General features: G+C 44.1%; 2 long non-coding RNA genes across 3 annotated transcripts in view; both read left to right on the forward strand.

The window, feature by feature from the left end:
• LOC142831205 (uncharacterized) overlaps positions 1–11,044 on the forward strand; it is a 112,673-nt gene extending 101,629 nt beyond the window's left edge. The window contains exon 3 of the long non-coding RNA XR_012906853.1: positions 9,850–11,044. This is a non-coding gene — a long non-coding RNA (uncharacterized LOC142831205). The remainder of the gene's footprint in view (positions 1–9,849) is intronic.
• Positions 11,045–58,006: 46,962 nt separating this feature from the next.
• LOC142831279 (uncharacterized) lies at positions 58,007–172,686 on the forward strand. 2 transcript variants are annotated; one of them, XR_012906992.1, is made up of 3 exons: positions 58,007–58,072; positions 143,350–143,414; positions 167,989–172,686. It is a non-coding gene; the product is annotated as an uncharacterized LOC142831279 (long non-coding RNA). The 2 variants fall into 2 exon arrangements; XR_012906991.1 differs by lacking the exon at positions 167,989–172,686 and adding an exon at positions 150,847–150,979 and having other exon boundaries at positions 58,020–58,072.
• The last annotated feature ends 115,672 nt before the right edge of the window (positions 172,687–288,358 follow it).

Raw genomic sequence — 288,358 nt, forward strand, 5'->3', positions numbered from 1 at the left:
CTTTCATGGGAAAAACCTAGGGTTTTGCCCATGAAAGCACATGACACTATATATATATGTTAGTCTTTAAGGTCCTCCACATTTCTTGCTTCCTGCAATTCCAAATGCACTTTGGCCTTTTTGATTATACCTCTATGTGCTCTGGATCCTATCCCTACCCTCCAATATATCTACATCTCCCCTTAGCTTAGTATCATCTGCAAATTTGCTGTGGGTGTAATCCATCACCTCATCCAGGTCATTAATAAATATGTCAAATGTCCTAGAACTGACCCCTGGGGCACTCCACTTGATACTGCCCGCCAGTCAGACATCAAGTCGTTGATCACTACCTGTTGAGCCTGACAATCTAGCCAGCTTTCTATCCACCTCACAGTCCATTTATCCAATCCATACTGCCTTAACTTACTGGCAGAAATACTGTGGGAGACTTTATCAAAAGCTTTGCTAAAGTCAAGATATCTCAGGCATGTTACTAGGGTCAGGAGCATCCATGCACCCAGGAATTCATTACATATGCATATGGAGAACTCCAAGGGTAAAGAAGCATATAGAGATCTCCAGGGGTGAGGAAGCAACCCAGGAGGTGAAGACTGCAGAAGTATGACGGCAGGAAGGAGAAAATGGTAGGAAGTGCAAACTAGTTGGTAGGTCATATTATGAAAGAAAATTACAAAGCAAGAAGACAAGCATGTAGGAACAGAATTAGAAACATGAAGGAACAAAACAAGTTTAAACTAACAAAGAACATAAAGAATGACAAGAAAACTCTTCAAGTACAATAGAAGTAAGAGAAAGACCAAGGACAAGTTAGGCCTGTTTACTCAATAAAGAGGGAAAAATAATAGAAAATGCAGCAATGGTTGAAGTGCTAAATTTCTTTTTTATTTTGTTAAACTTTTAGGTGAAAATAGAGATTGGAGGACTAATGTAGCAAATATTGGTGTAAATGGATTAGGAGTTGAGGCTAAAATTGGGAAAGAACAAGTAAAGAATAATTTAGAGAAGTGAGATGTCTTAAATTCTGCAGAACCTGATGAATAAATCCTAGAATACTTAAAGAACTATCAAAAGAGATCTCTGAGCCATTAGCCATCATCTCTGAGAACTTATGAAGCATCAAGCGGGCAGGAAAGTGACAAATATATCTATCTATAAAAAGAGGAATAAGGACAACCTAGGGCATTACTGACTAGCCAGCTTGACTTAAGCATTTAGAAAGATAATGGAGCATATCTTCAAACAATCCATTTGCAAGCACCTAAAGTTAATGTGGTAATTAATAGTCAGCAGAGGTTTGTCAAGAACAAATCATGTCAAACCAACCTAATATTCTTGTTTATCATGATTACAATCCTTGTGGATAGAGGCAAGCTGTAGATGTGATTTATATCGACTTTAGAAAGGCTTTTGATATTGTCTCTTGTGACTCTTACAAATCAACTGGCTGGAAAATCTTACTCAGAGTAGATATCATTGGTTCATTGTCAAACTGAAACACTATATCAAGTGGGGTCCTACAGGGATCTCTCCTGAACTTGATTCTATTACATATCTTCCAAAATAATTTGGATGATTGCATAGAAATTATACTTATAAAGTCTGCTGATGACCCAATTTGGGAGAGGGTTGTAAGTTTTTGAAGGTCAGGATTAGAATTTGAAATGATCTTGACAAACTGGAGCAATGGTCTGAAATAGACAGGGTGAAATTCAGTGCGGTGAAATGCAAGGTTTTACAGTTAGGAAGTAATGATCAATTGTGCTATATGGGAAATAACTGCCTATGACGAAGTACTGCAGAAAAGGATCAGAGGGTTACACTGGATGACACTAACTACCTACATTTGCCAACAACTTAATACTATTGCAAAAAGATGAACATCATTCTTTCTGTGATGTATCATCAGGATTGTTGCAAGCAAGAGAAGAATAATAACTCTTCCACTCTACTCAGCACTGGTAAGGTCTCAACTGGAGTGCTGTGTCTAGTTCTGGACACCACTCTTCAGGAAAGATGTGGGCCAATTGGAAAAAGTCCATAGGAGAGCAAAAAATGATTCAAGTTCTAGCAATGTCCTACGAGGAGAGCTTGGTGTGTGTGTGTGGAGGATGGTGGTGGGAGGAGGGGGGATATGAGACTTGTTTAGTCAGGAGAAGAGGAAACTGAGGGGAGAGATAATCTTCAAGTGTGTAAACGCCTCTTATCAAGAGAAAGATGCTGACTTGCTCTTTTAGTTTGAGGACAAGACAAGAAGTAATGGATTTAAATTGCTGCAAGAGAGTTTTAAGTTAGACACAAGGAAAAACTTTCTAACTATAAGTGTGGTTAAGCATGGGAACAGACGGAGGCTGTGGAATCTCTGACACAGAAGGGTTTTAAGCACAGGTTAGACAATCACTGTTAGAGGTGGTCTTCATAAGACTTAGTCCTGCCTTACTGCAGGGGACTATATGATCTATTGAGGACCCTACCAGTTCTACTTTTCTATCACTCCATGTAGTAACATATTTCTAATTTGATGTGAACAATATAGGGGTGAATTCTCGGGTCCAACTGAGTTGCATAAGAACATAAGAATGGTCATACTGGGTCAGAGGAAAGGTCCAGGTAGCCCAGTATCCTGTCTGCTGACAGTGACCAATACCAGATGCCCCAGAGGGAGGGAACACAACAGGCAATCCTCACATGATCCCTTCCCCTGTCACCCATTTCCAGACAAACAGAGGCTACGGTCACCATTCCTACCCATTCTTGCTAATAGCCATTGATGGATGTAACCTCCATAAATCTATCTTGCTCTTTTTTGAACCCTGTTAAATTCCTAGTTTTTACCACATCCTCTGGCAAGGAGTTTCAGAGGTTGACTTTGCGCTGAATGAAGAAAAACTTCCTTTTGTTTGTTTTAAACCTGCTGCCTATTAATTTCATTTCATGACCCCTAATTCTTATATTGTGGGAATAAGTAAATAACTTTTCCTTATTCACTTTTTCCACACCAGTCATGATTTTATCATATCCCCCCTTACTCCCCTCTTTTCTAAGATGAAAAGTCCAAGTCTTTTTAATCTCTCTTCATATGGGACCCATTCCAAACTCCTAATCATTTTTGTTGCCCTTTTCTGAACCTTTTGCAATGCCAATATATCTTTTTGAGATGAGGCGATCACGTCTGTATGCAGTATTCAAGATGTGGGCATGCCATGGTTTATATAAAGGCAATACGGTTTTCTGTGTTTTATTCTCTATCCCTTTTTAAATGATTACTAACATTCTATTTGATTTTTTGACTGCCGCTGCACACGGAGTGGATGTTTTCAGAGAACTATTCACAATGACTCTAAGATCTCTCTCTTGAGTAGTTGTAGTTAAATTAGTCCCCATCATAATGTATGTACGGGTATGTCTACACTACAGAGGGCTTTTTTAAAAAACGACCGTTTTTCTGAAAAAACTTCAATTACATCCACGCTGCATTCACATTCTTTTGTAAGAAAATCGAAAGAACAGACGGGGTTTTTCTGATATTGTAAACCTCTTTCTATGAGGAACAAGCCTTTTTACAAAAGAACTCTTCCGGAAAAAGGAGGGTGTGGACGGGGAAGAGGGAATTCTTTCGTAAAAAGAGGAAAGAGGAAAATGCATAGGTGCCCCGGTGGCCATTTCACCCATAGTAATCACAGCTTACATGCAAGACAGCATCCATTCAGTGTGGACGTTATCTTTCAAAAAAGCAGATCGCTTTTTCGATGCGCTTTGGCATTGTGGAAGCTCTCTTTTGGAAGAAGTTTTTTTGTAAAATCTCTTCCGGAAAAGCTTCTTCTGAAAGAAGCCTGCAGTCTAGACATAGCCTATTATTGGGATTATTCTTTCCAATATGCATTACTTTACATTTATCAACATTACATTTCATTTGCCATTTTCTTGCCCAATCACTTAAGGCCGTGGTCCCCAACACGGTGTCCGGTGTCACCCCCCGCGGCACATGGGGGGGGGAGAGAGCGCCAGTGCCGGCCCCGGGTGCGCAGCGCTTGGGGGAGGAGGGGAGAGAGCACTAGCGCCAGCCCCGGGCGCGCAGCGCTTGGGGAAGGGGAGGGAGAGAGCGCTGGCCCCGTGTTGCGCGGCGCTTGAGGGGAGAGCGCCGCCCCCAGAATGCAGCTATGGGGGGGGCCGCCCCCCTGGGCGCCCGGTGGGCAAACGGACACGCCCCCTGGCGCCCGGCAACCCCAAATGGTTGGGGACCACTGACTTAAGGTATGTCTACACAGCAAAGATATTTGAAATAACAGTAGTTATTTCAAAATAACTTTACTAGAGTCTATACAGCCAAACCGCTATTTCAAAATTAAGTTGAAATAGTAGAGCACTTATTTTGAATTTGGTAAACCTCATTCCATGAGGAATAACGCCAAATTCGAAATAGCTATTTCAAAATAAGTGCTGTGTAGACACTTATTTCAAAATAAGGGGCATCCAGCCTTCCCAGGGTGCCCTGGTGGCCACTCCAGCCTCAACCAAGAACACTCCTCTCCCTCCCCCCTCCGCAGAGCCCTTAAAAAGGTTGACTCTGGCCACAGTGCCTGTGCCACCTCCAAGCCTGCCGGCCCAGAGCCAGCAGTCAGTGCCCCAACCCAGCGGCCCCAAAACATGAGTCAGCAAGCCACTGGCAGCCAGCCTTCCACCGATCCCCAGGAGCAGTCTGCCAGCTCCCAGGAGCCTGCCAGCGCCCAGAGAAGGCAGGCACCTTCCTGGTCTAGGGTGGAGATCATGGACCTTATTCAGGTTTGGGGGGATGCCTCCAACATCCATGATCTCTGCACTAGATGGAGGAACGCAGCCATCTATGGCAGGATAGCTGCCAGCCTGGCCACTAAAGGTCACATGCGAACCCAGGAGCAGGTCTGCATGAAAATCAAGTTGGTCCAATGAGACCCCCAATCCTGAGCCCTGAGCTTCCCGTCCCCCTTCATCCCCTTGCTTCCCCCCTTCCAGCTCCCTCCTCCCAGGTTTCCCCCTCCCCTCTCCCATCCTCTCTCTTTCCCTCTCTTGCCTCCTTTCCCCAGTCTCACCAGACTTTCATTTCCCCGCCCTTCCCTCCAGTTTTGTGAAATAAAGAGAGTTTGTATGTATGAAAAAACGTGTCTTTTATTTGACATCAGGAAGGGGGGCTAGGGAGAGGTAAGTGGAAGGATGTGAGGGAGGAATGAAGTACAAGCCCCCAGTGGGACAGCCCAAGGAGGCTCTTAGTGCTCCTCAGGGTGGAAGCTCTGCCGCAGGGCCTCCTGGATACTGACAGACCCCCGATGGACCTCCTGGATGACAGCCTGCAGAAAGTGCAGCCAGGCTCGTAGCAACGCGTCCAAGAGAAGCACTAGAGAGCCCATGGGCAGCTCTGGCTCCATGTTGCAGAGTGCTGTGGTGTCCCGAGTGAGGCAACCAGAGCACGCAGAGACAAAATGCTTTTCTGTCCCTCATCGAGGTAGGCAAGCAAGCACGGAAAACTGAGAATTGGCTGTCCGGGGGGGGGGGGGGTCCATTTAAGCACAGGCCGCAGTTAGTCTGACGCCCTGCCGGACCTGGTTCTGGCCAGCCTTAAATGCGTTCAGCATCCACTCAGTGTGGAAAAGCTATTTCAAAATGCATTTTGTGTGTAGATGCGTTATTTTGAAATAAGCTATTTCAAAATAACACTGTAGTTTGTACCTTTCATTTGGTGAGATCTTTTTGAAGCTCTTCACAGTCTGTTTTGAGCAGTTTGGTATCATCTGCACATTTTATCACTTGACTTGTTTCCCCTTTTTCTAAATCATTTATAAATAAGTTTAATAAGATTGGTCCAGGACAGAACCTTGGGGGAACCCCACTAGTTACCTCTCTTCACTTGGAAAACTTACCACTGATTCCTACCCTCTGTTTCCTGTCTTTTAACCCGTTATCAATCCATGAGAGGACCTTCCCATAACAACTTACTTTACTTAAACGCCTTTGGTGAGGGATCTTGTCAAAGACTTTCTGGAAATCTAAGTACATTATATCTACTGGATCCCCGTTGTCCACATGTTTATTGACCCCCTTAAAGAACTCTAGCAGTGCACTGAGTGAAGCACTCACCTGGATCAAAAGAAAGGGAAGTTTGTCTCTCTACCATCTTTGTAGCTTTCTGATCTTTGGACTTAGTACGGGCATCTGTGGATTCCATCCAGCTGCTGATGGCCCCAAGGGGTCACTCTGGCAGCTGCTCTGCCACAACACTTGCTCCTGCCATGCCCCAATTCTCCCAGCCTCCCCTTGCCAGAATTAGGGAAATTATATAGCACTGTTTGACTAATTCCATAGAACCCAGCAATGATCCAGAGCTGGGAAAAATTTCAGGAAACAAGTTGTCCCTCCGGCCCTTTGTCCTGTCAATATAATGCAAATGGTCCATGGAGGGAGCCAAGGTTGGAGAACCTAATTTCCATGCTGAGGCCTTATACTGGCATTTTATGGGATTCTATTTATAAAACCTTTAAGAAACTAATTTTAAAGTAGTACTTTTGGTGTTTAAAGGGTTATTTTAAGAGAGGCATATTGATCTGAGATATGTTATTTCTGCAAATTCAGTTTTATTTACATTTAAATGTTCTGGGAAACTTACAGCAGTACATAATGTTGGCTTCTCAGTTCAGGAAATAATCTAAATACTAAAAATAAAGGATTGGGTAGCATCCCTGGTGAGGTGTAATATCATTATCCCTGATAGCTGATACTATTTAGTGATGAGCAATCTCCCCTGAGGTTTTTGTTGAAGGGGGGTGGGTCTTACCAGCCTCCTCATTGTGCTACCTGCCATCTTCCACAGGGAGGACATTTACAGGTGCACTCTACAAACATGGGGCACATTTACTTTGGCATGTTTGAGGCTTTTTCTAAAAAATAAGTCATTGACTCCCATGATAAAAGTGATGTAAAAGTGGCTTTGCAGAACTATAGTTGCTACACATACAGCTGTGATCCTGCAATTTATATTGCATGGCCAAGAACCCCCAGGCATACTCATATGCCCCTTGACTTTTCACGCCCATCCATTGAGAACAATTTGCAAGATTGGAACCCACATAGAAAACAAACTTTGGATATTATAATTATTAGAGCCTTTTTATAGCGCTGTTCATCCATAGATCTCAAAATGTGGATGTCACAGGAGATAAGCTTCAGCATTCCCATTCTACAGTGGTGCCTTTCTCCAGACAGAGGTGATGTGTGGGTGAGGGGCATGAGAAGTCACATGCTGCCTTGATTTGCAGTTTGGATTGTACTGAGCATGCTCGGTCCCATTTGCATGCTCACTCTGGCCTCACTCTGTTCTCCCGCCCCCATATCAGCAGGTGAAGGTCATCTCTGTCACAGGGTTATAGCAGGCTAGTGACGAGCTGGGAATGATACTCATGTCTCTGCAGTCACAGTGCTTTTGCAACTAAGCCATGTAAATGAAGTTATTTCATTCATAAATTCACATAGTTCAACTCTGTAATCAGTCAGAAAAAATTAAGCAGCAGAAAACAAAGGATGCCTCCCAAGCAAAACAACCCTTCCCCAAGTAAAAACAAAACAAAAAACTATAAACCAACCAAAAAATTAAAATAATAAACTCAGCAAATTCTTTCCAGCTCTGATTTTTTACTTAGTACAGACTGCGGGACTGAGCACAATATTACATTTTTTTAAATCAGTGTATGTTTTGATGTGCATCACCAGATTGATCCATATGGTGTGTATGAATGTTTTTTTGATGTATCAAGGGGTGATCCTGCATGAAAACTGATGAATATTATGTAAGAAATTAGGGCTCCAAATGATAAGGATTTCCAAAAGAGTGCCTTGCTATTTGTAATTGTCCCTATTAAAAATGTAGATGGGACAGTGTATAAGTACTTCAATATATTCATATAGGCATTGCCTTCAGCATGGATATAGATAGAAGGAAGCTTCTGTGGAGTGCTGTTAACTTTAGAACATAAGTTCTTGCTTAATAAGGATTTCTGGAGTACAACTACCTAAGATACGGGTAGATGTAAATACATAAACACATTTACAGATAGTTGTTTACTTATACGTAATCCCGATGAAAAATAAGTTTTAAAAAACAGACAACCCTCTTATTTCTAGTGTGAATTAGTAACATGAATCACTTGCTTATGGTCCAGGATAATAAAATACATAATGTGGTATCAAACCCAACAAATAGGCAGGAATGATGTCAGAACTAAACAACCCTAGAATCAAAAGAATTTAGCAAGCTAAGTGATGTATTTATCAGCAAGTGAGGTGTGAAGACTTGGCTGATTGATTTGGACATTAACTTCAAATGTGTTGCTTATTTTCTGGCATTTCCAGCCAGAAGCCCATGTACTGTCATTTTATAATACACTGAGTTCCAAAGCAGGGTTCGTACTTAATGCAGCTGCTCTAGGAATAGAGCATGAGCCAATATTACAGAGCTGCGGGGAAGTCCTTCAAACATGGGGAAACAAGACTACTTGAAAGGAACACTTGGGCTGGCTCAAAACTGTGGAGTTGTGGGAGTGGGCGGAGGGATCTGTAACAGCCTTCTGGTGGTTGGAAAACTGCTTTGTATTCATGAACTTTTGGCTAGTGCAGTTCAAATCCATGCTTGTTCCGAGAGTGATTCATTCGTTTATTTTCCATCCAGAGGGCTGCCTGTGCTATGACTTTTGGAGAAAGCTGGGCTCTGGTAAGACAGGTCTGAACAGTCTACACCTGCTGTAGATGTGGTGTATAATATGGGTCATAGCTTTGGGCATGGCCAGAAAGCAAATGGTATAGGTCAGAGGGTGGTGCACAAAGCTAGCTTTTGTGCTCCCATAATCCTCCAGCTGTGGTTCCTCCTGTATCACATTAGAGCAGTAGAAGTGCTGCTGTAACATGCAGTATACTAGCGTGTAATGGCTATAGTATACATGGATAAAACACAGTCCAAGGTCAGGGTGGCATATAAGGTATGCTGATTGCCAGGTAGATATGCTGATGGCCAGGTGGATATGTGGTGATCAAGCCTTTATGTTGGCTTTGTGCCACTGAAGGATCAGCACTGCTGTGAGCTGATTCTTTCTAGGCCACATATGCTGGGTGTGGTGTGATGCAGGATGGCAGGTCACCTGAAGCATAAGGGCTACGTTTTTCATTACATGTTTTCTTTCTCCCTTTCTCTGCTTTTCTTCTCTCTCTGAGATGCTTTTTATTCTCTCCTTTTCCTCTGTGCTCTAGCTTTCATCCTATTATTTATTAGACTTTTCCTCTCTGTACTTTTGTTCAGTCTCCAGTGAATGGGTTGTGACTATAATAATGGTAGAGTCTGAGTGAATCTTTGAACACACAGAGTTCAAGCAGGTTCGAAATGAGGGGAAAAATATAGAGCGCTCCCAAGTATCTTTTTCAAATGCCTCTGCAGTTGTGTATGAGATTCAGTGAATTTCCAGCTGCTGGGCACACCAATTGTCCTGTACCCTAGAAGTCCAGTGTTGTGGCAATTGGCTTTGCTGTGGCAGCAGTTGCCATTTTGCTTTCACTGACAAGAATGGAAGCTACTGGAAGCTCATTCCTCCCACCTCTGCACAGGCTCCCGGCATGGCTGGCACCTTCCCATGTCCTGGGCTGTGAGTGTAGCGATGATTCCCTGGGATGTCTGTGCCCCCTCTGGAAAGTGCCTGCTCTCTAGGCAATATATTGCCTTGCTCCAAGCACATCACCATCACCTGAACCGAGACCTTTGGTGCTGGCGCAGAGATTAGGGCTAGCTTCATACACAGTGTCTCCTGGGATAACTGCTCTTGTAACTTCTCTTCACAGCTGAGCAAACTGCAAGTTTGGCATGTCCCCTACTCCCATGCCATCAAATCAACTCTATGGAATCGGCAGGAGGAAAAGAACCTGTGATGACCTGATGGCCTGCCTGAAATCTCACATCTGAGGGCTTGAGGAATGGGCCACCGACTGGGAGGAGCATCGGGCTGACCAGGAACAATGGAAGACTGCCTGAGACCAGCTGATGTGCCAGTATGATGCCATATGCTCCTCTCTCACCTCAGTGATGGAGCGCAGGGTCTTGTGCATAAAGCGGGCAACCAGCCAACTCCCTGACCCCCATGGCTTTCTTCCCAGGGCTGTTACCTAAAAAATTCCCACTGGAGACCACCCAGGGTTGCACTAGCATGGATTTATTGATTAAGGAATTAACACTCCATTATATGCACTATAAGATTAAACTAAAGAAGATAGAGCTGCCACTAACGGTTTAAACTTACGGGGATATCTCTCACATTCACACACCTTCATTCATTCACTCAGTCACACACATTCATTCCTGCCCTCACTTACACAGGCAGATGGATTGCAGAAAGAGCCAAGGCATGTAGAGTCTGGAGGGTTGGTCTGCTCATCATGGCTGAGGAGCTGGTCAGGAAGGAAACTGGCTGCAGAAAGTAGAGCTTCTCAGAAAGAGAGCTATGTCTCTTTCCTTTTATTGTCTCTGTACAATTCCTGTGAGTCATTCACATCGGTCACCAGGAAACATGCCCAGACTTCCCTTGATCCAGCAGAGCAGCAGTCTCCTTTGTTTGCTCAGCCTTGATTGGTCTGATGACCACGTGGCTCCACTTGCTCATCCTTGCAGTTTCTAATCCCAAACACTCAATAGTCTCCACTCTTACACACATTCATATCTCAGGGAAGAATGCAGTTTAGAGCAAGTTACAAGCGGAATGGATGGAAGTTGCAAAAATTACAAAATTGCAAGGCTCAACCATCACCAAGCTTAGAGTATGTTTCTGAACGTATAATGCAAAGTTGCTGAGTGTTACAAAGTTGCAAGGTTTTACAAAGATTACAGAGTTGCACGGTAAACAAAGTTTACAACGAGTTGCAGAGTTTAAAAGGCATTGAAGCTGAAACAATTACAAAGCTTCAGAGAATCATTTATAAATCATCAGTAATGAAGTGACTTAAAAGACAACTGCCCCCCCGCTCTCCCCCAGCAATGCAGTCAGCAGGAGGTTTTTGTTAGTCTCTAAGGGTATGTCTACACTACCCCGCTAGTTCGAACTAGCGGGGTAATGTATGCATACCGAACTTGCTAATGAAGCCCGGGATTTGAATTTCCCGGGCTTCATTAGCATAAAGCCGGCGCCGCCATTTTTAAAAGCCAGCTAGTGCGAACCCCGTGCCGCGTGTAGCCGCGCGGCACGGGGTTCGCACTAGCTGGCTTTTAAAACGGGCTTCATTAGCAAGTTCGGTATGCATACATTACCCCGCTAGTTCGAACTAGTGGGGTAGTGTAGACATACCCTTGGTCATGTGTTGGCAGGACCTTACAGTTTAGTGTATTTCCCGAAAACCCATGTGTAAAATCAAGTAATAGCTTGGGTGGAGGCTTTTATGCAACAGGGGCCATTAGGACCCAAAAACATGGGGCAGTAGGACCTCTCAGGCAGCCGAACCTGACCACCTGCTGGCAGGTGCCAGTCCCATCCCCCATCCCTAAGCCCCTCTTCTTCCCTCCTTCCTCATTCCAGGTTCTTTTCCCAGTCCCTTCCCTGTTTTATATCCCCCCAATTAACAATCCTGTTTCAAAAGAGAAGGCTTTATTGTTTGCTCTGCAGGGAGGGGAGAAGGTGGAAAGGGAGGGAAGAGGAAGGGAGAGGTGGGGAAGGAAAAGCACAGAGGGAATGCAGTGGCCCCTTGTGGAGAGGCAAGAGGGAGAGTCTCACAACTGGCTTTGCATGAAACTCTCCCTCAAGGCCCCCCTAGTGAGCACTGCCCCTTGGTGCTGATGTCTGGCTGCTTGAAATGCCCTGGCCAGCTGATCAGCCTCTACCCCACCACCCTGGCAGCAAAGTCTCTCCCTTGTTCTCACAAAGGCTGTGGAGCACACAACGGACCACCACCACAAAGGGGATTGTGCACTAGCTGAGGTCCAGATGGGTGAGGAAACCCCCTCTGAACCTTCCATTTAAATCGCCGAATGCACACTCCACCACCATACGGCACCTGCTGAGCCTGGCACTAAAGTGCTTCATGTCAGGGTTCAGGCTGCCCGTGTAGAGCTCCATGAGTCAGGGGAGCAAGGGGTAGTCTGTGTTGTCCAGCATCATGTTGGGCATGTCCACCTCCCTGACTTTGATGGTGCAGTTGGGGAAAAAGTGCCAGCTTGCATCTTCTGAAACAGGCAGGAGTTCCAGAAAATGCGGGCATTGTGCGCCTTTCCTGACCAGCTGATGTTGATGTCAGTGAAGCCTTCTGCTCTATGAGGGCCTGCAGCACCTTGGAGAAGTACCCCTTCCTGTTTATGGGCGTGCTGTCAATGCCCTCTCACCCCGCACTTGGGGAAGCCGATGGCAGCAAAGCCAACGACAATGATGCCCATTTTCCCTAAAGTGAGGACGTTCTGTAGCAGCAGCTGGTTGATGGCCTTGAATACCTGCAGGAGCACTGCCCTGACTGTGGATTTCCACATTCCAAACTGGTTCCCAACAGAGTGGTAGCTTTATGGCGTGGTGAACTTCCAGAGTGCTATGGTGACGCACTTCTGCAGGGGGATGGCAGGTCCAAAGCTCCAGGAACAGGGCCTTCTGCATGCAGAAGTTCTGAGGCCACTGCTGGTCATTCCATCACTTCAGGGTGATGCAATCCTACTAGTCCAAACTCATCTCCTGCTACCAGACGTTCCATGGCATCCGGAAGACTGAGGGGCATGCACAGCAGCAGGAGCACAAGACCTGGGTGATCAGGGCTTGTGGTCCATACTGGTCCTTGTCCTGTGTAGCAGCATGTGGGCAGTCTGGATGAACTGCGCCATGGGGTGCAGCATGAAGCCTGTGAGCCCAGCATTGCTTTGCAGCAGCTCTGGCTCCATGCTTTGAGTGCTATGGTGTCCACAAGGGCAACCAAAACACACTGACTCTTTTGTGTCCTGCAAAGGGGGTAGGCAGTGGAGGAGTGGCCTGTGAGATGCAGCCATAGAGAGGAGCCCCTGAAAGCACGTGTCTCAGCTTCCCTGACCAACCAGCCACAGGAAGTGTCCACACTCCTGGTCCCCTCCCCAGCGTGCTTCTCAGGGCTCTATGTCCAGGGCAGGCTCCAATCAGTGCTGACACACTGTTTCAAAATAATTCTGACTAATTTTGATGCTTCCCTATAGTGGGGATTTTGTTAAATCAGGAGTTATGTAAATTTAGTTATTTTGAAATAATTTCCTAGTGGAGACATGCCCAAACGAGGTGACATAGGAAGTGGTGAGAGGCTTCTGAGTCATAAAAAAACCCCTGAATCTCACTCACAGATGTAGATATTAGCCACTAGCTCAAAGGTAGTTTGGGATGCTCCCTACATAATTTTCGGCCTAGGCACAGGCTTTACTGATGGCTCTAGGCTCTGTATTTTAGAGCACCTGTGATTCCATCTGAGGTCAACAGGGAATTGCATGTTCTTATTCCCTCTGAAAACCAGGCCAGAGGGTTGAAGGTGAGAGATATATAATAATTACCAACAACTGTAGCTCTGTGAGAAAAGCAGAGAAACATAGTGGCTAAGGAATAAGGGGCTGAGATGGTTCTAATAGGAAGACACTGTGGTGATCTAAGCTGCTGCAATTACTGTTGACTATATATCCCCGATCATTAGAAAAAATAGGTGCCATGGGCCAACATTTTCAGATTTAGGTTCCTAAAATTAGGCACCTAAATTCACAGGTAGGCAACTCCACAGCTGACACTGGCTTCAAAATTAATTGGCTCTCAACATCTGAAAAATCAGGCCATTTAGTCAGGTGCCTACTTATTAATTATTATTATTATTAATTATTATTATTATTTTGCCAGATTTCAAATATCTTGGTCTATAACGCCTTTTGTGTGCAAATACAGATTAGAACAGAATGTCTTGTGCATGCGTGCGTGTGGGGGCCTAACAAAGAAAGAGCAACACACACTTGCAGTCAAAAAATTTCCTGACTGCTCAGATGATTTCTTATATCTTGCTGGAAGTAGCAAGTGCTTTGTGCAGTTTGAATAAACTTTGAGGGCAAAGTTGTAAATGAGCCTGGATGGGGAATAGATTTGCCTCTGATGAGAACTCTTCATTCCCACTCCTGGATGGAGAGAAGTGTTACCTCCAAGAGAGAGAATGATGAGAAGAAAGGTAGAGCTGAGGAAGTCTGTATTTCTGAAAGGTTCCTGGCACCTTCCGAGAGGGACAGAGAGCTCTAAACTGCCCCTAAGGTCTGTAGTATGTGACAGTGCTCAACACCTTCCAGGACTGAGTCCTAAGTGAAAGGGACCAAACAGATTGTAAGCTGGTTACGTTCGGTTTTCTCTTATGTTCTTCTTTACACATTGTCACAAATTGCTAGGATGTTTGCCACCACTTCATGTTTGAATATGCAACATTTGTAATGTTTTTATGCTAAGAAAAGTGGATTCCAGTGGCTCAGTGGGGCATCCTACTCTCTTTCTTCCAGCAGTTTAATTTATATTAGGTGTTGATATGACAAAGTTACACGTATGTAAAATGTGAAAGAAAAAAAAAGAATGTGGGGTGAGCGGAGATCAGATCCTGAATTTTTAAAGACTATTTGCTGTACAGTACAGACACAAGAACTAAAGATAGGAAGACTTTTCCTGTGTTCTTAATGGTCCCTTTGCTCGTGTCCAGGCAGGAAGAAGGAAGAGGAAGGAGCCTACTCTAGAGGGGTGCTGAGATGGGAGATGGGACTTCGGGTGGACTACAAGTGCTGGGCCTGAAAGTTGATGGGAGGCTGTATAGTGGGAGGGGTTCAGATGACAATCAAAAGGAAGGAGCATGGGCGGGGTGGGGTGGAAAAAGTGGGGGCAGAAGGCTCCGTTAATTTTAGAGCAAACTCCCCCGGAACCTGGAACACAATCCAAGATTCCTGTCTCGGGCTTCCTCTACAGTCAGCAAATGCTGTGAAACCCACAAGCAACATGTGTGCCTCTTCTCCTTTTAGTTGCTGACCCACAGAGATTAATAGCCTCCTTCTTCTACTAGTTATCTGTCTGCAGAAGAGGGAATAAATCATGGTTGTGGAATGAATTAAACTGCTTGTCGGTGGGACCTCCATTTCATTTTGGGCATAAGTTGAATGACACCCTAGAAAAATTGGATTCAATCCCTGTCTCTACCATCGAGTGCCTATGTGCTGCTAGTCAAATCACTTAACCTACATTTTTCAAAGATGGTAGTAAGTACATGTTTCTCATTTGTCAGCTATTTGAACTGGTAATGTGGGGTATGATTTTCAGAAGTTCTGAGCACTCATAGCTGCAAGTGAAGTCAGTGGAAGCTATGATTTGAACCAATGAAATAGTAGGTAGAGCCATGTACTCTCAAAACATCAGGCCATTGGCATCTTAAATTGGGCTGCCAAAATCAGCATGTGTTTTTGATGTTAATATCTCTGTGTCAGTTCTCCATCTGTAAAATGGACATAAGACACTTTATTTCACATTTCTTACTCAGAACTCAGAAGTGTTGGATCATGTAGTTTAAATAAAGTATGATGCCATACACCAAACAAGGACGTACTGAATAGCTGCTCCTTCAGTGACTGACCTCCCATCATGTAGAGGTCAGTGTGGGAACTGAACAAGATTCTTAACATATCTGCTTTGATAGCCAGTGTTACACTGTTAAAACACAAATGAGTTAATTTTCAATCCTAGTGAAACTAAACCAATAAGACCTCCACATAGGGAACCTAGCTAGAACATTTTTTTTCATTGTGTAATAAATTGGGATATTTTCAAAATGACAGATCACCTGATAGGCAATCAAATGTCAACTGCAGTTTTTATTTGAAACCTGAACATAAATAGTATTTTGATGACTTTTGATAGAGTGCAATATTACAGGAAACTACATGTCAACATGCTGGGACTGCTCTCCCCCTTTGCTATCATGCTGGCCTAGGAATTTGTCCTCAGATGAGTTTAAATATTAAGGATTATTCATAGTCTACTTCGATCTTCCGGGAAATAGTGTCTCCCCTTCTATGCATCCCCCCAGATAATTCTGAAATAAAAAACCCCATCCAAGACAAAGATCACTGTATTTTACTTGATAACTTCCTGAGCTGAATTTATATAAAACATTCATATATAAGTATATTATGAGATAAACGAGGGCCTGCTTAATCTGATAATTAATTTCCAACCCCCTGGACAAAAAACAATGTTTTTAATATTTGGACAATTAGAACATCTTAACACAATGAGGCTATTGTTGTTATAGCACCATGAAGAAGCAGAGGGATGAAGAAATGGCTAGAGGAATGTCAGAAGAAGCAGCAAGTTTTCTCCTAATAAAGAGCCACAATCATATTTTGTTACTCACTCTGTCCTGGTCTATGCTAGGGAGTTATTTTGAAATAACCCCCCCTATTTTGAAATAACGAGTGGTGGGGTCCCCACTACCAAGCCCGTTATTTCAAAATAACAGGCTGGTTATTTTGAAATCTGTACTCCTGCTTTTCTTGGGGAATAAGCTCATTTTGAAATAGTTATCTTGGGAGTTATTATTTTGAATTTAGTTATTTTAAAATAACTTCCTGGTATAGACCAGGGCTCAAAGTAGTACCTTATTCTTGGAACAGTCGTATTATTTTTAGGCTACAATACAACTGAACAGGGATTTTGGAGGATGGGCTCAAGGGCTTATTATTCTTTTTTTCTGCATTGAATTTTCACAAGGCAAGGCTTTCTTATATTATAGAAAAAGCAACAAAACCCCCACGCTGGCTAACAGGCAGCCAGCTTTGTACACAGCAAGAAGCATTAGGTAGTCTGAGCTGTAGTAGTTTGGTCAGTCCTTGGCTTTTCAGCATTGTAATGAGACAGACAGTGTAACAGTAGAAGGGTTGCTTAGCAAGCTTCAAAAACACGACAAAGGATATTAGCAACATGCACTTTCTGACTTTTGAAAAAAATGTAATTGAATAATTTAACAAATACAGAGCTCTCCCAGTGGGATCAAACGTCTGGTTTGCTTTTTATTTTGCACAGCACCCTCTGCAATGTCTCACTATGAAAATCTTAGTCATATGTGCAATGAATCTGATCCAGAACTCATTTAAATTGAAGGGAATTTTTCCATTGACTTCACTGGTAATTGAGTCAGGTCATATGAGCTTAAAGCAAGAAACATGCCAAATTATTAATGAATGGGAGGATAGGGGGAGCAAAATTCCATATACTTACTCAGGCCCGCTGGCGGGAGGGCAAAAGCCCTGGGGCACAGCAATTCAAAAGTGATTTAGAGCAGCAGCCAGAGCTCTGGGCCCTTTAAATTGCTGCCAGAGTTCCTCTGCAGCATGCTCTGGGTAGCTCTGTGGGCTGCCTGGAGTAGTGTGGCACAGACTCTGTCTAGGCTATGTCTAGACTGGCATGATTTTCCGGAAATGCTTTTAACGGAAAAGTTTTCCGTTAAAAGCATTTTCGGAAAAGAGCATCTAGATTGGCACGGATGCTTTTCCGCAAAAGCACTTTTTGCAGAAAAGCATCCATGGCCAATCTAGACGCGCTTTTGCGCAAAAAAAGCCCCGATCACCATTTTCGCGATCGGGGCTTTTTTGAGCAAAACAAATCTCAGCTGTCTACAGTGGCCCTTTTGCGCAAAAGTTTTCAGCAAAAGGGACTTTTCCCGAATGGGAGCAGCATAGTATTTCCGCAAAAAGCACTGATTTCTTACAGTAGGAAGTCAGTGCTCTTGCGGAAATTCAAGCGGCCAGTGTAGACAGCTGGCAAGTGTTTCCAGAAAAGCGGCTGATTTTCCGGAAAAACTGGCCAGTCTAGACACAGCCCCTGGGTAGTAGTACGGGCTGGCTGCTCCAGCCCTGCCCCTTTCACCCAAAGCCCTGCCCCTTCTGGGAGCACAAAGCTGTCCCCCCACCTTGCTCAGGGTCCTGGTGAGGTTGTTGGCCTCTCTGCACATACTGTTTTCACATTTACCATGATTTTAGTGCTAATTGGGTGATTGGATAAACCATGTACATGTGCAACCACTTGATTTTTGCATGCAGTTGTAGGCAAGGAAATTCACTGAACTTTAGGACTTAGAGACCGAAAACTTTGCTTTGAGTGTCTACAGGACAATCAAAAGGCTAAGAAGAAATGGTAAAAAAGTGGAAAAAACATAACATAGAATGGTTCATATTTCAGTAAATGACAAATTAAACCAAAAGAGCCATAAATAAACAAAATGGTCTGTAATATGTTTGAAGAAAAAAGTGTTTTTATTAAAAAAATTGGAAAAAATCTGATAAAGGTTTGGATTTCCCCCAGTTATTAATTTGACAGGGAAGTAAAAGGGCTTGATGACCCATTTAGGCCAAATATATGCAGAGAATGTGCTATAAATAAGCAGCAATGCGGTCTGATAAGAAAACATAACACAATATGGTTTCTCAACTTTAAAGGGAAAAAGTGCTATTTTAGGGACATCTGTTTGGAATCCCATGTAAGGTCTTGTACATTGTAAGTAGATCAGCTTGCTGCAAAAAGAATTTACTGGATAATGTTAAAGACCTGAATAATCCATCTCCTATCCTCGCTGGAAAAACTAAATGAGAAAATTCGTAGTCTCTTTTTATTGAAAAGTGTCATTTTGAAGGCTGAGGGCACAAATTTGACCAATTTCTTCTCCTCCACATCACACACGGCTTATATTAGTTTGCAAAGTCCATATAATTCTAGTACAGCATGTTATTCTTCAAACCGAGTAGTTCATAGCCATCGGCTCAATACCCAGGGAGACCCTTTCAATAACATGAGCGTACATGCCAGAGGAAAACAATTTTGAAGAAAACAGATTTCAGAGGTAACCCTCCCAGGGACTGTTACATTGAGTGAGTGGCAAATCCATTAATAGACTGGAGGGAGCCACCAGAGTTCCCAATTTAGTGGAAATGCATCCTATCCAATATGCTAGCAGGCAAGCTGTGCAGAACCCAGGCAAGGGAAGTCTGTACATCCCTGCCTGCCTGCTGCAGACATCACTTCCACTGCCATTCTCCACTGAGAGAAGTGTGGTGAAGTTTAGTGAATAGTTAATGAACTGTGATATGAACTATAATGAGCTATAGAAGTGCTACACACTATTATTTTTCTCCTGACCTACATGCAAGTATATGTAGGAAATGCTCCTCTTCTAGTACTGTACTGGTGGTAGCATGAGGCATAGCCTTTTCTTTCTTTCTTTCTTTCTTTCTTTCTTTCTTTCTTTCTTTCTTTCTTTCTTTCTTTCTTTCTTTCTTTCTTTCTTTCTTTCTTTCTTTCTTTCTTTCTTTCTTTCTTTCTTTCTTATTTTTATACTCTCATGCACAACCTTAGATAACTTTATGAAGAATCCAGAGCTTTACACTCTTGTTTGCAAAGACACATTTAAATGCAAATGAGTTCAGTTTGATGGACTTTCACACACTTTTTCCTTTAAGTCTTTTGGCGTGGTGCCCGCTGTAACCAATCAGACTATATGTATGTGTATGCTAATGTGTTTAGGGCATTTGAAGGCAAATATGTTTTCTATTACTCTCTGGCTGGGAAGTGCTAGTCGAGATGTTGCTTGATGGATGGCTAGTTTATATTTTACTAAAACCTGAATTACTACTAAATAAGAGGAGAGAAAACCCTTTGCATTTAAATAATCACAAGAAGCCAGAAATGTACAATTGAAGTTGGAAATTCTATCTATCTATCTATCTATCTATCTATCTATCTATCTATCTATCTATCTATCTATCTATCTATCTATCTATCTATCTATCTATCTATCTATCTATCTCATGCTCTGTGGTACAAGACCAATTCCCAATTTCTGTCTTTGCACCACTGGAGCTGGGTGGTGGAGGGGGATAGCCACTTTGGCTTTCTCACACTAGCACACAACAAAGAGCAGTGTAGCTGAGGTAGCATGGGCAGTAGCTCAGGTTAGCTGCCTAAGTACATATCCAGGGAGTCTGGGCTTCTATGTTCTTAGTCAACTAGCGCAAGCCTCTGCTTGCTCTGCCTCTGGTACTCTACTATGTGTAGCATGCTAGGTCAAGTAGAGCTTGTCGGTATGTCCACGTGAACTGGGAATCTAACCCCCCCAAATCAAATGTAGATGTACCGTAGTAAGACAAAGAAATTATTTTCCAATTTCTGTTCTTGCTTTTTCCTGATTATAGTGATAAAATGCTGAGTTATAGGACAGGAATAGCTTGCACCTTCATGGCGGGTCATTCTTGTTTTACAACAAGTTAAGTATCATTTCCCCACATTTCACAAATGAGGCAAGAAGAATCCATTGATGACTTGCCTGAACTTGCAAACAATGTCTCCTAAGTTTCAGTCTGGTGCCATGACCATAGTAAACCTTGGATGGTGATTTTGTAAAGCACACAGATGGTAACAGTGTGTGTGTGCTCACACGCACTTTATGGTGCTTAACAGATTAAAAGCAGGGATGTGCAAGAGGGTCACTCCATCCTGGCTGGACCAGCCCCTGCCTGTGGCAGGGATGCTGCTCCATACGGGGTGGAGGGCACAAGTTGAGGGGCTCTGCCATCCCTGCACAGAGCTGCTGCTTCTGGCCCCATGCAGGACTGCTGGCTTCCAGCTCCAGCCGGGTGCCCGGTGGGGCTGGAGCAGCCTCTGCCTGTAGCTGGCTGCAGGTGGGGGAGGGGACTGCTCCTGAGTAATTGGTTAATCAGTTACCCATTCACATCCATAGTCTGTAGTTAACAAGTAACTAAGCCATAAAATCAAGCATTGAAATTCCTTTTGACATTCTCAACAGAAGCCCCAAATCAAATGGGATTGGAGACTGAATTCTCCTCCTATGCATAAGCTCATATAATTGCTAGGCTAGTTGTCCCCCTTACCTTCCAACTTGCGGTGGCAAATAGCTCATACAACCTCTCCACTGCTACTCAGGATCATGGCAATGATAGCGAACACAGTGATCTCATGGATTGTATATGTGCACTTAGTACAGACAAACTCCTATCTCTGGTTGTGGCAGCAACCAACAGAGGGGCACTTAAGAGGAAAGTTACAGTGCAGAAAAGGGTTTACTGAGCATATTGGAGCTTTATTGATTGAGGTTTGGGGCATATACAGAGAAAGGGCTGGACAGCTGTTGCCCATGCTATCTCTGTGGATGACCAGAAGGTTTAGTCTCCAGGGCTGCCAACAGGTTGCTTCTTAACCATATATATGCACGCTAATGTCCCAGCCAGATGTTTTCTGGCAAAAGTGACTCTATCCCATTCCCCACCCAACTGCTGTGGGAGAGGCACAGGGAAAGAACAGAGAGCCTCTCCCTACTCTCAGGTAATATGTGGTAGGGCGAATGCTGTGGCCCTGGGCTAGACACGGGGTGGGAGGGGTTGCTGGGCAGGAGAGAGTTGTGAGGTGGTCTTGAGTCTTCACCTTTAGCTGCTGTTCCCCCCCCCCCCCCCAGTTTGGAGACGCGTCAGTCATCTATGACTCTGGGTTTCTGAATCCTGATTGTCAGAGCTACAGATTAGGATATGAGGTTATGTATACTCCCTCATTTAGGGAATCATTTCCTTGTGAGATATTTAATTACAAGCAATTTATTGTTACAGATTATTCCATTTGGTTTGATACAATTGCTAGGGCCTGTTCTTTTTGGGGGTGCCCTACTAATTATTTTATGGTACTGTGAAATTTCCAAACTATTAAGTAGTACTGTTGGAAAAAATTATTAATACTTTATTTATTTGGTCATTGATGTCCTAATTTATTGGTATAGAATTGAAGTTAGAGGGGCACAAAGCTTACTTTACTTTTTATACTTCAGATATAACTTAATGCTGAAACTATTACATGTTGCAGTAAAATGCAAGCTTTTGCTAGCAGACTGGGAAGATAGATATTGACTAAGTGTTGTGTCACTGGAACCAGACATTCGGACTCCCTGATGTTTTAATTTTTGATTTAATTTTTTGATAATGCAGCATAGTTGCAGCTGTGTGTCTCAGGCAGGGAAGAAGGAGAAAAAATGACAAGCTGATCCATTAGGGAGTTTGTATCTTCTTACCGGTTTTTCCGACTTATTTATTTTTAATATCAAACATCCAAAATTCTCCCAGGTATAAGCAATGTGATGGGGTATTATCTTCTAATGATAAGAGACAGCGACTTAGATAAAATTAAATAAAATAAATTTTAAAGTTAAAGTTAATTTCTAGCATGGCTCTGATTAGCATGCTTCCATTTCCTTTTGAGTATAAATATGCAGAGAATGGACACAAGTTACCATCAGATTTCAAACATTTCAAGTTCAAGTGTGGTTTTGACCTGAGGCTTTGAATGAATCTTGTTGTATTAATCTATCTCTATTAAATAGAATTATATTACAGAGAACATTTTTTCCAAAATATGGACCTGATTTGGTTCCATCTGTCTCCCAAATTTCTTGTAAAGAGGGGTTAGAATCAGGATTTTGCTGATAGATATACCTGTACTTAGGGGATACAGCTTTTAGGACTCTGTTGGTCAAGGTATAGATCCTTTTGACATCAATCCAGTGAAATACTAAAACACATGAATAATTCTATTCATTGACATCAGGTCTGGGCAAAATATGGCCCGCAGGCCAGATCAGGCCCACCAAGTCACCGGATCTGGCTTGTGGATGCAGTGGAGAGCCTCAGCCAGGCTTCCCTGCCTGCTCCGCAGCCCTGCATACCACTCAGAAAAGCAGCTGTGGGGCAGGCAAGAGAGAGGATTTCTCTTTTAAAACCTGTGAGCCTGGATGGGAGGGGAGAGGATTCAGGTGTAATTCCTGCCCCCAGCAAAATCCCATTGGCCGGTTTCTGACCAGAAACTGGCCAATGGGAGCTGCTTGTATGGATAACAGGCAGCAGACAAAGCACCATGCCCCTCCTCTCCAGCTCAGTTATTCACACAAGCACATGGCTGTAAAGCCTGTGCAGGTGCAGGACAGGCAGAGAGGCTGGCTAAGAACGTTTTTTAAGCTCTGCAAGCATTTAGCTCTGTAAGCAGGCAGGCTGGTTGGGCTGCTGGCAGGAAGTCTCCTGGCAAGAGACTGACTCTGTCACCCCAACCTCCATTTCCCCTACTCAGCACCCAAACCATCTGCCCCCCTCCTGCACCCATACTCCCTCCCAGATCTGGCACCACAATTCCCTGCCCCAGATCACAGTTCCCTCCTGCCCTAGGTCACAATTGCCTCCTTTACCCAAACTCCCTCCCAGACCCCATTCTTCCTCTTGCACTGTTACCCCAAGCTCCCTCCTGCATCCAATCTCCATTTCAGACCCTGCACCCATTGCATTAATATCATGGAAGAGTGCAGCCCTCGACCACTTTCCAAATTCTTGGAGTGCCCCCTCCCTGTCAAAAATTATCACCCACCCCTGATTTACATAGAGCTGTGCTGATTTGCATTAGCTAATGATCTGTCTCCATGACATGTGTACACAGTATCTGGAGAAAATAGCCAATTAGGTGTTTTGCTAAAGGTGTCTGACTGATGTTTCAGGTATATTCTGATGTTCCCTCTGCCTGGCCCCAGATTCTTTTTTCCCCACCTGATTCCACCCTGCTGCAGGAGGGTCAGAGACAGAGTCTTACATGAATGGCAGTGATGCATTTATTTCATTTTCTACTGATAGTACAGCAATGATGACTCTAGAAATACAGACATAGAAGGAAATAAAGTTGGTGATCTGCAGTTAAGGCTGAGTCAATCTGAAACGTTTTATTCCTGTATGTTATTTAGCAGCTTTCCAATAACTTTATGTATAAATCAAGTCTCCAGCTGCTAAAATCATGCTATTTAGATGAGACTGTTTATTTTGGTTACCAGCATTCAATACCCATCCCCTTCGAATGATAACGTTAGCTGGAATGGTGACAGCTTTAAGGAAAAATCAGTTGATATAAGCCAGCTTTCTTTATTCTAAAAAAAGTGAGCTGGGGGGGAGGGGGGGAAAGAGAGATGTAATATACCAGTCTTCTATGAAAGCTCTCAGAAGCTTTGCAGGCCAAGGTGGCCTTGCAAAGGAAATAATAGAGAGAAGCATCATCACAGAGGACAAAAGATCTGCAGAGCCACTCCAATCTAGCTGCTCCCCACTTTTTATTATTTTACATTGAACTGAACCTGAAAGATTCATTGTGTGCTCAGAGAGAAAAGTGATAGGGAGAAGGAGAGATTCTGCTGAGGACCTTAATTAAGTTTTATTTATTTCAGATTGAGGACTGACTCGATGGAAGATTTGCCATCTGAGCTCACAGAGAAGAGAACAATAGAGCCACAGCACAAGAGCCATTCAGTAGATTACTGACTTATTGGGGGACAAGACCGGGAAAACAAGCTGCAGAACTGATCTACCAGAGAGATAAATGTAGGGAGTATGAGCTTGGAACTGGGGCTGAGATAAGCGAGTGATGTTTGAACAGAGAGGATAGAAACATCCCTTCCTTCAGCATTAGGCATGTCGGTCATTGCCTGCTTTGTACAGAATCATATTGAATGTCCTAGTGTCAGTAGCTAGGCATACAATGCTGCATCTTACTTCACATCAGAGAGTTTTTGTAGGATCTCTTTCACAACTAAGTACCAGACAGCAATGGGCTGTACCTAAAGCCCTGATTCACTTAAGATTCTCCTATCAACTTTAGTGGGATTTGAGCTCATGTTTAAGTGCTTTTTTGAATGGAGATCTTTTCCTGACCTGGGCCTACTGGCCCCCCACACATTATCCTTTGAGTGTTTCTACAGCTCTGGCTTGGTGAATGTTGCAGGATCAGGCTCACTGGAAACCCATTTCAATGGGGAACGTGAAGGCCTTGCATTTCCACTGCTTTGAACTTGGCATAGCAACTTACTCCTGTACAAGGATAGTTAAAATGTAGTTATTCTGCACTGTTTCAGTGCTCCCTGGGCCTGATACTCCAATTTCCTCTGGACTTCTTGCATGGCTTTCCTGGCACAGAAGGATGAGAAACCCAGCAGAATTCACCAGCAGGGAATTCCTTTCTGACATGCACATCCTCAGGTGGTATAAGATCAGATATAGTGTAGAAATGCCTTCTCTGGGACTTCCAGATTCCCATAAATTCCCAAGAATTTATAGAGGGCAATGCATATCTCTAGGCACTGATTTGTCAGTCAAATCCATCCAGACAGAACCCTATTTCTGCCTTGATCCCCACTGACTCCAGTGGGCCTCTGGTGAGTGCCAAGGTTCACCACCATGAATCTTATTGCAGGATCAGGGACAGAGCTTGCTATGAGAGTACATCATCTGCTGTTTGGTAAATCTGAAGGGTTGTATGTCCTGTTCTATGTATTTGTGTACGCAATTGTTACTTTTTATATAGAGCCACAAAGCTGAAAAAGATTTTATTTTATTTGTTCTTTTCCTTCTCATTTATTTTCTGGACTTAAGACAGACGAAACATGTTACCCTTGTCACTGGCTCCCCACCCCTCAGGAGTAGTTGAGTCTTAATGGCTCTTGAAGTTACACTCCACGGCTGCGTCTAGACTGGCAAGATTTTGCACAAAAGCACTTGCTTTTGCGCAAAATCTTGCCACCTGTCTACACTGGCTACAAGTATTTGCGCAAGAACACTGACTTTGTACTATACAAAATCAGTGGTTCTTGTGCAAATATTCCGATGCTCCCACTCAGGGATAAGTATTCTTGTGCAAGAGGGCCAGTGTATACAGCCAAGTTAATTTCTTGCGCAAGAAAGCCCGATGGCTAAAATGGCCATCGGAGCTTTCTTGAGCAAGAGAGTGTCTACCCTGGCACGGACGCTTTTGCGCAAAAGATGTCTTTTGCGCAAAAGCATCCGTGCCAGGGTAGACACTCTCTTGCGCAAATACTTTTAATGGAAAAACTTTTCCGGTAAAGGTATTTGTGCAAAAACTTGCCAGTCTAGACACAGCCCACAAATCCAGCAATTTCTCTCCAGGCCTAAACCCCTGGTCTTTTCACTGGAGCCATGTCGCCTATCAGCCAGAGTCATTAAATGGCAGGTCAGGGGATTGAGGCAGAGAGGATAGGGGGACCCAGGCTCCCCCAACTCCACCAGGTCCCAGCATAGGGCCCCGGTAGCAATACATTGAGCTCCTCAGGAATCCCTCCCTGGGCTTCTTCCTATCATTCTCCACTGGATTCTCTCCAGGGTCCTACCTCCAGATTCTCAATAGTGCCGATGACTTGCTGGCTGGTTTCCAGGTCCGGTTTCTCTGGCAGTTCATCTGCAGGAGCTCTGGCAATACCTCCTCAGCAGCCAGCCCAGACTGTGCCTTTCTCCAGGCTTTCATACCTGAGCTGCAATCTGACCCTGCCCAGCAGGGCTGCGGGGGCAGGGCTTCTTCAGCCAGGTGAGCCTGGTTAGGCTTAGCTTTCCCAGTGCAGAGCTGGTACATCCTGCCACAACCCTACACAATTAGGTCCATGAAGGGAGATGTGGTACAATGCCACTGAAATTGCAAGTTTCCAAAGGAGGTATAGCTATCAGGAGATATATATATCACTTAGTCATCACAAGATGTGCAGGGAACAGACTCATGTCTTTTTTATTCAACTAGACCTTTGATTAATTTCATGATATCTTTATCCCCTTGTTGCTCTTTCAGGCAATAGGCTACATATTTTTTATGTTGTGAGAAGATAAAATTTGCAACTCACGCTGTGAATGGCATTTAAAACTGAACAAAATGGGCCATGCAGGCTCTGTGTGGCTTTGTGGAATTTTACAGCTATATCATTCTCTCTACATTCTGGGGCACAGGAGAGGAAATAATGGTGTTGTCTTATGGTGTGAGAATGAAACTAGGAACTAGAAACACTTGTTCTAATCCTGCCTCCCACAGAGATTTTTCCGTGAACTTGGGCTAGTCACTTAGCATGTCTGCCTGTTTCTCCATGTTTGTGCTAACTGATCAGTCAGTGTTTGCAGGGGTGCCAGAACATTTGTGTAGTGGGGTGCCAAGAGCCACTAAACCAAACTGTAAACTCTGCATATGACAGAAACAACATCTACCCAGGCAGTGCAGCAGCATCCCCAGTTTCTCTAGTTCCAGCACCTATGAGTGTTTGTAAAGTGCTTTGAAGAAAATAATTGTGTGCTTATTAAAAACAGTACATGTAGGTGGTGTGTTGCTGACAGACGGCTGGGATCAGAGTTGATGGACCAGGGCTGTAACTGTACACAGACACTCTGGGTATGTCTACACTACCCTCCTAGTTCGAACTAGGAGGGTAATGTAGGCATACCGCACTTGCAAATGAAGCCCGGGATTTGAATTTCCCAGGCTTCATTTGCATAAGCGGGGAGCTGCCATTTTTAAAACCCCGCTGGTTCGAACCCCGTGCAGCGCGGCTACACGGGGCTCGAATTAGGTAGTTCGAACTAGGATTCCTATTCCGAACTACCGGTACACCTCGGTAGTGTACTGGTAGTTCAGAATAGGAATCCTAGTTCGAACTACCTAGTTCGAGCCCCGTGTAGCCGCGCTGCACGGGGTTCGAACCAGCGGGGTTTTAAAAATGGCGGCTCCCCGCTTATGCAAATGAAGCCCGGGAAATTCAAATCCCGGGCTTCATTTGCAAGTGCGGTATGCCTACATTACCCTGCTAGTTCGAACTAGCGGGGTAGTGTAGACATACCCTCAGGGAGTGACCTCCATGCTGTTTGTGAACAGCCCAAGTTGGGAACTACAACAGCAAAGCACAGCATTGTGAGGTACTCACACCACCTCTCACTTCACTGGTCTGGATTACTCCTTAGAATGTGGCACTTAAGTATTGATATCTGTGGGACAGAGCTGGAAAGGGGAAAGGATACAGGGGAGCGGTGGGTGGGCCCTTGGTAAGGATGGTCACTCAGCAGAAATGCTTAGGGGATTCTTGCCAGGAAAAGCTGAATTACACTCCAGTTGGAAGGGCGCAAGGGGCTGCCTAGTAAAAGGACAGACGAGGTCCAAAGATGGCAGATCCTGGGCTATGCTGGACTGTGCTATGTTAATGGAACAGAGGTTGTGGGATCTGAAGGATTCTATTTACATTGGTCATGAGTAGACGACCTTGGGAGTTTTGTTATAGTCTATTTAGGTTATGTCTAGACTACGCTTTATTTTCGAAAGAGAATATGAAAATTCCGATCTCACTTTTGAAAGCAGGTATTTTGAAAGTGAAAGTAGTCTGGATGTGTTTTTTTAGGAAAAAAACCTTCTTTCGGAAAACCGCTCTTCCTTAAAAAATGAGGTTTGCGTGGTTTTTCGAAAAAGGGTTTTTTTTCTGAAAAAATGCATACAGACTACTTTCACTTTCAAAAGACCTGCTTCTGAAAATGAGATCGGAAGAAGTTATGCAAATTCCCGCAGAATTTGCACATCTTCTTTTGAAAATAAAGCGTAGTTTAGACATACCCTTAGAACTATACCAATTTCACAGAAGGAATTAATGAGTCAAGAAAGCTTATGTGGAGTTACTGAGATCTCTGAAGGGTAGAAAGTGAGGCAAATGGGTCTGTTTTGTCACAGTCTGCCACTGGAGAGTGCTCTCAGCAGCGCTGCCTTATGACAAACCTATATTTAAGAGTGAAGACGTATGATTATAATAAACAGATAGGAAGAGCATGAGGTGACAGTGAGAAAAGTGTAATAATCAGTGGTCACAGCACAGCACCTACCTGTCTGTTCTGTTGGTTATATAAATAGTAAGTGATGATATCTGGAGTGCGTCACTGAGGTTACAAAATAGCTGTTTTCATGTTCTGTTAATAGGTGACAATGGATAAGTGTCTGATGAGGTTATTTTATGCATCTCCAAAGCCATATTAACTTACTACACTATTTCTGTACATCTATATACACATAATAGCATGATATAAAAATATCTAGAGCTTGTAAAAGAAAACAATGCTCAGAGATTTTCATGAGGAATTATTTTCAAACTATTTTCTGCATAACACCCTTCCCACACTTTTCCATCTTTCTCTGCTTTCTCTTTTTCATCTCCTGTCTCCACTTTCTAGTGGCAACATTAAAAAGATAAAACAGGAAAGAAAGAGAGATGGGGTTAAAAAAATCTATTATTTTCTGAAAAAGGCTGCGTTCCACCAGAAAATTCCACTTTGAAATTTTTTTGACAATCTCTACAAATAAACATTTGTAGGCTTGTTGGTTGTTCCCAAGATGTGGGCACCAGAACTGCTGTGAATAGAAGATTTGCCATCCCATCTGTTTAATGCTGGATTTTGGTTCTATATACAAGCAAATGGGAACAATTTACTTGAGATTCTGGTCTCAAAGTTCAATGCAGGAGTGTTGCATATAGAATCCGATTGTGCGTGGTCTGTGTTAAGTAATAGCCCTTTTGAATATAAATTTCAAAATCATCTTGTTTTACTGACAACTCATAGTTCAGGCTCAACAAATTCAGCTTTACCGGAGTCTTTGAATTCTATGCATGTATTTGTCTTTTTTTCATGTCTACATTTCTAAGATGTCTTCTTCCTGTTAGAGCTTGAAATTTGCTGTGATAATTTCGTGGGGGTTTACATGAGGATTTTTATGGTTACCATGGGGGACTGAAGAGCAAATGTTTCTGCAAGAAAAAAATACAAAAAAGAATATCCAGCATACAACCATAAGAAGTCACCACCAAGTCTATGTGTGTTGTTTTAAGTGACCTGCATTTCTCCATTTCCTTTTGATCCTCATGAGGCTAATTAAGTGATAATTCATCGAGTAGTTTTAACAGGTACATTGTTCCTCTGTACCTTACCATGTATGATTAGTTCCCATAAAAAGAGTATGAACAACACTGGAAAGTATGTTTTTTTGCTTCTTGGACTATTCATTTGATGGCTTTACAAACAGGCTAGGGCACATATAAATGCTCTAGGTTTCATATAAATGCATGCAAATATTTGCCCTCTGTTGGGGCTTACAATATATGTTGGGATGGCATGCCCTTCTGATTGTTTTGATTGATTTGTTGCTTATTTGCTATCTATGGTGCTATGTCCAGGAGGTCTGAAACAAACAGAATGAGAAATCATTAAAAAAGGGCTAGAGAATAAGACAGAGAACATCTTATTGCCTCTCTATAAAACCATGCTACAGCCAGGGGCGGCCCGTGAGCCTAGGTGAACTAGGCAGTTGCCTAGAGTGCTGCTGACCCAGGCGCCCACTGATGATGTCATGGCCATTGACAGCCGTGCGGGGGGGGGGGGAAAGGAGCCAATTGTGCTGTCTGCCTGGGGCGCCAGCTACCGTAGCCAGCCTTGGGCCACTTCTGGGTATACCCACATTTTGAATACTGCATACAGACGTGGTCACCTTATCTCAGAAAGATATATTGACACTAGAAAAGGCTCAGAGAAGGGCAACAAAAATGATTAGGGCTTTGGAACGGGTTCCATATAACTAGAGAAGAAAAAGACTTGGACTTTTCAGCTTAGAAAAGAGGAGACTAAAGAGGGATATGATAGAAGTCTATAAAATCAAGACTGGTGTGAAAAAGTAAATAAGAAAATGTTATTTACTTGTTCCCGTAATATAAAAACTAGGGGTCACCAAGTTGTGAAGACCAGGACTTTAACAAGATTCAAGAAAGAACTAGATAATACATTCATGGAGATTCGGTCCATCAATGGCTATTAGTCAGGATGGGAGGAATGGTGTCCCTGGCCTCTGTTTGTCAGAAGGAAATGGATGACAGGAGAGGGATCACTTGATGATAACCTGTTCTGTTCAGTCCCTCTTGTGCATTTGGAATTGACCACCATTAGAAGACAGGATACCGGGCTAGATGAACCTTTGGTCTGACGCACTATGACTGTCCTTATGTTCTAAACAGAACTGACATGGACACACGTTAGGGCTGTGTCTACATTGGCACCCTTTTCCGGAAAAGGGATGCTAATGAGACACTTCGGAATTGCAAATGCCGCGGGGGATTTAAGTAGGAATAAGGGATCTTCCGGAAAAGGGCTTATTTTCCGCAAGATCCCGTCTAGACTGGCGCTTTTCTCCGGCAAAACCCCGAGCCGGAAAAAAGTGGCAGCCGTGTTCATGCAAGTGCCTCAGGGGATATTTAAATCCCCCGTGGCATTTGCAATTCTGACTGGTCTCATTAGCATCCTTTTTCCGGAAAGGGGTGCCAATGTAGACACAGCCTAGGGCTTTAGTTAACCAGCCAAACATCCCATTTTGCTTTTTAGAATTCCCAGAACGTGTAGAAGGACGGATGTACTCTACCTTGTAGAAGAATTGGAAACATTGTTGTATAGTTTTAGTATATATAATAACATAAACATATAAAGAGCTGAGCCATGGTGTGGTAACACTGTATCATGCTGTGTTTGAGTACTCTAGCAATCTGTTTCTTAAAATGTTGGAAGACCCATCCAATTGTTTTTTATTAGGATTTGTTGCAGTGTAGTGTATCTATTCAGTGCCAAGCTGGAATAATCAACTGAATGCAGAATATGGATTCACAGTCTTGGATAACTTTAAATCTATCAAATCCCAAACAAGGAAGAAATGAACAACTTACTTAGATGAAAAACAGCCATGCAGATTTCAAAATATCTTTTAAGGTGTGTGGGATGAAAGGCAGCTTCCATTGAGATTCTGCCTTTCTAAATGAACCTCCTATGTACAGAAAGATAGCTGTGCCTATCATGCTTCCTTGCTGTATTATTGCCCTTCACTGTGCTGATCACAAAAAATTGAGGGGATTTCTTGTTTTTAATATGTTCTTAATTTAGATTATGAACAACTGTTTTCCAAAATATAATATTCCTAAATCCTTCAATTTTCTTAAAGGAAAAGAGATTCTAGCTATTTATACAATTAATTTCAACTAATAACAAGAGAAGGAATGCATCAGGTGAGAATGGAGTCCCAAAGTATGGGTTTTTAGTCAGATTTGTTTTCGCAAACCAATCTTGAATTTGCATCGTGAGTGCTTATCTTAAGGTGCTCCTTTCCATACATGGGCAATGAAGTTGGTACACAAGTGCCAAAGCACCCATTTGGGGCATTTCAGTGTTGCTTTGGGCAAGCAAGTGATACACTGTGCACTAGCCTTAGAACTCCACATTTGCAAATTGCTCCCACAGTAATATTTTAAAGTGATGTGCTTTTTTTAAATGAAGCAGTGATGGCTGATATTTTTAAATGTAGTATCACCAGCATTGAGACAGCTGCCCAGCATTGCAACAAATGTTTAATGATACTATTCTGTGTTGTTTGTAAGGTGGCAGTACGAAATCTAATATGGTGCCCACTTGGATCTAGTTACTTTTCTACAAGCCAAGTCCTGTGTATTTGATTAATTGTCTTTCCTGTTGAAATCAAGAGGGACTATGTGACAACAGAAGAAGCCCTCTGGGTTTCCCTGAATGCAGGGGTGGGCAACAATTTTCACAGGGGCCCTGCTTAATGAATTTTGGTATGTGGTCACAGGCTGGCTCCACCTCTGCAAGGAGCAGAACCGGTAGTGGAAGGGGCGGGGCTGGAGACTAGCCTATCCCAGACTTGTTTGGGGCTGGAGGCTTTGAATTAAAAACACAGCAAAGAGCTCATGGCTCTCTGCCCTGCCACTATCACAATGTCTCGAAGCTGCCTGGGATTCCTGTGGCTATTTAAAGGGCTCACAGCTCTGACCCCTGCTGGGGTAGTGCTGTGCCCAGGCGCCATTCAAAGAGGATCCTGCTGCCTGAACCACCACTTAAGAGATTCCATGGCACAGGCAGCAGGATAGGAATAAAAAGGGGCTAGATGTAGTCCGTGGGCTGGATCAAAGTGTTAGTTGGGCTGGATTCGGCCCCTGGGATGCATCTTGCTCAGCCTTGCCCTAATGGAATTTAAACTATGGAAATTGATAATATTTGATAATATCAGATAATGATTCTGAACCCTTTACTGGTATAGTTCAAAACAGTCCATAACAAAAATCCCAAAGGATTCTCATTCTCATTGTGAATATAATCCTTCAAATCCCGCATCCTTTATTTCATCAAGATAGCACATATTCCAGACCTGATCTGCTGTCACACCTGGGCTCTTCTTTGGACCTCTCCTGTCCTTGTACCAGGAAGCAACTTGAGCCCTTCCCACTGGAGTGTAACTCAGCTTCTCGTGGCAAGAATCCTCCAAGCATTTCTCTGGGTGATCATCCTCACCCTGTACCCTTCTCTTTTCCAGCTGGTGTTTGTTACAAAGAGCAGCTCTCTAGTCCCTTCTTATATCTGTTACAGTCTCCTGTATTTCCCTGTTGGTTCTCAGTTATGTAGAACTGTGTGAATGTGTATATGTTATCCAGAATTTTCAAACTCTTGTCACAGAAGAAATTGGGGAAAACTCTGGTATACACAAGAGTCAGTCAATGTAAATGTTTAAATGGGAAAATGACTTATTCAAGCAAATGGTAACATTAAAAGATCCACTTCTGCTCTCAACTACTTATAGTCATAAAATAATAAGGGGAATGGCTTCATTAGTAATGTCAGGTTTTGCATTCAGTAGACAAACGCAAGGTCCTGATGAGCTCCTGATGAAAGTTGTGTTCCCGCAATTGCATTAACTTCCATATGAATTGAGATCCAGCCTCTGCACCTTGCAGGATTGGGCCCTAACAGTAAAGAGGTCCAGTGCCTATTGAAGGAATTAGATGAGCACTTACGTTTGAAAGCTGCTGCCTCTCACTGTCACTGCTGCCAACTATATAGTTTTACATGAACGACAATATAATGATCCCTGCACCTCTTTAGAAGAGAGGATTTTAGACTGAGATCTGAGTGCTGTGATTTCTCTTTATAAAGGGATGAAGTGAAACACTGAATCCTGGTGTGCTAAGAAGTTGGGATTGGATCTGGACATTGTAATGCAAGTCCACTGCTAATGTAAATATGTACAAATTGTGGCAAATCACTATCAATCAATCAATCAATCAATCAATCAATCAATAGAAGTCCTGTGTCTTAATTTTTGCAATGTTGGGATTTAAACTACTCTGATGCATGGGGAAGGAAAATATGTATATCTGCCCTCCCCCCCTTTCTCCCCGATGTTTAGATCTTGTTCATCACCAGCCCTCTTCAGAACATTGGAGCACTTTTGTTAAGTATTATGCAACATTTCATTTCTTTTTTTCCCTCAATGTTTTATTTTACAGACCCATGGTATTTAAGCACCTATAAATGCTAAGTGATCCTACATGTAGTTGTTGCAGCGGCCTCAACCAGTCAGGGCTTTGTTGTACTAGGTGATGTACAGATAGTGAGGGTATTTTTTTCTGTGTCTTTAAAAGGTCACCATCTTAAAGCAGTTCCAGGGTGAACTGGCCATGTCTCTTGTGGTTTCCAACAAAGAATGCATCAGATTCTTGGCTGCAGCTTGCCCTCTGTTCATATTAGCAAGAATCTGCTGCAACCATGAATTTTATGAATGGTTTGTGAGAAACCACACAGTCATGTGGATAAGTTGTTTGCACTGTGTATTTGCTTCCACGGTTGCCATTTCAAGCAGACTCACTTGCTTATAAAGCAGCTGCTTTAGAAGATTTTGGTGTTTGCTCTTCTTCTGGTCTTACAACATCTAGCTGGCTCTTGGGACTGCTGTGAAGCATTAGGAGGTGAATAAACACAGATGTTACTCCAGTTCTTGCAAGTTAAGGATGGGCAGGCAACTAGAGAGTGTTTCCAGGATGTGCTGTTCTAACTTCTGGAACAGTAGTATTGGTGGGGTGAGGGGTGGAAAACAGGAGAAAAGAGTCAAAATAAAATAAAAATAACATGCAAATCAGTAACAGATGGCAGAAAAACTCCTTCCTGTGCATAAACCATCAAAGACAGTTGAAAGATTCTCATTGTTTTCTGCAGGTTTTGGATCAGGCAGCTGTTGCCTCAAGTTACATAGTTAATCAAATATTAATGGACACAGATGAAAAATGTATGGTGAAGTAGCAACGAAAACCAAATATACCTGAACAATATATCGTTCATCGTTAGCAGGGAAAAACAGGCATGCTACTGTTCAGATTCATTAAATCTCCAGAAATGAATTATCGTTTCACTTACAAAATTATTAATACTTCTGTTTCTAAAAATAAAATAGATTAATGCATTTTGAAAAGGTTACAGTTACTGGAAGCTCTTTGTCTTACACTACTGATTGGATACTTCAAGTTAAATACAAGGCTACATGATCGTAATAAAATATGGTTTGCAAGAGACAAGAATTAGGCAAATATGCTACTCTCTATTTTTATTGTTCAAAAATATTAAGCTATATGCTTGCATATTTATAGTGTCATCTTCCCAGAATACAAATTCTTATTTGAGGGACCTTTATAAGAGTCGTTTTGTTCTTTATTATGAAGTGTGGGGTGCTGGAACTAGAAGTGTTGGGGTTGCTGCCACACCCTCTGGTTTGAAATTACATGCAAAGTTCACAATTTTGGTTCACCAACTCCAATATAAAAATTGTTCCAGCAGTCCTGATGAAGTGGGTATGTAAATATAGAATTATGTTATACATATACATTTTCTTTAAAGACTTGGAGGTTGCTTCGCCTTGCACACAAGTTTTACACATGTCTGTCGTGTTACTTCTGCTTTACCCATTTGTGGGATGAGACCTCAGACTATTCTGTATCAATCAACCTTTTGATGTGCAGAACATATGAACATTTACTATAGTTTCAACACAACTCACATAAGAATTCCTGTGATATTGTTCCATAAATACTGTGAATTCAGAGCTTTTTCATATTTCATCACTGAAAGATTACATGAAGAAATACGATTGCATCCAATCTGGATTAGTTGACCATGTCATAAATTTGAATAACTCCTGTTTACTTTGTTGTTCAACAAACTATAGAATCAATTGAGGAAAAGTGCTATGCTATTGTTACCTTATGAGTCTGAGGCGTGCCTGTTCCATAACTCCTGATTGTTCAGACACATTTCAACCCAATGAACGTCACAAAGAAGTGTTAATGTCTTAGGCATCACCAAACACAGTAACATGTTTTCCCATTCTGTTTCCACCTATTAAACCCAATATAATCTTGAATACAAAACTTCCACTCTTGCTGACTGTCATCAAAGAGGGAAAAAAACATTGTAAGGGAACCATGGATGAATCACTATGACCTATGCAACTTTATCCTTTCAGAGAAAATTTTGAGAGGCTGAAGCACTTTTAAAAGAGACAGGTTTAAAATTGAATACTAAATGTGTGAAAATAAAGGGAAATTATAATGATCAGTTTTGTGGTGTGTATATGTGTTGGACATTAGCATCCCATTTTAAGTGCTTCATTAAAGTGACTATCTTCAAATTTCTTCCTCAATGCAAGCACTATAAATTTATTTATTATAAGGAAGAGATGCAGAGAAAAATATAACATGGAAAGAAAAGATGATAACATTTCACCTTACCTCACAACCTATCCCATTTTCATGATCTTCACAGGGATCTGTAAAGCCAAACCTTTATTTTTTTTATTGAGGTTTCTGATTATTGCTTTTCAATACAAACATTGCCTTACAAAAGAAAACAAAAACAGAACATTCTAATTTTTAAAAATTCTAAACCTGTAAAGCAGCACAGTGTTAACATACCTATAAAGACACCATTTTTAACAGTCCTGATATTAACTATAAAATCAGGTAAATCCATAATATACCATTAACTTGAGGACAACACAAACAAGAAAACTAACCTTTACATAAAATGTATGTATGGTAAAGAAAATCTAAACATGAACTGCACTAAGAGTGCAACACTTGCACAGCTATAGTACTTAGCAGTGCCACCCTAACTTTGTATGGGTATGTCACTTGCTGAGGATTCTCTGCATCTTGGGGTCTTTAAACCATTTGAGGACTTTAATATCTGAGATATAGGTGAGAGGATTATTCCAGGAGTGGGTGGGTGAGAGTCTGTGACCTGCATTGTGCAGGGGTCAGACTAGATGATCATAATGGTCCCTTCTGACCTTAAAGTCTAAGGCTATGTCTACACTACAGCGCTAATTCGAACTAACTTAGTTCGAATTAGTTAATTCGAATTAAGCTAATTCGAATTAGCGCATCTAGACCTAAAAACTAGTTCGAATTATCATTTTGCTAATTCGAACTAGCATGTCTACATCGAGTGGACCCTGAACAGAGGTTAAGGATGGCCGGAAGCAGTGCTGGCAGGGCATCAGAGTAGGACTTAGAGCGTGGAGCTGCTGTCTCAGGCTAGCCGAGGGCTGTGCTTAAAGGGACCCGACCCCCACCCCGGACAGACAGTTCTCAGGGGTGCCCCACTTGCAAAGCAGTCCTGGCGTGGAGTGCCCTGAGTGCCCACACTCGGAACATCACAGCACTCGGCCATCAGCCTGGCTGCACTTGCCGCAGGCTGCCATCCAGGGAGAGGGGACAATCAGGGGGCTGCAGGAGAACTTCCACCCCGAGCGGCCCGCAGAGCCAGCCCAGTCCTCCCCATCAGGGGCTCGTACCCCATTCCTCCCTCACCTCCTTCCACTTACCCCTCCCTAGCCCTCCTTCCTGATGTACAAAATAAAGGACACGTGTGTTCAAAAATAGAATCTCTCTTTATTGAACAAAACTGGGAGAGAATGGGAAAAGGAGGTGGGAGAGGGAAAGAGAGAGGCTGGGAGAGGGGAGGGCAACTAAAATGATCAGGGGTTTGGAACAGGTCCCATATGAAGAGAGGCTAAAGAGACTGGGACTTTTCAGCTTAGAGAAGAGGAGTAGGAGGGGGGATATGACAGAGGTCTCCAAAAGTATGAGTGGTGTGGAGAGGGTGCATAAAGAAAAGTTCTCCATTAGTTCCCATAATAGAAGGACTAGAGGACACCAAAGGAAAGGAATGGGTAGCAGGCTTCAAACTAGTAACAGAAAGTTGTTCTTCACAAAGCAAAGAGTCAGCCTGTGGAACTCCTTGCTGCAGGAGGCTGTGAAGGCTACAACTAGAACAGAGTTTAAAGAGAAGTTAGATCAATTCATGGAGGTTGGGTCCATGGAGTGCTATTAGCCAGGGGGTAGGAATGGTGTCCCTGCCCAAAGTTTGTGGAAGGCTGGAGAGGGATGGCACAAGACAAATGGCTTGGTCACTGTCTTTGGTCCATCCCCTCCAGGGTCTCTAGGGTTGGCCGCTGTCGGAAGACAGGCTACTGGGCTAGATGGACCTTTGGTCTGACCCAGTACGGCCATTGTAAGCTCAGGGCTCAGGGTCGGGGGTCTCAGTGGACCACCTTGATTTTCATGCCAACCTGCTCCTGGATGGCCAGGCTGGCAGCTCTCCTGCCCTAGACGGCTGCTTTCCTGTGCCTAGTGCAGAGGCCATGGACAAGGTCCACTATATCTGCAGTGGACCAGGCGGGTGCCCGCCTATTGCGGTCCTGGGCAAGCTCCCGGGAGCCGCCAGCCTGGTCCTGAGAAGAGGGGAAAGGCTGGGGGGCATCGGGTGGCTGGCTTGAGCCGTGCCAGGTGCAGGGTCTGCTGGCTGGGTGCTGTCAGGCTTGCACGTGGCACGGGCACCGTAGCCAGCCCGTGCCCCTTTAAGGGGTCCGGGGCTGGGAGGGGGGCAATAGAGTTTCCCTGGTGTTGGCCATTGTGGCCACCAGGGAAAGCTGGGGAGGGCTAGCATCCCACTAGTTCGAATTAAGGGGCTACACAGCCCTTAATTCGAACTAGTAAGTTCGAACTAGGCTTAGTCCTCGTTGAATGAGGTTTACCTAGTTTGATCTAAGTGCTCCGCTAGTTCGAATTAAGTTTGAACTAGCGGAGCGCTAGTGTAGCACCTATCAAAGTTAATTCGAACTAACTTTGTGTTAGTTCGAATTTTTGTTTGTGTTCATGAAAATATGTGTATTTTATTTGACGTCAGGAAAGGGGGTTAGGGAGGGGAAAGTGGAAGGACGTGAGGAAGGAATGAGACACAAGCCTCCCATGGGGCAGACCAGGGAGGCTCTTAGTGCTTCTCAGGGTGGAAGCTCTCCCGCAGGGTCTCCTGATACTGACAGCCCCTCGATGGACCTCCTGGATGGCAGCCTGCAGCAAGTGCAGCCAGGCTGCTGGCAACGCATACAAGAGAAGCACCAAAGTGCCCAGGGGCAGCTCTGGCTCCATGTTGCAGAGTGCTGTGGTGTCCCAAGTGAGTGCAACCAGACCATGCAGAGACAAACTGATTTGCTGTCCCTCATCGAGGAAGACAAGCAATCAGGAAAACCTGAGAACTGGCTGTCTGGGGGAGTCCCTGGTCCTGGTGTGGAGACAGCAGCCCCACACAGTAAGTCCTGACCTGGTGCCCTGCTGGAATGGTTCCAGCCGGCCTTAAATGCGATTCAGAGTCCACTCAGTGTGGATGCACTATTTCAAAATAGCAAAATGCATTTTGTGTGTAGACGCATTATTTCGAAATGAGATATTTTGAAATAACTATTTCAAAATAAGATATTTCAACATAACACTGCAGTGTAGACATACCCTATTATAAGCACAGATTCAATAATTAACTCGGCTTTTCTACTCTGTGAAACTCCATCTTCTGGAGCATCAGTCACTAGATTGATGGAAGACTTTTGTGCAGCTCTTTCTACATTAGGGGGGTCTCATGGGCATAGCTGTGTGAATTTTTCACACTGTCTAGTACTGTAGCTCTGGGTGATGGCTTTCAGGATGTTTGTGGCTGAAAGCCACTTGTTACCCCACTTCCCCAGTCAGAGGAAGACTTGTGGCTCTAGGTTTGTACACTGGGGATCAGCGAGGTATAGTTATGTCTATCAGTGGTGTGTATTTTCCCCCCTTTTAGGAGATGCAGCTATACTGTTATAAATTCCTAATGTAGACGAGGACTCAGTTGGACTCAATAAGTACATTAGTGATTTTTGAAAATGGGACTTAGGCTCTTAAATCACTTAGACACTTTGGAAGGTTTACTCATGGCCTGTATGACATGCCAGCAATAGGAAAGTACTGGCAAGGAAAGCAAGTGATTTCTCATGTGTTATTTAATATCTGCTGCAGGACCCAGTATCCATAGTTTGTTATAAGGTGTGTCTACACAGCACGCTTAGCTCGAAATTAGTTACTCAATTTGCACTATGCTAATTACATAGCTTATTTTGAGTGTATTTCAAAATAGGTTATTTTGTAATTTGGTGCTTTCTGTGAAATTTCAAAATTTCAAAATAACTCACCATTCTGAAATGCCCTTTAACCCTCATAGAATGAGGGTTACTGGGACATCAGAATAAGTTGCCATTATTTCGAAATCTATTTCAAAATAACAGGCTGCTTCAATAGATGCAGAATAGCTTTTTCAGGATACTTTTGGTATCGCAAAATAGCGCCACAGTGTAGATGTACCTGTACAGACTACAGATATTCCAGAATGTTCTGCATCTATACTCGTTCACCTGAAAAACTATTGATGTGATACAACTTAAAAACAATGAATAGTTCTGCAACACCTTAGGGTATGTCTACACTACAAAGTTAATTCGAACTAACAGCTGTTAGTTCGAATTAACTTTGATAGGCGCTACACATACAAACCGCTAGTTCGAACTTAATTCGAACTAGCGGAGCGCTTAATTCGAACTAGGTAAACCTCATTCTACGAGGACTAACGCCTAGTTTGAATTAACTAGTTCGAATTAAGGGCTGTGTAGCCCTTCCCAGCTTGCCCTGGTGGCCACTCTGGCCAACACCAGGGAAACTCTTCTGCCCCCTTCCCGGCCTCGGAGCCCTTAACGGGCCACGGGAGGGGCTACACAGTTCGTGCCAGTTGCAAGCCTGCCAGCACCCAGCCAGCAGACACTGCACCTGGCACGCCATGAGCCAGCCACCCGCTGCCACCCAGCCCTCTGCCTCTTCCCAGGACCAGGCTGGCAGCTCCCAGGAGCCTGCCTGGGGCCGCAAGAGGCAGGCGCCTGCCTGGTCAAGTGCGGAGATCGTGGACCTCATCGAGGTTTGGGGGGAAGCCTCCAACGTCCATGATCTCCGCACTAGCCACAGGAACGCGGCCGTCTACAGCCGCATGGCTAACAGCCTGGCCACCAGAGGCCACATGCGGACCCGGGAGTAGGTCTGCTGTAAAATCAAGGACCTGCAGCAGTCCTACTCCAGGGCCTGCCATCCAGGGGCCGACCCAGAGGCATGCCCCCACTTTGAGGCCCTAGACCGCATCCTGGGGGCTCACACCATCCATACCCCCCGGGTGGTGATCGACCCCGGGGCAGAGGGACCCATCCTGGACATGGAGGAGGAGGAGCAGGAGGAGGCCGAGAGTCAGGAGCCTTTAGGGAGCCTGCCCAGGACCCAGGACCCCCGAGGAACCCCACAGAGCACATCACCTGTGTCGGCCGAGGCCGGGAAGGGCTCCACATGTGAGTGCCATCATGCTCCCCTTATGTGTATGGGAGGGTGGGGGGACAGGGAGCCCAGGGACCATGCGCCTGGGCCTTGCCCACCATGGAGCAGCAGCTGGGTGTCAGTCAGGGGTCCTGACCTTGCAGGGGGGTGCTGGGTTTCACCCACCTTGTCCCCAGGGAGAACTGACCGCTGCTCTTGTTTCACCACAGCCGCAGCACCTGGGAATGCAGGGCACACCACCCTGCCTGCAACAGCCACCCGCACCCGGGCCAGCAGGTGCACCAGGAACCAGGAGGAGTACCAGCGGTGGCACCTGCGGTTCCTAGAGCACCAGCTCCGCACCCAGGACCACTGGGTCCGGGAGGACCTGCGGCTGAGGCAGCGGAGTTTGGAGGCACTGGAGGAGCAGGGCTGTGCCCTCAGAGACCACCTCCAGACCCTGGTGGACAGGTTCCTGCCTCCTCCTGCACCGACCCCTGCGGCCGTCCCAGCTCTCGCTCCTCCTCCCGCTCCTCTTCCCACTCCTCCTCTCCCTCCCGCTCCTTCTGCACCCCCTGTCCCTCCTGTCACACCCTCCATACCCGCTACCCCCCTGATGCCCCTGCACCCGCAGTGCTGTGAGACGGGAGAGCCAGCAGGACCCCCAAGCCTGAGCTTTCCCTTCCCTTCCTCCCCTTCCTCCCCCTTCTAGCTCCGTCCTCCCAAGTTTCCCCTCCCCTCTCACACCCTCACTCTTCCCTCCCCTCACCCCAGTTATGTAAAATAAAAACGAGATTTTTGTTGGCAAAACAGGTGCCTTTATTTGACATTAGGAAGGGGAGTTAGGGAGGAGAAGGGGGGAGGGTAGAACAAGGCCCCAGTGGAGCATGCAGGGAGTGTTCAGTCTTCCTCCTCCACCTGGAAGCTCTCCCGCAGGGCTTCCCGGATCCGGACGACCCCCCCGCTGGGCTTCCCGGATGGCGGCGGTGTGGGGCTGAGCATGGTGGCCAGCCATGCGCTCAGCCTCAGCCATCCAGGCTGGCAGGAAAGCCTCCCCCTTCTCGCACAAATTGTGCAGCACACAACATGCTGCCACCACGGGAGGGATATTGTGCTCAGTGAGGTCGAGGCAGGTGAGGAGGCACCTAAATCGTGCTTTCAATCGTCCGAAGGCCCCCTCCACCACGATGCGGGCCTTGGTGAGCCTGGCATTGAAAGCCTGGTGGGAGGGGTTGAAGTGCCCCGTGTACGGCTTCATGAGCCAGGGCTGTAGGGGGTAGGCCGCATCCCCCACCAGGCACATGGGCATGTCCACGTCCCCAACCCTGATGTGGCAGCCAGGGAAGAAGGTCCCGGCCTGCAGCCTCTTGCACACGGAGGAGTTCCGGTACACCCGTGCGTCGTGTGCCTTACCGGACCAGCCCACATTAATGTCCGTGAACTGGCTCCGGAGGTCACACACGGCCTGCAGGAGCACGGAGAAGTACCCCTTGCGATTGATATACTGGGAGGCCTGGTGTTCCGGGGCACGGATGGGGGGGGATGTGCATCCCATCGATGGCCCCCCCACAGTTGGGGAAGCCGAGAGTGCCAAACCCCTGGATGACGGCGTCCGGGTCGGCGAGGCAGACCACCCTGCAGAGTAGCACAAAGTTGACGGCCTTGACCACTTGCAGAGAGACACAGCAAAGCGCCAATCACTGGGGCGCCCGGATGGCTGGGAGTGTTCGTGCCCTGGCACTGCCCCGCCCCCACTCTCAGAAGCACCCCCCCGGGCGGCGTGTAGTACGGCCAGGACAGACTGAACCCTCCAGTGTGGGGCACTTTCGCCTCCTCCCCCCCCCATTTTCCCTGGGGCGGCCCATCCCCTCCTTGCAGTCTCCCTCCCCTCCAGCCCAGTGGCGGGTGAGTGCCATACCTGCATGAGCACTGCTCCAATGGTGGATCTCCCCATGCCAAACTGGTTCCCGATGGATCGGTAGCTGTCCGGTGTGGAGAGCTTCCAGAGGGCGATGGCCACACGCTCCTGGAGGGGGATGGCGGGCCTCATGCGAGTGTCCCATCGCCACAGAGCAGGGGCGAGCCACTTGCAGAGCTCCAGGAAGGTATCCCTCTTCATCCTGAAGTTCTGGGTCCACTGTCTGTCTCTCCAGCACTCCAGGATGATGCGGTCCCACCAGTCGCTTCTGGTGTCCAGATGCCAGATGCGGTGGGGCACGCTGGTGTCCGGGCGCTGCTGCAGCTCCTCCACGGCCCCCAGGGAGGCCAGGCGGACAGGTAGGGGGCTGACGTGCACCAGGTGGTGCCAGGCAGCCTCCAGCCATTGGTGGCAGGCTTGCAGCAGCAAATCCAAAAACTGCACCAGAAAGCCCAGGGCGAGCTCTGGCTCCATGTTGCCACCTGCGGTGGCATCCCCAAAGGGAAGCACCGACACAGACAGGCGCAGAGAAAAACGCTTTGCTGTCCCTTGGCGAGGTAGGCAAGCAAGCGGAAAAGCTGAGAACCGGCTGTCCAGGGGGGTCCCTTTAAACATGAGCCTCAGATAGCCTCAGACAGCAGCCACACAAAGCAACTACTGACCTGATGCCCTGCCAGAACTGGTTTCAGCTGCCCTTAAATGCACCCCAGCGTCCAATCAGTGTGGACGCGCTAGTTCGAATTAGCAAAATGCTAATTCGAACTAGTTTTTAAGTCTAGATGCGCTAATTCGAATTAGCTTAGTTCGAATTAGCGCTGTAGTGTAGACATACCCTAAGGCTGTGTCTAGACTGCAGGCTTCTTTCGAAAGAGCCTCTTTCGAAAGCATCTTTCGAAAGAGGCTCTTTCGAAAGAGCGCGTCTAGACTACAATGCGCGGATCGAAAGATCGATCCGCTATTTCGAAAAAGAGCGTCCAGACTGCTGGACGTTCTTTCGAAATTCAAAGCCACCCGGAACTGCTTCTGCCAGGGTATGGGGGCAGCATTTCCTTCCGGGTGCTGCCTGCCTGCCCTTTGCAGAGACGCGTGGTGAGAGGGACACTCCTGAACACCCGTTGCTCTGCTCCTGCAGCTGCCTTTGCTGTCCCTTGAGGAATTTTGCAAGGCATTGCAGTGCTGCTTTGGAGTGCTCAGCTTCCTGGGACACCCCAGCAGCTTTTTTCTTTTGAGGTTTTTCTGCTTGCAGACCCTTATTTTTGGCATGGAGCCAGAGCTGCCCCTGGGCAAGCGATGGCCCCACACCACCATACTGCAGCTGTTGCTGCATCTTCATGAGACAATCATGAGGCTCCTTCCCGAGCTGGACCCAGACCAGAGGGACGAGGGGTTCCTCCGTCCGGCAGCCACACTGGCCTTGCCTCCAAACTTTTTCATGGACAGGCGTGACACCAGCTTTTTCATGGAGGTTTGACACCAGCTCTGAATGCTGGGACCGGCTCGTGATGGAGATCTGGGATGACCAAGACTGGCTACGGAACTTCCGCATGAGAAAGACCACTTTCCAGGAGCTGTGTACCTGGCTCGCCCCTGCTCTGCAACAGCAAGACACCCACCTGCGGCCCGCCATCCCCCTGGAAAAGAGGGTCGCCATTGCCCTCTGGAAGCTGGCAACCCCCGACAGCTACCGCTCCGTGGGACACCAATTTGGCGTGGGGAGATCTACTGTCGGGGCCGTCTTGATGGAGGTAAGTCATTGTCTGGGGACAGTCACAGTTTGGGGTGGGGGGGAAGGGAGACTGTCAGGAAGGGCCAAGTGGAGTGGGAGTGGGAGGGAGCTCCTCCACTCATCCTGAATTGTGGGGAGGGGTTCTGAGGAGGGGATTCCCGGGCTGTTTGAGAGGGAAGGTGGGCGGTGGGTTCTCCTCCTAAGAGGAGGCTCACTGGTCTGCAGTTGCCATCCGGGAGGCCCTCCGGGAGCAATTCTCCAGTGGAGGCCACTGAGTGCACTGAGGGGCTTCTGCCTGGGGACTGGGCCCTGGCCCCCAATAGAAGCTTCCCTCCACAACCCATCGCCTGACCCAGTTTGGACACATCACACACCAGGGTGTGTTTCAAAATAAAATGTTCTCTTTACTTATTTATAATTTTGTACATATTATCAAACAATGTTGCAAACATAACAAAATTTTTTTTAATTTTTGTTGTTGCCAAACTATATACAATAAACAAACAGTTCGTTTAACCCTTTGTTTGTGCTTTAACTGGAGTGATGGGGGTGATTGAAACCTGGAAAGGGGAAGGGGACTGGAAACCTGGAGGGGGAAAGGAGATCAGGTTGAACGGGGCTTGGCAGATTTCCCTTTCCTGCCTGGGCCTCGTGTTTGGGGTGCTTCCTGGCTACGGGATCAGGTGATGCACCTGTCGGTTGGCTGGCTGCTGGGGGGCTCTTGGGACGTGGAAGCCTGGGGGAGAGGAGGGCCAGGGGGAGAGAGGGGCTGGGGAGCTGGGGGGGCTGGGGGAGAGGGAGGTCCAAGGGGGAAAGGGATGCTGTTGTGGAAGGGGGGTTTGGTGGGGTGGGGTCATGGGGTGCTGGAGGAGCAGGACCAGGCACAGCAGCAGGCAAGCCGCTGACCTCCCTGAGAGTGGCGTACAGCACCGTGCGCTGCAGGACCAGCTCATTCATGAGCCGATCACGCCACCGCTCCTCTGCCTCCGCCCTCTGTAGCAGGATGGCGTTCTGCTCCTGCACAGCCTCGACGTGCTGCCGGAGGATGTCGGCGTAGACACGCCTGTGTCTGCGGCTCCCATGTCTCCGAGATGGAGACGGAGGTGAGGCTGGGGTGCTGCGGCCCTCTTCCACGGCTGGTCCAGCTGTGGAGGAAAAGAAGAAGACACAATCAGTCCTATAAACTGGACTCTGTAGCACTTACAATACTAACAGGATGGTTTATTAGGGGATGAGCTTTCCAGGGCCAGACCCACTTCCTCAGATCAGAGTAACACGGCTACATTTCTATCACAATCAGTCATGTGTGCAACAGCTGTCCAAAAGGGCATGCCCTCTCCCTTGAGACAGGGGAATCAGACATTCTGAAGGTCACACTGGGTGTGTGTGTGTGTGACCTGGGCATCAGCCTGAGCATGACAGGTTTCCCTTGTGCATCACCCACTGTGCACCCACCTACCTCCCCCCCCCGGTGTGACACAAATTCACTGTACTCACCTGCTGCTTCCTCTCCCGCGCCAGATGATGCCTGGGAGGCCTCAGAGGTCTGGGTGACTGGCTCCAGGGTGAGGGTCGCCGTCTCCTCGCTGTCCTCCTCCTCTGGGACCATGTCCCCGTCTCCAGACTGCTGTAGCTCCCGCTCTGGAGCGTCCACCACCGGGTCTGCCAGTCCGGACTGCACGAACCTCCGTGGTGTGCGTGCTTCTGCACTGCCACCCAGGATCTGGTCCAGCTCTAGGTAGTAGGGGCAGTAGTGGGGGGCTGCCTCAGACCGGGAGCTCTCCTCCCTGGCTTTGGCGTAGCCCTGCCACAGCTCCTTTACCTTGGAGCGCACCTGGTCCTGTGTGTGGGGGTAGTGGCCCTTCTGGGCCAGGGCTTCAGCCATGCGGCCATAAATTTCGGCATTTCGCCGCCGGCTTTTGAGGGCCTGTAAGGCCTCCTCCTCTCCCCACAACTCCAGCAGGCTCTTTATCTCTGCGTCGGACCAGGATGGTGCCCGGCGCTTGGAGCCCTTGGCTGGGTCCCCAGAAGGCTCGGTGGAAGGGCCAGGACGCTCTTGGGGCTGTGACATGCTGCAGCAAGGTCGCCGTGTGCTCTGGCTCCTTGTCTGCAACAAGTGGCTGTGAGGGTGCGACTGTCCCTTTAAGGAATGGCTGCAGCCAGGAACCACAGACGTGCAACCCATGGCCCAGATTGTCCACCAGGGCTTCTTCCTGGAGGCCAATAATTTCAGAAAAAAGGGCTCCCCCCGTCCAGACTCACGTTCTTTCGACGGATCTCCCTCGAAAAAGGCGTTCTTCCTCGTGAAACGAGGTTTACCGCCGTCGAAAGAAAAGCCGCGTTCTTTCGATTTACTTTCGAAAGAACGCGGCTTGAGTCTGGACGCAGGGGAAGTTCTTTCGAAAAAAGGGTACTTTTTTCGAAAGAACCCCTGAGTGTGGACACGGCCTTAGAGACTAACAAAAAATGTAGATGGTAATAAGAGCTTTTGTGGGCACAACTCACTTTTTCAGATGAATAGAGTAAGGGGTCCAGGGTACAAATAAATAGCAGAGAAAGAGAGGGGATGTGGAGGGAAAGAAATGGAAAAAATGGGGAAAAATATTGTCAATTAGAGTGTCTGTGCTAAATGAGGCTAATAGAATAGGCTATAAGTACCTGGTGCTTAGCTTTTTATGTCATTATGGTGTGGAATGTAGCAGCCCATCCAGGTCAGGTCTTTGTTCAAACCTTGATTACAGGTGTCAAACTGAAACCAAGTTCTGCAGCTTCTCTCTCCAGCTGGTAACTGAGGACTGTTGGAGTGAACTGGCTTTCAGTTGATTCCAGACACTAATGATCTGGTAGAAAATGTAATTGATCATCTTGCCAGACACTTAAGTTATCAAAGACATTCAGTTCATGGCACTGCATATGTTTCATAAATCCTTTTTGGATATTGCTATGACCCAGTTGTTTCCACATAGCTAATGCTAGAGCCTCTTCTATCGATGTGCTTTATCACTACGTAGTCTGGAATATCTATACAGAAAATCTTACTATATTTAAAATTTCTTTAACAAGTGTAAAGCGATTGTTAAAAAATGTCAATTTAGGAATTCACAAAGCTTCTCCTGAGAAATCTTCACTAATAAAGCCATCTGTCCAGCACAGTTTTCTTCTCATTAACTCTTAACTAGATTTTAAAAAAAAAGCAGTTTAATGATGGATAAATGCAAATGCTAGAAAACACTGCAAAGTCGGAGAGCTGACTTCATAAATTGCCATGTTCTACTTGATCTACAGAAATGTTTTAGAGATAGCTGTTAATTGTTCTCATCTCCTCAGGAATGTTAGATCATGTCTTTGGCAACATCCATTTCATTGTAATAGCCAACACAACCCAACAGTCAAAGAGTATCTAATCTTAGTTTCTTCAGTAGAGTTACTCTACCCGATTTATACTGATGTAACTGGGGTTAAACCATATCCCTTTGTCATGATGTCTTCCTGGTACTGAATAGTTTTATACCTGTATGAAAAATTTAATTCTGGTCATAACTCACTGGGTAAGCATTAGAAAGACAGAACTATATAGAGATTAACACAGTCCATTGGGTCTGAGCTTCACTATATCTATAAATCCAGAAGTCCTAATTCTGCAAAGCCCCATTGCAGTGAGTAGGACTTGAATTCAAGGAACAATCGTGCAGGGATCACAGAATTTAGCCATTAGTTAAGTATTCTCGTTGTTCACATCTCATCCACTGCCTTTCAATCTCTTGTTTTAAATTATTGAACTGACAGCACTACCCACCTTTTTCCAAGATTCTTATTTATATAGCAGTGTTTTGTTCCTTGGCAGCTGATCTACGGAGGAAGCTAATTAACACAAAGCAGAAGAGAGGTGTTGGGTGCTAGTGATCACATTTGTTAGATTCTTTGCTGACAAAGTAATAATTTTCTTTAATCTGGAATGCTAAAAAATGCCATTTTGTTATATATAAAAACCTAAACTATACATTTATATACAGGTAAGATCTGCAGTAATAGCACTGTTCTGTACCATATGTTTGTTTGTATGTCTGATGCAATCCAATGAATACCCTGTGGTTTGGGCTTTCTCTTTTTAAATTTTCAGATTTTTTTACCTGTAACTTTGAATCTAGTTAGTAGAAGCAAATAAGTTCAAAAATAGAAACCCTTTGCTGTTGGGCTTTCCAAGACTTGTTTAATCTCATGTTTTTCAGTGTTCCTAATGAGCACTAATTAGTCAGCAATTACCTGTGCAAATTAAGAGGAAAAAATAGGAAGGGGTTGCTACAGTTAAAAAAAAAAAAAAAAAAAAAAAAAGGTAACTTGAAATATTCTAAAGTAAACCACCCCTATTTTAATTATGGTATTTATTCAGCAAAGGCCAGATTCATTGCTTGTAAATTCAATAGTCTTACCTGGTTTTGCCCCAAGTCAACTTTGTCCTCCAGACTGTTGATAAGTTCATGCCTATGTAAAAGAAAAACTATAGCTAACTTTGAAAGTGGTTTAAAAATATCTAAATAGGTGTGTGTGTATCTATACATATATAGGCAGACAATGTTGTTCAACTCTCTAGAGGGTTCGTATACACTGCAATGCTATTTAGGGATATTGGAGTATGCCGAAATAGCTATCTGTCATCTTCACAGCATGCCTGTTATTTTGGGTTCACTATTCCGACATCCCTGTAAACCTCATTCTATGAGGAGTAAAGGACATTTCAGAATAGTGATTTATTTTGAAATGTGTTGCTGTGTAGACAAATTGCGTATCTTATTTCGAGTTAGGGTGCAGTGTAGACACATCCTCTGAAATGGAAGTGACACTTCCTACCTTTTGTTGTAGTTTGATGCTGATAGAGCATTTAGCATTTTGATACTCTATATGAATAAAAAATATTGACTAAAATGGTTGTCATTAAAAACTCTTCTTTCCCCACTATAGGTACCTACAGGGTCAGAGTGTTGTTAAAGCTAAAGATCATACAGTGCGGCTCAGGAAGGAGGATAGAAGAGGTTGCAAAGGGGGAATTTCCACTCACTCAGTCCTGAGCTCATTGTTCACTACTCCAGTCAATGAAGTCAGAAGAGTAATGCTGATTGTCAACAACCCCACTGGGCCAACCTCATAGTCTGACACCACCAGGGTTCACCAGTCTTGAACTCACTCCCATTTGTCTAACTCTGTGTCTGGCTGTGTGCTGCTAGCAGATCCTCTTGCACTGGAGTTATTGTATTTAGGTGGCTTGAAGGGCATAGCAGCTCAGGACAAAGCAGCTCAGGATTTGAGAACATCTCTTTCTATACTCAGAACAGGAAAAACTCAGATGCCACAAGCATTGAGCTGTGGCAAACACTTGATTTTTTAAAAGGCACCCCCCTCCTACGTGTGGTTTCCTTAGCCTTTAAGGCAGTGACAAGTGATGACAAAAGGTGGGATTTACTGTGTCTCAGAATATTCTGGCAAAGCATGAGAATGCATAAGCAGCTGGAAGAAGAATAGAAAAATGGCTGTAAGTAAACAAATGAATGGCCTGAGCTGGCACCAGTGTGACTCTTGGAGATGGAAGCTGTGCCATACTCCAAGTGAATACATCTCCAGGGCTACGTCTACACTGGCCCCTTTTCCGGAAGGGGCATGTAAATTTCACTAGTCGTCGTAGGGAAATCCGCGGGGGATTTAAATATCCCCCGCGGCATTTAAATAAAAATGTCCGCCGCTTTTTTCCGGCTTTTAAAAAAGCCGGAAAAGAGCGTCTAGACTGGCCCCGATCCTCCGGAAAAAGCGCCCTTTTCCGGAGGGTCTTATTCCTACTTCAAAGGAATAAGACCCTCCGGAAAAGGGCGCTTTTTCCGGAGGATCAGGGCCAGTCTAGACGCTCTTTTCCGGCTTTTTTAAAAGCCGGAAAAAAGCGGCGGACATTTTTATTTAAATGCCGCGGGGGATATTTAAATCCCCCGCGGATTTCCCTACGACGACTAGTAAAATTTACATGCCCCTTCCGGAAAAGGGGCCAGTGTAGACGTACCCCAGATGTTTGGGGTATAAACAGGATTGGTAGCGAATAACTAAGTTCATAGAGATTGTTTACTTCAGCTGTAACCCCCTTTGTGCTGCAATTCCATTAGATCTGACAAGCTAAGATGGGATCTGTTACTTGGATCAGGAGACTTCTCTAGTTTACTTAGAAGCAATGTGTGCACTCCATTGCCTGCTGTACTATTGCAGGACCACTAACACTATCTCTTTTGCAGGAGACAATATCCTGCTGATGGCAATATCTCATGAGTTAAAAATCTCTTTGGGTATGTCTACACTACAGCACTATTTCGAATTAACTTAATTCAAAATAGTTAATTCGAATTAAGCTAATTCGAAATAACGCATCTATACACAAAAACTATTTAGAAATAGCATTTTGCTATTTTGAAATAGTGCATCCACACTGAGTGGACCCTGAACCTAAATTAAGGCTGGCTGGAACCAGTGCCAGCAGGGCATCAGGTTAGGACTTTACTGTGTGGGGCTGCTGCCTGAGGCTAACTGAACTCATGCTTAAAGGGACCCTACCCTCACCCCAGATAGACAGTTCTCAGGGTTCCCTGCTTGCTTGTCTACCTTGATGAGGGACAGCAAAGTAGTCCTGTCTTGGAGTGCCCTGAGTGCCCGAACTTGAGACACCACAGCACTCGGCCACATGGAGCCAAAGCTGCCACTAGGCATGCCGACGCGTTTCGTGGGGTCGTTGCCATCAGCCCGGCTGTACTCGCTGCAGGCTGCCATTGGAGGGGGAGGAGGGTCCATCGAGGGGCTGTCAGGATCCAGGAGGCCCTGAGGGAGAGCGTCCACTCTGAGGAGCCCTCAGAGCCTCCCTGGCCCTCCCCACCAGGGGCTCGTGCCCCATTCCTCCCTTATGTCCTTCCTCTTACCCCTCCCTATCCCTGATTCCTGATGTTCAAAAATAGAAACTGTATTTATTGAACAAAACAGGGGAGGGAGGGATGGGCCTCTGGGGAGACTGGGAAGAGGAGGTGGGAGAGGGGAAGAGACAGGGTGGAAGAGGGGAAGGGAAAACCTGGGAGGAGGGAGCTGGAAGGGGGAAGCAAGGGGAAGAAGGAGGAGGGGAAGCTCAGGGCTCAGGATTGGGGGTCTCTCCAGACCAACCTGACTTTCATGCTAACCTGCTCCTTAATTCGAAATAGCTATTTCAATTTGGTGTTACTCCTCGTAGAATGAAGTTTACCAAATTCAAAATAAGGGCTCCACTATTTTGAATTTATTTCAAAATAGCAGTTTGCCTGTGTAGACGCTATTACAGTTAATTCGAAATAACTGCTGTTATTTCAAATTAACTTTGTAGTGTAGACATACATTGTCTTTTATAAATTCACATGGTTCCTTTTGAAAGAGCAGGGTGTGGCCTATAATTTCTAAAACCAAATTCCATTTAGATAATTAGATTCTTCCTTTCTAACTTCCCCAACAGTTTCAAATGGATACATTATTTTCCCCTTCCTGTTGTGTAGTGTGAGGGTACATTGTTAAACAGTTGGTAGGTCTTATTCAGTGGTCTCTGCCTCACAGTAGTGAAAAGAGTGTGTTGCTTGTGGTTTGCTTTGTTTGTTCATGTTGTGGTAGCATTGAGATGCTCCAATTAAGCTGCAGGAAAAATGTATTCAAAGAGTGTCCTGACCACAGTACAGAGCAATACCTTGTCCACTGAAGTCGTAAGAATGTTACTTCATTGGGAACAGGATCAGACTCAGATCTGTGAAGTATATTGAGATCCTTTGGGATTAAAAGGAATCATATACTATGTTGCATTTTTTTAATGGAGACATTAAATCTACTAGCTGCTAAGTGTCTGTCAGAGTTGTTGTCCATACCAGCAAGCACTGAGCCTGCTAGTGGGAGAGATTATGATCACTTGCTCCCCTCTTCCAGAAAAAAAAAAAAAAAAAAGCTGTGAGTGAAACAAACTTCCGCCTGCTAGCCAGTAGCAAAGAAATGTACACGCCTGCGTACCAAACATTTACAGCTGCTAATAGGATTTGCAGAGTGTCTGCTTCTTCTCTTGGGATCGGACTGAAGGGATGTAATAGTAGAAGAATGCCTACAGCATAATTAAAAAAATGTTTATTCTTTCTAATTTGTTTTTCATCTTGAAGGTGCTGATGCTACAGCCATTCAGTAAGGCTATGCTTTGGAATATGCTACACATATTCCAAAATAACATAGTCCTCATCTACACAGCAAGCAGTTATTTTGACATAATGTGGACCTGGAGGACTTCTTACTCCAGCTCCCGTAATCCTTATTGTACGAGGAGGAAGGGAAGTTGGGAAGAGTGCTCTTTCTCAGACTTCCTGCTGTGTTGACAGTGCCAAAAGCAGGAATAAACTATTTTGACTTAAGCTATGCAATTGATGTAGCTCAAGTTGCATAGCTTATTTCGGTTTAAGCCTTGTTGTGTAGACGTGCCCAAACTGTTAAAGTTGTTTGACCCTTCCTAGGATTCATGATTTAAATATCTCTGTGAAGGGTCTAGAATGCTAAAGCAGAGATGAGACACCAATAATCTGTGTTGATAGCTGAACTCACCCTTCTTTCTCTAACACCTGTAGAAGGAGTCTTTGAGAGATAAGATCTGAGCAAGTATCCTTCATATAGATCCTATAGGGGGTTTGTCCCTTTGAGGAAAGCACTGTACTTGGTGGATCCTTAGGGTTACAAGGAGTTAGCCATTCCTTCAGAGAGATGGTGCAATGCACCAGCCCTTGCCATTGTCTAGGAATATGGCTCCAGGGTGGAGCTGTGCTACCAGGTCTTCCCCCTTGATTTTAACTGACCAAAACAGACAGGCAGTGTTCTCTGTTCCTTGGAGGCCACCCAGTTGATTAGCAGAGCACCAACAGCTGCCCACAACCAGCACCATGTGTTTCTACTCATGATGCACATGTGTATATGCTACAGTGCACACAACATAACATTTATTCTGCATGTGAATGGAAAACATTAGAGGGAATATTGACCATGGACTGTACCATTCTCTTTAGGAATGCTATACAATGTTAGAAAGGGGGTGATGACACCTTCCAAGTCCCTGGCCACCCACTTTTCCACCCTCCGCTGCCCCCGCCACCTGCCTCCTATATCCTCTCTCCTCATTGTTCATGATCTGGACAGGGATGCTTCGATGGTGGGGAAGAATGATGGCTCAGAAGGGACTGAGCTGTATTCTGTATGTGGAGCTGGGGTAAGAGTCTGACCTCACACAACTGCATCTGCGCAAAACAAAAAAGGGAGCTGCCTTCCATACTTCTTCATCAGTAGAGGTTCCCTCCGAGCTTTCAGGGTGCTAATGGCCTCATACATTACAGCTCCTTTGGTCAGACATAGAAGTGTGTAGCCTTTCCACATCTTTGTACATTTCACACAGCGATTATTTATGACCATGCCAAAAGTAGGAAGCCTTCCAGCAATCCTGAAGATGCAGACTAAGGTAAAATAGGGTGCAGTGAGTGATAACTCAGACCACAGATAACGGAAAGGTGAGTAAAGTATGTTTCTTGAACGGGAAGTTATTGAACATTTAGAAACAGGGAACAGAAAGTTTTCCCTGGGTTATCCATTACTAACAAATCAGGCTTAAAGAGTCGTGAAACATCTCTGGAAGTGATACCTTGACAAATATTTTTAGAAATCAGGACCTTGTTTCTATGGTTTAGGAAACTGTTCATAGCAATTGAGTTAGATTTACTTGAACCATGAGGCTGCCACAATGCTTATTTTAATAGAGTAGATACAAAATGAAATTGTAGAAATTTCCTGAAGTGCCTGCAAGAAACTGTAGCACCAAATGGAGACTGAGAGATAACAAACTGAGAGCTTTGTCTCATAATCTTTGCTTACATGCATATTTCTACCAAACACAGTGGAATTAATGGGAAGCGTCTAGTCAAGGAACTTTTTTTACCTTTATTTTTTGTGGAGGTGGAGATGAGGTTAGTTCTGTGCAAGAGGCAGGGTCACCCAAAGTGTCAATTTGCTCCCTGCCCTCTGTTTTAAAGCTCCCCCAAACCTGCGCAATAATAAGATGAGGGAGAAAGCAGCGGGCAGTTCGGATGAATTTCAGTGAGCAGTGTTGTGCACACAGGGTCTTAGCAACATTCAGGTGTGACTTGGCTGCCACTGTTATGATAGAGGGATATAGCCAAACCAAATGCAAGAGAATGGTTTAATGACCTAATGTGTGGGGTTCAGCTCTGTAAGAGTTAGAGCAGCCCACACATTCAGCATGCCCATCCTGTATCCTCACCTGCTGGGGGCTGAAACCACGCTGGCTCCTTTTAGGTCAAGAAGCTGTACTGGAAGGTGATGCTTGCCAGCAGGAAAGGTAAGGAGTGAGAGGGAGGAGCAGGGATTCCCACAAGGGAACAGGGAGTGGCAAGAGACCTCTCAGAGGGCCTGCTCCAAACCCCACTGAGGTCTAAGGGAGTCTTTCTAATGACTTCATTGGGCTTTGAATCAAGTCCCAGTCACAGAAGAGAATTTAATATTGTTCCAAGCAGCATTAATCCCTCTTATTTTCTCTGTGTTTGGGGATGTCTAGGAGAGGCATGTGACTTAGATTGCTCGTTTCCCAATGTTTTGCCATTTTCCCTATAGCAGATGAGCCCTATAGAGAATGTTGGAAGCGAGTGGCTATATATTACAGGAGAGGGTGGGCTCTAGAATGTTCAGTATACCTGCCTATCCTCACTGCAGGTACTACTCAGCACAGGAAACGTAAGGCCCTAAAACTTTTAGTTTAAATGTAATTAAAATATTCATTTGTTTTCCATAAACCCTTGCAAATCCCATACTTCACGTACAGCTGAGACCATACTCAGGCTCCATTATGGATCAAAGATAAAAGGCACACTGACTCCAGTGAAATTTAATTAAATAAAGTAAAATAAAATTATTTTGAGCATTACATATCCACATAGCACAATTAATTTTAGTTTCTCTCATATTGACTCCCCACTAAACTGCTCCCCCTCCCTTTCTTGTCTGTTTTTTTGTCCACCGGAGGCTCACATGAACTTTGCAACATTTTAATTTAAAACCCAGACATTTCTTTGGGTGCCACAGTACAAGCAATCAGTTAATTATCCGATAAAGATTAAAGGAGGCGTGCAATACAAAATTCAATTAAAATGAGGACGATTGCTTAATATGTTGAGAGCTGTTTCTACAGGCAACCAAAATTATAATTATGTGTAGCTAACAAAGTATTGTTTTATCTTCTATATCTGTATTTCCCATTGACTCTTAATGCTTTTTCTCCATTTTAATGCAAACCCAGCTGCTACCAAAAGCTATTGCTCAATCCATCCCCTTAGTTATTTTATGACAATACATGCTGTGGCAGCTTTTGAGCTTTGTAACAAATGTTTAGTCGTCTGGATATTTCTAAAGAAGTTTAATTACAGAAATTTAAGTGCAATACAGCATTGCCCATGAAAAGTGAAGTGATATTTATTCTTCTGTTTAACTGAGCACTAGAAAATGAAAAAAGCATGGATTGACCACCTGCCCATTCATTCTGAGTGCTGAATTATCTGAAATAAAATTGTGTGCTTTATCCCCTTCCAAATGTGCTATAAGGGTCTGATGGTAAATTACATGGCATTCTTCCCCCTATTAAACTAGAGTACTAAAATGGTCTTATCTGAAGTTACTGCTGATCGTTCAGTAGGTGCTTCCCTAGGACTGGAAAAGACAAAATTCTCATATTCTAAAATTATTTTTAGTTCAAAATATTTTCATTCTTGAGTTGGGGATGAAAATCAAAATCGTGACATTATTTGCGAACAGAAAACCATAATCCCCACCCTATTTTGGATAGGTCAAAACTTTTCATTTAGATATCAATCTTTTTGTCTTCAACTTCTAAAAAATTTACTTTGCTTAGATGTAAAAAGAAAAAAGTTTATGAATTGGAAAACAGGATTTTTAATAAAAAATAAAAAATGATCAAAAGAAAAGTGCACACAATTTTGTAATTTTTTTCCTCCACGTTTGAATTGGGAAATGTTTCACACCTGACCTTGTTTTAAGAACAGAGTCAGTTTCTACAGACTGGCATTTTTCAATTTAAAAATGATCTATAAAAAAATTCCTCACCCACTCTACGCTTCATGCCATTTGTAAACTGCCTGTCTAAAGTTAATACGTGAGTCTTGTCCTTAATGCAATGGATTCTATCAGGCAGGAGAAGTCCTTAATTTGAAACTGTAATATTAAATTCTCTAATTTGAATGACTTCTTGTGCATACGCTTACTACAGGCATGTCTACCCTTAGACATACTTTCAGAGTGTATAGGGGGGAACTCCCACTGACAAACAGGAAGTAAGGAGTAGTGGATAATAGCTCCACTCCCTAATATTCTGAGTAACCCTGGTAATCCCACAATCACTACTGGACTAGAAAATGGTTATAGCTTTATTCATTTCTTTCTCTTTAGAGTTGCATTTTTTCCAGCACATTGTTAAAAATGCCATATTTTACTGGTTGAATGAAATGGTCCCTATGTGTGGTTTACTTTGTCACTAGTTAACTTTGTAAAGCACTTTGGGAGGGTAAGGGTTTCATGTAATTGTTAGTTATTATTAAAAGTTAAAATTCTATTAATTTTTTCTCCTTAGTCTCCCCTATATCTTCTTGGAAGGGGACAAATATTACAATTTTATGATAATGTGGGAGCTTTGTTCAGTCAAAGGGAGACATTTTAAAGCAATGGAATCATTTCTAAAAGGTTATCTAATAAGTAACTTCTTACAAAAAGCTGACCATGTGGCTTTTGTAAATTACTGGGTGTATTGTTCAGTTTCATAAGCTGGCCAAATGCACAATACAGCTATAGTCATTGAGTCTGCAATGTATCACATGGGGCTCTCTTTCTCAGAATGACAGGTAAGAATAATATATGTTTTTAACTCCTATAGGAAAATATCGAGTCTTGTAATTTAAGCATCATAGTCTGTGACTATTTTGAAGGGGAATAAAGTTTCAGAGGGATAGCCAAGTTAGTCTATAACAGGAAAAACTTAAAAAAAACCCCAAATAGTCTGGTAGCACTTTAAAGACGAACAAAACATGCAGATGGTATCATGAGCTTTTGTGGACGCAGCCCACTTCTTCAGATGACTGGAGTGCAGAACCAAGAATAAATAAAGGAAGGAGGAGAGGGGAGGAGGAAAAAATTGGAGGAGGGGAGAAGAGAACATTGGGTAGATAAGTTTCAGAGGGAAACTTTAAAGACTATTAGTTGTTTTTTAAGTTTTTTCCCATTACAGACTGGCTCGACTATCCCTTTGAAACTTATCTACCCAATGTCCTCTCCTCTCCCTACTCTAATTGTTTTCCTTCCATCGCCTCCCCCCCTCTTCCTTTGTTTATTCTTGATTCTGGACTTCTAACACTCTGGTCATCTGAAGAAGTGGGTTTTGCCCACGAAAGCTCATGATACCATCTACATGTTTTATTAGTCTTTAAAGAGCTACCAGACAATTTATTGTTTTTTAAGTTTTTGAAGGGGAATGAAAACCTCATCCAAATATGCATGAATTCAAAGATGTTTCAGCACAAGTTGGAAAAAGAAATCCATAGTGAAAATTAAAGCTGGTTGGAGTTTTACAACTAAAAAATTTTCCTACCAAAAATGAGAGTTCTTAAAAAATGATGTTTCTGACTAGATGTTTACTGATGGCAAATTTCGGAATGAAATAAACGTTAATTGATTTTCAAACATCAAAAACAAATTTGAAATTACAAAATTTTCCCCCTTTTTCTCCCTTTTCCCCCCATTTTTCCTTTTGTCACTCAGGTAGTTTCTTCCCTCAGGAAAATTTTGAAGTTACAGGAAAGAAAAAAAATTGTGAAGAAAAAGAAAAGTTAAAAAAAGAAAAAGAAAAAGAGCAGAGAATGAGTAATGAGGGAGAAAAGATATGTGTGGCAAAATTTTTTAAAAATGAGAAGAATGAACCATCTCCCAGCAATGTTCCATTTGGAACCTCTGAACAGAAAAGGCTGAAACACTAACGTTTTTTCTATAATTGTTTTTCAGTTTTTTGGATCAGCTTCTAAAAAGGCATATGTGAGCAAAAGAGATAATTATGCTTCATTTTCACTCATTTCACAGTGGATAGAGTTATTTGACGGGTTAATAAGCGTGATGGGTGGGTAGAGAAGTGCTAGGTATGATATATCTTGAATTTAGGAAGACTTTTGATACTTTCTCCCACGACCATCTCATTAACAATCTAGGGAAATAGCATCTTGCTGGAGCTATTATAAGGTTGGTCCATAACAGGTTGTAAAACCATTCCCTGAGAATAGTTATCAGTGGTTCATAGTCAAGCTGGAAGGGCATATCAAGATGAGATGCCACAGGGATCCAGGGTCTGATTTAGATAATGGCATAGAGAATTCTGCTTACAAAGTTTGTGGACGATGCAAAGCTGGGAAGGGCTGCACGTTCTTTTAAGGATAGGATTAACATTCAAAATGATCTGGACAAGCAGGAGAAAAGGTGGTTTGATATAAATATTATGAAATTTAGTAAGGAGGACCACTACAAAGCACTCCACTTAGGAAGGAAAAATTAGTTGTACACGTATAAAATGGGAAATGGGTGCCTAGGCAGGAGTACTGTGGAAAGGGATCTTGGGGACATAGCGGATCACAAACTATGCAGGAGTGAACAGTGTAATGTTGTTACAAAAAGAAAAAGCAAACATTATTCTGGGATGTATTAACATGAGTGTTGAAAATAAGAGAAGAGAAGTAATTCTACCACTCTACTCCATACTGATTAGGCCTCAGCTGGAATATGTGCCAAGTTCTGGTCTCCACATTTCAAGAAAGATGTGGATAAATTGGAAAAAGTCCAGAAAAGAGAAACAAATATGACTAAAGAGCTAGAAAATACGAGGGAAAATTGTTTGTTTAGTCTGAAGAAGCGAAGAGAAGAGAGAACATGTTAAGAGTTTTCAAGTACATAGAAGGTCCTTGCAAAGAGGTGGGAGAAAATAATATTCTTGTTAACTTCTGAGGGTAGATCAAAAAGGAGTGGGTTTAAATTGCAGCAAGTGCAGTTTAGGTTGAATGTGAGGAAAAACTTCCTATCAGTTTAGAAGCACTGTACTAAATTGCCCATGGAAGTTGTGGAAAATCCACCACTGGAGATTTTTAAAAGCAGATTAGACAAACATCTGCCGGGGTAGTTCAGATAATACTTAGTCTTGTCTTGTCTTTCAAGGTTCATTCCAGGCTTAATATTCTATGATTCTGTGATTTTATTTAATATTTTGAAAATCAGCATAGTTTTTTAACTTAAATATAAACAATAAATAATACTCTATCCTACAAAGAGAGCTGCATTGTAGATCCTCCAAGAGCCCTATTGACTTAAACTATTCCTTATCATGCAAGGAGATTTATGCAGGAGACCCTTGTATCTGCTTGCATCTCTTCGCAAAGTAGGAGTTCATATTTCATATAGCCAACTTTTGTAACATTATCATCCCTGAAAAGGCAACAGTTCACAAGGTGGGCCATCCCTCTCCCCATCTGCAGCGTTATTGGGGTAATATTTTAGAAGTCTCCATGCAGCAATTCTTGCACATCCTGAGCTCCCAATGAGATCAGCAAGTTATTTGAAAGCATCCAGAAATGGAGGATCCTGCCTGGAAATCTGCAAAGGAAATCATGTCCTTGAAATATTGCAGTGCATATAGAAATTTCAAGGACAGATTCTAAAAGGTCATCAAACAGGTCACTGTGATAGGAAATTTTCCCTTTTGTGAACTGAAAGTTTCATACAAAAAGGCTAGAAAAATTGGTTTCTTTCTCCAGAAGAGTATCACATCCAGTGGACAAATTGATTCTTAACCATCGTAAGTAATTGCCTATAGATAAACCCTAATATACAACCGGATTTGTTCCAATCCCACAGACAGAGACAAACAGCTACAAGATCTTTATCAAGCATTCTTCAAACTTAATACCCACCTGGGGAAGTGAGCAAACAGATTGGCAGGGCCAGACAAATATCCAGAAGTCAATTTCTTCAAGACAGGCCCAACAAGGAAAATAACAGAACACCACTGGTCATCCTCTTCAGCCCCCGGCTTAAACCCCTCGGCTGTGTCTACACTGGCAATTTTTTCCGGAAAATCACATGATTTTCCGGAAAAACTTGCCAGCTGTCTACACTGGCCGCTTGAATTTCCAGAAAAGCACTGACGATCTCATGTAAAATCATATCAGTGCTTTTCTGGAAAAACTATGCTGCTCCCGTTCAGGCAAAGTCTTTTTCCGAAAGACTTTTGCCCGAAAGGGCCAGTGTAGACTGCATAGTTCTGTTTTCCGCAAAAAAGCTCCGATCATGAAAATGGCGATCAGGGCTTTTTTGCAGAAAGGTGCGTCTAGATTGGCCACGGACGCTTTTCCAGAAATGTGCTTTTCTGGAAAAGCGTCCTGCCAATCTAGACGCTCTTTTCGAAAATGCTTTTAACGGAAAACTTTTTGTGCATTACAAAGCCAATTTCTCCTGCCATTAACATCGGCATTTCCACATCAAAAGCTATGAATAGGACACATCCAGCCCATTTAATTTGCCTTATTAACACAGATCCTACAATTGATAGGCACTTCTTCTGCTGTTATATACATCTATTGATTTTTGTTATTTCCACTTCAATTCATCTGATGAAGTGGGTTTTGTCCATTAAATCATACATGATTCTATATATTTTGGGTAGTCTCTAAGGGTATGTTTAGACTACATGGCTCTGTTGCCAGAGCCATGTAGATTAGTTTACCAGGCACACCCAAATGAAGCGGCGATTTAAATAATCGCCGCTTCATTTAAATTAAAATGGCTGCTGATCTGTGCTGATCAGCTGTCTGGTGGCACAGATCTGTAGTCTGGACGCTCTGTGGTCAACATCAAAGGCATTTGTCGACCTCCCTGGTATGCCTCGTGGGATGAGGTTTACTGGGGAGGTCGACAAATGCCTTTGATGTCGACCACAGAGCATCCAGACTACAGCTCTGTGCTGCCAAACAGCTGATCGGCTCAGTGCGGCAACCATTTTAATTTAAATGAAGTGGTGATTATTTAAATTGTTGCTTCATTTGGGTATGTCTAGTAAACTAATCTACATGGCTCTGGCGACAGAGCCATGTAGTCTAGACATACCCTAAGGAGTCACAGGACCACTTGCTTTTAAAGTTACAAATGTACACGGCTATCCCTCTGAGATTTAACATCATAAGTAACAGTCTCCATAAATAACATGTGATCAGATACAATACCTTTAACAGAATATCTCTGCTCCTCATTACACATTGGTGTACAAGATAATTTGTCTTTTGAAAGTAAGAGATTTACATGAATACTCAACACTAAAAATACAATGTCTGAGGTTATTTTAATGGTTTTCACCACCAATTCTTTTTACCAGACTCTCGGATTCTTACATTTCTGCCCATTCTAGTATATTCTAGATCAGGATTGGGCAAATTTTTGGGCTGAGGGCCACATCACAGTATGGAAATTGTATGGAGGTCAATGAATGTTCACAAAATTGGGTTGGGATATAGGAGATGAGGGGTCTAGCTGGAGGAGTGGGTTCAACGGTGGACCCTGAAATGAGGACTTCAGGATTGGGAGGGGGCTTTGGGCTTTCACCAAGGGGTCTGGAGGATGGGAGGGGCTGTTGTCTGGAGCAGGCAGTTGAAGTGTTGGAAGGGTGTGAATGTGATGGCTTTGGCTACGGGTGCAGGCTCTGAAGTGCGGTTGGATAAGGGGGTTGAAGGGTTTAGGGTACCAAAGGGGCTCTGGGCTAGTACTGAGGGGTTCAGAGGGTAGAAAGGAGATTGGGGTTGGGGCACACAGGAAGGCTCAGAGTTGCAGGCTCTGGACTGCGTTTAATGTTCAAGCAGCTCCAAGAAGCAGATGCATGCCTCTCCTCTGGCTAGCTCCTAGATGGAGGCATGGCCAGGCTGCTCTGTGTGCTAACCCCTATTTGCAGGTACTGCCCTTGCAGCTCCCATTGGCTGCAGGTCCCAGTCAATGGAAGCTGCTGGTAGAGTGCTTAGGGTGGGGCAGTGCACAGAGCCCTTGGCTACTCTATCACAGTAGTATAGCCTGGGATTAATTTAGGATTTATGCTTCTTGGCCAGAATTACTTCTTGATTTCATACCATTTCACTTTAATGATTTCACAAGTTCAGTATAAAAATGATGAATCTTAGCCCTTAAAATTTTAATAGTAAAAACCATGTTGAGACTAATCTAAGAAGTTCCTTCTAAAATGTTCTGTGGCCAAATATATATACTGATACCACAGTCATCAGCTAGATGCATATAAAGTATGTGATAAGGAACCTGTGGTATACATTTACAGCTGGCATGAGAGTTATAATTCAAGGGAATATGTTACATTTGCTTTAGGACCTGTGTTAATGAGGCATATTCCATACTTGACTTTCATTGCAAGCATAGTAGAGTTTTAATTCCTGAAATTTTTAATATTCTCAAAATCTTCCCACCTGTCCACCCCCCCCAACACCAAAAACACAAAGGTCAGGGCAGAGGGTGGGTTGGATCATAGGATTCATCTGAAACCTATAGTAAGCCTGGAAATGATAGAAAAAATGGGGTGTTATGCATTTGTAATTATGAAGTGTTGCGTGCATGACACTTGATGAATCAGATGAATTAGCTGATCCTGTATCACAATATTACACTCAGTAAAAAATTCAATTTTGCAAAATTTAATGAAAGTGTAAGGGGGGGGGGCTGGTGGGGTTTTTTTTTAAATCTCATACAATAAAAAACGGAAAATTTTGCATAGCTCCAATGTCTGGATTGGATTATATTCTACAGCAACATTTTAAAATTAATCACTAGTGAGTAACTAAGCAAATTTCCATGGTCAATATTGCACCCTGGGGCTATATCTACACTACTCTGTCACTTCTGGAAAAAGCTACGCAAATTGTGAACCACAATTTGTGTAGCTTTTTCCACTTATTTTTTGGAAGAGGCTTTTCTGACACTTGGCCCATCTACACTGGGCCAAATGTCAGAAAAAAACTCTTTTTCAGAGCATCCCTTCTTCCTTGTAAAACGAAGTTTACAGGGATGCTGAAAAAGCGCGTCTGCTGTTCCGAGAAAAAAATCTGAAGAGCTGATGCGTTCCCTGGATGCAGCAGAGTTTTTCCAGGAGACTGAAAAACTCTGTAGTTAGACATAGCCTGGGTGAAATGCACCCCTGTGTAAATGGCCCAGTACAAGGTCTACTCCTTATTTCTTCAGAACTTAAGTGGAATTTTACATAGAGCATGGGCCTCATTTTGGCCCTCTACACAGAAGCGAATTTCCTTCAGTACTGATGGGACTACGTGAGTAAAGATTGTAATAAATATAAGCTCCAGATATAAGATTGGTGGGGTGGGTTCAGGTGTGGTGTAAGGGCTAGGCCATTCACCTGGGGAAAGTAGGGTGGTGGGTTCAGGTGCTGCTACTAGGGAAGGTAGGATAGTGAGTTCAAGCTCCGTGGCTCCCAACCCCACAGAGGAATGGGACAGCCAACTTCCTGAAGGTAAGGCAGTGGGGTGGGTTCAGGGGTTGCACAGTAAAAATAATTTGGAATTATGTTTTTGGTTTTCTTTTGCTATAGATTTAAAATGTCTAGCTTTCTGTTCCATTCACCAGATTAGTTGGTACAAACCAACGTGAGCAAACCACAAATGACTTCTATCAGCACTATATTTCATATAGTAAATAGTATACATGTAATATACACATGTGATGGTGAAACAGATATATGTAGATATGTTTACTTTTTTAGAAACATAGCTAGGAAGTTGTCTACTGAAAAGGGACACGTTCTGTTTAGAAAATGTAATAAGTCACACTTTATGTGTAGAAAATTTCTGTGTAGAAAATTTATTGAGTCACACTTTGTCGAACCATTTTTTTCTTGTTTCTGCACTCCTGGAAAAAAGCTAAACCTACAGACCCATAATCTCTGATGGAAATGCCTTTAACCATATGACATATTTAGACAAATACATGTTTTCACCTAATAACTCTGCATTAAAATAAAGGAATAAGAGATCATAGAATCATAGAACCATACAGCTGGAAGAGACCTCAGGAGGCCATCAAGTCCAGCCCCCTGCTCAAGGCAGGATCAATCCCAACTAAATCAACCCAGACAGGGCTTTGTCAAGCCGAGACTTAAAAACCTCTAGGGAGGGAGATTCCACCACCTCCCTAGGTAACCCATTCCAGTGCTTCACCACACTCCTAGTGAAATAGTTTTTCCTAATATCCAACCTAGACCACTCCCACTGTAACCATTGCTCCTTGTTCTACCATCTGTCACTACTGTGAACAGCCTTTCTTCAGCCTATTTGGAAGCAGGAAATTGAAGGCTGCTATCAGATCCCCCCTCACTCTTCTCTTCTGTAGACTAAACAAACCCAAATCCCTCATTCTCTCCTCAGAGGTCATGTGCTTCAGCCCCCTAATCATTTTGGTCACCCTCCACTGGTCCTTCTCCAATGCATCCACATTCTTTCTATAGTGGGGGGCCCAGAACTGGACACAATACTCAAGGGCTACGTCTAGACTGGCATGGTTTTCCGTTAAAAGCATTTTCGGAAAAGAGCGTCTAGATTGGCACAGACGCTTTTCCGCAAAAGCACTTTTTGCGGAAAAGCGTCTGTGCCAATCTAGACACGCTTTTTCACAAAAAAGCCCTGATCACCATTTTTGCGATCGGGGCTTTTTTGCGGAAAACAAATCTGTGCTCTCTACACTGGCCCTTTTGCGCAAAACTTTTGCGCAAAAGGACTTTTGACTGAATGGGAGCAGCATAGTATTTCCACAAGAAGCACTGATTTCTTACAGTAGGAAGTCAGTGCTTTTATGGAAATTCAAGCGGCCAGTGTAGACAGATGGCAAGTTTTTCCGGAAAAGCGGCTGATTTTCTGGAAAAACTGGGCAGTCTAGACACAGCCAAGATGTGGCCTCACCAGAAACAAATAATGGGGAATAATCACTTCTCTAGACCTGCTGTCAATGCTCCTCCTAATGCAACCTAATATGCCATTAGCCTTCTTGGCTACAAGGGCATACTGTTAACTCAAATCCAGCTTCTCATCCATTGTAATCCTTAGGTCCTTTTCTGCGGAACTGCTACTTAGCCAGGCGGTCCCCAGCCTGTGAACAATGCTTGGGATTCTTCCATCCCAAGTGCAGGACTCTGCACTTGTCCTGTTGAACCTCATCAGATTTCTTTTGGCCCAAACCTCTAATTTGTCTAAGTCACTCTGTACCCTATCTCTGCCCTCCAGCATATCTACCTCTCCCCCTAGCTTAGTGTCATCTGAAAACTTGCTGAGGATGCAATTCATCCTCTCATCCAGGTCATTAATAAAGATGTTGAACAAAACCAGTCCTAGAACTGATCCTTGGGGTACTCAACTAGAAACTGACCACCAACTTGACATCGAGCCATTGATCACTATCTGCTGAGCCCGACCTTCTAGCCAGCTTTCTATCCATCTTACAGTCCATTTATCCAATCCATATTCCCTGAACTTACTGGCAAGAATATTGTGGGAGACTGTATCAAAAGCTTTGCTAAAGTCAAGATATATCACATCCACTGACTTTCCCATATCACAGAGCCGGTTACCTCATAATAGAAACTAATCAAATTGGTCAGGTATGACTTGCTCTTCATGAAGCCATGTTGATATACAAGCAAAACTAGAGAACAGAAAATAACATTTTAGTGGAATTTCTCTTACCGAAATGTTTAGTATTTACTTCATCCAAATAACTATAAATACAAAAAGTATGATATTAAATGAAAGAAAAAAATTTCTCATACTTGAATCTTTTTTAACTAGCTTTTCCTTCCACTGTTACTCTATTTTCTTTGAGGAAGCATGAGCAATTTAAGATTTAGGAGCATAAGTCCCATTGAAAGTCAGTTTTAGAGATGGGTAAATTGAGGAACAAAGAGTTTAAAGGTAATATTTTCAGAGGGAAAATAAATGGAGCTTGTGCTTGAAACCACAAAGGCAGGATCTTCTGAAAATCCCACCCTGTGCATGGTCTTTTCCCTTTTCTCCAGGTTCCAATGTTTTTCCCTGCAAATCCAGCCTTCTCTGAGAAGACCAAACTTCCCTCTCTGCCTGGCATATTTAATTAGAATAGCATTTGCCTCCAAAGTGTACAAAAAAATCTCTGTAGCCAACAAATTGAAGCTCTGTAAAAAGTACAACCTTCCTTTGGTTGGTGCTAATGGCTCTACAATGCTATGCCTAGATCAATGAAGAGGTGGAGAGGTATATCCTTCTCCTTGAAGAAGTGGGTCTGGCCCATGAAAGCTCATCACCTATTAAACCATCTTGTTAGTCTTTAAAGTGCTGCATAGTTTTTCTTTTTGTTTTAGCAAGATCAGACTAACACGGCTACGAATCTATTACCCTTCTCTTTGAGAGAGACTGATATTTTTGAGTGTGCTGTGCAGAACAGTCTCTGACTTTCCTTCATGTGCAGAGACTGCAAATGGGGTTGCCAACTTTCCTGACCAGGCAGACTGGGTGCCGTTGCCACAAATGGCATCCAGTCAGGAAAATTGGAAACCCTGTGCATTTGGGTGGATTTCCTTGTACCTCTATAATGAACAAGAAGAATCTGACAGTGTAGGATGTGATTTTTAAGGGGGAGTTTTGGTGAGAGAGGGGGAAGACGTCTACACACTGTGTACCCAGGAATCTGAGGTGAGATGTGTGCATATGTTAAGCTTGCAAACAATCCCATGTCCAGCTGTTGCTGAGCAGTGGTGAATCTTTGCTTTTTTTGACTATTATGACACATTATGAATTGATGAGAGATTCACAATAGCAAATATTTGTAACACAAATAGCAAGCTTCAGTGCTCCTAAGACCCTTTGAAAAGAGGCCTCTGGAGTAGAGCAGGAAGTGCACATAGACTACAAAAAAATTCCCCTCTTTGCAACTGTAAGGAGTTCAAAAGAAATAAATATCCATACAGAATGATCAATAGGTAGATACATAGTCATGAACTGAATAAGGCTCAAATTCTAGAAGTTTGCTCTTGAAAGATTTCATAAACCAGAATAAGACTCTCATAATATTTTCTGTGAATGACAGGAAGCCAATGTAAACCTCATAAAGCTTGGTAAATGTGATCCCAAGGCTTTAATTTATGTTGAGTGAAGTAAAAATAAAGAAAATAGCAGCAGATCTGTGTCTTTTCTGTACTGAAATTTTCAGGGATGACCAAATTTTGCACAGGGAGGCAGAGAGGACAGCAACATTATCCTCAAGTTCATCTACATACAACAGATGCATTTCAATAAAAGCAACTTTGTCGCTTAAATTGATAAAGGCCCCTCCTCCTCCAAAGAAAGTTGCTAGAGCTGGTCATAAAATGGGGAACACTTCTGGAAAAAGAGAACTTTAATTAAAATGTAAAGAGCTTCTGCCCATCCCTAGTATGTACTAGATGTTAATAAACTAATAGTGCCCCAACACCAAGATCCTGTTGTACTAGGTGCCATATAGACATCAATTTAGGGCTGTCAGGCTGTTAAATTCATGATTAATCACACTATTAATAATAGAATACCATTTAAATATTTGGATATTTTCTACATTTTCAAATATATTGATTTAAATGATAAGATAATACAAAGTGTACAGTGCTCACTTTATTTATTTTTATTACAAATATTTGCACTGTCAGAACCAAAAGCAATAATATTCAATTTACCTAATACAAATATTGTAGTGCAATCTTTTTCATAGAAGTTGAATTTACGAATGTAGAATTATGTGTGACGAATTAACTTCATTCAAAATAAAAGAATGTAAAACGTTACAGTGACAACAGGTTTTTTCATGCCACTCTTGTAATCAGCATCCCGAGGTATTTATGTACCAGATGCACTAAAGATTCATATGTTCCTTCATGCTTCAATTACCATTCCAGAGGATATGAATCCATGCAGATGATGGGTTATGTGTGATAAGGAGTCAAAGCAGCATGGACCAACGCATGTCCATTTTCATCAGCTGAGTCAGCATAAGGTTGATTTTCTTTTTGGGGAAGTGATTTAGATTCTATAATTTCTGCATTAGAGTGTTGCTCTTTTAAGACTTCTGAAAGCATATCTCATCTCTTTCAGATTTTGGAAGGCACTTTAGGTTCTTAAACCTTGGGTGGAGCGCTGTAGCTATCTTTAAAAATGTCACATTGGTAACTTCTTTGCATTTTGTTAAATCTGCAGTGAAAGTGTTCTGAAAATGAACAATATGTGGTTGATCATCGTACATGAAATATATGACAGAATGAGGGTGAAACAAAGCAGGAGACATACGATTCTTTTCCAATGAATCTAGTCACAAATTTAATTTTTAAATGAGTGTCATCGGCATGGAAATATGTCTTCTGGAATGGTAGGCAAAGCATGAAGGAGCATACAAATGTTTAGCATATCTGGCACATACTTTACAATACTGGCTACAAAAGTGCTTTGTAAATGCCTGTTCTTACTTTTAGGTGACATTGTAAATAAGAAGCAGGCAGCATTATCTCCTCTAAATATAAACAAAGTTGTTTCTCTTAGCTATTGGCTGAACAAGAAGTAAGACTGAATGGGCTTTAAAGTTTTGCTTTTTTAGTGCATTTTTGTTACAAAAAAATCTACATATGTAAGTTGCACTTTCACAATGAAGAGATTGCACTACAGTATTTTTATTAGGTGAACTGAAAAATAGCATTTCTTTAATTATTTTACAGTGCAAATATTTTCAATAAAATTAATATTAAGTAAGTATTGTATACTTTGTATTCTGTGTATCAACTGAAATCAGTATATTTGAAAAGGTAGAAAAACATACCAAAAGGTTTAATACATTTCAACCTGATATTCTATTGTTTAACATTATGATTAAAATTGTGATTAATCATGATTAAATTTTTGAGTGAATTGTGTGAGTTAACTGTGATTAATTGATAGCCATAAACAAAACAAAATCCCCCATCCTTCTTCACCCCAAGCTGTCCTGGTAAGTGTGGAACAAAGATGGCATTGCTATTGTTTTGCTCTTGTGAGATTCTCAGTTAATATAGAAGCTTCAGGGGGTGCCGAGTTAGTCTGTATAGGATAAATTACAAAACCCAATAAGTGGTCTGGTAGCACTTTATAGACTAACAAAACATATAGATGGTATCATGAGATTTCATGGACACAGTCCACTTCTTCAAACTCTGGTCATCTGAAGAAGTGGGCTGTGCCCACGAAAGCTCATGATACCATCTATATGTTTTGTTAGTCTATAATGTGCTACCAGATCATTTGTTGTTTTTTGTAATTTATCCTTTACAGACTAACTCAGCTGCCCCCTGAAGCTTCTATATTAACTGAGAACTATTTAGGTGAAGACCCAAACGCAGGACTGAGCCCTTCATCATGTGAGCTGAGCCTCTGTTAATGTAGATAGAAAAGTCAATTTCTAATAACCATAGTATACAGAAGGGTAGAGAAAGGATAAGAACAGGTGCCAGAAAGAACCTGGTCTCTCTTAGCCAAATGGTATTTCATGATTTATTGTGTTGAAAACTGCAGTTACATACCAAAAAAAAAAAAAAAAAAAAGATTAATGGGAGAAGGTAACTGATGCCACAGTCATGTATGAAAAGAACAGTCAGGGGGTGGCCAAATTCCAAGCAGAAATTTCCTTAGGACGAAAAGTCATGTTGATAACTATGGGTATGTCTACACTACCCTCCTAGTTCGAACTAGGAGGGTAGTGTAGACATACCCAAGAGGACTCCAAAATCTGATTGGCGAGAAGAGGTTTCAGACTGTTGGGTTTGGGAAAAAATTAGATTTTTGGTGATAGACAAGAGGCAGCTGATCAGGGCAGATACAGACAAAGAGAGAATCTCTCTAAGGCATTCTTAGCCATTGAAGGGATTTCCCCACGAGTTGAAAAAAAAATGTGACCAAAGAGATTCAGAATATTGGTGTTGGAAAAGTACCTACAACTAAAAGGGGTAAGGAATCCTGGAGCTGACGAAAGTTTTACTGAATGTAATTAAGGGAAAAGAGTAATATAGAGGAAACTCAAGCAACACAATGTGTGTAACAGATACATTTAAATACGCTTATTACAATATACAAATGATTAGGAGTGCCAGATGAGTGAACACAGTAAAGAAATCACTACCATTTGAAGTAAGATAGATCCTATCCGCAGTGGGCTAGGTCCTGTTTTTTTGTTGCATAGAAATCTTGCTGATGGAAGTGTCTCTGAGGTGCCACTGAACCCATTCTCATGCAGGGCACTGAGCTCCTAGCACGTCTCAAGGAGTAGTTAACAGGCCCACTAGTACTCCAAAGTCACTGCAGTTCACTCCCCTGGGTCCTGATCAACCCTCTGACCCCAGGCTAATGCTGTGGTATGAATTAGGAGGGTTACTTGCTGGCAGAATGGCTATTGGCACCTGGGATATGCAGCTCTACTCCATTCCTTTTTCCTCTTAATGCACCTTCCAGTGGGAAGAGCTGAATTTTGCTCTGTGGTACTATTCCTGGTTCTTAAAACAGTGTAACAATTTCACAGAGTGCAGTACAGACCTATTTTACTTTTGTGAGTGACACCCAAATTCCCTTCCCAGTTGGTGTGACATTTTTATATTAGTCTCTGTTACATTTTGAAATGTCTCTTTCAGCTTGCTTAGTGATTGGTTTTTATTCTGAAATTGAAAGTTTTCTTTGTTCAGGTCCTTGAGTCTGTTTTAAGCTTCCTAAAGCAGGGATGAACATAATTATGTTTTTTGAGACTCTGTGTAGCTAGGTTTATTACTGACTTATAAAACTGTCCCTTGAAAGTTATTTGGTCAGTCTCACTTTCTGGTTTAGAAAATGAATCTTAACATTTTAACAAGATGGACTTTTCAGGTCTTGCTATGCTGCAGCCTATGCTGTATTGTGGCAGAGGCAGAGGGCATAGTCCAGAAAGCAGTCACACCCTGCGTTGACATTGCCGGTAGCTTTCCCTTGTTAAGAAGACTGCTATTGGTTAGTCTACATGGGCCACATAGCACTCTCCCTAAAGAGAGAGCGTCAGGTATGCACCAGCACTTGGCTATGTTTGCTTAGTGTTTCAATTACTCTGTTGACAGTAGTTCCTAGGAATCAATGGAAAACTTAACCTAGCTGTGCTGGGTGCTGCACACAGGATATAACCACCTCTGCTTTGAAGAGCATACTGCATATACTGTGGAGAGGCAGAATGTCTAGATTTTGTAAAATATAAAGGCATAAGGTCACATTTGGTCCTCTGTTTTGTCTGTGCAATCAACTATATTTAATAAAAAGGGCATGTGCATTTTCATTTCTACACGTTCAAGCAGATTGATGATGAAGCTTGTGAAATGCCATTACTACGTATTTTAAAAAAGTTAAAAATTAGTTATAAAGTTTATCACTCAGAAGCCAGAAAATGAAAAACTTTAGGCCACACATTATAACCTTAACTCTTCCCATGTATGCCTGCATTACACCAGTGTTTGCAAGAACATGTGCAAATACAATCTAATATTATACATTTTTACTATAACCTCACTTGCATTTCCAATATTTTTGTGGCACTTGCAATTTTTTGTCAATCTTGACTACTTAGACAATTTCATTGACATGAGGGTCCAGTATCTCTATTGGCTCCCTGTAGGCTTTTCTATAAGTTTGTTTTTCTCTGAGTTGTGTTTTAATACTTTTCCTGGCTGCTGCAAAGTATACATTTTATTTTCAACCAGTGGCATGCATAGCTTTCCTTTGGTTCAATTCACAGGATGAGGCAGATAACTATGAAGCCAAATAAATTATGCATTTACAGTAGGTGTCCTACTTCATACCTGCCAAAAATGTTATCTATGATTGCACTGAATCTATAAGAATTGTTCACTTGTATTTTTCATATAAATGACCTGAATGAACTAGGGTCAAGGTGTGCTAGCCCCAGTTTCATAGATTCATAGACTTTAAGGTCAGAAGGGACCATTATGATCATCTAGTCTGACCCCCTGCACAGTGCAGGCCACAGAATCTCAACCACCCCTCTTAGAATAATCCTCTCACCTATATCAAAGATATTGAAGCATTCAAATACTTTGAAGGACCCAACATGCAGAGAGTCCTTCAGCTGTGATTTGTGCCCAATGCTACAGAGGAAGGCGAAAAACCTCCAGGGCCTCTGCCAATCTACCCTGGAGGAAAATTCCTTCCCAACCCCAAATATGGCGATCAGCTAAACCCTGAGCATGTGGGCAAGACTCACCAGCCAGACACCCAGAAAGTTCCCTATAGCAACTCCTATCATCCCTCCATTGACCTATTTCCAACTGATAATGAATGGTCAATTAGTTACCAAGATCATGTTATTTCATCCAACCATCCCCTTATCATAGAATCATAGAACTGGAAGAGACCCCAGAAGGTCGTCAAGTCCAGCCCCCCGCTCTAGGCAGGACCAATCCCATCTAAATCAACCTGGCCAGGGCTTTGTCAAGCCGAGACTTAAATACCTCTAGGGATGGAGACTCCACTACTTCCCTAGGTAACCCATTCCAATGCTTCACTACCCTTCTAGTAAAATAGTTTTTCCTAATATCCAATCTGGACCTCTCCCACCACAACTTGAGACCATTGCTCCTTGTTCTGCCATCTGTCACCACTGAGAACAGCCTCTCTCCATCCTCTTTGGAACCTCCCTTCAGGAAATTGAAGGCTGCTATCAAATCCCCCCTCACTCTTCGCTTCTGCAGACTAAACAGACCCAAGTCCCTCAGCCTCTCCTCGTAGGTCATATGCTCCAGCCCCCTAATCATTTTGGTTGCCCTCCGCTGGACCCTCTCCAATGCTTCCGCATCCTTTTTGTAGTGGGGGCCCCAGAACTGGACACAATACTCCAGATGTGGCCTCACCAAAGCCGAATAAAGGGGAATAATGACATCTCTGGATCTGCTGGCAATGCTCCTCTTAATGCATCTTAATATGCCATTAGCCTACAAGGGCACACTGTTGACTCATATCTAGCTCCTCATCCACTGTAACCCCCAGGTCCTTTTCTGCAGAACTACTACTTAACTGGTTGGTCCCCAGCCTGTAACTATGCTTGGGATTCTTCCGTCCCAAGTGCAGGACTCTATACTTGTCTTTGTTGAATCTCATGAGATTTCTAGTGGCCCAATCCTCCAATTTGTCTAAGTCACTCTGGATCCTATCTCTGCCCTTAAGCGTATCTACCTCTCCCCCCAGCTTAGTGTCATCTGCAAACTTGCTGAGGGTGCAATCTATCCCCTCATCCAGGTCATTAATAAAGATATTGAACAAAACCGGTCCTAGAACCGAACCTTGGGGCACTCCACTAGAAACCGACCGCCATCCTGACATCGAACCGTTGATCACTACCCGCTGGGCCCGGCCTTCTAGCCATCTTTCTATCCATCTTACCGTCCATTTATCCAATCCACATTCCCTTAACTTGTTGGCAAGAATATTGTGGGAGACCGTATCAAAAGCCTTGCTAAAATCAAGGTATATAACATCCACTGACTTTCCCATGTCCACCGAGCCAGGTACCTCATCATAGAAGCTAATCAGATTCGTCAGGCACGACTTGCCCTTTGTGAATCCATGCTGACTATTCCTGATCACTTTCCTCTCATCCAAGTGTCTCAAAATGGATTCCTTTAGGATCCCTTCCATGATTTTTCTGGGAACTGAGGTAAGACTGACCGGCCTATAGTTCCCTGGATCGTCCTTCTTCCCTTTTTTGAAGATGGGCACTACATTTGCCTTTTTCCAATCATCCGGGATTTCTCCTGATCTCCACGACTTTTCAAAGATAATGGCCAAAGGCTCCTCAATGACATTTGCCAACTCCCTCAGTACCCTCGGGTGCATTAAGTCCGGACCCATGGATTTGTGTACGTTTAGCTTTTCTAAATAGTTCCTACCCTGTTCTTTACCCATCAAGGGCTGTCCATCTTCTTCCCATCTTGCGTCACTTAGCACAGAAGTCCAGGAGCCGACCTTGTCCGTGAATACAGAGGCAAAGAAAGCATTGAGTACTTCAGCTTTCCCCACATCCTTTGTCACTAGGTTACCTCCTTCATCCATTAGGGACTGCACACCCTCTCTGATCACCTTCTTCTTGTTGACATGCCTGTAGAAACCTTTCTTGTTATCCTTCACATCCTTAGCCAGTCGTAACTCCATTTGCGCTTTCGCCTTCCTGATAACCCCCCGGCATTCTCGAACTATACATTTAAACTCCTCCCTAGTCATTTGTCCAAGTTTCCACTTTCTGTAAGCTTCCTTTTTGTGCTTAAGTTCACCAAGGATTTCCCCTGTAAGCCAATCCGGTCTCCTACCATGTTTGCCTCTCTTGCTATGCGTTGGGATGGTTTCTTTCTGTGCCTTCAATAAGGCTTCTTTAAAATACTGCCGGCTGTCCTGGACTCCTTTCCCCTTCATGTTAACATCCCAGGGGATTTTTTCCATCAGATTTCTGAGGGAGTCAAAATCTGCTTTTTTGAAGTCCAAGGTGTGTATTTTACTACTCTCTTTCCTTCCTTTGGTCAGGATCCTGAAATCTACCATCTCATGATCACTGCTTCCCAGGTTGTCACCCACCTCTACGTCCCCTATTAGTTCCTCCCTGTTTGTGAGGAGAAGGTCAAGCTGTGCACGGCCCCTGGTTGGATCCTTCAGCACTTGTACCAAGAAGTTATCCCCAACATTCTCCAAAAACTTCCTGGATTGCCTGTGTACTGCCGTATTGGTTTCCCAACAGATGTCAGTGTGATTAAAGTCCCCCATGAGAACCAGGGCCTGCGATCTGGAAGCTTCGCTCAGTTGTCTGAAGAAAGCCTCATCTACCTCATCCACCTGGTTCGGTGGCCTCTAGCAGATACCAACCACAACATCACTGCTGTTTGCTCCTTTAAACCTGACCCATAGACTTTCAACAAGTTTTTCTCCCTCTTTATACTGGAGTTCAGAGCAATCATAGTGCTCTCTTACATATAGTGCAACTCCTCCTCCTTTTCTCCCCTGCCTATTCTTCCTGAACAATCTATACCCTTCCATGACAGCGCTCCAGTCGTGCGAGTCATCCCACCAAGTCTCTGTTATCCCAATTAAATCATATTTCTTGGTCTGGGCCAGGGCCTCCAGTTCTTCCTGCTTGTTGCCCAGGCTTCTCACATTAGTGTACAAACACTTCAGGTAACCAGTTGATTGCACTATCTTCTCCATTCGAAACAGTTCTCCCCACATCTACTGGGGACGGAGGGGTGAGATCTTGCCAGCCCTGGCTCTCTCCCCTCGGCTGCCAGGGGGCACATTCCAAAGCATTGCCAGGATCAATGCTCTCCCTCCTGGCCACTGGAGGGGTGGGGCTTCACCAGCCCTGGCTTTCTCCCCCAGCCACTGAAGGTGGTTGGGCTGAGGCTGAGGCCCTCCCAGGTGCTGAGAAGGGCTGTGGCCACGTCAGCCCTGTCTCTCTCCCTGAGGCTGCCGGGAGGAGGGGGGCTGCTCTGAGGGGGCTTAACTCTGAGGGGGCTACTCTCCCCCTGGCTGCTGGGGGAGAAGGGTCACTTTGAGGCCTGGACAGACCCTGCTTTCTCCTCCTGGCTGCCTGAGGCTCAGGGTGACATTCTGAAGCCTCGCCCAGCCCCACTCTCTCCCCCTGAACACTGGAGTGGGTGGGGAGCCGTTCTGAGGCTTTGCCAGGTCCCACGCTCTCCCCCTGGCTGCCAGGCAGGGGGGAGAGGAGGCCATCCAAATCCTCACCAGGCTCTGAACTCTCGTCCTAGACCCAAGCTCCGGGGAGGGGGGAGGAAGAAGGCCGCAGTGCGGCAGCTGAGCACTGGGGAAGGAGGAGGGGGAAGGAGGAAGGAGGGAGGAGGCAGGTGGGATTCCAGAGTGACGTGATGATATCACTCTGTTGTCCTTCAGGAAATGTTTTTTTATATACATACAGAGACAAAACTCCTCCTTAGGCTTTTCTCGAGATTTCAGGCTGATTGCTTTCCTTGGAGGCTCACAGAAGCCCTGAGTTTGGGCACTTCCTCTTTAGGCACCAGCTTGCTCTTTGTTGAGCTACTCTCATCATTGGCCACATGGGGAAAAGAGGGGAAACCAATCTCCATAGTCTCTGTGGCCATTCAAAGTGATACAGGGCTGGAGAAACTCCTTTTCCTAAGCCAGATCTTTTCCAGTGCTGAAATGGGGAGTGGTGGGAGAAGGAGGAACCTGGGCCTGTCCCCTACTCCAGAATCCAGCCAAGGGACCCTGGGTCTCCAATAACAGCTGTGTGACAGCTACAATCCCCTGGGACTACCTTTCTATATCTTCCCCAGAACCTTCCTTATTGCAGGCTCTTCCTCCTAGCACCCGTTTGCACTTTCTCCTCCCAGTCTTTCCACAATTCCTTCTCTTCTCAGCTCTTTTCTCACACACTGAGCTAACAGCTTGACCTGCTACTCACAAACAGGGAGAAACTAGTAGGGGAAGTAGATGTGGGTGGCAACCTTGGAAGCAGTGATCATGAGATGGCTGAGTTCAGGACCCTGACCAAAGGAAGAAAGGAGAGCAGCAAAATACAGACCCTGGACTTCAGAAAAGCAGACATTGACTGCCTCAGGGAACGGTTGGGCAGGATCCCCTGGGATGCTAACATGAAGGCTAAAGGAATTCAGGAGAGCTAACTGTATTTCAAAGAAGCTTTACTGAAGGCACAGAAACAAACCATCCCAATGTGCAGTAAGAAAAGCGAATATAGTAGGCAACCAGGTTGGCTTAAGAGTGAAATCCTTGGTGAGCCTAAACACAAAAAGAAAGCTTACAAGAAGTAGAAACTTGGACAGATGTTGAGGGAGGAGTATAACTATATTGCTCGAGCATGCAGAGGTGTAATTAGGAAGGCCAACCAACAATTGGAATTATAGCTAGCAAGGGATGTGAAGGGTAACCAGAAAGGTTTCTATATACATGTTAACAATAAGAGGGTGGTTGGGGAATGAGTGGGACCCTTACAGGATGAGGGAAGTAACCTAGTGATAAATAATGTGGGAAAAGCTGAAGTACTCAATACTTTTTTGCCTCTGTCTTCACAGACAATGTCAGCTTCCAGATGACTCCAAAAGGCAATACTGTATGAGAAGGAGGTGGGCAGTCCTTGGTAGAGAAAGAACAGTTTAGAAAAGTTGGACATACATAAATCTACCTGGCCGTGTCTAATGCATCTAAAAGTGCTGAGGGAGTTGACTGATGTAATTGCAGAGCCATTGGCCTTTATCTTTGAAAACTCATGGTGAAAAGGGGAGGTCTGGGTGATAGAAAAAAACCCAAATATAGTGCCCATCTTTAAAAAAGGGAAGAAGGGCAATTCAGTAAACTACAGACCAGTGAGCGTCACCTCTGTCCCCAGAAAAATCATGGAGGGGATCCTCAAGGAATCCATTTTGAAGCGCTTGGAAGAAAGCAAAGTGATCAGGAGTAGTGAACATGGATTTACCAAGGGCAAGTCATGCCTGACCAACCTGATTGCCTTCTATGTCAAGGCTTTGTGGACACAGGGAAGTCAGTGTATGTGATATACCTTAACTTTAGCGAGGCTTTTGATATGGTCTCCCACCGTGTTTTTTCCAGAAAACTAAGGAAGTATGGATTGGATAAATGGACTGTTAGATGGATAGAAAGCTGGCTAGATTGTAGGGTTCAATGGGTAATGATGAACGTCTTGATGTATGGTTGGAGGTTAGTATCTAGTGGAGTGCCCAAAGGGTTGGTACTGTTCAACATATTTATTAATACTTTGGATGAGGGGATGGGCTCCACTCTCAGCAAGTCTGCAGATGACATTAAGATAGGGGGAGAGGTAGATATGTTGGGGAGTAGGGATAGGGCCCTAAACAAATTGAAGGATTGGGCTAAAAGAAATCTGATGAAGTTCAACAAGGATAAGTGCAGAGTCCTGTACTTGGGATGGAAGAATCCCAAGCATTATTATAGGCTGGGGACCCACTGGCTAAGAAGCATTTCTACAGAAAAAAGACCTGGGGATTACAGTAGATGAGAAGTTGGATAAAATTGACAATGTGTCCTTAAAGCCAAGAAGGCTAACAACATATTTGGGTGTATTAGGAGGGACATTGCCAGCAGACATTGCCAGCAGAGAAGTGATTATTCCCCTTTATTCAGCACTGGTGGAGTATTGTGTCCAATTCCGTGTTCTCCATTAAAGAAAGGATTTGGATACATTGGAGAAAGTCCAAAGGAGGGCAACCAAAATGATTAGGGGGCTGGAGCACTTGACGTGTGAGGACAGGCTGACTGATTTGAGCTTATTTAGTCTACCAAAGAGAAGGATGAGGGGGGATTTGATAGCAGCTTTCAACTACCTGAAGGGGGGTTCCAAAGAGAATGGAGAGAGGCTGTTCTTAGTAGTGACAGATGACAGAATGAGATGCAAGGGTCTCAGGTTGCAGTGGGAGGGGTCTAGGTTGGATAGTAGGAAAAACTATTTCACTAGGAAGGTGGTGAGGTACTGGAAGGGGTTACCTAGGGAGGTGGTAGAATCTCCATCCCTGGAAGTTATGTCCCGGCTTGAGAAAGCCCTAGCTGGGATGATTTAGTTTGGCTTGGTCCTGCTTTGGGCAGGGGGCTGGACTTGATGACCTCCTAAGATCTTTTCCAACCCTGTGAGTCTATAGTTTTATGATTAACAGAAGGGAAGCGTTTTTAAACCAGTCTCAACTGTTTCTTAATTCATCTACAGGTATTCTGATTAATCTGGCTCCCTTGACTATGGAAGCCTCCTAATTGGCCCCAAGTGTTTTAATTGGCCTGATTTCTCTGTTTGATTCTAGCAGGTTCCTGCTTGTTCTGGATCAGCCTTTGTTCGTTTACCCTGGGAACAGGGACCTATTTAATCTGGGGCTAATATATTTCCCTTCTTCTACTCTCCCGTAACCCTCTGGCCTAAATCTGCCAAAATATATGTACTTGGACACTGTGCTGCATGTGAATCATTTTATTGTATCTTCCTTAAAAGCAGTAAGTGATCTGTTCAATTTACGACTTAATTTTATTGCATACACAGAAGGAGACAGGAGTTAAGGTAGCATGTACAATCTTAACTTTGTCAATTCCAGACTTTTCAAAGTAGGAATAAGATCCTCCGGAAAAGGGTGCTTTTTCCGGAGGATCTGGGCCAGTGTAGACGCTCTTTTCCGGCTTTTCTAAAAGCCGGAACAAAGCGTTGGACATTTTTATTTAAATGCCGCGGGGGATATTTAAATCCCCCGCGCATTTCCCTATTGCGATTTCAAAAATTACCATGCCCCTTCTGGAAAAGGGGCCAATGTAGACGAGCCCTAGGGGTTTAACAGGCCAAACAACCCATTACAATGTTCCTTAGTTTTGGACACTTATATTCCAGCTACTGATCTGTAAAAGTACTTCCCCAGCTTGTATCAGGGCAGATGATGAATGTATTTTTTTGCCTTTGACAAATTGCCTACATTCTAATGCCAAACCACTTTGGGATACTTGGCATAAATGGACAGAATTGTGGAGAGGTTAACAATTTCTGAACACTTAATTGTGATGCATATTTTATATATAACTATCAGATTTACCTAGCATTGCTTGAGTCCTTAACTCATTTTTTAAATAAAAGGAAAATATACATGCTTTATTTAAATTATCATATTTTTGAAAAATACAGCATTATTTTTATGAAGTTAATTTTTATTTCAGCTATCTTTAAAAAGGGATTGTTAATTTTTTTTATTATTTTTAGTATTTTTTTAAAAATGGGACTTCCATCAAGTTTATTTTCCTTCATACCCATAAACTGTATCATTCACTATGTTATAACAGAAAAGTGCTCTGGTCAGTTTGGTTTCCAGTATTATAGTCTTCTAGTTTTGAAACTTTAAGCATTGATGTAGTGCTCTGTTTTGGCACAAATCCAAATGTCTTCATTTTATCTCTTTCTATAAGGTTTATTGAGGAACAATCCCATTCCAGGTTCATCCTATTTTTCTACCTCATCTTGGTTCAGTCTCTTTCAACATTTGCTCAATGTCATGTCAATTTTGAGGATTGTACTTGGTTCGGTGATTCTATTTTCTGTTTGGTTTTATGACAATCAATCTCATTCCAGGCACATCCCATTTTCCTGACACAACCAAACCCTTACACTGCTGTCATTTATGACAAGGGGAAGGTGTACACTGAAATTGGTAGTTCTAGAAGTTCTAGAAACAGACAGATATTTCTTAATAGGTAACTTTTAAATATTTAAGATATTTCTAAATTTCTTAATAGGTAACTTTGTACATAATACCTATTTAATATGGTGTATGCTATGCCTAACATATATGCTTTGTCTAAGAAATTGTCTCATGACACAATAAAATCAAACACAATTTTGGCCATAACGTTAAGCCACCTCTCAATGTGGTTTTTGACTGTCCAGAATTCCATCTTCCTAACATTGTCAACTCTAGCACTCTTCAAAAAATAGGCCACAAATATATACATATTATGAGGACACTGTATTTTTTTCACGTTCCTATATATTCATGTGGCCAAAACACACTTAGTCGAACATTATAGAAAAAAAATCTTTGATATCAGATGGAACAAAAATTAAGAGATTTTAACATTAAAGGTTGAAATTGCTTAAACTATTAAGCAGCTGAAAACAAAGGGATTAGAATGAAAACTTTCATGCAACCTTAAATGTAATGGTCACAGCCTCCTTCACTATGATTAAATTCAATCATCATAGTACTGACATGAGTTTGGTAAGGTAATTGTTATTTCAATTACTTATACTTTACGGCTGTGTCTAGACTGAATCTCTTTTCTGTAAAAGGGATGCAAATTAGACACATCGCAATTGCAAATGAAGCGGGGATTTAAATTTCCCCCGCTACATTTGCATAAAAATGGCTGCCACTTTTTTCCGGCTTGGAGCTTTGCCGGAAAAAAGCGCCAGTCTAGACGCGGATCTTTCGGAAAATAAAGCCTTTTCCGAAAGATCCCTTATTCCTCTTAAAATAAGGAATTTAAAATAAGGAATAAGGGATCTTTCAGAAAAGGCTTTATTTTTCAGAAGATCCGCGTCTAGACTGATGCTTTTTTCCGGCAAAGCTCCAAGCCGGAAAAAAGCGGCAGCCATGTCTATGCAAATGAAGTGGGGGGGGATTAAAATCCCCACTTCATTTGCAATTGCGATGTGTCTAATTTGCATCCCTTTTATGGAAAAAGGATTCAGTCTAGACACAGCCTATGTGTTAGATGTCAAGACAGAACAGTAAGATTGTCAAAATATATATAGCAGGACTTATTCTCGAGGGTGTTCAAGTGAATGCAAAAAGATCGTAACAAGCTCATTGAGAGAATCAACAGGACCTTTGTTTGCATGTGTAGTCATTTTTTTAGACTACAGATTGAGGCCTGTGCTTGCTGCTTCAATACAACTGCAAAGTCACAGATAGACAGGCCTATGATAGGGGTTAAATTAGGGCTTTTATTAAATAGCTAATGAAATACAAGTATGTTCAGTGGTGCACGAGAATGTGCACCTTTGAGCCTTCAGCTACTAGGCCTAACATCAGCTTGAGCTTGGTCACTGTGTGCTTTTACAGCAGCACTATAGAAAGGCCAGCACTGGTGCAGCAGCTGCAGTGGTGCTTATGGTACTTCCAGTGCAATATTAATGCTCCTGCACACTTATGAGTGATAGCTTTGACATATAAGCGTGAGATATCTCTTGTGTCAAACCAGTCACCTGTGAGCAGCATGCAAACTGCCTTCCACAGAAAAGGGTGATGTAAAGATCAAATGGAAAATGAACTTTCTGAACAATTCTAGAGACTTCTATTTGGTTTTGTTTCTCATGGAGGTTTATTTGCGAAACAGACAGGGTTGAAATCACAACTTAATAGACTCCTTGGGGAAAACAATGAGAACCTCCCCCCGCAACATATACTTTAGGTAGAGGAGGGAGGCCTGGCAGTCCACGTGCTGCCATTGTAATATCTCCACACTCGTTAAGTTCTTCTAATGGGGACATGACAACCAACGCATTTTCAGGTCCCTGTCTTGACAAGCCATAGTGATACATGACTCCTGGAACAGGATAGATCCTGTGACTGATGGCCATGAGCTTTTATTAGGTCCACAGCCAGAACTCCAAACAATGTGTTTGCAGTTAGCATTACAGGCGTGCTGCCATTGGCTAGAACCAAAGCAGCTGGCATGGTAAGCATCCACCACCTGACCTTGGATTTGGGAGAGTGTATGATGGTAAATGCAGATAACATCTTTCCTACCAACACTGTACTGTGAAACATTTCACAGAGTTAAGTAGCAGAGCACAGGAGGGAAAACAAAAGGATATAGACAAGAGAGAAAAATAGACTTGAACAGAACTGGGTATAATTGTTAAATAGTATGTCACACAGTCTAAAAACTAGCTATCTAAGTATCAGATAAAGGCTTGCAAATGTGCACTGGCCATGTTTAGTGATAGAAATGTAGCCGTGTTAGTCTGGGGTAGCTGAAGCAAAATGCAGGACAATGTAGCACTTTAAAGACTAACAAGATGGTTTATTAGATGATGAGCTTTCGTGGGCCAGACCCACTTCCACAGATCAAATAGTGGAACTATGTTCTTCCACTATTTGATCTGAGGAAGTGGGTCTGGCCCACGAAAGCTCATCATCTAATAAACCATCTTGTTAGTCTTTAAAGTGCTACATTGTCCTGCATTTTGCTTGGACATGTTTAGGGATTCTAATGTGAGTGCACAATGGAAGACACATGGGTTGATCTTGTAAAACAAAGACTTGCGGGTTGTTACTGTCTTGAGAATTATGCCTAGGACCATAATACTTAACTTGGATCCCACTAGACTTTCAATCTATTTGCTTTTATTGCAATTTTCCTTTTTTAAAAAATGCCTCCTAATTCATCTCATTGTTGTGCTTGTTCCTGAAGTTATGTTCTGAGGCTCTGTGGGTAACATGCTTTGACTGCAGAAATGGACATAACTGTGCTTTCACAAGCCAAGATTTATGAGTAGTGATTACAGTAACGTACAGAAGGAGCAGACGAGGTATTATTAACACATGTCCCTACCAAAAATGAATATAAGTTCTCAAATTTTCCATGTGAGACAAATAAAATTAGCATTTCTGATGTGTTTTAGGAGTGCTGCCTATTTCTGATGGAGAGTCTTCAATTTAATTCAACACAACAACTTTACAGGAAAGGAGAGACTGGACTATCACTATCACTTCAGCAAATTCACAGGTGGCAAGTGGCAGATGACACTCAGCTGGGAGGAGAGGTAGATGTGGTAAAGGGAAGGAATAGGGTTGAGGATTGGGCCCAAATGGAGAATGAATAAAAACAAATCTGATGAAGTTCAACAAGGACAAGTATAAAGTTCTGCATTCAGGGTGGAAGAATCCCAAGCATTGCTACAGGCTTGGGACCTACTAGCTAAGCAGCAGTTCTGCAACAAAGGACCTAAGGATTAGAGAGAACAAGAAGCTGGATATGAGTCAATAGTGTGCCCTTGTAGCCAAGAAGGCTAATGGCATATTGGGCTGCAATAGTAGAAGCATTTCCCACCAGATCAAGGAAAGTGATTATTGCCCCTCTATTTAGCAGTGGTGAGTCTACATTTGGAGTATAGTGTCCAGTTTGAGGGCCCCAATACAGAAAGGATGAAAACAAACCGGTGAGAGTCCAGAGGAGGACAACTTAAGTGGTTAAGGGGCAGGTCAGGAGATTTATGGGGAGACACTGAGGGGGGTCTAGACACAATTTGCATAGCTTTTTCCGATTGCTGTTGCAGAAGAGGCTTTTCTGCCATTTGGGCCGGACTAGATGGTGTCAAATGGCAGAAAAGCCTCCTCTTTCGGTGAAGCCCTTATGCCTCATGAAATGAGGTATATAGGACTCCCCTGAAAGAGCGCGTTTGTTCCTTGGATGGGGCGGGGTTTTTGCGGGATATCTCCTCTATCCTGCAAACCCCTCGTAGTCCAGACATAGCCTGAGGGAACGGGGCTTTTTTTGTCTGCCTTTAACTACCTGAAGGGAGGTTCCAAAGAGCATGGAGTCAAGCTAGTCTCAGTGGTAGCAGATGGCAGAACAAGAAGCAGTGCTCTCAAGTTAGAGTGGGAGATGTTTAGTTGGTTATTAGGAAAAACTACTTCACTAGGGCTATGTCTAGACTGCATCCCTTTTCAGTAAAAGGGATGCAAATTGACACATCGCAATTGCAAATGAAGCGGGGATTTAAATCCCCCCCGCTTCATTTCCATAAAAATGGCTGCCGCTTTTTTCTGGCTCGGAGATTTGCTGGAAAAAAGCACCAGTCTAGATGCGGATCTTTCAGAAAATAAAGCCTTTTCCAAAAGATCCCTTATTCCTCTTAAAATAAGGAATCAGGGATCTTTCAGAAAAGGTTTTATTTTCCGAAAGATCCGCATCTAGACTGGTGCTTTTTTCTGGCAAAGCTCCGAGCCGGAAAAAAGCGGCAGTCATTTTTATGCAAATGAAGCGGGGGGGAGGGAGGGATTTAAATCCCCGCTTTATTTGCAATTGCGATGTGTCTAATTTGCATCCCTTTTATGGAAAAGGGATGCAGTCTAGACATAGCCTAGGAGGGTGGTGAAGCACTAGAAAGGGTTGCCTAGGGAGGTTGTGGAATCTCTGTGCTGGAGGATATTAAGTCCAGGCTTAACAGAGCTCTGGCTGGAATGATTTGATTAGGTTTTGTCCTGCTTTGAGCAGGAAGTTGGACTAGATGACCCTCCGAGGTGTCTTCCAACTCTATGGTATTTAACTAAAAGTATTCCAATACTGGAAACATTTCAGTTAGCCCAGAATGGAGCAGTATCACTGATCATAGGACCACATCACCATTCACAACACAGGCTCTCCTCAGAATATCAGGTCAAATTCAAGGTTTCCATATTAATCTTCAAGTCCTCTATAGGGCCAGCCTCAGATTTCTTAGTAAACACTTCTATTTTAGTGCCAATCATCTTCTGAAATGGATCAAGCTTTAGGAAGTACTTCAAGGTTGTAGCAGGTGAGATGTAGCAGATAAAATTATCATGGCAACATGGCTGAGTCTTTGGCACTCATTGCAAGGGGAGGTTAGAATTGAAAGAGAAAGAGAAGGAAAAGGAGCAAAACAAAGAATATCAGCAGAAAAGATGGGAGAAAGGAGAGATTTAAAAAAATACTGTCTTTGGGAAGCAAGAAGCAAATAAAGCCACTGGCCTGTTGTGGTTTGTGTGATTTATTTCTCAGGATGTGCTAAGATGCTGTGGTGACAGACACGAGTAAAGTAGCAGAAAGAGTTCCTTTTCTATACTGGTAAATTATAACCCAGTGACCACTCTCCCATTAACTTCTCCACAAGCTCAGCATAACTAATTCCTTTAATTTTTCACTGCAGCTCAGTGCTTGCAGACAATTTATCATTTTTGTTGCCCCTTTCTGTACTTTCCATTATAAACTTCTAAAAGGAAACCTAAAAAGACAATAAACATAAAAACAGCATTATTTAACACACTAAAAGTACCTTTTGTGCAACAATTCTTGGATTTGCAGACACAGTGGCATCTTTTTAATGACCACTTTTGTGGCTATAAACTTTCAAATTGATTTTTTAAGCTACTGTAAATATTTATTGGCTGCAGTGTTTCCGTAATTAAATAATGCAGAAGTTTCTTGAATAATTTCTAAAAAGAGATACTAATGGCTACTTTTTAAAAAAAATTTCCCCCTCTGGAAACTGACATTAAACAACAACTGACTCTCATTTCACACTTTATAAACCAACCATTTTAAGATAGCACTTAAATGTGTAAGACCAGAGAATTTCAATATTTCCCAGTAATATTAACTTGCATTACATTGTAAATGTTTAATGTCCCATTTTGCCACATTTAATTTTATTTTTGATTTTCAGGATGAGGTACAGTATAAATTGCTTTTACAACAACTTTATTCTGCACAGCAGTCTTCTCTCCATGGCAGCACATCTTCTTATATATGGCAGTCACTTGTTCATTTATGGCCCGATTCTGCTCTCTTTGGAGTCAATAGGAGCTTTGTAATTAACTTCAATGGGAACAGGAGGAGGCCATAATTTCTCTTTTGTAAGCAGAATCTGATGTACAAGAGCATCTGATGACCTTAAAGTCTACAGCACAATCATAAGTAAAAGTCCCAATTCTGTGTCCACTGAAGTCAATGAAAAATCTTCACTAACTTCACTAACCAGGATGGGATAGAAAGTCAATCATTACTTTAATGACAGTCAGTAAATGATCATCATGTGTGTGTGTGTGTGTTTGTGTGTGTGTGTGTGTGTGTGTAGAATAGAATTAAAATGCATTTATCTAAAAAGTGATTCAATTTAGATTGATTTAACCATTTTCAGAAAGGGAAAATTACAATGGATTTTGCAATTTTAGCCAATCAGATTCTCCAAATGTCTCACAACAAATGCTGGTAAAATTTCCTTTTACAAACACCAATTTCCTGGCATGGCCAGCATATAAAAATTTTCTCCATTATAATTTCACTAATATGAAAAATCAGGAAACAATTAAAGCCTCTTCAATGAGCTTCTAAATGGAAGAGAATAATAATGCAAGTTTTTTCTTTATTATTTTTGACATCATTGTATCTTTGGAAAAAAATACAGTGACTGGAAGAGTTTCTTTTATGCATGTTTTCAGATCTACCAGATTTCTGCATTTTGTTAGTGACCGAGCATTACCACCAGGTTATAATTTCATCAGAGTCTGAGGAACAGCTTAATGTAAAATGTCACCATTGACGCTTTTACGCTCTAACCAACTTGCCTCATGATGTGATGGTAATTACATGGTACGCTAATGATGTTGGGGTTTTCTTGATAGGAGAAAAGGACCTTTTGTGCTGCCACTTACTCCCAAACATGTGTTCATCAAGTAAATGTCATATTTTTTATTTAAATGTACAACATTTTTCCTGTATTTTAATGGTATGATCTCAGAGGGTGACAAGCATAATGACCAAGTGAAATTTCACCTAGACATGGCTGGCATTCATTAATATTTCTTAAAAATTGATAATATAAACTATATTTTCTACACTATGGCCTGACCAAAATCCCATCTAAGCCAGTAGAAATACTCCAGATGACTTTAGAAAGTGTTGTAACGAGCCTTTGAGTCGTTCTGATTCTGTTTTCATGCTGCCACCAATTAAGCATGGAATGTCTTCCACACTCTTCTCCGCCAACCCTGCATCCTGTTTTCATTTAGTCTCTGATTCAGTAAAGCTCTTAAACACATGTTTGAGTAAGTTCCTATTTCTATAGAGATGGACATAAGCACATAGTTAAATTTATTCATCTGCTTGGGGCTTTACTGAATTAGGATCATTAGTTCCTCTTGAAAGCACTTCCCATCCAAGATGCCTTCAGTAAGTCAGTTATCATTTACTTTCTTATAAATTATCTTCTTTAATGTTTACACTTAATAAACACAACCATGATAAACCACCATGATGTGACATGCTTAAAATGAATAATTCTCTAGTCATATTGCTGTATTTGAGACTTTTACTCACTGTATCCTCCCCTCACCGACTATGTCTAACATTTAAATTACAAGAGCATGAGATCAATTACTGAACTTTCCATTGTCTTATGCGGAAAATGTAGAATGCTTTTGGGTGCTCTAAAATATCAGTAAATGATGATAAATAAAAACTATATAATGATCCTATAATTGTTTTACTCCAATAAATTGTTATGTCCATTACAGCAGTTCATGTGTTCATATGGCCTCTATGACAGCCAATGAACAAAATTTGGTTTCAACTAGAGGTGTGTATGCGATGTGGTGTATGTCTCCAACAAATAGTGATTTTTCACACTTTCCAAGTTTGGTATGAGAAATGATCAATCTTCTAAAATTTAGATATAGATCTCAGCAGTACGAATTTTCAAAAATTAGATGGCAAATAATTTTTGCTGTGTGATGGGGTGGACTAGGCCCAGAGTTCCTCTGCTGGGGGAGAGAAAGGTCTCCTTCAACTCCCCATCCCAGAGAGAAACAGAAAAGAAGTCCTGCAAGTGGCCTAGAGTGGTTGTGGGAAAGCAGACAAGAGCAGCCAGTCAAGACCTAGCAGGCTCATGCAAAAGGATCAGCAAAACACCAAAACAGTCAGTTGCTGCCAATAGCTGGAGGAGAAAGAACTGTGTTCCTGGTTGGTTGAAAGAACAGTAGGACCATGGATATTTCAGTGTGAGCAGGGACTGGAGCAGCTGAGAAGGAGCTCCTGGCTGATTGCTGGGACTGAATAAGGACTGAGCCCAGAGAGAACCACAAGAAGACCGTGTTTCCAAGAAGGAAGCTCTGGGGTTATGGCCCCATACAAAGGCTGGGACGAGTTAGATTGTGTACCCCAGCAGGTGTTTGTTCTGTTTTGCATATAGATAGTGTGTGTGACTTGGCTGAAGGGCTGAGTCACTGAGAAACCACTGACTCTGGTCACTGTAAAATGAAAGACTGTAACCAGAAGGGGGAGCTTGCAAGATCTGAGTACCCAACCTTCTTACATGCTGAAAAAATATTTTCCATAGTAACAAGTTACTTTAATTGGGATTATTTTATATAGCTGATATCTTTAGATTCCTGCTTAAAAATTGAAGACACAGTATGTGTCTTTTTTTTCACTTTCTCTTTGCCCTTCCCTCCCCTCCCCTTCATGGAGTGTGTGCTGTGATTGGCAGGTGAAAACTGTTGGCTTCCAATTAAAGTTTGAATTCTAGAAGACTCTGCTGATTGGCTGCGCCTTGGTAGGGGGAGGGACTTTCAGGCACTCCAGGGCTTTATAAGGCAGTGGGCAAATGACCAAGGAGCTTGCAAACAGGTGAGTGCTAACAGGGAGTTTAGAGAGGGAGTTGGTAAAGGTGTGAGGTTCTCTTGCCTTTCTTTTTAAATCCCTTCTCCAGGACAGCAGCGATGGATGGTGATAGGTCAGCTGTTGTTACCTGCACGGAGTATGCCATACTTGTCTTCCTCCCAGAAGAAAAATGGATTTCATCTGCACTAAGTGCTAGCTGGTCGCCATTTTGGAAGAAAAAATTAGAGGATTGGAAGCCCAAGTGTCGACCCTATGCTCGATCAGAGAGGATGAAAACTTCCTCAATAGAAGGTAGCATTTGATCCTTCAAGCATGGCATGCGGAAGAACCAGAGAAGGCAATACGGGACCAGGAAGAGAACTGGCAGCATGTAACTTCTAGAAGGGGGAAAAGGCCAGCATAGGAATCCCCCAATGCTATAGAGGTACGTAATCGCTTTCAGGCTCTCTCCACAGGCTCTGCAGTGCTGAATGCTTTGGAAAGGACCTCACAAGGAAGAAACCGGAAGGGAACACCATCTACTGGAAGGCATGGGATGTGTAATCCTAGGGATGGGGGTTCCACAGCCACCGTCCCCAAAAGAAAACGATGGGTGGTGGTGGTCGAGGACTCCCTCCTAAGAGGGACTGAGCCATCCATCTGCTGTCCGGACCTGGAATCACGAAAGGTGTGCTGCTTACTGGGAGCTCGCATTCAGGATGTGACTGAGAGGCTTACCAAACTGATCAACCCTTCGGATCGCTACCCCTTCCTGCTTCTTTATGTGGGAATTAACCATATGGCCAAGAATGACCTTGAGCGGGTTACTGCGGATTATGTAGCACTGGGAAGAAGGATCCACGTATTTGGAGTGCAAGTGGTGTTCTCGTCCATCCTCCCTGTTGAAGGGAAAGGACTGGGCAGGGATCGTCGAATTGAGGAATAAATGCGTGTTTGCGCAGGTGGTGTCGCAGAGAGGGCTTTGGTTTCTTTGACCATGGGACTCTGTTCTGGGCACAAGGATTGTTAGGAAGAGATGGGATCCACCTAACCAAGAGAGGAAGGCAAGTGAGGAGGACTTTAAACGAGGTTCGTTGCGGGACGGTGACCAAAACCCTGAGGGGAGTGGGAAAGTCAGATAGTGGGAAGAAATGCAAAGAGGAACGAGCAACAAAGGAGGACCCCTGATTCTAATGGAGAGGGTAGAGCGATCATCTGGTTATCTAAGGTGTTTGTACACCAATGCGGGAAGCCTAGGTAACAAACAGGAAGAATTGGAGGCCCTGGCCCAGTCCAAGAACTAGTATATGATTGGGATAACAGAGAATTGGTGGGATGACTCACATGACTGGAGCGCTGTCATGGAAGGGTATAAACTGTTCAGGAAGAACAGGCAGGTTAGAAAAGGAGGAGGTGTTGCACTGTATATAAGAGAGTACTATGATTGCTCAGAACTCCAGTATGTAGAGGGAGAAAAGCTTGTTGAGAGTCTATCGGTCAAGTTTAGAGGGGTAAGCAACAGCAGTGATGTTGTAGTTGGTATCTGCAACAGGCCGCCGAATCAGGTGGATGAGGTAGATGAGGCTTTCTTCAGACAACTGAGAGAAGTTTCCAGATCACAGGCTCTGGTTCTCATGTTAATCACCCTGACATCTGTTGGGAGACCAATACGGCAGTACACAGACAATCCAGGAAGTTTTTGGAGAATGTTGGGGATAACTTCTTGGTACAAGTGCTGAAGGAACCGACCAGGGGCAGTGCACAGATTGACCTACTACTCACAAACAGGGAGGAACTAACAGGGGAAGCAGAGGTGGGTGACAACCTGGGAAGCAGTGATCATGAGATGGTAGATTTCAGGATCCTGACCAAAGGAGGGAAAGAAAGTAGTAAAATACACACCTTGGACTTCAGAAAAGCAGACTTTGACTCCCTCAGAGAGCTTATGGGCAGAAACCCCTGGAGTGCTAACATGAAGGGGAAAGGAGCCCAGGAGAGCTGGCAGTATTTCAAAGAAGCCTTATTGAAGGCACAGAAAGAAACCATTCCAATGCTTAGCAAGATAAGCAAATATGGTAGGAAACCAGATTGGCTTACCAGAGAAATCCTTGGTGAACGTAAGCAAAAAAGAGAGCTCACAAAAAATGGAAGCTTCGACAGATGACTAGGGAGGGGTATTAATATATAGCTCGAGAATGCAGGGGAGTTATCAGGAAGGCGAAAGCGCAATGGGAATTGAGACTTGCAAGGGATGTGAAGGGTAACAAGAAAGGTTTCTACAGGCATGTTAGCAAGACGAAGGTGATCAGAGAGGGTGTGTGGCCCCTGCTGGATGAGGGCAGTAACCTAGTGACAGATGATGTGGGGAAAGCTGAAATACTCAATGCTTTCTTTGCCTCTGTATTCATGGACAAGGTGGGCTCCCAGACTAATGTGCTAAGTGACTCAAGATGGGATGAAGATGGACAGCCCTTGGTGGGTAAAGAACAGGTTAGGAACTATTTAGACAAGCTAAACGTACACAAATCCATGGCTCCAGACTTAATGCATCTGAGGGTACTGAGGGACTTGGAAAATGTCATTGAGGAGCCTTGGCCATTATCTTTGAAAAGTCGTGGAGATCAGGAGAAATCCCGGATGATTGGAAAAAGGCAAATGTAGTGTCCATCTTCAAAAAGGGAAGAAGGACGATCCAGGGAATTATAGGCCTGTCAGTCTTACCTTGGTTCCTGAAAAATCATGGAAGGGAACCTTGAGGAATCCATTTTGAGGCACTTGGAAGAGAGGAAAGTGATTAGGAATAGTCAGCATGGATTCACAAAGGGCAAGTCATGCCTGACCAATCTGATTAGCTTCTATGATGAGGTAACTGGCTCTGTGGATGTGGGAAAATCAGTGGATGTAATGTACCTTGACTTGAGCAAGGCTTTTGATAAGGTCTCCCACGATATACTTGCCAGCAAGTTAAGGGAATGTGGACTGGAGAAATGGACAGTAAGATGGATAGAAAGATGGCTACAAGGACGGGACCAGCGGGTTGTGATCATGGCTCGATGTCAAGATGGCGGCCGGTTTCTAATGGAGTGCCCCATGGTTCGGTTCTAGGACTGGTTTTGTTCAATATCTTTATTAATGACCTGGATGAGGGGATGGATTACACCCTCAGCAAGTTTGCAGATGACACTAAGCTAGGGGGAGAGGTAGATATGCTGGAGGGCAGAGATAGTGTCCAGAGTGACTTAGACAAATTGGAGGATAGGGCCACAAGAAATCTGATGAGGTTCAACAAGTACAAGTGCAGAGTCCTGAACTTAGGACGGAAGAATCCCAAGCATTGTTACAGGCTGGCAACCAACCACCTAAGTAGTAATTCTTCAGAAAAGGACCTGGGGATTACAGTGGATGAGAAGCTGGATATGAGTCAACAGCGTGCCCTTGTAGCCAAGAAGGCTAATGGCATATTAGGTTGCATTAAGAGGAGCATTCCCAGCAGATCCAGAGATGTCATTATTACCCTTTATTCAGCTCTGGTGAGGCCATATCTGGAGTATTGTGTCCAGTTCTGGGCCCCCCACTACAAAAAGCATGTGGATGCATTGGAGAGGGTCCAGCGGAGGGCAACCAAAATGATTAGGGGGCTGGAGCATAAGACTTATGAGGAGAGTCTGAGGGACTTGTGTCTGTTTAGTCTGCAGAAGCGAAAAGTGAGGAGGGATTTCATAGCAGCCTACAACTTCCTTAAGGGAGGTTCCAAAGACGATGGAGAAAGGCTGTTCTCAGTAGTGACAGATGGCAGAACAAGGAGCAATGGTCCCAAGTTGTGATGGGAGAGGTCCAGGCTGGATATTAGGAAAAATTATTTCACTAGGAGGGTACTGAAGCACTGGAATGGGCTATCTAGGGAAGTAGTGGAGTCTCCATCCCTAGAGGTGTTTAAGTCTTGGCTTGACAAAGCCCTGGCTGGGTTGATTTAGTTGGGATTGGTCCTGCCTTGAGCAGGGGGCTGGACTTGATGACCTTCTGAGGTCTCTTCCAGCTGTATGGGTCTATGATTCTATGTCCCTGGGTTTTCATAATATTTGTAATCTTATGACGTTTGCGAATGAATTTGTGTACAGTCTTCCCTCAAGAGGGGAACACATTGCACTAACTACAAATGAGGTAATTGCCATTTGTAGATTTGTATTGTCTTGTGTGGAATTTTTCAATCCACTAACGCAGTGTTTTTCCAATTTTATTTGGCCACGGAACCCTTTTAAACTTGAAAGTATTTTGTGGAACCCCTAATAACAGTTTAATATATTAAACAGTTAACACAGAGAGTCTGCTGGGAGGTTGAGAATAGAGCCCAGGTCTCCAGAGTCTGTTCTGTGCTCTTACCCAACCTACTTGTTAGAATTAAAAGGATGTCCTTAAGTGACTTGCTAACTGAACAAAATTGCTCACTGATCACAAACTTATCACTCTGAGAGTTCTAATAAAGGAGAAGAAAAAAACTCTGACAACAAGATAGACAACAAGCCATGCCAAAGAGTATATTAATCCCTTAGGCAGTTGCTTCTCATAATTACAGCACAATCATCTTTACTTATACTTGGAAGTTTGGAGAGAAGAGATAGGAGAGGAGATAAAGGAAAATATCCTATTCTGGGGCAGGGTGCGAAGAGAAATATCCACTGGCACATTATAAGTGAAAATGAAAATTAAGCAAGGTACTGAAAAAGAGAAAGAAAAGCGTACATGTTATCTGTAGGGAAGCACTCATTTACCCTACTAAGTATTTTGCTTTCTTTGCTCATGATGAGGAAAATGGGAAAATATCTTGGTAAAGAAAGGTGATGTCAAAACTGTGGGTAAACATGAGCTTTATGGACTAACATGCATCATCTCTTTTTGAAAAAGTGTAGCAATAAAGCTCTTTAAGGCCCTATCCTGCGAGGTGCTAAGCACTGTCAACTCTAGTTGAAATTAATGGAAATTAAGGATCTTGGGCAATTTTCAAGATCTAGATCTGAATAATGGGGAATAATGGTGCTACCTCAGATCAAAATGATTAAGGCCAAGAAATGGTAACCAGGAGAATTTTCTGGTCCCAAAGCTAGAGGACCAGATTCTCAGCTTGTGTAAATCAACACAGTATTATTGACTTCAATTAGCTGAGGATCTGTCCCGGAATCCATAAGTGACTGACATTGCTGTGCTCTAAGTCTGTGAATTCCCCAGTCATATACTGAGATCTTAGTCTAGCAGACTTTTATTCCTATAAATGATCATGCTGTAATTGTGCAAAGCTTTTACTCCCACAGCCATCACCTTTGTGATAGTGCATTTCCTCATCATAAATTACATCTCAGACTGCCCAGACCTTTCTGTTCCCCTTCATTAGCTTGCCTGTTAAATGTTTCTGCTACCAGATGCTTAATGGACTGGGAACAAGCAATGACTATGGCCTACGTTTACTGCCTTGAATAGTTCAGTAGTTCTGGTCTCACTCAACCTGCAGAGACCCTCTTTTTATTAGAGTTCTGAGTATCTTGTTTGCACAAGGGCATTAACACTTTGAAGCAGTTCCATTTTCTAGGTACAATCTCTATGACAGGAAAGAAATTGCTATATAATCCATGGAACATTGTTTGCATTAGGAAATTACAATGTGCCTTGATTTTTTTCTTTACCATTTACTTGCTAGCTTTCTGAAAAAGATAAATATTGGAGAAATTAGCCCATGGTTATGGATTTTCATGGTTTGCTCTTGAAGAGTCCAGTAATTGGTAAATTCTGTAAACCTGTAAACTATGAATGTGCTGGATTACTTGGAAAGGGATTGCATCATCGAAAGTACAATAGGTGAACTGGAACAGTAAGAAGGCTATAACGGGAATTACCATCTAGATTCAATTCAATACTTTGCAAAAATTAACTTTGTCCCTATACTAAATGAGGGTGGATAGGGTTCTTAAAAAAATCAGTCTCCCTTGCCCCTGAAATATATTTGTGCATTAAATATACCAAGAGACCATAAGTCTTGGTAACGTTAATAACAGAAGTGCTTCTTTCTCTTTTCCCTTCACCCCACTACTCCTGGGTCTCCAGTGAGTAAGGGTTATTCATCACAGACTCTTAGAACTGGGTCTAAATCTGAGGTTCAGCTTCAAATATGATTTTTAGGTGTACTTGTAAGCTACATCTACACTGCACAGTTATTTCAGAATAAGCTATTCTGGAATAGTTATTCTGAAATAACACATCTACACTGCAGGGAAGCCTCAAAATTAGTCTGAGCAAGGCTTTCCTAATGCAGATATGCTATCTTGATTTTGAGCCCCAGGAGGAATATCTTAGAATGGCTCTGGTGAGGGAATATTTCAAAATAGCAGAAGAGGAGCGGCTACACATGAGTTATTTTGAAATAGCTATTTCAGAATAGGCATTATTCTTCATAGAATGAGGTTTACCGAAGTCGGAATAAGTTATCCGTTATTTCAAAAATTATTTCAAAATTATGGAATTGCTATGTAAATGCTCTCATAGTTATTTTGGAATAATGGCCATTATTCTGAAATAACTCTGCTGTATAGATATACCATTAGAGCCCTTGTTCACTAGGCTGTCTACTGATAGGGGCTTGATTTAGCTTGAGCCAGGAGAGTATTCGGAAACACTTTCATCCTGATCATTACTGTATTAGATTAATTATAATACATATTAATGTAATATAATATTACAGTATTGTAACTGTTGTTAAATCTGACTTCCAATGGAAGTGATCACCCACTGAAAACACTGATTAAATTGGCTTTGGCCACTTGATGAAGAAATTCCAGGGTAAAGAGGAATAGCAGTCTGTTTAGGTTGCCCTCCTATAGCTCTGTCACAAAATTGACTTTGTTTTCCCTGCTGTTTGACTTGCTTCATCTCATTGTCTTGAATAATTATACTATCCATGAAGCTAACATCTGAATTTTGTGATCATCCTCATTGCACGAGGAATAACAGTTAATTCGAGGGAAGGGTTTTGGACTATCACATCTACACGTGGCAAGTTAATTCAGGCTACTGGGATTTTTAACCGGCTGCGAATATGCTAATCAAGTGTGGGATATTTAAATCCCATGCTTCATTAGCAACTTCGGTACGCTTCATTTGCATCCCTAGTTTGGACTAGGGAGCAAGTGTAGACATACCCATATAGATAAAAGGTAAGAAGTTAATGTCATGCAGTAATCTGGCAAGATGGAATGTAAGAAAATATTTATCATTGGTAGACTTGACCAGTTCTGTCAGTCTTTTTCTTTTGGTCAGAACTGAATTCAAAGCCTCATTGCTCTGTCTGTGTGGTACCTGTCCTGAGTATAAATAGAGCACTTGATTGCCTGTGACAGACTATGATGCACCTTTCACAAGCACTAATATCTCTTAAATTGAAAAAAAAATACAAAATGTCACTGATACAAGAGCTTTCCTGGTTCAAGAGTGATGCTCCAAAAAGCATTGCTCTCCTTAGAAAAATTTGAAGCCAACTGTTAACCCAGTAAAGACTGCAAGGACTTTTGAGGATATATTTGTGTGTCTCCCTGTCCTATCCACTTTTGTCTTTTTAGATGTATAAGATCTGTATATGTCCCTATGGGTTTGGGGAGCTGATATAATATGTGGCGTGCTACAGAGTAAATAATTATAGTCATAGTAACAATTCGATGGGGGTCATGAATTCCTAATTTATTAACCCTTGCTCCCTTGCAACTTTCACTACAAGCTCTTTGAGAGGCTGCTGACCCTGAGGGCATGTCTACACTGGGGAGTTATTTTGAAATAACTCCCCTTACTTTGAAATAACAAGGTGAGCATCCACACTATCAAGTCTGTTGTTTCAAAATAACTCCTGCTTGTGAAGAGGAATAAGCTTATTTTGAAATAGTTATTTTGGGAACTATTATTTCAAAATAACTTATTTTGAAATAACCTGATAGTGTAGACATAGCCAGAGACATAATTCTATGGAGGTAGATGCTGGCAGAAGGGTTTGCTCCACTGTATGCCAGAATAAGCTGTTGTGGAGACCCCTTATGGTGGATAGTGCACCATGGTCCTGTGTCATTGAAGCACAAAACAACCACAACTCCACTTATGAGAGAGGGAAGTAAATCTTGAAAATATTGTTGGAGCTGACAATAAAAGTGTATGGAGACTAACTGTTTTACAGCAGAGTTCTCCTGTGAGGCTCCTGACTGAAATTGATGTGCCCCCTCCACTCTGAGAGAACCCCCGTACAAAGCATAGGGAAAGCATGCCTTCCAGAGGGTGAACCAGAGCATAGTGCAATGAAGGGGCTCTTTAAACCTGATCAAGCACTGTTGCATTGTACTCCCTATCCCTGTCTCTGAAGAAAGAGAAATTTCAGGTCTTTTTGGTGAATTCTTCAGCCTCTCCATGCACTGCTTAGGTTCCTCTCAGTGTGTGAGGCTGAGCTAGTTCTTAATTTTCCAAAGCTGTTCCCTCATGCTTTTTCATTATAGGAGATTGCAGTGAGAAATCAGAATCCATGCTAAGCAGTGTTAAACAGCTTGCTGGCAATAACCAGCCTTGGATTCTTCTATTAGGAAATCGAAGCCCTGTAATAGAAAGCATATTTTCAGATTAATCTAAATGACTGTATTATTATACTGAAATGGAATGTTCTCAGCCAATCAAGAAGGTTTTCTACATCCTAACCAATGCTAGGGGAATGAAAGGCTGATGGATAACATAACTGGATCCCTCTGACAGAAATCAGGAATAAAGCAGTCAGCTCAGGAACAGTCTAATAAACAGAGCAATGATGTACAGATAGTGAGAGATAATAGTAGATTTTTTTCTCATTTATGCAGTTCCCTACACTCTGGTTGCTTCTAGATGTCTGAATTGCATAGTCAATACAGCTATTGCTCAGTAATTGTATATTATAAAACAGCCTTGGGTATAAGGCATGGTTTCGCAATTCAACCATTAATGCAGCTCATGGAGGTATTCTCTCTCTTCTTGTAAACTCAGCATAGTTTTGTTTACTCAGTTTCTGTGCAGGGGAGCCATGATTTGGCCCTAATGTAATTCATAGGTAATACTTCATTTGTATTGTTAATTGTTAAATATTGTTTTGACCTTATACACACATGTTGTTGAAAAGATATCCATTAATAGTAATCTCATGAGGTTCTGTGTTCCATCCAGTAAGCATAACTTCCTTTGCATCTAGCACTCACAGGCTATGTCTATACTACAGAGTAGTGTAGTTTCCGAAAGAGTGAATAGTTTTTTCATCATCCCTGTATTCCTCATTATATGAGGAATAAGGGATGTTCTGAAAGAGGAGGTTTTTCTGAAATTTGGCTCTGTGTTAACAGGCCATATTTTGAAAAAGCCTCTTCCGAAAAATAAACAGAAAAAGATATGCAAATAGTGAATCTTTTTCCGATATAACTCTGCAGTCTAGACATAGTCACAGAGATCCAGTATCCCAGACCTCTTGTCCCCATAGGGAGCCCTCTGCAGACCTGCTGTGGAATTATGAATATTTAAATGGATAACAAATAAATATTTTCAACTGCAAAAAAAAAAAAATTAAAATTCTGACATGTCTATTCATAGGTCAACTACAAGAGCAAAGCACAGGAAAATTCACTGAGTTTGGAAAGACTTTTAAACTAGAACATCTTTAATAATAAGAGATGTCTTAATGGAACAGCTGCAATTATTAATAGACTTGTTTATACAGCAGGAAAGATGTGATGTTCAGTCTACATTCAGAAAGGGGAAGGAGGGAAAACCTAGGAATGTCTGCCACTGATCCATTTGCTGAGGCACAGGAGGTTCATAAGGTCATTAAAATGTTGCCTATATTTGTGTAGAAGACACACATGACCATCTGGGAGCCATCAAGGATTTAGCTTGCCATGGATTTTAGTGATCAATTTATTCAGAACCTTATTGTCATTCACAGAACAGCTCCACAGGACACCTCTGATTCTCTGGAATCAAAAGGTGAGCAGAATGAGAATGGAAAGTGAGTTTGGGTAGCCAGGACCTTCATTTAAATCAGCAGGATTCACTTGCTCATTTGAGCATTTGTTCTTTCTTTGATACTTAGGATGTCTTTGCTTAATCTGTAAAAATAGTTTATTTAAAATTTCCCTTTTGATCAAGTACTGTGCTATTTAGTAGCAATGTAAACAAAAAGAAATAGAACTTTGAATAGGGTGAGATTTTTATAGATTTTTTAAATCATGCTATGGAATTCAATAGATAGTTATATACTTGCTGCAGATTTCTATATGGTAGTCTAAAAAGGTTATCATTCTCTCTTAAATTTGATGGTTCTTGTCCCTAAAGGCTAGTAAAAACAAGAGAACAGACAATAAAATAGAACCTGTAGGAAGACATGCTTTGGATTCACTCTACAGCAGCACAAATAAGAAGAAAAAAATTCATCACATTCACATTCATATAAAAGCCTATCATTAGCTGAAGATTTGTGGTGTGGTATCACTTTTAAAATGGAAGTGCTCACCTAACACTCTCAGTATACTAATCATATAACCTCCCCATTTAATTATGTATTTTCCTCTAATGTCTCTCATTAAATAGAGTTTATATATTAAGTGTTAGTTAGCTCAGAGATTCATCCTGTAGCTTCATCATCGTCACCATGCTATTTGGAAATTGAAGTTATCCATGTATCTAAGTACAGGGAAAATCATGGCATCAAACAGAGGGTGGTAGCAGATGATGAATTTTTCGATGTGTGCTCTGTGTGCATGCGCTCTATGTGTGGGTATGTAACACTTAGGCAAACATTTAAGTACTGAATGGAGAAGAATGATGACTTTGCACTCACTGTATTAGAGATCAATTATGCATTTTCTTCTTTGCTGCTTGACCAACTAGAAAATACTCATGGCCTTTGAAGCTTGTTGTAGCTTGATGTATTCAGGGGAAGGGATGATATGCTGTGGGGGCCAACTCCTGTCCACCTCACTTCCTCAGAAAAGAACATTGCATCCCAAGTTGATGAGTCACCGAGACAGAGAGAGAGAGAGAGAGAGTGAGAGAGCGAGTGAGAGTATGCTCATGCTTATTTCTCTAGCTCAGCAGCTGCCGATTTTTTGGATTCTTTACTTCCGACCCCTCTCCCACCATTGCCTTTACCCAACCATTTTCAAACACTCTTCAGGCATTTAATTAAGCCTTTAATAAATCTTTTGTCAAGGAAAAATAAACAAACTTTGCACTGAACCTCTATTCAATGGCTGTGTCTACACTGGCATGAATTTCCGGAAATGCTTAAAACGGAATACTATTCCGTTTTCAGTTTTTCCAGAAAAGGAGCGTCTATATTGGCAGGCTGCTTTTCCAGAAAAGCCCTTTTTCCGGAAAAGCGTCCGTGGCCAATGTAGACGCGCTTTTTCAGAAAAGAGCCCCGATTGCCGGAATAAGGACTATGTGTTCCAGAATAAGGACTTATGCCCGAGCGGGAGCAGAATAGTTTTTCCGGAATAGCAGCTGATTTTGTACAGTAGAGCGTTGTTGCTTTTCCGGAAATTCAAGGGCCAGTGTACACAGCTCGCAGCTTATTCCGGAAAAGTGGCTGTTTTTACGGAATAAGTGGCCCAGTGTAGACACAGCCAATAAGCACAGTCCCAGCAGAATAACATTATTAAGGCATACATTATTGTCTTAATTATTTATTTTTATTTTCTCAATTATTTATTTTAAAATGAATGTTAGAGATATCAGTTACCATTAACTTGGAGAAATCTTTTTTATGACTAACAAATTGAGTGGCAACACAATTAAAGCATAAAAATAGTTATGAGTGGGAAAAGAATCACTTTCATTGTTATGTGTTGTTCTGGGTTAATTGCTGTCCTTGGTGGGTAAAGCTGCTTATTTTGAGACATGTCAGTAGACATATTGCATGTGGAATTTTATCACACAGGACACAATATATGGGCAAAGTTGTATTTTATGGAAGATAGGCCATATGAAGATTTTCTATAGGAAACTCTCTTTAACCAGTTTATCTAACACATTTTCAATATACTTAACAACTACTGTGACTAAGAAGCTTTCTAGGCCCACACATTTTTCTACTTTGATACATTTGACACGGGGGATGGATTGCACCCTCAACAAGTTTGCTGATGCCACTAAATTAGAGGGAGAGGTAGATATGTTGGAGGGCAGGGATAGGGCCAGAATGACTTAGACAGATTAGAGGATTGGGCCAAAAGAAATCTGATGAGGTTCAACAAGGACAAGTGTCCTGGACTTAGGACAGAAGAATCCTAAGCATTGTTACAGGCTGGGGACCAAATAGCTAAGTAGTATATAGGCAGAAAAGGACCTGGGGATTACAGTGGGATGAGAAGCTGGATATGACTTAACAGGGTGCCTTTGTAGCCAAGAAGGCGAATGGAATATTAGGTTGCATTAGGAGGAGCACTGCCAGCAGATGTAGAGAAGTGATGTTTCCCCTTTATTCGGCTCTGGTGAGGCCACATTTGGAGTATTGTGTCCAGTTCTGGGCCCCCCACGATAGAAAGGATGTGGACGCACTGGAGAGGCTTCAGCAGAGGGCAACCAAAAGGATTAGGAGTCTAGGGTACATGACTTAGAAGGAGAGGCTGAGGGATTTGGGCTTCTTTAGTCTACAGAAGAGAAGAGTCGGGGGGATTTGATAGCAGCCTTCAACTTCCTGTAGGGAACTTCCAAAGAGAGAGGCTGTTCTCATTACTGATGGGTGGCAGAACAAGGAGCAATGATCTCAAGTTGCAGCGAGGGAGGTCTAGGATGAATATTAGGAAAAACTATTTCACTAGGAGGGTGGTGAAGCACTGGAATGGGTTACTAAGGAAGGAAGTGGAATCTCTACCCCTAGAGGTTTTTAAGTCTCGGCTTCACAAAGCCCTGGCTTGGTTGGTTTATTTTGGATTGGTCCTGCTTTGAGCAGTGGGCTGGATTCAATGGCCTCTTGAGGGTCTTCCAGCCCTATGATTCTATGATTTGTCTCAAATATATCAATAGTGAGGCGGGTTTTTTTTTTTAAAATAGCCAATAGAATTCCTTGAAAACAGAAATAATGTAATTACAGCCAAGGAGCATGCCTTGCTAGAAAGCACAGAGCTCATGGTGACTCAGTTTACCATTCAATAGCAGTTGGTGCATTCACGGTAGTTTCAGTTTACATGGAAAAAAAAGGCTATTCCAAGCTAAAATAATTTGGGCATTTTTACACTTGGAAATTATTTTGAAATATCTTATTTTGAAATAATAACTCTTTTGAAATAGCACACTACAAGGCATCATCAAAATAGCACAGAATTATATTGAAATAGCACATCCACACTGATTGGAGAGTAAATTGCATTTAAAGCCCCTGGAGCACTCCAGGAGGGCCTCAGGAGAGCAGTCACTTTCTGTAGCTACTTCCTGAGGCTAGCTGAAACTCTTGGTAAAAGGGCCTCCTCTCTACACACTGTCTCGCACACTACTTCGACACTGCCTACACCTTTGTGGGACACTAAACTCATGCAGTGTGCCCTGATTGTCCTTCTGGATGCCACAGCACTCTCTTCATCAACCTGGAGCTGATGCAAAGCAGTGCCAGGCTCTTGGGCCTTGGGCTGTGCCTCATGGCGCACTTCATCCAGACTGCCCACACTGTGCTTCAGGAACACAACAAGCAGACCAGACCGGGAATACCTCTTCACCCAGGCCCTTGCATTCATGATGCACCAAATTGCCTCCCATCCTCTGTACACTGTGAAATACCGCTTCTGGCTGTGGGAAACCAGTTCCAACTGGTGGGACCTCATAGTCCTGCAGCAGTGAGATGACCAGCAGTGGCTCCAGATCTTCTTCATGCAGAAGGTCACCTTCCTGGTGCTGTGTGAATGGTTTGTCCCTGCCCTCAGGTGACAGAACACCCATCTATGACCTGTAATCCCCTGAAGAAGCACATCGCCATTGTCCTGTGGGAGCTCGCCATGCCGGACAGCTACTGCTTGATGGGGAACCAGTTTGGTGTGGGGAAAGCCGTGCTCATGCAGGTTTGGCTATTTTACTATTTCACTAGGAGGGTGGTAAAGCACTGGAATGGGTTACCTTGGGAGATGGTAGAATCTCTATCCCTAGCGGTTTTGAAGTCCTGGATTGACAAAGTCCTGGCTGGGATGATTTAGTTAGGGTTGGTCCTGCTTTGGGCAGAGGTATGGACTCAATGATCTTCTGAGGTCTCTTCCAATCCTGTGATACTATGATTCTAATAGAACCAGTCTCTTCTATAGGTGGCTAAGGCTATCAATATCATTCTGTTCAGGAGGGTCATCACGCTGGAGTACGTGGACCCCATCATTGCTCGCTTTGACACCATAGGCTTCCCCAGTTGTGTGTGTGGGGCCCTCATGCACCACAAGGGATGGTTCATGGACATTTATGTCTGATGGTCAGGGAAGGTGCATGACACCCTCATACTCCCAAATTCGAGCCTGTTTCACAAGATGCATGCTGGCACTTCCCCTCCCCCCTCCACACAGCATTAGGGTTGGGAGCATCAGCATGTCTATCTGCATCCAGGGCAATGCAGTCTACACCTTGCTTCCCTGGCTCATGAAGCCCTATGCAGGCAGCCTGGACCCCACCAAAGAACACTTCAATGCCAGGCTTAGCAAGTGCTGCCTGGTGGTTGAGTGTACCTTCAATTGCTTAAAGGGGAGGTTCAGGATTCTCCTCACATTCCCAAACTTCAGTGATCAGCTTCCTTCTGTGTCCCACACACTCAGGATCTAGCAGTGGTGGTGTCCTGAAGAGAGGAAACTTCTTTCCTTGCTCGCTGGAGGGTGGTGTGCTGGGGGAGGTGTGTGCGAGTGGCAGAGGTCGCTTGCTGGAGAGAGTATTAGTGGAGTCCCTTCCTTCTTCCTCCTTTTGTCAGGTTCCCATGTAGGGGATCATTCTCCTTTGCATCGCTGTGCTTAACTGGGAGCAGATGCTGCCCAAGTGTGGGCAAGAACCTATGCCGTGTGTGGCACTGCTATGTGTTTCCATTACCCCAGCCTCCTTGGTGGTGGCATGTTGTGGGAAGGTGTCATAACACAGAGGCCAGAGTAAGGCAGGCCTCTCCAGGAACCTTGAGAGAAGGAGCAAAGGGTTCCTGTGTTAGAGTGTCATGGAGCAGAGTGCTCTGGACTGATGCTCCATGTGCACCCATGTGCACAGGCTGTTTTGTGACTTCCCAAGCTGAGAAGGTCAATCAAGGAGCATGCAGTCCCTAGCTACCTGCCACCCGCCCCTGCGTGTTTATAGGGAAAGTTATAGAACTCACCTGATGGGCCTCCCCCACGTACATCTGAGCCCTGGGAGAAATCCTGGGAGGGACGGACCGGCTCCAGGCTGAGGATGACCTCCTGGTTGGTGGGCAGGCCTGCTCCTCTTGCTCCTTGTCCTCCTCTTTCACAACCCTGCTCTTGTGGAGGCTGATGATGGGTGTATCCCATCACTGGCTATTGATGATATTTTAAACTAGTAGTTGTGAATTTTCCACATGCCACTGTAAGTAGTCCCATCATAGCATCTCTTCCATTCAATCATCACCCTCAATCGTAAAACAAATTAGGTTTTATTGTTCCCACTGCTCTTCTTGGAATTTTGTTCCAGAACTTCACTCCTCTGATGGTTTAGAATCCTTTGCCTAATTTCAGGCTAAATTTGTTAATGCCCATTTTATTTCCATTTGTTCTTATGTCCACATTGTGTTCACGCTTACTCTGTACCATCCCTTGTATTTTCTCTGGCTACATCTAGACTGCATTCCTTTCTCAAAAGAGGAATGCAAATGAAGGACATCAAAAATGCAAATGAAACATGGATTTACAAATCTCATGCTTCATTTGCATACTCGTGTTTGAGCGCTTTTTCAAAAAAGGGTTTTTCCAAAAAAAAAAAACAACCCAAACCCCTCAGTCTAGACAGGGTTCTTTCAAAAAAAGACCCTTTTTCGAAATAACCCTTACTCCTGAAAAAATGAAGTTTAACGGTTCTTTCAAAAAAGGGTTGTTTTTTTAAAGAACTCCATCTGATTTGTAAATCCGTCCTTCATTTGCTTTCCTCTTTCGAGAGAGGAATACAGTCTAGACGTAGCTTAATGTATTTACATAGAAAAATCACATCTCCCTCAGCTTCCTTTTGGTTCAGCTTAAGTGAAATTTCTTTGAGTCTCCTCTCATAAGGTAAGTTTATATTCCTCTGACTAATAGTAGCCTTTCTCTGGACCTATTCAACTAGAATTATCCTGTAAACATGGAAACCCAGAAATGCACGTTATTCCAGAAAAGGACTCACTAGGGTCTTGTATAATGGTATTGAAACTTCTCTGTTTCTCCTTGAAATACCTCACCTGATGAATCCTTGGGTTGCATTAGCCCTTTGTCTGACTGCATCATTTTGGCAGCTCAGTGTCATCCTGTGATCAACTAATACACCCAGGTCTTTCTCCTCCTCCATCAGTTCTAACAAGAACCCTAATAAGAACCCTTAATTCTTTTGGTTGCACATCTTCCAGATGCAAATTCTTTCTTAAAACAGGAGATGATTGATCAAGCTATAAAGAAGCAATATCTAAACATTTGTTGAATTATTACATCCTGTGATGCAGCTGTTAAAGTGACATCTTTCAGCAAGGGACAGATGTTGAAATTCTGCACAGAGTATCTCTGTTTGCTCTGCCAGACATTGGTTTGTTTCACAAATTTTAGCTTTAGCAATATTTTCAGATATTTACTACTAGATATTTACGACTGGCCCCAGCTTTCTCTGATCCTTCCATCTCATCTAAGCCACAGGTGTTTTTTTATTGTCACCACATAGCCATGTTTTGATAAGTCAGGGTCATATATGAATGGCCCAGTCATCTGCTTTAATTATTTCCCAGTTTCATTATCAATGAAACATCAAGATAGCAGCAAAGTCACCCTGCCTTTCGTGACTCTTTGCTATGCCCAGGACAACTCATCATCCCCTTTTATGAAACTAATCAAACTCTGCTGCTTACAGTGCTTAGCAATTGCATCATTCATTAGAGGAGCTCTTGTTGGCAATTTTCTAACAAAATGAGGATTGCAGTAGCGCCAGTGTGTGAGATTAATGGAGGTTAGACGAGAGGTAGAGTTTTAACAACTCAGACAAGTATCATTCTGTCATTCTGCATTAAGTCTGGTGTCTGATGATAATAATGAAGTTTCTAACTACATAACAAGCAGTCAGTAGATTCCAATTGCCATATTTAGCAGCCTGCTAAAGAATAAACCTCTTATTTCTCTTTAGCAGTACTTATTAAATTCCTAAGAAGGGTCAATATGATTTCTGATTTAGTCTGCTATACATTATCCCATTAAAGATTGCACAGAAACATATTTTCCTGTGCTGTTGGGCTACTGAGGCTGATTTACTGCTTAGTATGAGAAAAGGGCATACCTTTTTAATAAGTTTAACATTACTGATATAGATATATCAAAGAAAATGGAATCTAGCAAATGCTTCTGAACTGTGGGTACAATTCTACTCTGAACCTAAATCCAAATTTTGTGGCTTGTGCCCATTTTCATATGTTATTGCTTTTAAGGTCAGATTCTGAAGCATAGTATCTATGTGCTGAGGTTCTATAAATTAGCTGAAGGGGTAGAAATTCCTCACCCATTCCATACCCAGTCCTACCCTGGTCCTTCCTCATATTGTTCCCACCTTCTTCCTTTAATCCCTTGAAGATTCTTGAAATCCTCAAACTCCTGTACATCTTTCTGTACTGGAATCAGGTGAGTTCTGTAGGTCAGGACTTAATGTAGAACAATTTGAATTTGCCTAATTGTTGTCACAATATCTGTTGTTGTAGGTCCTGATTCAAGAGCACTAAAGTCAGTGAGAGTTTTTTCTAGTGATCTCTGTGGGCATATATGATAGTTGAAGTTATGAATTGTACTTCCAGGATTTGATTCAAAAGGCATTAAATAACTCTTTTGCCATTTCAACATGACTCAGTTTCATTTTGGGATTTGTAGGTAAAACTGCTTTGTGAAAAGGGAACAAAAAACCTGTCAATGATAGTGAAGGGTGTGCCCTAAATGTCAAAGGGTAAATTCCGCTTTCTGCAGCACAGCTAAATATACCCATGTGAGAAACATCAATGAAATGCACAGGGCGGGGAGGAGGAGCTTGCAGAGACATTTCTGATGGAAAAATGAAAGCTTAAATAAAATGGGAAAAGACAAAAAGTTTTGTCAAAAAAATAATAAAAAAGACCACAAACAATCTTGCATTACCATTTTGATGAGTGGCTTATTTTCTATTAAGAAATGTGTGTATGTGTGTGCATTAGGAAAGAGGAAGGGTCATGGAGTACTAATTGTTTCTCTTTCTACAGTCATTAGAGTCTCCATGTATGGTCTCTTTCACAGCATCTACAAATATGTATTTGTGGACAAATATATAGATATAATTTACCTATATAAATTGAACAGTTGCATTCTCTCTGTTTCTATATAGTGTATGCATATAGCATAATATTAGTGGTGTTGGTAAATTGTATAGTTAACTGCTTGATCACACTTTGGTATGTTATTAAATATACCAAATAACCAGCAGGCCAAATAACCAATGTCAGTCATATTATGATTGTCTTAGAACAATAAACCTAGTACAGGAAAAAAAATGGTTCTATATACCAGTCTTTGGGAAGCCATCTTGTGCAGTGATATTACATTTACCTGTAACAGAATGTATTATCTCAAAGTTGCACATTTCAGATGGTATTATTTATCTGGTGATTTTACAATTTGTGTCTCTCTTTACATGCCATTAAATCCAACCCATTATTTTACCCCAGTTCTTTAATTTCTTGATCTGTTCTTTCCCTATATGTCTTTCAGATACTAGTACACTGGGCATTGGTTGGGAACTGTACTTCCATAGGTTGTATGAAGATACACAATGAATGTGTCTTGATTTTGACAAGTTTCCTATCTGCTTATGCCAAATGCTTACTTCAGCAAATGTAAGGAGTTATAGGATACTTAGGATAAGGAAAGGGGTTTATGGCACAGGCCAATTTAGGCTCTATCATATTACAATATTTGTGCTTAATGCTATTCTCTCTCTCTCTGTTTGTAAATAACATACTTACCACATATATTTGTCAATAAGTGATCTAGACAGGAGGGATACTCCAATGGCTAATTTCTATCATGGAGTTTGAGAGACCCATGTTCAGTTTCATACCCACCATTGATTGACTGTGTGCAGATCATTTAGAATCAGACCCTCATCTCTAAAATGGGGATAATGCTACAACCATGCCTCTCAGAAACTATGTCATATGCTTGAATACTACACTAATCGGACTACTTTAGATAAGATGTGTGGCTATGTATGGGAGATGGTATGGTCCAGTGAATAGAGCATTGGATGGGAAGTCGGAAAAGCCAGGTTCTGTTCTTGGATCTGCTGCTGATCTGCTTTGTGACCTCAGATGAGTTATCTCAACATCCTCATCTACAAAATCAAGATAGTTTTATTTACTTTTCTTCTCAAAACCTTTTGAGATTCATGGATGAACACTGCTGTATATGAGCAAAGTAGTATTAGTGTGTGTACAAGCATGCAAAAATTATGAAAACCAATTTTCATTCAGAAAAAATGAATTCAAATATCATAACCTCAATATTATGCACAAATTATAAAACCTTTGCTCAATAATACAATGTACAGTTTTACTCATCTGAAGAAGTTATATTGAGAAATCATAAAAAATACATTATATTAAATATATTTGCATGAACACTATGTTGTTTCTATAACCACATTTTTTTGGGGGGGGGGGGGAGGAGGAAACATTCATAATAAATGTTATTGCCTTAAAATCCCTAAGTGGAAAATTAGATAATCTCAAGGTAAGAAATGCATTAATGTCAAAATCAGAATAAAACACTGTATGTCGCAACACATGAAATTCTCACAGAATCGAATGCAGGAAACAATTATAGTGACAGAGTCAATGCTAATTGCATAAGAGAAGGAATAAACCATTATTAGTACTGACTAACAATTAGTAAGATTAAATTACAAAATGTTGGGAGCTATTATCAGACTCTGAATATAGGATATTTTCTTCTTTCTCCTATAAGACTTGTCATACTGGGCCAAACCATGATGTATCCTGCCCAATATCCTCTTTCTGACAATGGTCTGTGCCAGAGTTTCAGGGAGAGAGTACAGAGCAGGGCAATTATGGAATTCTGGTCAGTGTCTTCCATTCAAAGCTTCTCATAGAGATTCATGGTCATCCTGAGCATCAAGCATGGTTTGCATCTTTGGCCATCATGGCTCATGCCCATTGATGGAACTATCGTCCATAACTTCATTCAATTCCTTTTTGGCCATCACAGCATTCCATAGCAATGAGTTCCATAGCTTGGTTGATTCCTCCTGCTAGTATTAAATCTTCTGATTATTAATTTATTTGCTGACCCCTGATTTTTGTTTTGGAGCAAAGGGTAAATACAACTTCTTCTATTTTTATGAAATTTCTTCTATTTTTACATTTTTTTGCTATTATAGACTTCTGCCATATCTCTGCCTTATTCAACTATTTTCTAAGATGAACATCCCTAATCTTTTTAATCTATTCTCATATGGAAGTTGTTCTATTTCCTTGATTATCTTTTTGCCCTCTTCTGATTTTTTTTCAGTTCTACTATATGATTTTTTTATATTGGGCGACCAGAACTGGACACAATATTCAAGGTGTGCGGGCACCATTCATTTATCTAGTGCCATTCTGATATTTTATGTCTTATTTCTTAACCCTTTCCTAAAAGTTCCTATCAACAGCTTACCTTTTTGACTGAAGCTGTGCATTGGGTAGAAGATTGCAGACAACTATCCACTGAGAATCAAAGATATCTTTCATGGCCAGTAATAGATAATTTAGTAACCAAATGAGTGTGTGTGTATAGTTGAGATTATTTTTCCCGATTGAGCATTTCTATTGAGCATGCGGACTTTTATCTACCATTTTGTTGCTCAGTCACCTAGTTTTATGAGGTCCCTTTGTAACTTTTCACAACATGCTTTGGACTTAACTAACTTGAGTAATTTTTATATTGACTTCAAACTTTGCTACCTAACTGTTCACTCTGTTTTCCAGATCATTAATGAATATGTTGAACAATTCATGACTTAGTACAATTCCTTGGAGTACCTTCCCATTCACCTTTTCTCCATTGTAAAAACCAACACCCTTTGTTTCCTATCTTTTAAACAGTTAGGTACATCTACACAGCAGGGCAAAAGTCAAATTAAATTATGAAACTTTAGCTACTTCAATTGCATTGCTGAAATCAAAATTGTTTAATTCAGCTTTGGGTGCTGTCAATGCAGCAAGAAGTAAAAGGAAGAACACTCTTCCTTTGACTCCCCTTACTGCTTGTGAAATGAGGGTTACAGGATTCAGAGTAAGAAGTCCTCCAGCTCACAATTATTTCAAAAGAATGGCTTGCTCTGAAGACACATTCGTTGTTATTTCGGAATAATGTCAGTTATTCCAAAATAATGCTGCTGTATAGACATATCTTGCTGATCTGTAAGAAGACTTTCCTCCTTATCGAATGATGGCTTACTTTGCTTGAGAGACTTTGACAAGGTGGTGGACCGTGTCAAAAGATTTCTGAAAGTCCAAGTACATTATATCCACATATGTATTTATACTTTCAAAGAATTAAAATAGATTGGTGAAGTGTGATTTCCTTTTAGAAAAGCCATGTTGAAAAGCCAACAAATTGTATTCATCTTTATGCTAGATAATTTTGTTCTTATTTTCCTGAAGTGAGGCTTACTGGCCTGTAACTGCCAGGGATCATCCTTGGAGGCTTTTTTTAAAAAATTAGCATTATATAAATTGTTCTCCAATTATCTGGCATGGAATCTGATTAAAATAAATAGTTTACATATAAGAATTAGTAGTTGTACAATTTTACATTTCAGTTCCTTCAGAACCCTTGGGTGAATATGATATATTTCTTGTCGTCTTATTAATGTATTCCAAAGTCTCTTCTAGCAACACCTCAATATGAGACAGTTCCTCAGATTTATCACCTAGAAAGAAGGGCTAAGATGTTGGAATATTCTTCACATTCGCTTCAGTGAAGATCCATGCAAAGAATTTTTTTAACATCTCTCCACTGGCCTTGTCTTCTTTGACTGCTCCTTTCATCCCTTAACCATCCAGTATCACCACTGACAGTGTTGCAAGCTTCCTGCTTTGGATAAACTTAATAAATTTGCTGTTAGTTTTTGTGTCTATTGCTCATAGAGTCTCAAATAATTTTTGGCCTGCCTAATTATTTGAGAAGTTGGACATACACAGATCGCTGGGGCCAGATCTAATGCATCCAAGGGTGCTGAGGGAGTTGGCTGATGTGATTGCAGAGCCATCGGCCATTATCTTTGAAACTCGTGGCAATGCAGGGAAGTCTCAGATGATTGGAGAAAGGCAAATGTAGTGCCCATCTTTAAAAAAGAGAAGACGGACAATCCAGGGAACTACAGACTGATTAGCCTCACCTCAGACCCCAGAAAAATCATGGAGAAGATCCTCAAGGACTGCATTATGAAGCACTTGGAAGAGAAGAAAGTGAACAGGAATATTCAACATGGATTCACCAAGGGCATATCATGCCTGACCAACCTGATTGCCTTCTATGACAAGGTCAGTGGCTCTGTAGATATGGGAAAGGTGGTGAATGTGATATACCTTGACTTCAGCAAAGCTTTTGATATGGTCTCCCACAGAATTCTTGCCAGCAAGTTAAGGAAGTATGGATTGGATAAATGGACTGTAAGGTGGATATAAAGCTGGTTGGATTGTTGGGCTCAATAGGTAATAATCAATGGCTTGATTTCTAGTTGGTGGTCGGTGTCAAGTTGAGTGCCCTATGGGTTGGTTCTGGGGATGATTTTGTTTAAAATCTTTATTAATGACCTGGATGAGGGAATGGATTGCTGCTTCAGCAAGTTCACAGATGACACTAAACTCAGGGGAGAGGTAGGTACATTGGAAGGTAGGGATAGGGTTCAGAGAGACCTAGACAAATTGGAAGATTGGGCCAAAAGAAATCTAATGAGATTCAACGAGGAGAAGAACATAGTCCTGCTCTTGGGATGGAAGAATCCCAGGCACTGTTACAGGCTGGGGATCCACTAGCTAGGCAGTTTGGCAGTAAAAGAACCAGGGATTACAGTGGATGACAAGTTGGATATGTGTCAATAGTGTGCCCTTGTAGCAGAGAAGGGTAACAGCATATTAGGTTGCATTAGGAGGATCATTCCCAGCAGATCTAGGGAAGTGATTATTCCCCTTAATTTGGCACTGGTGAGGCCACATCTGGAGTATTGCATCCAATTATTGGCCTCTCATTGCATAAAGGAGGTGAATGCATTGTAGAAAGTTGGGCAATGAAAGAGGAAGGCAATGAAAATAATTAGGGGGCTGGAGCACATGAGTTATAAGACGACGCTAAGGGATTTGGGCTTGTTTAGACTACAGAAAAGAAGAGTGAGGGGGAATTTGATGGCAGCCTTCAACTACCTGAAAGGAGTGTCCAAAGAGGATGGAGAGAGGCTGCTCTCAGTGGTGGCAGATGACAGAATGAGGAACAATAGTTTCAAATTACAGTGTCGGAGGTCTAGGTTTGATATTAGGAAAAACTATTTCACAAAGTGGGGTTACCTAGGGAGGTGTGGAATATCCATCCCTAGATAATTTTAGGTACTGGCTTGACCAACCTCTGGCTGAGATAATTTAATTGGGGATTGTCCTTCTTTGGGCAGGGGGTTGGACTAAATGTCCTTCTGAGGTCTCTTGCAACCCTGTGATTCTGTGATTCTATGAATTATTCTTGTATCCTTGACTTGTCAGAGTTTATGCTCCTTTTTATTTCCTTAGTAGTATTTGAATTCCAATTTTTAAAGGATATGTTTGAGTCTGTAACCACCATGTTTACTCTGTTTATTAACCATGGTGGCAATTTTGTTCAAATATAGGAGAAGGAGGTTCATCTACACTTATTTGCTGTTTCCTTGTAATCATACAGAACTCCATACCTTAGACTTTCATATATTTACATCACCTACAGTATTAATAAAATTAATATGTTACTCACATATTCTTCACACCTGATATTTAGGTACTTAATTTACTGGATTTATTTGCTTGATTTAAGGGACTCTTGTTTGAAAATGTTTCTGTCTAATGAAAGCAATTCATGTTCAAGGATATTTATGGACCTAAGAATGCATTCTTTTAGATCAGTGGAAAAATATCTTTTCTCTACAAGAATATAAACAGATTAGGGATCTAGTTTTTATACAAAAAATGTTCTAGACATTGGTTTCAGTTGCAAAATATTTTTGTTGCTGTTTTATGTACCAAGGCAAGGTGAGAATTACTACAAAGTGCTAAGGAAACACAAGAAAATTAGAAAATATTATGAAAATAATCTAGAAAAGTCATATAATGGAATAAGGTTATAACATAATACTTCCAGATTAGAAGTGAAACAAGTATAAAAATTTACAAATAAAATGGTTCTATATAAAAGTCATGATTTTATATGATGCTCCACTTCTACTCAGACTTTTGCTAGGCGGCTGTTTTTAAGAATTGCTCTTGTGGATTGTAACAATTTAGTGGCAAACCACAAAATGTATTGACAAATCATAGTACTTAAAAACAAGTTCCTATAAATTAAAAATAGTGAAAGACAATTATTTGTACTGCTCTGTAGTGAAACTGATGATTCAACTGGTTAGTGAAGGACAGTTTGATAATAGAATTAATTAGATTTGGTATTCTCTATAAAATTAATGAAAATAGAAATACTGCACTATAGCATACTTAAAAAGATTAATGCAATTCTACATATAGGGGTGGATGGCTTAACACTGACTTGGACCACATGCTGAATTGTTTAGTTCTTGTTTTCCAATCATAGGCTGACTCTACACGACAAAGAAAAGTCGGGAAAAGATATGCAAATTGCAAACCGCAATTTGTTTATCTTTTTCTGTTTTTCTTCCGAAAGCGGCTTTTCTGATATTTGGCCCAACTAACAGGACCAAATGTTGGGAAAAAAGCCTCTTTTGGAACATCCCTTCTTCCTTGTAAAACGAGGTTTACAGGGATGCTGAAAAAGATGTCAGTTTTTCCGAATTTTTTTTTTAAAGTAGACACGTTCCTTGGACACAGCAGAGCTTTTCTGGGATACTGGTATCCAGGGAAAGCTCTGTAGTCTAGACAAACCCTTAGTGAGAGTCAGAGTGACATTTAAAAAAAAAGTATCATTGACTTTTGCCATATTTCCCTAACACTTTACATTGTCTGTGGCTGTTAGAGATGGGCTATATTTGCAAACTAATTGTTAACCTGTGAGCAGGAGCAGCTAAGTATGCAGTTTCAAACCTGTAGTATTGTTACCCCTATGCTGAGCAGTAGCAAAGCTCGGTTACTGCTTTGTAGCAGAAATCAGGAACATTACATTAAGCATTTTCATAGTGTCATTTGTTTATTTACAACAGTGGGCGCAAAGCCTGATTTCTTTTATGGGGTGATTACAGTGATCATGCAGGCAACTACTTTTTGCAGAAATCCAAGATAAAACTACCCCTTTATCTCAAGTAGAGGTTTTGTCTCTCCAGGCCATTTCATATCTCAGACAAATTCAACTGCTTAAATATGCTCTGTGCCTGTTTACACTTGGGAAATCCCTCTCCTCATGAAAGAGCTCAGTTCTTTGAGTTACACCTTGACTATTCAGACTCTCTGGCCAACTTCTTTTTCTCTGGTTGCTCAGCGCTGATCAGCCTGACTCTGGTGTCCCCATAGGACCCCCTGTCTCCTGTAAAGCCTGTTGCTTTCTTTTATTCAAATACCACTTTTACTTTTTCTGGGCTTTGGGGGAATAGGCTTTTCTCTATTGTGATTGAGTTTAGGGAACTTGGATTGACCTGCAGATGCAGTTCCTGACCTTGGAGGGTGAAGCAAGGCAACGGGGTGTGCCAACTAGTTGTAGAAAACAGGTAAGGAATGGAGGAGGGTATGATAAAGGTACAGAGGATGAGAGTGGCGGCATGCTAGGAGGGAAGCAATTGAGAGAAATGCAGAAGAGGACAAGCTAAAAGGTTTTTTGTTTTGTTTTGTTAATATGGTAGGGATGTAATTCAGAAGGAAATTCTTGGCACTTGTTACAAATTCTTGTTACAAATTTCCTGTGTCCCTTTGGGCAAGTGATTTCATCCCTCTTTGCCTCATATCCCTGTATGTAAAAACCTGATACTTCCCTGACTCTCAGGGCTGCTGTGAGGCTAAATCTATAAATACCTACAAGGCACTCAAATAGTATGAAGATGGAGTCATATGAGTGTTGTAGTATTTACAAGCAAAGGGTCAGAGCCTCAACCACCACTGACACCACTTGGTACCACTGCAGCTAACAGGAGGGGAAAACAAACCAGCTGTAAATTTGCATCTGAGGATTCATACAGTTGAAAGTACAAACTCGCAATGTCTTACAGGAATCTCCAATATGATGGAACTAGCATGCTTTGTAACATAGCAAGCCATTCTCTCACAGAACACACATGTCTAAACAACGCCATTAGCCAGCATTTTTACCAAAAGACTTGGCTGTATGTGAGCATTGTTTAGGCTTCTGTATTCTTAAGTGATTGGGCACCTTAGCTTGGCTTCAGGAAGCTTTCATGGGGATCTCTTGTGGTTACTTTAGATACAGTTGTTCTGCTGTGATGCTCCCAATAAAATCTTATCAACTACATGACACAGGAAGCAGAGAATTGTGGAAAATCTTGCACCCTGTGATTGTGGAGCTTAAACGCACTGTAGGTACACCACATAACTACTTTTTTATCTCAACTATTATGTAAATTAAAATGGCTCTCTGTTTCTCAAGATAATCAAAACACTCAGGGGGCAATAGTCTTTAAGATTCATAGGCAGTGATATAGTAAAATATTCTGCACAGTTAGCTGACTTTATGAGGTTTAATTCTCAGTTCAGAAGCTAACCGTAATAACTTTGGCACATACATTAAATTAGCCCAAATGCTCGTGGTAGCAGCACTAATGTAAAAGTGACAGTGATATACTGACATAGTTTCCATTCCAGGCCATTGAAACAGTCATCCTACAGTACAAATCCCAAATGTAGGCAAGCAGCCATATAAACAATGCAACATTGATGGCTTTACCACTAAGAATGCATACAAGGGACACAGATACTGCAAATTCTACACAGTCCCTGATTCATAGTCAGCCCATATGCCCTGAACCCTGTGTGACTGTTCATATCACTCGGGTGGCTATCTTGTGTTTGAGGCATCTTCATCAAGTGAATCGTTTGGGTAAGATGTCTGAAGTTTGAATAAGATTGATGAAAATGCATCAGAGGCCCGGGGAAACAAAATGGTTATTTATAACAGAACCACAGAGACGTGGACACATGTAGATGAGAGAATTCTGTGTTTGTGTACCTCTAGTCAAATTTCACATTGAAATAGACTGCAGAATATCTTTGTGATGCAAGTACATGAATAGAATAAACTCCTTTCATTGTATGAATGGTGTAATCTGAATACCAAATATCTTAATGTGCCCTACAGAAAAACAACTATGTGGCAGAACATTTGGAAGAAAGGGACTCTCTCATTGTTATTTCCAATCAACCAGGTTGCATCTAAACTGGCAAGATTTTGTGCAAATACTTTTAATGGAAAAGTTTTTCCGTTAAAAGTATTTGCGCAAGAGAGCGTCTCTACTGGCATGTGCCTTTGCGCAAAAGATTTGCTTTTACGCAAAAGCATCCGTGCCAGTGTAGATGCTATCTTGCGCAAGAAAGCTCCGATGGCCATTTTAGCCATCGGGCTTTCTTGTGCAAGAAATTAACTTGGCTGGCTATACTGGCCCTCTTGCGCAAGAATACTTGCGGAAGAGGGCTTATCCCTGTGCAGGAGTGTTGGAGTATTTGCGCAAGAATCACTGATTTTGTACATTACAAAGTCAGTGTTCCTGTGCAAATACTCATGGCCAGTGTAGACAGGTGGCAAGATTTTGCACAAAAGCAAATGCTTTTGCGCAAAATCATGCCAGTCTAGATGCAACTCACGTGTCTCAATTTTTCATCATTTATCCTGAAGTTTTCTGTGATGCTTCCTGGGGATACCCAGGGCTGTGATGCACCTCATTATCATCTGCCTTTAACCTGATACTCCTTATCTGTGCCAACCAGAGGACAGCTGGAGACACAAGCACTCTGCTCCAGTCCTACGTAGGCCCCACATGTTCTCTACAGGTTAGTGGTGGACACACTTTAACCATCAAGCCTTCCAAACATCCCTCTGGAGTAACTCAGAGGATTCATAAATTCTCTGTTCCCAAAGGAACAAGGCATACCAGCTTGTTAGTTTTACCTCAGTTTTAACACACAGTATCTAGATGTGTTTATAGTGAAGACAAGTATAAGTTTATTTAACTATAGAGATTCTGGAAGTAGCAAGTGAAAGTATTGGAAACAAATGGTTATATGTAAAACAAAAATTGTAAGATGCCTTCTAGAATCTAGACTTACTTAATTGTCCACTGAAATTTAGCTTATCCGAAACCTGCAATTATTTTCCAGTGAGATTGACTATGACCCTCCTTTCATAATCAAAACACACTGACTGTTCATCTCCTGGTGACAGATACTAGGTATTTCTCAGTACCTCCAGTTATGACCTCCCAAACTGTTGTTTTTCCTCACAAATAGGATACCCATTACTGGTTTTTGGTTTTCCTGCAAATATTCCCTTATGTGAATTCAGTGTTTTTATTGGTATCAGGCTCAGTAGTTAAAATAGACTTACACTATAAGCCACACAATGATCAGCCACAGAGAGAAGCATCTACCATCCCCTGCCTGAACACAATCTGTTTATCACTTTCTACGTATGACCTGTGTGAACTAAAACACCTTAAGAACATACTTTTCAGTATAGTTACATGACGTTTTATATATCCCTGGTACAAATATCTCACAGCAATGAGCGAGACCAGTGAGTTACAGGATATTGGAAGAGACAATGCCACCCTTTGGTGCATTATTATATATGTTTCAGATCCAGGGAACCCCTTGTGATTCATCTTGGGGTTCAAACACGACTTCCTAATGCCCGGGGCAGGTGGTCATGAGGTGTCTCACAATTCAGGCCGTCACCTTTCTATCTTGGATCAGCTAGGTGTTGAAATAGATTCTAGCATAAGCTAAAGCAGTCCCCAGACTGCTCTGTTATCCTGGCTGCAGCCAGCTAAGGATCTGGCAGACTACTGTGTGCTCCACCTTGCCCCCTATCACTGCCCGATCTTGCCATGACTTGGTGAATGTGGGGGCTAGGAGAAGTGTCATAGAGCATTTGTACCATCTTCTCTTCACTGGGATATTCCCCTTTGCTAGCTGACTGCTCTTTCAAGCTCACTTGCATTCAACAGCACAAAGCAACAAGAACAGCAGCCAAGGATTGAGCCCATTTGCTCCCTTTGAAAATGAAGTGGATGTTTTTCTGTAGTCCAGGTTCTCTGTCAATATATACATTTACAATTACTCTAGCTATCCCATATTATTAAGAATGCAATAAAAACATAATGAGTGTTACCCATAGACAATGATTCATATCCTAGGTTAAGTCCAGCTGAACTTTGCATGGGACTAATGGCTGTACAGCAAACTATCATAGTGCGCTCAGTCCACTTCCTAATGGACAGACATCCACACGACAAAAACAGCCACCTCAATTAACACTTATTGGCTTCCTTCCTGTCAGTTTTAGCAGAGCAATATGCAGCGTGAGAACATTGGGCACCTCATGCTTGTCTGCAAAGTAAGCCCTGTATGTTAGGCAAGGCACACTGGCAGGGTGACTATGTCAGTTTTGTGAATAAGGAAAAGATTTTGCTTTGCAGGGCTGTCTATTTAGCATTTTTCACAAGCACTAAATAGCGCCCCAAAAGTTGAAAACAAAGAACAGGGTATGACACTACTGTGAGATCTATAGAGTTTGAATAAAGGCGTCTCTCTCTTTCTAAGCTTGCAGAATAATGAATAGAATTATTCACCAATAATTTATTCAATGATTGCTGCAAAAATTGTCTGCAATTTATTACCCAACCATCTTTAGAGCTTGGAGTATAGTGAAAAGATTTATTTGTGAATATTATATTTGATGAAAAATGCCTACGTTTTAGATCAATTATTTAAAATGAATAATGCAGCCAGCTCTACCTATTTCATTTCAAGATCCACATGCATGTAAAATTCCCATGTAAAACAGATTTTTTTTTTAATTTGAGACAAAGTATACAATAAATTAAGGTAAACACATTTTTGGCTTTAGTTGTACATTTCTCCATTGCAGAGACACAATTACAGTGAGAGGCTTTCCAGTGATGTGCGTGAGCTTTAGATCAAGACTTGGGCCAAAAATTTCAGAAGCAACCAGCCCAGTTTTGGATGCCTCAATTTTATTTATGGGGTATAGTGTACTTCCTATAATATGAACTACTTTCCCCCATGATGAGGAAGGCCATACATCATATTATGCCATCTCCTAGACTCTTGATTGGCTTTAGCATACCCTAATTTATATCTTTAAAGAATAAAAAAGTTCATCTTGTTAAATATATTTTAAACCATGAGGAAATAAGTCTTAATCATAGAATCATAGAATACTAGGACTGGAAGGGACCTCGAGAGGTCATCGAGTCCAGTCCCCTGCCCTCATGGCAGGATCAAATACTGTCTAGACCATCCCTGATAGACTTTTATCTAACCTACTCTTAAATATCTCCACAGATGGAGATTCCACAACCTCCCTGGGCAATTTATTCCACTGTTTGACTACCCTGACAGTTAGGAACTTTTTCCTAATGTCCAACCTAAACCTCCCTTGCTGTAGTTTAAGCCCATTGCTTCTTGTTCTATCCCCAGAGGCCAAGATGAACAAGTTTTCTCTCTCCTCTTTATGACACCCTTTTAGATATCTGAAAACTGCTATCATGTCCCCCCTCAATCTTCTCTTTTCTAAACTAAACAAACCCATTTCCTTCAGCCTTCCCTCATAGGTCATATTCTCTAGACCTTTAATCATTCTTGTTGCTCTTCTCCGGACCCTCTCCAATTTCTCCACATCTTTCTTGAAATGAGGTGCCCAGCACTGAACACAATACTCCAATTGAGGCCTAACCAGCGCAGAGTAGAGCGGAAGAATGACTTCTCGTGTCTTGCTCACAACACATCTGTTAATGCACCCCAGAATCATGTTTGCTTTCTTTGCAACAGCATCACACTGCTGACTCATATTCAGCTTGTGGTCCACTATGACCCCTAGATCCCTTTCTGCCGTACTCCTTCCCAGACAGTTGCTTCCCATTCTGTATGTATGAAACTGATTGTTCCTTCCTAAGTGGAGCACTTTGCATTTGTCTATATTAAACTTCATCCTATTTACCTCAGACCATTTCTCCAATTTGTCCAGGTCCTTTTGAATTGTGACCCTATCCTCCAGATTAGTCGCAACTCCTCCCAGCTTGGTATCATCTGCAAACTTAATAAGAGTATTTTCTATACCAATATCTAAATCGTTAATGAAAATATTGAACAGAGCCGGTCCCAAAACAGACCCCTGTAGAACCCCGCTTGTTATGCCTTTCCAGCAGGATTGTGAACCATTAATAACTACTCTCTGAGTATGGTTATCCAGCCAGTTATTCACCCACCTTATAGTAGCCCCATCTAAGTTGTATTTACCTAGTTTATTGATAAGACTATCATGCGAGACCGTATCAAACGCCTTACTAAAGTCTAAGTATACCACATCCACCGCTTCTCCCTTATCCACAAGACTCGTTATTCTATTAAAGAAAGTTATCAGATTGGTTTGACATGATTTGTTCTTTACAAATCCATGCTGGCTGTTCCCTATCACCTTGCCACTTTCCAAGTGTTTACAGATGATTTCCTTAAATACTTGCTCCATTATCTTCCCTGGCACAGAAGTTAAACTAACTACATAAACTGTAGTTTCCTGGGTTATTCTTATTTCCCTTTTTATAGAGGGGCACTATATTTGCCCTTTTCCAGTCCTCTGGAATCTCTCCTGTCTCTTTTGGAATTATTTTCCAAATATGACAGCTAGAGGCTCAGATACCTCCTCTATCAGTGCCTTGAGTATTCTTGGATGCATTTCATCAGGCCCTGGTGACTTGCAGGCATCTAACTTTTCTAGGTGATTTTTAACTTGTTCTTTTTTTATTTTACCTTCTAAAACTACCCCCTTCCCACTAGCATTCACTATGTTAGGCATTCCTACAGACTTCTCGGTGAAGACCGAAACAAAGAAGTCATTGAGCATCTCTGCCATTTCCAAGTTTCCTGTTACTGTTTCTCCCTCCTTACTGACCAGTGGGCCTACCTGCTCCTTGGTCTTCCTCTTGCTTCTAATGTATTTATAAAAATTCTTCTTGTTTCCCCTTATTCCCGTAGCTAGTTTGAGCTCATTCTGTGCCTTTGCTTTTCTAATCTTGCCCCTGTATTCCTGTGCTGTTTGCCTATATTCACCCTTTGTAATTTGTCCTACATTCCATTTTTTATATGACTCCTTTTTATTTTTAGATCATGCAAGATCTCGTGGTTAAGCCTATGTGGTCTTTTGCCATATTTTCTATCTTTCCGACACATCGGAATAGCTTGCTTTTGGGCCTTTAACAATGTCCTTTTGGAAAACTGTCAATTCTCCTCAGTTGTTTTTCCCCTCAGTCTTGATTCCCATGGGACCTTACCTATCAGCTCTCTGAGCTTACCAAAATCCGCCTTCCTGAAATCCATTGTCTCTATTTTGCTGTTCTCCCTTCTACTCTTAGAATTGTGAACTCTATGATTTCATGATCACTTTCACCCAAGCTGCCTTCCATTTTCAAATTCTCAACCAGTTCCTCCCTATTTGTTAGTATCAAATCTAGAACAGCTTCCCCTCTGGTAGCTTTTTCAACCTTCTGAAATAAAAAGTTTTCTCCAATGAAGGCCAAGAACTTATTTGATAGTCTGTGCCCTGCAGTGTTATTTTCCCATCACCACCAAATGTTGGGCTTTGGATGATTTTGTTAGTTGTTTAAAAAAAGCCTCATTCACTTCTACCTCCTGGGTAGGTGGCCTGTAGTAGACTCCGAGCATGACATCACCTTTATTTTTAATCCCTTTTAGCCTAACCCACAGACTCTGAACACATCCGTCTCCTATGTCCATCTCCACCTCGCTCCAAGTGTGCTCATTTTTAATGTATTAGGCAACACCGCCTCTCCTTTTTCCCTGTCTATCCTTCCTGAGCAAGATGTACCCTTTTATACAAACATTCCAATCATGTGTATTATCCCACCAAGTTTCTGTGATGCCAACAATGTCATAATTTTACTTATTTATTAGCACTTCCAGTTCTTCCAGCTTATTTCCCATACTCCTCGCATTTGTATATAGGCATTTAAGATCCTGATTTGACCTTGCCTCCCAGTTTTGCCCTGACCCCCTTTTCTCTGCCATTGTAGTCCATGCTCCCTCCCATTTCCAACCCATCTCCCAGGTCTCCATGTTCTCCACTTACCTGTGGGTTTTGCTCACCTGTCCCCATCGAACCTAGTTTAAAACCCTCCTCACTAGGTTAGCCATTCTGTGTCCAAATAGGGTCTTCCCCCTTCTTGAAAGGTGAACACCATCCCTGCTTAGCAGTCCTTCCTGGAATAGCATCACATATATTAAACCAATATACAAGTGCACCCTGAACTGGATACATTATGGATTTGAAACCATCATCTCATATTACACATTGCCCATAGTTTCAGCTAACCTTGCAATATATTGCATCAGCAGAGCGTATTTAGCAATGGATTTTGCTGTGGATCGGGTGAACTTTTAAAGTATTTCAGGGTATGTCTACGCTACCCCGCTAGTTCGAACTAGCGGGGTAATGTAGGCATACCGCACTTGCAAATGAAGCCCGGGATTTGAATTTCCCGGGCTTCATTTGCATAAGCCGGGCGCCGCCATTTTTAAATCCCGGCTGGTTCGAACCCCGTGCCGCGCGGCTACACGCGGCACGAACTAGGTAGTTCGGACTAGGCTTCCTAGTTCGAACTACCGTTACTCCTCGTAGGAAGCCTAGTCCGAACTACCTAGTTCGTGCCGCGTGTAGCCGCGCGGCACGGGGTTCGAACCAGCCGGGATTTAAAAATGGCGGCGCCCGGCTTATGCAAATGAAGCCCGGGAAATTCAAATCCCGGGCTTCATTTGCAAGTGCGGTATGCCTACATTACCCCGCTAGTTCGAACTAGCGGGGTAGTGTAGACATACCCTCATTTTCTTCTTCAGCTTTGGAGTTCTTTAATCACCATCTACACCAAATGGGTAAGAAAAGATTAATTAGGACTATTTAGGTGGTATACAAGGCATGAGCAGTGTAGGAAATTTCTCTATGTTTTTTAAAATGTATAACCTATTTGAAAGGTTAGCAAGATTCTGTCACCTTTCATTTTAATGTGAATTTTGTGAATAGTTAAGTAAACCACCCACACACTTCAGGTAGGCAGTAGTGAGGAGCAAATTTCTCTCTTACAGGCAGACAGGGTCATTTTCAGTAATACTGAAACATTTCAGAAATTATTCCACTTCTCTTTAATTCCCAGTCCTCTTCCCCAATTGTACCTGATTTATGAACTAAATCTTTTTTTAAAAAAATCCAATTTTCCAGTTGTACTCCCAACTGCGATTTGCTCCTGTCATTGTTCCAAGCTATGATTAATACATATACTCAGTGATAATGCTATAGCTCCTCTCTTGCACCCCTCTGAAGGAATCAGATAAGCTCACTGTGAAGGAGCAAGACAAGCTGAATGGAAGTGAAAAGGCAATCACTCATTGCACCTACGAGTTTAGAGAAGCTTGTTCATCAGAGTCAGAATCTCAGGCAAACAGCTGACTGCAGCTCTATCTGCAAGTCAGGTTTCTAGTCAGTGGCTCCAATGCCCAGAGTGCGCCTCTGCTTTCAAGACCACATTAGCTGTTGATGAAAGAGAATAGAATTGCCTCATTGTAATTGCTGACCTAACAGTGAAAGCAAAGGGATGGTTTTTAGGGAACCCAAAGGACATGTCTACCCAGCTTGCATTACACAGGAGGTCAGTCTAGATAATCATAATGGTCTCTTCTGGAGTTAAAACTTATTAAATCTATCCTCATTACTCTTAAAAGAAGCTGCTCCTGAAGTGAGATTCTTTCTTCAATTACATGTAAGCCACCAGGCCACTGGAACAGACCATTCCTGCCTTCCACTTAAAGATTGCATTTGTTTTTTTTTTCTTTTTATTTATTAACTAGAATATTGATTTGCTCCCTTATCTTTCCTGGTGCAGAAGTTAAGCTGACTGGCCTGTAATTCCCTGGGTTGTCCTTATTCCCCTTGTTATGGATGGGCACTATATTTGCCCTTTCCCATTATCTGTTACATGATTATTATTATAGGTAATGACATAAAGAATACACTTATAAAGTTTGAGGTTGATACCAAGCTGAGAGGTACCAAAGTACTCCATTTAGGAAGGAATAATCAGTATCACACAGTGCCAAATGCTAGGCAGGGACACAGGAGGGATAGGTGGCCACATAACTACCCTCTACCCCTCCCATGTGACTCCTTTCCATGCCACCCCATCCTAGGAGAGTGTCAGGTTCGGGACAACCCCTCCACCCCAGACCCTGCCTCTTCCTGCACCTACACCTCTACCCTCATATTCTCCATCCCTGCTCTGTTTTTAGATGCTACCAGCTTATTGGTATGCATTTTTACAATATATAGAAAACCTTAAATATAACTTAAGAGAATTCCATTGAAAGAAATTAGTCTGTTTCAATTTCCTATTTGTTGCAAACCTTATGTTGCTCAGAAACCAGTTACAATTTTATGTTGACTCTTACCACCTAAAACACATGCTCATTATGTTCTAGACCATCAGATTCAACTTCGAATATATTAGAGATTCAAAGGGTTACTTAAACGTGCCTGTTGGATTGTTGTTCTTGGGATAAATTCATGGTCAGAATTAAGAATGCTCTCAAGCCTGAGGTCAGTAACACTGTGCACCGCTTCACACATTTTTTCTTTTATTTCAGTGGGTTTTTCATCTAGTTTTCTATTTGCACAGAGCAAGTATAGAGTGAGAACAGAGGCAAAGACAATTTGTAGCAAATTCAATGACCTTCGGCAGCTGACTCTTGGAGCAATCTGTTCTGTCCCTTGATAGAACAGGTAAACCAGCTGTTGCGCGACTGCACAGGGGTCATGTGTGGCCTGTACAGTCAGTTTAGATAAGAAATTGAAAAGGAGGAAGAGGGAAGCAGGGTGTGGGAGCAAGGGTTGTGCAATATGCAAAGTATTCGTAGCATACAGTGATCACCATTGTACTCTTTTTTTCCCCTCTACTGAAAATGGTTGGCAACAGTAGGCTTGATCCAGTGCCAGTTAAAGTCAAGGGAAAGACTACCCCTGACTTTAATATGTGTTGGTTCAAACCCTATGGCAACTCAGACATTGACATGCACTAGAATCTATAGATAAATGGTGATGATAATATAATGGATTTCTATCATAGGAACATGGCCAGTGTTTCTCGTGCATAGGTCTGTCTATGAGAGCACACCGGCTGTATAAGAGTTGCTACACAATTAAGTAACTGGAACTCAGATATCTCAGGAGTGTAAGGGTATGTCTACACTACCACCCTAGTTCAAACTAGGGTGGTAATGTAGGCAACCGTAGTTGCAATTGAAGCCCGGGATTTGAATTTCCCGGGCTTCATTTGCATAAAGCCGCCATTTTTAAATGTCTGCTAGTGCGGACTCCGTGCCGCGCAGCTACACGCGGCATGGACTGGGTAGTTCGGACTAGGCTTCACTAGGCCGGTTTCATGAGGAGTAACGGTAGTTCGGACTAGGAAGCCTAGTCCAAACTACCTAGTCCATGCCGCGTGTAGCCGCGCGGCATGGAGTCCGCACTAGCGGACATTTAAAAATGGCGGCGCCCGGCTTTATGCAAATGAAGCCCAGGAAATTCAAATCCCGGGCTTCATTTGCAACTCCGGTTGCCTACATTACCACCCTAGTTCGAACTAGGGTGGTAGTGTAGACATACCGTTATGTAATAGTTATGGAAAAGGAAGAAGGTAAGATTCCATCGCTACTGCTGAAAGAATCTCTAATCCAGTTGGCTGGGTATATTGGGAGCAAAAGAATACCCAAAAATGGGACTTGGCTACGTCTTATAACCAGAGATATTATTGTATGCTTAGACAATTCCCTATAAACCATTCTTACAACAATAGGAGTTCTTATAGGTGTTGTAAAGTGTAAAAGATTAAAAATTGGTCTAATTTCTAATTTGTTTTTGTTTCCCCATTTCAGACTCATTAACAGGTAAATCAGTTCACAGCTGTTTCCGAGTTTACACTAATGGATGCATTCTTATACTGTATCTGCTTGCATAAAGAAGGCTCTTCTTTTGGTCTTTGTTTTATATGCAGGCAGTACTAGTAGAATATTTCAGATGTTGTCAGAGTGCGTAGTTACAGAATGATCTGTCATTTCCTTTGTGGAGGTCAGTAGTTTCCTTGACTGTAGTTTGACATTCAGAAGGAATATTTTGAGACCTGGGAAAGAGAACCTCCAGCTTCTGAAGGGCTAACAGATTCTTCTTGAGCATGCTTCTATTGTGGACCCCTCTTAAAAGGGATGCCCTGTTATGACTCATTTATCTTTTCCCCAACTTCCTGATCCTGATGTAATGCCTTCTCATCTTACCTCCTTAGGATAGCTGCAGTAAAAGTATAATTAGGACAGTAACAAAGAGACAAGATACAAATGAACTCTATGTAATGGATTGGGTGCTACAGCATGTTTCCCCCTCATTTTATATCTGTGCTGATATCTCTTCTCCACCCCAGCTGTGTAACATTTATTAAAACCAAACCTTCTCTTGTTGCCTGCCGCTTTGATGGCTCTAATCTCTTCAGGTCACTTTGCAGTGCACTTGCTGTCCCTCTACATTGTGGCTGTTACTACAGATTTGATCATGGTTTTGATCATCAAAGAAGTACATGACAAAGAAAGCCATAGAACATACATTCAGGAGACTTTGCTTTTATTACTTCACTTAATAAAAATGAAAAACAAAGCAAAAAACCAACCAAACACAAAAACAACCCCAACACTACCCAAGTTTTGGAAACCTTAGGAGACTCACTACCACACTTTGAAAGCTATTGCCATCTCTATGGCCCACATTTCTCTTTGAAGTAGAACTTATGCAGTTACACTTAATTAAAGGGCCTTCTGCATTCATAGAATATGGAGGAGCCAGGTTTGAACCTTGAATAAAAGATAGGGAATGAGCTTCTTTCCATTGATGGATTCCAACTATTGTGTCTTAAGTAGGATGACTGTATTTCCCTATGCTGAATATGGGACTTCTGGCATTCAAGTGAGTTAAATGGCAATCAATCATAGCTATGAAGTACAAATGTTCAAATTAACATAAGTTCACTGATCCCGTTAAAAAGAAATACTGTGTAGCTAGAGACTTTTTATTTACCTTCTAGTCTTTAAAGTTTGAATGGAAAGAGGTGACACACACACATTCCCATACATCTCTCTCACACAGGGATGGGGTAATTGACTGACCTGATCCAAACCTCCTTACCCAGTGCCCTCCCCCCTCTATGCTAGCTCGTCCCCTGGGATGGACCCACCACTCTCAGTACCTGGCACCACATCATCTCAAGGCAACATGTGGGAGGCACGCAGGGTCACAGGCCTCCCTCCCCAGATTTCTGTCGTGGATCACACCAGAACATGGCAGGAGCAGCCTTTTGGCACTGAGTAGGGGGAAAGGGATGAGAATCGAGTCTGTGTCTTGTCCCGTTAAAATCACAAATGCATTGAGACAGCACCACTACCATTTCTTCCATATGAGAGGAAAATATTGAGGAAAAAGGAGGCTCCCAAAAATCTATGATCTAGTATGCAGCTTTGGAATGAAAAACTCACATTCTGGGATTCCTCTTATCAGTTTCCAATGTTTATTAATTTATTTTGCTTCGTGGAATGTTGGTGAAATCAGTGAGCAGTGTCCTAATGTTTAGGATCAAATACTCAAATACACTAAACACTTTGTTATCCTGACTGTTAGAGAAATTTGGGGGGGAGGAGAGGTACTGGTTAGTCAAATATTCTGAGTAACAAAGAGTTTGGATAATGGGGGAAGGGGCTCCGGCTGGGTGTGGAAGCTCTGGAATGGGGCCAGGGATAAGGAGTTTGGGCTGTAGGAGGGGGTTCTAAGGTGGGGCTCAGGGGTTGGAGCACAGGAGAAGGTGCAGGGTGCAAGTCTGGACAGGGAGCTTGAGTGCTAGAGGAGGCTCAGGGCTGGGAGCTGCGGCACAGAAATAGTTTCTGGATGGCAGATTCAGGCAGTTCCGTGCCCCTGCTGCTCCTAGGTAGACACACAGCTAACTGGCCATGCACACGGCTTGCCTCCGCTACTCTCATTGGTCACAGTTCCTGGTCAATCAGAGATGTGGAGCCAATAGTCAGGGCAGGAGCAGCACATGGAGCCCCAATGACCATTCTACCACCTAAAAGCAGAGGGGACATTTGCCGCTTCTGGGGAGGCTGTGAAGCCAGGTAGAGAGCTGGCAGGTCTGCACCAACCAGATTGTAAACTGGACTTCAAATGGAGATCAGAAATAATGATTTATAGAGCTTCCTTTGTGGTACAGGGCCAGCTAGCATTGCTTTTACTGTATTTACAGTCTGACCCTGAGGGTTATAGATGCATAGATTTTGAGCCCGAAAGGGATCACTGTAACCATATAATCACTGCTAGAAAGGTGAAGATAAGAATTTTGCAGATGCTTACAGTCACTTGGAATCATTATATGAAACCCCCAAATATTTTTTCATGCCAACTGTTAAAACTACAGAAAGCTGTTAGGAAGAGAGAATTCATTCATTACAGATGGCCAGGGAGCATGTGGGGAGGGAAGAAAGTGGGTGGAACCTTGGCTCTGACTCCAGATGCTGGCCAGCAAAACTCAATGTGTAGGGGTAGTAGTAATCAGCTAGTGACCTGTGACCAATTTCTAAACATTAAAAACAATGGGGCTACGTCTGCACTGTCCACAATTTCCAGAAAAGCCATGCAAATCAGGTAAGTCAGGATAGGGAAATCCACGGGGGATTTAAATATCCCCCGTGGATTTAAATAAACATGTCCGCCGCTTTTTTTCCGGCTTGGGGAAAAGCCGGAAAAAAAGCATCTAGACTGGCGCGATCCTCCGGAATAAAGCCCTTTTCCGGAGGATCTCTTATTCCTACTTTGAAGTAGTTATGAAAAATACCCAGTTCAGTCCTTAATATTGTAAAGTGATCAGGAGAGCTCTGAAATTGAAAATTCAGTAACTATCTATCTCTGGAAAGGATAGTGTAACCTTCGGTGGGCTGGACTTCACTGCCCTTCTCTAGTGTCTAAAAGAAACCCCCACTCCCACAGCAGTACTGGAGACCCAGAGTTCAGTTTGTAAGGAATTTCATCAAGGATCGCCCAGTGTCAGCCTCCCTACATTCAAGTTCCAAAAGAAACTAAATAAATGAATTTAATTAAATAACTTTAAAAAATCTTATGAAGAAACAAATAATCTAATTCTTACAACAGAACACAGCTATTTTATAATCCGCAAATAATATCTATAGTTAAAGTAAACATAAGTAAAGAGAAAACGAAAAGTAAAATTTGAACAGTTCAGTCCACACAAACACAGTAAGAAAAGACTGAGGTCCCAAGAGCTTAGATTTAGTTCACCGAAGTCTTAGCTTGTGCCTATGATATCAAATCTGCACCATATGCTGAGTCTGAATTCTCTCTCCACTTGCTTGTAGGGAATCCTCAGTTGGAAGTCCAGGCAGACTCTCCCTCTGCTGTGGATCACTGCTAGGCAGCCAGCTCACTGATTAACTAGTTAGTTAGCTCACAAGTTAACTGACTTAAAGAAACTCTGCTGCAAAGCGCTGCAGAATGAGGGAAAGCAACCAGTTCTCTGCTCCAGGCTTAGCTCCTTCTAGCTCACACAGGCCTTAGAAAAGCATCTACCCTGCCTGCTTGCTCATGGAGTCTGACCCCAAACTACTGGACCCAACTCCAGAAGCTTCTAGGTGGCTGCTGAATCTGTCTAGCAACAGTAACACTCAACTCACTCCTACCTTCCCACAGGGATCTCTTAAAGAGATAGCTCCCTATTAAGTTGATGGTTTAGATTAGCAATGCATTTCATTAATGAGATTAAGACAGTTGTCATCAATCAGTAGATCGGTATCTATTGGTAGATCACGGAGCCTCTGACAGGTGATCCTGTCTGGTTTGGCCAACAGGCTATAAAGCGCTGGTACTTCAGCTGCCCTCCATCCCCCCCCCCCCCAACTGTTGTGCATCTCCTGCTCTTTGCCTGGAGCTGTGCCCTCAGGAGCCTCTGGCTTTCTGTGCAGGGCAGGAGTGGGTGAGGGGTGCTTGTGCCAAGGTGCCGCCTCTCCTATCCTGTATCCTATCTCCACAGAGCAGGGAGGGGGCACAACAGGACTTGGGATGGAGTTTGCTGGGAGTGGGCCAGGGCCAGGGCTGGGGTGAGCCTGGCTTAGCCCCACTGCACCACCAACCAGGAACCAGCAGAGGTAAGTGCTCATCTGGAGCGCAGATCCCAAACCACTACCCCAGTCCTGAACCCCAAAGCCCCTGACCTGTCCCCGAGCACCCCTGCATCCAAATGCCCTCCCAGAGCCTGCACCTAGACCCCCCTCTGATACCCCAACTTCCTGCCCCAGGCTCAGCTCACAACCCCTCTCACACTCCAGATCCCTTAATCCAAGACCAGAGCTTGCACCCCAACCTGCTGACCCTGCCTGGTGAAAGGGAGGATGGAGTGAGCACGGGGTGGAGCCTCGGAGAAGGGGCATGAAGGAGGTGGGGCAAGGGTGTTTGGGTTTGAGATAGATCTTGGATTCCACTTAAATTCAAAAAGTGATCTCATGCTTAAAAAGGTTGGAGACCACTGGATTAAGAGAGCTCAGAATCTAAAATAGAGTTAGATATTTTTGAAACACTTCCAAGCCTTTCAAGGTGTGAGCTAAAAACAAGTGGGGAAATATTGTGCCAAGGTGCCAAGAGCTTTCCTGGCACTCAATGCCATACAAAACGAAGCACTATTATTTTTATGTGGTGTTTACAACTCAGCTTGCTTCTTTTGAGATGTATTTTCCATTTTTAAAACAGTATGGGTACGTCTACACTTGCTCCCTATCTCGAGATAGGGATGCAAATGTAGTGTACCAAAATTGCTAATGAAGCGTGGGATTTAACTATCCCATGCTTAATTAGCATAATTGTGTCCGGGTGCCATTTTGAAATCGTGTTATTGTGAAATAAAACACCCCGTGTAGCAGCGTTATTTCGAGAGAAAGCCCTTCTCTCGAAATAACTGTTACTCCTCGGGGTTTTCTCTCAAAATAATGCTGGGTTATTCTATCGAAATAACACTGCTACATGGGGTATTTTATTTTGCAATAACACAATTTCAAAATGGCGCCCGGACACAATTATGCTAATGATGCATGGGATATTTAAATCCCATGCTTCATTAGCAATTTCGGTACACTACATTTGCATCCCTATCTCGAGATAGGGAGCAAGTGCAAATGTACCCTATAAGAAGAATAACTGATTTTAGTCAGATTGGGTTGCAGTATCATCTCACAAACATAGCCTTGTGGGTGAAGTAACCTAGGAACATTTAACATAGGTGGAAAATTTCCAGGATTACAAGTAGGAATTGTTCACAGAGAATACTGTGCTTTTTCTAAGATTTATTGTACCAATTTGTCAAGCATTATCTGGAGGTACATTTCTATAACAAATCAAGGATATCTAATTGCAGGAAACGGTATTAATTCCAGTAGCCCCTGAAATTATTCTGGTAGCTACATGTACTGTTAGAAATAATATGTCCATGCCATGACAGTACAAGAGAAATTCTATTGCATTCAGCTCAATTTATAATTACAGAATATGTCAAGTAGAAAGCACTCATCAGCTCTTTGAATACCAAGTCTTTGTGATGTTCTGAATGGTAAAATCTCTAACAATAGGGCAGTCACGTGGCTCAGTTATGTATCAGATCTCAGCTGATTTCTTAAAATGAAGTAGAAAGGCCTGTTTGTGAACCACAATATTTTGTGACAGCCAACCCAACAGTTTCTATACATTACTCCATACAAATCTATAATGAAGTATTCAGAGGGGTAGCCGAATTAGTCTGTAACAGGAAAAACTTAAAAAACAACAAATAGACTAGTAGCATCTTAAAGACTAACAAAACATGTAGACACTGAAGAAATGGGTTGTACCCATGAAAGCTCATGATACCATTTGCATGTTTTGTTAGTCTTTAAGGTGCTACTAGTCAATTTGTTGTTTTTTATGTTTTTCCATAATAAAGTAGATAATAAGTAGAAATAAAGTTGGATATTTTTCAGTATAAATAGATGGACAAGTTATTGTCAATTTCTCCGTACAAATACATTACTCCATTCTCCATTACAAATACAGAGTTAGATTGCTTTCCCTTTCCTGAACATATTCTCACTTATATAATTGTAATCTACTAATGCAGTGGTCACCAACCAGTAGATCAGGATCTACTGGTAGATCTTGGAGCTCCTGATGAGTGATCCTAACTAGTTTGGCCAAGAGGCTATTGAGTGCCAGCATTTCAACTGCCCCTCCCCCTACTGCTGCTCATCTCCTGCCCTTTGCCTTACAGCTTGCCCCTCCCCCCCCCCCCCCCCCAGCAGCCTCCTGCTTGCATGTTCAGAGCAGAGAAGGGAGAGGATGAGACACTGATGTCAGGGCATTCGACCCTGTATTCTATCTCCACTGAATGGGGTAGTCACAACAGGGTTTGGGATGGAGGGAGTTTGCTGTTGCTTTGGAGAGTGGTGCAGGGCCAGAGCAGAGGTGAGCCTGCCTTAGGTCCACTGCATCACCCCACAGGAGCCACCTGAGGTAAGCAGTGTCCATCTAGAGCCAGCTCCAAACCCCTATCCCAGTCATGAACCCCCTCCTGCATCTCAAGCCCCTGCCCTAGGTCTGAGCCCCCTGAACACAAACTGTCATTTTGAAATAGTTATTTCAAAATAGTTATTTCAGGACCTTACAATAGTGCATTCAGTAATCTGACTAATATTTGTTGTGTGAAGTTTGTATTTTCTACAGCTCAGCACATAGTAAAAAAGTTTATGAACTTTCATTCAAACTCAAATGCAAATTTGTATTCAGTTGTGTCCATGCCTCTTCTGTGTGCACAAATGGTGAGGTCATGGCTTGAAGTACTCCTGAAATGTTTCATTTTGATCTCAGAATGTGGACTATTATCCAAAAAGAAAAAAAAATGAATTTTATAGTCAATTTTATACAAAATTCTGGGAGGGAACAGAAGCCACACCATTTGGCTAATGTAACTAACCAATAATATTTGGAGTACTCCGGTGTCAGTGAATTATATAAAAAGCCATCCAATCAGAGATAACAAAGAATATCCCAATGCTTATTAAATTACAAATCCACCACTGAGGATTCTGAATGCTCAGATCAACTCTTTACAAAAAATGCACAGACTCAGAAATATTTGCTGTAGAGATTCCCAAATAGAATAATACATAGATTTGGGAATTTCACCAATTTGTTTCACAAAATGAAGAAAGATTAACTTTATTGAACATATTTATCATTTCCAATAATTAACTCTGAGTCAATATTTCCTAAATAACAGATCAAATCATAATGATATTGGAAAAATTTTATTTTGATACTTCCTTACTTTTATCTTGTAACGTACTCCCATTCCTCATTAAGCACGGAGCATTGTTACATAAGGATACACAGCATCTTGCTTATGATTAGAAGGAATAAAGTACAGTCACAGGTCAGTACAGCCTTACCCTTCAGAAATTTATGATGATAATTGATCCTAGAAATGTTCTGGTTTTTGCGGTATGGAGGCTACAGTGATCGGATTAATATTGTTCAGACCATCCACATTCAGATTTGTACTTATTCATGTTAAGAACTGAATGTTCATTTGGAGTAAAAACAAACAAAAGCCAATAAATCCAGTGGAATGACTTTTCTATGTTCATAAATGTTTGGTAAATTAATTTAGCAATACAGACAGCAACAGAGGGAAGCAAATTAAGACTGTTAGTTTTACCTAGGTTTGGGTTAGTGTAAATAATCATTAACTAAATGGCTTGGATGAACATTCCTGCTTCCTCTTTTGCTCCTGAGATAACTGTTATAAACACATTAGTATTCTATCATTGGCCATCTCTTCTAAAAATGTTTACTTCCAGAAAGCTTTAAAGAGTTATGTGGATAGAATATTGATGAATATTTTGGAATAAAATCTTTAATGTGCTAGTATTCAGTGGATTGTTGGCAATCTCGTGTTCTGTTCATAGGCTAAACTCCCAATGGAGTTAATAAAGTTCTGCATGTAGAGGAATCATGCATCGGGTCCCATCGTCAGATTCACTAGTGTGAAAAAAAAAAGAGTCTGGGAGAAAAATAAGCAGGATCTTTTGCACAGAAATCAAATCAAATCTGAACTTACCCTTTTCAGAAAGCCTCAGAAATTAATTGGATCCCTTTAATTATAGTTTTGATATTTTAATTAATAACATTAACATCTGAGAGAACCTATAAAAACTATTGCTGCATACAAGTTTGTGTGCTGAATATGATGGCTATATGTATTTTTTAAATTGCTTTTCTCAGTGATGGCAGTGAAGTATCCTCAGACTTGATAGGATTCATTTGTCTTGGAGCAATCTGAGCTACCAGAATATTTCAAGAGTGAAGACATTGCATCTGGATTCACAGAAATATAGAAACTGTAATCCTATAGCAGAATATTTACACCAGTATCCTGCTTCGTATAGTGGCAGAAAAAAGGGGAAAAGAAGCCTATAATGATTAGATATATCATTAACTGCTCATAGGTACATATCCCCATAGTGTAATAGTTAGAGGTTGGCATGTAGACTTTTCTCTCTTTCAAAATTCATTTAAAATACTTACCTATATAGCTCTAGTTGTTCTTGATATCCATTTTAAATGTCCTGTTTTAAAAAAATATCCTGCTAAGCTCTTGGCCTCAATGATGTCTTGTGCTTTGCGTTTTTTTTAACCAAAGTGCATGATGTTGTCACACTTGAAGAGATGAACCTCTGTCCCCTTTCTGATTTCTCTAAGTGTGCCTCCTCTTGTTTTAGATTTCATGCTATTAGGGATGGAATTCTGTAGTTCTCCCACTATAACACTGGGCATTGTGCTATAGCACTCTGTGTATTAGCCATGCTACCCAATGTAATTTGGAAACAATAGTTCTTCCCTTCAGAAGACTATGACCAGTAGTCTACAGTGATAAAACAGCTTCCTTAAAACAAAATACTTGTTTATTTAGGAGTAAAAATGCTTTTACAGAGAGAGAAGTTTAAAACAATCTATAGTTCGCATGTCTGTCTGTTTTACCTACAGTCTTATGATTCCTTGATGGTCACATAGGTAGGCCTAGCTTCACCAGATATTGTCAGTGTGTATGTGGATGGGTGTTGGGGTGGTGTCCCTGAATTGTAGGCTAAGTCTTTACTGGCAGTTTATAAAGTTGTGACTTTCTGCCTTAGGGTGTGAAAAAACATTCTCTTGAGCACAGCAGGTTACAGTGCTATAAAGCACCAGTGTGAACCAGACTATAGAGTGGGGAACCATGCTCCCAGCACTATTAGCTACTCCCCTGATGGAGGTGGCTTACATAGAGTTGCTGGGAGATCTCTCCCTGAGTGCTCATGCCATGGCCACACTTTCAGTTTAAAGCGCTGACATGGCTGTGCTTTAAACTTTTAAGTTTAGATAAAGCTACAGTCTGGTTCCCTTGAGTTTAACAAATAGGGAGGAACTGGTAGAAAATTTGAAAGTGGAAGACAACTTGGGTGAAAGTGATCATGAATTCATAGAGTTCATGATACTAAGGAATGGTAGAAGGGAGAACAGCAAAATAGAGACAGTGGATTTCAGGAAGGCAGATTTTAGTAAACTCAGAGAGCTGGTAGGTAAGGGCCCATGGGAAGCAAGACTAAGAAGGAAAACAACCAAAGAGAGTTGACAGTTTTTCTAAGGGACATTATTAAAAGCCCCAAAACAAACTATTCCACTGCGCAGGTAGAATAGAAAGTATGGCAAAAGACAAAACTGGCTTAACCACGAGATTTTGCATGATTTAAAAATAAAAAAGGAATCATATAAAAAGGGGAAACTAGGTCACCCTACAAAGGATGAATATAAGCAAACTACACATGTATGCAGGGGCAAGATTAGAAAGGCAAAGGCACAAAATGAGATCAATATAGCTAGAGACATAAAAGGTAATAAGAAGACATTCTACAAATATATTAGAAGCAAGAGGAAGACCAAGGACAGGGTAGGCCCATTGCTGAGTGAGAAGAGAGAAACTTGGACATGGCAAACGTGCTTAATTATTTCTTTCTTTCAGTCTTCACCAAGAAGTTTGATGAAGAGATGCTTAACAGTGAATGCTAGTGGAAATGTGGTAAGTTTAGAAATTAAAATAAAAAACGAACAAGTTTAAAATTACTTAGAAAAGTTAGGTGTCTTCAAGTCACCAGGACCTGATGAAATGCATACTAGAATACTCAAGGAGCTGATAGAGGAGGTATCTGATGCTTTAGCTATCATCTTTGTAAAATCATGGACATCAGGAGAGATTCCAGAAGACTGGAAAAGGGCAAATATAAAATATAAAAAGGGAAATAAGAACAACCTGGGAAATTACAGACCAGTCAGTTTAACTTCTGTGCCAGGAAAGATAATGGAGCAGGTAATTAAATTCATCTGCAAACATCTGGAAGAAAATAAACTGATAGGAAATAGCCAGCATGGATTTGTAAAGAACAAATCATGCCAAACCAATCTGATAACTTTATTTGATAGGATAAAAAGTCTTGTGGATAGGAAAAAGTGGGGGATGTGAAATACCTAGACTTGAATAGGGCATTTGATATGGTCTCACATGATCTTCTTATCAATAAATGAGGCAAATACAACATAGATGGTGTTACTAGAAGGTAGCTGTATAACAGGCTGGATAACCATTCTCATGGAGTAGTTATTAATGGTTCACAGACATGTTAGAAGGGCACAACAAGTGAGGATCTGCAGGCGGTCTGTTTTGGGACCAGTTCTCTTCAATATCTTCATCAATGATTTAGGTGATGGCATAGAGAGTATTATTATGTTTGCAGATGATACCAAGCTGGGAGGGGTTGCCAATGTTTTAGAGGATAGGGTCATAATTCAAAATGATCTGAACAAATTGGAGAAATGGTCTGATGTAAATAGGATGAAATTTAATAAGAACAAATGCAAAGTACTACACTTAGGAAGGAACAATCATTTTTACATATACAGAATAGGAAGTGACTATCTGGAAAGGAGTACTGCTGAAAGAGATCTAGCGGTCATAGTGGACCACAAGCTAAATATGAGTCAACAGTGTGACACGTTTGCAAAAAAAGCAAACATGAATCTGGGATGCATTAACAGGAGTGTTGTGATCAAAACACGAGAAGTCATTCTTCCTCTCTACTCTGTGCTGATTAGGCCTCACATAACACATTTCAAGAAAGATGTGGAGAAATTGGAGAAGGCCAGAGAAGAGCAACAAAAATGATTAAAAGTCTAGAAAACAAGGTTGAAGGAATTGGGCTTGTTTAGTTTGGAAAAGAGAAGACTGAGAGGGGACATGATAGCAGTAGCAGTTTTCAGGTATCTAAAAAGGTTTCATTGGGAGGAGGGGGAAATTGTTTTCCTTGGCATCTGATGATAGGACAAGAAACAATGGGCTTAAATATCAATCAGGGAGGTTTAGGATGGACATTAGGAAAAACTTCCTAACTGTCAGGGTGGTTAAACACTGGGATAAGTTGCCTAGGGAGGTTGTGGAATCGCCATGGCTGGAGATATTCAAGAGCAGGTTGGTTAGACATTCATCAGGGATGATATAGATCGTGCTTGATCCTGCCGTGAGAGCAGGGGATAGGACTTGATGATCTCTTGAGGTCCTTTCCAGTTCTAGTATTCTATAATGCTATGAGAATTAACCACAATTTTTTGATAAAGTGATTCTTTTAAACCCTGATGCCATTCTTTTGCTCTTCTCTGCACTCGGCCATTGACCCTTCTCAAAACCAGCAAACTCTGCAGGAAATCAAATGGAATCCTCAGGGCCAATGGTGCTGGCCATGTCTTTTAACACCTCTCAAGTGTTTGCTGAGAGGTGGCTTATTTTGAGCCATTCTTTTTCTTCCTACCTCTTTTTCCAGGCAGGTTTCTGTTGTGTTAAATCAATATAGTCATCCAGAAAACACTCCTGCATAGCGTATTCATAAATGAACACAGAACAACTCCAAATCCAGGTAGCATCTGTAAACCCTCAGTCATTCTTCCTGAAACTGCTGTAACAGGCCGAGGAGCTGACAACCATGCCAGGGCCCTGGGCAAGATGTGGGGGGGGAGGGGCAGCTCCATGCTCCCAAAAGAGATAGGGCCTCAGGCAGACGGAGCAGGCAGTTCTTAGTGCTGGCCAGACCGCAGCGCCTCCTCACCCACAGTGCCGTCTGGATCTCTCTGAGCACCGCCCTGCCTCCCTAGGCACCCCTAAGAGCCACCTAGAGTGTGCTGCATGGTGCTCCAGTGGTCATTTAAAGGGCTCAGTGGTCCAGGTGCTTTTGCTGCTGCAGCAACAGCAGTGGCAGCCAGAGCCTGTGGCCAAACTGAATCATTGGAGCATGGGGCAGTTTTCCCCTTTTGCTTCCCCTCCTTCCATAAGCCAGGTAACAGGGCAAACAAATGTATCAGATGAGTCATGTAGCATGTTGAAGATGAGGACTGGAACAGGATAGGAATTTATAGAATATTCCTGATTTTATTTCATGCCCTCTTGAGCCAACATTGCTGACATTTTTAGAGGTGTCTAAATTTTTTCTTGATGTCTCTTACTAGACAATTTTGCATACCTCACAGTGTATTGAGAGCAGGGTGACATGATGTTCCAATTTCATAGGGACAGTACTGATATTTGGGCTTTGTCTTATATAGATGCCTGTTAGCTCCCATCCCTGTCCTGATATTTCATTCTTGCTGTGGTCACCCTAATTGAGATGGACATTCGTGGCAAAACATTTTGAGGTTCTCGAATGGAAGTGATTATGGAAGCACAAACTCTTGTGTTCGGGGTCTCTGTATAACTTGTTCACATGAGACAAGAACAGTCAACACCAAATGAGTTCATGCATCTTTTCCAAAACAGGGATAAGACTCCTTTAGTGGTGCTAATTCATCAGCAAAAGCAATTTCTTTATAAGGGTAATAGGAAATATTACAGAGAAACTCCTAGCACCTTGATACACTGAATGTGTCTACGAATTAGCTGTTTGATGAAATTATAGATGAAACCAAATCACAAAGTTTGGCTCCAGACTTCTCCCAGGTTCAGAATATTTGGTATTCCTGTTCCTGTGAATACTATGTTTAAGGAAAATTCTAACTTTAAGTTTGTGTATCTGCTGATGAAAGTGCATGTGCAGATCCATTTATAACTAAAATGAACTCAAGAGGTTCTCATTGCTTTGATAAATATGTCTTACTTTTGAAGGCATACAAAATTCAAGCTAGTTTTCTAAGAACCATTTCTACCCTTTTCTCTCTTTGACTCTCCTTCAGGCTACATCTAGACTACAGAGTCCAGGGAACATGTCCAACATTTTTGCGGAAGAGCAGATGCGTTCTTTCAGAAGCCCCTGTATTCCTTGTTTCATGAGGAATAAGGGCTCTTCCGAAAGAGGAGGTTTTTCTGAAATTTGGCCCAGTGTAGACAGGTGAAATTTCGGAAAAGCCTCTACCAAAAAAACAATCGAAAAAAGTTACACACATTTCTGATAAAACTCTGTAGTCTAGATGTAGCCTCAGTGTGATGACTTTATTGGGAAAGGGGAGATGGATACATAGCCTCCCTCGGTGCAGTAGCCCACCTTTAGATGCTGTTGGCATCTCTCTGGCTTCTTTAATTTTTTTTCCCTGATGAGGTAAATAATGAATGTTCTCAGAATTCCCACTCTCTCCAACCATACACCCATCCTCTTTCTTCCTCAGCTACAAATAGAAAGGAAGAAAGCTAACTTATTTGTTGGAATGTTTTACACAATGTTGCTGTATTGCCTTGCAAAATAAATACATCAATAAATAAATCCATATATTCTGTGTAAATTTCTGGATTTGTCATAAATGTATTAGCAGAAAAGCAAAACAGTTGTGTCCCAACTGCAATACTTGAAGCCTCAGACCAAAAGAATGCTTGTTGTCTAGGAGATGGTCTGAGAACACATATCGGCTGCGTCTAGACTGGCAAGTTTTTCCACAAAAGCACTTGCTTTTGCAGAAAAACTTGCCAGCTGTCTACACTGGCCACTTGAATTTTTGCAAGAACACTGCTGATCTCATGTAAGATTGTCAGTGTTCTTGCGGAAATACTATGCTGCTCCCATTCAGGCAAAAGCATTTGCGCAAGAGGGCCAGTGTAGACAACGCGGTATTGTTTTACGCAAAAAAGCCCCGATCGCGAAAATGGCGATCGGGACTTCTTGCGCAAAACCATGTCTAGATTGGCATGGATGCTTTTCCACAAAAAGTGCTTTTGCGGAAAAGCGTCTGTGCCAATCTAGATGCTCTTTTCCGCAAATGCTTTTAACGGAAAAACTTTTCCGTTAAAAGCATTTTCAGAAAATCATGCCAGTCTAGATGTAGCCATCCTGTAGATCAAAGAGTTCTCAGATGGTAATGGATGGGCTGGTTGAAAAACCCAAACACTTTGATTTAGAGGATTGTGTGGAGAGAGGTGTGTTGTCAAATGTAAAATTTTAAAAAAGTAAATATAAAATTGAAAATTGTTCAATTAACTCTAGGAATAACTCTTGATTACCTCCAAACAGGGTTGGATTTCAACTAGTAAGCTAGAGAGAAAGGTTTGTATGCCATTAGTATCTTAAAGGGACAACTAGTTCTCAGCCTTGCTATTTTGAAGGCATTTTTCATTTGTATAATGAATCAAAGGAAATTGAATGTCTTTCTCATGTTAGAATTGGAGGATCAATAATTCTGTACTCTGAGAACCTGTGTCTAGTATATGTTATTGTTTTTTCAAATTAAAGCATGGTTCTTGAACTGAACGTGATATCCTGTCCCCATATATATAGAAATATGTTTTTAATATGAATATGCATAACTTGAATATGCTTTATATAAAATATGGCATGTAACTGCCATTGAAAAACTTGTAATCAGCCGAATATATTTTGTTATGTGGGCATGTATCGTTATTGTACCCTCCACCTCACTGCACAGAGAAAGATGGATTTATCTGGAATTCTGATCCCACTGGAGCTGTACCTAGCTCTGTGTCAAATCCTTGTGACTGAGCCTTCCCAGAGCAGAGCTGTTTCAGTGTCTGTGATGCTCTTCTGTGGGCTGTAACCCCAACCCTGTGCCTTTATGGGGAGACCAGAGCTTCTAGCTCAGCAGGACAAGGTTGTAGGGTGGTCCCAGAGAGCAGGTAGGTAGGGCCAGTGATATGAACAGCCCATGAGATAGTGGCAGACAGTCTCAAGAAGATCTCTTGGGCCCAGCCCAGCATACTGAAACTTTCTGATCTCTTCCCAGAATTCCAGTATTTTTGGACTGTCAAGAATAAAGGAAGGGTAATTTGCTGAGAGCATCCTTTTCAGGTAAGCTTTGCCAACAGTGAAAACAGATATTTTTAATATATTCATGAAAAACCCAAAACATGAGCTGTTCAGATATCTCTGATGTCCTGTATTTTTAATTACTGGGCCACACTGCCACCCCACAAGATAATAATCTAAAGTAGTTTTTTAAAAGGAAGGAGGTTTCTGAATAATGGTTCTGTGATTTATTCTGGACTATTTCCCCACCAGTACTATTCAATGCAGAGCTGGTGATTTCAAGATATCTGTGCAGAGTTCACTTTGTAGCAGGGGACAATTCTGAAGTGGCTATGTGGTTTCTTTTAAAAATTCTCACACACAAAGCAAACTCCCAGAGCCTTAGCCCATATTCTGGAAATGGGCTAATAAAAGCTTTTCTTAGCCTTTCCTCCTTCTGCAATTGAGGCACTATCATGCTTATGGTATTGTTGTTCATCATGCTGGTATACCCTTTGAGTATTTTCCTGGTCATTTTAGAATGCTGTTTTTACTGACGTTCCTTTTCAACACTTGAAGTGTGTGCTGCTAATTTCCCCTCCCCCCCCATATGACCTAGATTTTTTAAAAATTCATAGTTGAGAAAAAGCCTTTTCATGGTTTAACTGTGCAAGGAGTTAAAAGCACTGTGACTGAATTACCCGGGGCTACATCTTAACGAGTTTACACAAAATCAGAGTCCAATTATACACTGTGTTTGTTATCAACTACAATGAGAAGATAAGACGGAAAGAATGGCCCAGAGGGTAGGGATTGCATATGTTATCGTGGTTGGTGGTAAAAACAACATCGATTACATTTAAATTTTTGTTTTTAAATTTAAAGAGAAACTCATAGTTTTGCTCCTTGGGATTCAAATAAAGAGTTGGTGTTGGCACTTAAGACTCATAAGCAGTTTTGTCTCTTTATTAATAAGAATGTTTTGTAACAAATATAGGCTGTTCAGAGAGCGTCACTGTGGCAGCCAGTTCAGATTCTGTGGGTCAAAGAAAAATGTATATTCTGTGGTTGTCTAGCTAATTTGAAATTATTTTGCTGACTCCTTACGGTGTGTGTGTCTGTGTGTTTGCCACTCAATCCTTTTATAGTCATCAGTAACTCCCAGTGTAGAAAATAATAGCCTCACCTAGAATATATACCAGAACATTCCTTGTTTAAGTTAAAACTTTTCAGTGTATTTACTCTGATACATAGTTCATTTTAAAAAGAGAATGAGTGAGCAATGCATACACAGAGACATAGCAGGAGTTATGATTTTTTTAAAAATGATCCTTCATAAATCAGCAACAGTATAAGGCCTGTTGATATTGACAATCCCTCTCTGTTGGCTAGTCTATGGGAAGTTCAAATTGTTCCAGTAAGCAATAAAAGGAACCAAAAGAAGAAATATCTGGACCTAAATGTTTTTACTTTTAGTCTTGATTACTGCAACTCGCCTTCTCTAGAATTAACCATCATGATCAGCTGGAAACTTTGGTTAAATTTTAGCTTGGTTGCTGGCTGCTTTCTGCAATGGGCCATGCATGAAGAATCTCCATCACATGTTTGCATGTTCTACACTGCCTGTCAATCTACACCTCCTCCCAAAGAGCTTCTGGCTCTCACATACAACATTCCTTATTTCATAGTATCATAGAATCATAGGACTGGAAGGGTCCTCGAGAGGTCATTGAGTCCAGCCCCGCGCCCTCAAGGCAGGACCAAGCTCCATCTACACCATCCCTGACAGATGTCTATCTAACCTGTTCTTAAATATCTCCAGAGAGGGAGTTTCCACCACCTCCCTTGGCAATTTATTCCAATATTTGACCACCCTGACAGTTGGGAATTTTTTCCTAATGTCCGATCTAAACCTCCCTTGCTGCACTTTAAGCCCATTACTCCTTGTCCTGTCCTCAGAAACCAAGAGGAACAAATTTTCTCCTTCCTCCTTGTGACACCCTTTTAGATATTTGAAAACCGCTATCATGTCCCCCCTTAATCTTCTTTTTTCCAAACTAAACAAGCCCAGTTCATGAAGCCTGGCATCATAGGTCATGTTCTCTAGACCTTTAATCATTCTTGTCGCTCTTCTCTGTACCCTTTCCAATTTCTCCACATCTTTCTTGAAATGTGGCGCCCAGAACTGGACACAGTACTCCAGCTGAGGCCTAACTAATGCAGAGTAGAGCGGCAGAATGACTTCACGAGTTTTGCTTACAACACACCTGTTGATACAACCTAGAATCATATTTGCTTTTTTTGCAACAGCATCACACTGTTGACTCATATTCAACTTGTGGCCCACTATGACCCCTAGATCCCTTTCCGCCATGCTCCTTCCTAGACAGTCACTTCCCATCTTGTATGTATGGAACTGATTGTTCCTTCCTAAGTGGAGCACTTTGCATTTCTCTTTATTAAACTTAATCCTGTTTACCTCTGACCATTTCTCTAACTTGCTATGGTTATTTTGAATTATGTCCCTATCCTCCAAAGAAGTTGCAACCGCACCCAGTTTGGTATCATCTGCAAACTTAATAAGCGTACTCTCTATCCCAATATCTACATCATTGATGAAGATATTAAACAGTACGGGTCCCAAAACAGACCCTTGCGGAACTTCACTTGTTATTCCTTTCCAGCAAGATTTAGCACCGTTAACAACAACTCTCTGACTATGGTTATCCAGCCAATTATGCACCCACCTTATCGTGGCCCTATCTAAGTTATATTTGCCTAGTTTATCAATAAGAATATCATGCGAGACCGTATCAAATGCCTTACTAAAGTCTAGGTATATGACATCCACCGCTTCTCCCTTATCCACAAGGCTCTTTATCCTATCAAAGAAAGCTATCAGATTAGTTTGGCATGACTTGTTCTTCACAAACCCATGCTGGCTATTCCCTATCACTTTATTACCTTCCAAGTGTTTCCATATGATTTTCTTAATTACCTGCTCCATTATCTTCCCTGGGTCAGACGTTAAACTGACCGGTCTGTAGTTTCCTGGGTTGTTTTTATTCCCCTTTTTATAGATAGGCACAATATTTGCCATTTTCCAATCTTCTGGAATCTCCCCTGTCTTCCATGATTTTTCAAAGATCATAGCTAAAGGCTCAGATACCTCCTCTATCGGCTCCTTGAGTATCCTGGGATGCATTTCATCAGGACCTGGTGACTTGCTGACATCTAACTTTCCTAAGTGATTTTTAACTTGTTCTTTGTGTATCCTATTTTCTAAACTTACCCTCTCTCTGCTTGTATTCACTACGTTAAGCATACCTCCAGACTTCTCGGTGAAGACCGAAACAAAGAAGTCATTGAGCATCTCTGCCATTTCCAAGTGTCCTGTTACTGCTTCTCCCTCCTCACTGAGCAGTGGGCCTACCCTGTCCTTGGTCTTCCTCTTGCTTTTAATGTATTTATAAAAGGTCTTCTTGTTTCCCTTTATGCCTGTAGCTAGTTTGATCTCATTTTGTGCCTTTGCCTTTCTAATCTTGCCCCTGCATTCCCGTGTTGCTTGCCTATATTCATCCTTTGTTATTTGTCCTAGTTTCCATTTTTTATATGACTCCTTTTTTATTTTGAGATCATGCAAGATCTCCTTGTTAAGCCAAGCTGGTCTTTTGCCATATTTTCTATCTTTCCTACACAGCGGAATTGTTTGCTTTTGGGCCCTTAACTATGTCCCTTTGAGATACTTCCAACTCTCCTCAGTTGTTTTTCCCTTCAGTCTTGCTTCCCATGGGACCTTACCTACAAGTTCTCTGAGCTTATCAAAATCTGCCTTCCTGAAATCCATTACTTCAGTTGTGCTGGTCTCCCTTCTACCTTTCCTTAAGATCATGAACTCTATTATTTCATGATCACTGTCCCCCATACTGTCTTCCACTTTCAAATTCTCAACTAGTTCCTCCCTATTTGTTAAAATCAAATCCAGAACAGCTTCTTCTCTGGTAGCTTTTTCAACCTTCTGAAACAGAAAGTTGTCTCCAATGCAGTCCAGAAACTTATTGGATAGCCTGTGCCCTGCAGTGTTAGTTTCCCAACATATGTCTGGATAATTGAAGTCCCCCATCACCACGAAATCTTGGGCTTTAGATAGTTTTGTTAATTGTTTAAAAAAGGCCTCATCCACCTCTTCCACCTGGCTAGGTGGCCTGTAGTAGACTCCTAGCATGACATCACCCTCATTTTTTACCCCTTTTAGCTTAACCCAGAGACTCTCTACACAGCTATCTCCTACGTTCATATCCACTTTAGTCCAATTGTGTACATTTTTAATATACAAGGCAACCCCTCCTCCCTTTTTTCCCTGTCTGTCCTTCCTGAGCAAGCTGTACCCTTCCATACCAACATTCCAATCATGCGTCCCATCCCACCAGGTTTCTGTAATACCAATGATATCGTAGTTGTATTTATTTGTTAGCAATTCCAGTTCTTCCTGCTTATTACCCATACTTCTTGCATTTGTATATAGGCATCTAAGATACTGATTTGATCTTGCCTCCCTGTTGTGCCCTGACCCTCCTTCTCCTTGCCATTATAGGCCGTAGTCCCCTCCATTTCCAACCCATCTCCCAGTCCCGCACATTCAGCACTTACCTGTGGGCTTTGCTCACCTGTCCCCGTCGAACCTAGTTTAAAGCCCTCCTCACAAGGTTAGCCAGTCTGTGTTCAAACAAGGCCTTCCCGTTCCTAGAAAGGTGAACTCCATCTCTGCCAAACAGTCCTTTCTGGAAGAGCACCTGAGGTCTCTTCCAGCTCTATGATTCTAGGTACTGCATAAAGTTAGGTCCTGCTTCTGGAAACACTCGAGCACACGTGATATCAATAGACATAAGAACCGTCATGATGGAAATCAAAGGCTGAAAAAACAGTCCTTGTCCCCTCTTCCCAAAGTAACAATTAATTTTAAACACAACTGATTTAAATAAAAAGTGTAAAAGGAAGGGCAAGGGAAGCATCAATAAGAATGTGTCAGCATAGGTCAGCTATATCCACCACTAGATGAATGAGACACTATGCTCACTGTTTAAGCTGTGTCCTCAAAGGGTGAATTTCACAGAAGCTAGAGGCAGGTCACTTTCTATAGTCATCCTCTGATTCCAGAATTTCCTGCTGCCAAAAATACTCCTAAAGATAAACTTGGCCACTATTAGAGCAGATCACAATAAAAATAATAATTTTGTCTAGGTTTTCTGCCACCAACTCTGGAGTCCCAAGATAGCTTTTTCTCTATCATCTACTCATTAAAGTTGTGGCACTGCTCTCTACATTTGGGAATATTAGTGGATTTCAAATCAAATAGTGTGTGCCCAGGCTCCCCAGTGGTAGACAAGTTATAAGTGCACCCAAGCATAATATAATTGCAATGTCTGTCTTCAGCACCGGCTTCTCCAGTATTCAACACCTTTCCTTACTTAAGGGTTTGATATTTTTTTCTTATATCCTCCCTCCTGTGTTTTCACTTAGCTAGTCTGCAAAAATGACTGACTCTGCTAGACTGAAAAAGCAGCCACAAGAGGCGTGACTGTGGATTAAACTGAGCCTAAGACAGTCCCAGTTTGACAAGCCACAGTTATTTCAGTGCTCTTCCTCCTCCAGAGGTTTATGCTCCATTGCCACTAAGGGAAAAGCCTTCTGTTTGTACAGACGTAGATCTGAGGAAGCCACATGCTATTCTGAATCTATGATGTGTTTCTGGTTTTTAAAAAAATAGCTCTCCAGTATATTTCCTCTAAAGTATCACAGAAGAACATTTATCATGACACTGAAAAAGCAAACTAATTCCCTCTCACCAAAGTATGTGTGCCCCACAAATATAAGCCACATTTTTTTCTACCTTGATGTAATGAATTATGCAGGCTATTTTGTTCACATTTCTGTATATGGAATATTGTTGGAGCATCAAGTGAATTACTTCATATTAATATGGACATTCATGGTCAGTATCTTTTAGATGGTGCACATCATTTTAGATAGTAGAATTCTCCTGCACTTTCCTAGAAACAAATATACTTCTACTCTTGTATTTACAAGCACAATTCTCAACAATGCCAACGTGACTAGGAAAAAGAAAAGATATTCTGACATTTGCATTAAAACAGAATATCTGAAGCTAAGTAAACTCATTTACAAATACACTGCAATCAACTGTGCTGAGCCTGGGACAGACATGCAAATCTAGAGGCACCATTCTACATAGTCAGTACAGGGTCAGACATATGCAAATGTAATAGTTACAAAGAGCCTTTGTAAGACTGCTGAGTACTGGCATGGTGAAGTCAGAGAACCAAGTTTTACATAATCACATGGGTGTATGCCCAGCAGGGGTGCAGCTTGTAAAAATAATTTAAAGGCATTATACCCAATTTCCAGTTTAGTGCACTTCAAAGGATTGGGGAAAACAACCACTGAATACCCTATCACATATTTTAAGAAAGGGGTGATGGACATATTTAGGGCAAGATCCTGGTGCATAATATGGCTCCTTTTCAATATTCTGGAAGCACAGAGGCAGAACTGCAATATGAATGTTAAGTGCCAAACAATTATGATAAGAAAATGTCCCTAACAGGCAGGATAGGGAAATGCCCAGCAGGCCCATCCAGCATAATCCCATATGATCCCTTCCTACCACTTTACTCACAGAAAAAAGAGGAGCAATTATGTCTGCAATACTATTGTGATCCAGCAAAACCTGACTGATGTAACAACCCCATGGGGCAGTAATCAGTCAGTGTAGATTAGAACAGCAGTGCAACTACTCTAACTTACACTAAAAGTGACTATATCTCTGTAAATCCTAGAAGTTGAGAGAGTAAAAGGTTAGCTTACAGCTCCTCCCCTCCCCTCATGTCCTACCCCAAAAACAGTTTAAGTTAACTCAAACAGTGGGTCTGTACTGATAGGAACAAAGATTAACTTTTAGTTTTGTTTCTCTGTCTAAAAAGCTTGCTGATTTCTTAAGTATTTACTGTGCTGGTGTTTTCACCAATTTAGTTGCTATGGCTTTTATCTATATCCCCATCTGACAATTTTTTTGTTCAGCTAGCTTACCAATGTAGTAATTGCCAAAATAATGGCCAAGAAATGGAGCCTTCATTACAAATAGCATTATTTTTTGTTACTGTTTTCCCCACAATGCTTGAAAGCAGCCCTGGGTAACAAAATGAACGTAGCAAACCACTTACTGTTTTAAATAAAATGATCAATATACAATATCTTGGCTCCAGAAAACAAAGCAATGCAAAACAAAACAAAACACAAACAAAAGGCAAAGCAAAACAAAACAAACAAACAAACAAACAAACAAAAACCAAAAAAACAGCCTCTCCCACTACCACCACCACTTCAGTGAAATACATTGTAGGCATCTTCGTACATGTGTGCATCTTTAGGAACTCCTGCCTCTTCAAAAAGTTGCACACTGGAACTTTTTACCCAGATCAGAAAATCAGAATCGGAGAGGTGGAAATGCCAATAGTGATCCTTGACGACCCAGCTGGCTCCTTGTGTCCATTGCTCATGAAGCCACACACAGACAGCCTGGACAAACATCAAGGAGCAGTTCAACTAAAGGCTGAGTAAGTGCCAAATGGTATTTAAAGGGGAGGTTTAGAAGTCTCCTGACTAAGTTGACTAGGTTGAACACAACATTCCCTTTGTGGTGTCAGCCTGTTTTATGCTCCATAATCTTTGTGATAGCAAAGGGGAAAGTTATCTGGCAGGGTGGGGGGCTGAGGCAGAGCACCAAGACAGAGATTTGGAGCAGCCAGACACCAGGGTGATAAGGAGAACATAGTGTGCGGCAGTGCAAAAAGAGAGGGTTTGAAAAAAAGTTTTATAAATAGCCAGTTTGAGACTCATGCACTCACTGTGCCCCTGCACTCACTGTGTTTGCCTGTAATCTCCCACCTCTCCTTGAAGTACAAGTGTGATGGCCTCGACCCCCCCTTCCTATCCGGGAGAAAGGGGGAGGGCAAGATGCGAGTCCGCCACGTCTAGACCTGCCCATGTCATCCCCATCCTGGGACTCCAGGTCCCCTGTAAGCGAGGTTCTCTAGCCCCTCACCGTTGAGTGCTCCTCATCCGACGCGTTCCCCCACGCGGAGGGGGGGCAAAAGAGGGGCCCGGGCCCGCCCTCACTCATGGGCCCCAGCCCAGGGCCCTAAGGACTCCAACTGACTGCCAGTCTGGGTCCGGCTGACGGGGGTGTGCCTCTAAACGCATCAGCCCACGGGCTTCCTCACCGCCCTTCCCTGGGATACTTCCTTTTCTCCCCTCCGTGGTCCTTATCCCGGCGGTGGCGCGTCTCAGCGGGGCGACAGATCGGGGAGTGTCAAGGTCCCTCCTGGAGAGTCCCGTCTCTCCGTCCTGCTGCCCCTTGCTTGCGTTGCCCGGCGGTATTTGACGCTCCCGCCGGGCCGGCCCACCAGCGCTTGTCCCGCCCCCGATCTGGTCGGCGCCATTGATTGGCCTTTCGGCCCGTCAGGGCTGGCCCCAGCACCTCTCCGGCGGCATCTTGGCGCTCGCCCAGCTGAGCCGCGTTTTCGCTCAGCTGAGCCGCGGGGCTGCCCCGCCAAGCCGCGCCTCCGCTCAGCTGAGCCGCGGCGTCTCTGCTCAGCTGAGCTGTGGCGTCCCTGTTGAGCCGCGGCTTGGGAGCAGCCGGCACACAGCCGGTATCTGCTCCGCAGCTTCTCTGCCAGGGCACAGAGCCCCTGGCTCTCAGTGCGGGGTTTTGATGCCCCGTCACAACAAGCAATAAAGATACCGTTGTTCAGAGATCACACTTTTTTATTTAGGGAAGAAAGCCGGGAAATAAAAGAAGTCCATTGTAGAAACCCAAAGGGGGGAGGGGAGAAAGGCTCAGAAATACAATAAGGTCTTGAGATCCTTGAAGTTGAGGCTGCCCTTGGCAAGGCGGGTGGAGGTTTTTTTCTCCAGGCACACAGCCAGGCGCTCCATCATTATTGTCAGGGAGACAAAGATATTGTCCTGTTGCTTTCTCTACAGCTCCCCGCATGCTCTCCTCCTCTGCCGTTCAGCAACCCTGTCCTGGTTCTTGGCATACATCTCCTCCAGGAGCATATTCCTCCACTTCATTTGGTCCTTGAACGTATCTTTCCTTGTCCATTTTTGCCTGCAGATCTGCACCAGGTGGACAGCTGGTGGAGCTGGGGAAGTGAGCTGCCTGCTGTACCCGCTGTAATGATAAGTTACAAAGGCACACAGTATAGGAGATGCATAGTATTAAGCCTAACCCTAATCTGTTAACATACCGTGAAAGTGGCTACTGTACAGTAGGCACACACCAAAGTTCTCAAGGAAATCTCTAGACGTTTGCAGAGGCCAGTATAGTAAGGGGCCTGCTGGAGCATGATCCTGTGGGCGGGATGGGGTCTGGTCATGCCAGCAGGACAGGGTGATTTCTGGCACATGCAGCTTCTCGGGGAGAGTGCTAATAGGGGCTGAAACTATGAGGCAGCACCTAAAAGCTTCCCCTCCTTCTTCATCCAGTTTCCAATGTGAGATAGCAGTCTTCTCCGAAGCACAGAGTGATAGGGAGCAGATGCTGACTGGATGTGGCCATAACCTGCACCTTATGGTGCACTGCTTTGTGATTCAGTGACACCAGACAACTTACTGGTGTCTTGGGAAGGTGTCCTACCGTGGAGGACGGAATAAGGCTGGCCTCCCCAGAAACCTGTGAGAAGGCTCAATGAGTTCCTATCTGAGGGTATGTCTACACTACAAAGTTAATTCGAACTAACAGCCGTTAGTTCGAATTAACTTTAATAGGGGCTACATGCACAAACCGCTAGTTCGAATTTCAATCGAATTAGCAGAGCGCTTTATTCAAACTAGGTAAACCTCATTCTACAAGGACTAATGCCTAGTTCGAATTAAGTAGTTCGAATTAAGGGCTGTGTAGCCACTTAATTCGAACTAGTGGGAGGCTAGCCCTTCTCAGGTTGTCCTGGTGGCCACTCTGGGCCAAACCAGGGAAACTCTTCTGCCCCCCCTCCCGGCCCCGGAGCTCTTAAAGGGGCACAGTCTGGCTACAGTGCTTGTGCCAGTTGCAAGCCTGCCAGCACCCAGCCAGCAGACCCTGCACCTGGCACATCATGAGCCAGCCACCCGCTGTTACCCAGCCCTCCGCCTCTTCCCAGGACCAGGCTGGTGGATCACAGGAGCCTGCCCGGAGCTGCAAGAGGCGGGCACCCGCCTGGTCTAGTGTAGAGATCGTGGACCTCATCAAGGTTTGGGGGGAGGCCTCCAATGTCCACGATCTCCACACTATGCACAGGAAAGCGGCCATCTAGCGCAGAATAGCTGCCAGCCTGGCCGTCAAAGGCCACATGCAAACCCAGGAGCAGGTTTGCATGAAAATCAAGTTGGTCCAGTGAGACCCCCCGACCCTGAGCCCTGAGCTTAGAACATAAGAACATAAGAACGGCCGTACTGGGTCAGACCAAAGGTCCATCTAGCCCAGTAGCCTGTCTGCAGACAGCAGCCAACACCAGGTACCCCGGAGGGGATGGTTGAAGACAATGACCAAGCGATTTGTCTCCTGCCATCCATCTCCAGCCTTCCACAAACAGAGGCCAGGGACACCATTGCTACCCATTGGCTAATAGCAGTCCATGGACCCAACCTCCATGAATTTATCTAACTTCTCTTTAAACTCTGTTATAGTTCTAAGCTTCACAGCCTCCCGTGGCAAGGAGTTCCACAGGTTGACTATGCGCTGTGTGAAGAAGAACTTTCTTTCATTAGTTTTAACCCAGCTACCCATTCATTTCATTTACTGTCCTCTAGTCCTTCTATTATGGGAACTAATGAATAACTTTTCTTTATTCACCCTCTCCACACCACTCATGATTTTATATACCTCTATCATATCCCCCCTCACTCTCCTCTTTTCTAAGCTGAAATGTCCCAGTCTCTTTAGCCTCTCTTCATATGGGATCTGTGTTCCAAACCCCTAATCATTGTAGTTGCCCTTTTCTAAACCCTTTCTAAGGCCAAAATATCTTTTTTGAGGTGAGGAGACCACATCTGTACACAGTACTAAAGATATGGCGTACCATAGTTTTATACTTCCCCTCCTCCTTCTTCCCTGGCTTCCCCCTTCCATCTCCCTCCTCCCAGGTTTCCCTCTCCCCTCTTCCACCCTCTCTCTTCCCCTCTCCCACCTCCTTTTCCCAGTCTCCACCCCTCCCCCAGTTTTGTTAAATAAAGAGGATTTCTATTTTTGACCACACGTGTCCTTTATTTTTTACATCAGGAAGGGAGGCTAGGGAGGGTAAGTGGAAGGAGGTGAGGGAGGAATGGGACACGAGCCCCTGATGGGGAGGACTGGGGTGGCTCTGTGGGCTCCTCGGGGTGGAAGCTGTCCTGCAGGGCCCCCTGGATCCTGACAGCCCACTGATTGACCCCCCCCCCCGATGGCCGTCTGTGGCAAGTGCAGCCGGGCTGATGGCCGAGTGCTGTGATGTGCCGAGTGTGGGCACTCAGCACTACAAGACAGGACTGCTTTGCTGTCCGTCATCGAGTTAGACAAGCAAGCGGGGAACCCTGAGAACTGTCTGTCTGGGGTGGGGGTCGGGTCCCTTTAAGCACAGCCCTTGACTAGCCTGAAGCAGCAGCTCTACACTAACCTGATGCCCAGCCGACACTGGTTCCAGCCAGCCTTAACTTCGGTTCAGGGTCCACTCAATGTGGACATGCTATTTCGAATTAGCAAAACGGTAATTTGCCTTAGTTTTTAGGTCTAGATGCACTAATTCAAATTAGCTTATTTCGAATTAACTAATTTGAATGAAGCTAGTTCAAATTAGTGCTGTAGTGTAGACATACCCTGAGAGTTTCATGGAGATATGCAGGGAGGATTCCTGCTCCATCTCCAAACACGTTAACAAGATGTTCCAAGCCTTCTGCCCTGTGTAGGCACAGAGCAGGCCGTACAGCACACCCAATTGCCTTTACTTGTAGTAAAAAAAACAATTGTGAACTCACCAGAAGTGCCCTCCCTGGGATTAGTGCTCAGCTGGGAGAAGACCTGAGAGGGGGGAACTAGCTTCAACATTATAAAAAGTTCTTGGGTTTCACAGATTGCTGGCTGGTCATTCTTGTCCTCTTTCTCCTCCTCTATCACATTGCTGTTCTCCGCTCTGATATCAGGAGCGACTTGGCTGGACTTCATGGTGATGCTTGGGAAGATGGACAGTTCCCCCCTTAAAATTGCATGCAGCGGAGATGCACCAGACTGTCTGTTCACCTTCTTTGTTTTGTGGTAGGATGGCCTCAGCAACTTTATTTTGATTCTGCACTGCTGGGCATCCCTTTGGCCACCAGGCAGTTTGCAATCTTTGCATAAGCTTTGGCATTTCTTTTGCTGATTTGGAGCTCAGAGAGAATAGATTCCTCTCCTCACATCTCAATGAGGTCCAGGAGCTCCTGAACACTCAACCTGAAAACTAGAGCTCATGGGACCCGAGGTACTGGAAGTATTGGAAGTCATGGCCATGTGTGAGGCTCAGGTGTGCTGACCACTCTGAGGTAAGTTTGCAACACTGGCCACACAAGAAATAAAATTCAAACATTCCCAGGGCTTTTTTCTTTTCAACTGGAGAGCAGTAAGGTGCAAGTTCTGGCCACAGTTCTCAGAGTGGGGCACTGTGGGATGCCTCCTGCAGGCCAATAATTTCAACTTTCACCAATACCAGCACTGCAGCTATACTATGAATTTGACCAGGTAAGGTCAGGAATTGTGTTAATCCTTCTGAAATCAGGAGTCCCCGTCATCGACTTCAGCAGCCCGTAAGGTTGATGAAACAGGTTTGATAGTGTGGACATATCGTTTAGTAAATCAACTTTGTGTGGCTAAATTTGGTGTAAACTCCTAGTGCAGACCAGGCCCTAGCAAGGCAAGATTTTAAAAATGCATTATTTGTAAAGCATATTGTCACATCATTGCTAGCTTGAGAGGTTATCTGGGATATTTTATGAATGAAACCTTTTTATTATAATAATTAATTTTTACAATGTTCCATCTAGTCTGGTATCCTGTCAGCCAGCAGTGACCAATGCCAGGTGTTTCAGAGGGAATGAACAGAACAGGGAATCTTCAAGAGATCCCTCCCCTGTTGTCCAGTCTCAGCTTTTGACAACAGGACCTAGGGACACTTTGACTTCCTGATTTAACTAGAAACCCTATCAATAACCTAGGCAGCGGTAGGAGGGAATGCAGGCAGAAGCCCAGCAGCAGAGTGGGGGCTATCCTGTTTATTGCACTCAGTGTAGCATGTACCTGACCTATAAGCTGGTGGTACAAAATATATCTGAGGTACAAAATATATCGGAAGGACAGAACGGGTCGCGAGGGAGGGGAAGTGGCACTATATGTGAAAGAAAATTTAGAATCAAATGAAATAAAAATCTTAAATGAATCAACATGTTCCATAGAATCTCTATGCATAGTAATTCCCTGCTCTAATGAGAATATAATAGGGATCTATTATCGACCACCTGACCAGGACAGTAATAGTGACTATGAAATGCTAAGGGAGATTAGAGAAGCTATCGAAATAAAAACTTAATAATAGTGGGGGATTTCAACTATCCCCATATTGACTGGGTACATGTCACCTCAGGACAAGAGGCAGAGAAAAAATTTCTTGATACCTTAAAAGACTGCTTCTTGGAGCAGCTAGTACAGGAACCCACAAGGGGAGAGGCAATTCTTGATTTAGTCCTGAGTGGGGCGCAAGATCTGGTCCAAGAGATAACTATAATAGGACCGCTTGGAAATAGTGACCATAATATAATAACATTTAACATTCCTGTGGTGGGAAGAACACCTCAGCAGCCCAGCACTCCATTTAATTTCAAAAAGGGGAACTATGCAAAAATGAGAAGGTTAGTGAAACAGAAATCAAAAGGTACTGTGACTAATGTAAAATCCCTGCAAGCTGCATGGATACTTTTCAAAGACACCATAATAGAGGCCCAACTTAAATGTATACCCCAAATTAAAAAAAGTAGTAGAAGAACTAAAAAAGAGCCACTGGGGCTTAACAACCACAGTAAAAGAAGCAGTGAGAGATACAAATACATCTTTTAAAAAGCGGAAGTCAAATACTAGGGTGTGTCTAGACTACACAGCTCCATTGATGGAGCCATGTAAAGCAGTTTACTCAACATAGTCAAGGAAGCCTTTGTCGACTGCTCTGGTATGCCTCGTGAAACGAGGTTAACCAAAGCAGTCAACAAAGGCTTGCCTTGTCGACCACGCCTTGTCTAGACTGCCGCACTGTGCCGGAACAGCTGATTGTTGACACAGCGTAGTGGCCATTTTTATTTTAATGAAGCGGGGATTATTTAAATCCCCGCTTCATTGACTATGTTGAGTAAACTACTTTACATGTCTCCGTTGACAGAGCCATGTAGTCTAGACACACCCCTAGTGAGGTAAATAGTAAGGAGCATAAACACTGCCAAATTAAGTGTAAAAATGTAATAAGAAAAGCCAAAAAGGAGTTTGAAGAACAGCTAGCCAAAAACTCAAAAGATAATAACAAAATATTGTTTAAGTACATCAGAAGCAGGAAGCCTGCTAAACAACCAGTGGGGCCCCTGGATGATCAAGATACAAAAGGAACACTTAAAGACGATAAAGTCATTGTGGAGAAACTAAATGAATTCTTTGCTTCAGTCATAAGAACATAAGAACATAAGAATGGACGTACTGGGTCAGACCAAGAGTCCTTCTAGCCCAGTATCCTGTCTACCGACAGTGGCCAACACCAGGTGCCCCAGAGAGGGTGGACCGAAGACAATGATCAAGCGATTTGTCTCCTGCCATCTCTCTCCAGCCTCTGACAAACAGAGGCCAAGAACACCATTTTATCCCTTGGCTAATAGCCTTTTATGGACCTAACCTCCATGAAATTATCTAGCATCTCTTTAAACTCAGTCTTCATGGCTGAGGAAGTTAGGGAGATTCCTAAACCTGACCCGTCCTTTGTAGGTGACAAATCTGAGGAGTTGTCACAGATTGAAGTGTCATTAGAGAAGGTTTTGGAAATAATTGATAAACTTAACAGTAACAAGTCACTGGGACCGGATGGCATTCACCTAAGAGTTCTGAAAGAACTCAAATGTTAAATTGTGGAACTAACAACTATGGTTTGTAACCTGTCCTTTAAATCAGCTTCTGTACCCAATGACTGGAAGACAGCTAATGTAATACCAATATTTAAAAAGGGCTCTAGAGGTGATCCTGGCAATTACAGACCGGTAAGTCTAATGTCAGTACTGGGAAAATTAGTTGAAACAATAGTAAAGAATAAAATTGTCAGACACATAGAAGAACAGAATATTTTGGGCAAAAGTCAACATGGTTTCTGTAAAGGGAAATCATGTCTTACTAATCTATTAGAGTTCTTTGAAGGGGTCAACAAACATGTGGACAAGGGGGATCCAGTAGATATAGTATACTTAGATTTCCAGAAAGCCTTTGACAAGGTCCCTCACCAAAGGCTCTTACGTAAATTAAGTTGTCATGGGATAAGAGGGAAGATCCTTTCATGGACTGAGAACTGGTTAAATGACAGGAAACAAAGGGTAGGAATAAATTATACATATTCAGAATGGAGAGGGGTAACTAGTGGTGTTCCCCAAAGGTCAGTCCTAGAACCAATCCTATTCAGCTTATTCATAAATGATCTGGAGAAAGGGGTAAACAGTGAGGTGGCAAAGTTTGCAGACGATACTAAACTGCACAAGGTTGTTAAGACAAAAGCAGACTGTGAAGAACTTCAAAAAGATCTCACAAAACTGATTGGGCAACAAAATGGCAAATGAAATTTAATGTGTATAAATGTGAAGTAATGCACATTGGAAAAAATAATCCCAATTATACATATAATATGATGGGGGCTAATTTAGCTTCAACTAATTAGGAAAGAGATCTTGGAGTTATCGTGGATAGTTCTCTGAAGACGTCCACACAGTGTGCAGTGGCAGTCAAAAAAGCAAACAGGATGATAGGAATAATTAAAAAAGGGATAGAGAATAAGACAGAGAATATCTTATTGCCCTTATATAAATCCATGGTACACCCACATCTGGAATACTGCATACAGATATGGTCTCCTCATCTCAAAAAAGATCTACTGGCATTAGAAAAGGTTCAGAGAAGGGCAACAAAAAAGATTATGGTTTGGAATGGGTGCAATATGAGGAGAGATTAAAGAGACTGGGACTTTTCATCTTGGAAAAGAGGAGACTAAGGGAGGATATGATAGGGATCTATAAAATCATCAGTAATGTGTAGAAAGTGAATAAGGAAAAGTATTTACTTGTTCCCATAATATAAGAACTAGGGGCCACTAAAGGAAACTAATGGGCAACAGGTTTAAAACAAATAAAAGGAAGCTCTTCTTCATACAACACATAGTCAATCTGTGGAACTCCTTGCCTAAGGAGGTTGTGAAGGCTAGGACTATTACAGGGTTTAAAAGAGAACTAGATACACTCATGGAGGTTAAGTCCATTAATGGCTATTAGCCAGTATGGGTAAGGAATGGTGTCCCTAGCCTCTGTTTCTCAGAGGGTGGAGTTGGATGGCAGGAGAGAGATCGCTTGATCATTATCTGTTCGATTCACCTCCTCTGGGACACCTGGCATTGGCCACTGTCAGCAGACAGGGTACTGGGCTGGATGGACCTTTGGTCTGACCCAGTATGGCCGTTCTTATGTTCTTATGTTGGCGCAGGGGGTTGCATACCTGCCCATACCAGTTAATAACCACTGACGGACCTGTCCTCTAGGTACTGATCTATCTCTTTTTTAAATCCTGTTACAGTTTTGCTCATCACAGCAAGCTCAGCAATGAATTGTGTTGACTGTGTGGTATGAAGAAATACAGACTGAACCTCTGTTAACTGGGACTCCCTGGTCTGGCAACATCCCTTTTCTGGAAAGACCATGGACGTTCCAGGACCAGAGAGTCCCAAAGGAGGGCTGGAAGCTGGGGTCCTCATAGTGGGGCTGCCTGGTGCACCACATCTGGGTTGCTATAAATACAATCCAGCGGGGCTGCCCAGTGGGGCCAGAAGCCCGGCGTGCCACAGCCGGCATACCCGACAGCACCAGGAGCCTGGTGTGCCACAGCCGGCATACCCGACAGCACCAGAAGCCCGGCGTGCCACAGCCGGCATACCCTACAGCACCAGAAGCCCGGTGTGCCACAGCTGGACTACCTGACAGTGCCAGGAGCCTGGCATGCCACAGCTGGACTACCCAACAGTGCTAAGAGCCCAGCGTGCTGCAGTGGAGCTGCTCCATGGGGCCAGGAGCCTGGGGTGCTGCAGCAGGTTTACCTGGTGTGGCAGGAGACAAGCATGTAGGGAGTTGGTCTGCAGCTGGTCTGCCCAGTGTAGCAGGGAAAGGGTTGCAGGGACTGGCAGGCAGCAAGGCTAGTATCCCAAGGGTGCCGGGCAGGAGTTAGGTGGCCGGTCCAGGACTGGCGAGGGCAATAGCAGGGAGCAAAATCCCTTATCCCAGACCAGTAAAGGTAAATTCAAACACCACTCCTTAATTCTGACTTCCTGAAACACAGTGAAAGCAAAGCCTCCTCTGAGAGATGATTCCATGGAAGATGATAGTTTGTCCAGAGACCTCAAACTGAGATTGGTGCTAAATCTCCTTAACCATTTTGGTGAAATTATCTCAAAATTAGTTATACAAAGGTGACAAAAATGTCCTTGATTTTTCAAAGGCATCATTTACTCTTTTGCAAGTTTTAAATGAGTCCCAAAAGAAGGTGAAATTATTTATTCTACTTTACAGCAGGGTTTTTTCCCCATACAAAAGATACCAACATCTGGTGGTTCATTTATGATTAGTTCTAAAACAAAGCAACTAATTTATTCTGATGAGTGAGACAGTCATGCCATACTGTAGCCTTTTCCTGGCAATCTCCCAAAAGCACTCTATAGAAAAGAAGAAAAAAACTGCTAATATGACAAACTTTTGAATGCAGGTAGATAACTGATGTGTTAGGTTTTTTTTCCTTGTGCCATGTGGGAAATGTATATTTTAGCTGACTTTTGAGGGTGAAAGTACTTGGGCTAGCAATTTGTTTTCAGTAGTGTCATGAGAACTTTTTATGCAGTTAGTTAGAGTGGTTCATACTAGTTCTTCAAATGGTGTAAATCAGTATAGATTCAGTGGTTTATGCCAGTTTCGGATTGCGTCCTCTGTGTATGCTTTCCTCCCGTGTTGGATAACTTGGAGACGTGGACACAATTGGCATCTGAGGAGAATCAGATTATTGTAATTCAATGAGTATGCTAGAAGATTACAGCTTTTGGACTGATGCTTAGCCAATTACATCCAACCTTTTCTTTACAGGATTTTCCAAACAATGTGGGAACACTGGGGAAAAATGAGGTTCTTGCCTTTCATGGCCTTTTGGCCAAGAATCTCCTCTGCTTCAAATGCAGATACTCTGTATACTCTGGATCCGAGTTCCAACTCCCCAAATACTTCATATACTGCGTCTCAGTCAGCTGCCCCAGATCCACAGCATGAAAAGGTGGTCCATAATCTCCTGAATGAAGGATTACCCCTTTCCCTGGGGCCACCCAAGAAGATGCTACCATTGAAAAAGTAAGTGATACCTCAGGGATCTCTAGAGCTCGACCCCACCAAAATGAAGATTGGTGCCCCCTTGTAGCTTCTCAAGGAAACATCATCTCTAGGTGGCATCCAGCACAATACTGCTGTCAGCACGTCCCCCCTCCTTTGCAGGTTACTTGACAGGATCTGTTCCACCATATAAAAACTGTATGCCAGCTACCTCATGGCTAGGATTACTGACTGGTTGGTGAAAGGAGGAACCATCAGCTCGATCCAGAAGGGCTTTTTATTGTGAGAAGGCTGCCAGAAATGTAACTTAGTTCGTCACACTGCCATCTTCACACTGCCCGGAAAGCACAGAAGCAATGTGACTCAACTTAGCTAATGCTTTTGGATCTATGCCCCACAAGTACATTTTTGCAATGCTGTGAGAATATAGGATGCCTGAAAACTTTCTACAACTGGTCTGGGAACTTTATAAAAGCTGTACAGCCACCATGGACTCCCTATTTGGAAAGGTGCCTGAAATGCTTATCTATAGCAGCAGGAACAATGCTGTCTCCTCAGCCCAAGCGTTTTCAACTTAGCCATGGAGGTGCCCTTTTGAACGATCTCTAGAGGTGTAGGCATTTTCAACCCGTATAGCACTAATGTGAATACACTGGCCTACACAGACAAACTGGTTCTGATCACAGAGTGAGAGTCTCCAAAAATGCTTGACATCACAAGCCAGGCAAACATATCACTATTTCAACACACACAGATTTCCACATCCAGCCGGCACCTGAGGATATCATTGTGGAGATCCTATTAAATATGGCCAGGATCAACTCCTCCCTACTGGCATCATGGCAGAAGATCAATGCCATGAATGCCATCCTGAATACCCAGATCTCATTTGTTCTGAGGGCATTGGCCATAGCAACAATATCTCTTAACAAGGCAGACACCACCATCAGGCAGCTAGTGAATAAGAAATGTATTCCCCAGAGAGCCAGCAATGAACTGGCAGAGTGGGGGCAACGTCTTTTGTATGGGTGGTATATTGGACACTGCAGTGATCACTCGTACCTTCTGCTTTCCAGTATGTCCAGACGCCATAGTGAGGAGCATTGTGGAAAGTGCTATGAAGGATGTCATCAGGAAGCAAATTGCCAAGACCCCCTTGACCAACATGTTGCTACAAATATGAGCACCTGCCTAGATGTTGAATTTGGAAGAAAAGGGGGAGACTTTGCCTCACTCTGGACTCATGCCCACAACACTATGTATTGACTAGAGAAGCATACCATAGATTAATAGGGCTGGAAGAGACCTCAGGAGGTCATCAAGTCCAACCCCCTACCCAAAGCAGGACCAATCCCAACTAAATCAAACCAGCCAGGGCTTTGTCAAGCTGGGTATGTCTACACTACAAAGTTAATTCGAACTAACAGACGTTAGTTCGAATGAACTTTGATAGGCGCTACACACGCGAACCGCTAGTTCGAACTTAATTCGAACTAGTGGAGCGCTTAATTCGAACTAGGTAAACCTCATTCCACGAGGACTAATGCCTAGTTCGAATTAACTAGTCCGAATTAAGGGCTGTGTAGCCACTTAATTCAAACTAGTGGGAGGCTAGCCCTCCCCAGCTTGCCCTGGTGGCCACTCTGGGCACCACCAGGGAAACTCTTCTGCCTCCCCCTCCCGGCCCCGAAGCCCTTAAAGGGGCACGGGCTGGCTACGGTGCCCATGTCAGGTGCAAGCCTGCCAGCACTCAGCCCGCAGATCCTGCACCTGGCACGGCTTGAGCCAGCCACCCGCTGCCACCCAGCCCTCCGCCTCTTCCCGGGACCAGGCTGGCGGCTCCCAGGAGCCTGCCCAGGTCCGCAAGAGGCGGGCACCCACCTGGTCTAGTGCAGACATCGTGGACCTCATCCACGACCTCCGCACTAGGCACAGGAAAGTGGCCGTTTAGGGCAGGATAGCTGACAGCCTGGCCACGCAGGAGCAGGTTTGCATGAAAATCAAGGTGGTCCACTGAGACCCCCGACCCTGATCCCTGAGCTTACAATGGTCGTCCTGGGTCAGACCAAAGGTCCATCTAGCCCAGTAGCCTGTCTGTCAACAGCGGCCAACACTAGGTACCCTGGAGGGGATGGACTGAAGGCAATGACCAAGCCATTTGTCTCGTGCTATCCATCTCCAGCCTTCCACAAACAGAGGCCAGGGACACCATTTCTACCCCCTGGCTAATAGCACTCCATGGACCCAACCTCCATGACTTTATCTCACTTCTCTTTAAACTCTGTTCTAGTTCTAGCCTTCACAGCCTCCTACAGCAAAGAGTTCCACAGGTTGACTATTTGCTTTGTGAAGAAGAACTTTCTGTTGTTACTTTGAAGCCTGCTACCCATTCATTTCATTTGGTGTCCTTTAGTCCTTCTATTATGGGAACTAATGAATAACTTTTCTTTATTCACCCTCTCCACACTACTCATGCTTTTATAGACCTCTATCATATCCCCCCTCAGTCTCCTCTTTTCTAAGATGAAAAGTCCCAGTCTCTTTAGCCTCTCTTCATATGGGACCTGTTCCAAACCCCTGATCATTTTAGTTCCCTCCCCTCTCCCACCCTCTCTCTTCCCCTCTCCCACCTCCTTTTCCCAGTCTCCCCGAGTTTTGTTCAATAAAGAGAGTTTCTATTTTTGAACACACGTTTTCTTTATTTGATACATCATGAGGGGGGGCTAAGAAGGGGTAAGTGGAAGGAGGTGAGGGTATGTCTACACTACCCTCCTAGTTCGAACTAGGAGGGTAATGTATGCATACCGCACTTGCTAATGAAGCCCGGGATTTGAATTTCCCGGGCTTCATTAGCATAAGCGGGGAGCCGCCATTTTTAAATCCCCGCTGCTTCGAACCCCGTGTAGCGCGGCTACACGGGGCTCGAACTAGGTAGTTCGGACTAGGGTGCCTATTCCGAACTACCGGTACTCCTCGTTTCACGAGGAGTAACGGTAGTTCGGAATAGGACCCTAGTCCGAACTACCTAGTTCGAGCCCCGTGTAGCCGCGCTACACGGGGTTCGAAGCAGCGGGGATTTAAAAATGGCGGCTCCCCGCTTATGCTAATGAAGCCCGGGAAATTCAAATCCCGGGCTTCATTAGCAAGTGCGGTATGCATACATTACCCCGCTAGTTCGAACTAGCGGGGTAGTGTAGACATACCCTGAGTGAGGAATGGGGTACGAGCCCCCGATGGGGAGGACTGGGGTGGCTCTGCGGGCTCCTCGGGGTGGAAGCTCTCCTGAAGCCCCTTGATTAACCCTCCCTCCGGATGGCAGCCTGCGGCAAGTGCAGCTGGGCTGATGGCCGAGTGCTGTGATGTGCTCAGTGTGGGCACTCAGGGCACTCCAAGCCAGGACTGCTTTGCAAGCGGGGCACCCCTGAGAACTGTCTGTCCGGGGTGGGGGTTGGGTCCCTTTAAGCACAGCCCTCGGCTAGCCTGAGACAGCAGCTCCACGCTCTAAGTCCTAATCTGATGCCCTGCCAGCACTGCTTCCGGCCATCCTTAACCCCGGTTCAGGGTCCACTCAGTGTGGACATGCTAGTTTGAATTAGCAAAATGCTAATTCGAACTAGTTTTTAAGTCTAGATGCGCTAATTCGAATTAGCTTAGTTCGAATTAACTAATTAAGTTCGAATTAGTGCTGTAATGTAGACATACCCGCTGAGACTTAAACACCTCTAGGGATGGAGATTCTACCACTTCCCTAGTTCAGCAGTTTCCAACCACCAATCTGCCAACTGGTGCTGGGCTGTGAACCGCTGGCTGCTGGGCTGTGGCAGCTCTGGGGACAGGGGCTGGAGTACACTCCTGCAGCTGCTGGGAGAGGTATAGCATGGATCCCGGGAAGGCCCTTCCTGTGGAGTGGCTCGGGGAGAGATCATTCCGCACCATGAAGAGGTGAGTGTAGCTCCCACCAGGTCCCTTGCCCAGCACGGCCTGTCCTGCTGCAGCCCAGCCTCGCTGTGACAGGGTCCTCCCCGTCTGCCAGGTGTCCCGCATATACCATGCCCTGGCCACACCCTGGCTGCAGGTTCCATCCCAGGCCCAGAGTCTGTACGGGCTGCAGAAGCAGACCAGGACTGGTGGCACAATTCGCCTGTGCAGTGCTGTCACCAGGGGCCATAGCGGTGCAAATGCCGAGCTTTTAATCCCTGTGCAACTGCCCCCGTGTGCTGGAACCTGCTACTTTCTGCCCAAGTCTCCTCGTGGGTCACTCCAAGCAGCCTCCTTCCCTTGTCCCACCTCTCTGTACCCAGCCCTCGGGCTGCTGAATTGTGGGTTGCCTTATGCATACCTGGTGTGTGCAACAAGCTAGAGAAAATTAAGGTATTGATTTTCATTAGGGATGCAGTGTTACATTGTGTGTCTGGGAAACACTGACACTTATCCACAAGAAGTTGGCACGTTGCTCTTCGAAGGAACCCCACCAGCATGCCATATACAAATTTTCCTATTCCTTGTCTCATTTTATGCTTTACTACAGAAACACTAGGTGGAAGAGCTGGTTCATTCTATTTTGCTTTTGAGAAATGCAGATTATCGTTTTGTGTGAAGATCTTTCCTATGAAACTAGCTTGAAAAATATCATATACAAATGAATTAGCTTTAGCATACAATCTCTTTAGGCACCCTTCACATTAATGCTAAGAATGATAGCGAACGACTCTTCCACGTCTGGGAGGATGCCCTACCCCTGCCTGGCACTGGTTGGCTGATAGGTGGGGGCAGGATATGCCTTTCCCAACAGCCACAGCAGGAGGGGAGGCACTGATGCACCCCAGCCCCGGCCCCCAGATCAGCCACGGCCCAGATAGTAGCGCTCAGCTGGCAGCTAGGAGGCAGTGCAGAGGTAAGTGTGTGTGTGGGGGGGGGAGGGAGCGGGGCTTCACCAGGGCTGAATAAAGGGGAATAATGACTTCTCTAGATCTGTTAGTACTGTTCCTCCTAATGCACCCTAATATGTCATTAGCCTTCTCCATAGGTCTTTTTCTGCTGAACTGAGGCCCAGCCAGTTGGTCCCCAGCCTGTAACAGTGCTTGGGATTCTTCTGTCCCAAGTGCAGGACTCTGGATTTCTCCTTGTTGAACCTCATCAGATTTCTTTTGGGCCAATCCTCCAATTTGTCTAGGTCACTCTAGGCTCTATCTCTGCCCTCCAATATATCTACCCCTCCCGCTACCTTAGTGTCATCTGCAAAATCCGCTGAGGGAGCAATCTAGCCCCTCATCCAGATCATTAATAAAGATGCTGAGCAAAACTGGTCCTAGAACCAACTCCTGGGGCACTCCACTGACACTGACCACCAACCAGACATCGAGCCATTGATACTACCTCTTTAGCCCAACAATCTAGACAGCTTTCTAGCCACCCTACAGACCATTTATCCATTCCATACTTCCTTGGCTTTCTGGCAAGAATACTGTGGGAAACTGTATCAGAAGCTTTGCTAAAGTCAACATATATCATGTCCATCACCATCATATCCAGAGATCCAGTTACTTTGTCATAGAAGACAATCAGGTTGGTCAGGCATGACTTGCCCTTGGTGAATCCATGTTCACTACTCCTGATCACTTTTCTCTCTTCTAAGTGCTTCAAAATAGGTTCCTTGAAGATCCCCTTCATGATTTTTCTGGGGACAGAGTTGAGGCTGACTAGTCCGTAGTTCCCTGGTTTGTCCTTCTGCCCATTTTTGAAGATGGGCACTACATTTGCCTTTTTTCTAATCATCCAGGACCTTCCCGATTGCTATGAGTTTTCCAAGATAGTGGACAATCGCTTTGCAATTACATCAGTACCCTCAGCAGCCTCAGATTCATTAGATCCTACACCATGGATCTGTGTATGTCCAACTTTTCTAAATATTTTTAACCTGTTTTTTCAGCTGCCACTGGACATGGTGCAAGGAATTCTAGAAGCTAGGAGTCCTGCTGCCACAGGTGAAGAATACAGAGCTCACAATCATCACTCTGAGAGCTAGAACCCAGGCCAGAGAGGACCATGAAGGATGCCATGCACTGCCAGTACATAGAAAACATGAAATGGAAGCCAGACCAGGGCAAGGCCTCAAGCTGATGTGCAAGTAAGATGCCAGCAACCTCTTCTTCTCTGGTGCTGCTTCACTTGACTTCCCAACTGAAAGTTCATCCACAGGGATTGTCATAACTGAATGGAGCCATCCACCATGGGAATCAGGAAAAGCAATGCAGGAAGTGAAGCTTTGCCAATGAAAAACCACAAGTTGTGCAGCTGCAAGCCTCATTCCAGAGTCTGGCAGTTGTGACCACGAGCAGTGGGTGAACCTAGGGCTTTCTCCAACTGGTCTTGGAGCCCCAGGAGACTTGTGGAGTTGCACTGAAGCAGGGCTATGGGCAGAGTGTGGGAGGGCCAACTGGGCAATTTGGGAAGGCATTGCCTTCCCCTGCCTCTTATACACACTCCCCATGGCTGGGGCACAACACTATGCAAGATCATCTGGTCAGAGCCATCCCTTTACCCATGGGGAAGGTTTCTGTGAACTCCACAATGCTTCTGTGAACAGCAGGACGGGACATAATCACCAATGATGCCTGAAAATATCATCATGGTGGATGTCTCAATGCCCTTTTAAAACAGGACCCTAGCCTTCTGTGATGTTGAATCTTGAGAGCTACACAAACATATGCTCCTGCCATCACTTTGAGAGCAAGGGGGCTGCAAGGTTCAAACTCACATGCTGATTGTCAGAGCCCTGGGTGCATGGGATCCCATTAATGAGCAAGTGTTGAGAGAATGAGGAATTGGTCAATTCTGTGCTAGACTGATGCAACAACTCTTGGTGTCAGACACCATCAATTCATCGAGAGACATCTACCTAGAACACATCAGTGGAAATCAATAGTGATAAGAAAGTTGAGCTGGAGTGCCAATGAGAAGTGCAGTTGGGAAAGTAACTCAAATACTGCCCTGGTAGATTGTATTTTTGAACAGACAACCTATCCTAAATTATCAGATCCTGAAGGATATTGTTTACTCATTGATATATTTGCTTTTCAAAACCAATTCTCTATATAACTTTTCATGAGTGATATACCTGAATATTTTAAGCTAATAGCCAAACTGTATTGTTAAATACATTAATCTAAATTTGGGTTATTGCTGATTATATACTATATGCATTTTATGACTTTTAAAACAAACTTTGTACCTGTGGATAATCTAAGCACTATACGCAGGTGTACAGATGCTCTTTTCTTAACCTGTGAAATATAATTTTTTTAGAATTAGCTTTAATGAAACTTTTAAATCAATTTAATTTCTGATATGTCTTCTGGTAGGAAACTATTTCATGGATTACATGATTTTGTAGGTTTTCTCATCTCCACCTGTTATAATCCCATTAGAATGTGAGAGACTAGGAATTTCTCAGTTCTTCATTTGTGTGACAGATTGTAAGTAAAAGAACTGAAGATGACATAATTCCACATGCTTCTGTAGCTAAGGGACAAGAGGAAAAATCAGGACATTCACGTTGTACCTATCTGTGTATTTATATTAGACTTCCCACTATGGCACCTGAGCACCTGAAGTATATTTCTGGGTCTGTCATCAACTTCCAGTGTTACCTTTGGCAAATTACATAGGCTGAAAGTTTCAAAACTGCCAGCTAATGTAGGGTACCTCAATTTTTCATATTCACAAATGGGAAGACAATGGACTCGATGGAAGTTACAGGTGCTCAGAACCTCTGAATATTGGACAGGAGACTTCTCAATTTGTGGGGTACACAGTTAAATACCGGACACTTATGAATAATTTAGTCTTCACTCCTATGTGGCTTTCAGCTTTGCCATTTTTCAAAAGAGATAATGTTCTTTTGCTGTCCCAAAAGGGACTACGTAATACTTTGTAAAGTGCTTCAAAAACTGTGATAGAATTCAATGCTGTACATGCAATTTATCACATATTATTATTACTGTTGTGTCAATGACCATAGTGGGAAAAAAGAAATAGGAAAAATTATTGTAAAACTCATTATTTGGTAAGATTTCTCTTTGGAGGCTACATTCATGTTTTTATGTTTCTATGTGTTTTTATATATACAGACACACACACACACACACACAAACATATACAATATTAATATGTATATAATATAAAAATGACTTAGTCCTCTACTGTCACTTATGTTGCTTTAAAGCTGATTTTTCTTAAGTAAGACAGGTATTTCTCTTCTTCTTTGTTTCTTGCTAGACTGCTTATTTCCTTAGACTGAGAATTATCATTTCACTTTAACATGAAAGATTTGATTGCCCCCTTTCAGCAGTCTTTGTCCAAGAAAATAACCAGACATATTGGCAAGCTGGAATCTGGCTACAGCCTGAGAAAGCCCTCTCATCACTGTCCATTAATCCTGTAGAATGTCCTGGCTAGGCAAGATGCTTAATTCTCCCTCCCCTAGGGAGATGGACTCTCTGAAGTGCATTCCACTGTCTAGCAAGTGAGAGGAGAAAGTTGCAGTAAATAATAGGCAATTCCTAAACTGGTCAGCAATGCTAGAAATTAAATCTTAACCTGTCATTTGCAGCCGGCTGTACGCTACTGTCTAGTCTCATGGTCTGTGGTAAACCTTTCTTCATGCAGGCAGTAGATTTGTATAATTTCCTGTGGTGCTCAGAATGGGTCAAGCCCCCAATACCATTTGCCTAAGGCTCTGGGAGGGAGTTTGGATGTGCGATGCCGGCTCTGGACTGGGGTCGGGGGGCCTGAATGTAGGAGAGGGTGAGGAGTGCAGTGCTTACCTTGGGCAGCTCTCAAAAGCAACCCACACAGTGACTCTGGCAGCAGCGCCTATGTGGAGGCCCATGGGGGGTGGGTATGCTGTTGTTCACAGGTATTGCTCCCATTAGCTACAGTTCATGGCCAATAGGAGCTGCAGAGTTGACTCTTGAGGTGGGGGCTGTGTACAGAGACAACTCTTCCAGGGGTCCCAGGGATATGCTGGCTGCTTCCAGGAGTGGTGTGGCGTGAAGGTGGGTAGGAAGCTGCCTTCGTTCTGGTGGTGGCGGTATTTGGGGGGGAAGACAATCCCTTTTAAATTGCATGGGGGCAGCAGGTGAAGCCAGGAGATGCTCCAGGAGAGGTGCACAGAAGTGGCAGGTGGTGTTGGGGAGAGACCTGGCCCCAAACATTGATGGAGTAGGGCCCCTGGGCTCAGAATATTCCTGGAGCACGGACACCACAGGCCAATATAACTTTCCACCCCCTATTTTTTCCATCTCGAAAGGCATCTAAGGGGTCATTCTGCTCTCTTGGAACATCAAGAGTTCTGATGTGCTGCCTGGACAAATTTTCCATCAAGTTTGTTTTCTAAACCAAATAATAGATATTTTTCTTATGGTGTGAAGCTGATCCTGTCTTCTAACTGAGCTAATGCAGCGGAGAGAGGATAGTGTGGCAGCAGAACTAAGGTTGTAGAAATCTAGGGAGTTACTAAAGAAAACACTATGTTGAATAAAGCCCTCAGTCTCACAATATTATGATGTACATTTTCATTTCTCTATGCAGAACTAACATGTCTCAATCTGAGAAGTGTTTTTTTTTCTCCAGCTTGTTCACCCTTCCTAACTTTTTTAACCTACTTGCAAAAATGTCTCTTGCTTGAGTAAGAGAGGATAGCTGTAGCTTAGTTACTTTTTCTGTGTGTTCTGGAAAGGAAAAAGTTGACAGCTGTGCTCTGCTCCCAGTCCAGTGCTAAATGATCACAAGGTCAAATATAATACAGGACCATGTTGTGCTTGGCCTCTTTGCCCACTCCATTAATCTCCAACGTAATGGTAGCACTTATCCCCAAGTAGTAGGTAAAGAATTCTGTTCTGTGCCCCAATGATACCAAGGTTCTAATGACTGGAGAGAGTCATAAAATGGCTTTTAATGGTACTCAGTGCCACAAAACTTAGATGCTGTTGTGCTGCCTTCATAATCACAGTTGCAAAGGTCTCACTTTCAAAGATAAAAGCTGTAGAATCAAAGCAAAATGTATAATTAATATATAGAGATAAAGTAAATACTTAAAGGTACATGCACTCTTTAAAACTAATATATTTGAATATGGGTTGTCAGGCTTAAGATACTATATTCAGGTAATGCATATGGTCTCTTAACCCTTGGGATGCCATAGTCATTTATGGCTGCCCTCTGTGAAATCTTTCCCAACACCAATCATCCCTAATCTCCCTGCTAAAACAGACAATTTAAATGTATACCCCAAATTAAAAAAATCAGTAAAAGAACCAAAAAGTTCCACTGTGGCTTAACAACCAAGTAAAAAAAGCAGTGAGAGATAAAAAGACATCTTTTAAAAAGTGGAAGTCAAACCCTAATGAAGAAAATAGAAAGGAGCATAAACTCTGTCAAATTAAGTGTAAAAATGTAGTAAGAAAAAGCCAAAAGGGAGTTTGGAGAACAGCTAGCCGAAAACTAAAAAAGTAATAGCAAAATGTTTTTTAAGTTCATCAGAAGCAGGAAGCTTGCTAAACAACCAATCCCCAGGTAAGGATTTGGCTCTTTCTGTGAAAGTATGTGTTGCATCATGGTAGCCTCAGTAAGGGTGTGTCTACAGTACATGGCTCCGTTGACGGAGCCATGTAAACAAGTTTACCCAGCATAGGCAAAGAAGCGGGGATTTAAATAATCCCTGCTTCATTAAAATAAACATGGCCGCTGCGCTGTTCCTACGATCAGCTGATCTGGCACAGCATGGCAGTCTAGATGTGGATCTGACAGCTGGGGAAGCCTTTGCTGACCGATCCCTTATGCCTCATGAAACGAGGTTTACAGGATCAGTCAGCAAAGGCTTCCCCAGCCGACAGATCCGCGTCTAGACTACTATGCTGTGCCGCATCAGCTGATCATCGGCACAGCGTAGTGGCCATGTTTATTTTAATGAAGTAGGGATTATTTAAATCCCTGCTTCTTTGCCTATGCTGGGTAAACTAGTTTACATGGCTCCGTTGACGGAGTCGTCTATGCCAGCTACTGAAAGACACATAACAGAGCCCTAGTCAGCATCAAATAAGTTAGCCTGCAAATCCTGTCTATGATTCCATGATAATTATGCCTACTAAAATGTAACAGTATATTGTTATTGGGTACACTGATAGGAAAAGAATAAAATTAAATAAATATTTTCGGTAAATCACTTCAAATAGAAGGTTGTAATTTGTATTCTTAACTCCAGGGTTAATGACCAGAACCTCTTTGGAATACAAATTTGATTTAGTTTTCATATTTATTTTCTCTATGATGCTTTCCATTAGTGCTCACTAGGGAGTACCCTGCTCGGCTTCTAAACAAGACCTCCTCCCCATGCTATCCACAATTTCCTCTTCTGGGAAATTACTGTTCATCTTTAGTCTGTGTCATCACAAATGTTGCCAGGTAACAGATTATGTTGCTACCATTATGATGATGTCACTGCTCTGCTAGGCAGCAGGGGGAGGAGCCAGTGAAGAAAGCTTTTGTTTGTACACTAAATGGATGATAAACAATATTCTAAGTGAAAGAGGAAAAATACAGACACAAATATTAGGTTTCAATATGTGGCTCATAGTGTTTGAAAAGTCTCTTTCAGTTGAAATCTAGATTATAGGCATAGCTCTTAAAAATATCATCCCAGTTTTATTTTGAAATATCTTGTTGGTGTACCTAAGCAAAGGTGCTGCTAGAAAGTAAGCTGAGCTCACTTCTTTTCTTAAAGAAAACAATTGCTCATTTTTCTAAAATCCCAAGTCCCCAAAGCACTGGCTCTGGTCCCTTTGACATGTTGTAGTGAGAACTAATTCAAAATAAGGGCAAGAGGTGAAAGGCCTACACTGGCCCAGATACAATTGCACTACCTCAACAATTGTAGCTCACAATTAGTATTACCGTATATACTCGAGTATAAGTCGACCCGAATATAAGCCGAGGCACCTAATTTTACCCCAAAAAACTGGGAAAAAGTATTGACTCGAGTATAAGCCTAGGGTAGGAAATGAGGCAGCTACTGGTAAATGTAAAAAATGAAGCTAGATACCGGGTCTAGCCCCAGAAGTCGGGGCGAAAGCTGCTCCGGTGCCCCTGGTCTGCTGGAGACCGTCTCCAGCAGACCAGGGGCACCGGGCGGGTTCCCGCGCTTCTGAGGCATTGCCAGAGCAAAGCCTCAGAGGCGCGGGACCCCCCGCGGCTGCGGCTTCAGTCCAGGAGCCTGTGGTCTGCTGGGGACGGTCCCCAGCAGACCACAGGCACCCAGATTGAAGCGGCAGCAGCGGCGGTTCCCCGCGCCTCTGAGGCTTTGCCCGCCTCAGTTCTCGAGATGCTGACTCGAGTATAAGCCGAGGGGGGCATTTTTCAGCACAAAAACTGTGCTGAAAAACTCGGCTTATACTCGAGTATATACGGTAATAAGGCAACATGGGGTGATGGGAGGGACAGAGTTCCTGTGCATTTTCTTCTCTTCACTGGTCACTCAGGTCCAGCACTGCCAGTTAAAATTAACCTTATGCACTTTGAGAACAAGTGTGTGGATCCTTAGATTGAAAACAACATTGTGATCCTCCTAGTGGGTGGGGGGAGAGGATGGCTGCTGCAGAAAAGCTCAAAACGTTTCATGTTGAAAGGTGTAGCTCGGGTACATTTCTCAGTCTGGGAACATACAGGCTATTTCTTCTCTTTCCCTGTTCTGACACTCTTTCATAATCTCATAGCTCCTCTCCCCATGCCTCTGAAGTGTGTGTGGGAGGGGGGTGAGGGGAGCAAAGGCTGGCTCTTCTAGTACAATGCAACCAAATGATTGAAAATCTGGGCAGGCACCTGAACACAATCGTGTAGACTAGTTTCTGAAGTATTTAAAGTGAACAAAAGCTCTAAGAGGGTCATGCATATGTCACCCTCTTTCAATGTGGGGACCTCAGGTATGAAGCAACAGCATGAAATGGTATGTAAATCTGATTTGGGGAATAACAGTCCTGTGGTTTGGTCTCTCTCTTAGGAATATTGATGGATATCTATATTTCCCTCTACTTTATTGATCACAGAGATGGGCCTGAACCAAAGTGGTTCATCTCTAGCTGTTATAAGAATGTATTCAAAAGACCAACAGTACTGCTTGTCAATCCAGTTGTCTCAATGCAATTTAGCATTCTAAACCCCCCAAGTATTCCAGAAATAATCATGTAATAGTCCAAATTAGTACTGAAGTTCTTGCATGCTCATTTTACATATGTATGGTGTGCAGGATTTGGATGCATTATTAATGTGCTAGTGCTTGAAAAATAGTGGCTGTATTTTGTCATTCGCTACAATGGAGAAAAACAAAATGATCTCTATCATTTCCTTAAGTTATATGCAAGGCAAATAGGAAAATTCAATAACTCTGTGACAAACTTGACACCCAAAGCTTTACTTCTTGAGTAGAGTTCCAGAGGCAGTGCTGGGGCTGGATGGAAGGAGAACTCCTGAGTAATCCAGTTGTATGAAGTCAGAACAGAAAATTCATTTATTCAGTTTAGTTCAGTTTGTGATTTTGAGTGGTAAAACAGAAGAGTGCCAGCTAGTGCCAGTTACAAGAATAAGTACTGCAAGCCTCCAGTCTACCACAAGACATTGCAGTAACGACATTTGTTTTACTAATGATATAGATTTTGCTTCATGGTAAGAGGAATGTGCAAGCCCATGCAAAATTCTTTCTTTTTCCTCTCAGGCTTTGGTAAAACTCATTTTGGGCCTTGCCAGGGTCATCCGTAGGGAGTGTGGGGCCCATGGCAAATCATCTGAATAGAGCCCCCTTAACATGTGGTATACAGGCAAGCGGACCCTGATACACTTCCATCGACCTTCAGACTTTTCTACCTCCCGTAATTAAGAACCAGCAGTGCTCTTCTTTCCCAGTGCAATTAATTCCTGCCCCCATAACCTCCCCAGTTCCCCAAACCCCTAGATCAGGGACCTGCAAAGTGCAGTACACTTTGCAGGTATTTCCCTCCCAGTGTATCTCCCCAGGGAAGGCAGGTTTGTATAATTTTTGGTGGTGCCCCATTAGCCACATCCCCTGACCCCTGTTAACCACGCCCCAACCCCCATTAGCCACACCTCCAACCTCGTTAACCATACCCCTGACCCCCGTTAACCATGTCCCCTGACCTCCATTATAATAGCCTTTGGCTATTACCTTTGGCTATTATCTTTGAAAAGTCGTGGAGATCGGGAGAAATCCCGGATGATTGGAAAAAGGCAAATGTAGTGCTCATCTTCAAAAAAGGGAAGAAGGACAATCCAGGGAACTATAGGCCGGTCAGTCTTACCTCGGTTCCCGGAAAAATCATGGAAGGGATCCTTAAGGAATCCATATTGAGGCACTTGGATGAGAGGAAAGTGATTAGGAATAGTCAGCATGGATTCACAAAGGGCAAGTCGTGCCTGACCAATCTGATTAGCTTCTATGATGAGGTATCTGGCTCGGTGGACATGGAAAAGTCAGTGGATGTTATATACTTTGACTTTAGCAAGGCTTTTGACACGGTCTCCCTCAATATTCTTGCCAGCAAATTAAGGGAATGTGGATTGGATAAATGGATGGTAAGATGGATAGAAAGATGGCTAGAAGGCTGGGCCCAGCGGGTAGTGATCAATGGCTCGCTGTCAGGATGGCGGTCGGTTTCTAGCAGAGTGCCCAAGGTTCGGTTCTAGGACCAGTTTTGTTCAATATCTTTATTAATGACCTGGATGAGGGGATGGATTGTACCCTCAGCAAGTTTGCGGATGACACTAAGCTGGGGGGAGAGGCAGATACGCTTAAGGGCAGAGATAGGATCCAGAGTGACTTAGACAAATGGAGTATTGGGCCACAAGCAATCTGATGAGATTCAACAAGGACAAGTGTAAAGTCCTGCACTTGGGACAGAAAAATCCCAAGCATTGTTACAGGCTGGGGACCAACCGGTTAAGTAGTAGTTCTGCAGAAAAGGACCTGGGGGTTACAGTGGATGAGAAGCTGGATCTGAGTCAACAGTGTGCCCTTGTAGCTAAGTAGGCTAATGGCGTATTAGGTTGCATTAAGAGGAGCATTGTCAGCAGATCCAGAGATGTGATTATTCCCCTTTATTCGGCTTTGATGAGGCCACATCTGGAGTATTGTGTCCAGTTCTGGGCCCCCCACTACAAAAAGGATGTGGATGCATTGGAGAGGGTCTAGCGGAGGGCAACCAAAATGATTAGGGGGCTGGAGCATATGACTTATGAGGAGATGCTGAGGGAGTTGGGTCTGTTTAGTCTGCAGAAGCAAACAGTGAGGGGGGATTTGATAGCAGCCTTCAACTTCCTGAAGAGAGGTTCCTAGGAGGGTGGAAAGAGGCCGTTTTCAGTAGTGACAGATGGCAGAACAAGGAGCAATGGTCTCAAGTTGTGGTGCGAGAGGTCCAGGTTGGATATTAGGAAAAACTATTTCACTAGGAGGGTGGTGAAGCACTGGAATGGGTTACCTAGGGAAGTAGTGGTGTCTCCATCCTTAGAGGTGCTTAAGTCTCGGCTTGACAAAGCCCTGGTCAGGTTGATTTAGTTGGAATTGGTCCTGCCTAGAGTAGGGGGCTGGACTTGATGACCTTCTGAGGTCTCTTCCAGTTCTATGGTTCTACGATTGTATGATTCCATTAACCATACTCCTGGAAACAACACACTTGGGGCAAGATGGACACATGACCAGAAATAAAAGGTGTCATGTCACCCCGCTTGAAGGACTTTTGCCACCGCTCTCCTACCAACAAGAATTAGTTTGGCCCCCTCCAAATCCCCCTCATGCAACTATCCTGCAGTTGCATTAACCCAAAGTGTGTGACATTAACTCGGGGGCAGAGAGGCTGGGGGAAGTGTTTCCTCTAAGGCTATGTCTACACTCGCAGCTTCTTGCGCAAGTACAACCGTTCTTGTGCAAGAACCCACAGAGCATCCACACTGCCCACAAGGAAATTTACAGTACAGCGTGGGAAGAGAGGGCTTCTTGAGCAAGTGCTATGCTCTTTTCTAACAGGTGTAAGCTCTCTTGTGCAAGAGCGCAGTGCAGATGCTCGGCAGAGATTGCTTGCACAGGAAATCCCTATGGCTAAAATGACGATAGGAGATTTCTTGCGCAAGAGAGCGTCCACACTGCCATGGATGCTCTTGTGCAAAAGCACAGCTCACACATGGCAGTGTGGACGTGTTCTTGTGCAAGACTTCTTGCACAAGAACACTTCTGCAAGATGTTCTTGTGCAAGAAGCTGCCAGTGTAGACATAGCCTAAGAGTTTCCTCCCATGAGCAGAATGAATTTTGTGTTGTGCACCAGTACTGAGTTCATGTGGCTTGTTTGCACCCAAGTTATTAATAAATATTTTATAAACCTTTACCTTTTCTCTCTGCTGCCATTTCTCCTCCCCTTGCTCCATCAGCTCCCCTGGTGCCTGCTGCCCTCCCTCCCCCCCTCCGCCCAACTCCTCACCCTCCTCTGCTGTCCTGACTCCTGCTCTTCTCATTGCCCTCAGCCCTTCTGTGACCTGCCGCCCTTCACCAGCCCTTCTCTGGCCTCTGTGCCCACTCCTCCAGTAGTTCCACTCTGATCATGTGAGCTACCCCTCCTCACCCCCTCTTCTAACACCTCCCTCTACACGCCTGCCCTGCCTCTCTCCTCTGGTGCTGGTCCCTCCCCTGCAGGTGTCTGCCCTTCTGCTTCATCCCCAGAATCCCCTGGCACCTGCACCTTCCCTTAGCCCTCCCCTTCCCTTACTGCCCTTGCCCCCTTTGATCTCTTTTTCCCTGATGCCCACTCCCTGACCACTCTCTGCCCCCATTCCTCTCATGCCCCTCTGTGCCCTTACACATGACTTGCTCCATCCCCACCTTTCTTATGCCCACCCTTTCTTTCAAGCCTTCTTCCAACACCTCCCCCTTCCCCTCTAGCTTCCAATGCCTTTACCCTCGCCTCTCCCAGCATCACCCTGTCCCTCCTCCCACTGACACCCCCCTCCTGCCCTTTTCCTCATTGTCTGCACTTGGCCCCCTGGCATTTGTCTTTCCTCTACCCTGTCCCTTGGTGCCTTCCCCTTTCTTCTCCCTCCTCCTTCCCCTCCACACAAGCCCCTTTCTCTCCCACCCCTTTCCCTATTTCCCCCTCCTCCTCCGCACAAGCCCCTTCCTCTCCAAGCCCTTCCCCCTAGTTTTCCCCGTTCCCCTCCCCTCTCCTACCTTCTGCCTTCTGCCTTCCACCTTGTGGGGCCAGAGTCTGAGCTCGGGCCCCAGATGTCCCCGGACTCCAAACCTGTAGCTAGGTCACATGGCACAATACCACGCCAAGCAGTTTTAAAGTCCCGAGCCGTGATGTCACGTCACGCCTGGGCATCTCCCCACGCACCTGTAAACACTGAGCGTGGCAGGAGCAGCTGGCAGCTCATGCCAGCAAGGGGGGGGGGGGCAGACTGAAAGCTGCGCACAGCAGGGACGGTTCGGAGCCAGGGGGGACGCTCTGGGGCTGGGATGGGAGGAAGTGTGGGGGGGTCAGCAGGTGGGGGCAGCAGGTGGGGGCAGGGCCAGGGGAGAGACCCAGCTCCAAATATTGGTGGAGCAGGGCCCCCGGCTCTGAATATTGCTGGAGCATGGGCACCACGAGCCCATATAACTTGCCGCTCATGTATCTCACCTCCCCCCATTTAGCTCCCTGCCCAGGAAACAGTCACATGCCTGATTTGCTGCTTCTCCCCGGAGGTGAAAGTTAACTGGTATGGTGCTCTAGCAAGTATCCTCCTGAGTGGAGTGCTTGACTGGGGTGCTTGACTGCAGCTCCTTCCAGCTGGGCTCCCCTATATGTGCAGCTGCATCCCCTTGCCCTCCTGAAATCATGCCCTTGCCCCCTGCATTCAGCCCTATACCCCTTAACTCCAACCTTATGCTCCTCACACCCTCAGCCCCCTGCACTGACTCCTGCATCACCCACATCCTCACTCCCTCCCCTGAACCTCTCCCACTCTAGCCACCTTCCCTGAAACCCCCAACTTACACTCTAATCCCCTCCTCTGAACCCTCCTCCCCATTCCTCCCCACTTTTAGGTTTCTTACAGGTACTATAGCACAGCATCCCATGCCCTGAGCCCTGAGGAATGTCAGCTTACAGAGGGGTGAGTTCACATCTGTCTCGGTGAATATAATGAGGTCTGGCTGTGATTCATCAAGACACATTTAGTAGCTTGCTTTCTGTAAATAGAGAAGGGAACTGGTTTTGGGAGGTCCCTTGGCCAAATGACCCAAATTTGGGTAACTAGTGACTGCATCTCCAGGGTAGATTTCCAAGTTTTCAGCATGTCCAGAGTAACCAGTTTGTAGAGTATTTAGATTAAGTTTTAAAGCTCATGAAATGGTGTGAGTGGTGGAGGTGTGGGACTCTATGTCCCGGTACTCCAGGGAGGGGAACCCCAAGGCTGGAGCCTGCTGCTGGAGAACTGAAAAGGGCAAGGAAGACCCTGAGGCAGGGAGATAAGGGCTGACTCCCCTCATGGCAGGTACTGGAAGGGTTCAAAAAAGACTAGATAGACTCATAGAAGTTAGGTCCATCAATGACTATTAACAGGATGGGTAGGAAGTCTCTAGCCCAGTGGTCCCCAACCTTTAGAGGCTCCTGGGCGCCTGGGGGTGGGGCCACTCACGTGCCAGGCGCCCGGGGGCGGGGCCACGCATCCTGGGGCACGCCAGGGGCGGGGATGCCCTTGCACCCGGCGCCGGCATGTGCCCTGGGGCTGGGGCTGGGGCCGCTTGAGCGCCTTGTGCCGTGGGCCCTGGGCCGGCGCCGCCACCCGAGCCGCGCGCCTGGTGGAAGGTGGAAGTGTAGGGCACTGAGGGGGCACTAGTGGTAGGTGACAGAAACTGGCTGGCACTCGTGTGCTGGGAGAGGGGCACTGTGCAGTGGGGCTGTGCTGGCAGAGAGTCCTGCAATCACAAAAGGGAAAAGTCTGTCTGCCCTTCAGAGGAAGAAACCTGGAAGGTCAGGGGCAGGGCCAGACTGCTTTGCACAGGCTGATGGACTGCACTTTGGAGTTCTCTAGGATCCTGCCACAGCCAGCTTCAGAAGCATGCAGAGGGGAGCAATGCTGGTCTGCTGCAGAGGAAGGGCTGAAGGCAATGAAAATAAGTAAACTGCTACCCTGGGAAGGGGGGTGGAAGGGACAGCTCTGACCCCTGCTGCTGGGATAGGCTCTTGATTAGCCTCCCGCTCTCCCCTCTGTGCCCTTAAAGAGAGAGGGAGGGGGCAAAGGCTTTTTAAAATGCCTTTCCATTGCCTTTTAAAATGTAATGCCATGGCATTAAGCACCCAAGGGATGGGCATGGAAGCAGATTAAGTATAGCTATAATGAAAACTTACAGGTAGGAAACAGAATGAGACATCACCTGAAGAACAGCTCTGTGTAAACTTGAAATCTTAGCTCTTCCACCAACTGAAGCTAGTCTAGTAAAAAGATGATCTCACCCACCTTGTCTGAGCCTGTGATCAAGGCAGGACATGTAGATTCTAAATTATTGCATTTCTATCACAGTGAAGAGCCATCTGTGGTACAAACTTTTTGATCTATGATAGCTAAAAGGAGGGATTATCCATTAACATGTGGTAATACTTAAATTCAAGCAAAATCTGTGATAGAATAAAATAGCCCACAACCAAGTATTAGTTCTTTACAGAGGGGATAAAACAACAAACAAAATGATGAAATGAGGATAATAGCCTCCGAAATCTTACTGGCAGTGTTACTATTGACTGAACTGTGTTATTATCTACCAGCACAATTTGTTCTTAATGTATTCCTCATTACTTGTTTAATTCCACTGAAGCATCATACTTGTGGAGAGAGGTTTAGAAACAATGCAAACCACAGAGTTCCAACTGTTTATTTGTTTCTAGGCATTAAATGCTTCTTGAAGTTGAAGAAGTTGTATGTTTGCTTCTTGATATTTTTATTCAAATGCAAAAGAAATCTAGATTGTATGACACTTTAGAGTTTATGCATAGACTCAATATTATAGAGTTGGGATTTTTCATATGACTAAAAGTGGTAGAAGATTCTCTCTTTGAAAGGATGAACTGTTTGGTCTCTTTATTTAGTCTTTGAGATCTTCTAGATAAGTTAGAATTTCTATTAAAATGTTAAATTGCTTGACATTTTTGGTGGGATCAGGGTTATGGACTGCATTCTTCTAAATATGAAGAAGATTTAACAGAACCACTCTCCAGCAATCAGTTGGCTCCATGCAGAGGTACATAACATATTCGTACTGCTCAGTGCAAGAGGCAGATAGGTAGAATTAAGATTGTGTTTCCACATAGGAAATGAATAGATTTTATACAATGTTCTCATTCTGTGCAGGAAATTCAAAAATTCCAGTTACGCAAATTAGGGTGGTATTCTCTATAACATCTTCATACCCTCAATTTCTGAAGACTTCACTAATTTCCACTTCCAGTCCCATCCCATTTGAACATGTAACTCTGCTCTCTGTGACATATTTATCTTTTTCACTGGATAGTACTAGGCCCAGGCACCAATTAAGCCAATGAGAATTGTGGGCTCTCAGCACATCATGATCAGATCTTTGAGATAGTGAGATTTTTGGGAAAAGAACCATAAGTTCCCAAGCATATTGTCAATGTCCAGTAATAGATTGATAAAAGATTATTTCTTTCCAAGGTTATGAAACTTCTATTTGTGGTTTAATCACTGTGTTGTTCACCGTACTGGGGCCCAAATTCCATTTACTGGGATCCCAAGAAACGAACTACTTTTTAGACTTAACTAAAATATGTAACATTTTATTTTCTCATTTTAATGCACATCTTATTTCTCTGAAAAAAACCCTCTCCCTCCGTGCCAGATATGGTCTTTTAACTGAATGTTATAGTTACTCTGTTTTTTTTTTTTTTTAACTAAAATCTTTAGGCATAAAATAAAGAAGAACTAGAAGTTTTGCAGTGAGTGGTAAAAGAAAAAAAAATTAAAAACTTGCTCTCCATAAATTGCAGTACCTTTAAGCCAGGAGCCTTGAGGTCTAGACAAGGGAGACTATTTGCAAAACAAATTGCAAGTGCAGATCTCAGACTTAATAAAGTGGTAGCCTTGAGGTCATTTTTTTGAGGATGGAGACAGAAAGGAATGCAAACTAGTGATAGGGACTCAACCTCTACTCCATGTCAAAGGAATGCAGTTCACGCTTATTACAAAATATCCAGACAATTGCTTAGTGCTCTGCTTGTTCTAAAGCCATTCTACAAACATTTCATATTAGTAGTGCTCTTTTACAGAGACAGTGACACTGGTTTTCTCTTCTCTGGTAACTTGTACTTTAGGTTAAGTAAAAGCTTTATCAAACTTTATACAGTGTATATGATATAATATATTGGATGGGCTCTTTATGGAATTGTAACTTACTCAAATGTTATAACTTGAATCCTCAAACCAATTTCCTCTCCCTACTAACCTTTCCCCCTCTTTCCACTTCATTCTGATTATTAGCTGATGCATTTTGGCAGTGTCATAGAAATATCCAGGCATTTGCCAATAAGTGGACTTGATTGTCGGCTACAGTTTAATAATTAATAAGTAGAATCAAAAACACTTCAAACTAAAGAAAACTATTTCCAAAGGAGCTGTAGTGGCCTTTAAAAGTGTTACAACATTGCTAACAAGCTATCGATTTAATTATGATTTCACATGCTGTATGCAGGTTTTTAAAGAAGCAAAACATATTTTAATGCCCTTGACAGTGATCCTGAGCTACACTAAATTTCAGAATACAAAGTTTTTACTCTTTCTTCTTGAGAATTCATTGTAACAATTTTCATTAAAAATCTACAAATGAAAGGGATCATTCGTAGGCTCCACTAAAATTTTTATTCTTTGGCTTCTGCTGTAAATAGCCTCTGTCCATGCTTATCTGAACATAGTCAGATCTTTATACTGAATTTTAAAAAGGACTGTTGGAATCGTATATAATTGCTTCTAGACTATTACTACTCCCTTGCCACACCTTATGTTCTATCAGTTAGTAGAAGACAGTATAAACAATGATGTTCTACAGCAATGGAATCTCAGTGCAAAATATGCACTCTTAATACAATTTGTAATGCAGTAATTTTAGTTTAGAAACTCCAGAAACACAAATGGCTTGAGTTCTTTTATTTCATATAATACTCAATTGTGTTTGTAGAATACAATAAAATACAGAATAATTTAATACATAAATGCAAACTTTATATTCTGCTTTGTCACATGTGAGAGAGTGAAATCCAATCTCCTCTGCTCACCGAGTGAAAAAGTTTTATCCACATAATAATACATAAATGACTCTGTTATTAATTGAAATTCATCTATTTAGAAGACAACCATTCAGCAATTAAAGTCTAAGAGAAGATTACAGTGACTCCAAGCAGATATTGTTAAGTAGAGTGGTAACATGCATTAATGGTGTTATCCGGAGATGAAGGGCTACCATTACTGACCTGGTTGAAAATTCCAGACTGCAATTAATGGCTTTTGGTAAGGTGGCACTCTGTTGAATTTAATTAGAAGTCTCACAGAATGACACAATGACTCTTAAATTGCCATGACTTATCAGCACTTAGTAGATGGCCTATCTTTGACTTTATATTTGATTCCAATACAAATATGAGTGCCTGTCCCAAGCTAGCATTTCCTTGATATACAATTAAAAAGCAATTCAGCAAAGACACAGAAAGTGCTAGCAAACCTTATAACCATTCTCTGCCACATAGGTGCCATTTGGAAAACTAATTGCCTGCAAACAAAAATCCTACTTTCCCCCCAAACACTTCCACCCAAATGCTTGCCTCTATAGGCTTTACAGCAGATCTAAACTTCAAAACAACTGGCAAAGGAGATTTCAAAGAGGGATTCCAAAGTCAGATTCATTTCAGATATTAATAATATGCAAAGGGAACAATTTTAGCCCCGGTATTTCTTAAAAATATAAAATTTCTGCTGTCGCATATTCAGAAAAATGATATTTACTGTTCTTACCTGGTGAAGAGCACATGGGGGGGTAAAGGACATGGAAATTGATTGTATGCCTGTCTTGCATGATTGTTGTGGTGCTTAATTAATATCAATATGGAGTTTTAGGGTATGTCTACTTTGCATTACTCTTCCAAGAGAGGAATGCAAATGCAGAGAAGCAAAATTGCAAATGAAGCACAGATTTGAATTTCCCGCGCTTCATTTGCATAATCGTGTCTGGCCGCTATTTCAAAATACCCTAATTCGAAATAAAAACCCCTGTGTAGATATGGTTATTTTGAAAGAAATTCCTTCTTTCGAAATAACTGTTAAACCTCAATTTTTGAGGAGTAAAGGTTATTTAGAAAGAAAGGGTTTCTTTCAAAATAACCGCATCTACACAGCATTTTTTATTTTGAAACAGGGTATTTCGAAATAGTGGCCGGACACAATTATGCAAATGAAGCATGGGAAATTAAAATCCGCTCTTTATTTGAAATTTTGCTCATCTGCATTTGCATTCCTCTCTCGAAAGAGGAATGCAGTGTAGACATACATAGAGTCATGGCGCTTTGCGATCTTTAACTGATAAACACTGGTGTTAAAAAGCATGCAAAATGTTAGTGGCTGGAATTGGAGGAACATTGTTAGTCCACATCTCAGTATTTTTAAAGACATTACACCAGTGGTGGGTAGCTTGTAAATTGTTAATTTAATTTATCCAATGCAGAAATTCCACAGGTACATGGTGGTGATTACTTTCTATTTTCTAAATACATCCTGAGCCATAATTGAGCTGGAGCTCTGTGCCCGGATCCATGTGGCCCCATTAGTTTGGAAAGGGGTGTGATGTCTCTGCAGTAATGCTCCCCAACTCCTTTCTGTTCATGGGCTGGTTTCCAGCCAATGGGAGCTGAAAAATGTTGCTTGGGTTGGGGACAGCACGTGAAGCTTCTCCTCTCCTCTCCTCTCCCCTGTACTGGCAGTATTCAGAGAGCTTCTCTGAGCACAAAATGGAGGTGGGGCAGGCAGGGAGCCTGACAGAGGCTCCTGCCAGCTGAACTAATGGCTTCGTGCGCTGAATGCAGTTGGTGAGCCGTGTTTTGCCAGCCCCTGTTCTAGAACATCTCTCCAAACAGTCTCTGTTTGCAAGATTTGCAGTCTCAAGGTTTAACTTGGCTAATGTAGCATTTTGTCTCATGTCAGAAATCAGGTGATAAATTGTCTCCTAGAGGCTTTTTGCTTTTTGTGGTGAATTTATTGCTTTAGTGACATAACCCTAGTGAATAGCAAATCTTTATCTGGTGATTTGCAGGTGGCTATTCAATGGATACAATGGGTTTACCCATTTTTTATTTGATGTGGAGCCAGTTTTCTTTGAAATCTCTGATAGCACAGCTAGTGTGAAATCTTAAAACGATTTTATTGTATCAACACAGCTTAATAAAGTAACAATGGAATAATTATGTAGTAGACCCATTCAAGAAGAGACTTGCATGTAACAGGAAAATTGTATGCTTCAGTGAAAAATTTTCAATTGAAGGCAGTATTTCAGTGAGGATATATTAGAGAAAAGAATCAGAAAGCTAGAGGCAGAATTAATAACTCCAAAAAACATGAAGTCAACTGAAATGGTCAACCCACTCCCTCACATTACCTGCACTTCAAATGGCAAATATTTTTCATATAAAATTTGAAAGCTCTTGATTTTAAAGGGCCTCATCCACCTGTTTTATTAAGGTCGCAGAGTCATAAACTCCTAGGGTAGAAGAGACCTCAGAAGGTCATCGAGTCCAGCCCCCTGCCCAAAGCAGGACCAATCCCAACTAAATCATCCCAGTCAGGGATTTGTCAGATTGAGACTTACAACCGCTAGGGATGGAGATTCCACCACCTCCCCAGGTAACCCATTCCAGTACTTCATCATCCTCCTGGTGAAATAGTTTTTCCTAATATCCAACCTAGACCTCCCACACTGTAACTTGAGACCATTGCTCCTTGTTCTGCCATCCATCACTAATGAGAACAGCCTTTCCCTTTGGAAATTCCCTTCAGGAAGTTGAAGGCTGCTATCAAATTCCCCTTCGCTCTTCTCTTCTGTAGACTAAATAAGCCCAAATCCCTCAGCCTCTCCTTCTAAGTCATGTACTCTAGCCTTCTAATCCTTTTGGTTTCCCTCTGCTGAACCCTCTTCAATGCGCCCACGTCCTTTCTATAGTGGGGGGCCCAAAACTGGACACAATACTCCAGATGTGGCCTCACCAGAGCCGAATAAGGGGGAATAATCACTTCCCTAGATCTGCTGGCAATGCTCCTCCTAATGCACCCTAATTTGCCATTAGCCTTCTTGGCTACAAGGCACACTGTTGACTCATATCCAGCTTCTCATCCATTGTAATTTCCAGGTCCTTTTCTGCTGAACTGCTACCTAGCTAGTTGGTCCCCAGCTTATAACAATGCTTAAGATTCTTCCGTCCCAAGTGCAGGACTCTGCACTTATCCTTGTTGAACCTCATCAGATTTCTTTTGGCCTAGCATGAAAGTTTTGATCAGTTTTGGAAGACTCTTGGTCACATCCTGAATTCTAGCTCCTGGTAAGTAGCACACATCTTGAGATTCTCAGTCTAGATGGCAGATGGATAACTGTCCCTCTTAGGAGGGAGTTCCCCACCACCACCACCCATCTTCTTCTCTTGGGGGTGGTGGTCATGGAATCCCCCATTCCTAGGACTACACATCCCATGCCTTCCGGTAGATGGGGTCTCCTCCTTATCTCTTCCCGGAGAGGTCATTGCCAAAGCATTCTCCACAGTAGTGCCTTTGCAGAGAGCCTGAAAGTGTTTACTTACCTCTAGTGGAATTGGCGGATACCCGAGTTGGTTTTCTTTCCTGGATATTACATGCTGCCAGTTTTCTTTCTTGTTCTGTACTGCCCTCACTGGTTCTTCAGCCTGCTGTGCCTGCAGTATTAATTTCTGCCTTCTATCCAGGAAGTCTTCATCTTCTCTGATGGAACATAGGGTTGATACTTGGGCCTCAAGTCCTCTAATTTTTTCTTCCAAAATGGCGACCAACTTGCACTTAGTGCAGATGAAATCCCTTCTATCTTCTGGGAGGAAGACAAGCACGGCACATGTTGTGCAGATAACTACAGCAGACTTATCACTATCTATACCTGCCTTTCTTCAGAGAGATTCCTCAGATGTTTTAAAATGCCCCCTTGGAGGGCAGGAGAGAAACAAATAATAATAAAAAAGACCAAACACTATGGGGCTCCCCCAGGGCTAACTCCCTGTTGGCTTGTGTCCTATTGACTGCTCACTGTGTTCACTCAGGTTGCCTTGTTAAGGCTCTGATATTGTAAACATGTATCCTCCTGAACAACTTTCTGCACATGAAGAATCCAATTGAGATTCTTCCAATCCAGTGTTTGCAGGATTGAGACCTAAGTTGTGTAAACATGTGAACATTAGGGCAGGGATAGTTTCCTGTTTATCCATTATGGAGAACCGTGGGGTTTCTGGAATACAAATAAAGAAGGTGGCTCCAGTGGCAATATTTGCTCAGTCATGTTGCACTTGCTAGTTGTTATAGGTTACAAGTTAAATAAGCAAATACTAAATAATCATATTTTCATAAAATATATGCCATTAAATATACAACATAGCTGAATAATTGTGGCTTTGATCAGGTTAGCTTTTGCATTTCCGTAGTTTGATGACTGTGCAATCTTATTATTGTTCTGCTTAAAAACACATCATATATAACATAAGAATGATCTCCCCAATCTATGTTTGTAATAGTTTGAGAGGTTAGGGCATGTCTACACAGCAGGGATAAACTCAAAATAAGCTACACATTTTGAGCTACCCTATTGCATAGCTTAAGTCAAAATAGCTTATTTCAGCTTTTGGCTCTGCCTACACGACAGTTATTTTTAAATAGAGCACCCTTCCCCCAACTTTCCTTACTCCTCATATAATGAGGTTTACAGAAGTCGGAGTAAGAAGCCCTCCATTTTGAATTTATTTCGAAATAGTGGGCTCGCTATGTAGACACACACTACCTTAGTTTGGAATAACTGATGTTATTCGAAAATATTGTTGCTCTGTAGACATAGCCTTAATGACCTTTTGTTCTTTCCAAACTTCTGTTATTGGTCTACTGATATCTTTCTCTGGGTTTAAAGATAAAATACACTATGTAGAAATAAACTGTGGCTCTAAATTTCATTTAGCAATTAGCATTTGTAATGTTATTTTCTAACTGCAGGAGCCATGCAGTCAGCCTGTCTGACTTGCTGTGACGATTTCCAAGACTAATGACGTAATTACAGTGTGAATGTAAAACATATTTGAAGTAAAGGTCTATGGATTCTATAGGAAAGTTGGTAATCATTGATTAGATTTTGGCATTTCTTTGTACCTTAACTTCCCTTACGCATTTCTTGTCTGAATCCAGGCATTTAGTCCTGTCTGAATGCTGGCCAACTCTTATGGAAACACACTAAAGTTTGCTTAAGCACACAATTACATGGCAAAGTCATTTATATTAATGTGTGTAAGTGAACAGTAGGGTGTCAACAGCTGATGCAAATTGAGTAAAGGACCTAACACAGTGTTGGCATTATAAATTATGTGGTAATAAGGATAATTAATAATAACCCTTTTCTAATAAGGTGGGCAGAGGGGTGGATAGATTTCAGTCTACCTCACAAGATGAATCCTGTGGCCTAATAATTGTTTATACTATAGAAGCATGTTGCACATAGAAAAATAAATTAGCAGAGAGAACATTTTAAAGTTAAGAAATAACATACAGATTCCAATCAGATCAGGAAAATGGGATAACAAGCCCCTACAGTGTTCCAGCATGAAAGTTTTGAAACATCAGTATGATTCACAGTGATGCTACAAATGCATTTGCATTCTGCTTTCTGTTCCCACTAACGTTGGTAACCTTTACTCACTGATCAAGTGCTTTGTGTTATCGTTTTCTCAGATGCAGTAAAGCTTCAAATGCAGTGGATACAGAACAGAGCACAGAGCCAGTATTTAAATCCATAACAATTATAACACAATTTTATTCTGGGTAACTGTGGCATTTCAAGAGTGTGGGAAGGGACAGGGCTAAGAAGAAGCTGTTGTACATATGTTCACTTCAGAACTCTGTGGATATCCAAGTGTTAAAATCAGATCAAGTGCATGTCTATTTCAAGCTTGATCACAGTCAGCCGTGGGCAAGAATTTTGATAAGTGGTCATGGGCCACACTTTTTTGTTCTATTAATGGAGGGTGTTTGGGGTCTGGGATAGAATCTGGGTGCAGGAGGGGGTTCTGACCTGGGACAGGATTGTAGGGGGATGCAGAGTCTGGGAGGGAGTTTGGGTCCAGGAGAGGTTTGTGGGGCAGTGGCATGGGATGTGAAAGGGGGTGCCAGGTGCAGGGTATGGCATTAGTCAGAAGGTGTTTACCATAGGGTATGTCTACACTACCCCGTTAGTTCGAACTAGCGGGGGTAATGTAGTCATCCGCAGTTGCAAATGAAGCCCGGGATTTGAATTTCCCGGGCTTCATTTGCATGAAGCCGGCCAGCGCCATTTTTAAATGCCACCTAGTTCGAACCCCGTGGCGCGCGGCTACACGCGGCACGGAGTAGCTAGTTCGGATTAGGCTTCCTAATCCAAACTAGCTGTACTCATCGAGGAGTTCCACGAGGAGTACAGCTAGTTCGGATTAGAAGCCTAATCTGAACTAGCTACTCCGTGCCGCGTGTAGCCGTGCGGCACGGGGTTCGAACTAGACGGCATTTAAAAATGGCACCGGCCGGCTTCATGCAAATGAAGCCCGGGAAATTCAAATCCCGGGCTTCATTTGCAACTGCGGATGACTACATTACCCCCTCTAGTTCGAACTAGTGGGGTAGTGTAGACATACCATAGAATCATAAAACTGGAAGGGACCTCTAGAGGTCATCAAGTACAGTCCCCTGCTCCTGGTAGGACCAAGCACCATCTAGACCAGAGGTAGGCAAAGGAGCCTCCACAGGCCGGATCCAGTCTCCAAGCTGGTGGATTCAGCCTGCAGCCACCCTGTTGCTATACCACCCCCAGGCCAGATGGAGAAAAGAGACTCTGTATGCTCCCACCATCCCCAGGTCAATCAAGACCTGGGAACGGGGGAGCATGCAATGTCTCCTCCCCCTGCCAAGGGCATGCAGTGGCTATAGAAAAATGCTGGTTGTTTTTAAAACAGCCGGCATTTCTTTCTAGCCACCCTGGCAGGGTGGGGGCAGGGTGCGAGAGACTTTGCATGCTCCTCTGTCCCCAGACCCTGATTGGCCTGGGGGTGGTGGGAGCATGCAAAATCTCCTCCCTCCAGCAGGGGTGTGTGCATCAAAGGGAACCATCAGCTATTTTAAAACAGCCAGCCTGGGGGAGGACAGAACACATGAGGTCTCCTCCTGTTGCAGCAACTAGAGGGAACTGCCAGCAGTTTTAAACAGCTGGCAATTCTCTTGGGAGGGAGAGAGACTTCACATATCCCCCTCCCGCATGCCAATCAGGATCTGTGGGGGGAGCACAAGAAGTCTCTTGGCCCCGCCCCTTCTGTCTGAGGCCCCATACCTTCCAGAGCAGGCTGGGGCCACTTCAGAAATGTATGAAGTGGCCCCCTTTTAAAAATTATTGCTTACCTTGATCTAGACCATCCCTGAGAGGTGTTCATCTAACCTGCCCTTAAAAATCTCCAGTGATGGAGATTCCACAACCTCTCTAGGTAATTTATTCCAGTGGTTAACCACCCTGACAGTTAGGAAATTTTCTCTAATGGCCAACCCTTGCTTCATTTTCTCTAAAGGCCATTTTCTCTAATGGCCAACCCTTGCTTCGATTTAAGACCATTGCTTCTTGCCCTATTATCAGAACTAGCAAGAATATTTTTTTCACTCTCCTCCTTGTAACAGTTTTCAGATATCTGAAAACAATTATCATGTTCCCTCTCAGTCTTCTCTTTTCCAGACTAAACAAACCCAGTTCTTTGAATGTTTCCTAATAGGTCTTGTCTACTACACCCTTCATCATTTTTGTTGCTCTTCTCTGCACTTTATCCAATTTGTCCACTTTTTTTTGAAATGTGGTGTCCAGAACTGAACACAGTACTCTGGTTGTGGCCTACTCTGTGCACAGTAGAGTGGAAGAACTATTTCTTTTATCTTGCTTACAACACTCCCACTAATGCACCCCAGAATGATATTTGCTTTTGCTTCATATTTAGCCTGTGATCAACTATGACCCCACATCCCTTTGCACAGCACTCCTTTCTAGGCAGTCATTTCCCATTTTGGTTGTGTGCCACTGTTTCCTCCTAAATGAAGTACTTTGCATCTGTCCTTATCTAATATATAAAGGAGAATGTTTGTATGTTTGTGCTCTAATAACTTGGACACTATAAGACCTACCGCAACCAAACTTTCCATGGGATGACCTTTCCTCCAGGAGAAGGTTTTAAGGTACTTTTGGACCCATTCGGGCCCAATCTTAACCTGCAAAAATAAAAAATAACCTGCTGCGCTACGCTGCAGGGGCAGTCCCAACCACCCTAGGTCACGTGTCCACCATCTGCGGCCCCAAAGTGCCATCCGGGACTTGCCCCACTCCCATGCACACAATGGCTCAGGCATCTTCCCTGCCCCCCGTGGCTATGGTTACCAGATAGTCTAAAAAAAAACCCCGGACACACTTGATGGACGGGGAGGAGGAACTGGCTGGGAGGGGAGCAAGGCCAGTCAGGAGAAAGGGGGGGACCAAGGAGCAGGGCTGGTTGGACGGGGTCGGGGGCAGCAGGGCTGGCTGGGGGAGATCAGGAAGGGTGGCCAGCGGGAGCAGGGCTGGCCAAGGGAGATTGGAAGGAGGAGAACCGGCCAGCAGGAAGCAGAACTGGCGGGCGGGGGGAAGCGAATCGGCTGGCAGGGAGCGGGACCGAGCAACGCCAGGTAACTTCAGCTAGTTGAATATAATCCTGTTTACCTCAGACCATTTCTCCTGTTGGTCCAGATCATTTTGAATTTTCATTCTATCCTCCAAAAGCACTTTTAACCCCTCCCAGATTGTATTATCCACATATGGTATAAGCATACTCTCTATGCCATTATCTAAATCATTGATGATTATATTGAACAGAGCTGGTTCCGGAACTGATTCCTACACGAACTTCAATCGTTATGCTCTTCCTGTATAACTGTGAACCATTGATCATTACTCTCTGGGAATGGTTATCCAACCATTTATACACCCGCCTAATAGTAGTTCCATCTGGGTTGGATTTCCCCAGTTTGTTAATAAGACTGTATGAAATGCTTAACTAACGTCTAGATATACCACATTTACCACTTCTTCCCATCCACAAAGCTTGTTTCTCTGTCCAAAAACAAACAAATAAAAAACTATCAGGTTGGCTTGACAAGATTTGTTCTTTACAAATTCATGCTGACTGTTACTTATCACCTTATTATCTTCCAGTTGTTTATAAATGAATTCCTTAATTATTTGTTCTGTTATCTTTCCTGGTACAGGAGTTAAGTTGACTGAACAATAATTTGCTATCCTTATTTCCCTTTCTATAGATGGCCGTCTCCAGTCTTCTGGAATCTTTCCCAACTTCCATGATTTTTCAAAGATAATAGTTAATGGCTCAGATGTCTCCTCAATCAGCTTCTTGAGTATTATAGGATTCATTTAATCAGACCCTGATGACTTGGAGACATCTAACCTGTCTACGTAATTTTCAACTTGTTTTTTCCCTTTTTTAGCTGCTGAACCTACTCCATTTTCACTTCTGTTCACTATATTAGGGTACCCAATCACCACCAAGCTTCTTGGTGAAAATTAAAACAAAGACATCATTAAGTACCAGGGGGTAGCCAGCATTAAGTATCTTCCCCATTTCCACAGTATCTGTTATTGTTTTTTCCTCTTCATTGAGCAATGGGCCTACCCTGTCTTTGGTCTTTCATTTGCGTCTAATGTATTTTTAGTATGTTTTCTTGTTACTTTTGTCTCTAGCCAGACTGAGCTCATTTTGTGTCTTGGCCTAATTGTGTTGTTTGTTTATATTCATGCTTTGTAATTTGACCTAGTTTCCACTTTTTGTAGGACTCTTACTTTAATTTTTAGAAAAAACTTAAAAACCAACAAATTGTCTAGTAACATTTTAAAGACTAATAAAACATGTAGATGGTATCATGAGCTTTCGGGCAAAACCCACTTCTTCAGATGATTGCCCCTTCCCATTTAGGCCCCATCCCTTCCCATTTAGGCTCTGCCCTTTCCGGGGTAGCCTGGGGCTACTTCACAAAATTTTGAAGTGGCCCCAGGGCAAAAATTATTGCCCACCCTGGATCTATATGGTGTTTGATCCTACTGTGAGGGCAGGGGACTGGACTTGATGATCTCTCGAGGTCCCTTCCAGTTCCAGTATTCTATGATTCAGTTCTGCAGAAAAGGACATGGCGATTACAGTAGATTAGAGTGCCCTTGTTACCAAGAAGAATAACAACATATTAGAGTGTAATAGGAGTGTATTGCCAAGAGATCTAGGGAAGCTATTGTTCCCCTTTATTCAGCACTGGTGAGGCCACATCTGGTGTTTTGTATCCAATTCTGAGGCCCCCATTACAGAAAGGACGTGGACACATTGGAGAAAGTCAAGTGCAGGGCAACAAAATGGTTACGGGTCTGGAGCACATGATTCAGGAGGCAAGGCTGAGGGATTTGGGCTTATTTAGTCTACAGAAGAGAAGAGTGAGGGGGGATTTGATAGCAGCTTTGAACTACCTGAAGAGGGGTTCTGAAGAGGATGGATCCAGGCTATTCTTAATGGTGACAGATGGCAGAACAAAAAGCAATGGTTTCAAATTGCAGAGTGAGAGGTCTAGAGTGGATAGTAAAAAAAACCCTTATTTCATTAGGATGGTGATGAAATATTGGTATGGGCTGCATAGGGAGGTGGTGGAATCTCCTTCCTTAGATATTTTTAAGGACAGCCTTAACCAAGCTCTTACTAAGACAATTCAGTTGTGATTGGTTCTGAATTGGGAGGTAGGGAGAGACTGGATGACTTCTTGAGGTCTCCTCCAACCCTAGTCTTCTATGATTCTATTATTCTTACATCTTTTATTCTAATTCTTACATCTTCCTTGTCTTGTCCTTTATCTTCCTCTTAAAAGCCATATGTATTAAAATCAAATACTTTTATGCCAGGTATGGACACTAAAATATATTTGCCATTGTATTTCTAGAATGTTAATAGCTACCAAAGACTCACTGGGAGGAGGTACCTCCTAAAAAGAAAGCTATCCCACATGGTTTCCCCCCCACATGGGGGAAAAAAATTGAATTGACGGGAGATTAAACTGGCATTGTCCATTGCTAGTTCCTGTCATTTTTCACTCAATTCTCCTTTTAATCATCTGTGGGGTGTGATGCTTAAAACTGAATATAAATCTGATGAAATGTTAGCCAGTCATTTTTAATAAAGGTTTTGGTACCCAATATCATCCTGGAATTTACAGCAGTCAAAATTGCACATAGGTACCAAATATCCTTCCTACAATACTAGAGCTGGGTATCTGATTAATATGTGTGAGTGGTGTTTTCAAGTTCTTAGTTAAAGATTGCATTACATCATGTCAACTGTTATTAGCTCAGCATATTCTTCTTCCTCCTCCAGTTTGTTATAATTAGCCTGGATTTGCCAGGCAAATACAGAAACAATTTTTCTCTAATAAAAAGATGCCCCTGTTTCTCATTTATAGAAATGTGATGAAGTATTATGTAGTGTTTACATATGAGACTAAGCATTGTCCAGTTATGGAGGATGGCTATAGACAGTATTTCCTGCCCCATTTCTGGTTTCTCCTCACATCCCTTCCTCTGACTTTCCTTTTTCTTCCTTAGGATATTTCTTCTCAGAATAACGAAAAAGGGTAGACATACTAATAAAAATGTTTTTGCCTGAAGTCCGTATTTTTAATCATTGCAAGTCATAAAAGTGGACATGTTACAAGAGGGCTATGTTAAAGTAACATTAAGGCAGAGAGAAATTAATAAAAAGTCAAGAATTTCACTGTTGAAACTAAGGGGATCATTTTTAAGGTAGGCTTAAACTCATAATTTTGTGTCAAAATACTTGAAACATATCACATGGAGGCTAAACAACTGATGAGCCAAAGTTGTCCTTTGGTACCTCTGTTTCACACCAACTCTGAATGCAAATAGACTTACCATAAATGAATTGACCATGTAATGATTATCCTGGTGTAAGGGGATCCTTCAGTGGCATCACCTTCCCCAGGCAGCCCCTACAGTAAAATGCACTACGAAGACAGCGGTCCAACTACGCATACATAGTTCCTGGCTATTGCATCAGCATTTTGAGAGCTATTGTCGCTAGTTGCAGAGTAGAGCAGTCCCATCAGAGAAAAAGGTAGAGTATAGATACTTTTGTCTCCACCCTGCAGTCACGGATTATGCTCTCTCTTTATGTTTCTGGTAAAAAAGTTATATTTTAAATCAATTTGCATTCAAAAATCAACAAGCAAGGGAGCAATGCTTAGCCTGGATTTATAAGAGATGTAACATGGACGTGAATGGAACGAGCAACAAAGAAGGACCTCTGACTCAAATGGAGACAGTAGGGCAATCAACTGGCTATCTAAGGTGTTTGTATACAAATGCGAGAAGCCTGGGGAACAAACAGGAAGAATTAGAAGCCTTGGCCCAGTCAAAGAACTATGATTTGATTGGAATAATGGAGACTTGGTGGGATGACTCACATGACTGGAGCACTGATATGGAAGGGTATAAACTGTTCAGGAAGAACACGTGGGGGAGAAAAGGAGGAGGAGTTGCAATGTATATAAAAGCAGTATGATTTCTCAGAGCTCCAGTATTTAGAGGGAGAAAAGCCTATTAAGAATCTATGGGTTAAGTTTAGACGTGGAAGCAACAGGGGTGATGTTGTGGTTGGTGTCTGCTATAGACCGCCGGATCAAGTGGATAAGGTAGACAAGGCTTTTTTCAGACAACTGAGAGAAGCTTCCAGATCATAGGCCCTGGTTCTCATGGGGGACTTTAATCACCCTGACATCTGTTGGGAGACAAATACAGCAGTACTCAGACAATCCAGGAAGTTTTTGGAGAATGTTGGGGATAACTTCTTGGTACAAGTGCTGAAGGAATTGACCAGAGGCCATGTGCAGTTTGACCTGCTCCTCACAAAGAGGGAGGAACAAGTTGGGGAAGAAGATGTGGGTGACAACCTGGAAAGCAGTGATCATGAGATGGTAGATTTCAGGATCCTGACCAAAGGAAAAAAAGAGAGTAGCAAAATACACACCTTGAACTTCAGAAAAGCGGACTTTGACTCCCTCAGATGCTAACATGAAGGGGAAAGGAGTCCGGGAGAGCTGGTAGTATTTTAAAGAAGCCTTATTAAAGGCACAGGAAGAAACCATCCCAATGTGTAGCAAGAAAAGCAAATATGGTAGGCGACCAGATTGGCATACTGGGAACATCCTTGGTGAGCTTAAAAACAAAAAGGAAGTTTACAAAAAATGGAAACTTGGACAGATGACTAGGGAGGAGTATAAATATATTGCTCGAGAATGCAGGAGAGTTATCAGGAAGGCGAAAGCGCAATTGGAAATGCAGTTAGCAAGGGATGTGAAGAGAAGTTTCTACAGACATGTTAGCAATAAGAGGGTGATGACAGAGGATGTGGGGCCTTTACTGGATGAGGGAGGTAACTTAGTGATAGATGATGTGGGAAAAGCTGAAGTACTCAATGCTTTCTTTGCCTCTGTCTTCACGGACAAGGTCAGCTCCCAGACAAATGCATTAGGCAACGCAGTATGGGAAAGAGGTGGATAGCTCTTGGTGGGACTATTTAGAAAAGCTAAACATACACCAATCTATGGGCCCAGATTTAATGCATCCGAAGGTACTGAGGGTATGTCTACACTACCCCGCTAGTTCGAACTAGGAGGGTAATGTAGGCATACCGCACTTGCAAATGAAGCCCGGGATTTGAATTTCCCGGGCTTCATTTGCATAAGCGGGGAGCCGCCATTTTTAAAACCCTGCTGGTTCGAACCCCGTGCAGTGCAGCTACACGGGGTATGAACTAGGTAGTTCGAACTAGGCTTCCTAGTTCAAACTACCGTTACTCCTCGTGAAAAATGGCGGCTCCCCGCTTATGCAAATGAAGCCTGGGAAATTCAAATCCCGGGCTTCATTTCCAAGTGCGGTATGCCTACATTACCCTCCTAGTTCGAACTAGGAGGGTAGTGTAGACATACCCTGAGGGAGTGGGCAAATGTCATTGCGGAGGAGCATTGCCAGCAGATCGAGAGAAGTGATTATTCCCCTTTATTCAGCTCTGGTGAGGTGTGGCAGTTTTGTCCAACCCATGCCCCTCCCCCAAGTCCGGAAGGTCCCCACGTCTTCTGCCTTTCTCAGTGTCCCACCAAAATAATCCCGTAAGTCAGTGCATTCGCCGTGTCATGAAGGCCTTCATGGCCTACTCAATACCACAATGCAGTTTGGGGACTGGCCCCTGGTGCCTCCTCCAAGGAGGAGGAACGAGGACCTGGAACCTTCCTCTCCACCGGGTCCCAGCCCAGGGCCCTAAAGAGTGAAGGTTCGTTTGTCGTTACTCAGCTGACAGGATGTCTCCCCAAAACTCATCAGCCCACGGGCGCCAATACTGCCCTGCCCTGGGCTGCTTCCTGCTCCCCTCTTTGTCCTGGGTACTGTGCATCATGCCCGGGGGCCTATTGCCCCTGTCTGATGTCCAGCCTCTTCCTCCAAGGGGCCGTCTCTGGGTGTCCACTGCCAGTATCCGCCCTCTGTGGGAGGGGGGCTGCTCCTCGCTCCTGGCATCTCTTCGCGCTACCACCATTCCCCCTCTTGGCAGCGGTCGTGGCCCTTTTGAAAGCAGTGGCTGCTGGCCACTGCATCATGGCCTCCCACCCTGATGATGTCACGGTGTCCACCTCCGTCCTGCTCGAGCCCTGCCCCCTCTTGCTGGAGCCGCCCACAGGTGGCCTGGCTTTGTCTGCCGCCATGCCTTCCACCTCCCCACGTCGTTCTTCCCCCCGCTGGACAAGGGGCCAGGAATGGCCCGACCTCAGTGCAGGCTTCTGCGATCCCATCACACACCTCCCCCTTTAGGGACTCAGGGCCCCTTCTTTCTCCCATTTGTCTACTCTAGAAAAAAAAGTCTGCCTTTTGAGGTCTATTCCCTGGGCAATGGGTTATTTCAAAGCAATATGGCTGCAATGCCATGCACCACCGCAGTCTCTTTCATAGACTGTAATCATACCAAAGGGGCATGATCGGTTATCAAGAGGAATTTATTGCCCCACAAATAATATCACAACGATTCGATCACCCACTTTACCACTAGTGCCTCTTTCTCAATAGTAGCATAGTTCTCCTCCCAGGGCTGGAGCTTGCGGCTGGCATACAATATGGGGTGTTCTTCCCCTTGCTGTTCTTGGGCCAAGACTGCACCTAGTCCGACTTCAGAGGCATCTCTATATAAAAAAAATAGGTTTTTCAAAATCTGGTTGGATTAATACGGGAGTCCTGGTCAGCCATTCCCTCAAGTCCTTGAAGGCTTCCTCAGTCTGGGGGGTCCACTGCACCTTTGAAGGTTTAGTGTTTCTTGTTAATTCTATCAAGGGTGTGGCTATGGTTGCGAACCCGGGGATGAACCTCCTATAATACCCGGCTAACCCCAAGAACTACCTTACTTGTTGCTTTGTCATTGGGGCCGGGTAGTCTTGTAGGGCCTGAACTTTCCCACAAGGGCTTGAGCCTTCATCTGCCTACTGTGTATCCCAGGTAAGAAACTTCTTTCTTGGCGATGTGGCACTTTTTTGGATTTGCGGTCAGTTCCGCCTTCCCGAGGGCGGCTAGTACAGCTTCCAGATGCCGGAGGTGGTCATCCCAGGTAGAACTGTATACAATAATATCATCTATGTAAGTGGCTGTGTACCCGCTATAGGGTGCTAATAGTTTGTCCATCACATGCTGGAATGTGGCGGCTGCCCCATGGAGGCTGAATGGCATCGTTATAAATTGAAGAGCCTAAACAGTGTGTAAAAAGCAGTTTTCTCTTTGGCTTCCAGCTCCAGGAGAATCTGCCAATACCCCTTTGTTAGATCGAGTGTCGATATGTACTGGGCGTGTTCCAACTGTTCTAATAGTTCATCCACATGGGGCATCAGATAGGTGTTGAAGCAGGAAATGGCGTTAACATGTTGGAAATCAATACAAAATCGAACTGTACCGTCCTGTTTCGGGACAAGTACAATGGGGCTCCGTCACTCACTGTGCAACTCCTTGATGATACCCCACTATCTCATCAGTTTGACCTCTGGGACCATCTTGGAGGGGCGCAGGGGGATCACGGGGCCTTCTCCATCACCGCCGACACTCATACCTGATAGTCCAGCTCCTCTCCCTGTGGCTTGCATCCGACGGTCCTGCTGGGCGGTCAGTTCTCAAATGAGTTGCTGCTGCTGTTCCTGGAACTGGGCGGCCAGTTGCTGAATTAGCTTAGTCTGCTGCTGTGCTGGCTTTCGCCAAGCCACTCCAGGAATTTTGGCGGGTTCCATCTGTCCTGATTACCTTCCCTTCTTCTTCCTAGCAACTGTTCTTGGGACACTAATCCCCCTTTGTTTCCTTGCCCGTGGGCCCAATGCCCACTTTCTCCACCATGTGTGGCTGTTTTGTCCAACCCGTGCTCTTCCCCCGAGTCTGGAAGGGCCCCGTGTCTCCTGCTTTTCTCAATGTTCCGCCAAAATAATTCCGTGAGTCAATGCACTCGCTGTGTCATGAAGGCTTTTTTGGCCTAATCAATACCACAAGGCAGTTTTGGGCCTGTCCCCTGGTGCCTCCTCCAAGGAGCAGGGGAGAAAGGAAGACCCAGGCCCTCCCTCTCCACTGGATCCCAGCCCAAGGCCCTAAAGAGTGAGGGTTTATTTGCCCTCACTTGGCTGACGGGGTGTCTCCCTGAAACTCATCAGCCCACAGGTGCCAATAACGCCCTGCTCTGGGCTGCTTCCACCCCCTCCCCCCTTTGTCCTGGGTACTCTGCATCATGCCCAGGGGGCCTACTGCAACTATATGGTGTCCAGCGTCTTCCCCTGAGGGGCCATCTCTGGGTGGCCACTGCCAGTCTCCTCTGTCTGTGGGAGGGGGACAGCTCCTTGCTCCTGGCGTCTCTCCGAGATGCCGCCGTTCCCCTTCTCGGCAGACGTTGGGGCCCTTTTGAAAGTGGTGGCTGCTGGCCACCGTGTCACGGCGTCCTGCCCTGATGACATGATGGTGTCCCACCCCAATGATGTCATGGAGTTCGCCTCTGTCCCGCTTTCCTGCTCAACCTCTGCCCCCCTTGCTAGAGCTGCACACAGGTGGCCCGGCTTCGGCTGCTGCCACGCCTTCTGCTTCCCCACATTGTTCTTCCCCCCACCAGACAAGGGGCCAGGAACGGCCCGGCCTCAGTGCGGGCTTCCGTGAGTATTGTGTCCATTTCTGGGATCCCCACTATATAAAGGAAGTGGACACATTGGAGAGGGTCCAGTGGAGGGCGATGAAAATGAGTAGGGGGCTGGAGCGCGTGACTTATGAAGAGACACTGAGGGATTTCGTTTTGTTTAGTCTGCAGAAGAGAAGAGTGAGGGGGATTTGATAGCAGCCTTCAACTTCCTGAAGGGAGGTTCCAAAGAGGATGGAGAAAGGCTGATCACAGTAGTGATGGATGGCAGGACAAGGATCAATGGTCTCAAGTTACAGTGGGAGAGGCCTACGTTGGGTATTAGGAAAAACTATTTCACTGGGAGGGTGAAGCACTGGAATGGGTTACCTAGGGAGGTGGTGGAATCTCCATCTCTAGAGGTTTTTAAGTCTGAGCTTGACAAAGCCTTGGCTGGGTTGATTTAGTTGGGATTGGTCCTGCTTTGGGTAAGGGGTTGGACTTGATGACCTCCTAAGGTCTCTTTCAGCTCTATAATTGTATGATTCTATGAATGTAAGCAGGAACCTGTGGAACATGGTTACAACTTCTCTGGACTTAGAACTAAATTGAAAGAAATTGTATGTTTTACCAGTATGGCAGGGCAATGCAGGTAATCTTTATTTAAGAACTTGATTCTTGCATACTCAGCTAGAAATACTTTGTATTGCTCTCCTGATCACCTCTGCATTGTTAGGACCCCGGGGTGCTGTCACCCAGATATCATTTTTGGTTGGAACTGCATGGCAGCCTAATATAGAAAGTGGAAGGAGGGAGTTAAATATGGAAATAACGGATCTTTTGGAGGCCCCTAGAAGTGAAATGTATAAGGAAATGAGAGTCTGGAGTCTAGCGTTACTAACAAATGTACTCAAGTGCTTCAAATCTGAATGGTTTTTTTAACCTCATTGTTCAGAAAGTGGTAGACAGCATCCTGGAAACTTAGGAGCTTTGTGGTGGAGTGTTGAAAGGTTAAAAGGCTTTACTATTGCACTGAAAAAAATATTAAAGCAATGTGATTTATTAAAAGTTGAGGAACCGCAGGCTTAAATGAACTGCATTGCAGAATTCTGGAAGCAGCAGCCAGGGAAATGGAAAGGATATTTTGATACTGCAGTCACCATAATTTAAATAAGTATCAAGGGAACTATAGACTTACTGCTTTGAATTCTGTTATGGAATGGAAAGCTATTGGAAAACTTGACAGAGCAATATTACAAAACACACATGTCCCTTTTATAGAGTTCAGGACACAGCAAATATAGGCATAGAAGAGTTCCCATAACTAGTTTGGAATTAAAGTAAAAATTTTATACGGTATAATATAAAGTATATAACATTGCACCAAAGTACGCAGAGCTATACAGTACGTGGAAATAATAAAATATGTTTAAATGTAAAAATGAACTAAGAAACAAAAGATATGAGATGGATGGGTATCACACTATTTTTTTAGACGGATTCAGTTAAATGTAACTGAATTTGTTTTGTTTATAGTTTACTTTTTGAATCTGTTTTATGAACTTTATACATTCAAGATTTTGTTTGAATGGTTGTGGGAGATTGACTTTAAATGCGCATACCTGGGCACTCAGGCTGTGTCTAGACTACAACTCTTTGTCGACAGAGAGATGTAGATTAGGCACATCGAAATTGCTATTGAAGCAGGGATTTAAATATCCCATGCCTCATTATCATAAACATGGCCACTGCTTTTTTTTAAACAGTTTTTTTTTAAAAAAACCAAAACAAAATGGCAGTCTAGATGTGGATCTGTTGAAAATAAAGCCATTTTCAACAGCTCCTGTAAACCTCATTTTTTGAGGAATACAGGATCTGTCGAAAAAGGCTTTTTTTTTCGACAGATCCATGTCTAGACTGCAGGGTTTTTTTTCCAAAAGAACTCTTTAGAAAAAAGCGGCAGCCATGTTGATGCTAATGAGGTGTGGCATATTTAAATCCCTGCTTCATTAGCAATTTTGATGTGCTTGATTTGCATCCCTCTGTCGACAGAGGGCTGGAGTCTAAATGTAGCCTCAGTGACACATAGTTGAGCAGCCACAGCACATCATGTAGACAAAATTCTCCCACCTCCCCAGAGTCCTGTCAGAGAGACAATTAAATAAGCCAAACAAGGTGCCAACCTTTGCACGTAAATTCATGGACACCTACGCACAATGTGACTAGATATGACTTTGATGTTCAAAAATTACATTTTAACTTTACTTCTGACTAATGCTTTTTACAGAACCTATTTTTCTTCTAGGAAAATGCCTCAATCATACTTAAACATCTATTCCCCCTCTCCACACACTCACCGTAAGTTGTTGAGTAAATATAAATGATGGACTTCTTTCAGGAAATCAATATATACTCATGGACATTCCAGAGGTTAAAATGGGACTGAACACTCAAAACCTGTTTTTAGCATAAAACTCTTCACTCATTTTTCCTTTGGGAGTAAAATGTGGGTTGCCTTAATGCCCAGAAAATAAGATATGGCTGCCTACTGGTGATCAAATATTTTACTAGGAAACTAATAAGGAAAAATTTCCATTCAGAGCCTAGGCTTATGTACATTTTTGTGGGCATCTGTAGCTCAAGATCAAGCCTGGGGGATATGTTCTAAACTGGCAGCTGAAAGACTCTCATTCAATCACTAATATTGTGTCTCCTTAGAGACTCACAAATATGTATGTTTTTGTAAGTCTCTAAGGTGCCACAGGGCTACTCATTGTTTTTAAATATACGGACTAACATGGCTACCCCTCTGAGACTAATACTGTTTCTTTTGGATATATGCAACCATGTAGAGTAGAACATTTCAGAAGTGACTAAATTTTCCTGCAACATTCAATTACAAAAGAAATGGGGACAAATAGATGACTGTAGAGTAGGCAGCTGAGTATATAAATGCTTTTTTGAGCACATTGACATATACTGGAATTTTAAACTAAGCAGTAGACATGGCTTGTAGGAAATCAAAGTGCTGCATACAAATTTGGGAAAAGATAGGGAAGGAGAATATGTGAGAGGAATTTAAAACCACTAGAGAATTATTGCTGAAAATATGTGGTAGGATGCACGTGGAAAAAACTAAACTTGCTAGGGTTAGCTTGGCACTAACTGTGAGGAATTAGCAAGGCCATATGGAATGCAGTATGCAATGTTAGTTGTCTTCTATAGAAAGTTTCAGAGGGGTGGCTGTGTTAGTCTGTTAAAACATCAACAAATAGTCTTGCAGCACCTTAGAGTATGTCTACACAGCAAAGTTATTTAGAAATAATAGCCATTATTTCAAAATAACTGTACTAGCGTCTACACAAGCCAACTGATATTTTAAAATTAATTCGAAATAGCAGAGGGCTTATTTTGAACTTGGTAAACCTCATTCCACGAGGAATAGTGCCTATTTCGACATTGCTATTTCTAAATAAGCGCTGTGTAAATGCGGAATAGGGGCTATTTCAAAATAGGGGACCTCCAGCCATTTCTAGGGTGCCCTGCTGGCCACTCTGGCCCCAACCAGGAAAACTCCTCTCCTCCTCGCCTTCCCGGAGCCCTTAAAGGGGTAGAGTCTGACCACAGTTTCTGTGCCAGCTCCAGGCCTGCCAACCCAGTGACAGTATTCACTGCCCCTGACCCAGTGGCCCCAGCATGAGCCAGGCAGCCAGTGCCAGCCAGCCCTCTGCTGCTCCCCAGGACCAGTCCCCCAGCTCCCAGGAGCCTGCCAGGGGCCGGAGAAGGCGGGCATCTTCCTGGTCCAGTGCAGAGATCATAGACCTGATTGAGGTTTGGGGGAATTCTTCCAACGTCCATGATCTCTGCACTAGATGGAGGAACGTGGCCATCTACGGTAGAATGGCTGCCAGCCTGGCCACCAAAGGCCACATCTGAACCCTAGGAGCAGGTTTGGATGAAAATTAAGGCGCTGCGGCAAGCCTATGCCAGGCCTATACCAGAGAGCTGCTCCTATTTTGATGCCCTGGACCGCATCCTGGGGGGCGGGACGACCTGTGCCCCACAGGTGGTCATTGACTCTGGGACAGAAGTCCCTGACCAGGGCATGGAGGAGGAGGAGGAGGAAGGCCAGGAGCCCTGAGGGAACTTCCGTGCAGCCAGGACCCCTGAGACCTGTCGCTGGTGTCATCTGGGGAGGCAACATGTGAGTGTCATCACTGTCCCCTTATGTAGGCGGGGGAGGGAGACCAGGGACCGCATGCATGGACCTTGCTGACCACGGATCATGCAGCAATCTGTGTACTTGCGAGCAAGTACTGTACCACTCCTGGGCATGTGGCCCCAGCTGGCTGCCACACAGGGACCTTGGCTTGTTAGCCACATGCATGTGTGAAGAGACATGACATGCTCCTGACACCAGGCTGGGACACTGCAGCATGCCCTCCCTCCACAAGCCCCCTCTACACAGAGGCGAGGGGCATCTCCCCCCTGCCCCATACCCACACATATATCGCATAGGGGCATGGGTGCAGTCCTGGGCAGCTCCCACTCCTGGGGATAGCAGGACATCCCAAACATGGCCTATGCAAGCACATCAGCTCTGATGGTGCGGAGACCTATCATCCTCGCCTTGCAGAGTGGGGCTGGGCTTCACTCCCTGTGTCCCCAGGGAGAACTAACCACTGCTCTTGTTTCTCCACAGCTGCACCAGCTATGAGTGCAGGGCTCACCACACCACCCAGGAGATCCTCCCGCACACGAGGACTCCACAGGCCCACCCATGTAGTGGAGGGGTACCAGCAGGAGCACCTGAGGGCACTGTGAACCCTGCACTGCACCCTCGACCACTGGGTGCAGGAAGACCTGCAGCTCCGGTGGGAGCAGCTTGCCCAGGGCCATTCCATCTGTGAGCACCTGCAGACCCTGGTGCAGAACTTGCTGCCTCCTGCTGCTCCAGCCCCTGCTGCCTCCCCAGCTACCGCTCCTCCTCCCACTCCTTCTCCCCTTCCCACCTCTTCCTCCACACCCTCCCTACCCCTACCCCCTGGGATGTGGAGGCCCCTGCACCCGCGGTGCTGGGAGACAGTTGGGCTGGCGAGACTCTCAACCCTAAGCCCTGAGTTTCTCCTCCCCCTTCCTCACCTTGCCTCCCCCTGCCAGCTCCCTCCTCCCAGGTTTCCCCCTCCCCTCTCCCACCCTCCCTCCTCCCCTCTCCCATCTTCTTTGCCCAGTCTCACCTCAGTTTCATTCCCCCCCACCCCAGTTTTGTTCAATAAAGAGACTTTGTTGTAATGAACATGTGTCTTTTACTGTACAGCAGGAAGGGGAGTTAGGGAGGGGTAAATCGAAGGACGTGAGGGAGGAATGAGGCACAGGACCCCACTGGGGCACACCAGGGAGACTGTTACTGTCTGCAGAACATGCTGCCAGGCTTGCAGCAACACATCCAGGAGAAGCACTGGAGTGCCCAGGGGCGGCTCCGGTTCCATGCTGCAGAGTGCGGTGGTGTCCTGAGTGAGGGCAACCAGAACACGCAGAGAAAAAAATGCTTTGCTGTCCCTCAGCGAGGTAGGCAAGCAAGCAGGGAAACCTGAGAACCAGCTGTCTGGGGGTTCCCTTTAAGGTCTCAGATAGCCTCAGGCAGCAGCCACAGAAGGTAACTCCTGATGTGATGCCCTGCCAGAACTGGTTCCAGCCAGCCTTAAATGCGATTCAGCATCCAATCAGCATGGTCACCCTATTTTGAAATAGCATTTGTGTATAGACACGTTATTTTGAAATAAGGGTATGTCTACACTAGCCCCCTATTTCGAACTAGGGAGGCTAATGTAGGCATTCAAACTTTCAAATGAAGCCTGGGATTTAAATATCCCGGGTTTTATTTGCATGTTCCCATCCAGTCGCCATTTTTAAATGCCACTGGTCCGGACCAACTGCTCGCGGCTACACGCGGCAGTTAAATGGTAATTCAAACTAAGTCCAGGAGGAGTAACAGATAATTCGAACTAAGGACTTAGTTTGAATTACCATTTAACTGCCGCGTGTAGCCGTGGGCAGTTAGTCCGGACTAGTGGTGTTTAAAAATGGCGACCGGACAGGAAGATGCAAATAAAGCCCAGGATATTTAAATCCCGGGCTTCATTTGCAAATTTGAATGCCTACATTAGCCTCCCTCGTTCGAAATAGGGGGCTATTGTAGACATACCCTTAGAAACTAACAAAAAATGTAGATGAGCTTTTGTGGGGACAACCCGCTTCTTTGGATGAATGGAATCAGGGGATCCAGGGGACAAATAAATAGCAGAGAAAGAGAGGGGATGGGGAGGGAAAGAGAAGGAAAAAAAAATATTGTCCAAGGACACTGTTATTGACAGTGTTTTTTTCCTTTGGGATAATCTGTTTTCACTACAGCAGGTAGTCTAGTGCAATGCTGGGCAACGTGAAGCATGTGTGCTGCATGTGGCCCATTGGGACTCTCCATATGGCTCGTGAGACATTTTGTTTACTGTTGCCTGTATGCCGGGTTGCCAGATTCCATTGGTTTCTGTCTGTGTATTTTTTCCTACACTATTACTAAAGCGACACACATGGAAAGCAGGTGCATGTGGTATGAGGTGCATGCTGATTCAAACAACATTGTCTGTGAGAGTCACACGCTTCCTCTGTATTCCTCTGCATCCAAACAGAGCGCTTTTGTGGTTCAATCTAGGATGCTAATGGTTAACCAGTTACCGGTAAGCATCAGCACATGGGGCGGAAGTGGCAGAGAGAAAGGGAGGCTGGCTGGCAGCCTTTCCTGCCCCATTTGCTACTTCCAGCTCTCTGTGAGGCTACCAAATTTCAGCCTGTGCAGGCTGCAAGTCTGCAGACCAGCACAGGGTTGGAAGCAGCTGGGCTAGAGCAGCCCCGCCTGCAGTGTGAGGGCCATTCTGACTTCACTTTTAATTGCAAATAAAAACAGGATTTTACATCCCTAGTTCAATCGGCATACCATGCAAATTCTAGGAATGCTGTTTAATTTGGCAACCCTGGGAAACAAGATGTGCTGGATTAATGATTTGCCAGGCCAAGATGAGTGCTGTGGGGTCAGGGCGTGAGAGGGATGGGGCATTTACCTGGAGCCCTGTTCTCATGCGGCATGTGGCTCTGCATCCTGTGCTGCTCCCAAGCACCGCCTTCTGGAAGTGGCAGGGAAGAGCCACAGAGGACGTGCATCACTGTGCTGTTGTTCCCTCAGCTGAGGGTAGGAGGAGCAGCAGTGCACAGAGCTGCTTCCTCCTCCGTCCCATCTGTATTCCTGGATTAGATACTCCGGGGCTACGTCTAGACTGCCATCTACACGGCTCCTTTTTGTGCAAAAGCCTCTTGCACAAAAATGGAGCCTCACTAATTATGCAAATGAGGAGCAGTGATATTCCACGCTTCGCCCCATTTGCATATTTTTTGCACAAGAGGGGTCAGTCTAGATATAGCCCTGGAGTACAGAGGTTCAAGTGTACACAAGTACAGTTAGCAAAACTTCCCATTTCAGGAGACTGTCTCGATTGCAATGATTTTGTGGCCTGCTGAGATGGAGGGCCACATGAGTGGCCCATTGACTAGTCTAGATTGCCCATTACTGTGCTAGTGGGTCCCTGAAGCTGTAGCTGCTCTTTCTGGCATGCCTGCAAAGCTCATTGCCACTGCCTCCATAAATGAGTGAGCTTTTCTCTGCTTCCTGTTCCTGAACTGCAACAATTATGTGGTGAAACGTTTCTATAGCCTCAGGAGATGGAGCAGAATTTTTGGGAGGGTTCATGTAAATCATTTTAAATTCCTTGTTTAAAAGCTTTAAACTATGTAAATTGTACCTAGTGCATATTTCTCAGCAGCATTGATATTTAGAGATGTAGGGTGTTCCTATGTAGTCTGAGGTGACTAAATGGATCAAGGAATTAGGACTATGGTGCTCCCCTATCAGGCCATATTACAGCCAGTCACCAATAGTTCTTACCTTGTGGAGGGGAGTTTATGATTCTAGTCCATTTCTCACTGTTATGTACATTACTAAAAACATGATTACAATTGACACCCTTTGTGAGGTGCCCCATGTTTTAAACACAACTCCTTAAGGATGCTGAGCCTTATTTTCTATGTCTGATGAACTGCAGCTAATATCTCACCACCAGAGGCTACACTCACTGGCCGAGAGTCAGGTGACTAGCTGCAGACTGCTGATTGGACACCCCAAGTTTAAAGCTTCATGTTCCTATGTGCACCCAGCACAACTAGATGCTAGGACTATTGCTGACCATACTTCCGAGACCAAGATCCAGCCTCCTCACCTAGCTCCTTCCTCTTGCTTTTGTTATCACACCTTATTTTTAGGCCTTTTTTCTTTGCCCTAACTCCAGTTCCTGACTCAAGTTTGACTCCTGGCATGATTTCTGACTCTCTGGCTTTGACTCTTGATATGACTACTGACCACAAGGTCAGATCACATACATATAGGCCCTGACATCCTTATTAGTTTTGACAGCGCATTGGGGTTCCCCCTGATTCTGCCCCCCCATAGCAGCCAGAACAGACTTCCCCAGACAGTAGAATAGAGAGGGTTTATTGCTTCTCCAGGATATAGCACAGCACAGATGTGATGCGGTTACAGGAGTCAGGGCCAGGGTGCCTCAGATCCCTTGGGCTAGGGGATCCATCGCCCCCTCAACCCTCAGCACTCCGCTTAGTCTGTTCCCTTCAGGTTCCCAGCCAGAAACTGCGTCGCTCCCAGACCCTGTCCCCCATCCAGGTGGCCTCTCCACCTCCCTTCCTTTGTCTCTCCCTCTGGGAAGAGACTTGTTTTCTGCTCAATCTGGGACTAGGTGTCTGGGCAAATACACATGTGGGTGAGTTAGTGGGAATCACACATCACAGCACAGGGGAACCCCGGGTTACAGAGCAGACAGTACCCCCACTATGCCACATTAGCAGACAGTAGAGAGGCTGTGGGAATGGGAAAGGAGTCTGAATTGGAGAGCTTGTCCTTCTAGATCAGGCTTCAGATACCATGTTCTGTAGGAAGCTGGTGCTGTCACAGTTTTGTGTAAACACAGAAGGCTTCAGGTTTTGGAAGTTCTTTAAAAATCAAATCCTCTGCTTTCCATGATTACTGTTGACTTAAAGAGCAAGAAAAAGACCAGAAAGAATATGGAACCTTCAGAAGGTAAGTATTTCTTATTTGCGTTGAAACTCTGAAAGGAAAAATAATCACTAAATTGTTTTCCAATATTACTTTGAGTTTGCTTTTTTCTCTGCTGCCTCAGCATGTTATTAAGTTGTCATGTTTTTATTTTCAGTTCTAACAATAAGACACTCAGCGCAGGAAGTGTGTTGTCTACAAAATATCTGAAAGGAGAACAGAAAAAATATGCTTCCCAAAATGGTTAGTCAGTTCAGAGAGTTAAATGGAGCTCACTGATTTAAGAAGGGCATGTGTGATGACACTATAAAATATGACTTTGGGGTATTGCTGGAGCTGCTGGTTTGACTGTGCAAGGATGGAGCTAACCACCAGCTGCTCCAAATTAATACCATGTGATTAAAAACAAATAATCTGTTGTGCCTTGAAAATGCCTCACAAAATTCTATTAACATTTTCTCAAATAATGGGAAAAGAAGTTGGATCAGATCCTAAGTGAGCATAGAGCAGTGTTACTCCAGCAACTTCAATATAGCTAAAGCAGTGTAGATCAATGGGAGACTGGACAACTTTGAGGAAAATTTCACCGAAGCATAGAAATTTGTAGAAAATTCCTCGTTCTTTATGGAGGGCCAGGTCATCACTGTTGTAAATTGGTGTAGCTCCTTTCACTTCAGTTTAGCTATATTGAGTGATGACAGCTGAGGATCTGCCCCAGAAACTCTGACATTTTTAAAGGGGTAAAATTCCAATATTTCAGATTTCCGAGCCATTTTTTTTCATGGTTCAAATAATGACATTGATGGGACTAGCACTGTACAACTTCCCAAATAATCTACAAATACTAATATTTTTGCTTCACAAAGCAAAGCAATGCTCAATTAGCCTTGAGAATATGGTACTTGATTCTGTTCCCATTATCTCTAAGGGTATGTCTACACTACCACCCTAGTTCGAACTAGGGTGGTTAATGTAGGCAACCGGAGTTGCAAATGAAGCCCGGGATTTGAATTTCCCGGGCTTCATTTGCATATTGCCGGGCACCGCCATTTTGAAATGTCTGCTAGTTCGGACTCCGTGCCTGCGGCTACACGCGGCATGAACTAGGTAGTTCGGATTAGGCTTCCTATTCCGAACTACCGGTACACCTCGTTCCACTTTCAAGTAGGAATAAGGGTATATCTACACTGCCACTCTACTCGCTCGTTCGAACTAGGGTGGTAGTGTAGACATACCCTAAAGGATCTCCCAGAAAATGGCTTATTTTCCGGAAAATCGTGTCTACACTGGTGCTTTTCTCCGGCAAAAACCCCAAGCCGGAAAAAAGCGGCAGCCATGTAAATGCAAATGCCGCGGGGGATATTTAAATCCCCCACGGATTTGCAATTCCGAAGTGTCTCATTAGCATCCCTTTTCCGGAAAGGGATGCCAATGTAGACACAACCCTAGAGTTTCAACTTATACAGTCATTAAACAATTATTGTCTGACCTCCCTCACAATTTCCCATAACTGTCAAAATTTAAATTGATGAAACAAGAAAAATGCTTAAAACAAATCATGAAGAGGGTATTTTGACAAACAATATTAATCTCTCTTCCTAAAATAAATCTGACCAGCCTATATATAACAAATACGTTCAAGAGGAAAAGTGTGAGAAGGATTTGCTAATTTATTTGTTTATTTGTCTCTTTATAGTGTTTACAATTAAGTTCAACAAGTTGTAGGTGTGAAAGGAATTTTAGGAATACCACATCTCTGTTTCCTACCCAAAGCAGACTACTGCATACTTCCTCTAATCTCTTACTCCTGTATTGTGATCTCCAGGTGCTCTGTTCTGCCTGAGCACTGATACCAGGGGGAAAGTGACTAAAGTCCAGTTTCTGAAGGGTGATGTGCTGGTGCCAGGTACGAGGTACAGGCTGAGGGATTTGGGTTTATGTAGTCTGCAGAAGAGAACAGTGAGGGGGGATTTGATAGCAGCCTTCAACTTCCTGAAGGGGGGATCCAAGGAGGATGGGAGAGGCTGTTCTCAGTGACAACGGATGACAGAATGAGGAACAATGGTCTCAAGTTGCAGTGGGGGAGATCTAGGTTGGATATTAGGAAAATCTGTTTCACTAGGAGGGTGGTGAAGTACTGGAGGGTTACCTAGGGAGGTGGTAGAAACTTCATCCCTAGAGGTTTTTAATCCCTGCTTGAGAGAGCTCTGTTTGGGATGACTTAGTTAGGGTTGGTCCTGCTTTGGGCAGGGAGATGGATTCAATGACCTGTCTTAGGATTCTATGAGTCTGTGATTTAGGAGTCCAATCACTTTCGCAAGGCAGCAGATTTGGTGTTGAGTGAGAGAAGAATAAAATTCAAGCACTGGAGAGGAAAAAGTGCTGGGATACAAAGTGGGATAGATAATGGTGAAAGGAGGAGGAAGGAAGGTGCACATGACTGAGCAAGTAGAGTGATAGACACTAAGGCTATGTTTATGCTGCCCACATTTTGCGCAAAAAATATGGAAATGAGGTGAAGCATGAAATATCACCATGCCTCATTTGAATAATTAATGTTTTTGCACAAGAGGCAAGGAGTCTATATAGCCCCTTTTTTTAGCAAAAAACTCCTCTTTTGCAAGAACTAGAAAAAAACATGGAAGAACGGCTCTTGCGCAAAAGCCTCTTGCACAAAAACAGAGCCTCATTAATTATGCAAATGAAGTGTGGCGATATTCCATGCTTTGCCTCATTTGCATATGTTTTTGAGCATGAGGTTATTGTGTAGACATAGCATAGGGGTTTGTCTACACAGCAGAGTTTTTCAATAAAAATGGCTGTTTTTCTGAAAAAACTACATTTACGTCCACAGTGTGTTTGTAATCCACACACCTAGGATATGTCTAAACTACATGGCTCCGTCGACAGAGCCATGTAGATTTGTTTGTTTGGCAAAGGGAAATGAAGCCGCGATTGAAATAATCGTGGCTTCATTTAAATTTAAATGGCTGCTGCGCTGAGCTGACAAACAGCTGATCAGCTGTTTGTCGGCTCAGCGCACTAGTCTGGACACTCCCCTGCTGACATGAAAGCCCTTTATTGACCTCTCCAGTAAACCTCATCCTACAAGGCATAACAAGGAGGTCGATAAAGGGCTTTCAGGTTGGCGCGGGAGCGTCCAGACTAGCGCGCTGAGCCGACAAACAGCTGATCAGCTGTTTGTCGGCTCAGCGCGGCAGCCATTTAAATTTAAATGAAGCCGCAATTATTTAAATCATGGCTTCATTTCCCTTTGCCGATCAGCCTAATCTACATGGCTCCGTTGATGGAGCCATGTAGTTTAGACACACCCCTAATGTGGTTACCATGCAGTGGCACTTAGACCACAGCAACAGTTAAGGTCAAGAGATCTCTACAGCATGGGCTGGGAACCAGCTGTCTTTTAGCTCAGAGGGTAGAGGCTCTCATACTCCACTTCAGAGGTCCAAGGTTCAAATCCGCCTGTTGGTGGTTACACGTACTTTTGACAGAAAGTTGAAAGAATAGAGTTTTTCTGACAATGGTAAATCACTTTCTATGAGGAAGAAGCCTTTTTCCAAAAGAGCTTTTTCGGAAAAAGGTGTGGGTGGAAGAGGAAAAGAGGGTTTTTTTTTAAAAGAAGAGGCCTCCAGGAAATAACACAGGTGCCCTGGTTGCCACTCCATCCAAAGTAATCAGAACTCTATAGTTCCTGTCTCCTGGAACCTCTTAAAGTTGCAGGCACCCGGGACACGCCTTGTGGCAGGAAGCTGGCATTAGAGCAGCACCTTACTGGGTGGGTCTCCCTGCCACCCAGAATCAGAGCTATGACCAAGCCACAAGCCCCTCAAGACCCTCCTGGCCCTAACAGGGAAGAGCACCAGGGCTCCCAGGACCCAGCCAGGGGAGCAAGCCATGTGCACCCTCATAGATCCTGGAGCGTAGATCCTGCCCCTCCTCAAGTTGTGGGGAGAAGGGAAGGCCCTACAGGATCTCTGCTCCTGGTGCCAAAATCTATGGGAGCATGGCTGAGGTCCTGGTGGAGTGGGAACCCCCACCCCCGGACTTTAGAACAGGTACAGAGTAAAGTCAAGGAACTCTACCAGGGCTATGTGAGGGCCACAGAGTGAAGCTCGTTCTCCGGGGCAGGACCCCACTCCTGCTCCTATTAGTAGGAGCTGCACCAGATCCTGCGGGATTGCGAAGCACACAGCTGTGGTGGTCGACTCTGGCATCGAGACACCCACCGTCACCTGCCCAAAGGTTGTGGAGGAGGAGGAGGAGGGATAGGAGGGGAAGGCGGAGAAGGACATGGTCAGAACCGTGACACTGAGCCTGGACCGGTACTCTTGGGCCACAGCATGTCACAGGCATCCTCTGAGGGCGGGGAAGGATCATCGGGTGAGTGCTCTCAGTTTTCCACACACACAGGGTAGGGGAGGTGGGTGCAGAGCAGATGGGATGTGAATGTTGCTTGGCCCGTTTGCCCAGGACATTGTGCTGCAGTTCATGCTCGTGGAACCACATGCAGCAGTAGTGTGTGCCACGCAGCCTCAGGAGGCAGCTCCAGAGCACCCCCAGGATCCTGCTCACAGGCTCAGGGGAGACCACACACACATCTGACCCCTGGGGAGGATGCCCTTCCACCACCAGTCACCTCTGGAAGCAGGCTGGGCACAAGGGCACATGCACAACCCCACACAGGCTGAGGAATGTTGCACACATCACACGGGCATGCCAGGCACAGGTCTGTGTGTGGGCCACATGGAGAGCCAGGTTGCTCCAGGCCCCTCTCCCACCTATGGGATCCCACGGTGGCCAGACACTTCCTGTGCATGGTTGCCAGTGGGTGGGGTGGGGTGGGTTGGGGTGGGGAAGCAGGAATCATGGTCCCCTGGCACTGCAGGGCCTGCTATGCAGGTTACATATGGCCTTACTCTCAGGACAACCCTGTCCGCTGGCCCAAGGACTGTTGCTTGCTGCTCACAGAAGAGGGCATGTCCTCAGGGACAGTGTCTGTCTGTATGGATGACTGACCGTCTCTCCCTCTTTATTTTCCATAGCCAGACCAGCCATCGCTGAGGGGTGATCCATGCCAACAGAGGCACCCACCCGACCCCAGGGGACCCGAAAGCACATGAGGGTCCATGAGGACCTCCTGAGGCTGCATCTTGAGTGTCCTGCATGACATACAGCAGACCCTGGCACAGAAGGTCCAGGAGGACACTGAGTGGAGGACCCGCATGTAGGACCAGCTCATGTGGCAGGGCAAAAACATGTGTGCCATCATGTGTCAAATAATGGCACAACTGGCTGCTGTCAGTGTTCCTGTCTCCCATCCTCTTGCCCGCTGTGCTATGCCTATGCCCCCTCCCCCTGTCCCCAAGTGATGCCTATGCTCCCTTCCCCGGCCTCCTTGCCATTCCTAACCCTGCTCCAGCCCCTCCTCCTGTCCATCTCCCTGATGTCAAAGGCCCCACCCAACCCCAAGTATGCCGAGGTCCCCAGACCAGAGGTGGCGCTTCCAGCCGCCCCTCATACCACTCCCAGCCCTGAGCCTCCTCCTCCCTCCCCCCTTTAGGTTCTCAGGCTCCTTCCTCCCCAGTTTTTTTTTTATTGAAAGACAAATACAAAGTTTGTTATGCTGAAATCAGAACAGGTGTGTTTATTCTGAGATCAGGGACGGGGCAAAGGGAGGGGTTGTGGTGGCAAAGAGATAGTGGAGCAAGGCACAGGCTCCTAATAGGGAGGCTCTGGGGAGAGTTACTGGGGTTCTTGAGAGAAACTCTCCGTCAGGGCCTCCTGGATGCACACCACCAACTGATGGGCCTGGCAGATGGCAGGTGTCTGCTGCTGCTCAAAGACCTTCCCTTAGTGGCCGGCCTGTTCCCCCCACAGTCTTAGGAAGGCCTCCTCCTTCCTCTCCACAATGTTGTAGAGGACACAACATGTTGAGACGACCTCAGGGAGCTTGTTTACCCCCATGTCAAGGCGGGTCAGGAGGCACTGAACCATGCCTTGAGGCACCCGAAGGCGCATTCCACCTGCATACTAGCCTGGCTGAGGTAGGCATTGAATTGGTCCCTGCTGGGGTCCAGGTGGCCGGTACATGGTTTCATAAGCCACAGCGTGAGGGGGTAGGCTGCATCCCCCACAATGCACAGTGGCACGTGCTCATTCCCAAGGGCAGCTTCGGCTCCATGACAAGAAGAATAATGCTGTGGTGTCCAAAAGCTGGGCAACCAAAGCATGCACTGCTAAAGCTTTACTGTCCCTCAGAGAGGCAAGCACACAGCAGAAGCAGAGAAATGGCTGTCCAGGAAGGGTCCCTTTAAGCGTGTCTCTCAGCTTGGCTTAGGCAACCGCACTTGGAAGCAACAGGTGACCTTATGCCCTGCCTGAACTGGTTCTGGGTGGCCTTATATGTGAGATAGTGTCCAATCAGTGTGGACGCTATCTTTCAAAAAAGCAGAACACTTTTTCGTTGTGCTTTTGCTGTGTAGATGCTCTCTTTCAAAAAAAGTTTTTCCGGAAGATCTCGTCTGGAAAAGCTTCTTTCTTAAGAAGCGTGTAGCCTAAATGATGAAGATGGAAGTGAGGTTGAAAAACTCAAGTGACACAGTTACTCTTTTTTTCTGAATTTTCTCCTCCAGAATAGCTTATCCCATAAGTGTTTAGAATTAATGCTGGAACTCCATTACTCTATTTTTCACTTTTAACATGGTAAGCGATTCATTCAGAGGAGTTAAGTCCAGTGACACACATGGTGTGTGAAATCACCACCAACAGTTGTGAGCCCCCCCCCCCCCCCCATTATACATAATAGGTAGGGTAATTACAAAGCCGTTTGGCCTAATTTTCCTAACTTAAAAAAATAACTCAGCTCATAACAGTATGTTAAGAGGCATTTTGTGTGTGTCTTTTTACCTTTTTATGTGAAAAAAGACAGTTCTTGATTATTTGTATACATGTATGCACTTTTAATTTTATGTAAAAGGTTTATTTAAATATATACTTAAAATATATTTTGAAATAATTTTGTAGTGCTAATAGTCTATGTAGCACTTGAACATTTGCTCATGCATACTCGGAATGTAGCTGTACTTCAAAATCAGTTGTATGGATGCAGGAGAACTGCTCAGACATAATTTAGCCAGCTGGTGCGGAGAACTCCAAACTGTTTTAGAAGAATGTCAAAAAATCACTACCAAGACTAATCTCCTACCAATTAGCAGAATTCTTCATCCATAGATGGACTTGCTGTGTGTGCTAGTTCCCCTGCAGCACAACACAGAAAGAACATAACCAGAAATGCCTTGGCTGGTTAAGTTTTCGTTTTGTATTTCACAAGGCTTCAAATTTGCTGCTGCATATGCTGCAGATTTCTTTATTCCACTATCACAACTCTGACAATGTAAAATAATTAAAAGGCATATGTGATTCTGTCTCAAATAATCTCATGGTGCCATAAAGCATCAAAAATTTAAGTATGTGACACTGCCTCTTATTGCATATATTAAGGCTAATTTCAAACTGGCATTCTCCTGAATTATATAGGAAGCCTAAAATAGTCACATTTCTGATTTTGGACTTGGGATGTCAAGCAGTAACCTTTCCACCTCCTGTTCCTATTTTATATAGTTGGTAAAAGTTTCATATTTATTTATCTATTAGGGCTCTGCAAAACTTACTTAATGAAACCCCAAACCAGGTAAAAATCAGCTGGCTTAGGGTTCCATGACCAACCCGAAGGATCTCCTAAAATTTAATTTCAGTATGCAATAAACTGAGGAAGACTTATTGTGCAGGGTAAATGTTGTTCTAAGATATTGACCCCTGTGAAGATTCTGTTGATTGAATTGTTTTCATTTTAATGCAAAGGCTATCATTGCAAATCAAAACTTAAAGCTGGTATGTCTTTCAGGACTGACCCTCCTGAGTGTCTCATTGCTCCACTTGTATATATCCTGGTAAGGCCACATTTGATTTCACTGAATTAAAAATCTGGTCAAAACCACTATCTGCAATTGAGATGATGATGTGTGTGTGCGTGTGGCTTTTATACACTATTAAACATGACAAGATGCTGACTTGTTTGGAGATCATAAATGCCATTTTTCCATGAAGGCTGTAATTCACTTAAATAGCAAATAGATTAATTATAATCAATGATATTTATGTGAATATCAAATTAACTTCATACTCAAAGAAAGATCCCAAAGTTTATGCTGCCGGGCATTCAGAATTTCCATAGTCTTTATTTTCTTCCATATTCTATCTATAGCAATTAAGTTAAACTTCAAACAAGTTTTAAATAATTTGGCTCTGGGTCATTAAGTTAACACTGTCACTTTGTCATGCCTTTTCATTTACTTTAATTAGAGTGCACTCTAATAAATGATGGTTACAACATCTAAAAAGTTGGATTTGATAGCCAAATTCCAATGACAGCCTTGAGATGTTTGTTTCACCCTGTATGAAGATTTATTTGATTGCCATTGGTGTTGAGGTGTAATATTGGTATCTGAAATGGGCCCTTCATATGTTTGGGATTTCATTTCCCCAAAACTGCCAGAGACTTTAGGAGTAGCCAATGCCTTTTGACTTCTGGAGACATAAGCCAGATCTGGCTGAAAATAAGCTTACTGATGTAATGGATACCTAATCATACTTCTTTAGAAGTAAAGCCAGCTTCCTCCTGGACAAGAACTAGGAAGAAGAAGGCATTTTCACTAGCGACCAAGTCAGGCATAAATCAGGAAATACTTGGCCCTACCTCAAGTGGATGAGGTAGATGAGGCTTTCTTCGGACAACTGAGAGAAGTTTCCAGATCACAGGCTCTGGTTCTCATGGGGGACTTTAATCACCCTGACATCTGTTGGGAGACCAATACGGCAGTACACAGACAATCCAGGAAGTTTTTGGAGAATGTTGGGGATAACTTCTTGGTACAAGTGCTGCAGGAGGGTGTGCGCAGCTTGACCTGCTGCTCACAAACAGGTAGGAGCTAATAGGGGAAGTAGAGATGGGTGACAACCTGGAAAGACAGTAGATTTCAGGATCCTGACTAAAGGAAGAAAAGAGAGTAGTAAAATACACACCTTGAACTTCAGAAAAGCAGACTTTGACTCCCTCAGAGACCTCATGGGCAGAATCCACTCGGATGCTAACATGAAGGGGAGAGGAGCCCAGGAGAGCTGGCAGTATTTTAAAGAAGCCTTATTGAAGGCACAGAAAGAAACCATTCCAGTGCGTAGTAAGAGAAGCAAATATGGTAGGAGACTGGATTGGCTCACCAGGGAAATCCTTGGTGAACTTAAGCACAAAAAGGAAGCTTACAAAAAGTGGAAACTTGGACAGATGACTAGGGAGGAGTATAAATGTATAGCTCAAAATGCAGGGGAGTTATCAGGAAGGCAAAATATTGCAACACGCATGGGATGCATGGGAATTGCATGGGAATTGCAACACGCATGGGATGTGAAGGATAACAAGAAAGGTTTCTACAGGCATGTTAGCAAGAAGGTGCTCAGAGAGGGTGGGGGACCCCTACTGGATGAGGGCAGTAACCTAGGGTACGTCTACACTACAGCGCTAATTCGAACTAACTTAGTTCGAATTAGTTAATTCGAACTAAGCTAATTCGAACTAACGCGTCTAGAACTAAAAACTAGTTCGAATTAGCGTTTTGCTAATTCGAACTAGCACGTCCACACTGATTGAACGCAGGGGGGCATTTGAGGGCAGCTGAAACCGGTTCTGGCAGGGCATCAGGTCAGTAGTTGCGTTGTGTGGCTGCTGTCTGAGGCTATCTGAGGCTCGAGCTTAAAGGGACCCCCCTGGACAGCCGGTTCTCAGCTTTTCCTGCTTGCTTGCCAACCTCGCCGAGGGACAGCAAAGCGTCCGGCTGCCTCTCCCATCTCGCCACACTGTGGGTCAGGGGCGTTGGTGGGAAATGGTTGTGGGGGGGGGGGCAGGAGTGACAGGGGGTGTGGAAGAAGCAGGAGCGGAAGCAGGAGTGGGAGCAGGAGGAGCAGGGGGAGTAGGGGGAGCAGGAGGAGCAGGGGGAGCAGGGGGAGGACGAAATGGGAAGCGGTCGAGCAGGATCTGGAGGTGGCCTCGCAGGGCACGGCCCTGCTCCTCCAGGGCCTCCAGACTCCTCCGGCGCAGCCTCAGGTCCTCCTGGACCCAGTGGTCCTGGAGACGGAGCTGTTGATCCAGGAACCGGAGGTGCCGCCTCTGGTACTCCTCCTGGTTCCTGGCTGTCCTGCTTCCCCGGGCGCGGGCGGCTGCTGCAGGTGGGGTGGTGTGCCCTGCAGTCCCAGGTGCTGCGGCTGTGGTGCAACAAGACCAGCGGTCAATTTCCCCAGGGGCCCAGGTGTGTGAAACCCAGCTCCCCTCTGCAAGGCCAGGGCCCCTGCAGGATCCCCAGCTGCTGCTCCTTGGTGGGTAAGGCCCAGGCGCACGGTCCCGGGGCTCCCTCTCGCCCCAGCCCCCTGTACACATAAGGGGATCATGAGGGTACTCACAGGTGGACGCCTCCCCGGCCTCAGACGACACAGGCGAGCAGCTCTGTGGCGTGCCTCGGGGGTCCCGGGTCCTGGGCAGGCTGGCAGCAGGCTCCTGGCTCTCAGAGCCCTCTTCCTCCTCCTCCGTCTGCAGGCGCGGTCCCTCTGCCCCGGGGTCAATCATGTCCCTGGGGGCAGGGACGGCATGAGCCCCCAGGAGGCGGTCCAGAGCGTGGAAGTGGGGGCAGGCCTCCGGGTCGGCCCCTGGCTGGCAGGCCCGGGAGTAGGACTGCCGCAAGTCCTTAATTTTGCAGCCGATCTGCTCCCGGCTGCGCTGGTGGCCCCTGGCGGCCAGGCTGGCGTTCCTGTGGCTAGTGTGGAGATCGTGGACATTGGAGGCTTCCCCCCAAACCTCGATGAGGTCCACGATCTCCGCACTTGACCAGGTGGGCGTCCGCCTTTTGCGCCCCCGGGCAGGCTCCTGGGAGCCGCCAGGCTGGTCCTGGGGAGCAGTGGAGGGCTGGGAGCCCTCGGATGGCTGGCTCATTCTGTGGCAGATGCTGGCTGTGCTGGCATGGGTGCTGGCAGCCTTGCAACTGGCACAAAGTGAGTAGCCAGCCCGTGGCCCTTTAAGGGCTCCGGGGCCGGGAGGGGGGCAATAGAGTTTCCCTGGTGTTGGCCAGAGTGGCCACCAGGGAAACCTGGGAAGCCTTAGCCTCCCAATAGTTCTAATTAAGGGTCTACACAGCCCTTAATTAGAACTAGCTAGTTCGAACTAGGCTTAATCCTCGTAAAATGAGGTTTACCTAGTTCGAACTAACGTCCGTTAGTTCGAACTAACTTTGTAGTGTAGACATACCCCTAGTGACAGATGATGTGGGGAAAGCTGAAGTACTTAATGTTTTCTTTGCCTCTGTCTTCACAGACAAGGTCAGTTCCCAGACTAATGTGTTAAGTGATACAATATGGGACGAAGGTGGACAGCCCCTGGTGGGGAAAGAACAGATTAGGAACTATTTAGAAAAGCTAAACGTACATAAATCCATGGGTCCAGATTTAATACATCCGAGGGTACTGAGGGAGTTGGCAAATATAATTGAAGAGCCTTTGGCCATTATCTTTGAAAAGTCATGGAGATCAGTAGAGATCCTGGATGATTAGAAAAAGGCAAATGTAGTGCCCATTTTTAAGAAAGGGAAGAAGGGCAATCCTGGGAACTATACGCTGGTGAGTCTTACCTCAGTCCCTGGAAAAATCATGGAGGGGATCCTCAAGATATCCATTTTGAAACACTTGGAAGAGGGGAAGGTGATCAGGAATAGTCAGCATGGATTCACAAAGGGCAAGTCGTGCCTGACCAATCTGATTAGCTTCTACAATGAGGTAACTGGCTCTGTAGATATGGGGAAAGCAGTGGATGTGATATGCCTTGACTTTAGCAAGGCTTTTGATATGGTCTCCCACAACATTCTTGCCAGCAAGTTAATGGAATGTGGATTGGATAAATGGACGGTAAAATGGATAGAAATCTGGCTGGAAGGTCGGGCCCAGGAGGTAGTGATCAACGGCTCAATGTCAGAATGGTGGTCAGTTTCTGGTGGAGTGCCCCAAGGTTCAGTTCTGGGACCGGTTTTGTTCAACATCTTTATTAATGACCTGGATGAGGGGATAGATTGCACCCTCAGCAAATTTGCAGATGATACTAAGCTAGAGGGAGAGGAAGATATGCTGGAGGGAAGTCATACAGTCCAGAGTGACCTGGACAGATTAGAGGATTGGGCCACAAGAAATCTGATGAGGTTCAACAAGGACAAGTATAGAGTCCTTCACTTGGGACGGAAGAATCCCAAGCATTATTACAGGCTGGGGACTGAATGGCTAAGTAGTAGTTCTGCAGAAAAGGACCTGGGGGTTACAGTGGATGAGAAGCTGGACATGAGTCAAGGCTAATGACATGCTAGGTTGCATTAAAAGGAGTATTGCCAGCAGATCCAGAAATGTGATTACTCCTCTTTACTTGGCTTTGGTGAGGCCACCTCTGAAGTATTGAGTCCAATTCTGGGCCCCCAATTACAGAAAGGATGTAGATGCATTGGAGAGGGTCCAGCGGAGGATGACCAAAATGATTAGGGGGCTGGAGCATCTGACCTACGAGGAGAGGCTGAGGGAGTTGGGTCTATTTAGTCTGCAGAAGAGAAGAGTGAGGGGGTATTTGATAGTAGTCTTCAACTTCCTGAAGGGAGATTCCAAAGAGGATGGAGAAAGGCTGTTCACAGTAGTGATGGATGGCAGAACAAGGAACAATGGTCTCAAGTTGCGGTGGGAGAGGTCCAGGTTGGATATTAGGAAATACTATTTCACTAGGTGGGTGGTGAATCACTGGAATGGGTTACCTAGGAAAGTATTGGAGTCTCCATCCCTAGAGGTGTTTAAGTCCTGGCTTGGTTGATTTAATTGTAATTGGTCCTGCCTTGGGCAGGGGGCTGGTCTTGATGGCCTTCTAAGGTCTCTTCCAGATCTATGATTCTATGTTTCTATGATTTTTCTAGTGAATAGAGTGTATGAGTGAGAGATTAACAAAAGCTAATATATTGCATCTTCCATTACTGGCTAGTGAAATGCATCACCTTTTTTTTCTTGATGTTCTTCCTGGGAAAGATGTGGATCTGGGTACTTAGGCAAGTCAAGGTTACCCTTCCCAACTGTGCCTGTGGTCATTAATTAAGTACACTTTCGGCAATGCCCTTCCTTGCTTTCTGCTAAGGCGACTCTCATTGCAATGAAATCACCTTCCCAACATTTCTCCTGTTGCTGTTTTGAAGTTCCCTAATGGGAACACAACCTCGGGCACTAGAGAATCTGTTCTCTCCTGAATGAATCTTTCATCCAACTGAACAAAGCAGCAGGTTGTTGAATATAATTCACAGCTTTGAATGGTGTGTTGAAAATTCCTTTTATTTTTTTTGAGTACTTCTCGTGAGTGAGAGTGTGGGGCCCCTACTGGATGAGGGCAGTAACCTAGTGACAGATGATATGGTGAAAGCTGAAGTACTTAATGTTTTCTTTGCCTCTGTTTGAAATAACAGCCGTTATTTTGAAATAACAGCTGTTATTTCGAAATAACTTTCCTAGCTTCTACACAGCCAAACTGCTATTTTGAAATTAATTTAAAATAGCAGAGTGCTTATTTTAAATTTGGTAAACCTCATTCTAGGAGGAGTTATGCCAAATTTGAAATAGCTAATTTGAAATAAGCACTGTGTAGATGCTTATTTCAAAATGGGGGCCTCCAGCCCTTCCCAGGGTGCCCTGGTGGCCACTCTGGGCACATCCAGGAAAACTCCTCTCCCTCCCCCCAGTCCCAGAGCCCTTAAAGGGGTAGAGTCTGGCCACAGTACCTGTGCCAGCTCCAGGCCTGCCAGCACAGAGCCAGCAGTCGCTGCCCCTGACCCAGTGGTCCCACCATGAGCCAGGCAGCCAGAGCCAGCCAGCCCTCCACTGCTCCCCAAGCCCAGTCCCCCAGCTCCCAGGAGCCTGCCAGGGGCCGGAGAAGGCGGGCACCTTCCTGGTCCAGTGCGGAGATCATGGACCTCATTGAGGTTTGGGGGGAGGCCTCCAATGTCCACGATCTCTGCACTAGACACAGGAACATGGCAGTCTACAGGTGGATGGCTGACAGCCTGGCCACCAAAGGCTAGGAGTTGGTACACATGAAAATTAAGGAGCTGTGGCAGGCATATGCCAGGGCCACAGGGTTCAGGTCTCACAGAGGTCTCACACCTGCCCCTATTTTGATGCCCTGGACCGCATCCTGGGGAGCGGGATGATCCATTGCACCCCGTGGGTCATCGATCCTGGAGCAGAGGGCCCTGACCAGGGCATGGAGGAGGAGTGCTAGGAGCTGCAGGAGCCCAGAGGGAGCGTTCCATGCAGCCAGGATCCCCGAGCTGTCCCAGCAGACCTGTCACCAGTGTCATTCAGGGAGGCAACAGCATGTGAGTGCCATCACTGTCCTTTTATGGGGCGGGGGGGGGGGGGGAATCAGGGACAGTGTGCGTGGGCCTTGCTTACCACGGATCATGCAGCAACCTGTGCACATACGAGCATGTGCAATGTCACCCCTGGGGACATGGCCCCAGCTGGCTGCCACCAATGAGTCCCCTGCATCTGCGGTGCTAGGATACAGTTGGCCCAGTGAGACCCCCCACCCCGGAGCTCTGAGCTTCCCCTTCCCCTTCTTCTCCTTGCTTCCCCCTTCCAGCTCCCTCCTTCCAGGTTTCCCCCTTCCCTCTCCCGCCTCCTTTCCCCAGTCTCACCAGAGATTCATTCCCTCCCTCCCCCCAGTTTTGTTAAATAAAGACAGTTCGTGTTTATGGAAAAAATGTGTATTTTATTTGACATCAGGAAGGGAGTTTGCGGGGAGTAAGTGGAAGGACGTGAGGGAGGAATGAGGCACAAGCCCCCGGTGGGGCAGACCAGGGAGACTGTTAGTGCTCCTCAGAAGGGAAGCTCTCTCACAGGGCCTCCTGGATACTGACAGCCCCCCAATGGATCTCCCAGATGGCAGCCTGCAGCAAGTGCAGCCAGGAACACAGCAACACATCCAAGAGAAACCCCAGAGTGCCCAGGGACAGCTCTGGCTCCATGTTGCTGAGTGCTGTGAAGTCCTGAGTGAGGACAACCAGAGCACGCAGAGACAAAAATGCTTTTCTGTCCCTCATTGAGGTAGACAAGCAAGCAGGGAACCTGAGAACTGGCTGCCCGGGGGAGGGGAGAGGGGAGGAGCGGGAGGGTGCCCTTTAAGCACAGACCTCAGTTAGCCTCAGGCAGCAGCCCCACACAATAAGTCCTGACCTGGTGCCCTGCCAGCCTTAAATGCGATTCAGACTCCACTCCGTGTGGATGTGCTATTTCAAAATGTATTTTGTATGTAGACGCTTTATTTTGAAATAAGCTATTTCAAAATAAGTATTTCGAAATAATGCTATAGTGTAGACATACCCAAAGTGTCTGAGGCAGAGCTGTTGCTTTCCAAGTTGAATGTCCATGTTGTTCTCCATTGTTCAGATTTTGAAAGGAAACAAATGCCCTCTTGCTGAAGCATCCTGGTGTTTGCTCCTGAAAAGGACAGAGCAGAGCTAGTAGAGGTGAGTACAATGCTGCTGAATGTGACTTTTTATTTTTATTTTTAAAATGCGGAATAATATGTTAATTCTAGGCTTTCTAAAATACAAAAATGAGGCAAGGAATTAATAAATATACAATTGAGTGAGTCCAGATCAAAGTGGGTTGATTTACAGCCTTGTTATTCAGGAGTGCTATCTCTCAGGCAACAGTCAGTAGACAGTACAGATGCAGGAGCAAGGACCCTCGTATTCCCCATATTTTATTATGCTTCAATTCACGAAGACTGGACATCCCTGCGGAAAATTATCTGATGCTTTAGAAAAATGACATCTCTCCTTCCACCTAAAATGCTCCTCAACATTTTTGCAATTCTGTGAGAGAGGAGGAATAAAGAGGAAACAACAAAAGAAGGCGAAGGCTCAGTGATACTTCCATGGCTTTGCATGACTTGTTGATGCTAAAGAGCCAGGGAGGCCCTAACTACATAGTCTTGGTGAGTAAGAAATGCTGTGACTTTTGTATGACTGGTGAGGTTTGGGAATATTTTCTGTTGCACACCTGGGAGTTTCCATTGGTGATACTACATGGCTGAATATAAGGTGTAGGTATTGAATGGAGCTCGGTAATAATAATAATAATAATAAAAAAGTGCACCTGTACAGCGTTTATCTATGTAATATTTGCATCCATGGCTTAGTTTCTCATTATCCCTGAAGATCCTGAACACTGCTCAAGAAGATTGTTGTGATCTAGTTCTCTGCTTTAAAGATCAAAAACAATTTGTTCATTGAAGTCACAGGTGATTTCACTGTAAATGTTACAAGAATTCAAAAGACAATCTAATTTATTGATTTTTAAAATATCTTTCCTCTTAAAATACACATACCTAATCTTAAAGGCCTGAGAGTTTGGCTGGTGCAGGTACTGTGACATTGCACCCAAAAAGATATTTGCTATTAGTGAGAATGTCCTAAGAGGAATTTAATTCCTTTTCAGAGCTGGCGACAGACTTCTCTGTGTCCGGGGAAATGTGGGGGGTGGAGTTTGGGTCTGGGCCCTCCAAAAGGGCTGGGGCCTTGAACAGAAGCAGGGCTCACGTAGTCAGATCTCAGAACCACCTGCGGCTCAAATAGCAATTTAAAGGGCTCAGTAAGTAACAGCCTAGAGCCCCAGACCCTTTAAAATTGCTGTCCCTGGGGTAACTATTCCTTTTGACCTCCCCTCACCACACATCAGCAGCCCTTTTCCTTTGCTATAAACTATGTATTTAAGTCAAAAACAGGAAGAGAGAATGCAAATCAAAACAAGACAGAGAAAAGTCTAGTTAGTGCATTTCTCCTTTGCTAAAGTGCCAGATGGTAATTATATGACTATAGTTATATGCTCATTGAAAACAAACAAGTAAATATGTGTCTATCCATCAGCTTGCACTCACCTGTTCTTGGCGAACTGAAAAAGTGAAAAACAACACCTTGGCTTCATTCTTCATGAGAGAAGGGAGAAACATCCAGGAAATGGTTAATGACTGTCAGTCTGTTTAATGTTCCAAAGAAGGGGTGTGGGTGACAGACGTCTCAGGAACCTGCTGTCATCAGAGGAGTAGCTTAGTTTGGTGCTGTGTTTGAATAATAAATGTATTCTGAGGCATGGGCTTGAAGGAGACTCTCTAGCATGTATGTCACTGGTTCTTTCCTGGGCTGGGAACAGCTTACACCACCTTACAGTCCTGCACAGCTTGGTGCAAGACTCACAAGGTAATATATACCTTACTAGCAAAATAACCCAGTGTTGATCTGGTCCTTATGGAGGGGCTCAGGGCAAGTAGCTGGGAGTGAGGGGGGTTCAGGAGTCAGGGCAGGGGCTTGTGGATGTGGGGGGTCTTGGAACACTGGATGGGGAGTTGCAGGAGTCAGGGTCATAGAATCATAGAATCATAGGACTGGAAGGGACCTCGAGAGGTCATCGAGTCCAGCCCCCCGCCCTCAAGGCAGGACCAAGCTCCGTCTACACCATCCCTGACAGATGTCTATCTAACCTGTTCTTAAATATCTCCAGAGAGGGAGATTCCACCACCTCCCTTGGAAATTTATTCCAATATTTGACCACCCTGACAGTTAGGAATTTTTTCCTAATGTCCGATCTAAACCTCCCTTGCTGCACTTTAAGCCCATTACTCCTTGTCCTGTCCTCAGAAACCAAGAGGAACAAATTTTCTCCTTCCTCCTTGTGACACCCTTTTAGATATTTGAAAACCGCTATCATGTCCCCCCTTAATCTTCTTTTTTCCAAACTAAACAAGCCCAGTTCATGAAGCCTGGCTTCATAGGTCATGTTCTCTAGACCTTTAATCATTCTTGTCGCTCTTCTCTGTACCCTTTCCAATTTCTCCACATCTTTCTTGAAATGTGGCGCCCAGAACTGGATACAGTACTCCAGCTGAAGCCTAACTAGTGCAGAGTAGAGCAGCAGAATGACTTCACGAGTTTTGCTTACAACACACCTGTTGATACAACCTAGAAACATATTTGCTTTTTTTGCAACAGCATCACACTGTTGACTCATATTCAACTTGTGGTCCACTATGACCCCTAGATCCCTTTCCGCCATGCTCCTTCCTAGACAGTCGCTTCCCATCTTGTATGTATGGAACTGATTGTTCCTTCCTAAGTGGAGCACTTTGCATTTCTCTTTATTAAACTTCATCTTGTTTACCTCTGACCATTTCTCTAACTTGCTAAGGTCATTTTGAATTATGTCCCTATCCTCCAAAGAAGTTGCAACCCCACCCAGTTTGGTATCATCTGCAAACTTAATAAGCGTACTCTCTATCCCAATATCTACATCATTGATGAAGATATTGAACAGTATGGGTCCCAAAACAGTCCCTTGCGGAACTCTACTTGTTATCCCTTTCCAGCAGGATTTAGCGCCGTTAACAACAACTCTCTGACTACGGTTATCCAGCCAATTATGTGCCCACCTTATCGTGGCCCTATCTAAGTTATATTTGCCTAGTTTATCAATAAGAATATCATGAGAGACCGTATCAAATGCCTTACTAAAGTCTAGGTATATGACATCCACCGCTTCTCCCTTATCCACAAGGCTTGGGTCATGGGGTGAGGTGGGGTTCAGGGAGGGAGTGGGGGTACAGGTGTCAGGGCAGGATGTTGAAACGTGTAGGGGACTAAGGGCAGGGGGTTGGGTTGGCCCCTGGGTCTTAGGTTCCCCACCCCTGGTTTAAATTGAGACTTTTTGTGGAAATACATCAGTTTCAAGAAAACTTTTGTTGGAAAGGTTTCTCAGTTTGGGATTTAGAAAACACTTAGGGTACGTCTAGACTACATCCCTCTTTTGACAGAGGAATGTAAATTAGACACTTCAAAATTGCAAATGAAGCCAGGATTTGCATTTCCCATGCCTCATTTGCATAATTGCGTCATGGTGCTCGTTCGAAAAGGCGCTAGTTCGAAAGTGAAAACGCAGTCTTGCGGTTTACAGGATCTTTTGAAAGGCTTCTATTTTCGAAAGAACTGCATCTGGACTGCAGTTTCACTTTCGAAAGAGGGCCATGACGTGATTATGCAAATGAAGCATGGGACATACAAATCGTGGCTTCATTTGCAATTTCTAAGTGTCTAATTTACATCCCTCTGTCGAAAGAGGGATGTAGTCTAGACACATCCTTAGGGTATGTCTACACTACCCCGCTAGTTCGAACTAGCGGGGTAATGTAGGCATACTGCACTTGCAAATGAAGCCCAGGATTTGAATTTCCCGGGCTTCATTTGCATAAGCGGGGAGCCGCTATTTTTAAAACCCCGCTGGTTCGAACCCTATGCAGCGCGGCTACACGGGGCTTGAACTAGGTAGTTTGGACTAGGCTTCCTATTCGAGGTGTACCGGTAGTTCGGAATAGGAAGCCTAGTCCGAACTACCTAGTTCGAGCCCCGTGTAGCCGCGCTGCAAGGGGTTCGAACCAGCGGGGTTTTAAAAATGGCGGCTCCCAGCTTATGCAAATGAAGCCCGGGAAATTCAAATCCCGGGCTTCATTTGCAAGTGCGGTATGCCTACATTACCCCACTAGTTCGAACTAGGAGGGTAGTGTAGACATACTCTTAGTTTGGTCTTGGGAGACCCAAGCCCAAAGGCTCAGTTCTGCCTTAACCCTGGTCTCCCACATTTTAGCTGAGTCTTGGCTGGGTGTCTCTCCCATTTCCCCCTGTTTTTCTGCATAACATTTTCAAAAGCTCTTGGGTTCATCCCGTTGAAAAAGGGATTTATTTTTTGAAATCTTGAAAATATTTACCAGATGGAGTAACACTTTCCTGCCCAGCTCTAACATCTAAATTAAGGTAAAAAACAACAAATGGTCTGGTAGCACTTTATAGACTAACAAAATATGTAGATGGTATCATGATACCATCTACATGTTTTGTTAGTCTATAAAGTGCTACCAGACCATTTGTTGTTTTTTTCTGTAACAGACTAACTCGGCTACCACCTGAAGCTCCTAAATTAAAGTAGACATCCCAAATTACTGGGTGCTTTTGAATATTGTGGTTATGGTCTCTATGTGTCTTATTTCCCTTCTCTATAAAAATGAGGGAACTAAGATTTAATTCACAGAGACATTTTGAAGTTTAATGCAATAAGGTTTATAAAGTGCTTTGAAATCTTGAAATGGAAAATACTATGATTACTATATACATATAGTATATAGTAATCGTGTGTGTGTGTTTGTGTGTATGTGTATGAAATGTAACTACGGAGTCTTAATCATCTTGTGTCATAATCTTTGGTGAACAGCTGGTTTGTCCATGTACTACATTAATAGACTGTAGTTATTATGTACAGCTATGCCAGATCATTTTACTTGTACATTTACTGGCATACAAACTCAAAAAAGGTAGAATTACACATTTATCATCCCTGGGCTAACAAAATGAGATTAGATAATCTTCTAAAAATTACCCTCTGAAGTAAATTAGATTACAAGCAATGTGTTCACAAAACCCAAGAGAGAACAAAGCTTTGTGGATTCAAGTTATAATACCATAGAGCAGAACAGTTTCTCTAACTAGACTCCTGAATCTATTACAGAGAGAGGAGGAATATATGTGCCACTGGCCTCCTAGTAAACCAATCAGAAACATATATTTATTGTGCTAAAAGTGGGTGTGAGGCTGAGGGAGAGCTGACAATTTTTCTACCTTCCAGCTATGAGTGAAAATGATTCTATTATAAGCCATGGAAACAAAAGGAAGGGCATCTGTCTTCATCCCTGGGCATAGGTAAATTCTTAATAATTAGAATAATTGTTCTGATCCGTCACTGATTTACCAGTGACATTAATAGGAGCAGGACTGGGACCATTGATACTTGTTCATTATGGTGTAGAATTGAAATTATACATCTTAGAAATTAACTGTCCTGTCCTGAGCTGCTTGGTCTGTGACCCAAGTCAGAGCTCAGAAAGGCCATTAGTCCTCTTGTGAACTTACCATGGAAGTTCAGTCTGCTTATACAGATATGTTTTAGTCAGGGGAGGAGGGTCGAAGAACAGAAAACTTATGCTACACAGTAGACACTCCAGCTGAGAGAAGCCATTTACCAGGGAATAAATTAGGGTATGTCTACACTGGCCCACTAGTTTGAACTAGGGAGGCTAATGTAGGCATTTGAAGTTGAAAATTCCATGAGGTGTAACAGTTAACTCGAACTAAGCACTTAGTTTGAGTTAACATTAGACTGCCGCATGTAGCCACGGGCAGTTAGTTCGGACTAGGGGGATTTAAAAATGGCACCCAGATGGGAAGATGCAAATAAAACCCGGGATATTTAAATCCCGGGCTTCATTTGCTACTTCGAATGGCTACATTAGCCTCCATAGTTCAAACTAGGAGGCTAGTGTAGTCATATCCTTATATATTTTTCCATTTCAAATGTCACTTTTTTAAAATAAGCAGACCACTATCAAAATAAATGCTTCCATCACTTATTATCCATCAGCTCTACTTTGCTAGTATTCAGATTATTGTTGAACCATTTAGCACATCTCTCAAAAAACTTTTTGGCATCCCCTAGTGTATGCTTAAGAAAATTGACTCTAAATAAAAAAAAGTGATATACAACCCTAATGAAAATGTTAAAGTCTCAGTCAACCAATTCTTTGAGGGAAATGTTATTTCTAGCAGAAGCACAGGTGATGTTGCTGGGGTTCTACCTCCCAGCAGTTCTCTTTCCAGTGATGATATTTTAAAATACCAGATTGTTGGGAAGGATAGACCTTATGCCCATATCAATTTCTGTTAAAAGGAAGAGATTTCCCCCAGAATCCTTGCTATTAGGAATCAATATTTAATACATGTAGCTTTCAGGATCATTCACCAAAAGAAGCAGTATAGTTTGGCTTTGGGTACAGATGACTCAAAATGTTAAATTCAGATATGGTCTTCTTAAAGACTGGAAGATTTGGTCTGGTTATAGGAAGTACCATGAGCACTAAAGTTTGGTCTGCATCTAGATTGTAATTTACCCATTTAAGTTGGTTCATACCTATGCTCTATCTTAAACAAATCTCTAGTAGAATCATAGAATCATAGAGCTGGAAGAGACCTCAGGAGGTCATCAAGTCCAGCCCCCTGCCCAAGGCAGAACCAATCCCAACTAAATCAACCCAGCCAGCAATTTGTCAGATGGAGACTTAAAACCGCCAGGGATGGAGATTCCACCACCTCCCCAGGTAACCCATTCCAGTAATTCACCACCCTCCTGGTGAAATAGTTTTTCCTAATATCCAACCTAGACCTTTCCCACTGTAATTTGAAACAATGGCTTCTTGTTCTGCCATCCATCACTACTGTGAACAGTCTTTCTCCATCCTCTTTGGAACCTCCCTTCAGGAAGTTGAAGACTGCTATCAAATCCCCCCTCTTCTGCAAACTAAACAAACCCAACTCCCACAGTCTCTCCGCATAGGTCATGTGCTCCAGCCTTATTATTTGGGTCGCCCACCACTGGACCATGTCCAATACGTCCACATCCTTTCTATAGTGGAGAACCCAGAACTGGACACAGTATTCCATATGTGGCCTCACCAGAGCCGAATAAAGGGGAATAATCACTTCTCTGGTTCTGCTGGCAATGTTCCTCCTAATGCATCCTAATATGCCATTAGCCTTCTTGGCTACAAGGACACACTGTTGACTCATATCCCTCTTCTTATCCACTATAATCCCCAGGTCCTTTTCTGAAGAACTGCTACTTAGCCATTCAGTCCCCAGCCTGTAACAATGCTTGGAATTCTTCCGTCCCAAGTGCAGGACTCTACACTTGTCCTTGTTGAAACTCATCAGATTTCTTTTGGCCCAATCCTCTGATGTGTCCAGGTCACTCTGGACCTTATGACTGCCCTCCAGCATATCTTTCTTTCCCCCTAGCTTAGTGTCAGCTGCAAACTTGCTGAGGATGCAATCTATCCCCTCATCCAAAATAATGATGTTGAACAAAACTGGTCCAAGAACAGATCCTTGGGGCACTCCGCTAGAAACTGACTGCCAACCTGACATCGAGCTCTTGATCACTACCCATTGGGCCTGACAGTCTAGCCAACTTTCTATCTATCTTATCCATCCATTTATCCAATCCATATTCCCTTAGCTTCCTGGCAAGAATATTGTGGGAGACCATATCAAAAGCTTTGCTAAAGTCAAGGTATATCACATACACTTACTTTCTCATATCTACAGAGCCAGTTATCTCATCATAGAAGCTAATCAGATTGGTCAGGCATGACTTGCCCTTTATGAATCCATGTTGAGTATTCCTGATCACTTTTCCCTCTTCCAAGTGCTTCAGAATGGATTCCTTGAGGATCCCCTTCATGATTTTTAGTAGAAGCCACTTAAATGTTAGAAATAATTATATGAAATAGTATATTAATTTAACACTACAACAGAAGTAGTTGGACAAAACAAAGAAAGGTTTGACTAAATCCAATTTGAAGAAGAAAGCCAGGCCATGGATCTTTAGCTTAATTCATGTGTGACTTAACACATTACAAAGGCAATTTGCCCTCTGAATATTCACATCTCCAAACCAACGCTATGAATGACCCACTTCTACCTTGTCTTGGTTAGCTTTATTAACACAAGCAACTTCTCTCTTATAGGGTATGTCTGCACTACCCCGCTATTTCGAAATAGCGGGGTAATGTAGGCATACCGCATTTGCAAATGAAGCCCGGGATTTGAATTTCCCAGGCTTCATTTGCATAAGCGGGGTGCCGCCATTTTTAAATCCCCACTGGTTCGAACACCATGTCGCGCAGCTACACGTGGCACGAACTAGGTAGTTCGAACTAGGCTTCCTAGTTCGAACTACCGTTACTCTTCATTCCATGAGGAGTAACGGTAGTTCGAACTAGGAAGCCTAGTTCGAACTACCTAGTTTTTGCCGCGTGTAGCCGCGCGGCATGGGGTTCGAACCAGCGGGGATTTAAAAATGGCGGCTCCCCGCTTATGCAAATGAAGCCCGGGAAATTCAAATCCCGGGCTTCATTTGCAATTGCGGTATGCCTACATTACCCCGCTATTTCGAAATAGCGGGGTAGTGTAGACATACCCATATATACTACTAATCCTGTAACTTCCACTCCAATTCACCTGATGAAGTGGGTTTTACCCATGAAAGCTTATGCCCTAATAAATCTGTAAGGGTATGTCTACACTGCCACCCTAGTTTGAACTAGGGTGGCTAATGTAGGCATTCGAAGTTGCAAATGAAGCCCGGGATTTAAATATCCCGGGCTTCATTTGCATCTTGCCGGGCTCCGCCTTTTTTAAATCCCCGATAGTGCGGACTCCGTGCCCGCGGCTACACGCAGCACGGAGTAGGTAGTTCGAATTAGGCTCTCTAATTCGAACTACCAGTACACCTCGTTCCATTAGAGAGCCTAATTCAAACTACCTACTCCGTGCCATGTGTAGCCGCGGGCAAGCCACTGGCAACCAGCCCTCCACCACTCCCCAGGAGCAGTCTGACAGCTCCCAGGAGCCTGCTAGGGCCCGAAGAAGGGGGGCACCTTCCTTGTCCATGGTGGAGATCATGGACCTTATTCAGGTTTGGGAGGGATGCCCCCAGCATCCATGATCTCCGCACTAGATGGAGGAACGCGGCCATCCATGGCAGGAAAGCTGCCAGCCTGGCCACCAAAGGCCACATACCAACCTAGGAGCAGGCTTGCATGACCATCAAGTTGGTCCAGTGAGACCCCCAACCCTGAGCCCTGAGTTTCCCTTCCCTCTTCTTCCCCTTGCTTCCCCCTTCCAGCTCCCTCCTCTCAGGTTTCCCCCTCCCCTCTCCCAGACTCTCTACTCCCATCTTCCACCTCCTTTCCCTAGTCTCACCAAACTTTCATTCCCTCCCCTTCCAGTTTTGTTAAATAAAGAGAGTTTGTATGTATGAAAATATGTGTATTTTATTTGACATCAGGAAGGGGGGCTAGTTAGGGGTAAGTGGAAGGATGTGAGGGAGGAATGAGACACAAGCCCCCAGTGGGGCGGACCAGGAAGGATCTTAGCGCTCCTCAAGGTGGAAGCTCTCTTGCAGGGCCTCCTGGATCCTGATAGCCCCCCGATGGACCTCCCAGATGGCAGCCTGCAGAAAGTGCAGCCAGGCTCGTAGCAATGCATCCACAAGAAGATCCAGAGTGCCCAGGGGCAGCTGTGGCTCCATGTTGCAGAGTGCTGTGGTGTCCGGAGTGAGGGCAACCAGAGCACACAGAGACAAAATGCTTTGCTGTCCCTCATCGAGGTAGACAAGCAAGCAGGGAAACCTGAGAACTGGCTGTTGGGGTTTGGGGGTCCCTTTAAGCATAGACCTCAGTTAGCCTCATGCAGCAGCCCCATACTGTAATTGCTGACCTGGTGCCCTGCCGGAACTGGTTCCAGCCAGTCTTAAATGTGATTCAGAGTCCATTCAGTGTGGACATGCTATTTCGAAATAGCAAAATGCTATTTTGAAATGCATTTTGTATGTAGACGCTTTATTTCAAAATAAGTATTTCAAAATAAGATATTTCGAAATAACACTGTAGTGTACACATACCCTCAAGGGGTTCGTCTACACTGGCCCCTTTTCCGGAAGGGGCATGTTAATTTCATGAGTTGTAGTAGGGAAATGCGCGGGGGATTTAAATATCCCCCGCGGCATTTAAATAAAAATGTCCGCCGCTTTTTTCCGGCTTTTAAAAAAGCCGTAAAAGAGCGTCTACACTGGCCCCGATCCTCCGGAAAAAGTGCCCTTTTCCGGAGGATCTTATTCCTACTTTGAATAAGGCCATCTTATTCCTACTTTGAAGTAGGAATAAGATCCTCCGGAAAAGGGCACTTTTTCCGGAGGATCGGGGCCAGTGTAGACGCTCTTTTACGGCTTTTTTAAAAGCCGGAAAAAAGCGGTGGACATTTTTATTTAAATGCCGCGGGGGATATTTAAATCCCCCGAGCATTTCCCTACTACAACTCATGAAATTTACATGCCCCTTCCGGAAAAGGGGCCAGTGTAGACGTAGCCAGGGTGTTTAGAGGTTAAATAACAAGTTATGTCGAAATAACAGAATTGCCATGTAGAGGCTCACATTTTTATTTTGAAATAATTTTGAAATAATGGACAGCTTATTTTGAAATCTTTAAACCTCATTTCTGAATAACAGTAGTGTGGATGTTCCACTGCTGGTATTTCGAAACCCCCAGGGCCATCTAAAGTTAGTACTTCCCAGTGCCTCTTGGAGTTCTAAATCGAGGTAGCATGTCCACATTAGGAAAGCCTGCCTCAGACTAATTTTGAGGCTTCCCTGTAGTGTAGATGTGCTATTTTCAAATAAGTTATTTTGGAGGGAAAAATGCCAAAATAGCTTATTTTGAAATAAGTGTGCTGTGTAGATGTACCTTAGGGTATGTCTACACTGCCACCCCAGTTCGAACTAGGGTGGCTAATGTAGTCATTTGAACTTTCAAATGAAGCCCAGGATTAAAATATCCCAGGCTTTATTTGCATGTTCCCGGGCTCTGCCATTTTTAAATGCCCGGTAGTTCGAACTCCCTGCCCATGGCTACACGTGGCACGGGCTAGGTAATTCGAATTAAAGCTCCTAATTCAAACTACCATTACTCCGCATTGCAGGAGGAGTAATAGTAGTTTGAATTAGGAGCTTTAATTCGAACTACCTAGCCCGTGCCGCGTGTAGCCGTGGGCAGGGAGTTTGAACTACGGGGCTTTTAAAAATGGTGGCGCTCGGGAACATGCAAATAAAGCCCGGGATATTTTAATTCCGGGCTTCATTTGCAAATTTGAATGACTACATTCGCCACCCTAGTTCGAACTGTGAACTAGGGTGCCACAGGACTTCTCTTCGTTTATGCAGATACAGATTAACACTATCCCTCTGAGACTAGTGCCAAAGATGTAAGCTCTCTCTTATAACCCATGTTGGTTTGATTAAACTAGAAGAACTTGACAAATCTTGTTTGTTGGTCCACTAGTGGTGGTACTATCAATAAACCTGTTTTCCTTTGAATTTCCTCTTGGCAATTAGCTTGTGAATGAATCTAGTTGAGGACTAACACTTTGTTTTCTGTCATCAGGCTGTAGAGATAAGTTTTCACTGCTGTGTGCAATGTGAGAAATATTGATACAGCTGACATTGAAGAACAATTAGGATATACATTATTTCCGTAGGTACTGAACAATACATATATCATGATAACACTGTTTCCAATGGAATAACAACAGCAACTAGCAGTAACACTGGTGATAATCTCATTATTAATAATTTATGTTGTCACTACAGTTGAGATGCTGCAGTTGTGATTCAGTGAAATGAAAAGTGTTCAGAAATTGCCCAGCTGTACAGTTAGCTTTCTAAAACACATTATTTTCCTATTTCTTTTATACATGCCATTGTTATGGATTTTGTGTTTGATTAATTCTATAGTGTTTTATTTTATTTAAAGTAAATTTTGTATTATGGCATGACACCACTGTGGGTTTGGCTATGGCAGCTACAGTTTAAAACTTACCATAGTGAAAGACCCCTCTATTACCTGATTAAAAGTAGAGTCTGTAGGAACACATAAAGACCAAAGGTAGTGGCCATACATACATTGTCCTGATCAAGGTCTAGTTGATTGTGTGTTATTAAAATTAAAGGTATGATTACACAAGCATTTAGAAATTCTATGCAGACCTATGCACAAGTTACACATATACTTATCTTCACATCCTTGACAGTGTTAGGGTCTCTCATGGCTTGTTCATCAGTAGAAAGACGGTCCCTGCAGGAGTCTCTCAGAAGAAACACAGTTTTGTCATTCTGGACAAACCTTTTTTATAATGTGATGCTGTCTAGACCTATGTTCTGTGCATGTTCACAAAAGTGTACACCCTCTTTTCTTATCAGTCTGTGTCCTTTGGAAACTGAAGGAACCTCAATTTTCTGCAGGCTGAGTAATTTCTCTTTATCCTTATTAGCACGAATGTACAACCTATATCCTGTGATTAAGACACATGTCTGAGACAGTTGCAGCTTTTTGTTATTTTTATGATCTAATATAAATCTTCTGGGTAATTTTGTGTAATAGTTTTACTTGGCACCTTTTTCCCATAATCTTAGGTCTTTGGGTTATTTTCTGGTTACTCATGTTGTCACTTCTTGTCTCAAAGATCTAAAATAGCTTTAGCCTACAGGTTCTCACATTTCAGCTTATCTTACTCATGTCTTTTATACAGTTATACGTTTAGAGGAAAGATCTTATACTTTTACAATTCTACAAATTAACTCTAATTAGCAGAAAATGAATATATATGATATAATATAATCAGAGCTCGACAAATTATACAATCTACTCGCCCGTGGCAAGTAGATTGTAACCCGGAAGAGCCGGGTTCCGGCAATCTGCACATGAGCAGAACGATCTGCGCATGCGCAGATTGCCGGACAGCGTGGCTGGTGAGCGGGGTTCGCTGCAGTTCGGCGAGCCCTGAATATAATCATAACATCATTACACAATAAGGCCTGGTATACACTAGACCAGACAGGTCAGTTTAAGGTACACTACTCCAGTTATGCATTTTGCTTACCTTAACTGAGCTGTTGCAGTGTCCACACAGCAGGAGACCAACGAGAACACACGCTCCTGTCAGCTTCCCTTATTCCTCACAGAACGAGGAGTACTGGACACCAGTGGGGCCTGCCCTCAGCATTTGATTTATTGGTCTACATTAGACCTGCTAAATCCAACACTAGAAGATAGACCTCCAGAGAGTCGAACTTCTCCCTAGTGTAGACATGCCCTTTGTGAATAATAACTAAAATAGTATTACAGTTCTGTGAAATGAAAATCTATAGCCAATGTATATAACTTTCAAAATCTCAGACATGATCTATGCTATGAGGCTAGGTTGAAGTTAGCTGCATTAAGACAGTTTTATAACAAATGAATCTACACCACCAAGCTCCTTTCGCTGACTTTCAGGGCTTTTGAAGTTGACTTCTGTACTCCACCTCGATGAGAGTCTGGCCTTCCAGGGTCGAATTTGGAGTAGTGCAGACATAGCACTGTTCAATTTGATGTTCTTGGACTCCAGAAGCTGTCCCATTGTGCCCCAATGTGACTATTCTGGCCAGCACTTTCAATTCTGCTGCTCTCCCAGGTACACAGAAAAAGCCCCAAGAACTTTTAAATGTAATTTCCTGTTTTGCTAGCATGGCAAGCCCAGCAGGACACATAACCATCAGTGCTCAGAGTTGCAAACAAGCTCCAGCATGGGGCTTTCAGGAGATAGTTGATTTGACTGCTTATGGCACATGGGGCATTTAGAAGATTCTGATTGCTGTATAGCAAGAAGAACCTGTGCAGGCAGAATTGTGAAGCAGCAGAAGTAATGTTGATATCTGTGCCAAGATCATGCAGGCCATGGTGGAAAAGGATACAGCAGGGACACCCAGCAGTGCCATGAGAAAATCAAGGAGCTCAGGCAAGAGTACCAGAAGACAAAGGAAGCAAGAGGTCTGAGATCAGAGCCTCAGACCTGTCTTGTCTATGAGCAGCTGCACTGGATTCTATGGGAGGACCCAACCATTGACCCAAAACTGTCCATGGATACTTCCCAAGCAATTCTTCAGGCAGCCTTGGGAAACAGCAAGGGGATATTGTTGATGAAGAAGAGGAGGAAGAGCAGAATTCTCAGCAGGCAAGTGGAGCCAACTAACTTTGGAGCCAATTTCCTTCCAGGATCTATTGCTGCTAAACCCTGGTGGCGGGGAATGGTGGGTTCAAATTTGTAATCACATTACAGCGGTTGTAATTGGGTTTAACCTCTTTTGATCTGTCCTGAGCATTTGAAATTCAGTGGAGGCTCCCAGAAAAGTTTGTTAAAGTTTCTGGAGATGGAGTGGGATTTCTCCCTGCACATCTCCACAAAGCTCTTAGGGTATGTCTACACAAGCCCCCAAGTTTGAACTAGGGAGGCTAATGTAGGCATTCCAAGTTTCAAATGAAGCCCGGGATTTAAATATCCCGGGCTTTATTTGCATCTTCCCATCTGGGCGCCATTTTTAAATCCCCTTAGTCTGAACTAACTGCCCATGGCTACACACGCCAGTCAGATGTTAACTCGAACTAAGTTAAAACAGAAGCGCTCTTTCAAAAGGCCTGTCTTTCTCATGCCATGAGGAAGAAGGGCTCCTCCAAAAGAGGAGGTTTTTCTGAAACTTGGCCCAGTGCAGACAGGCAAAATTTCAGAAAAGCCTCTTCTGACAAAACTATCAGAAAGAGTAATGCAAATTGTGGAGCACAATTTGCATACCTTTTCCTGATAAAAAGCGGCAGTGTAGACATAGCCTCTGAGTGGAAGGGCTGGGTCTAGCAATGGACTGGGATGGGCAACCTGACTTTTTGATTTATAGATGTTTCACAACTTGGATACACCAGGATGAGTGTTTAAAAATTTCAGATGAGCGGAATTTTCACGTGATTTAACTGTAAGACTAAATCACCACAGCACCAAACCATATTAGAATCATAGAATCATTGGGTTGGAAGAGACCTCTGGAGGCCATCAGAATCTCAACTAAATCATCCCAGCCAGGTCCTTGTTAAGTCAGGACTTAATCTTCAGGGATAGAAATTCCACCACCTCCCTAGGTAACCCATTCCAGTGCTTCACCACCCTCCTAGTGAAGTAGTTTTTCCTAATATCCAACTTAGACTTTCCTACTGCATCTTCAGAGCATTGCTCCTCATTCTGTCATCTGTCACCAATAAGAAAAGACTCTGTCCATTCTCTTTGGAATTCCCCTTCAGAAAGTTGAAGGCTGGTATCAAATTCCCCTTCACTCTTTCCTTCTGTTGACTAAATAAACTCTTGAAGGGATCCTCAAGGAATCTATTTTGAAGCACCTGGAAGAGGGGACAGTGATCAGGAATAGTCAACATGGAGTCACCAAGGGCAAGTCATGTCTGACGAATCTGATTAGCTTCTATCATGAAGTAACTGGCTCTGTAAACATGAGGAAGTCAGTGGATGTGATATATCTTTGCTTTAATGAAGCTTTTGATATGGTCTCCCACAATATTCTTGCCAGCAGGTTTAGGATTGGAGAAATGGACTGTAAGGTGTATAGAAAGCTGGCTAGATTGTTCGGCCCAATGGGTAGTGATCAATGGCTCAATGTCAGGTTGGTGGTCACTTTCAAGTGGAGTATCTGAAGGATTGGTTCTAGGATTGGTTTTGTTCAACTTCTTTATTAATAAGGGGATGGATGACCTGGATAAGGGGATGGATTGCACCTTCAGCAGGTTTGCAGATTACACTAATCTAGGGGGAGAGGTAGATACATTGGACAGAAGAATCCCAAACATTGTTACAGGCCAGGGACCAACTGGCTAAAAAGCAATTCAGCAGAAAAGGACCTGGGGATTACAGTGGATGAGAAACTGGATATGAGTCAACAGTGTGTCCTTCTAGCCAAGAAGGCGAATGTAATATTAGGTTGCATTAGGAGAAGCATTGACAGCAGATCTAGAGAAGTGATTATTTCCATTTATTTGGCTCTGGTGAGGCCACATCTGGAGCATTGCATCCAGTTCTGGGCCCCCCACTATAGAAAGGATGTGGATGCACTGGAGAGGATGTAGTGGAGGGCAACGAAAATGATTAGGGGACTAGAGCACATGACCTATGAGGAGAAGCTGAGGGATTTGGGCTTATTTAGTGTTCAGAAGAGAAGAGTGAGGGAGGATTTGATAGCAGCTTTCAACTTCCTGAAGGGAGGTTCCAAAGAGGCTGGAGAAAGGCTGTTGTCAGTAGTGACAGATGGCAGACCAAGAAGCAATGGTCTCAAGTTATGGTGGGGAGGTGTATGTTGGATATTAGGAAAAACTATTTCACTAGGAGGGTGGTGAAGCACTGGAATGGATTACCTAGGGAGGTGGTGAAATCTCCATCCGTAGAGGTTTTTAAGTCTCAGCTTGACAAATCCTTGACAGGGATGATTTAGATGGGATTAGTCCTGCTTTGGGCGGGGGGCTGGACTTGATGACCTCCTGAGGTCTCTTCCAGCCCGATGATTCTATGAAATCCCTCAGTCTCTCGTCATAAGTCATGTGCTCTGGCTCCCTAATCATTTTTGTTGCCTGCTGCTGGACTTTTTCCGATGTGTCCATATCATTTTTATAACAGGAGCAGGGGATTACAGTGGATGAGAAACTGGATATGAGTCAACAGTGTACCCTTCTAGCCAAGAAGGAAAATGGTGAAATCAGGAGAATGCAATTAGGTTACATTAGGAGAAGCATTGACAGCAGATCTAGAGAAGTGATTATGCAGTTCTCCAGATGTGGCCTCACCAGTGGAGGAATATTCACTTACCTAGGTCTGAAGTAAGGCTGACCAGTCTACTGTACCCAGGATTCTCCTTCCCTTTTTTAAAGATGGGTGCCACATTTGCCCTTTTCCAATTGTCTGGGACCTCCCCTGATTGCCATGTGATAGCTCTGTCAACCCATCAGGCAACTCTCTTAGCACCCTTAAATGCATTAGAGCCAGCCCCATGGATTTGTATATGTCGAGCTTTTCTAAGAATGCAAGAATGGCCATATTGGTCAAACCAAAGGTCCATCCAAACCAGTATCCTATTTGCCAACAGTGGCCAACACCTGATGCCCCAGGGAGAGAGATCACAACACATAATCATCACATGATCCCTCTCCTATCATCTATTTCCAGACTAACAGAGGCTAGGGACACCTTTCCTACCCATCCTGGCTAATAGCCATTAATGGACCTAACCTTCATTAATCTATCTAGCTCTTTTTTGAACCCCGTTAAAGTCCTCGCCTTCACCACATCCTCTGGCAAGGAGTTCTAGTGATTGACTGTGCACTGAGTGAAGAAAAACTTCCTTTTGTTTGCTTTAAATCTATTAATTTCATTTGGTGATCTCTAGTTCTTATATTGTGGAAACAAGTAAATAACTTTTCCTTATTCACTTTTTTTCACACCCATTACGATTTTATAGACTCTTACTTTCCTCTTTTCTAAGCTGAAAAGTCCAAGTCTTTTTAATCTCTTCTCATATGGGAATCATTCCAAACCCCTAATCATTGCCCTTTTCTGAACCTTTTGCAATGCCAATATATATTTTGACATGAGGTGACCACATCTATACACATCTGTATTGAAGATGTGGGTAGACAATGGTTTTATATAGAGGCAATAAGATATTTTCTTATTTCTCTATCCCTTTTTTAATGATTCCTAACTTTCTATTTGCTTTTTGACTGCCGCTGCACACTGAGTGGATGTTTTCAGAGAACTATCCATAATGAATCCAACATCTCTCTCTTGAGTTGTTCTAGTTAAATTAGTCCCCATCATATAGTATGTATAGTTGGGATTATTTTCCAATGTGCATTACTCTATATTTATCAACATTAAATTTCATTTGCCATTTTGATGCCCAATCATTTAGTTTGGTGAGAACTTTTTGAAGCTCTTGACAGTCTGCTTTTGTCTTAACTATCTTGAGTGGTTTGATATAATCTAAAAATGTTGCCACCTCATGGTTTAACCCTTTCTCCAGGTCATTTATAAATAGGATTGGTCCCAGTACAAACCTTTGGAGGACCCCACTAGTTACCTCTCTCCAGTAAGATAACTTACCATTTCTTCCTACCCATTGTTTCCTGTCTTTTAACCAGTTATCAGTTCATGAAAGGACCTTTCTACTTATCCCATGACATCTTACTTTACTTAAGAGCCTTTGGTAAGGGACCTTGTCAACTTCCAAAACCTCCTCTAATGACACTTCAGTCTGGGACAATGCCTCAGATTTGTCACCTAAAAAAAATGGCTCAGGTTTGTAAATCTTCCCAATATCCTCATCTGTGAAAACTGAAGCAAAGATTCATTTAGCTTCTCTTCAATGACTTGATCATCTTTGTGTGCTCCTTTAGCATCTCCATCATCCAAGTGCCCCACTGGTTGTTTAGCCAGTTATCAATTCATGAAAAGACCTTCCTTCTTATCCCATGACAACTTACTTTTCTTAAGAGTCTTTGATGAGGAACCTTGTCAACTTCTAAAACTTCCTCTAATAACACTTCAATCTGGGACAATGCCTCAGATTTGTCACCTAAAAAGTATGGCTCTGATTTGTAAATCTTCCCAATATCTTCAACTGTGAAAACTGAAGCAAACTGAAAACTGAAGTACATGCTTCTGGTGTACTTAAAAAACATTTTACTATGTTTTTTGGCTAGCTGTTCTTCAAACTCCTCTTTGGCATTTCTTATTATATTTTTACACTCAATTTGACCAAGTTTATGCTCCTTTCTATTTTCCTCACTAGGTTTTGACTTCCGCTTTTTAAAAGATGTCTTTTTATATCTCACTGCTTCTTTTACTTGGTTGTTAAGTTATGGTGGCACTTTTTTTGTTCTCTTACTGTATTTTTTTATTTGGGGTTGTAACCGAGTCTCTCTTCGGGGGCCACCGGGCACGCCCCTCCCCGAGTCCGAGGGTCCTCGCCTTCGTGTGCCTGGCACCTCCCGATCCCGGTCTCTATCCTGTCGTCCCCCTGGACGCGGGCCCCCCCTGTCGGTCCTCCCGGGGCCGACAGCCTCACTGCCTCTGCCTCGGCTCCGGTGCTGGATCCCTCCCCGGTCCGCTCCCCGGCCGTTCCTTCCCTGGTGGGGCTTGGCTCCGTCCGGCTCCTCTCCGCTCCGGGCGTCCCCGCTGCGCAGTCAGCTCCTGCTGCTGGGCTCCACGCCGCTCCCGGTGGGGTCCTGCTCGGGTCCTGCGGAGGAGGCTGAGAGCAGAATCCTCCCTGCTCTCCCCAAGCCTCCCCTGCTGCTCCTTCCTCCCCCCTTTTGAATTCCCCGCTCGGCGTCTGGCCGGCCCCCGCCCTTCCGAGCGCCGGCCCTGCGCTCCTGGGTCCTAGTGCTGGCCGGGTTCCAGCCGCGCCGTCTTGCGCATGCGCGCCAGTCACGCCGGGTTCCCCTTGCCCCACCGGCTCCGGCACGTGGGGCTGGGTTCCTGTCCCCCGCTGACCTTCCCCGTGGGGCGCGGGGCCGCGGTCCCCGTGGCTGGGAGTGCGGGGGTAAGTTCCCCCGTCACACCCCTCCCCCCTGGTCTCTCTTGTCTCTCTTTTTACCTCCTCTCTCTCAACACACCGGGACAGAAAGTCTACGTTTGAGTGCTCTCGCCCCGCCCGATGGACTATTATAAATGAATATTGCTGCAAAAACAGGTACCATCTCATTACCCGGGGGTTAACCTCTTTCATGTCGTGCATCCACGTTAAGGGTGCATGGTCCGTCACTAATCGGAACGTGTTGCCCCAGAGGTAATACCTCAGCATTTCTACCGCCCACCTAAGTGCTAGCGCTTCCTTTTCTATGGTGGAATACTGTTGTTCTCGCGGCAGTAGTTTGCGGCTCAGGTACACAATGGGTCTATCCCCTTTTCCTTGGTCCTGAGCCAGGACCGCCCCCACCCCTAAATTGGACGCGTCCGTTTGCACGATGAAGGGTTTAGTGAAGTCGGGTTGTGTTAGTACTGGTGCGGAGGTAAGCCTCTGCTTCAGCTGTTGAAATGCCTCTTCGCACCGCTCCGTCCACTTCACTTTTTCCGGGTAACCCTTTCTCGTTAGGTCTGTTAGGGGGGTCGCAATGGTGGCGAACTGCGGGATGAATCGGCGGTAATATCCGGCCAGCCCCAAGAACTGCTGCACCTGCTTCTTCGTGGTCGGGGCCCGGTAGTTCTGGACCGCCGCTATCTTGTTCACTTGCGGCCTCAAGTGGCCCCTTCCTACCACGTACCCCAGGTATGCCACTTCTGCCTGGCCAAAGGTGCACTTGGCCGGGTTGGCTGTCAGTCGCGCTTCTTTTAATGCCTGTAGGACCGCTCGGACGTGTGTCAGGTGCTCTTCCCATGATGCGCTAAAATGATGATATCATCAATATAGGCGGCGGCGTATGCCTGATGGTCTCGCAACACCTGGTCCATGACCCTCTGGAAGGTGGCCGCCGCTCCGTTTAGTCCGAAGGGCATTGTGATGAAATGATACAGTCCCGATGGTGTGGCGAAGGCAGTCTTTGCCTGTGACGTGGGCGTGAGTGGGATCTGCCAATATCCTTTGGTCAGATCTAATGTCGACAGGTATTGTGCCCGCCCCAGTCTCTCCAGTAACTCTTCTACCCGCGGCATCGGGTAGGCATCCATTCGGGAGATGGCATTCACCTTTCGGAAATCGATGCAGAACCGCAGGGTCCCGTCCCGCTTGGGGACGAGCACGATGGGGCTTCGCCAGGCGCTCCGGGATTCTCGTATGACCCCCATCCGCAGCATCTTGCTTACCTCCTCCTGTACGGGGTCCCACATCTTCCGAGGTAGCGGGCGGAGGGGTTCTCGAATCTTTTGTCCGGGTGGCGTCTGGATATGGTGGTACCCTGCCGTGGTCTTGCCTGGCTGAGTCGACAGCACGTCTGCAAATTCCCGCAGCAGGCTTCTCATCCCCTCCCTCTGGGGCTCCGTCAGCTCCGCTCCCAGGGGGGCCTCTTCCTCCGCGTCCTTGATGTCGCCTCCCCAGGGTCCCAATTCCGGCTCCGCCTTCTGCAGACTGACCATGAGGCCTTCCCGTTCCCTCCATCTTTTTAACAGGTTTACATGGTAGATTTGCGCCCCTTTTCGCCGGTCCGGGAGTTTGATCTCGTAATCCACGGGACCTACTTGCCGGATGACCTCATAGGGGCCCTGCCATTTTGCTAATAGCTTTGATTCTGCCGACGGCAGCAGCAGCAGAACCCGCTCTCCCGGGGCAAAGGTCTGCACCTGTGCCCCTCGGTTGTAGTAGCGAGCTTGTCTCACTTGGGCCTTGCGGAGGTTACCCTGGGCCAGTTCTCCTACGGCTCTCAATCTCTCTCGTAGTCCTAAAATGTACGGGACCATCCCTTGTACCTTGGGGGGCTGTTCTTCCCATTCCTCTTTGATAAGATCTAATATGCCCCGAGGCTGTCTCCCATAGAGTAACTCAAACGGGGAAAACCCGGTAGAAGCTTGGGGTACTTCCCGCACGGCAAACAGTAGGGCCGGGAGGAACTGGTCCCAATCCCGGGGGTCTAGTTCTATAAACTTCCGTAGCATGGTTTTGAGGGTCCTATTAAAACGTTCCACCAACCCGTCCGTTTGGGGGTGGTATACGGATGTGCGGAGCTGCTTCACCCGGAGTAGGCGGCAAAGCTCCGCTAGGACTCGCCCTGTTAAGTTTGTCCCCTGGTCCGTTAATATTTCTTGGGGTAACCCGACCCGGGAGAATACCTTAACCAGCTCCTCGGCCAGGACCGGGGCCTTCGTGCTGCGGAGCGGGACCGCCTCCGGGTAGCGGGTGGCGTAGTCTATCAATACTAAAATGTATCGGTTGCCCTTTCTTGACCTCTCGAGGGGCCCCACTAGGTCCAATGCTATTCTCCTAAAAGGCACATCCACTACTGGCAAGGGTACCAGCGGAGCTCTCGCCACACTCTTCCCCGCCACTCGCTGGCACTCCGGGCAGGAGTCGCAGAAGTCTCTGGTTTCTTTGTGAACCCCCGGCCAATAAAACCGTTGCAGTATGCGCTGCAGCGTTTTTTCGCTCCCTAAATGTCCTGCCCAGGGGTTGGCGTGCGCTGCCTCCAGCACTCGCCACCGCCGCCGGGCTGGCACCAGCAGCTGCCATACCTCTCCTCTTTGCTCTGGGGGGCAGACTACCCGATACAGTCGGTCGTCTCTTACCTCGAAACGAGGTCCCCTCTTGCCGGTCCTGTCTGGTTCCGCCGTATTCCCCGCCTGCTCCCATGCATGCTTCAGGGATTCGTCCTCGCACTGCTCCCGTACGAACTCGTGGTCGTCCGCCGTCGCTCTTCCCCTATCATCGATGCTTGGCGTGTCTCCGGCCTGGGCCTCCCGCGGGGGCGTTGTTGCGTGGGGTCGTGACTCCGCCCTCTCCGCCTGGGTGGGATGGACCTTTCCCCCCTCTTGGAGGAGTCGTGTTAGTCCTGGCCAGTCCCACCCTAGCACTACGGGGTAAGCCAGGCCCGGGGCCACGGCCACCCGGCACCTCCGCTGTTGGTCCCCCTCTGTGATCAGGACCCATTGTGTCGGGTAGTGCTTCACGTCCCCGTGGATGCACTGCATCGCTATTGTCGGGCCCATTGTACCTCCTCGGGGCAGCAACGCTTCCCGGACCATCGTCTGGTTGCACCCTGTGTCCACGAGGGCCCATACCTCCTTCCCTGCCACGCCTACCTGTACGGTGATCTTGTCGTCGGCCCTGCTCCTAGCCCGTTGGTCGGCCATCAGGGCCCTCCCGTATGAGCAGTCCATGAATGGGCAGTCTCTGCGGAAGTGTCCCTCTTGCCCACACTCGAAACAGGCGCCGGGTGTCGGTGCCTCCGGGGGTCTCGGGGCGACTGCCGGCTTTTCCCGGGGCAGGTTCTCCTTTGGGGGTCCCGGTGGGGGTGTGGTGGAAGGCTCCCCCCACCTTTTCCACGGTATGGGTGGCGCGCCCCAGCCTCCGCGGGCCCTTGAGGGCCGTGCTCTCCCGCGCTCCCCACGACCTCCAGGGCCTTCAGGACCCCTTTCCACCCTCTCTTCTCCCCCTGCCGCTGCCATGTAATTCTCCAATATAGAGGTAGCCTCTCCCAGGGTAGTGGGCTGGTGGCGGCGGACCCACAGGCGACTATCTGGGGGCAGGATCTGCAGGAACTGGTCCAACACTACCATCTCCACGACTTGCATGGCTGATTTTCTCTCCGGCTCCAGCCACCTCATGGCCGCCTCTTTGAGCCTCTGTACCACCGCTCTCGGTCGCTCGCCTGGTCGATATTTCTCCGTCCTAAACCTCTGCCGGTGCGTCTCCGGCGTGATCCCTGCCTGGTCTAAGATGGCCTCCTTTACTTTATGATAGTGTAAAGCGTCTCGTGCCGCCAGACCCCTGTAGGCCCCTTGCGCAGCGCCCGTAAGGTATGGGGCCAGCAGGGTCACCCAGTTCTCCTCGGGCCACCTGGCTGCCGTGGCCACTCTTTCAAACGTTACGAGAAACGCTTCGGGGTCGTCACTCGGGGTCATTTTCACTAGCCTCAAGGGTAGTGCTAGGGCTGCCCCTACGCCGGCTCCCTCCGTCGTGGCCCCTGTCGGGCCCCTTGACCCTGCCTGGAGCCAGCGCTCGACCTGCCCTTGCTGCTGCTCCATTAACTCCCTCACCAGCCTTTGTTGTTCTTTCTGTTGCTCAGCCATTTGTTGGAGGAGCTGAGTTTGTTGTTGCTGCTGCTGGCGCTGGTTATCAGCCAGCCACTCCAGCAGCTTCCCTGCATCCATCTCCGTAACCCCGGTTGCCCTCAATCTACCTCGTCCTTTGGGTCTATACATCCATACATACGGTGCACCCCTATCCGCTACAGTGCACCCCTGTCTCCCCCCCCTTTTTTTTTCTTTTTATATATATATATATATATATTTTTAAAGCACCCACACTATACTACTCCTACACCCCCTTTTCCCCTTGGGGCAGTACCCACATTCTCCACCAGTGTAACCGAGTCTCTCTTCGGGGGCCACCGGGCACGCCCCTCCCCGAGTCCGAGGGTCCTCGCCTTCGTGTGCCTGGCACCTCCCGATCCCGGTCTCTATCCTGTCGTCCCCCTGGACGCGGGCCCCCCCTGTCGGTCCTCCCGGGGCCGACAGCCTCACTGCCTCTGCCTCGGCTCCGGTGCTGGATCCCCCCCCGGTCCGCTCCCCGGCCGTTCCTTCCCTGGTGGGGCTTGGCTCCGTCCGGCTCCTCTCCGCTCCGGGCGTCCCCGCTGCGCAGTCAGCTCCTGCTGCTGGGCTCCACGCCGCTCCCAGTGGGGTCCTGCTCAGGTCCTGCGGAGGAGGCTGAGAGCAGAATCCTCCCTGCTCTCCCCAAGCCTCCCCTGCTGCTCCTTCCTCCCCCCTTTTGAATTCCCCGCTCGGCGTCTGGCCGGCCCCCGCCCTTCCGAGCGCCGGCCCTGCGCTCCTGGGTCCTAGTGCTGGCCGGGTTCCAGCCGCGCCGTCTTGCGCATGCGCGCCAGTCACGCCGGGTTCCCCTTGCCCCACCGGCTCCGGCACGCGGGGCTGGGTTCCTGTCCCCCGCTGACCTTCCCCGTGGGGCGCGGGGCCGCGGTCCCCGTGGCTGGGAGTGCGGGGGTAAGTTCCCCCGTCACAGGGGTATACATTTAATTTGGGCCCCTATTAGGGCGTCTTTGAAAAGTTTCCATGCAGCTTCCAGAGATTTTACTTGGGGCACTGTACTTTTTAATTTCTGTTTAACTAACCTTCTCATTTTGGTGTAGTTCTCCTTTCTAAAATTAAATACCACAGTATTGGGTTGCTGAGGTGTTTTTCCCACCACAGGGATGTTAAATTTTATTACATTATGGTCACTATTTCCAAGCAGTCCAGTTGTATTTACCTTTTTGACCAGATACTGCGCTGCACTTAGGACTAAATCAAGAATTGCCTCTCCCCTTGTGGGTTCCAGAACCAGCTGCTCCAAGAAGCAGTCATTTAAGGTAGCAAGAAATTTTATCTCTGCTTCCCGTCCTGAGGTGACATGTACCCAGTCAGTATGGGGATAGTTGAAATCCTCCATTATTATTAGTTTTTTATTTTGACAGCTTCTCTAATCTCCCTTAGCATTTCATAGTCACTATCACTGTCCTGATCAGGTGGTCTATAATATATCCCCACTGCTATATTCTTGTTATTGGAGCATAGAATTACTATTCATAGAGATTCTATGGAACATTTCAGCTCATTTAAGATTTTTACTTCATTTGATTCTCCATTTTGTTTTAAGTATAATGCCATTCCCCCTCCAGCACAACCTGTTCTGGCCTTCCGATATATTTTTTACCCTGGTATGATTGGGTCCCATTGATTGTCCTCATTCCATCAAGCATCTGTAATCCTATTATATATCAATATCCTCCTTTAAAATGAGGCACTCTAGTTCACCCATCTTATTATTTAGACTTCTGGCATTTGTATATAAAGCATTTTAAAGATTAATCACTATTTATGTGTCTGCCATTTCCTGATGTGTTAGACTCTTTTTCATTTGATTGTCTCATCTGATCTGACCCATACTTCCATCTTCTCCTTCTGACTAGAACATAGAGAATCTCTATTAATAGACCCTCCTCAAGAGAGATGGCTCTGTCCGATCAATGTGCTTCTCTGGGTCTGTCGGCTTTCCCCAAGCCCTTAGTTTAAAAACTGCTCTATGACCTTTTAATGTTAAGTGCCAGCAGTCTGGTTCCATTTTGGTTTATGCAGAGCCCATCCTTCCTGAACAGGCTCCCTCTATCTCAAAAAGTTACCCAGTTCCTAATAAATCTAAACCCCTCCTCTCTACACTATTGTCTCATCCATGCATTGAAATGCTGAAGCTTTAGCTGCCTACCCAGCCCTGCACGAGGAACTGGAAGCATTTCAGAGAATGTTACTTTAGAGATGTTGGATTTCAATCTTTTTCCTATTTTCCTAAATTTGGCCTCCATAACCTCCTCTCCTATCCTTCGTTATGTCTTTGGTACCTACATGTACCTCGACCAACGGCTCCTCCCAAACACTACACATAAGTCTATCTAGATGCCTCAAGAATCCATAACTTTGCACCAGGCAAAGTCACCATATGGTTCTCCCAGTCATCACAAATCCAGCTATCTATGTTTCTAATGATCGAATCCCCCATTACTAACACCTGCCTTTTCCTAGTGACTGGAGTTCTCTCCCCTGGAGAGGTATCCTCAGTGAGAGAGGCTACCATAACATCATCTGGAAGGAGGCTCCCAACTATGGGATCATTTCCTGCTGCTCCAGTTGACTGTTCTCTTTCCCTGAGCCTTTCATCCTCCTTATTAGCAGAAGGGCTGTCTGACTGGTGGTGCAACAGTTCTACAGTGTCCTGGAAAGTTCATATCTTCTAAATAGTTCTTAAGATGTTCTTTTTCTATGAGAGCTGCCTCCTCTTTCCCATAGTGTGCTGCCTAGTGCAGCAGTCTGGGAGCTGATGCTGTAAGAGGCTGCTTGCCAATGAAGGCCCAGTGGAAAACTGAGGGAGAGCAAGTAGTGCAGGGGGTGGGGGTGAGGGCACAAGGAGTGGTGTGGTGACAGATGCAGATGCTGATGCAAGGAGCTATGATAATAGTCTATAAGTAAATGGATGCAATGAACATCTCTACTAGGTCAAATTTTAAACCATGGAATAACACTACTGGGATTAGGTTATAACATTTTTTAATCTGTGTGGGGTTAAAATATGTTATAAAGCCAAACTGAAAATAATGCTTTCATCCTGGTAGATTCCCCACCTATGTTAAACAAGAATAGAGCCATATTTAAACATAAAACAGGACTATGCAGCACTTTAAAGACTAACTAGATGGTTTATTAGGTGATGAGCTTTTGTGGGCCAGAAAACCATCTTGTTTGTCTTTAAAGTGCTGCATAGTCCTGTCTTTTGTTTCAGTAAGACCAGACTAAGATGGCTACATCTCTATTACTATATTTAAACATAGCTTTGCACAGTGAAAATACACTCAAAGATAAAAAGGGGGAGATAAGTCTCAGTAGTAACTTAGCCCAGAAAAATACTAGATAAAATACTCTGAATTACAGAGCAACATCATATATACATGAATGCAATCAATTGACAATTAGGCAAGAGAACAAGCCTTCAAGAAAAATTCTGGGTTGCAATTCCTTAAATATATTTTTTGAACTGGAACAGTCTATTAATCCATCATGTTCAGTCTCCTGCCTGATATACTGGGAAATACGTGATGCTGCAGAGAGAAAAACCAAATATAATGCACCTCTCAGTTTGTACCATGTTGTACATGAGTTTATGGTAGATATTGCTTCAGAACAAATAAGGATGTTGTAGGAAACCTGTAGTGATGCAGGGGCTGAGTCAGATTGTTTAAACATTCCTTTCCAACACCTAACATTTATGAAACTTTAAGTATAACCTGAATTTGTGAAGGCAGTGTAGCAAGTTGTGGATGAAATATCAGATCCCAGCCTAGCATACAGACAGAATACAGAGAGGGCTCTATAGTCCTAGAGCTGTTTGTGTATTACACGCTGTGTGTTATATACATAGAAGTACTACATTCTATTTGTATGAAATCAGAAAAGTTCAGCAGGGACAAATATTGCAAGCTGAAAAAGTCTATCCGAGAAAGTAACTCTCAGGATTTTAATATCAGAATTTTACTCCTCTCTTCCTCTTTCCTGTCACACGCAGTGGCTACCGAGGGTCAGTTCATATCCTGATTCTAAAGAAAACAAAACCAGTGCCAGAAAAACAGTGGTAACACTCATCTAAACCGAGAAATAAATAAAACTCTCTGGCTCCCAAACACATTGCAGAGCAAGTTACTGACTTTTGCTATCCTCTTGCAGAAGTGATGTTGCTTGTCAGAAAGTAGTTAGGAGATGTATCAGAGAGGTAGCCGTCTTAACCTGTATCAACAAAACCAGGAGGAGTCTTGTGGCATTTTAAAGACTTAACAGATGTATCTGAGCATAAGGTTTTATGAGCAAAGACACAATTTGTCAAATGCATGGAGCAGAAATTATACATTGCAAATTATTATTATGACTTTATTTAGTATATTTATGCATATATTATTTATACGTATGTATATATTATTATTAAATTATATATAATATATAAGTATATTTATGCCTGTGTCTGTCATTTCCACTCCATGCAGCTATCAAAGTGAATCTCAAAGTGATTCTTTGTCTACCAAAGCTTATGCCCAAATATATCTATACGGTGTCACAGGACTCCTAGTTTTTTTAATTAGGTGATGTATCTGATATGTGAGTCACAACATCTCTTTCAATGGGGACTTTTGAGTTGGAGGGAACAGGGTGAATTGGGTGGCATACAACACCTGATGTTTCCCCATTTAGGGTATGTCTACACTACCCCGCTAGTTTGAACTAGCAGGGTAATGTAGGCATACTGCACTTGCAAATGAAGCCCGGGATTTGAATTTCCCGGGCTTCATTTGCATAAGCGGGGAGCCGCCATTTTTAAAACCCCACTGGTTCGAACCCCGTGCAGCGCGGCTACACGGGGCTCGAACTAGGTAGTTCGAACTAGGCTTCCTAGTTCGAACTACCATTACTCCTCGTGAAATGAGGAGTAACGGTAGTTCGAACTAGGAAGCCTAGTTCGAACTACCTAGTTCGTGCCCCGTGTAGCCGCGCTGCACGGGGTTCGAGCCAGTGGGGTTTTAAAAATGGCGGCTCCCCGCTTATGCAAATGAAGCCCGGGAAATTCAAATCCTGGGCTTCATTTGCAAGTGCAGTATGCCTACATTACCCTCCTAGTTCGAACTAGGAGGGTAGTGTAGACATACCCTCTTATAGGGGTAACATTTTAGCAGATAATTTTGTTTTGATGGTACACGTGATTATTAATAGAGAGTACTTCAGATACTCTCTATGGGTATGGCTACATATCAAAGTTAATGCGAAATAACAGCCGTTATTTTGAATTAACTTTCCTAGCATCTACACAGGGAAACAGCTATTTCAAATAAATTCAAAATAGCGGAGGGCTTATTTCGAATTTGGTAAACCTCATTCTTTGAGGGATAATGCCAAATTTGAAATAGCTAAATCGAAATAAGTGCTGTGGAGACGCTTATTTCAAAATATGGGGCCTCCAGCCCTTCCCAGGGTGCCCTGGTGGCCACTCTGTGCCGAACCAGGAAAACTCCTCTGTTCTCGCCCCCCCATCTCTGGAGCCCTTAAAGGGGTAGACTCAGTTTGGCCACAGGGCCTGTGCCAGCTCTAGGCTTGCCAGCCCACAGCTCGCAGGCACTGCCCTGACCCAGTTGCCAGCATGAGCCAGCCAGCCAGTGCCAGCCAGCCCTCCACCGTTCCCCAGGAGCAGTCTGACAGCTCCCAAGAGCCTGCCAGGGGCCACAAAAGGTGGGCACCTTCCTGGTCCTGTGCGGAGATCATGGACCTGATCGTGGTTTGGGGGGAGGCCTCCAATGTCCATGATCTCTGTACTAGATGGAGGAATGTGACTATCTATGGACAGATGGCTGACAGCCTGGACACCAAAGGCCACATGTGCAGCCAGGAGCAGGTGTGCATGAAAATTAAGGAGTTGAGGCAGGCCTATGCCAGGGCCACAGGGGGCAGCTCCCAACCAGGGGCAGACCCAGAACCCTTCCCTATTTTGAGGCCCTGGACCACATCTTGGGGGGCCGGACGGGCCATGGTGGTCATCGACCCTGGGGCAGAGGGCCTTAACCAGGGCATGGAGGAGGAGGAGGAGGAAGAGGACGTCCAGTAGTTGCAGGGGCCTAGAGGGAGCATGGAACTCACCCTGGATCCCCGAGGCATACCAGCAGCAATATCACCCCTGTCTTCTGAGGCCGGGGAGGCCTCGACATGTGAGTGCCATCACTGTCCCCATATGTGGAGGAAGGGGGGGGGGGCGGAGGAAGCCCAGGGACCACGCATATGGGCCTTGCTGAGCACAGATCACACAGCAACCTGTGCATGTGCCATGCCACCCTGGGCTTGTGGCCCCGGCTGGCTGCCACACAGGGGCCCTGGCCTGTTACCCTCACACATGTATGTATGAAGGTACACGACATGCTCCATACCCCGGAGGGAGACACCGCACGATGTCCTCTCTCCACAAGCCCCCTCTATGCAGAGGCAAGGCACATCTTCCCCCAGCCCCCCACATGCACACTATATACAGTACAGGGGCATGGGTACAGTCCCAGGCCAGCTCACACTCCTGGGGATAGCAGGACATCATGGTGCGGAGACCTGCTGTCCTCACCTTGTAGAGAGGGGCTGGGTTTCACCCACTGTGTCCCCAGGGATAACTGACCACCTCTCTAGTTTCTCCACAGCTGCACCAGCTGTGAGTTCAGGGAGCTCCACCCCGCCGAGGACATCCTCCCGCACCCAGGCCAGCAGGCTCACCCGGAACCAGGAGGGATACCAGAGGCAGCACCTGGGGATACTGCAAAGGCAGGTCTGCAGCCAGGAGCACTGGTTGCAGGAAGACCTTCAGCTACGGTGGGAGAGCTTGTGGGAGCTGCATGACCAGGGCCGTGCCATCCGCAACCACCTGCAGATCCTCTTGCAGATACAGCTGTCTGCTGCCACTTCAGCCCCTGCTGCTACTCCAGCCCCTGCTGCTGTCCCAGCTATCACTCCTTCTCCCACTCTTGCTCCCTTTCCTGCTTCTTCCTTCCCCTCTCCATACCCGCTGTCCCCCGGGGATGCTGAGACCCCCGCACCTGCAGTGTTGGGAGACAGGTGGGCCGGCAAGACCCCCAACACTGAGCTTCTCCTCCCCCTTCCTTCCCTTGCCTTTCCCTTCCAGTTCCCTGATCCCAGGTTTCCCCCTCCCCTCTCCCACCCTCATCCCTTTCCCCAGTTATGGTCAATAAAGAGAGGGTTTTTTTGGCAACACGTGTTTTTATTTGACATCAGGAAGGGGGGTTATGGAGGGGAAAGTGGAAGGGCATGAGGGTGGAATAAGTCCAAAGGCTCCAGTGGGGCACGCCAGGGAGACTTCACTCCTCCTCTGTCTGGAAGCTCTCCCGCAGGGTTTCCTAGATAGCAATAGCCCACCAGTGGACCTCCCGGCTGGCAGCCATGTGGGGCTGCATGTACAGGCCAGCCAAGTGGTCGGCCTCTGCCATCCAGCCTGGCAGGAAAGCCTCCCCCCTCCACTCACACAAATTGTGCAGCACACAGCACGCTGCCACCACGTGCAGAATATTCCTCTTGGAGAGGTCGAGGTGGGTGAGGAGGCATCTAAATCAGGCCTTCAGCTGGCCAAATGCCCCCTCCACCACAATGCGAAAGATGGAGGTGGTGATGTCATCCGTGGAGGAGGTGGAGGTGGTGATGTCATCCGTGTCCCTCTTGCTAAGCCAGGGTATATTAGGTTTAGGATGACAAAGACCCGATAATGACATGGTAGATAGTGGGGTTCCAGGAGACATTGGAGGTAGCAACCAAGATGGTGAGGCTCACTCCTTTCCTGTTCATGTCCAGGCCCACCTACATGGGGGGAGGGTTAACTGCCCCAAGACCCAGCAATTCAAAAGGTTGTAGCAAATAGGAGCTATGGGCCTTTAAATTGCCACCAGAGCCCTAGGCAGAATGCTTTGGGTGGCACTAAGGATTGGCTGGGGTGGGTTTGGCATGGTCCGGGCAGTGCTGAGAGCTGGCTGCCTTGCCCTGCCCCTTCTGTCCAAGGCCTAGCCTATTTTTAGAGTGTGGAGCTTCTCCTCCCACCTTTCCCAGTAGCCTAGCAATTCTATGGGCCCCTGGTCACTGCTCTCCCAGCCAGCAGTTGTAAGATATCATCATCTTCCACTATGTTCTTCCACCAAGTCCTTTATTTTTTTAAAAACTTCCAAACAGAGTGATGGGTGAAACAGCACATCCCCAATTAGGTTTTATTTCTGAAACACCAATTTTGATTAATTGATTTTCAGTCCTACACTTTCCTTGTTTATCACGCATGATCTTAACAAAGTCCTTGAAATATATCAGTAGGTCTTTTTGTTTGGACTACCTCTCTTTTGTACATTTACCCATAAAGAGCTGTAGTGAAAAGTCATTGTCTCATTTTAGGAACTTTCACTCACTCTTTATCCTGGAACTCCAGTTAGGGTGAATTTGTAAGCCCAATTATTACACCATCACCTGCCTGCTGAGTTCTGATTGGTAGCATGAAATAGGACTATGTAGTCTCGCTAATGCCCTCTGTGGTGGGGTGACAAGTGGCAAATCGTCTGTCCTGGAGGGACTGGTGGGGCTGTCGGAGCTCCATTTCATTTTCCCTCATGCTAGCTGGGCAGAGTAGAGATGGAGGGAAGGTGAATAGAGTTATATGTTAAAGAGTGATAAAAGGAGAATTGCTACTGGTTGTGCCTCTTTAACCAATATTACATATCAGTTACCTCAGTCATTAGCATCCTCACTTAATGTCTCCATTGAAAACAATTTGCTAAATGCTGGATATTATCACACTGAGGCTAATTGTTATAACCTTTCGCACTAGCTTCATGATGCATTGATGAGGGCTGGATGTTACTTTGAGAGCTGTATTTGGGACTGAAACTGCTGACTTGTTTTAGATATGTCACTGTGAAGAGTCTTCAGTCAGTCGGGTGGGGCACTGTTGACTCCCTAAAAGGCCCACAAGTCTGTGAGGCACACATTGGCCTAGCCGTTGTCTGAGCAACAGTCCCCTACGGCCCAGCCTGGGATCTGAGCACCAGGCAGTGTGTGTGTATGGGGACACCAATAGTTCAAGGGTTATGGTCTAAGGTACAGTCCTGGGTCAGGGTGCCAGGCAATGGGAAACACCAATAGTTCAAGAATTACAGTCTTTTAATGCTCCAGCTAGGTTCTAGCCAGGCATGGGTCAGGTTTCCTCACTCCCGGAAAGCTGACAAGCGCAGTGGATTTGGCTCCACAGGGGGGAACCTGCCACCCAAAGGTAAGAGTGGTGGGGGGCAGACACAGGCCCACACACTCCACTGAGTCCCAGCCCAGGGCCCTGATAGTGGCGGCCTTGCAGCCACTAGGTCAGTGGGGATCTGGGCCATTATACACCGACTAGGTTGAGGGACAGTGGGGGTCCAGGCTGCAACTCACTGACCACCCAACCTCCATCTAAATCAGGCCTTCAGGTTGGCTATCTCTGGGCCACTTCCCCATTCTCCTTGCAGGCCTACCAGACTCTGGCGCTGCTCATGGGGGTCCACAGGTGATGGAGGGGCTGGCAGGCTGCCCATAGGCTCTGGCTCCTTCAGGAGTCCAGGTGGGCTGGCTCAGTCATCTGTGATCGGTGAGGGTCCTGGAGGGTTCGGTGTGGCTTTAGGCGGCATCCGGTGTCTTAGCAGCCCAGGCCAGGGCTCTGGGGTTGGCAGGGGTCCTGGTGGCCCAACCCAGTCCTCCAGCTGGAGGCAGCATGGCAGAGCCCTTCACTGTGGGAGCCAGGGCCAGGCATCTACTCAGGTTGGCTGCCCGGCTCTGACTGAGCCTGTAGCTCTTATGGCCCTAGATCCGCCATTTGGCTTCCTGTGGGCAGGGTTAGGTGTAGCTGGACCCGACCGCCAAATGGTTTTAGAGGGCACTTCCTCTTCTGGATCAGTGGGCAGCCATGTTGCTGTCCTGGGTTCATTACAGTCACCTTAATGTTTTATATTCTACCTTAGTGTTTTAAGAAGATGATTCTTGGACAGTGGGTATGAAGCACACTAAGGGGTATGCCCCTGGGAAAACCAACCTTTCATGAGGGTGCCACAAACCTTGAAGTGGATTGTGTAGCTCACAGGACTTCTAACTACATTATTGTTCAACATTATTTTGGGATGGTGACCATCCTTTCTCTCCCCTCTCTTCCTCTCAGTATAAACCAAACAACTTTTGTAAGATTCTCCTCTTTCATATCCAGTGTTCCTCTCTGCATAGCTTTTGTCCAGGTTAGCCACCTCAAACTCCCTTGTCATTGAATGAACTAGATATAGACTTTTAAAAAATGTGTTCATCTTCTAACCCATTCTTTCTCAACTGGAGGGTCATGACCCAGAAGGGGGTCATGAAATACTATTAGCTGTGTTGTTAGAAGTTGAAAATGTCATTTCAATTGAAAGTTAAGAAACTCTCACTTCCCCACTCCTCGCACTCTCTTACCCTTCAAAATCAACCATTCTCTCTGAACCACTTGAAACACATACACAATTAAATTATATAAGCTGCTCGCTGTTCTCACTGATACACCTTTTTACTCTTACAGTAAATGTAACGAAGTTGCAGAAATTTTGACTTTGAATGAGAAGACTGAGAAATAATCATTCTAAGCTATAGGTCTGATGACTCCATATATGAGAACAAAAACGTATGTAAGGGTTTGTGCCATTAAAGCATAGAAGAGACACAGGGCAGTGATGCCTGATTAAAGTGTTTCCCCCTACAATCGTCTGCATTGTTCACATTGATTTGCTTTCATCAGGGCCAAGGGCAAAGCAATAATTCACAATGAACATATTTTGAAATGGAATGGAATATGTTTAACTAAAGGGGCTGTACAAACTCATGCCATCAATCATTTCTCCCACTATTCTCATTTTAAGCTGTCTGCCTAACAAGAAACATTATAGTCTAGTGACACATTGAATGGGGGAAGTTAGCAAGCCCACTTGAAGCTGTATGTTTTGGTTGCATTGCTCAGTCATTAAGAATTGCTTATAGGGGTTAGCACACACTCCCATTAATTCTATACATCACAAATTCAGAAAAATCAACCCCCCGTTCTAATTTGCTCCTCCCTTGTGCAGTGTTACAACTGCAGTATTTTAATAAGGTGAGCTAGTGCGCCTCTAGCCTTCACTCCCCTATTTCCTGTTATGTTCCATCACAGCAGAGTTATTTTGACTTTTAGAATAATCACTGGGCAAAAAGAGAGATCACAGTTGTATTGACTTGCTTATGAATTGCCATGTTGGGAAGCTAATTCTATATAGCATTTGGCCCCAGCATGGGAAATGGGAGCGACATTAGTGAACCATGCAGAGCTGCTTTTTCACATTTTAAGAATTACTTGAATAATTTGGTGTTGTTAACTTTCAGATCAGGGTTAGGAGAGATTTTGTTCAGCCTCTGTTTTGCACCACATATAATTCAGCTCTTCTAGGCCATGAAACTCAATTTGAAGAACACTGGTTTGTTTTTGCTTCCCTTAAAGGTAGAAAACAAATTACTCCTATTAATGCCACCAGAGACTTTCTTTTTAGTCTAGGATGGAGTGTTGTTATGAACTCAGGCTTAGAACGCGGGTCCCCCGTGCAGAGAACTATGTAGTTCACACTCTGCTGTTGAACCACAGCCTCTGTGTGGAAAAGGAATTGTGGCTTGAGGAACGGCATCACGGTATGCCAAAGCAATTCACTAGTTTTATGGAGAGTTCTTAGGGAAGCATTGTGGAGGAGCCACTGAGTCCTGACAGCAATAGCAGGCTCCTGAGCTGGTTTTGCCTGGGGTGCAGATTGAGGCAGCCTTCAGCCTAACTTGTTTCTCCACTGCAATGATCTTTATGAGGCTTTGCAAGGAAGCAAAATTTCTGGAGTACAGGTCTATCCAGACCGTGCCTCCTCCAACACCAGTCTGCCCGCTCCCAGATGACTTGGCTCCAGAATGCTCACTGTGCTGTTGTGACAGTGGCACAGAGAGCCAGTGCTGAGCCTAGGGTAGGGACTGTTCACTGGTGACATTCCTTTGGAGATTGGTCCAGTGCTTGGCCCATAGTCCTTGTTTATACCTCTCTGGTTGATACTCAGCAACCCAGGGTGATGATGAATGGAGCTTATTGTTTTAAAATTACATTTCTCCTGAAAAACAATGGCTTGTTTTCCAAAACAAATAAACGATAGAGCTTGCATGAGCCCTTGACACTTCTAGCTTCTCCTGCACTTAAAACTTTACCCCAGTGTGGGTGCACTAGAGTACATGGAGGGTGTTGTAGCTATTCCCATTAGCTGATACATTAAGGTAGTTTTTTGAACCTTTAGAACTGGCTTCTGCTGCAGAAAATAACATTATGCTAATAGATAAAGATATAGATATAGATATATAGAGATAGTTTGTCCTCTTCATATTTGAGTTATTTCTGTTCACATAGGTTTCTAGCAGTTCTCACCACCCTGCATCAAAGTTATCCAGGCCATTACCAAATACACATTTACACTTATTATAAAGCTGACCATAAAATTCTGGTCATGAAGCAATCAATATTTGATGCAGTTAACATTTCATAAAGATGAAATATCACCTTCTGTAGTGACAATCTATGCGGTTATGGCTTCATAAAATATTTTTTCTAGGTTGTTTTCATCATTTGCAATTTTTTAAAAGGCATCTTTAATTTATATCTTGGAAAATACCCCATTGTGGGTTTAAAAAATGTGAAGAAAAAGTGTGTGGGGGAACTCTCTCAGGCTTGTGGCTTAATTAAAACTGATGTATAAATTGCCGAGGGAGGGGAAAAAAGAAAGCAATTAACTGCAATTTAGGGTTCAGCACATGTTGCTAATTCCCATTCTCTTTTCATTTCTTTTCCAGTCCCTCCAGCTTCCCTGAAAGAGCAAAACCTTCCTACTCAAAACAAAAGTTTTATGCAAAGAGCTGATTCTTCTGAGTATTATATTATGGAGAGACCTCTTCTTCTGAAGCAACATGAATTTCTGGCTGGGCCTATGGCAGAGTGTTTTTCAGGGTGGTGGTGGTGGTGTTGTTTGCTCACCCAGCATTACAGCTTTTCAGGAGGAGTGAGCCAAAATCATATACCTGTACATGGAAGCAGAGGGCTTGATCCAGCTAGTAATGAAGTTAATGAGAGGCCTTCTATTGACTTGCATAGAAGCCGTATGAAGTCTTCGGAGCTTTGAACTGTGTTGTCTTCACTGAAAAACTCCAGTAAAGTCCTTATCATAAGTCCTGTAAGTTCTTCATGTTTGTCAATTGTTATGGCTTTTCTGCTTAGTGCTCTCTTTTTCTTATTACTATTTTCTTGCTGTTTACATACTCAGCAATGCATGGTGAGTTGAAGCTATCATGGCGGAGGTAGATTGTAAAGGGAAATTCCTCCCTTTTTATTGTATGAAGTATAGGTGCTGAATTCTAATTAGAAGTATGGTCTGAAGAAATCATTAGTGATTAATTTTTTTCAGTACTGGTACTTTTCTGGTGGGTTGGATAGAGAATATTATAAATACTACAAGGTCTGTAGGACCAGTTGTAGCAACATTGTTGTGGAGAACATAAAATGTTAAGTTATGTCCCAGAGTGGATTTCTGCATATCAGCAGAAAACTACAGCTCTGTGGCAGATTGGGTTCATTTCTAAGACATTAGCTTGTAAAACTTCAGTAAGTCATTGTATAGATTTATCTATAGAACTAGTGGCACCATTACTTAATCCCCTACGTTTTGCTTCCGCCTTCAGCCAAAATGTCATTCATTGGTAACTAAAGGACTTTAATTTGATGACATCCTGTTAGATTAATCTCTTAAAGGGAATTTTTTCTACAAGAATAATTATCTCCACCCACCTTTCAGGGGCTGATAACTTATTTTCCTGTTGGTCTTGCAGTTTTATATCAATCACCTTAACCAAGTGCATTCATCAGCTGAACTTGTGTGATTAATTAACTCCACACATTCTATGCTTGAACCAGGATCTTGGTGAAGAACAGGCTTTTTACTTTTCAAGCCAATAAATATAGACTAGTATGTTAAACTACAAGATTTGTCCTAATTGGTCATGAGTAGTTTAGTAGAAAGAGAAATTGCTCTCTTGTTCAGTATGGAGCCTAATAAAGCTCAATGGAAGAATTGGAACAATTTTTTGTCAAAACATATAGCTGTGTCCAAACCGAAACATTTCATGAAATCCTGATGATTTTGTCAATACAGGCTGTCCCCAGGTTACGTACAAGATAGGGACTGTAGGTTTGTTCTTAAGTTGAATTTGTATGTAAGTCGGAACTGGTACATATTGTAGGGGAAACTCTAGCCAAACATTTCCCCAGAGCTCAGTTTTATTCTCCCACACCTCACTTCCCTCAGTCCTTTATTCTCAAGCTGAGGTGTCTGCCCAGAAAAGCCGCTCCACGTCTCCCTGGTCTGCTGGGGGGCGGGGGGGGGAAGGGCGCTAGCTTCGCATCTCCCTGGTCTGCTGGGGGGAAGCAGCTAGAGCAGGGTTGCCTCACCCCATTTGTAAGTAGGGATCCGATGTAAGTTGGATCCATGTAACCCGGGGACTGCCTGTACTTAGTTTGGAAGGAATAATGTTTTGAAATGACTTTTAGTCTGGAATTTTTAAAATGTTGTATTACCTTTCTCTGTATATAAAACACAGTTTTCCTGCTGGACAACAGAATGTTCCTGCTGAGCAACAGGATGATGTCATAATGTCATCAGTGTCAACAGGTTCCCTCAGCAAAGCAAAAGTGGCTGGGGGAAGAGGTGGGTGAGCATAGTGAGCAGAGAGCACAGCCCCTTAAGTGTGTTGTAAAATCAAAATTAAAACAAAACATTTAGCTCTGAATAGACCTTTTTTCATGACTTTTTCTTTCTGAAGAATATAAAAAATTACAAACTGGGTTCTGATCATAAACTAAACCAAATGATGAAATCCCATTTTTGTGTGTATAACACAACTTCTGATCTCCAGACAGCTTTAGTGTCTACCTTAACACAGGGGAACCAAAACATATTGAGCATGAAATGTTACCATTTCACTAACTCTCTAGCTGTCACTTTAATTTCAGTATTTGCTTTTCTTACTGTATGAATTTCTGCAGTAATTAATTAAATACTTAAACTTAGTGTTGTTTCCAGAGGACATTATTGACAGGTGTATGCTTGTGTTCAGACTGTCTATGTTTTCCCAATACATTATTCCTGGACTGAAGTACTAAGGAAGGGGCAATGTTCCTTTAGAGATGAGTAAAATTCATAATAGAGATTCCATGGCTCCCTCCAGGTGAGTACTAATTTACATGCTTATATGCCACAATTCAGCAAATGTATTGAGCATGTATTTAGTGAGACTTCTCACATGCTTATATATCTTGCTGAACTGGGACTTTATTGTGGGTATTTTTTTAATCTGCCCTAGTTCTTACCACTGAGACTCATTAACATGTAGCCCTCATTGTATTATTGAAAGCCAACTAATAGCTCAAACATAAACAGCATCAGTGTTAAATACAGAGGAACTAAAATAAATAAATATATTGCAGCATGACAGCATGATACAGAAATACTGTTTTTGATCATTACTTGTACTCCAGACGTCCACTGAAATACAGTATTCAATTCAAAGGGTAATTTATATGACTTCTCTTTTTCAAATTATTGTCATAAAGAACTAACATCTTAATATGGAGACTCCTCTTTTGTACAATGAGCTTTAATTATTTTTTTCTTTTTAGCTCTGCTCCTGCAGCAGAAAAACTTGGTTTCCTTATAAAGAACATCTACAGTAATGGTTCCAGTTGATTCTTCATTCACAAACAACAAAGCTATAGCAGAAGAATGAATCACTGAAGGAAGCCTAAGGGCTTTAGGGCATTTTGCTCTACACAAGAGACTTTTATAGCATCCAAAAGATGAAAAATACCTTCTTGGTAGAGGTGATATGATGTAGTGATAGAAATTTGCTGCTGCTCTGTGGCTTATCAATAAATAGAGATGTTCCAAATGCAGAGGTCTTATTACCTTTCTGTGATTATGGCAAGGCTTTGATGTGGATTACAAAATTAAGATAGGGAGTAGGCATGGATATTGTAAGATATACATATTAAAAATACATCAGTGCGCTGAGATTTTACATGATAAGATAGCAAGTTACCTAATGTTTTCAGATAACTTTCCTGAATTTATTTAGAATGCCTTCACACTCTAATCACAGGAAACTAGATTTTAAAAAGTTGCTATCCCCCCCCCCCTCAAAAAAAAAAGATTGATGCCAGAGCTTTGTGTTATGGTTATTCTAGGCATTTATGCTGCATGCCATTCACTGCGAATTTGTTTTTACATGGTCCTTGGAGACTGGAATATATTACTTAACCCACTACCCAAGAATCTTTATTGATCTACAGAGTAAAAACTGCTGATACATTCATTTCTGTAGCAAGTGAGTCAAACTCACTTTGTGGAGAAGGCCGGATTACATTATACATTTTAAATAATTGTCTCTGGGTTATGGATATAAAGTTGGGCATTTAATGCTAAAAATGTTGAAAAGAGTTTGCTACAGCAAGGCAAAAGCATTGCTGGTACTATCTTTCAGTCACCCATGGATCTCTAAGGGTATGTCTACACCACAGAGTTTTTTTGAAAAATGGCCATTTTTCAGAAAAAACTTCAATTACGCCTACACGGCAATCGTGTTTTTGAAAGAAAATTAAAAGAACAGAGGGGTTTTACCAACATTGGTAAACCTCTTTCTATGAGGAAGAAGCCTTTTTCTGAAAGCACTCTTTTGGAAAAAGGTGTGTGTGGATGGGGAAGAGGAGTTCTTTCGCAAGAAGAGGAAAAAGCACAGGTACCCTGGTGGCCACTCTATCCATAGTAAACACAATTTACATGCAAGATAGCATCTATTCAGTGTGGACACTATCTTTCGAAAAAGCACATCACTTTTTTGTGCGCTTTGGCAGAGTGAATGTTCTCTTTCAGAAAAAAGTTTTTTCGGAAGATCTCTTCCGGAAAAGCTTGTTCCAAATAAACCTACAGTCTAGCCTAACTGATGACAACAAGAGGTTTACACAGCCTAACCTATGACAACAAGAGGTTTGCACAGTATACTACATGACTGAGTATCACATCATCTGTGCTTATCTAAGTAAATGGACAGAAGTCCTTTTGCTGGGGTGAGGGAGTGACCTCAGAGGAAGAAAAAAGTGTACTGGGGCCCAAAGAAAATTAAATTTCCCCCTCCATTTTTTGACCCACCCTTGAATTTAATCTTTATAGGCGTTATAAAATGTTTTGTCCAGAAAAAAACTTTAATATGCCCTTTACCCTAAAATGTCTAGATTATTTGGCATAGTGAGGAGGTTTGAGTAATTATGATGAGCTTTGCACCAGCATCCAAATTAAGGAATGCTGATCTGAAACTTTGAAATTCCCCCCCACTCCTAGAATTTCCCTTTCCTAGAATTCACACTTGGAAACAGAGCATACATAAATATGACATTACATCTATCTTTAACATCTTGTCTTCATGAATGCCATTTTGAGACTCAGAATTTTGAGCAGTTTTCAAAAATGCTCGTTGACATTTTGTTTCTGGATCCTGATTGTCACACAAGTTGATGCATATGGAACAGTGGTGGCACTAAGCAATGTTTTACTAAGCTGAACAGAAAAGATAATTAACAAGTTGTCCTATGGCACGTTAGAGACTAACAAATAGATAGATAGATAGATAGATAGATAGATAGATAGATAGATAGATAGATAGATAGATAGATAGATAGATAGATAGATAGATAGATAGAAATAGGATCATGAGCTTTTGTAGGTAACACCCTCTTCATCAGATGAGTTGGAGTGGAACTAACAGAAATCAAGACAGATACATATAAAACAGTAAAAGCATATACCTGTCAATTTCAGGGCTGGTGTTAAATAAAGCTAATTAAGAAGGCTGGATGTTTCCCATTCATAACTTTTGATATGAAAATTTTATTGTCAAAGGTAGGGGAAATTGGCTTTGTAGTGTGTTAACCAGTTAAATGTCTCTATTCAAGCCCAGGGTAATAATGTCAAATTAGCAAATGAATTCCAGCTCAGCAGTCTCTGAAATTGGGTAATAAAATTCCTTTATAGAAGAATGGCCACTTTTAAATCCCTGTTTGAATGTCCTAGGAAGGTTAAAATGTTCCTTACCGGTTTTTGTGTGTTACCATTCTTACAAATAACCAACTCCCATTACTTCTCAAAGGTCAGAGCTCTGGTCAGCAGATGGATGGGGGGAGGCACCAGACATCCAATTATGGTGCAGCAGATATGTGAGCACAGAGTGAGGGCTTTACTAATCTGTCACTGAAATATTGTCCCTGAGAGGGCCTTACATTCTTGTACACCATTGGTGTGCGGGCAGAGCTCAGTACTGTATTTGCCTCCAACTCCTCCCTGCCTCCAACTTCTCCCTGTGTTTTTTCTGCTCCCAACACCCACCCTTACCCCAGAGAGGGCTGGTAAAGTCACCCTGTGGGCTTTATCCCAGCAGAGATTTCCCAAGCATTCGAAGAATTCTCTGTTGGGGAATTACTGCCAGAATCCTACCGTTTTTAGCTGACTGAGAAGCTGGAGTATAAGGTAGTATCTGGCTCTACATCTCCATCATCAATAAAACATGAGGCCAAAGTTAATTGATAAATAAAACGTAAGAGATCATATATAGATATAATGGAACAGTTACAGTAACAAATGGTTGCATACCAGGAAATATACAGATCTCACTTTACTTTAACTAATAACCTTCTTTGGATATTTTATATTGTTAACCTCTTGTATTTTGAAAATGCAATTTCAGACATGAAGATCAAATTACAACAACTCTAATATTAGTATCTTGTCTGTACTTTTATTCAGCTATGAGTAGTACTTCAATCGTTGTGAGTGTAAGGGAATGAAGGAATTCTAATTTCTAGCTTCTGCATTCTGGACTTTGGTACCAGTAGGATTTCCTGGTCAATGGTCATGTCGGGCCTTTGGCTTTTTGATTACCATTCTGTTTCACTTGTGACTGGGCATGCAGCAGTGCTAAAATAAGGCATAAGTAAAACAATTTGATATACTGTCCCCATTGCTTTATAATTTGTACTCTATCTGTGGGTACGGGGAGTGTAGAATCAAAGGAGAGCTGAAGTTAAAGGGAGACACAAAGAGGGAAACTAATAAAGGGAGGAAGATGAACATTTCCAGACGAAAGGAAAAGCTTTTGAAACTTCACAATGCAGCCTGATTATATGTAATTATCGAACATTTAGGAGAGCCTGTCAGAAGTGAAAGGCTTCATTATTTTATTGTATTACTGTTTGTGAATCCTAAATGGTATTACTTTAGCATGCACACTGGCCCTCTCTAAGCATGTGTGCATGTAGCTTCAAAAAATACATTCTTTTAGAAAACACTTCACTGACAACTGGTCAGAATGGCAGAAAAGCTCTTTGAACCGGACCACACTACTGAGTGAGAAAGAGCTTTCAAGCCACTGCCTCAATGCAGCTCCCAGCCGTGTTCTTCCTGAGCCTCCATTGAGGAGCACCTAGTCAGGCTGGGGTTAATCTAAATCCAGAGCCCTCCACATCTGGGATTGGATGCGTAAACGTAATCGTAAGATTGGATTTTGATCCATGATTGTAATAACCATACAAACAATGAATAGAATATGTGTACACAGGCTGACAAGACCTATCAGTTCTGTTTAGAAAGGCCAGTACTGAGGGGAAAAAACACTTTTAGAAATATCTTGTACATGAAATCAGCCCCTGAATAACTTGACTGTTAATTTCCCTCTAGCCTTTCTCTACTGCTGCTCCCCTTCCCACTGTCTCACTTTTAGTACTATTTATTCACCATGAGGGTGGTATTCTTTTTTTCTTCTCTTCAATCAATCCTGTTGCTGGTCAAATGCTGTTAATCGACTGTGTTAAAGCACACTATGGAGATGGACACTCTTCAAAACCTTGAGAGACAAATTCATCAGATAACAGATGAATACCCTTTTCTATTCTGTGACTAGCTCCATTATCTAGTCTGATGCCTTCAGGCCCTGTACATGTTCCTTTCTACAAGGATTTAGAGAGAACAAAGAAGGAGAGACACTTCAAGTTTACACTACAATCAAAGAGGTCAATAAGACTTTTTTTCCCCCAATGAGGGATTTTTTTGAGGGGAAAAGAAGTGAAATGAATGGGAACATATGTTTTCTGTGTGAATTTTGGCTTTTTAAGCTTCAGAAAATAATTTGAAATGTGTTATAGCAGGTGGCAAAATACTCTATTCAGCCCCAGGCCCCAGAACATTCCCAGGTTCAGAAGTTTAATATTGTGAAAGGTTTAGTTTGCCTGAAAGAATGTGAAATTTAACTTCGGTTTTTGTTGCAAACTCAGTGTTCACACCAAATCAATCAAAATTTTTGCCAAAAAAAAGAAAAAAAAAACCCCGAACTTTTCAAGCAAACTTGGGCCCATTTTGAGTGAAACTGAGAATATGTAAAGCATAACTCAGCATCATGCTCCATGAATCATAACTAATAATTGAGTGTCTGCAAAATGCAACTAAGTTGTATGAAGCTGCAGATTATGGTGGCGTGCTTTTCTTATTTGCAAATAAAGTGTGGCCTTGGATTCCTGGCACTCTGACAAATGTGGCTTTTGGCATCCCAGATGTTAAAAACCTAACTTAAAGAATAACCATGAGTTGAAGTAGCTGCAGTCTGTATTGTGAAGTGTTAGTTGCTTTGGGGGGAGTTAAGTCATGATATCTTCTCATATTGCTACTGATAATTTTAAGTCAAAAAATTAGTTGATGAAACCATTAACTAGATTTTCCAGCCTATGCTCTGCATTGAAAAGTGTTCTGGTGCATCAAACAGTTTCCCAAATATTTCACTCCCAATTAGCATCCAGTCAATTAAAAGTAAATGAAAGGCAGAGCAGCATTATTGTGAAGGTCAGTCTTTTTTAAGCACTTCTGGGTGCATGGCTAGAGCACCTCACAGTCTCTGAACTAAGAAACTCACTTTTCAGCGCACAGCTTCACTGAAGGATTTGATCTGACCCAGATAAAGGAAAAGTTTTACATTCATTAAAGGAACCCAACATGGTTAGGAACTGAAAAAGGTGATATTGGTGGTGGCAGCTTATCTACAGTGAACCTGATGCTGCCACTCTGATACATGCAGGGTAGTTAGTATGGGTATGTCTACACTACCACCCTTGTTCAAACAAGGGTGGTTAATGTAGGCAACCGGAGTTGCAAATGAAGCCCGGAATTTGAATTTCCCGGGCTTCATTTGCATATTGCCGGATGCCGCCATTTTTAAATGTCCGCTAGTTCGGACTCCGTGCCCGCGGCTACACGCGTCACGAACTAAGTAGTTCGGATTAGGCTTCCTATTCCGAACTACCAGTACTCCTCGCTCCACTGGCACAGAATCCGAACTAGCAGACATTTAAAAATGGCGGCGCCCGGCAATATGCAAATGAAGCCCGGGAAATTCAAATCCCGGGCTTCATTTGCAACTCTGGTTGCCTACATTAACCACCCTAGTTCAAACTGGGGTGGTAGTGTAGACATACCCTATCTCATGATAGGAATTCTCAACCTTATTTTTTCTGAGTCCTCGCCCCCCGCATACCACTGACACCCGTTAAAAACTCTATGGCCCACTTGTGCTATAACAACTACTTTTCTGCATATAAAAGCCAGGAGCAGCATTAGCAAGCAGGGGAACTGCCAAGGGCACCATAGACTCATAGACTCATAGACTTTAAGGTCAGAAGGGACCATTATGATCATCTAGTCTGACCCCCTGCACCGTGCAGGCCACAGAATCTCGCCCACCCCTCTTAGAATAATCCTCTCACCTATGTCTCAGATATTGAAGCCTTCCAATACTTTGAAGGCCCCAACATGCAGAGAGTCCTTCAGCTGTGATCTGTGCCCAATGCTACAGAGGAAGGCGAAAAACCTCCAGGGCCTCCGCCAATCTACCCTGGAGGAAAATTCCTTCCTGACCCCAAATATGGCGATCAGCTAAACCCTGAGCATGTGGGCAAGACTCACCAGCCAGACACCCAGAAAGTTCCCTATAGCAACTCCTATCATCCCTCCATTGACCTATTTCCAACTGGAAATGAATGGTCAATTAGTTACCAAGATCATGTTATTTCATCCAACCATCCCCTTATCATAGAATCAGAACTGGAAGATACCTCAGAAGGTCGTCAAGTCCAGCCCTCCGCTCTAGGCAGGACCAATCCCATCTAAATCAACCCGGCCAGGGCTTTGTCAAGCCGAGACTTAAACACCTCTAGGGATGGAGACTCCACTACTTCCCTAGGTAACCCATTCCAATGCTTCACTACCCTCCTAGTAAAATAGTTTTTCCTAATATCCAATCTGGACCTCTCCCACCACAACTTGAGACCATTGCTCCTTGTTCTGCCATCTGTCACTACTGAGAACAGCCTCTCTCCATCCTCTTTGGAACCTCCCTTCAGGAAGTTGAAGGCTGCTATCAAGTCCCCCCTCACTCTTCGCTTCTGCAGACTAAACAGACCCAAGTCCCTCAGCCTCTCCTCGTAGGTCATATGCTCCAGACCCCTAATCATTTTGGTTGCCCTCCGCTGGACCCTCTCCAATGCGTCCGCATCCTTTTTGTAGTGGGGGGCCCAGAACTGGACACAGTACTCCAGATGTGGCCTCACCAAAGCCGAATAAAGGGGAATAATGACATCTCTGGATCTGCTGGCAATGCTCCTCTTAATGCATCCTAATATGCCATTAGCTTTCTTGGCTACAAGGGCACACTGTTGACTCATATCTAGCTTCTCATCCACTGTAACCCCCAGGTCCTTTTCTGCAGAACTACTACTTAACTGGTTGGTCCCCAGCCTGTAACTATGCTTGGGATTCTTCCGTCCCAAGTGCAGGACTCTACACTTGTCTTTGTTGAATCTCATGAGATTTCTAGTGGCCCAATCCTCCAATTTGTCCAAGTCACTCTGGACCCTATCTCTGCCCTTAAGCGTATCTACCTCTCCCCCTAGCTTAGTGTCATCTGCAAACTTGCTGAGGGTGCAATCTATCCCCTCATCCAGGTCATTAATAAAGATATTGAACAAAACCGGTCCTAGAACCGAACCTTGGGGCACTCCACTAGAAACCGACCTCCATCCTGACATCGAACCGTTGATCACTACCCGCTGGGCCCGGCCTTCTAGCCATCTTTCTATCCATCTTACCGTCCATTTATCCAATCCGCATTCCCTTAACTTGCTGGCAAGAATATTGTGGGAGACCGTATCAAAAGCCTTGCTAAAGTCAAGGTATATAACATCCACTGACTTTCCCATGTCCACTGAGCCAGTTACCTCATCATAGAAGCTAATCAGATTGGTCAAGCACGACTTGCCCTTTGTGAATCCATGCTGACTATTCCTGATCACTTTCCTCTCATTCAAGTGTCTCAAAATGGACTCCTTTATGATCCCTTCCATGATTTTTCCAGGAACCGAGGTAAGACTGACCGGCCTATAGTTCCCTGGATCGTCCTTCTTCCCTTTTTTGAAGATGGGCACTACATTTGCCTTTTTCCAATCATCCGGGATTTCGCCCGATCTCCACGACTTTTCAAAGATAATGGCCAAAGGCTCCTCAATGACATTTGCCAACTCCTTCAGTACCCTTGGGTGCATTAAGTCTGGACCCATGGATTTGTGTACGTTTAGTTTTTCTAAATAGTTCCTAACCTGTTCTTTACCCACCAAGGGCTGTCCATCTTCTTCCCATCTTGCGTCGCTTAGCACAGAAGTCCAGGAGCCGACCTTGTCCGTGAATACAGAGGCAAAGAAAGCATTGAGTACTTCAGCTTTCCCCACATCCTCTGTCACTAGGTTACCTCCTTCATCCATTAGGGACTGCACACCCTCTCTGATCACCTTCTTCTTGTTGACATGCCTGTAGAAACCTTTCTTGTTATCCTTCACATCCTTAGCAGGTCGCAACTCCATTTGCGCTTTCGCCTTCCTGATAACCCCCCGGCATTCTCGAACTATACATTTAAGCTCCTCCCTAGTCATTTGTCCAAGTTTCCACTTTCTGTAAGCTTCCTTTTTGTGCTTAAGTACACCAAGGATTTCCCCTGTAAGCCAATCTGGTCTCCTACCAGGTTTGCCTCTCTTGCTACGTGTTGGGATGGTTTCTTTTTGTGCCTTCAGTAAGGCTTCTTTAAAATACTGCCAGCTGTCCTGGACTCCTTTCCCCTTCATGTTAACATCCCAGGGGATTCTTTCCATCAGATCTCTGAGGGAGTCAAAATCTGCTTTTTTGAAGTCCAAGGTGTGTATTTTACTACTCTCTTTCCTTCCTTTGGTCAGGATCCTGAAATCTACCATCTCATGATCACTGCTTCCCAGGTTGTCACCCACCTCTACGTCCCCTATTAGTTCCTCCCTGTTTGTGAGGAGAAGGTCAAGCTGTGCACGGCCCCTGGTCGGATCCTTCAGCACTTGTACCAAGAAGTTATCCCCAACATTCTCCAAAAACTTCCTGGATTGCCTGTGTACTGCCGTATTGGTTTCCCAACAGATGTCAGGGTGATTAAAGTCCCCCATGAGAACCAGGGCCTGCGATCTGGAAGCTTCGCTCAGTTGTTCGAAGAAAGCCTCATCTACCTCATCCACCATACCACACTCTGTGAAATTAAGTTGCTCAGTCTTCAGCTTCAACCCCAGGTGGCAGGGATCAGGGCTGTGGGCATCAGCTCCATGTGGTGGAGCTTTGGCTTTCTGTCCCAGGTCCCAGAAAGTCTAATGCCAGCCCTGTTGGTGGATCCCCTGAAACTTGCTGGTGGCCTTCTGTAGCCAGACACAAAACCCCATCTTGTTTTTCCACGAGCCCCATCTTGTTTCCCCCCCCCCCCAGAGAGCAAGAGAAAGGCAGTCAGCCTTTGATGCCCTGGGAACACAGGTTTACTGCCTGTCCCTGACTCTACCATAAACAGAAACCAGACAGTAAATGGGCTAGCTGACGACCCGGGGCCTCCCGTCGCCCTGATGGCTAGTACCAGTAATTGACACGCCTGCACTGTCCCAGGAGAGGAATCTTCGCCCATCACATACCAGAGGTGCCCATTGTCTGCATTTTCCCAGGTGTGAATTATGCTTTGCACCCTTCGTGGGAAACTTGGCATTCAAAGCCATTTTTCCTAATTGGCCACTTGAGCCTAGGAAGAAGCCTTTATGACCCAAGGGGTATAAAAAGAGGTTCAGCAGCCCACCCTATTTGAGCTCCAATCATCTATACCTGCTGGCAGGTATTGATTGTCTCCCGAGGTCTGTGGGACGCCCAACCTCGCCCTACTTCTTCCCGAGGGATTGAGAGAAAGACGCTGGCCACGCCAAGTCTGGAATGCAGGGGTGAGAATATATACCTGCTATGTGTCTATTTTGCATGCATTTAATAAGAGCTCAGAGAACCAAAGGGTTTCATGGTACCTGTAAGTGACTTATTAGTGTAATTTCTGTCCTGTCCTTTGTAGTGTCTGTGTTATCTGTAACACAGTAGTAGCATTTAACAACTAAGTTTACCCTGTAACAATAAATAGTAACTGTTTAAGCTTTAATCTGACTCCTTCAGTTGCTGTAACAGAACCAAGCACAATTTAAAAGAACTTCAGCCGGTCATAAGGGACTCACTGCCCTGACCGTCGGCTGACACCTTCCTAGGTGAGTCAGGACCCTTGATTGAGAACCACTTGTGATGGAGTGCAGTCACAGACATCCCTTTAGGATTATTCCAATGTGTTCTGATCAAGCAACTGAAATGTGACTGCTTATTCTCTGGGATTCTCCCCTACCTTGTCTTGCTGGGCCAGATATTTGGTCTCCCCTTACAAAGCACAGAGTTGGGGTCATTGCTCTCTGCCAAGCAATATGGACACTAAACTACTTCAAGTCTGGAAGGATGCAGTTCTAGGACAAAGCACCAAGGACACCAATCCCCAAAAGGGATCAAAGCCCCAAATAAATCCATCTCAAGGAAAGATCATGAGGATATTCACTCTCTTTATCAATGAAAGAAAGATACACAATGGTTCCATGCCCCTAGGGAACAATTATTTAAACTGTGCCTAATAGTAAACAAAAGTATTTTATTAAATACAAACGATAGCACTTAAGTGATTGCAAGTGAAAACAGACAGATCAAAGTAGGTTACTAAGTTAAAATGGAAAGAAAATGCATACCTAGCCCTAATACACTAAAAAACTTACTGCAAGCAGATTCTTATCCTAAAGCAGGGCTACTCAACACGTGGTCTATGGCCCAGTTGTTTGCGGCCCATGGGTTGGGTTTATATGGGACTCAACATGTGGCCTGCAGGGTGGATCCTTTGAACATGATCTCCACTGGGAACATGCTCCAAATTGCGAGTCAATATAATGGTCTTCTGTTGATATGCGTTTTAGTAGTCAAATTCTTGGACTGTCATTGCTCATTAAAAGTGCTGTCATATGGGTGGAAATTGTGTACATATTGCATTTTATTAATATCAGCAGAACTGACTTAAATGGGGCCTGCATGTTGTGTAATCTTGCCTTAACCTTTGTATTCATGCCTGTCAGTGTGAAATAAGCTACTTGCATATATTTGCATATATATTTGCACATATATTCAACCACACTTCAGTTGCTACCCTTGCCATGTGCTGTGAATATCACTGTGGCCCCCAGGACTTCCAAAGTTGAGTAACCCTGCCTTAAAAAGCTGTTCCTATCTCAGACAAGTCTTCAAGTCAGACACAAACTCTTTTACTCTGACTTAGTTCTCAGCCCTCACTGTATCCTTTTAGAGCAGTAGTTCCCAACCTTTTTTATACCATGGACCAGCAAACCCATTCACAAACTTTTGGTGGACCAGTAACATTTTATTTGCATATTTGCATATTCATTATAGTAATTAATTTTAAGAGGTCACATGTTATTTTACATCATATCTTCTGTACACACACAATACATGTTATAATGGACCAGAGTTTGCAGATATCTACAACACTAAAAAAATCACAGAAAGAATTCCCCTCTGGATGTTGGTTGGGCAGCCCCCCCGCCAGGGCTGACTGGTGCCTGCATAGAGAGGGGTGTAGGGACGGGCACGCACAGGGGCAGGTGATATGTGGGGCACCCTATTTAGCAAATGAAATTTGGTTGGGGCATAGGAACTGGTGCCCCCAAGTGCTACCACCAGTCCTCTCTACCGTTCCTCTCCGCCACATTGGGTGGGAGAGCTGCCTTTATATCTCCACCATCACCCCTGCCCTGTGTCTCTCCCTTCCCCAGCCAGGCTGCTCTTGCTCCTACAGTCTCCTCCTGAGTGTCCCCTCTCCATATCCCCCTTTTCCCACTCTGTAACCCCCCTTCCATTTCCCTCCATTGCACCCCTGCTTCCATTTGCCCATAAGTCTCCCCTGAATCTCTCCAACCTCCCTTCAGCACCTCCTGCATCCCCCTCCTATCCTCACCTCACACATCCCTGTTCCTCCTCACCCCACTTATCTACCCCCATCCTCCTCAACACCTTCCAGTCTCCCCAGAGCTGGCTCTTCCCACCCCAAACATGTTGGGAGCTGGCGGCAGCTTCCTTGGGTCCTGGGCAGGGATCACTGCCAGCTCCATTGGAATCAGCCAAGGGCCAAACCCTGCCCCTGCAGCCCTGGGGCAGTGGGGGCCCCACTCCCATGGGAAAGGAGGGGGGGTTGTTTCTTACCTGCCCACCAAGCACTGCCAGCACCTGGGGAGCAGCAGGACTGGTCCTGCTGGAGATTCCCTCTCCTGACTGCAGCCCAGACTAGAATCCAACCTAGAGCATGGTCCCAAAGTCCCCATGAGCAGCATCTGGGTATGTCTACACTACAAAGTTAATTCGAACTAACGGATGTTAGTTCGAATTAACTTTGATAGGCGCTACACTAGCGCTCCGCTAGTTCGAATTTAATTCGAACTAGCGGAGCGCTTAGTAAGAACTAGGTAAACCTCATTCCATGAGGACTAAGCCTAGTTAGAACTTAGAGAGTTCGAATTAAGGGGTGTGTAGCCCCTTAATTCGAACTAGTGGGAGGCTAGCCCTCCCAGGTTTCCCTGGTGGCCACTCTGGCCAACACCAGGGAAACTCGTATGTCCCCCTCCCAGACCCGGACCCCTTAAAGGGGCACGGGCTGCCTACTATGCCCGTGCCAGGTGCAAGCCTGCCAGCACCCAGCCAGCAGACCCTGCACCTGGCACGGCTCGAGCCAGCCACCCGATGCCCCCCAGCCCTCCCTCTTTTCCCAGGACCAGGCTGGCAGCTCTTGGGAGCTTGCCCAGGACGGCAAGAGGTGGGCACCCGCCTGGTCCAGTGCAGACATCATGGACCTCGTCCACGACCTCCGCACTTGGCACAGGAAAGTGGCCATCCAGGGCAGGAGAGCTGCCAGCCTGGCCACCCAGGAGCAGGTTTGCATGAAAATCAAGGTGGTCCACTGAGACCCCCGACCCTGAGCCCTGAGCTTATAATGGCCGTCCTGGGTCAGACCAAAGGTCCATCTAGCCCAGTAGCCTGTCTGCTGACAGCGGCCAACCCTAGGGACCCTGGAGGGGATGGACCGAAGACAGTGACCAAGCCATTTGTCTCGTGCCATCCATCTCCAGCCTTCCACAAACTTTGGGCAGGGACACCACTCCTATCCCCTGGCTAATACCTCCATCACTTTATCACCACTCCTATCCCCATGGACCCAACCTCCATGACTTGATCTCACTTCTCTTTAAACTCTGTTCTAGTTCTAGCCTTCACAGCCTCCTGCAGCAAGGAGTTCCACAGGTTGACTCTTTGATTTGTGAAGAACAACTTTCTGTTACTAGTTTGAAGCCTGCTACCCATTCCTTTCCTTTGGTGTCCTCTAGTCCTTCTTTATGGGAACTAATGAATAACTTTTCTTGATACACCCTCTCCACACCACTCATGCTTTTATAGACCTCTATCCTATCCCCCCTCAGTCTCCTCTTTTCTAAACTGAAAAGTCCCAGTCTCTTTAGCCTCTCTTCATATGGGACCTGTTCCAAATCTCTGATCATTTGAGTTGCCCTCCCCTCTCCCACCTTCTCTCTTCCCCTCTCCCACCTCCTTTTCCCAGTCTCCCTGAGTTTTGTACAATAAAGAGAGATTCTATTTTTGAACACACGTTTTCTTTATTTTGTACATCAGGAAGGGGGGCTAGGGAAGGGTAAGTGGAAGGAGGTGAGGGAGGAATGGGGTACGAGCCCCCGATTGGGAGGACTGGGCTGGCTCTGTGGGCTTCTGGGGGTGGAACCTCTCCTGCAGCCCCCCAATTGCCCGCTCTCTCCAGATGGCAGCCTGCGGCAAGTGCAGCCGGACTGATGGCCAACTGCTGTGATGTGCCCAGTGTGGGTACTCCGGGCAATCCAAGCCAGGACTGCTTTGCAAGCGGGGCACCCCTGAGAACTGTCTGTCCAGGGTGGGAGTTAGGACCCTTTAAACGCAGCCCTCGGCTAGCCTTAGACAGCACCTCCACTCTCTAAGTCCTCCTCTGATGCCCTGCCGGCACTGCTTCCGGCCATCCTTAACCCCAGTTCAGGGTCCACTTAATGTGGACATGCTAGTTCAAATTAGCAAAACGCTAATTCGAACTAGTTTTTCAGTCTGGATGCGTTAGTTCGAATTAGCTTAGTTTGAATTAACTAATTCGAACTAAGTCAGGGTATGTCTACACTACCCTCCTAGTTCGAACTTGGAGGGTAATGTATGCATACCGCACTTGCAAATGAAGCCCGGGATTTGAATTTCCCGGGCTTCATTTGCATAAGTGGAAAGCCGCCATTTTTAAAACCCCGCTTGTTCGAACTCCGTGCAGCGCGGCTACACGGAGCTCGAACTAGGTAGTTCGGACTAGGATTCTGAACTAGGTAGTTCGGACTAGTCACACAGGATTCCTAGTCCGAAGTACCTAGTTCGAGCCCCGTGTAGCCGCGCTGCACGGGGTTCGAACCAGTGGGGTTTTAAAAATGGCGGCTCCCCGCTTATGCAAATGAAGCCCGGGAAATTCAAATCCCAGGCTTCATTTGCAACTGCGGTATGCCTACATTACCCTGCTAGTTCGAACTAGCGGGGTAGTGTAGACATACCCTTAGTTCGAATTAGCACTGTAGTGTAGACATACCCTCTGTGAGTTGATTCCTGATGCTAGGCGAGAGCCAGTGATCACTTCCCCAGGTCCTGCTGCTATTTCTGGATCCTAGCACAACACCCACCATACTGCAGCCCCTGCCTAGCTCCGGCTCCCAGAGCCCCTGCCTGCTGCTTCTAGGTCCTAGCATGACACCCGTTGCGCTGCAGTATGCCCTGGCCTGGCAGCCAGCAGTTTGTGGCCCAGCGCTGGTCTGCGGGCTGACGGTTGGGAACCACTGTTTTAGAGTGTGCCAGGCCACTCCCCAGGCCAGCAAAAGGCTGCACACTCCTCTCTTGGACTACTTGGCCTGGGGGCAGGGTCCTGTGCATGTAGGTCACTGGGAACACCAATCCAGAGCACTTAGCTCCATGATCCTGTCACACAGGAGCCCCTCTGTCCTTCTCACAAGGTTCCTGGAGAGGCCTGCCTTACTCTGGCCTCTGTGGTAGGACACCTTCCCATGACACACCATCACTAGGGGTAATGGGGGTGGTTTGGGGTTATGGAACCACGCAGAAGTACTGCACGTGACATAGTCATGGCCTGCACTCAGGCAGTATTCACTCCCAGGCAAGCATGGTGATGTGGAGGAGACTGATCCAGTGCATGGAAACCTGCCAAGGTGAGGAAGAGAAGGGGAACCCAACCACACTCTCTCTGGTAAGCAGCGTCTACCGCTCACACACACCTCTCCCAACACCCACCTCCTTCAGAGGGCAGTGATAGAAGTTGTGTCTCAGCAGGGTGCCATCAGTGCTGGACCCGGAGTATGTGGGACACAGTAGGAAACTGAGCCACCCTGTTTTCCTCTCCTGCCTTCAGGATCCTGGCCTGGCCAGCACCTTCCCATGCCTGCTTGTCCCTGGGCTGTGGATGTAGCAATCTCCCCTGGGATGTCTGTGCCCCTGCTTGAAAGTACCCAATTTCTAGACTCATAAACTCATAGACTTTAAGGTCAGAAGGGACCATTATGAACATCTAGTCTGACCCCCTACACAATGCAGGCCACAGAATCTCACCCGCCCCCTCCTAGAATAATCCTCTCACCTATATCTCAGATATTAAAGCCTTCAAATAGTTCGAAGACCCCAAGATGCAGAGAATCCTCCAGCTTTGATCTGTACCCCATGCTACAGAGGAAGGCGAAAAACCTCCAGGGTCTCTGCCAATCTACCCCGGAGGAAAATTCCTCCCCAACCCCAAATATGGCAATCAGCCATAACATATCTCCTTTCTCAAAGCATATCACTATCGTCTGAACCTAGAACTTTGGTGTCATCTCAGAGATTAGGGCTAGGCTTCATACACATTTCTCCTGGGATGACTGCCCTTGTAACTTTTCTTCACAGCTGGGCCAGCTGCAAGTATGGTGTGTCCACCACCTCTTAACAAACTACATGATTCTGTGGGATCCACAGATGGAAAAGAACCTACAAGGACTTGATATGGGAGCAGTTGGCCTGCCTATAGTCTCTGTCCCAGGAATTCAAGGAGGATCGCCAGGAGTGGGCGACCAACCAGGAGGAGTGCTGGGTAGACTGGGAGCAGAGGAAGGCCACATGGGACCAACTGGAGTGCCAACATGAGGACATGTGCTCCCCACCTCCACACACACCCCGGCGTCTTGTCCTAACCCCCTCATGGGCTGCTGGGGCCCCAGAACATTAGGTGATGGGGTCTCTTGGGCAGCCAAAACCTTGTGACACCTGGAGGCAGGCATCATTCCCAGCCCCAGCCCCAAGTCCCGCTCCCTTTCCCTCTCCCCTTCCTGTTCTTTCCCCAGTCTCTCCCCTGCTGTATATCCCCTCAATAAGCAATCCTGTCATTTAAAAAAAGAAGGCATTATTGTTTGCTCTTCAGGAGAGGGGAAGGTGGGAAGGGAGGTGAGGAAAAGGGAGAGGTAGGGGAGGAGAGGCACATAGAGGGAATGCAGGGGCCACTGGTGGAGAGGCATGGGGGAGAGTCTCAGAACTGGCCGTAGGTGAAACTCTCCTTCAAGGCCTCCCTGATAAGCACAACCCCTTGATGTGCTCTCCTGCTGGTGGTGGTGTCCTGCTGCTCGAATGCTCTGGCTGATCAGCCTCTGCCTTCTACCTTGGCAGAAAAGTCTCCCCCTTGTTATTGCAAAAGTTGTGGAGCACACAACAGGCCACCATCACAAAAAGGAAGTTGTGCCCACTGAGGTCCAAATAAGTGAGGAGACTCCTGAACATCCCCTTTAAATGGCTGGATGCACACTCAACCACCATGCGGCATTTGCTTAGCCTGGCATTGAAGTGCTTCTTGATACTGCCCCTGTAGGGCTTCATCAGCCAGGGGAACAAGAGGTAGTCTGTGTTGCCCAGGATCACTATGAGCATGTCCACCTCCTCAAGCCTGATGGTGTGGTAGAGGAAAAAAGTGGCAGCATGCATCTTTCAGAAGAGGTATGAGTTCTGGAAGATGTGGGCATCGTGCGCCTTCATTGACCAACCAAAGTTAATATCCATGAAGTATCAGTTGTGATCCACGAGGGCTTGCAGCACCGTAGAGAAGTACCCCTTTCAGTTGATGTAGTCCAAGGCCCTGTGGTCAGAAGTTGGAGAAGGCCATAATGGCAAACCCATCAACAATGCTGTCCATGTTCTTCAGAGTGACGACTCTCTGTAGCAACATCTAATTAATGGCCTTGGCTACCTCAAGGACAATGGCCCCGACTATGGATTTCCTCAAGCTGAACTGATTCCTGGAAGAGCAGTAGCTGTCCCATGTGTTGAGCTTCCACACGGCAATGGTGACACGCTTCAGCATGGGGATGACAGTCACATGCGGGTGTCCTGTCACCTGAGGGTGGGGTAAGCCACTCTCAGAGCTTGAGGACAGTGGCCTTCTGCATGCAGAAGCTCTGCAGCCACTGCTGGTCATCTCATCACTGCAGGATATTGTGGTCCCTCCAATCTGAACTGGTCTCCTGCCTCCAGAAGCAGCGTTCTGTGGTGTCCAGGGATTGAGGGACATGCACAGCAGCGGGAGTGACAGCACCTGGGTTATCAGGGCTTGAGGCCCTGGCTGGTTCTTGTCCTGCTGGAGCTTTGTAGGAGCTCTGGCTCCATGGTGTGAGTGCTGTGGTGTCTGCAAGTGGAGAGGCAGTGGAGGAGTGGTGTGTAGGATGCAGACGTAAGAGAGGAGCATCTGAAAGCATGAGTTGCAGCTTGTCTGACCAAGCAGCCCTCCCCAGAGTGCTTCTGGGGACTTTAAGATTGAGGCAGGCTCCAATCAGTGTGGGTGCACTATTTCAAAACAATTCTGACTAATTTTGATGCTTCTCCCTAGTGGCGATATGCTATTTTGATTTTGCAAAATGCAGAGTTATGATGTCAAATTTAGTTATTTTGAAATAATTTCCTAATGGTAGACATGCCCTCAGAGACTAACAGATTTATTAGGGCATACGCTTTCATGGGTAAAACCCACTTCATCAGATGAATTGGAGTGGAGTTCACAGAGACAGTGGTATATACATGAACAACAAAAGAAAGAGGTTCTTGTGTAAATGAAGCTAATTAAGTGAGGGCGGAAGTGGCTTATACACAGCAGTTGATTTGGAAATGTGGATAAGAAATTGGAAATTGTCTTCGTAGTGCAGATCATAACTGGTTAACTTTGCAGATACAGACTAATATGGCTACCCTCTGATACTATCCAATAGCTTTTGTTTCTAGCCATTTTGGGTTGCAAGATGCCAACTTTGAAATAGTCGCTATTTCAGGTCTAATGCCCCTAGGTTCCACAGTTTCTGCACAAGGAGGGAAGAGTCTTGTACCTCCTGCACCCCCTTTGCATGCATCAGAACAGCCAGTTCTGTATGTTCATAATGGTATTTCACTGTAAACTTACTTCATACATCTCTCTGTTTTGGGTCCTTGAGTTGTAGATGTCAGCTATAGTAGATGAGATTAGGTTTTAGAGTAATTTCTTCAGAGTACTTTCTTCATGGTATCTCAAAAGCCCTTGCATTAAAGCAATTTTGATCTAAGTCCAGTTCAACCTTCACAGTAAAGACTTCTACAGATAAAAGAGGCGGCCTTCTTGAAGCACTGAGTCAATGCACATGTCTTTTTACTGCTGGAGGTTGGAGTCCTAAACTAAGATTAGCAATGTAATATAAGCATCAGCTGAGTCCAAAGGATATAATTGCCATCAGTGACAGTTTGAGTTTAACAGCTCTCAATTCTTGGGACATCTGGGTGCAAAGTGAGAAAATTATTCCCAATTTGCCCAACCAATTACTGGATTTTGACTCTGCACGATTATAGTCCCTCCTTGTAACACTGGGTGCAACCAAATTTCTGTTCCTTTGAATGTCTGTGAGAAATTAATTGTGGGCACATTTCTTGCTTTTCCCAATTCATTTGTCCAAACAAAGCTACTGGTTCTATGTAGCCAGTCCTCATGTGCTGCACTTCCAAAAGTGACAGTGAAGGTGTTTTGGTGGCAGCCCTGTAAGATGGACAATACTCTGGCTATTGTGTTGGCATTGTACATGCACAAACTGAATTATTCACTATGAAAATGAATAGGTTTATTTAAAGGGCCTAGAAATCTAATGGTTTCAAGTATCTTTAAAATTCCTTAATCTATAATTCTGAGGAGCTCCTAAATTGTTCCCATTCGCTTCCTGGGGAATCAAGACTAGGTGTGTGTCTAGACAGCATCTTTCTTTTGGAATATGCTATGCAATTTGTGCTAAACAAATTGTATAGTCTATTCCAAGTCTAAGTTGAAAGAGCTTATTTTGAAATGAGGCACTGTCTACGCAGTGCCAAATTTCAAAATAAGGCATTATTCCGACAAATCCCTTAACCCTTGTGGAATGAAGGTTACAGGGGGCACATCTAGCCTTGCTTTCACTTTCATAATAAGATTTGCAAATTCTGTGCAAATTTGCATATCTTCTTCCGATCACTTTTTCAAAAGAACTTCTTTCAAAAAAGGAAGTCTAGATGCAGTTCTTTCGGGAAAAAAACCCTTTTTTGGAAGAATCATGTAAACCTCATTTTTTCAGGAAGAACCTCTTTCGGAAAAGCGATCGGAAGAAGATATGGTAATTTGTGCCAAATTTTCATATCTTCTTTCCAAAGTGAAAGCAAGTCTAGATGTGCCAGGGATGCCAAAATAGTGTGCCTGCTATTTTGGGAAATAGTGGGCACTTTTAAAGAGGGTAGCCCGAAAGAGCAATGCAGTCTCGACATAGCCTAAGTGTCTCACAACAGGGCCTAGCAACTTTGGGCCAGTGGAGTTGGTTCCAGGTGACTAAAAATACAGCAGTAGTAATGAATGTTCATGTGGTGAACAAAGGTCATGAAGATCCATGGATTGACATTTGTTTGCACAGAAGTTTCATCAAATAAATTCAGATAATAAATTGTTTATTTGTTGTTTCTGATTGATTACAAAATAAATGCTATTGTGAATGACTCACAAAAAAGCAAGTTTTTAATGAATTCTTTAATGAAAAAGCACAAAATTAATTTTCTACCTTTTATTCAGACTTTGGAGGTGTTAAAAGTGACACATTTCCTTCAGTACGAAATACTTAAGCAATGAGATATAGCCACCAATACATTTCTGAGAGGACTCAAAATGAATTGCTTTTCAAAGAGAAAAACAAGTAAGAAGTGTGACTTAGTGTAGTTGAAAATTTGTGGAAAGGCTTGATCAGTATTTCCTCACTCATGGAATGACGGCTAAAGAAATAACATAAAACAATATTTTTTATCTTACTGGAGAGGATTGACAAGCTTAACAGCTGCACTAAAGGAAAGTGAAACAGAGGGTAGGAACTTAATTGAAATTTTAAAGGGAAATTATAATATGTTCACAGAAGAAACTAACTGCAGAAGGTTACAAGCTAGCTTGTAAAACCAATTAAAAGAAGGGCATTATTTAAAGCTGAAAGAAATTTGTAAAAAATGGCAAGAATGTGTCATTTTAGGTTAGTGATAGAAATGTAGCCGTGTTAGTCTGGTGTAGCTGAAACAAAATACAGGACTATGTAGCACTTTAAAGACTAACAAGATGGTTTATTAGATGAAGAGCTTTCGTGGGCCAGACCCACTTCCTCAGATCAAATAGTGGAAGAAAATAGTCACAACCATATATACCAAAGGATACAATTAAAAAAAATGAACACATATGAAAAGGACAAATCACATTTCAGAACAGAAGGGGGATGCGGGGGGAGGGGGGAAGGAAGGTGAATGCCTGTGAGTTAATGATATTAGAGGTGGGGAAGGGTAAATGTCTGTGAGTTAATAGTATTAGAGGTGATAATTGGGGAAGCTATCTTCGTAATGGGTAAGATAGCTGGAGTCTTTGTTCAGCCCCCCACAGAGAGTGTCGAATTTTAGCATGAATGCCAGTTCAGAGGATTCCCTTTCAAGTGCCGATTTGAATGTCTTCTGAAGTAGGATGCAGGTGAGTAGGTCATTGAGACAGTGTCCATGGTTTCGAGGTATTCCCATCTACTACAAGACAGACCCAAGAAAACCAACAATAGAACCACTTGTCATCACCTACAGCTCCCAACTTAAACCTGTCCAACACATTATCAATAAATTACAGCCTATACTGGAACAGGACACTAAACTCCAAGAAGCTCTGGGAGACAGACCCATAGTCTCCTATAGACAACCACCTAACCTCAAGATGATTCTTACCAACAACCACAGGACATACCACACTAATACCAACCCTGGTACTTTCCCTTGCAACAAACCCTGTTGCCAGCTTTGTCCACATATTCACTCTGTTGACACCATTATTGGGCCTAATCAAGTGAGTTATAAGATCAAGAATACATATTCCTGCGCCTCCAGAAATATAATCTATGCTATCATGTGCCGAAAGTGTCCGTCTGCTATGTACATTGGACAAACGTCTGACACTTTGCCAAAGAATCAATGCCCACAAAACAGACATTAGACAGGATCACAAAGAAAAAACAGATGCTTGCCATTTCAACCAGAAAGGACACTGTCTCAATGACCTACTCACCTGCATCCTACTTCAGAAGACATTCAAATCTGCACTTGAAAGGGAATAATCTGAACTGGCATTCATGCTAAAATTCGACACTCTGAGCGGGGGGCTGAAAAAAGACTCCAGCTATCTTACCCATTACAAAGATAGCTTCCCCAATTATCACCTCTAATACTATTAACTCACAGACATCTGCCCTTCCCCGCCTCTAATATCATTAACTCACAGGCATTCACCTTCCTTTCCCCCCCCTGCATCCCCCTTCTGTTCTGAAATGTGATTTGTCCTTTTCATATGTGTTCATTTTTTTTAATTGTATCCTTTGGTATATATGGCTGTGACTATTTTCTTCCACTTTTTGATCTGAGGAAGTGGGTCTGGCCTACGAAAGCTCATCATCTAATAAACCATCTTGTTAGTCTTTAAAGTGCTACATAGTCCTGTATTTTGTTTCATTTTAGGTTGTAATCATGATAAAATATAGAATGGTAAATTTGTTTCTGTGGCATGGATGCCTGAACTAAGTGGATAGGTACTGCAAATCATGTATGCTAATAGATTTGGTCTATCCTTAGATGCAGAGATTGTCCAAATGTTTTTAACTGACTGGCGGGTGGAATTGAGGGGGTAGCCAATGAAGTATCAGAATTCTAAAAGACCAAAACTCTACAAGATA

This window comes from Pelodiscus sinensis, chromosome 13, assembly GCF_049634645.1.
Source record: "Pelodiscus sinensis isolate JC-2024 chromosome 13, ASM4963464v1, whole genome shotgun sequence".
Taxonomy (NCBI): Eukaryota; Metazoa; Chordata; order Testudines; family Trionychidae; genus Pelodiscus; species Pelodiscus sinensis.